Genomic DNA, 249,036 nt, shown 5'->3' with positions numbered 1-249,036 from the left:
CGTCCTGACTTCAGTCCCGTGATACAGGGCTTCCCTGAGGTGCTCCGTGTTTCCTCAGGACAGTGACACAATGGCAGAGCACCCAGTAGGCAGTGAGGAAGGCAAGTCCCACGACACCAGCAGCTCAGGCTGCGTGAAACCATTCTGTCAGGTCTCGTTTGTCAAACCCTGTCTGAAACATTAACTTTGTTCCCAAAGACTTCGGACTTTATCAGCTATTACATGTCCCTGCGCAATCAGCATGGGGCTGCTGCCATCGTTGCCCTGTGGTACGCTCTCACCCGCCCGGGAGCGTCATTCTGCGCTTATGGCTGAGCTAGACCGTGTTTGTTTTCCCAAGCAACACCGCCGTGCACAGCTCTGCTGCTGATGGACGTGGAGCCCAGCCAGCTTTAGCAACCCTCAGCACATACTGGCGGGCGAACCGCAGAGGTTTCCTTCCTGATCCAGGGGAGGCAGACACCAAAGGTCTGTGCAAGGACAACGGCAAACCGTGTTCTTGTGACAGTAACGAGACCCCGAGGCTGGCTGAACCACTGCCTGCAGCTGTGGAGGCGGCAGGGAAACATCTCAGGCCACAGGAGAGGCATGCTGCGCCCTGTGTCATTTCTCCTATATGATAGAGGACGTACTTTCTTCTTTTTCTCAACACGTACGGCACTTTCCAAGCAGTGATATGAGCATCTGTGAGACAGGAGGTGAGGGACCAAGAGGAGTGAAAACAGAAGACATGGAGACGTAGCATGAGTCAGGCTGGGACAATATATAAGTAGCAATCGCAGCGGTGCTGTCGGGGTGGGAAGCGAATGCTGGTTCCCTTGGGAAAAGGCAGGTGCACAGAGGGTTTGGGACGTGCTCCCTCAGAAGCTTCTTCGTGGTACAGCCCATTTATGCACCACTCTCCGAATAGGGCCAGGATTTGACTCATGAGTAATAGGAATGTTTTAAACAGAGAAAAGAATACTAAGTCCCTTAAAAATACAGATAGGTCTACATTTGGCTCAGCAGTACAAGGCCAGTGATTTTCCACAGTGTACTGCCAAATAGCTGAATGTGACATTCGAGTATCATCTCATGTGTAGGTGTTCCTCAGGAGGAAATACAGCTCTAACAAGGACCATTTTCCAAAGAGGAGACTAAAGGTTGGGTATCTGAATACGACTTTACAGAATCTAAGTAAACAGCTAAATTTCGAGAAATGCCAAGCTTCCCTTGAGGCTCCACAGGTGGTGCTGACAGCCAACACTTCTGAAAATCTAGCTGCTTATTTGCAGCCTAAAGCACTTTTGAAAATAGTAGCCCACATGGTTAATAGAGCTCATAACAAAGGGTGACGTTGTTGGATTAAAAGCCATCTCTAACTAATGACAGGTTGCAGGATTTCCAGGGGACATGAGAAACTGCATGGGTTAGAAACACTTTGCCTGAAAAAGTTTCTGCTTTACTTTTGCTAGAACAACATGAGTTTTGGGAACTCTCATTTTCTAAGTACCTCACACATGGCTTGCTAAGGGACAGCTGTTGCTAAGTGCTCGTTCAAAGCCGGAGAAGTAGCCAGTGCTAGAAACTGGAATTAGGACTCAGCAGCTCCTGCCCACAGCCTCATGTAACTCGATCACGTACAGTTTACGTGCAGCTGATTTTTAATTAATAGTGAAGATGAGGGAAGAATTAGGTTAGTGAAATAATCTCAGTATAGTCTGTAAACATGACTATTTTTCTGTGCTTTTGAATACCACTTCTTATTCATCATCACAAGCATCCTTACAAATAAAGCGCTTTCCAAAAGGTGCAGGTTTTTTTTCAATTATCTTTTCTATCAGTATCGTAAGTGTTGATAGCAAATTCCAGCTGTAAGCAGAATTTTATCTGTAATAACGTTATCTGGGGAGAAAACCAGGGCTGAAGTCTAAGATGAATATTGTGACAAAGTGTTTTGCTTAACGGCTGGCGGTGGTGTTGCAGAATCGGGACTGCTGGTTCTGCCACTGACTGGTGATGTGGGGAAGATCATAGGACCGACTCTCTGTGCCTCAGTCGCCGTGATGGCACGGTGAGGGCAGTAGAACGCCTAGCTCTTCAAGTATTTTACAGTCCCCCAGGGAAAGCTGTTATGGATTTAATGAGCGTATTCATACATAGCTGACTTTGCACAGCTCTACAAGGAGCAGAGCATGATTAAATTTGGGGTCTTCCAGTTCACAGCAGAGTACCTCTTGTAGCTACTCTTTCCATGCCAGTGTACAGTTTGTAACTTTTTCCCGGATAATGTTTGTGTTAATCAAGTTGTAATAATTGCATGTCCATGTGAAAGGAGTACTGTGCGCATAAATTGCCATGCACAGACATTCGAATAAACCCATTAATGGTAATGCAAATAACGTGCTCTTTAGAAGTATGTGGGCCCCAGAAAACAATTGCAAGCAGAGCACACCTTTTGCTGTGGAGCAGGTTCCCCCTGTCATCTTTCCACGTAGAAAACTTTCCCAACAAGACAGCAAGTATAGTAAAATCAGGCTTCCCTGTTTTGAAATTACTACCATGGTAACTTGAAACCCCTTTGTACTTCATAAATTCTGCCTCTCTCTGGAGCAGCTGAAATTTCAAGTAAGACCGCTTTGCAATGCTTTGTGAGTGTAGAAACAGCTCACACCGTTTAAAGATGACATAGAGGAAACTTTTGGAAGACTAAGGAGTTGTTGGACCCCAGACGTCATTTAGTAAAACGAGCTCCCTTTAGACTCCTCTGCCTTTTCAACTGAATGGGAGATTTGCCATCCTCATGAGCGCGGCCCCGACTTGGCACACGCAGCGATTAGCCAGATTACTCGGCACTCTCGAAGGGTACCTACTTCAAGAAAGTTTGTGGGAATTCTCCTGTGCCGACACAGCTCCACGCAACCCCGCGGGCGAGGCGCGGGAGGCTTCGTCGCGCGGCGGGCAGCGTGGCAGCGATGCTGCAGAGCGGGGAGCACCGTTGCCCTCCCGCTGCAGGAGAGGAGCAGGCAGGGCTGGAGGGACCTGCCCAGGTCTGGGCTGCCCGGACGGGCACTGCCGCCAGCAGAAGCACGGTGGGATGGCTCAGGGTCAGTACGGAGCCGAACAATGAGGCCTCTTCAGCAAACAACCCCCACAAACCAACGCTATTATTCCTTCTAAAATACACAGTAAAAGACACTTTTGTTAAAGTACATGAAATGAGGCCGTACATGAAAAAGCCTACCTAATAATTACTTGGAGTATTGCTAAGGTTTTAAACTCTTTCAGCATTATTAAAATCAGTACATAAAGACTTTGCTTATGTGTTGGAGGTGAGCTGTGGTACAGAAATAATAATCCAGATGACCTTCCAAGCTGCTGCTTGTCATGAATTATTTTCTTTTGCCTTGGGGAAATTTCTAAATATACATATATACACACACACATGCAAATAAGCAAATCTTTCAGTTGTAATGTAGCAACAGTTACATCGCTGCCCCTTCCCAAGTGTACAGCACAGCATCATTCTGAGTACAGCTGCTGAGAAAACCCCGGGAAGTACTTGGGTTTGAAATTAAAGAGCTTGTTTTAATATTTAGCTGTGATAAATTTGACTGAGAGTACATGTATTTCATCAGGCGTCTGTGAGTCAGGAGTGTGAGTCACAAAAGGTGCCGCGCTCAGGCTGCTGAAGACAGACGGCAAGACCTGTCCTAACAGTTCCAGTGCGTGCGTGCAAAACTCCCATTAATTCCTCTGAAGAGATTTAATTAGTCTGAGGACAGGATGGAGGGCATGCATGCTGTCCCAGCTGCTCTGGAAAGGGCCTGACCCCGAGCACCTTCTTTGTTTGTCCTTGTTCAAGTCCTTACATCGCACGCACACCTTTACATTGTAAATCCCATGGACTTCAGTGGCATCGGGGAGCCAGGTGCAATTCAGTATGAGCACAGAGAGGAGAACCCAACTCCAAGTAATTAACAATAACATATAATTGCTACTAATTCAGTTTTACAGGAATTACACAGTATTATTAAATTAAGCAAACCATGTTCTTGCATCTGAGCATTAGCTCCATAACTCATTTTCATTCCATTTTTTAAAATAGCACTTGTAATTAGTCCTCTTGGCTTTCCAATCCTATCACATGCAACATTTTGTTTTTAACCAAACACCCACCAAAAAGTGTTCAAGTTCTCTAATTGCAAAGATTCACTCCACATGGCTGTGCAACTTCTTTCTGCTCTGGGTGTTATTTAGGAACAGCCAACTGGAATTTATTGAAATTATGTCGAAAAATAAATGATTAAAATTGCTCCCCAGCTGGGTGGGAGACCTCGCGTGCCAAGTTTCAGCCCATGAGAACTCTCACGACGGAGTCACGGGGCACGTGGCTGAGCACGGGAGGTTGGGGTGGAAAAGCCGGCAAGCTCTTTACCAGTTCAAATCCCAAGACCGTAATACGGGCGAGCTCTCCCCTGCGGCCACCGGCACGTCTCCACGGGCACTGGGCGCTGGCACGCCTCCGCTCGGCGCCCCGCTCGGCACAGTTCGGTGGGGCTTTGCTGAGCAACGCACCGGCCCCTTCTTCCCCAGCGCCCAGGGCACCGCAGCCGGGCTGTCCCCCCTGCCCACTCCTGCCTGGCGTGGGCGTCCCCAGCACGCCCGGTGCCGGCCCTGCGCCCCGACGGCCCTGCTGCCGCAGTTGCCCCCTTCTCTTCCCGCTTGGCTGGGGACGCTGCTTTTTTTGGCCTCTGCTTCTGTCATCTGGCATTTAAATGTAACGAGATCTCTCGTTGCTAACATTTATAGCAGCAAAATATTTAAGTTCCAGGGCTTGTAACACATGTTATTAACGTCCTGCTGCCAAGCCCAGCTGAAGGCTCCCCAAACCCTTCTCTGTGTTCGCTTCAGGTCCGTGCCAGCAAATGGACGTCGCCCTGGCTGTGCGGCAGCGGGTGAGCGGGAGCTGCTGGGGGCGGCCGGTGAGCGCCGATGGCACCAGCACACCCCAAGGCAGTGCTGGAGCCCCGGCCGCGCTCGCAGCGCCAGGAGGGAGAGGACAAGGTCCCCTGCACTCCCCAGGGTAACGCCTGCCCGCGAGGGACCGCCGGGCCCCGCAGCAGCGGCGTGGCAGCAGCCGCTGCCTCTGAGCGTACCCTCGCAGGGCGTCCCCCGCCCGCTGCCGGCGGGCGTCCAGCTCACGGGCACCGAACGTGCCAGCTGGGCGGGCGCTGGCAGCGAGCTCAGAGCGGTGACAGCCATGTCGTCTCTGTCTCTGGCCGGGGCCTGGGCTCACTGCCGGGGCCGCCTCCAGGTGCTGGTTGCACCCGGAAGGTGCCGGCACATGAAGGGCGAGGTGGGGTTTGTTCAATGGGTCCATGCAAGGAGGAAGCATGAGAAGGACAAGCTACGGTCATCAGTCTGGCACGACTTCAATCAAAGGTAGTAATTAAAGAGAGAAAGTGGTTTAATGTGCCTGATTTAGTAATGCCTGTGCCAGGGCGTGTATTTAAATGCTCCCGCGGCTCCCGCTGCAGCCTGGGCAGTCAGTCTGCAAAAACCACCTGGAAAGGCCAGGCGGAGAGCAAGCACGGCGCGGGCTGCGCATGTGGAGCCGGCACGTGGCCTCCTGTCCCTCGCCCCCTCCTCGCCCCTCCGCGGAGCCCGCGGTGCCAGGCTGCCCAGCGGGACGCTCCTGCCTCCCCAGCGCGGATGCGGTGCAGGAGGGGAGCCGGGCAGAAGCACCGAGGCAAGCAGAAAGCGATGCCTCGGTCTCACCGTTGTCTAATAAAGATGTTCCTGGCTTTTGAAGAAGCCTAAAGCGACATCAAACGTTACCAAAGAGTCTCTTCCTCCTGCTCCTGGTTTACGCTTTGTTACGATAACCTCTAAGCTTTGAAAGCTGTCCTTGAGCAGCCTGCACCGGGGTGCTGTGTGTGCGGGTGTTTCTCCCTTGTGCACAGATGCTGCTCGGCACCGCCGCTCTGCAGCGGGCGAGGGACGGTGGGGGCTCCCGGCCATCGCTCACCAGCCCATCCCAGCAGTGGTTTGGGGTCGTCCCAAAGCCACAGGTCCTGGACGCCCTGGGGACCTCAGAGGTTGTGAAGAATAAGAAGAGAGGCTTCTGATCCTTACGGTCACAGCAAGGAGCTTGAGATGTAAACCCCAAAGGCTCAGTCAGACAATACAGCAAAAAAAACCATTTTTAAGCCTCCAGATTTTTGAGCCAATCTCCAGATCCGTCTCCTTGCGGTCTGAAGCTCTGAGGTTGAATCGAGGGAGCCCTCGCCTCTGCAGGGGCGAAACAGGCGGACAGCGGCCGTCTTGGCCGCCAGCGTCCTCTTTTCCCACTCGTCTTTTTCAGGACTTCCCACCTCACCGTGGGCTGAGGAATCCCTCAAAGGTCTCTTCGCCTGCACCGCCCGTAACAGACCCACTCCGTGACAGATTTCTTCAGCCTTCTGCTTGGAGATTGTGGCCAGGCTCTGTGCTGGAAAACCACGCCAAGTATTTTGGAGAAGCTCTTGACACGTGCTCTTCCGTTCGAAGAGTAGACACAGGAAAGAGAAGTGGACTGCAGTCACCAAATGTATACCTAGGAGTGAGAGGAGGGATTGGATGTGAGGTCTTGGCCCACCCTTTTACAACATCTGCCAGGCAGAGACCGCGATTCAAATGCCTCCAAAGCACAGGGCACAGGATCAGAGCAGCAAAGGATAGGACCTTAGCAGCTCCTCTGAAGGAAAGGTAAAAGGTGTGTCAGCCTCAGTGTGAAGATAGTTCTCGTAAATCAATTTGCGTAAAGCCAGGCACCATTTTTATTTTCCTCTCCAACAGCTGATTAAGTAGCTGGTGAAGGGAAGAGGCGTAATTCATCGTCTGACTCAGGGCAAGGAACCGGCGTCTGCCCGCGGTGATACTTCTGAACAGCTGGGAAGGGGAAGAGGGAGAGTGTCCGTTACTATTGGGTGTGGCAGAAATAACCCGGCAATATATCAGAGGGCAGACAGCCTAACGCAGTTAAGGGCAGCATGTGCTGTGAGATACCATTATATTTTAAATAAAGCACTTTGGAAGGTCCCAGATTTCTTCAGATCTTCTGTGACTGGCATGGATGAGGCTACAGCCTGACTTATCTCCTTCTCTCTTGGACAAGCTCAAAGCAATCTAGCTGGACGCTGATCTGCAGGGTCCTTTCTGCGGAGCGCAGTTGTCGTGTCCATGAAAAACATGGCTGAAATATCCTGTGGTCCACAGCAAAGTGCTGCTGCCATAGCTCAGCTCCAAACAGTGCTTGGGTGAGCCGGGTGGAGGGGACGGGGAGCAGGTACAAACAGTTGTAGCTCGTCTCCTCCCCAGAGCAGCTGCTTTCAGCAGACAGGAGTGCCAGCCTGAAATAAGAAATAAAGCCAGGCTGTCGCTGTAAAAAGGATGCTTCGCTCTACTGGCCTTCAGGTGATTTATTTGGTTTAGGCTTCTTTTTGCAAAGCTATAAGGAAACTTTGTAGATTTGGTGATAATCTGAGACTCATCTAAGTGACAGAATCACAACTGCTGGCCAAATAAAGGAAGTGCTTTCAGAATTTAGCAAAGTGAGAGGTATATGAAAACAAAGAACAGCTACACAGAAAATATACTACATGCACGCCTGACTCTCTTGCCACATTATAACCCTGCTAGTTGGGTATTTGGGAATCAGAGGAGTTAACAGCTCATATATAGATTGTCCTGAAGTTGTGAGTGCCGAAATCAGGCTCCTCTACGGATCGACTGGGAGGCTGTCCACCCTGGCATACTTAATTACATTGCCTTTGTCTCGTTACCTGAGATGAGACATGAGCCAGCAGAGTTGCACCAGGCGTAGGGCTGAGCAGGCGGGAGGGCAGCAGCGGGCGCGCCTTAAACCCGGGGGCACAGCCCGCGTGCATCGCCTTTGCTAGGGTGAACGCATGGGCGGGACGAGCCTCTTTCACCAGTCTTCCTTCGTTTTGCCTTCTTTGACCTGTCTCCTCCATGAAAAAGACACCAGAGCCACCGCTCTACAAAGATACAAATTTAGCAGCGCTGGCATTTAAAAACATGAGTTACTGCCCAAAGCAATGAAACTGGCCTAAACGCAAGAAGGCTGCACGTTTACAGACAGGCTGCAGGGCAGGGCTCCTCTGTAGCACTTGGGATGTTCGCTGGGTTTCCTCCGTGGACCCCAGAAGATGTCCATGCGCAGGCCCTGTGCGCCCAGCAGCACCGCACCGCGCCGGTTTGTTCCCGCCTGGTGTCACCGGCGGCCTTTTCAGGCCCAGTACGCAGATACAAGAACTGGAAACGTGGTAGGAAGCAAGTGTAAGCTGTGATTTTGCTTGGCTGCCAGGAAAGCACCCCCCTACACTCAGATGATCGGTCCTGGAGTGTCCTGGAGTGACTGCGGGTGGCCCTCAAAATGCCGTCAATGCCAAAAGCGACGTGCCGCCCCGAGCCAGGCACCGCCGGTGCACCGCCTGCCCCCGCGCCACTCGCCTCTCCAGCCCCTGCCTGTCCCGGCCCCCAGCCCAGACCCCCCAGCCCCCTGCCTGCCATGGCCCCTGGCCCCCGGCCCGGCCCCCCCGGCCCCCGCACCCCGTCCAGTTCAGGACCGGGGCTCGGCACTGGAAATCTCCCACCAGCCCTGGTTTTATCTCCGTTCGAGGAGCCTTCCCCCGGGCTGCCTGCACAACCCAGGTGGCCTCAGCTGTCCGTGAACGACCCTCCTTCATATGTACAGAAACCGAGCTTCAGTCCACCCGATTTTGTCTTTTGGGTCCAGCTCTGCTGTCCGGCTCTCCTTCCATTTCACAGCATTGGGCTAACAAACCGGGTTTTGACTCTGCGGTGAAACACTCGAACGCCGGTTGCTGCGTGCACCCTTCTCTGGTATTTGGGCAATGGTATTTCTGAATTTAGCTGTCGCAGGAAAATGGGGCTGACAAGGCCAGCGGAGGGAAAGGGAGGCTGGCGTTGCTCTGGCAGCCTGCAAAACCGGCCCCTGGCCAGAGCCGAAGTCTCTGGCTGGGGCGGGCTGGGACTAGTAACGCAGGGCGGGGAAGAGAATGAAAGGGAAGTGCTCTCCTGGGTGGGGGCTGCTTGGTTAGCTTTAACTTTATAGCCACTTACTTAAAAATCTATTCTAATAAAGGCAGAAGAAAATGAGAACATTTTCTCAAAAAAAAAAAAAGTTACTGAAATTAGTTCTGAAGCATTTATGTTTAAGAGCCTTTTGCTGTGCTGTGCTTTTTGTAGTAAAGGCAAAACTGAATAACGCTCCCTCGTAGTGCCAAAACCCCGAGCTGATACATATTTTGTGGGCAAATACAACTGCCACCCCCGGTTCACAGACACCCTCCGAGTCCAGCCTGCAGCCACGCTTGAGCTGCCCATGCGGGCCCTCTGTGCTTACTTGGGGCCTAGCCCAAATCCCCGCGGTTTGCAGACAAAGCGATTGCTCTGCACTGGGGATGCCGCTAAGGCTGGGAGGGCTGATCAGGTCGACGGCGGGGGTCAGGACGAGGGACGAGGTCTCCCCGTGCGGTGCAGGGACATGCTGAGCTGCAGCGGAAAGCCAGCACAGCGCCTGGAAATGCTGCTCGGGGTCTGATCCTGCGCAGCAGCGTCCCCGCACCAGCGACCCCGCGTCTCCCTGGCAGTGCAGGCACAGGTCCCTCGTGCACTCGGCCTCTCTTCTGCTGGAGCCGCAGCACCGCTCCGTGTGTTTCACTGCCCCAGGGATCCCCTGCTCAACACTGTGCTCCCGTGGATGAGAGCCACAGAGGGATCTTCTGTGGGTCAAAAAAGCATTAACTTCATGGCAAGGCAGCACAGCTCTGAATCTGTCGTGAGCAGCTGAACCGCTTGTGTCCTGCCCTCGGGGAGCACAAGCCCTGCCGAGCAGTGGCAGCCCCTTGGGGGCATCTCATGCCCCACAGCCCGGACGGCACATCCCTGACGTGGCACCGGGGTCAGCGTGCCCCAGCTGCCCGCTTTGACCCGAGGTCTGAGCAGCCAGGAGGGTCCTGCACACTGCTGTCCTTGCCAGCTTCAATCACACCATCTCTTCTTTCCAGGCACCCCGCTCGAACTCCTGATGAATTGGAGAAAGAAGCAGTTTCTTTTAGCACAGATAGTTTCCCAGCCCATCACCAGTGACGGGCCAGCACCCACCGCCCTCTGTGCGTTTCAGTTGAGCTCAGGCTGCCAGGAGCGGTGCTCCCTCCTCAAGCAGCCTGCCCGAGTTACTGGCAGTGCCAGCATCTCCTTCTGCCAGCGCTGCAACGGTGGGTCTCGCTCGGGGTGTCGGGGCCAGCAGTGCTGCCTGTGCGGCCGGGGTGACCTACACCTTCAGGCTGAGGACATTGATTTTTGAATTAATTTTTCATAAAGGCTTGGGATACACAGCTCAGAGTCAACTGCTAGGGCTGTCTTAAAGGCTGCTATTTTTATCACCTTGATAAAATAATTACTGCTAGAGCTGGAGGTGAGCGCAGGAATGTAAATATTTATTAGTGGGTCTCTGTGCAGATATGGAGATGCACTTGCCAGCTCGGGTGAGGACTGACATTTCATCAGCACTCCTGCCCGGCCTGCCAGGTCTGCTGGCTAGCACATAAATAATTACACCAGGAGCTGGTTTTGGTTTTACAGAAGGAGTTTGTACAGCGTCTGCAGCACAAACAAGGTAAGGCTTTCAGAGCAGCAGCGCCTGCTACACTGCAAAGGCACCGTAGCGCAGAGAGGCCCTCAGGTCGTTCAAGCAAGCCTCACAGCAACGGTGAGGCAAGTAATTAATAACCGAAGCAGATGAACGGCAGGGAGAGAAGACTGAGCATGGTGCTCTAGGCTCAGCTCTGCCAAAGCCCCGAGTCGCCCAGCCGGCTGCGCAGGCTGGGGAGAGGGACCCATCCTCTCTCCCGGCAGCGCTGTGAAAGGCAGAAGCACCGACACTGTCCACTTTTATCCCCTATGATTTGTCCCATTTGGGTCAGTTTGCTTCATGTTCAGCTGCACGGTGCCTGGGAGGACGGGCTGCTCCTGCTCAAGAAAGAACTGAACGGCTCGGTTTTCCCCACTTTTACATCACGGTTCCTCAGGTGGTTCTTAACAGATTAGCTACAGCGCATTTGTTCTGCCAATACCCTTCGGCATGTTCATTGATTTGCTTCTGCTGTTTATTTTCCTGCCGTCACTCAAAGGCTGCCAAGCAAGCAGCAGCAAGCAGCGCGCCTGCTGCACGGCCTGGCTGAGCCTTCGCTGGCTGCAGAGCAACGCGGTACCCCCCAGCACCTCTGATGGACGGCGCTAAGTGGAGTCCCCGGGCGCGTGAAAACACGCACGTCCCCCACGCGTGCCGCAGCCAGCCAGCTGGCCTGGCGGAAGCACACGATACCAACAGCAGGCTCCGCTGCCGCAGGCCCGCGCGTGGCGTGGGGATTACCTGCCACAGGGCAGATCTGGGCTCATCACCACAGATCCGAGCAAGCCAGTCTTCATAAAAAATGATTCTGCTCCGACACCTGCAGCTATTCAGCACAGAAAGCCACCACGGGGCTGATTTCACTTAAGGCAGAAATGTCTGATGAAAACGTGACAGCTTCAGTTAACCCTGCAGATGCCCCCACCTCACGTCTCTCGTCATCCGGCTTTTCAGCTTGCTTTAAGGGAGTACGCGGCGCTGCGAGCTCTGAGCAGAAGTGAGCCGGGCCGCGGGCGACAGCCAGCGGAGGCGGCGGCAGGACGGGAGCCCACGGCCGCCCAAGAGCGCAGCCTGCGCCCCGGCACGGACCGCCGAGCGCTGCAGGGGGATCGGGGGCCGCCGCGGGCGGCGGGGGCTGCCCGGGCGCAGCCGTCTGCTCCTCGGGGAGCGCGCTCGGCCCCGCGCCCCTGCCGCGGGCGCTCCGCCTCCCCCCGGGGACGGCGCCTCCTCCACCCGCTGCGGCCGCCTGGTCCCCGTCCCGAAGGCGCCCGTCCCGAAGGCGCCCGTCCCGAAGGCGCCCGTCCCGACGGCCCCACGGCGACCGTCCTCGCTGCAGGCTCGGGCCGGGGCAGAGGTTCGAGCAGCGGCGGTACCTGAGGGCCCGCGCGGGGGGGCGGGGGGGGCGGGCAGGCCCAGACCCGCGCCTCTGCCCGCGGCCAGGCGGGCCGCTCCTCCCCGCCGCTGTCCGGGCCTCCAGGGCCGCGCGTGTCCGCGGCGGGGGGGCAGCCCCGGCCCGGGCCGCTGCCCGCGGGGTCCCGCCGGTCGCGGGCCGCGGCCTGGCCCGGGCCCCGGGCGGCGCGGCCTCCCCAGCGGTGCCGGGGCGCAGGCGGGCTCCCCGCGCCGGGCCGGGGCGGCTCCGCGCCCCCGCCCGCTGCCTGCGGGCGCAGCCGGTCTGGAGCAGGGCAGGAGGGGCCGGGAGGTGCGTTCGGCCGGGGCGGGGGGCACCAACACAGGAGAAACGAGGCAAAATGCTTAAAAATGCCAACCGCGTCTTTCATCGTCGTCCCTGTGACGGTGGTTCTGTGCCTCTGTGCATTTTTAAATAGCGGGCACGGGCTAATAAAGAGCTGGCTGCGCTTCGGTGATAAGCGGGGAGTTTCTCAAAGACGTGACCAAAAGAAAAAAAGAGGAAAGAAAAGAAATTCCCTCTCCGTGCCTACTGCGCGAAGAAGCGTTTCCACACAAGGTGGCACCTGTCTCCTTCCCTTCCGGCCTCGCCAGGGAGAAGCTAAACGGCGCCTGAAAATAGTCTCTGAAAATTAACTCCTAGCAAATAGGATGGATGATTCTTCACTAATTCGCTCATTAGCAATCTTTTGTTTTCCTCGGCACTAACAATCGGGAACAGAAGTAAATTTTGCCGGGATCAGCACTGGTATTTAGCAGTGAGGGGCAGGCGGCCGGATGAGGCCAACAAAAGCCAAGGCAGCTCCCCAGTCCCCGGCTTTGGGACAGGCAGATGTTCACTCCGAGCCTCCCAAGGCAGGACGGTCCCAGAGCCAAAGGGGAGCCCTGCCCAGCCACCCCCAGCTGCCCGAGCCGGTCTGGGGACACCCTCCGGCCCCCGCGCGCTCATGTCCTGCTGCCGATGGGCAAAGAGGTTTGTGTACTCACAGCAGACCTGCACTTCAGCTGATGGAGCTTAATGTTTTGTGCCTATAACTTTAAATCACAATTAAGGTATTTTAGAATACTTTTTCACACACAGTGCAGACCAGTTATAGCTCTGCTGACATATGACGTGCTTTTGCATTCAACTGCGGGATGCTGAAGAGGCCTGCCTTCCATTGCAGGCTTTTTCTTTTGATCTTCGTGTTTCCACACAAAGAAAAGAAAATGCAAAATATTATTACATATTAGAAATACAGTGTAGCTAGAAATAGCCTCTTGCTTCAAGTAGAGGGACGGTAACACCACTGTGGCCCGGCTGAGATGCCCGGGCTGTGCTGGGCGAGGTGTTCACTGCCTACACCAGCGGGATGGCCCGAGTCCGACAGCCCATTGTGCCCATGCTTGTCCCCGGGTCCGTCCCAGAGCTGCCCTGGAACTGGTCCGATGGCTGGTAAACTCAGGGAGTTAATTTTTGGCAGGGTCTGTCTAGGTTGGCAGACTTGAGAGAAGAGCAGAGTTATGAAGGAATTACAAAGATAGCGCCTGTCATGTTTTCTGTAAGAAACTAAGGGTGCTGGATTATGTGGCTTTGGCAAGGCGGCTCCGTTTATAGACAGGTGGTTCCCATTCTTCAGACTCCTCTCGAAATTCAACGAATACATCGCTGAGGGCTGGGAGTGCATCCCTGGAGCTAACCTCAGCACCAGCCTGGACCTGTCCACCGGCAGAGCTGCCCTGGGCAGCATGGGGGAAAGCACACAGCGCTCTGGGCCAGGGCGCAGCGCAGGCAGGGCACAGCCCTGAGCACCCAAAACCCGGGCACCCAAAACACCGGGCATGCACAGCCCTGGGCACGCACAGCCCCTCTGACTGTGCAAACGTGCTGCACAGAGCCTTGGGTGTGCTGCAATGCAGAGCTGCTCTTGGACTCATTGCTCCCGTTGCGGGGTACAAAATGCCATTCTTGCCAGCAGCACCAGTTAACGTTTACCCCAATACTGAGTGGAAGTTAAAATTTCAGTATTTCTCCTAAAATGAGAGCTGGGTTGGGGTAGGGATAGACTTTTTAGTTTATCAAAGCACAGTGCTCCAATTTCAACTTTTAAAAAATGGCCTTTTCTAATATAAAAGGAAATATATTTCAAAGTAATGAAGTTCCTACATGGCAATCTAGACATCATGTTCTGAAAATGTCAGCTTGGCATGACATTAATGAATCATTTTTTGTTTGGGTATTTTGCTGACATGGAAATTCATCAAAATGGACTGTCTTCACTGAAATGTATTTGCTTTTGACAAATTGGCCTTTTACAATGGGAAAATGGTCTGTGCGAAAATTGCCAACAGCCCTAGCCAACAGGGTACCATCGAGCCCCTTTTTCCCTTCTAAATGCGACTGCTGTTGGCTGCAGCCTGCACACACTCACTGCACCTCACCCCATGCCAGTGCGGTTTCCCCGGCTCCTGGGTTCTCAGGGGTCGACCCCAAATACCTTGGCAGTGAAGATGTATCAGCGCCAACTGTTTTAGAAGTTAACCATTAACTCTGACGGCGATGTCTGCTGCCTGCTGCTGTGATGTACTGCAAATAGAAAAACCTGGTTTCTGTTGCGCTGTTAGATGGGCGTGCTGTGTCCCAGGGCACTGACTCTGTTCGGTTTGGTTGTTTCATAACTCATCTCTGGACCTGGGGCTGGCTCCTGTACTTTCAGGGATTGCAGACGGGAGCCTGAGCTCAGGCTGGGGCAGAGGGCAGGTGTCACCACCAGCGCTCTGTGCTCTCCCTTGCTCACACCCCCGACTTTTCTTGATTCACCATTTCAGCACACAAAGCTGTGAAAGGTTAATTTCAGATCTCATGAACACTGGCAGGGTGTTACTGCATGGGAATTGCACTTACTTCAGCTGAATCGGTTCAGATTTAAACCCATGCAAGTGAGGGCTGGTTGTGGGTCCGAGAAGTAAATTATCTAAATTCCTGCCTCACAAAATGTAGTTACCATTAAACGTCCCGTTTCAAAACCATCAAAAAATCACACCAATACTTACCAAACACTGCCGCTGCCATAAAGTGAATTTTCATGTTCCTGAGTTGCAGGAAATGGAATTCTTGCGCTGCAAATGGATTTGAATATAGCATGAAGAAATTCACACAAGAGTGCTCTTTCTGCAGCTAAAACGATCTTTTTTTTTTCGGCACATGGCAGCCTACGGAGGTACTGAGTTTCTGTGATGGCTTATGCATGTTTAACTAACAAGCATATTTTGCAGAACAGCTGGACTGATGGCATTAAATTGAATTGCTGAAATATTTGAATATACAAATCTACATACATGGTTTAGTTTGTCCAAGACTGCAGGTGAGGTCTGACCTCACACAATAGCCCCGATTCGGATGGCGGCTGGCCCAGGCAACCTCCTCAGTCCCTTCCAGCCTGGCCATCCCATGGCTCAGTGTTCTCCAGAAACTGCCATGGGGCCAACATCTGCCAAAGCCAGCTAGACAGATGCTCCAACACTCAGCTCCTCTGACGAGAAACTCATCCCCGGTGCTAAGCTGCAGCACTCTGCCACGGCCCCGCCGGTGAAATCACTGCAAAAACCTCCCCATGCTGTACTTGGAGACGGCGATGCAAACCTCTTCTCTCCCGCAGCCACTAACCAGATGGGCTCACAGGAAGCGTCCCTTGGCCGAGGATATTTCCGTCCTGTGCTGCTCGTCCACTCCTGGCAGCGCTGTGCAAGGGCCTTTAATTCTCAACCATCTCAACCATTACCAACCATCGCTACAGCTGCATTTAATCCTGCAGCCCAGTAACTCTGGGTGCTGCGCCACAGCCACTCCACACACCAGCCAGCTGGGACTGGAGCGACACAGGCTGCTCACCCAGTCTGTAATGCCATGCTCCTGTGCTTGCCTTCGGGAGCAGGGTCGGTGCCCGCGAGGGGAGGCGAGACCCAAACCCAGCCACATATTGACTCATTCACAAGACTTTGGCTTTTTTTTGTTTTCTTCTAAAGCCTCTGTTTTACCCATCCTTGCACATCACATGCAGGCTGAGAAAGAGTCAAAGTCACAGAGCTCTCAGCTCTGTGATTATGAAAATATATGACCTTCTATTTTTCTGACTTATACAGGGCAAGTTATTAACCCACTTCTCTCTGCCCTGGCTTCACGTGCCATTTATTCAGTCTTCTAATGAATTTCTAGTTTGAATGGCTAAGCACCTCATCTGTTTAAAGTGCTCAATTTTATAAAAATAGACTTTTTTGAGCACTTCTATTTCCCTCTGTTTGGTACAAGGACAGAGGAACATAGAGGTTTTCATATCTTAAGCTAGAAAAGAAAAAAAATTGGAAGGTCGGTTTTGTGGATGACTTTCAGGGTGATGAACTGATCAGCTTACTCCTACCTGAACTGAACATCAGACGAATATCACACAACAGGGACTGTAACATGACTGCTCCATAATACACGCTTGGTAAATCTGGAAGAGGTTTAAGATAAACGATGATTCTTCTGGGATATTTATATGCTTTATTGTACACCTCTCATCTGCACCCAGTAAGTGCTTGGCACAAACACTTAAAAAATTAAATGGGACGTGCCAAAACTGTACTTTCAGAGGGTTATCGCACTTCTTGAATGACTAAAGCCACTTGCCCTGCAGTCTGACATCTCCCACAGCACCAGAGATGCCATAAGTCCAGAAATCCCTTGTCTTAGTGTGCACATGAGGCACGAACAGTGCCTCCGATCTGCAGCCGTCAGAGATACTACGTCTGGATAAGGAAAGGACCTTATGGGTCATCTGGCCCATTTACTTCCATCTGTAGGTAATTCGGGTTTATGCAGAAGAGTCGCACTAACGAAAAGTCTTTCTGAGCCTTGTTGGCAGGGTAAGAAAGGAGCAGGGCTGTGCTCCGGCACCTTGTGACCTCGGTACCACGCTACCCTACCCGCACAGAGCCCGCTGGGCACCGTCATGACCCGCCGTCCCGGCAGCCGGGTCCCAGCATGGGTGCAGGGATGCTCTTCCTCAGCATCTCCTCTGGCAGCATTGCTGACAGCCCGGTTTCCACCCAGCCTTCTCCAAGGGCGTGCTGTGGCACGCAGCACCACCACAGCACCCCTTTCACGTGCATTTTCCAAACTCGGCTGACATGGCTGGGGGACCCAAAGGCCCCATCACCATTTATTTCTACCCCCTTCCAGCCTCCAGTCTCAGCCTGTGGCTTTCTAAATCCCTACCATCATGGACTCTGAGATTTCAGCAGAAGCCTTGCAATGGTTGCTGTTTTTAAACCTTAAAAATCTTAGTGAAGCGATGAAGCTGCAAGATCACTTAATTGCATTAAGGTCCTCAGTCCTCAGACTTGCAGAGAAAGGCAAGGATAGGTCCTGAAGGCTGCAAGAAACCAGTTTGATTTTCATGTTATTATTTTTAACCCCTCTCATGCTTCTCTCGCCTGTCTCCAGCTCCGTGGTCTCCACCTGCCTGGTGCTGCCATGGCGGCTGGGGCTTGGGCTCCCATGCCTGTGGAGGGGGACGGCAGGTTGGGGAGGGGTGCAGGACAAACCCTCCTTCTTCAGCCTCTGTGGAGGAGAAGGGGAAAGGCCATGGGGACACGTGGCCAAGGATGAGGAAGGAGATGTGTAAAAAGATAATGTGTAAAAAAATGATGATAAACACAGGGAAAAGGAAAGGAACTGTCTGAAAAAGAAAAAGATACACATTTCAAGCCTGCTTGGTTGAACTGGGTGCGGGGAAGAGGGAGGAAGGGCAGGAATGGTTTTGCAATACTCCTGCATGTGCATCCACGAGGCACTGAAACGCAGAGCCAGCACTGGCAGGACCAGGACGCCTCCTCTGAAAGCAGTATTTATTCCCTTTATGTGTTTCCATCTCAATAAAGTTGGATAAGGTGAGGTCTGGAGACCTCAGTTTAAAATAACGGAGCCAGTATAGGTTTGTTGTTGCCTGGAAGCCCCTAAGCCTCCATGGGCTGTAGGAAACTGCCCGAGCAGCTATACAAAGAGCAAACTTGGATCCTAACAAATTTAGCACACAAAGCAATGCAGCAGCTACCACCAAGCCCAGCCACACTGCCCAAGGCCGGGGACCAGCTCATCGCCCGTGCCAGCCGCGGGCACCCCATCAGCATGGGGCATGCAGGCAAGAGCAGGCAGCTTTGGAGGGGACAGGGCTGGGGCACAGTTAGCCAAACCCCCATATGTTGCCTGAAGAAAAATTGTTTCTCGTCCTGTTTTTGAGCTGTGATTGGGCTCGACAAGTGCAGCGGCTTTATGAACTCCACTCAGGCCCTGCGTCATTTGCCTTATTGTGGTCTAAATCTCCTCCCAGCCCTCCCTCCTTGTGCCTGTGGGTGCAGGCACCGGCGTCTGTAACATGCACCCACAAGCCCAGAGAGGGAAGGATGAAAGGATAAAAATACCCATGTAAAAAAAAAAAAAAAAGAAAAAAAGAAAAAAAAAAACCAGGCACCATCTGGATTCAGAGCCTGGAGAGCAGGAAAGCGCTGGGCAGGAAGGGAGCAAGCAGAGAGCAGCGTGTTTGCTGGTGCCGAGAGTTGGGGAGCACCGCTGAGCCATGAACATGCTTACCGCAGCCAGTCTCTCGAGGGAGGGAGAGCCGCTTCCCTGCTCCATCTCGGCAAACTGGGCAGCATTTCATCCGTCTGCATTTTGCGTAAGCCTCTATGGATGCTCTCAGCAGACGACCAGGGCATGTGGGGCCACCAGGGAGGGCTGGTGGCTCCGCAGGAGGTGGGCAGCCCCCGGGAAGGGGCTGCCGCTGGCTGCAAAGGGGATGGAGCAAGCTGAGAGCTTGCTGGCGATGACGTCCCCGCGGTCTGTGAAGGACTGGAGCAGCCAACTCTAATACAAAGAGGCACAGGGCAGCAGACAGCTTAATGACAAAGTCTTGCATTAGTTTCGTGTTGCATAGGACAGGGACGGCAGCTGGACCACTCGTGTCCGGGTGAGTGTTCACGGGGTGGTTGGAGGGGGGAGGCCGTGGAGGCACGTGGAGCTCAGACGTCACAGCACTCAGTGCCCAGGACAACCCCATCCTGGGGCTCCTGGTCCCCAGCTCTTCTTAAAGCAGAGGACCCCTCCCACAGGAAAGCAGACGAGCAGCAGATGGAAAAGGAATGGGATTAGCCTGACGGAGGGCACATGCATTGCACCAAGCAAATGTGGGCCAGCCAGGAGAGACCTGGCGGTCCCAAGCCTTAGTGCTCCCCTGTGTGTCTCACACCCGTCCTGGGGCACAGCAAGGTCCGTCCCCGTGGCAAATGCTTCCAGCCAGTCCTCCCTTGGCCGTGGGAGCACCTCCATCGCGGGCTCCCGAGCCACCGTCCCCAAGAGTACCCGCCCCGTACGCTGAATGATGCATTAACACCACAAACCTGCGCGGACATACCCTCCATAGGCAACACGGAGCAACACAGAAAATATTAACAATTAATCTGAGATCTTTTCTTTTTTCAGGATTGGGTTAAACACAGCCCTTATTCAGGATCTTGCAGATTGTTCCTGTTAAGACTGGAAATTCATAATGAAGTCTGGTAGTAGCTTCTTGCAATCTGTTAATTTAAAAAAAAATAAATCTCAAATTCTTTTATTTTCTGCACGTACTGCAAGAGACAGTTTTCTTGCTCAAAATTCAAATGTCTCTTTCTACCACTAGTATTGCACCCAGAAGTGTCCACCCTTTTCCACAAGCCTTGGCTCTTCTGCTGATCCTTGGCTTTCTGCTGCCAGCGTTGCCCGCAGCCGTAGTTTCTGGTGGGTGCACTGACACCCACCGTCCCAGTGCCCGTGCCCAGCTGCCCAGCTGCCCAGCTGCCCAGTGCCCGTGCCCAGTGCCCGTCCCAGTGCCCGTGCAGCCGCGCAGCCCGTGCCAGCCCTGCGTGCCCACGGGGGTACCTGCCCTGGGACCAGGCGGGCTCTGCAGGCACGCTAACCCCCAGAACAGCCCCAGCTGGAGTCAGTAACTTCTAAGCAGGGACAGAACCCTAACAGAGCTGACGTCTTTACCAATTCACAGAACTATGTCCTGAGGCTGTTTCTCCAGCCCCTGCTTCTGAGTACAACCATCGCTTTATCATCTACAAGCATCTGTGCTTTTGGAAGGAAAAGAGGTCTCTCGCCTGACCCTGCAGCAGGCGCTCCGCTTGCGAGGGCTGAAGAAAGGAAAGTCTGGGGCTCTGCTCTGCTCTGCTCTGCTGTGCAGAAGAAACTGCTGCCGCCTCCACTTTGTGCTGGCTTTCATGTCCCTGCACTGGCATGCCGCTGAACCAATTTGTGATTGCTAGTGGCAAAGCACACGGATCCAAGGTTGCTCTCTTGCTTGCCTTTTCCTCAGCCATGCTGCGTCTGCACAACGCCTGCAGCAGGGAGCAGGGGGACACACAGCCAGGGTGGGGGCTGTTCCAACGCAGCTGTGAGCGGGGCTCTACGTCTTCCTCGCACCCCGACGCTCCCCTCGCGAAGGCCACGCGGTTTGCAGCCACCACCAGAGCAGTACCAGGGTCAAACAGGGCGGGAGGCACATTTGCACAGAGGGGCACGAGGCAGGTGGGGATGACGGGATGACCGGATCTGGCTCAGCTCTGCCCGGTCAGGTCACGAGGAGATGGAGTTTGTTGTGAAACAGGGAAACGCGGGACCCAGGACTCGGCTGTCCTCCTCCTGCACTTCCTTTAGCGGGGTCCTCCCCGAGCCTCTGGTTAACAAAACAGTGCTTTAAAAAGAAACAAATTCCTGTAGTCTCTAGTGACTCTGATTAATCAATGAGGAGTAAAAAAGACAGGAATTAGCCCAGCTTTAACCCAAAATTCCTGCAGGGGCCAGCCACTGGCAGAGCTCAGACGTTGCGGTTGCGCTGGCGGCGCTGGCAACCGGCCCGGGTGGGAGCTGGTGGCGGGGGCTGGCGGAGCAGCTGCGAGGCGGCACCAGCTCCTGCACGGGCCCTTCCCCAGCCGGGGACTCCGCGGGGAAGAGCCCAGGACTGGGAATGCTGTTTGAAGGTGGGCGTATGCAGACAGTCAAGTCCAGCTCTGTCAGTCCCGGGGACTGGAGAAGGTGCATTAGGAAAAGCAGGGGTCCAGCCTGGTGTCCAAACTTGGCACCTGGATTTCACTGACCAAAGGGTGCCAGGCAGATGGAGAGCTGGCAAGGCGTGTGGAGGACGCATGCCACAGAGCACAGGTCCTCCAACTGACCAGCCTTGCTCAGGAAAGCAGCTGGCGGTGTTGATAAATAAATGTGATAAAAAAGGTATAAAGTGTTGGCCATCAGTAAGAGGGCCCCACGGAGTGGGATAGATGAGTTCAGCAGCACAGAGCAGCGTGACAGCCGCTCAGTGCGGGGGCTTGCTCTGAGCCTGCAAATCTCATCCGAGACGGGAGAGGACAGCCCCAGACACCGGAGAAGGGGACCGCGCTGGTGCTGGGACGGGACGGCAGCTCCTCACCCGGAACTCTGCTGGTGACACGGCGTGGGGACCAGCAGAGCCGACAGGCAAGGCTTCTTGCCACGGGCTGTTCTGGCATTCACGGAAGTCTCCAAGGATCTGATCCGATAGTGCCAGCAGCGGTGCAGCAGCATCGCCCCGCGCCAGTCTCCAGCACAGCATCAGCCCGGGGGTCCCCGTGCCCATGCAGGGTCTGTGCCCGGGGCAGAGGCGGTGCAGCTCCCTCCAGCCTGTCCCCATAAGCAGCTCTGCACGGAGGGTCCACCGTGACTGCTGCAGCTGTCCCCCGGACATGGGCTCACTGCGGCTTTACCGCATGGTCCCGGGGACCTGCTGCGCTGCCCTTGTGCTTTCAAAGCACATTTTGTGGCTGCAGCGAGCAGGAACAAAAGGCAGCTTAAAGGAAGGCAAGGTGAAACCTAACCCAGCCTGGGTGTGGGGTCCCTGCCATCAAACAATCCCACTGCTGATCTTTCCTCTCACTTTAGCGTCCATCCTGCATGAAGGCACAAAAGGAACTCTGCATTCAGAGAAGCGATACGCCAAAACCAATGTTTGCTGTTGAAGCCGACCGTCTGTGCTGGGCCAGGGAAGGAAGTTGTCCAGGAAGGGCCCCGGTGGGCAGCAGCGATGCAGCAGTAACTACAATAAACCCTAACGCTGCCAACCGTGAAGCGGGGCAGACCCCGCCGGACGCTGGGAGGGAAACGCCATGTGGCTGCTCGCGCCGAGGCCGCCAGAGCCGGTGGAGCCGGCCAGGGCTGGGGCAGCGCCCCGTGATCCTCCAACAAAGCCAGTGCCACCTCCGGCCAGAAACCGATGGGTTTAAACCCGACCCGCAGCAGCTTTTCCCGAGGCACGCGAGGGGCCAGCCTGGCACTCCCTGAGCGTGCGTGGGCCGGCGTGCGTGGCTGCCGCCCTTGCGCCTGCCCCTCCTGGCAGCCCGGCGGGGCAGGGAGCCCCGGTGATGAGCACAGCACCTCCTGTCTGCCGGGCAGGATTTGGGCAGAAGGGTGTCTGCAGAGCGGGCAGACTCGCTGCCCGTCCCCGGGAGGGAGCCAGCATGCTGTGTTCAAGGCTACAGCATGGGTATGCACGGAAAAGCAAGTCAACCTTGTCCACAACTCCGAGAAACATTCCTGCAATGAAGCAGCAGTGCTCAGCCCCTCTGGCGCAGCAAACACAGGGACTGGTGGATCAGCAGCTCCTTGAATAGCTACACACGTCAGGAAGCTGATTTCTGCCTGAAATAAATGGGTTTATGACAATGTTTCACCTCAGGGGAAAATGTGTCCTGACAAGCTGTAGTTAACTCGTGTGCCCCGAGGATCTGTGGTGCCTGGTTTCTTCAGAGAGCGTTTTACTGACTTCTCCTGAAGCCAGGAACAGATTTATACCAATAATAAACAAGGCAAAACAAAGACCCAGAGCAAACAGTTGATAAAAATCTACATTTTGCCCACCTTGTTTGCTATTCTGGATCTGCAACACAGGGAAGGGAAGGGGCAGGGGCTGGGGAAGGAGAGGGGAAAAGCTCTGTACTGTTGGCACATAGCCTTGTTTCTGTCAGGTAAAAACTCTCCCTGGTGCTTTTTCTGCTCCTTCGTGCTGATTGCCAGAAATCATTGCTAGAGGAATACACCAGACATCTCTTAGATTGTGAATTTTCATAAGCTCTCTGCTAACGAACCAGAACTGCTAATTTAAAAGCCGACACTAATGCACTTGTGTGCGCATGGGCTCGCACACGCCGCTGTGATGGCGGTGGAAGAGCCTGCTCCTGCTACGAGCCCAATCTGTTCCCTCCTGCCCAACCCCGAGACCCGCGGCCGCAAGGGGCTGCCGGGGCTGCCTGCCTTCGCGCGCAGAGCAGGGCTGCTGTCCAAACTGTTGGAGTATCGTGTTTATCGGCAGCTTCAGGGAGCACAGCGTTGCAACAGAGGTACCACAGGAGAGAAGTCAGAAGTGAGCTGACTTGAGAAGAAACTGCTCAGGCTTGTTCAGAGCAGACATTACAGCAGCTCGGGCAGGACGCACCGGGCAGAACGTCTTTCTGCCATGCAAAGGCTGACATGCGGCTGTCTATTTTAAAATAGCATTTAACATGACTAGAGGTGTTGGATGGGTGCAGGAGTGCTGTCTCTCCTGAGCTTCTCTTGCTGAGAGCCTGTCTAGATTACCATATGTTATTCTGCCGTATACTGCATCGTGCTTTATTTGTCATCCTTTAGCACATATGCTTACAGCTCTACTGCCTGGCACTCAGAAAGTCTGAATTTAGCTCTGAATCAGTCACAAACAAATACTCGCTCGGGGCAACAATCTCAGCTTCTCACCATCCCCACTTCCTGACCCTGCCTCGCAAAAGAAGAAAACAGGCAGTTGGACTAGATGATCATTGTAGGTTCCTGTCAACTGAAAATTTTCCCTTCCCTTCCCTTCCCTTCCCTTCCCTTCCCTTCCCTTCCCTTCCCTTCCCTTCCCTTCCCTTCCCTTCCCTTCCCTTCCCTTCCCTTCCCTTCCCTTCCCTTCCCTTCCCTTCCCTTCCCTTCCCTCAGCCTCTGCCGTGGCAAGCAGGAGGGCAAACCATGCCTGCAACACACGAGTTGCCCTACGGTCAGTGAGAGAAGAACACCACACTTCAGTTCAGGATATATTTAAAGCCATCCTAAAGGAGAACAACCACAAGAAAAATAATCACAAAGGAGGAAACCAAACGTGAGGAACGTTTTGTACGAGCCAGGCAGTGACCCGACCTGCACAGAGGCAGGCACCGAAACCCGTGCAGCCGCGGCAGCCCCTGTCCCTTCCCTTCAACACCAGTTCTGGGAAGCCAAAAGCACAAGTCAACTGTTTCCCTTGGTGCAGTTGTGTTTACTTAAAAAGAACATACTTGTTCCTTTTACCTTGAACACAGCAGGGACAAACACCACCAGGAACATTGCTTACTCACGATTTCTCAGCCTACTTTTCCAGGCAGAGCTATGGCTCCAGCAGATTTCTGTCTGTGCTTGCTCAGCCGGGCCACCCTCCAAAATCTTGCCCCTTTGCCACACGCAGGGTGCGGGGGGCTCCCTGCCTAGGGCCGAGCACACCAGGGCTGCAGCGGGTCAGGGAGGGGCTTTCACTGACCACCAGGCAAGGATGCCACAAATGGTAGCTGGGTGCACGGGAATATTATTTTTAGTTCATAAGTAAATATTTAATTTAAGAAGCTGCGTGCTCCGGGAAATTATTTTATTGTGAGACAGTTTATAGGTGCGCAGGTGCAGACCTCGCCAGGTGTGTCCAAAAATACTGCGCCATGAAACATGGAGAAGGCGGTGACATGGAAGCACTGTGTGTAACAGACCAAGGCAGCAACCTCTGCCCATGGGAGTGCACTGGCTCGGGGCCGTACGCGCTCCCGCCTTGCTGCAGGGTCACTCACGTGATGACATCTGTCTGTCCGTTCATCTGTGTGTCCATCCACCATTCTGCCAAGTTCTGCCTTTCCCTCCAGCACCGCTGAATACTTGCTCCCCAGTGAAGCCCCTGCCCAGCCGTGCCCTGTGGGTCGCAGAGCGCCCACGGATGGGCTCAGCCCGCTGCAGAGCCAGCGTTTCACAGGGGCCGAGATGCCACCGTGCCAGAGGGAGACCAAGATCCCTCCTCCTCCTCCTCCGCATCCTCTCGGGGCTGTGGATTGCAAGTCAGCGTTGGAGCCATTGGAAAATGATGGAGCGGTGTGAGGGACTTGTGCCCTTCCCCCCCGTCAGCTGGGTTCCCTTCACAAGCAGGTGATTTTTATGCCCACTCATCCCACGGACTCATCTGGGCTCAATGCGCAAGCTGTTTCCCCTCCTTCGTGCATCATCAACAATAATACAGGCCCCGCATGCCAAATTACCTCTTAACGATGGCTGGGTAACTGCTCCGGCTTCAGCCCATCCGCGCTCGTGTGGGCGGTGGGCACGTGGAGCGTGGCTCGTGGCTAGCAGCACGCAGGCAGGGGCAGAAGCTGGCGCTCCCTCCCAGCTCTGCTCGTCCTGCGGGGCCAGAGCCCCCGGCAGGGAAGGCGTTTCCATCGGGGAGCAAGGGATGCTAAAGGCAGGCGCGGGGCAGAGGAACCTCACTTCCCTCCACCAAACAAGCGGGCGCCCAGGGAAGCAGCCCAACCCGTGGGAAGCCTAAACCATGTTCTCACCTCCCCCAGAGCGCTTACAGCTGCCATTTGCGAGTAGCAAACCTTCCTATTGTATTCCCTAAATCAAGTAACGCTAATTGGACAAAACTGTAAAGATCTGCATGACGATCACTGCCTGAACTGTCATGTGCCTGAAACATTGAGTTTTATGCTGAAAAATACAGCAGTTGCACTGAGTGGCTTAGGCAGTTCAAGGCTGCAGGAGGAAGATGTGTGTGTATCCCTAAGGAAAGTTTTTTTGTGTACCTCATGGTGCACTCTAAAAGGAAAAAGAGACTCCAGATTCTTATTCTTCAGGAGTGCTGTGGAGCATCAGTAATAAGTCATCTTTGGCAGGCATATGTTAGCAGCATCCAGGGAGGGGAGAACTTCATCAGAGCAGAGAAATCATTCCAGCCTGACTTTGGTACGACTCCAGCAAGTCTGAAATATCCATAGGGCTCTGCTCCCATCCCTCCTCAGATCCATCCTGACCCTGTCTTGGGCAAGATACCCAATTTACACTTTTCCGTACTGCTGGTTTGTAACACTTACTTGCTTTTATACAGCATTTTGCAATTTTAAGGCTTTGGATGTGTATTTGCTCAGCAAAAGGCTGCCTCAGTTACAGCAATTACCTTCCCCGCCCCGTTAGTGAAACAGGACCTCGTTACTGTCTGGATGCTGTGCTGCAAGCGGGCCACACACAATACGTTTTTAAGTAGGGCTGAACCTTTGAATGGGTGGCAATTGTGCTTTGATTTTCTTTGATTTATTTTTAGTGCTCATTAACCAGCTAAATGGCAAGGAAGAAAACCACCGTGCAGGAAGGGTAAAGGCATCTGGATGGAGGGGGCCTTGCAAATCACTTTGAAAGAAGCTGAAGCTGTCGTTAAGTACCAGTCCAAAAGCTGGGGGGATGCCACGGCAGCAGGAGGGGAGGTAGGCAGGAGCAGGGTGACAAGCCCAGCAGCCCCATCACCCGGCATCGCACGGCACCTCATGGCCCAGGACGCAGAAGACTTGCCTGCCATCGCCGAGCGCGCAGCCAGTGTCAGGATTTTGTACTAATTTTGGGCTAACTCTGGACTGCCGTGTCACGAGCCTGGCACTCAGCCCAGGACCCTGGCGATGCGGGCACGGCCAGTGACCAGGTGAAGGCAGGACGGCAGGGGACCAGCTACTGAACCAGGGGCATGGGGGACATCAGCTCTGCTGGGGGAGGCAACCCAGGCCACTCGGCTGACTCCAGCCGGGCACAGAGGGGGGGGTCAGGCCAGGGTCCTGGGCGCAGGAGCCCACCAGCACTCAAGGACACCCAGCCCCCCACCTCGGATCTGAACAGTTCAATATGCAAAGTCCACGGCCGGCCAGACCCTGCCATGTTCACACGGTTCCAATTACAGAAGTTGTCAAAGCTAAAGAAAGAAAATACTAAAAACCTCTGTAGGCACTTAAGGTTGCCCAGAGGCTGTAACAACCGTGCTGGCCGCTTCTGCAGACTCTTCATACTTCTCCGCAGTTCACTGCTAGGACAAGCATTTGCTGTAACAGCCGGGGGACCTGTGATGGCGATCACATAAATCACAGAGAAATGATCTGAGACTGCAGCAGATCAAAAGCATTGGCTGACAAAATCTGCACTGAAATCAGATGTGTTTATTGGTTCAGTTCAACATGGTAATTAATTACCTAGCACTTATCTAATTAACCAGGGCTTTCATCTACCATTCCCAGAGGCCAATGGTGAACGCCAGATTGTGCCCCTCCAGCCGCTGCCTAAAATATCTTCCCGGGCAACATCTCACATCGTGTCAGGACAGGCAGCAGGACCAGTGCCTCCAGTCTTCTCCCACTCCTGAAGCACAGGACGCTTGTGTGCTCTGTCCAAAAGGCAGCTTGTTGCTGACAAGACGAACCCAAGAAGCACCGAGGCAGACGCCAGCCTTACTTGGCGTCCTGCAGTTCACGCTGCAAGCAGGGGAGACCTGACCTGGCCGGTGCAGCGCTGCCTCCGTGCTGTCCTTTGGTCTGAGCCGCTCGCAGGGGCTGTGGTGGCTGCCCAGGCACTGCTGCCTGCTCCCCAGGCCCCATCCAGCACCCCGAGGCACGCCCCACATCCCACCGCATGCTCGGTGGCCCTGGGGACAGCAGGCAGTGGAGCATGCCCCGAGGAGCACAGCCATCCCCCCGGGCCCGTGGTGCGTGAGGACGGTCACCGAGCGCTGCCGTGACACCCGTAGCTGACATCGGGCGCTTAGGTGCGATGGGCTGCTGTGCAAAGTCCCTCGTGTCCTTAGGAGGGGTCTGAGAAATGGCCCTGGGTGAGGCACAGTGGCACCAAAGGCAGCTCCTGAAGGGAGGGAGCAGAGGGAAGGGCTGTGCTGGAGAGAGGCCCCGGGGGGAGCCAGCACAGCCCCCCGCAGCCCCAGAGCAGCAGCCGGCCTCCCAGGGCGAGGGCGAGCCGGCCGCTGGCAGCCCCGACCGCAAACGGTCCTGAAGGACTCCTGGGCTGAGACTGGGTCGGGCGTGGACAGTGAGAACAAACATTGTCTGGACGTTGCTGAGAATAAAATCAGCCTCTCCGGGCCAGGATCCGTTTCTGAGCGGCAGTAGCCCACCTCTGTCCATCGCTGTACCTGGGCACCGCTGCGGTAATCAGCAGTGCTGCCTGCTGGGGAGCTTAGCCGATGAGAGAAACAAATCTATTGCGAGCCACTTTTTGCGTTAAGAGCCGTGACGGTGAAGTCGGGGATCGGTGGGAACGGGCACATCCATCTTTTGATGCTTACCTTGTGAGGGTTTTCCCTCTCAGACAGTTTTCTGGGCCACCCAAGAGGGCCATGACCATTCAGAACGTAAAAGGCATCCCGGCCTCCGGCGGCCCCACGCTCAGAGAGGCTGGCCAGGGCTGGGAAGCCCCGACCCCGGAGCCAGTCCCCCCACCGAGCCCTGTCCCCCCCGGGGAGCGCGTCCCCTCCACGTGCCCTGGCAGGCTGACGCCACGCAGACGCCCGGGCCCCGCAAGCACCAGCGAGCGCCGGGTGCGAGGCAGCTGCTCCGCTGGCACAGGCTGATCCGCACCCGCACGGGGACCCACGAAACAGCCCGGGCTGCTGCAGCGGTGAGCCGGGGGCTCGCGGCACAGCCACTCCTAACGCACCACCGTCCCTTCGCAGAGCCCACGGAGGTTCGGCGCAGCGTTAACTCTTTCTTTGCGCGCCTGAGAAAAACACAGGGTGGTTTCAGATTTGCACCGAGCGGGGCCAGGGAAAGGCTCGGTCCGAAGCCAGCGTCCAGGGCGGGAGAGCCATTTCGATCCCCGGGGCCTGGGGGAAGCACAGCCCGGGGAAGGAGTGCTGCGGCCGCCGACTCGGACAAACCCTTGGCACGAAGCCGTCACCGGAGCCGGGCAGGCCTGCGCCCTGGCGCCCGCCCCGCTGGCCAGAGGGGCGAGCAGGTCAGCGGCCCCAGCCCTCGCTGCTGGAGCGCGGCGGTGGAAGGCGAGTCGAGGTCAGCGGTGACACACCTGCAGAAACAGCCAATCTGGGCCGAACCACGGCGCCGGCCCGGAGGAACCTCTCGCACCTGATGGGGCAAAGGGGAGCGGGCGGAGGGGGACCGGCCACTGTTGATCTTGGGAGCCGCACAAAGCAGAGAGAGGGTATTTAACCCCCTGCAGAGCCCCTTAAAACCTCTTCTGAGCTCCAAAACCCAACAGCTGAAGAAACAGCGGGGTGTTTTCCTTACCTTCTCTGCAGAGTATCGCTTTCAGCTGAATCCGGTAGAGCCACTATGACTGAAACAACAGGTTACGCCGGGTGAGTAACAAGAGAGGGTTTGAATTTGTTTTAATAGGACAAGAAAAATGTTCTCTGGGTTTTGTTTAAGCCTTATTTATAAAATGGACCTGTATTGTTACTTAGTTATTTTCCATCTATTAAAGCAGGTGGAAAGGGAAGGCAAACTGGCCTCCCGCTGTCTGCAGAATCTGAATTTAATTTGCAGTTGTACTGCTAGGCAGTTATTTGGGACAATATAAATATAAAATCCCGATTTGCTAAGAGCTTAATAAGCTGTCACATACAAAATAGCACAGTACATTACCTGCTAGATATTTCTGGCAGAATTATATGAAAGAAAGAGCTAAGGTTGCCGTTGACAAAATTGATGATAAATATTGAGAAACATTTTTTGCCAAATACGCAGACATAATAAGAGAGATGTCAAAGAGGTTACTAATAGCGATGGATGTAGGGAGGAGGACAGCTCGTGTGACAGCAGGGCTCTGACAGAAAGGCAGCCATCCCGGACACCACACAGAGCTGGCTCGTCCCCATCCCTTGTCCCATCCCTTCCCTGACACCAGGAAGCGCGCGCCCCTCGTGGGGGCTCCCAGGCCACGCCGTGCCCCGTCCTGCCCTGTCCCCATTCCTGCGGGCACTGCCCGGTACCCGCTGCCCCTGACCCCTCCTCACCCTGTCTCCCCGCAGCAGTGGGCTTGTCCACATTAAAAACCCACACTTGGACTCGATGGAGGAGGACGTTCTGTATCACCTGGACTTGGGAACAAAGACGCACAACCTGCCGGCAATGTTTGGGGACATAAAGGTAAATAGCAGGTGCAAAAGCGAGGCAGCAGCTCCCAGCCCCGCAGGGCCCTCCAGCCCCTCATCCCGCAGCTCTGCTGTCTCATGCCGGGGACCCGCTGCTGCGGATGCTCCCACCAGCGACAGGGCCCAGCTGCTCGGCAAAGGGACTCGGTGACCTGGGGCAGCCCGGGCAGGGAGGTCATCCGTCCTTGCTTGTTTTGGGAAGAAATCCCCATAGAAAATTATCCTTTCAAAAACTGCAGTTCCATAAAACCTGATTTTAGATTGGCCCCCATGTTAGAGGACAGATGGAGGAAACATTTGTCCGAAGCATCTGATCATCATCTACTGGAGACAAGGAAAGAGGATGTCGTATTTTTGGCTGAGACCTGCTGTCAAAACCAGCCTGTCACGACCACATTCCTCTTCCACATTAAATGAGAGCATTTCCCCAGTGGCGCGGGGGAAGAGCCGCGGTGCCCTGGGGCTGCGGGGCTCAAGCAGCCCGGCACAGCCACTGCCACACGCGGGCTCCTGCTCCCCTGTGCCGCTGGCAGCTGGATCAGCAGCGCTGCCCTTGCAGCCGCATGCTGGTCCCCCTCCTACATTCAGGGAGCATTTTTTCTTTTAATATGTAAAGTTTGTCCTTTTTCTCCCTGACTTTACAGCCTCTGTGTCATCAGCAGTGCTCACTAATTGCAGTCAACGCTGTTGATAGAATAAATTAAACTATGAGCCACTCTAACATCTGGTTTTGCTTTGCTGTCAGTAGGAATACTAGCAGCTAAAATTTGCTGAATTATTTTACATTTTCCTGGCCTGGGACTGAGATACACCCAAGTATGTGCAGCTGTACCGCTGCCTGGACCTAGCATAGTCACAACCCTAAAGGAGTAACAGTTTGGTTTTAATGTTAATTCCTGTTTTTGAGACCCTCAGTTGTTCTGATGTCCCCTGATTGCCTGCAAGGAAGCAGCATCCCGCTGCACTCTCTGGGGAGACGTGTCCAGTGCAGCCTGCCACTGCCACATTACAACTGAGTCTTGGTACCTGTTTTAGCTAAAAAGTACCAACACATTCGTATTTTGCATCTAGTTTGTCTGTGTTGGCGGCAGCCCAAACAGGATGAGGGCATTTGCCCAATTCATGCACAAGGAGCTGGGACTGACGGGCAATGCGGAGGACCTGGCAGACATCTGCGCGGGGACAGACCGGTACGCCATGTACCGGGCTGGGCCGGTGCTCTCCATCAGTGTAAGTACTGCGCAGCGCTGCACTGCATGCATTTTCCATCCTGGGCACTCCCCGCAGCCCCTGCCCTGGGGTCTGCTCCTGCTGACACGGTCTCGCAGCGGGCTGGCACAGTGGCCCCATCTTCCCCGGCAGCAGGGAGAGTGGCCAGCTCGACCTCTCCCTCCCGTGCCTCCACTTCCTGCAACGCCCACCGGCAGATTTTTTCCCTCTTTTCAGATTACCACCAGTACAACCTTTCAGCCATGGTAAAGCTTCTGTTTGAATGATATTTCTCAGCACCCTACATGTTCAGTTTAAAAAGCATCATATTAAAAATGAAGATGCACATATTTTGCTCAGCTCAGCAGTCTGGCAATTCAAGAGGCAAAGACCACTTCCCACCATGTATGAACTATGAAATATTGCTGGAAGTATTACATTGACATGAGCTCTAAAGTAAAAATCTTGCTTTATTATTAGTTGTTTTTAATAGCAGCAGAATTTTTGGCACTGCACGAAGGAAAAAGCAAATACAGGTTGTGCTGGTGGGTGCTCACGCCCCAAGGCTCAGTCCTGCCGTCATTTCTTCAAGCACAAGATTAGTCTTAAATCTGATTCACAGGAGACGGCATCACTCACACAACAGAGCTCATGTTTGGTCCCTCTGACAAAACCAAACCAAACCTGACCAACAGAAAAGCCTGAGGGAATCAATCTGACAGGATCCAAGGGGAAAAAAACCCACAAGTTTTGCTGTTCCCCCATCTGGCAGCAGTTGCGACACAGCTAGAAGAAAGGCGACGCTGAGCTCTTGGCCATGCAACAGTTTTGCACCAATGCAGAAGTCATTGACCCCTGGGCTCGTCCCTGCGAGGGGACGCAGGGCAGAGCATGCACCGAGCCTCCCCCAAAATGCTTCGTGCAGAGCAGCTGCCAACATCACATTTTTGCAAGTTGCTTAGAAACACAAATGAACTCAAACATACCGGAGGCAGGAACGGTTTCCTGCTTTGAATATTTACAATGAGAATAAATTTTTTAGGCATTGGCAAATAAGTCAGGCTGATGTTCCAGAATAACAACATGCAAAATGTTTTCATATTTAAAACATGATACAAGCCTAATAGACCATCAGTCTCACAGCCAAATGAAAAGAGACAAAGCAATACAAAAACTGCATATGTTAAATTAGCTGTGCTTCTTTACATATGCCTCCTTCAGGTTTTTGAACACAATAGCAAAACCAAAGAAACGAGGCATTTTTCTTGGGGAAAAAACAAACCCCACACCACCAAACACCTTTTGTTTTTAAAGGTAAAGCCGAGAAAAGGACAGCGGTTGAGTGGTGGAGCAGAAAATTAAGACGATCACGTGAGGGAGAGTGCTGGGTGCAAAGCAGAGGCAGCCTCAGCAGTTCAAGATTTGCAAAACATCTGCCAGCCCAGAGGAGCAGCAGTGGAGACGGGGCAGCAGGGCACCACAAGCCGTGGCAGAGGACGGGGAACGGGCTGGTGCCAGCGGAGGGGAGAGCCTGCAGGCACCCAGGCAGGCGCTGGGGACAGAGGGACACCAGGGTGGGTGATGCGAGCCAGGAAGCAGGACAGGTGGCCTGCAAAGCGCAAGGCTTCACGTGGCAACCGCCTGACCCCGAAACTGGTCCTCACTGAGGGACCCAAACCCATCCGTCGTCCTTTGTGCCCAGCAACGTGGGTGGAGGTGCTCTGGCGTGGGGTGAGGATGGGCTGGGAGGCGCCCGGAGAAGCAGAGGCTTGGGTTGTCCTCACTGAAGTTCACCACTCCAAGAGTACAAGCAGGACATGACAAAGGATGGAAGTCAGCACGTGGCGTAAGGGCGGGCAACACAAGAGGAAGGTCTTGGAGCATTCAGCTGCCGGGATGCGTTTGTGGGAAGACCCTTCTTGAAGGAGAGACGCCATCTGTGCGCCTGACATACCGGTCTCTAGGGATGAATGTCAGCTCTATTGATAAGAGCCTTAAAAGCGCTAAGGGGAGAAGAGGGTTAGATGCTTGACCTGGACAGGCTACATAGACCCTCAGATGTCCCTCCCCCCTCAAAAAAAAAATCACTGTTGAACTCGTCAGTGGAAAGAGGCCACAGCGTAACCCTGGGCTCGCTGCAGTCATGTACCTGTCACCTGCTGCAGCATCTCAGGGAATGACGTTTTTCTTTCCTCTCCTCCCAACAGCATGGGATGGGCATCCCTTCAATTTCCATCATGCTTCATGAACTAATCAAACTGCTGCACCATGCAAAATGCCAAGACATTACTATTATACGCATCGGTACTTCTGGAGGCTTAGGTAAGCTATCTATGGTCTCTCTTCTGGGCAAAGAGGGTATTAATAAAAAACATTCTCAGCAATAGGTCATGTAATTATGAGCTTTAGGATTTTGGCAGGTCCCCAAATATCAAACAACACTATCCTTTGTTTTGGCTTAAAACCCAGAAAACTTCTAGTGACTGGCTTAGCAGAGCACATATTTTCATAATGAACAAAGGCCTTCAATTCACAACAATTGGGTATCACTTTTCAAACAGAAAACACTTGACTGGAAGTCACTCTCATGCTTTGAGATCCTCCCAGCTGTCCCAGTGCCTGTATTCCTCCATGCTGGTGGGACCCTCGGCTGGGGCAGTGGTGCTGCTTGCGCCTGCACAAGCTGGTGGTAGGGCATGATCTCTGCAAGCCGGAAGGAATTAAAACGCTGTTGCTCAGCACGTTCCCACAATCGCTCATCGTGTGCTGATTCTGTACGTTTTACTTCTACATCTGTGCTACTGCGTGAATTTCAATTATTTTCTCACATCTGTTTTACTCCCTAAAAAGAACAACCCCACAGTCACACATACATCTATAGACATTTTTCTGTCATGCTGAAGTTTTGCAGCAGGTCACAAGTGTTATGAGCTCTGGCTGGCTTAGCCTCAGCCTTCGTTTTCACAGGGATCGAGGCCGGGTCTGTTGTGATCACGGACACAGCGGTGGACTCCTCCTTCAAGCCACGGTTTGAGCAGGTGGTGCTGGATGATGTGGTGGTGCGGAGCACTGAGCTGGACAAGGACCTCGTGGAGGAACTACTCGCCTGCAGCAAGGAGATTCCTGACTTTCCCACGCTCATCGGCCATACCATGTGCACCTATGACTTCTACGAAGGTAAAACAACCTTTGACCGTCTTTCCTCCCCCCAAACATAATGCCAAGTCTTTACGTTCTCATGTAGGCAAAATTATCCATGCTTCCCAAAGCCTAAGAAGGGCTGCAGGAGCTGACCCACCTGATAAGTTAGAGCTTGTTCAGCGGTCAGAGCAGGGTACACCTTCAGAACAGGCAGTACCAATTTTGCCACTTTGCCGGGGTGAGACCTACTCTGCTAATTGGTCTCTCGTGCATCTGACAGTTACATTTTGTAATGTCACCAGCAAGGCCAGCGCTGCTGTAGCTGGTGGCAGATCAAGAGTGAAGATCCACCCGGCAGCGGTTGCTCCCTGGGGCAATGCAGGTGCCCGGGGGAACCTCTGCTGCCCCCCAGTCCAGCCATTACATGGGAGCCACTCACGGTTGCAGAACCTCCAAAAACAGGAGGCCAGTAGCCTCACCCTGGCAAAGAAAACAGTCCCTCATCCACAATCCTGTAGCGAGCCTAGCAGATGGGTTACACTGAGTTGTTTCCTACAACAAGATTGTAACTTCAGAACTACCAAACACTAGAAAAATGTCTAGGGAAAAAGGAAGAGTGTGCAATTTATGTAAACAAGCTTTGGTTACTCTGGAACCGTTTCCTTTGCAAGATTAAATGCTGATTGCAGAGTAGAAGAAATGTAATAAATGAAGAATTAATAATCTGAGGACTATTTATAAACCTTTGGATCTGCTTGCAAACGCGACCATCTGTGTATTGCTCAAGACCATGTTTTATTTGAACAAAAAGCCCTTTGAGAGGATTAACAGTAGGAACAGCAATAAAATGAAGCACTGTGCCCAGGTTAGCACAGCCACAGGTATACATTTTGCTTGCACAAAGGACTTTACATACTGTGCGAGAGGAGTAGCTGCACCGGGCACAGGTCCGCTCTGAGGACCCAGGTGCAGCTGCAGGACAGCCAAAGCCACCAGTGGAGTTAGAGGAGGGGGTCAGGATGGGTGCCCATACCTGGATGCACCAAGCATGGCGTCGGGTTCCACCTGCAGCAATGCCCTGGGGCTGCGGCAGGAGCGGGAGGGAGCACCAGCGCCGATGTCAGTGCCCCGGGACCCAGCTCCCCGGCCAGCACCAACGCCACCCGAGCAGGGAAGGCCACTCGCGAGTGGCTCCAGCTGCCTGCCATCCATGGCAGCCCCTCCAGAAAAATTAAACCTAAATTCAGGGGGTTTTCCTCTCCCCAATTTGCCCGTTCTGCACAGCAAGCTATGCCCCTCTTCCACAGTAATTTGGCATTTTTTTGATTTAACCCAGCAGACCTTCACAGCTGACATACACCATGGACCTCAGAGGAGCTGCGATGACTTGCCCCTGCAGAGTGCAGTGTACCCCCTGCACTTAACACCTGTGGGCTTACTCATCCTTTTTACAAATGTTAAAACCTGTGTATTTTTCTCCTCTATACAGAAACATAGTGCACTGGCTTTAAACACTGAGGTTAATATGAGTTAAGTAACTATTCAAAGGAAAACTTAGTCTGCTTCAGAGAAAACGTAGGCACCGCTGGACTTTCCATTTGAACTACACCCTGTTCACCGTGACTGTAAACCCACGCAGGGCCAGCAGTGACACTTCTCTGCTTCCTTTCAAGGTCAGGGGAGATTAGACGGAGCATTGTGCTCTTTTTCCAGTGAAAAAAAGTTAGAGTACTTAAAAAGAGCTTATGATGCTGGCGTGAGGAACATTGAAATGGAGTCCACGGCATTCGCTGCCCTGTGCGGGCTGTGTGGCCTGAAAGGTGAGTCCTCCTGCAGCCGCTTCCGCATCCTTCCCGCACCCCCACACTCCCCAGCTTAACTTCACCCGAGGGTTTGGTTTGGTGCAAGATTCAGACAACCTGAAGGCCAAAACCGCATTACTAACGATTTTCACTAGAAAAATACACTAAAACAAATTTTGTGTCTCAATAAAAACCAAGTTTGTTTTAAAAGGCCTGAGCGCATGTTGGACAAAACAAAACTTAATCCCCCCTCATCCCTCTCCCAGCCTTAAAACAAGTCCTGGCCATACCACTGTAGCTGCCTTTCCCCGTTTTGCTGGAAAAGAAACGGGGTGAGCGGAGGGCGCCTGCGGAGCGGTGCTGTGGCCAGCGGCTCCCCCGGGGGGGTCCTGCTGCTTCAGCCACTCCAGCACACCAGGGTGCGTCCCCCAGTGAGCCCCAGGGAGGCCAGCGGGAGCAAGGCCTCCTCTCCTTCCCCGCGGGGCAGCTTTTTAAGGCGGCAGGCGCCCGTTGTCACTCACGAGGTAATGCAGCGCCTTGGCCGTCCTGCAGCCGCTGTCGTCTGCGTGGCGCTCCTGGACCGCCTGGAGGGGGACCAGATCCGGGCGCCCCGCGAGGTGCTGTGGGAGTACCAGCAGCGGCCCCAGCGCCTGATCGCAGCCTTCATCCGAAAGCGCCTGGGGCCGCACCCTCTGGCGGGAAACACGCTTTTCTCCAGCAACTGATGGGCGATGCAGCACGAGCAACAGGGTGCCGGGTCCCAGCCGGTGCAGTGCATGTTTGTGCCCCCAGCGCTGCCGCGCCAGGAGTGGGCGTGTGGGACCTACCCACGCCGGCACACCGCGGACCCTTGCTGTGGGCAATGGAAAAGACAGACTTGGTCGCGATGCGCTCCCACAGGCAGGTGTCCTCCACGGCCGAGCGGGCAGCCGGATCCAGCGAAAACCGCCATGCCGGAGCTGTGGACCTCCAATACGGCTTGAATTGCACCAACACACTTGCACACGCAAGGAGAGTTCCAGCCAAAATTTGCACAGAAATTAAGACTTGTGTTACCAAACTGCGTGCTCCTCACTCCTGTCTTCAATGGTCACAAAGGACTGTCCTGTTAGGCTCACTCCTGTCCACAGCGATCCTCTAGGAAGGACATCCCTTTGCATTTGGCATAGAGCCAAAACTTAAGTAAACGACATGCAAAATTAATCCACATTTGTGACCATTATTGTTACTCATTGCTGTTACGAAGGCCGTTCAGAATTTAATTCATGCAATATTTAAAGATCTGTCAAAAACTGACACATACCAGAGTGTTTGAACGCAAGAGGTCAGTGTGTGGGAAGCCCACCTTGCGCAGACTGTCCCGCTGCGCAGGAGCAGCTTCGCCCCGTCGCATGGTCGGCAGGTTTGGGCGCAGGGCACGCAGGGGCCTCCGAGAGGGAAAGGGATGGGGAGCACACCTTACTGATATAACCTTGACCTGGTTTCAGGGAACTGCCAGGGACTGCATCTTTCACATTCATCTGCTAATCAACATCCATCAGTGATCCAGAAAATCATCTTTAAGTGTCTCCACAAGCTGCAGGAGACTAAACTGCGCCTGGGTTAAGTGGAGGGATTTTTCGTGGAGGGTCACCTACAGCCTGAAGAATTTCCCACCGAAATCACTTCCAGTTCTTAAGGTTCACTAACAAGCTCGCTTCCAAATGAATTTCGACACCTTTGGAACAATAACTTACAGGATTTAAGAGTTCTGGTAAACAAAATTTTATCAAAAAACATGGGAGAGGATCTTAAGATATTAACGATATTAAGAGCATGAAACGTGAAAGTCTAAAGATACTTACAGACATGCTGAGGGGCTGTCACTGAGGCACTCGTTCTCTGGTCAGTATTCTAAAATCTGCTTCATAGGCAACCTTGGGGGCCCTGTAGTCCCGGAAATATTTCCACATGCTCCGGTACAGCTCGATTTGCCTCCCAAACGTGCACGTTTCTCTTGGTGTCCCTCTCGTCACCCTACTGCACGTCGTTACGCTGCCTCCTCCCGTCTGCAGAGGCCACTTTCTGGGACACGGGACCGGCGGCGGAGCGGTGCCGTCCAGGGTGCTCCCCCAGCGCTGGGACCCCACTTTCATGGTCCCCCTGACCTACTCCAACAACTTACCAGCACTTCAATCTGGGATACATTCAGTTTGCTGCCATGAAAAAGCAAACTCCACTTTTTACAAGAAAATTAGATTGGTTCCTAGTTTCCATTCCGAGACTGCAGTTTTTAGGCTCAAATATTAATCTGATGGGGGAGGAATCCCAGGACAGGAGCCAGTGTCCTCCCAGAACAGAAACAAAATCACTCCAGTCACTTCACATGCAATCTAACCTACCATTCAAACTCAGTTCTGCTAAGCCCAAAGTCCACTTAAGAAGCTTCTGTACTAATAGCAACATACCTTAAGTCCTTTGTGAAAATAATTTAAAACCAATCCAGGGAAAGAAATATGATACTTTAACATTTTGCCTAATTTGATAGGCGAGGTTTGCTCTGCCATAGCTTACAGAAACACAGGTCTGGTCATTAACTTTGCAGGAGATAGTGAACTCTCTATTTTCTAGCACATTGTCCAGTGAAGACACTTTTTTTTTCTTATTTTGCTTTTAGCTTAGTGATTATGTTGTTAAACGTTTTTTCTGCTGCACATTCTAAGTTTGACACTCTTTAGGGGTTTCAGATGAGTCAGTAGTTTACAGAGCACAGAATGCGTGTCCTTGGTGAGCTCCTTTTCAAAATATTGACCTTTACTGCAAAGCCCTCTCTATTCTCGGAGGGGTCAGAACTGACATCGCAAATCACTCACATTTTTCTTTTTCTATAAATACACACATAAACGTGCACATAAGTTGGCACAAACTTTAAGCGTTTTGCAACAGCTGGATACCGCACCAACTGATCTTGCACCAGTTGGGTACTTGACTTTCAGGCACTATTTAACATTTAAGCTGCTTTTCTGACTACCAAAATTCACAGGTAAGTAGTATATCTTGAAACCGAATAACTTAATTTTCACAAAGAAGTTTTTCTCGGGCTTTAAAAAATCAGATCGTTAGTCAAACTACGTACACTTCATACACTGGCATAAAGGACAGCTGAATTCTGAACTGTTACCCTTACCGAGTCAAACCCAACAAAGTAGGACTGCAAGAGATGCTGGTTGAGAAGTCTATTTCCCATTAACATTTTCTAAATTACTATTTTTATGTGCAAGTAATTTCATACATCTTTGTACAAAAATAACTTGCAAAATTTCACTTTTTAAAAAAGTGTAGAAAGCATTTATCATGAAAACAAATGTCCTTATAAGCATCTCCATTTCCTGAAGGGTTTTGATCATCTCTCATGGAGAGTGCTAAGGTGAGGATGACGAAGTAAGGCAAAGGACCTCTCCTGGCAAGAGCAGCCTCTGGTTGTGCTGAGCAAAATACCTGAAGCCAGTTTCACTGACCTGCATGTTTTCCATGCTCCACTATTACATGAAAATCCCTCTAAAAATCCCCATTCTGGCCTCACTGTATCAATAACAAGCCCCGATTCATGGTTGCAGTGAGCTGGCACAGACTCATCGATGTAACTGGACTTCTACTCAGTCTATTCCCTAAGAAACACCAGACGTGGAGACAATCACAAGACACTGCCTAAAAATCAGCCCTTTATTTCAAAAAATTTAAACTGCTTCATTTAAACTTTCTTTTTTCATAAATGTCTTGGTATTTATAAAAGGTGACAACTATAATCTGAAAAGATTTTGCACCACTGAAATTATCTTGTAGATCTGCTTTTAAAGGCAAGAAAAAAAATCAACTGCCTTAAGTTTGGGATCTTCCGTTTCTGGGAAGCAGTCTAGCAGCCAATCTGGTCTCCAAAAGAGAAGAAACGCAATGCTGGTCTCCCCAGCAGGAACATCCAACAAGTTGTGAAGCTGGCCAAGTATGCTTTAAAAATAATGAGTTACCCCAAATGAGATACCAAAATAAAATGCACAAATATACACAGAATTGTAATTTTAGCACAAACATGCAAAAGCTAAATCCAGAAGACATACAGCTCCCACGGCTTTTGGGCAGGCTCTGTAGCATTCCTCCCCCCATTAAAATAACTTCGCTTCAATACTCAGATTATGTTGCTCCCGGTCTTAAACTTTGCTTGCTGTCAGGCATCTGTCGCACCAGCTCTTCCCCTGCCTTTCTGGCACCCTTCTTAAGAGTCTCCGTCTGCTTCTGACTTTGCACCCTTTAACATCCAGGCCAGAGCAAACCTCCCTCCCCCAGGTGCGCCCCCAGACACCGGCTGAGATCAGGCTTACGCTACAAGATTTTGCCAATGTTACTATCAGTTTTAGGTTTGAAAACTTAACATTGCTTGTCTCTAATTGCAAAACATGTGGTGTAGAGTCGCTGACTATCTCAAGAAAAGAGGGCCTGTTGCCTGTACCAGGTAAGGAGGTGGCATATAGTGGCTAGCAGTAAAACCGCTCCCTTGGTGTTTCTGGACCTGCACCGTGGGCTCCGCTGGGAGAACACAGGCAGGGCTCTCATCTGTCCTGATCCCCAATTGCTCGTTTCGACAGTGAGAAATTACTGTCTGTTTCTCAAGGCATTGTAGGTATGTGATCCCTTAACACCTATAAGACATTACAGTATTACATTAATGAAGTTCCTATAAATATCTAGATACACAACTACGGATGTTCAGATTTTTCTGATATTTATCGTCCTTAGAAATTTTTGATTAAACTGCTAATTGTAACTTGTTTACATACATTTTACTCTCATCTTATGTAAGGCTTGAAAACATAATGAGTTACAAAATGAAATTACATCAATTTCCCTTTCATTTAATAAAATCATATTCAGTAGCTTCAGCTCCAAAATAAAGATCCCAGATCTGAAATGTTACTTCTAATTTATAATTTATACTGAAAGACTAATCTGCAATATGAAATTGCATGACTGGTTTGCAGTAAATATGATGCAGCAAATTGGTTTCTAAATATAGACAAAGGTTAAGTTTCTTCTTATAATAATCAAAGAATAATAGAAACATTCATGGTAATGAAGATTTTATAATTAAAAGAATCAAATTCTCAAGAAACCTGGAACAAAAGTGGTGGGATGTATTCATGTATCATAATATAATCTAAAGTGACTGTTCTGCAAAGCTATTTTGGATTTATGCTGCCAATTAAAAAACAAGAGCTCCTACTCAAGATGCTATACATTAGATTGGCCTGTAATGTCTGTAGGAGTCTTTCATGTACAGGTGTCCTATCTATCTCCCAGTAGAAAGGGACATGGGAAATTATACTACAACAGCCTACACCCACCAAACCTCTACAAAACCTTCACCAAGGCAGGCGTAAAATGGTGTAGCACTGCATGAGAAAGGCATATTGTTTTTTCGAATGATTGCACACACTGAGAACTAAGTAGTTCTATGACACAGCCTAAGGGAAATTTATTTAAAGTTTTCACATTATGGGCCAGACAATACCCCTGAAGCTTCTCTACTCCTGATATGAGGGGTGCTCTACATTTTAAGAGCTGTAGATTCCATATCTCTTCTTGGAAGCTTCAGTGGAGGGATTTTTGGTAAAATCTCTTTTGCATAAAGTGTTTTATGAAGTCCAGCTTCTCGAAGAGCTAGCTCAACGCGAAGTCTAGGGTCAGAAATGATCTGTTAAAATAAACCACAGCAATGATAAATAGAAACAAAACAATACTTTCCTCATACACACAGTGCATCTTACAGGTTCTGTGGACATATATATTTAAAAAGTTTTAAAAGACAGTCAGAAAATTACGGTCATAAAATAAAGCCTTCAAAAGCAGAGAAACTCTACAGTGAACAAGCCTTATCTCACTGCACATATCTTGATATTATCCTTTTTAATATTAACAATCACAGACTATTTTAACAGAGAGCCCTGGTTGTCATTCCTCAGCAAAACTCAAAGGGTAGATGAGGAACTGAGTGACTTCTAATTCAGCCTGCTCACTGAAGAGTTGCTGACTTCTCTAATGTTCCCCATCAATACAGCCCTGCTTTCAGCACAAGACTTAATCCCTTCCTGTTTGTTTCTATGGAATCTGAGTGCTTCAAACACATTTATGATTTTTCTCACAGCATTGCCTTGTGACTACATGGCAGTACCACCTCCATTTTACATAACAACAATTAATGCCCAGGGAAATTACTTCTAAAATTTGTCAAAAGGTTACTTGACAAAATTTGTAAGCCTCTTTCAAATCCGTCTTCCATGGGCTACGGTGGAGGGGGCAGTGAAAGTACAAGAGAGAGTGTCACATTGCCTTCAGTTCTAGCATCACCTGCCACGGTGCGCAGAGCTGCTGGGAAGACCAACGCTGGGGAATATTATCCATAACCACTGCAGCTCTGGGATGGAGCATGCTAATATATTTGGCAGGAATCACGTATTGCAGCCTGAGCAGTACCAAAACCTGGTTGGAGTCAAACCAGGAAGAATATTCTGAGAATTCAGGTATCAGTCCCAAACACGCATCTTCAGAGCATTTTTAAGCTAAGGCTTTTCAGAACCTCATACATCAGTCAGATTTGGGTAAATTTTAATAGCCAAACAAAAACTACATCTCTTGTACCACATCTCTCCTTTACCAAACTGAGAAGCTTTAAAATGTCTTAAAATGGGAACTGCTGGACAAGCTTAGTTATAGCCATTGTTAAATTTCAGCTTATTCAGTGCTAAAAGAAAGCTTTCATGCTATAGAATTATATCATAGCACTTCTCTTTCTGTAATCATAACTTTCAAATTCCAGAGTGGGAATAATTTCAAATGCATAGACTGAGCAGATGGGGAACAGTAAGGGAATCAAAAAATCCTCCCCTATGTTGCTTAATTCCATTTGAAATTGAGCTAGCACTGTCCTCAGCAATCTGAGTGACCTGAAAACAAGAGCATAGTTACTTCAGTTTCCTGCTTCATTTACACCTCACTGGTTTCTTCTCCTTGAGCCCTTGCATATCACATCCCAACTGGTCCAGCAATAGTGTACAGATAGTCAAGATACTAATTTTCATCTTATGAAGAGATTTGTGCTGTGCATAATCTTCCAAGAAAAAAAGAATACCCCATACTTAAGTTACCTGGGACATAGCTCTTTTGTATACAGTCAGGAGAACTTTTATGCTGAGTCAATTCACTTCAAATACTTGGTACAACACTAACTGGAGCAGGTGAAACGGAGGCATTCTTTTAAATAAATGCATAAAAATGTAAAAGGGGTGAGTTTTGAAATGAAAAAATAGCAAACAGACCAGTCAAAATGCCTAGCAAACACAGGAGCTGCCCAACGGTCCATTTAGCCCAGTATCCTCTCTCCAGTGGTGGCAATGGGAGATGCTGTTCAGGGAGAGCCCAGGAGTCCTACACTGGACCTGAATGGACCTTTGTGGTCCACTCTTGTGCTCCTCCAGCATCTACACTGGGTTAGAGAGATTACCCCACCTATTATACCTAATGTTTTTATTTTTACGCACATTATATTCTGTATTCTACTGTTAATATTGCTATTTAGGATAGAATATTAATATTACTATCATATATCTCTATTAAGATATATGTGCATACAGTAAACTATATAGTATGATTACAGACAATTACCTGCTGTTCACTGTATGTATGCAACTTAAACAGTGGCTTCTGAAGATCAAACTCTTCTTTGGTTCCAATGCCCATCCGAGCTTTAGATGCTACTGTATCAGCCACTACTCTAGCTGGATCTAATTTTGCAACAACAGCAACCTAAAATACATGATATGAAAATAACAATTACCCTATCTATGTAGACCTAAGGTGAGAAAAGCTTATTATCAATAACACATCCTTTGAGAAAAGGATCATTTACCTGGTTTAAAAATTTCAAAAGTTGTCTTAAACCACCTTGTATCCATATATGAAAGTTGTAAAGCTTAAAACTTGAATCCAGAGTAAAAACACTTTGACAGAGAATAATAATCAGGGAAATTTTTTTTCCTGTTTCCGAATGGAGACAATTTAATTGGCTGGACTTAATACAGCACTGTGCATGCCCAGAATGGCTGTAAAGTGGAGAATTGCCTGCTATGTGGGCATGCTTAACACAGAATAACCTGCATATTGTGAATGCCAATTGTCAGTCCTTGAAAACATAAACTTGAAAGCTGGATGGCATTTCCATAAAAAGAGAGCTTATGTTGCTACCTCGTCATACCCCTGGTAGGAGATAAGCTTACGCTAAGCTTTAGGCTACCAGAAAACAGCACTTCCCAAATATGTGCACCACTGATCTTTGCACTGTAACGGCGGTGCGTGGTCCTGGCTGCGAAGGAGGCCTCAGCTCAGCAAGGATGCTATAAGAGAGAAGCAATAGCATCTTTGGCGCTCTAGCAGAGATTGACATGAGCTCTGATGTTCAAAACCAGCAACCAAAAGGAACCAGCAGACTTGTAATTTAGCAATACCCACAATTCCTGGAAGTCTAAACTTTCTTCTTTTTCTTCTGATGGAAACAAAGGTGTTCAGATCGGTCGTTCCCAATTTTTACAGTCATGGGCAACCACATGGAGTGATATGCCACAAATAACATAATTCTTTGGGTTTTTTTCCTCAAGTGCATCTGTTTTAACTGTTTAATTTCCTGTGGCTAGATCAGTGTCAAAGATTCTCTCAGACACTATATTGTGCAAGAGTCAACCTTCTTTCATTGCTTATTTTCTTTGTGTTAAAATATTCAGATATAGGCTAATAGTGCTTTGGAAAATACAGAAAGATGCATGAGCAAAATAAAGTCAGGACACCATCTGAATGGCTAAAACCAGAAAAAAAACACTAAAATTGTGTATGATAATTTTTTTTTTCCATCTCTTTAATGAAATGTCATCTTCATATTTACAGGCTGTCAAAATATACAGACTGAGTGACTTTACTGAAGATCTTTTTTTTTTCCCCACATACAACCAAGGGGCATATTTTATGAAGCAGTATTTCATTAGTGTGAAACAGAATAAATATTGGTTAGAGAAATGTAATGAAGTGGGAACTCTACCATCCTGGTCAAAGGCCATTCTAGAAGCATCCTCTACTTTGGTAAAAGAATTGGGTCAGTCAGAAAAGATCAACAGATCATGATGCTCAACCAGTCTCTTGTAAAATCTGACACAAAAGACAATGCAATTCAACCAGTAACTTAGAAAAGACTTAATAGAGTTATTATTAAAAATGCACTGACAACCTAAAACAACACTGTTAAAACTGCAAAATATTTAATTGAATCAGATTATTAAAAATAAAGCATTATTGACTGGAAATGAGCCTGAGTTCAACAGTTTAAAAAATGACTGAAATAACAGACTAATGATCCCTTAGGTCTATTTATTCCTGTTATGCTCAGGTCTCCCACAGAAGATGGCTTGGAATATTTGACCTCTGTTATATTTTTCTTTCTTCTTGACTTTGTACACCCAAATGCTGAAGTGAAAGCACTTATAAGGCTGCAAACAGTCCACGAGGGACTAAGGAAGAATTTCACTGGCATGCACACTGTACTGGGATGGTTAATCCTGAAGCCAAAGGACATGCTGAAGGTGAGGTCAAGGCTGCATCAAATACCATACTTTTAACCACAGGTAGTCCCAGGGAGAAAGCTGCTGCATTAGTGCTGTTTAAATTATCCCAAATCAAAAGGGTTTGAAGAGCACCTTTTCTCCCTCCCTTATTTTCCTTTGGCTACACATTTAGGCTGCAGTTCCCGGAGTGTAAAGAATGTGAACTCCAGATTTTTCCTTTTAATCTTTGGAGGAAAAACCAAGGAGGTTAGATACAAAAATATAAATGAAGGTAAAATTACTCTTTCAAAAGTCAGCAGTAGAAAAAAAACCCAAACAAACCACTACATTTACTATGACAAACATTAGCAAGCATTTTCTGGGATGTCCTTTTTAAAAATAACGTGCAAAAGTTTCACAGAGAGTTAAATCTCTCTCTGAAGAAAAGTTGTCCAAGTTCTGTAAGTCTTCAGAATTTAAAAATAATTTAAATTACTCATAAATCTTGCCTAAGACTCAAGGCAGACTTAAGATTATTTAAAAAAAAAAAAATCAAAAGAGAAATCACATCCAACCCAGAAAAAATAGTATCTATTTTCAGATATCGACAGCTTCTACAGTGCAATTTAACATCATAATGTTCCTATTGTCAGAGTTACAAAGCACATAGGATTTACAATGTGACAGAATTACTGTTAAAGTCAGACCAAAAGTGCATTTTAATATCTTCATTTATTTGCTTTTGATAATTGTTCTTTTTATCTTTCACGTAATATGACAGTATGTGTTTGTATCATTACTGTATATGAAAATACTATATACAGGAAATAAAACCACCTGTTGTCGGAGTGCTTCAAGGCATTTCTCTTTTTCCTCTTCTTCACGTGCTTCTTGAAGGGCCAGTTCCTTTTTCTCCAGCAACCTTTTTTCTAGTAATGCTTGTCTAAACTTTACCCTGCAAAACAGCATACGTACAAATGGAAAAAACATTGGTCAAGTGTAATTTTAAATTCCTGTTATGGTATTTCAGTTTGAAAACTAGTCTGATGTTTTCTATATACACCTAATAATAATACGGTGGTTCATCAAAATACCTGAAAAATGCAAAAAATGCTTTTTCATTTGAATGTGTCATTTTTATTGGAATTTTTTGGTTTGGGGTTTTTGGGCAAGGGGGGGTTGGGGAGTTGTTTGGGTTTGTTGTTTTTGTTTTTTTTTTTAAAACAACTTGGCTAACCTTTCAGGTTTCATTTCTAGAATGCAGATTTTCTCTAGCATGCTTTATATAGCCCTGTTACTCTTTTTTTCCCCTCTTACTTTCTCTGCCAAGAAGAAATGTTCTCTGACATCCGTGTATGGCAGAACAACTCTTTCCTATAACCCTTTCCATTAAAAGAAACACATCACTCCCAGTCTTGTTACTGGAAGAAGCAAGCAAACTTCAGAATTAAATCCTTCTTCAAAAGGAAAAAACTGGAGGTTAGCACAAATAATCCTGAAACTTTACCTACAGCATTATTTTTGCCGGTCAACTTTTCACAATAGGTTTTTATAGCCCTGATACTACTACCATGACCGTATTTCCTAATAACCCTCAGTCCACTGCCAAACTCTGTTTCTTATGAAGCTGTAGGGTATTCTTTGGTATGTCACTTTTAGTCCTTATATAGGAATTGCCATTGCCATGCTTTGCATTCAGAGAATTACCCTTCTTTTGCCCTTCAAATTTTAACTTGCCTTTAGAGAAATGGAGAAGAAAGAGCTGCTTCAACTACAGTAAAACACGTATTTTTATCTTCTTACTCTCAAAATTTTAGTAAGCTCAAAGGAGTATATAACTTGTGCTATAAACTGCAAAAATCAGAATGAAACGCACAGTTATGTTGGTAGCTAGAAAAGACCACTGCATCAATAATCTGGTAACAATTATCAGGACAAACAAATTTGTCCCAAGAGAGTGGTACAAAGCTGCCTGAGGATGCCCCAGAGAGGCTTTCAGTTTCTTACTGTAGCCATTGTAGTTTAGGCAGATGAATGCTTACAATAGTAATCTTCAGAGGTAATTTTGTTCCAGGGAGAAAGCCTAATCTTCTTTTTATATGAAGAAAATTTAATAAAAAGCAGATACTAATATTTTTCTGAAAAATGACAAAAATTATATTATACTGAAAACCTTTCACTCTGCTTGAGCTGACTACTATGATACATGTTATAAAATACTCCAGTGTTATAAAATATGAAATTCAGTACCCTGAAAACTTCTTTAAATTACTAAGAAGGAAAACTGAGGGGCACTCATCCAGGTCTAATTTCAAAGACTTTGTCTCTACTGCAGAAGTTTTCATGTACATAGGAATGTGAAGCATTGCTAAATGGAAACATTTTATGGCATTTCCATATCCAGTTTGAATAGGTGTAAGTGATTACAATTGACTGCCAAAGTAACTGACAGGCAGACCAGGGCAGAGCAGGGACTTCGCATCTTGATGGAGCATTTGTTGCTCCTAAGAAGGTGGTTCACGCTTTCATGACTACGTTATCCTAAGATCATCATCATGTTGCCAATGGTTCATGCCAATGGTTCTTTAACCCTATTTTAATTACATTTCTGGTCCATGCAATTTGGTGGCTCCCTCTATGTAAAAAAGTAAGCCTGTGATTTGAGAGCAATTATAACCAGACTACATACAGGTTTTTTTATGCTTGTCTGTGACAGAGGAATTCCTCTATGAAATCAAGTGTTTCTTCAACAGATCATTAAAGGCCACATTCTGCAATGAAGACTTGGCAAGGATTCAAATGTTAACAGGCTGAAGTCCTAAATTATATCAAACAGGTGAAGAGCATCTACAATTAGATGCTCAGTTTAAGACCCTCTAAAAGAATAAGAAATATCTTTGAGGCTGTTAAATGCTTAATGTGCTCCTCTCACTTGCCTCTCAAACAGAACAAAACTGATTATAAATAGTTTTGCAAAGTGAGAATGTAGAAGGTCTTATTACCCAGCTACAATTAAAAAATTCACAAAGGGAGCTGGTTTTAATGTGTGTACCCTATCACGATTACGACAGTTTAGTGCTTACAAAGGTCTAAAACTTTGATGGATACGAATTAATTCAAACTAACAAATAAATTGCATCCAGGATACAATCATGATGCAACCTTGCTGTATAGACTGGGGTAACTGCCAAACAGGAAGAAAAAAAGAATTACTTATCTCAATTTATTCTAATTTAGAAAGTTGGGAGATCAAAGCAAATTAGATTATAAGAAGTTCCTATTGATACTATAGGTATTCACATTTAATTTCTTTTACCTTTCTCTGTCTTTAACTGCTTGTGCAGCCATTAATTTTCTTAATTCCTCCAGACGTTGTAGATCTTCCTCTTCCTTTTCTTGCCACTTGAGCTGTTTCTCAGCCCAGTACTTTTTCACCTAGAGTTTGAACAAATACAGTAAACAAAATAACAATCATTCACAAGCCAAGGTAGTGAGAACAAATAAAGTAAGAAAAGCATTAAGTTAAGGAAAATCCAATTTTGATATTTCTAGAATAAAATTTATATTTTCAAACAGTATGGGCTAACAAGAGATTTACTAGGACAACAAGAGGGTGTGGAACCTCCACAACAAAAATAGTAAAATCAGACTGTGGACACTAATTTGAATATAATTTTTAACTTCAAACTAAAGACTACCACTTTAATTTGCTCCTTGCTTTCCTACTCTGCCATCAAAACCTTCAACTATGCTGCTCAAGTGAGTGAATGTTCCTTGAGTTAAAATGTCCTAGGTTAGCTTAAATGGCTGGATCCATGCCAGCCCAGTTCATTTTGGCTGAGGTGGAGAGCCTGCTGAAGAACAGGAAGAAGCATATGAGTGGTCCTCATGTAAGTATGAAACTTTTCCAAAGCTGAGTGAGAAAGGCCTCAAGCAAGACAGTGAAACCCAAGCAGGGAAGCTTATCTGGAAAGATGAGGTTTTTTGGATGCAAAATGAGGATTTGGGATTTAAAGTAAATATTGCTGAAGTGAAACTCTGAATTCTTTATTTGAATAAATTCTACAGGATTCCATTCCTAAAACCAGGGCAGTTCTTCAAAGACAACTGGTAGAATTTGCAGCAAGCTTGTAATTCCCACCTTGCCATAACATACGTTACAAATCACAGAATCATTTAGGTTGGAAAAGACCCTTGAGTCCAACCGTAAACCTAACACTGCAAGCCCACCACTAAACCATGTCCCTAAGCACCACATCTACACGGCTTAAATACCTCCAGGGACGGTGACTCCACCACTTCCCTGGGTAGCCCCTTCCAATGCTTGACAACCCTTTCGGTGAAGACATTTCTCCTAATATCCACTCCGAACCTCCCCTGGTGCAACTTGAGGCCATTTCCTCTTGTCCTATGGCTTGTTACCTGGGAGAAGAGACCGACCCCACCTCTCTACAACCTCCTTTCAGGCAGTTGTAGAGAGCGATAAGGTCTCCCCTCAGCCTCCTTTTCTCCAGGCTGAACAACCCCAGGTCCCTCAGCCGCTCCCCTTCAGCCTTGTGCTCCAGACCCTTCCCCAGCTTTGTTGCCCTTCTCTGGACACGCTCCAGCCCCTCAATGTCTCTCTTGGAGTGAGGGGCCCAAAACTGAACACAGCATTCGAGGTGCGGCCTCACCAGTGCCGAGTACAGGGGCACGATCACTGCCCTACTCCTGCTGGCCATGCTATTTCTGATACAAGCCAGGAAGCTATTGGCCTTCTTGGCCACCTGGGCACTCATGTTCAGCCGGCTGTCGACCAACACCTTAATGCTACCTCAAGAAGAAAACATCTGCAGCGGTACACTTCCCAAAGTTTCGAATGGTGACTCGAGCTAACCTCACAAGCCACCAACCAGCTTGGAAAGCTGATAGAGCAGGTTTTCTTAGACACAGGAACAATAATCACCTTCTCATCTTTGAAGTGCTGACTTCAGATATTTTTTAAACACAATTTTCAAGAACATCTGAATTACATTGAAATTCAGGAGCTTGACTCCAACACTGCATTCCTAAGCTAGCATTAGGCAAACCTATTCAAGTACTGGTCACCAATGCTGGAGCCACTACAACGCAGGGTTTGTAAGGATCTCAGGAGGTCATCTAACCCACACAGTATGATTAGCATCAATTAAATCATTCCTGTCTAGGTAAGACATCCCTGAAATATAAATATATTTACTTTGCTTCTGAGATAACTATTACTATTAATTTTCACCAAATCCCAACTGCCATAGTTGGATTACCAGCAGTACTGCTCCTAATAAGCAATCAGTTAGGTATAAAGTATAATATCTGTAATACGGTACAAGGTCAGCAGTGACTGCAGAGCCAGATTTGGAACAAAGAGCAGCTCTCCATTGCAGTGGGTGGAAGGCCAGTGGAGCTCCTTGCTGATGGATGCAGGAAGTTCACACGTGTTTCAGGAAAGACCGGGCAACTGCCCAAAGAGAGAGCCCCTGGGGAGGGGTTACTAAATTGACAAACCACAGCAGCATCAGGGAACAGCCGGAGACAGGGAAAGTAGCTGGGAGGGAGGGAGGGAAATTATCGCGTTTCCTCTATTGTTTCAGCCACTGCTGGAGATAAAAGACAGGGCTGGGCGGGCTCCTGGCCGATGCCAGCGCAGCCCTTCTCCCCACCTCCCATGGGACCTCAGCTGCTTACTGCAAAACTCAGTGCTAGGGGATAGGGCTAACTTCATCTCATGGCTTGGTGAAAACCATGCATCCTTTGGAGGATTAACAGCGATACAGACTGTAGGCAAATGATGACCATTAATACAGAATAGAAAAAACAAAGAGAATACGACAACACATAAAATCACAAGTAAGATTTTTAAACAAGCACTAATAGACAAATTATATATTAGGATAAAAAGCCCTTTAGTTTACTTAATTTCAACAACTAATTTTCAGGAAGGGTTATCCATCTGTAGATAGGAACCTGTGTATGAACGTAAGTTCAAAGACAGAAGAATGTATTCAGGGTGCCACACTCCTCATTATGTTAATAATATAAACCAGTTCAACCTACGTAAGGTGATCAGATATCATCATAATTCCTCAACTCAGTCTATGAAAGGTATCAGTTATGCTTATTGGCAACATGACGCGCCAGCCACTTCTTGTATCCTTTTGCCTATGGAAAACCCCAGCACACCTCGATATAAGACCTCCCATATTTCCTGATCTTGCAGCCTCTTGCCCTAACTGAAGCTAAGCTGAGCCATCCTGCCTGTTCCAGTTATTAACACATAATGATAACAACACCGCATAGTAATACAACTCATATGCCATGTCATCTCCAACTGGTATCATATATTCTCCTTTCTGCATTATACTAAGTACTCTGCTATCCCAACAAGAAGAGTTAGGATGACATGGTAGATCTACAAGGGTTAGCGCTCTTGCAATTTCTCTTTGTTGTACTTCTCACTCTTTCATTTCCACTTTTTTTTTTCCATTCCATGTGCAGGTACCAGAAGAGAAAGACAACCTGGGACACAGAAATAATGACATACCCTGATGTACTTCCAAATCAGAAACCAAAAGAACAGCCAGGGAATGGCATGGTGAGTCATACCACCTCAGGGCTGACTGAGAAACCCCTTAATTCCTTAGACCTAACAGACTTCTTGGCAATTGCTATGACAAGTAAAAAGATAAAAGCTACAAAATTCACTGAAAATTATTGCTTCCAGCAAAACAAAGATAGTGTTTACCTTGAAAATCAAGACTGAGTTTTTGAAAAGACTGCTTATGATGACAGAAGCGTATGACAATGCTGCCACTTATAATTCACTGACAAAACAGCATTACGTTTCTAACATTTAAAATACAGCTGGAAAAATAGAGAATAGAAGCTTTAGAAAAAGATGTAAAAAAATCTAAGAAAATCTTAAGAATTTTAACAATCTAAGAAAATGTTAATTATAAAATTAATTATAAAAGCAATTGAAATTATACCTCAATAATCTGTTGATTTTATAATTAAACACAGAAAGTTCCTGTGAAGGTCTGAGACCTTATCCTACCTCCCAAAATATAGGTAATTTCTTACAATGAAATTTACTTATGGAATCATCTCACATAGGAAAAGCTTCAGAAAATGGCAATAAAAATAACTTCTGTATCATCCCCTGAACTATGTTGAATTTAAGCCTGTTTTGGAGATTGAAAAGGCAGTCCAAATACCATCCTCTTTATATGATTGACTTTGTGCAGAAAAGCCTTTAACTATGATTCAGAATAAAACAGCGTTCCAAACAGTGCTTATATTTCAGAATTCTCAATCTATAAGCCAGTCATTTCTTTATATAGGCCATTTTTTACACCTGAAGGACAGGAAAACAAGGACGGCTATAACCATATTTCTTAGAATGCTTTTATTTAATATTGTTTATTATATGAATACTTATATGTATGAAATAAAACTCTCTCTTTTGCAATTATTCCCTTTCTGTATTCTGCATTGCCTGAAGGCTCTCTCATAAACTCTAATTAGGGGCAAGTGGATATTTCTGAAATTCTGTATTTAAATATATAGGAAAAAATCTGATCTGCAGTCCAATAGAGCAAACGTAGCATTGGTATTTAAGATTTAATGTCATTTTACCCATGCTCGGGTTTGGAAGTACTTGACATACCCTGCCTAGGTTACAAACTAGGTAGAGAGTGGGCATTTCTTTTACACTGATCACGGATATTTTATATATTCTTCTTGCTCCCACAGAACATTCACCAGAATAGCAGCCGCAGTATAAGGTTAGCAGCCCTTTTTAAGGATCTAAGGTGTAATATACTCAAATGAAGCATATGACTGCTGACCTCAAACAGCTGCTATTCCATCTGTGCATAGGCAGAGGACTGTTCTATACAGTCACTACACATAGGCCAGAGAAAAGTGGAAAGTTTGCACAACCAAAATATTTACACATAAAACAAATACTGCTGGTGGTTAGGTCAACACAGCCCCACCAAGGCTCTTCCCTTCCTTGTGATTTCAGAGCCACCTGTCACTACAAACACAACGCGAGTAAAGACAAATCAGCAGAACAAGCTGTAACAAGAAGAAAAGCAGTAGTGAAGTTTCTCATAACCTAAGCAGCAAACCATCATTAAATACGGGCTGCCCCTCTCTCTGTACCTCTGTTCCAGTGCTGGTGGAGAAACCACAAAATCTCACAATCACACGCTCCAACTGAGACAATTTACACATTATCCATACCAGTCAAAATTTCATCACATCTCACCCTGAAAACTCTTATATAGAAGATGAATGCAGACACCAAGTGTAGAAGTTCTGCCTTAATGTTATAAGTTTAAATCCAGCATGTAAGAACAGTAACAACATATCAGCCAAGAACAAATACCAGGAAACACATGTCAGTGTGGGGAAAAAAAAAAAAATCACATATACAATAAAGTTTTGTAACACAATACACATACACATAATCTTGAAAAATTCCCCTGTGTCTTTTTATAGAGGTTTATGTCTAAAGAGTTCACCAACAGTATCTACAATAAGCCAATTAAAGGTAAAGGTAAAACCAATACCAATTTAAACTGAGCCAAGATTTCTCTGAAAGTGCATGGTTTGCAAATACATAAATACGGCTTTCTCAACTTTTGAACCTGAAATTATGTTCTCAAATATTAGAGATAAATTTAAGGATAAATAAAACAAATTAAAATAAGGATAAAACCATGAGTTACCTGGCTGGACCTCATAACTGAGCAGGAGATTGGACTAGAGACCTCTTCAGGTCCCTTCCAATCTGAACTTTTCTGATTCCTATGAAAAGTGAGAGCATTCTGTGTATTTTGAAGGAAAGAGAAACATCTCTTGAAACTGACTTTTCGATAATTAGTTGCAATTTTGCTAACTATATGATTTAGCATAGTTTAATGGAAAGATTGTGCTCTGCCAAGAATGTATATTTCATCTTTAAGATAAATTGCAGAAAAAGAATAAAATCAGGTGACCAATGTAAGAAGAGACTTCTTCAGCTAGAGAAGAACTGGATACATGCAACATGCAAACGCAGTCATGACCAAGAAGAATGAACTCACAAATAAAATCAATTCGAAATTAGGCAGCTTTTCAAATGTTGGCTCTGGGGACTTGCAGCAATGAGAAATAATGAGGAGATAACAGTCTCTATCTGGAGACAAGAAGGCTTCAGCAGCTTCAGCTGCTTTTCTCCAGGTAGCACTTTCAGTCAACTGCTTCTTTGCAGAACTGTTGATATAACCAAATTCAATGGTTATGCAAACTACCACCAGGAATACCATAAGCCACAAGAGCTTCTGCTCTTGACCTGTTTGACATGGCATGAAGATGTATGTCTTTGGACAAAGCAAGGAAAAAAATATATTTGAGTGCTATAAAAATAGATAGGGAAATTCCAAATAGTGTAGGACTTTATTTTCATTCTTCTGCTAAGGCAGTAAGTTTCACCTGCCTGAAAGTCATTTATTTTGCTCTGCTATAATTTCTTTTCTGCTTTTAGTAAGCGTTGTAAATTGTTTTAGTAACAACTTAATCAAATTCTGTAAGTATGGATAGTTTTGTGTTTGTTTTTTTTCCCCTGCAAGGAATATCACTGCAATGGACACCTCTACCAACATGAGAATCCATCAAATTCTAGGGTGTCTAACTGGCCATGTTGTAGTCCCATCAGTAAACGTTTGCTCCCAGTAAGATATGTTACACAGAAACATGGCAAATAAATAAAGACAAGAAGGCAAAATCTAAAGAGAAAACATTATGACATATATAAAGATTTTGTTTTCTTCCTTCTTTTGCACAAGCCTTCTGTACTGTGACGTATACTGATGTCACTAAAGCCTTCATATGCATCATGAAAATACTCTATTTGGAACAGTTTAGCCTTGTTTTCTTAACTCTGCTTCTAACTGGCATGTTATAAGAGCACAGCTTTTTGTGACCCTTCTTGCAAACACGTTAGCATGAATAGTCCCATGAGAGTAAGAGAGACTATTTACTCATCAGCATTTGAAAGACAAAGCAATAAGAATCTATGACATTCTCTGACTTATTTTTTCCACAAATAATTATGCAGTCTTAACAAATATGCCACAGGTGAGTTGCACTCTAAGCATGCCAGATTTCAGTGTAAAAAATAATCAGAAAAAGAGGTAAAGTTCTAATAAAACAACCTCCTGGATTTTTGCCATATCATTTAAATAAAAAGGTCAACACAAATACATGTGCGACACAGCTTCATTTTCTAGAAGCATTACATTCACTACAGTGGATTTCTGATTTTCTATGAAGTTCAAGTTTAGACTTATGCATCAAAGCCATTTCCCAAGTAGTCACCGCATAAGTACTTAGAATAATGTAACATAGACTTCTGATATCCTGAGATGGTTAATATTACCCTTGTGCTTCAGGCCCACTTTTAAGGTCCTTGTGCTGCAAAGTGCAGTGTGCTATCTTGCAGACAATATACTGTAAGGCTCATTTGCTGCATTGCAGCATACTTAACTGCAGCGCTGGAAGCTTCATAGTCTTTGCCACATTGCTAAAAAGCACAAATCTGTAAGAGTTAGAAATCCCATAGTGCCTCTGCGCTGATTTTGTGTTACACAGAGATAGTCACATACGCTTACTTGTGTATGGCTTTTTGTTGTTGTTGTTTTAGAAATGTAATGAAGTAACATAACTGGTATGTAAGAGCAGGCAGCTTTAAAGCTAAAATGGACAGTAGCAAGACTCAACTAACCATTTGCTCATGTCTGTACTAATACTTAATACTTTACAAGAATACAAGGCAGTGAGATCAGTTAAAGATTTTAAAGGCAATTGTACATGTTAACATATGCAAAAAAGTATAAAAGTTTCTCATACTTTCTCTTTCTGCTGAGCTCTGCGAATCATTTCCTGTTCTTTCTGTAGTCTTTCTTTCTTATCTTTCTTTTTTTTTCTTCTGGCAGCTACAGCAGCTTCTAGTTTAGCAGCCTCTTCCTGCTGTGCTTTCCACTGTAGAACCTGGAAGAAGCAGTTGAAAAGACAGTCCTGCAGCCGACTTGTGTGATACTGTGATCCTGCCAAACTGAGGCCGAGAAGGAAACGCATGTAATCCATTTCCAAACTAAGATTTATAATCTTATCAGCAGTACGTAATCATTCAGTAAGCACCACCTTTCCACATGTTAATATGCAATTCTCAACTGACTGGCATAATATGCAATAAAATCACATATGAAAAGATTTTAGGCAAAATTGCCAAAACCATCTCAGTAACAGCAGATCTTAAATTCCCCTTCAGCACTTAGACTTTCAATGACATGTAAATTTCTTAACGAACCTATGAACGAATGGAGACCAACACTAACAGATCAGAGTCTGCTCGCATCCTTCAACTCAAGCATTTCTGTAACAGCACTTCGCTTCCAACCAGGACTCTGTGGAAATCCAATGGTCTCCAGTGACAGAGACTTCACCTTTTGTCAGATTTCAAACTGTGCAAAATTAGTCTAGGATCCCTACCACCTGTTCAAGGGCTGTGACCAGTGCCTATAATGGGCTTGTATACCTGACATGCCGCTCTGCTGTGGGAAGAGAGACATCAGCTGGAGCCCAGCTGCCCAGCAGCTTCCCGGACCACTGGTTAAGTGCATGCAGAAGCACGGCAGGGACCAGCTCCGCAGCACCTCTCGTTACAGGGCCTGCTACGCTTCTTACAAAACGTGTCGGGGATGGGATTGACCACTTAGCTCAACATGCCAAAAATCCATTCTTGACACATTCCTGACACACTGTATTGGTTAAACAAGACATCCTCAGTAACTGGTAATGGGTAGTGACTTATTTTCAGTGTTCTCAAGCACACTGTTCTCAGTCAGCGTGGATCCCCGATTTACCTTGGTGTTGTCAAGAGCAGTTGTATGTTCATCTGTTTCACACTGGTTTCAATAGGATTAACGATGTCTCCCTTTTGTTGGCCTGCCAGCTTTTTGCAATGGATTTGGCAAGTCCCCACACAACTCTATATTCCTTAAAGGAACAAGCATTTCAGCCACTTTTCATCTGGTTTTCTATACTACAGTAAGTAGTTTAATACTAAGATATTAAAATATGTTACTTATATTTTTTCCCACCTTTACTGCATTTCGCTAGCTGTGTGCACAGACTCTTAATTCTTCTATTCTGTGCTTGTGATTTTTGTTCACAAATGCAGCACTCCCTGTGGTCTGAGGTTCTCAGTGAGTTGCACCTCTGAGTGATGCTGTGTTTGCCCCGCTTCTTTGCTTAAATAACAATTATATTTTGTTCTTTGCAAAGTGTCCCAATAGACTAAACACTGCTGTGACTTTTCATGTAGTGCAGACAAAGTAATAACAGAAAAATAACATGAAATTTTACAGTGGTTGTAAAATTAAACTCTCTCTTTGTTAAAAGATTTAAAGATAGCTTGTTAAAGAGATAGTCTGCCTGTAATGAATGTCATGTGTACACAGACTAAACAATAGTTACTTTTGTCTCCTGCAACCTGAGTTTATCTTTAAAAGTTCAATGCAGTCTGCTACCATACCCAAGCATAAGCATTAACTGGTGCATTTTCATGTTTTAATAAAAAGTACTGAGTTTTATGGTTCTTCAAGCAACTTTCATTTACACTGTTATTCTCTCAGAGTACGTACAACTTTTCCCAGCTTCAACTCCATCCCCAAAGTTAAGAATTATGACTTAGCTGAGCATTAACCTCTTTTTAACCTCTTTTCTTCCATTTTTGTAAGTAATTCTCAGTGGAGGCCTGTTCATAACCGCGTTTCACCTTCTGTAATCTCCTTTCTCTCCTTTCGGGGGGGGGAAGCTAGGAAACAGCCATCTTCACCAATTAAATGTTTTACAGGAAAAGAACAAAGGCCCGAGTCAAAAAATTATCCTTGCAACTAGGAAAACGTAGGCAGCTAGGAGAAAAAAGGCACAAGATCCTGAAAACCCAAACCTCTCTACTTCCCTCCCTCTCCACCTTATTTGGACAATGCTACTCCTTATTTTATGGGGCAGTGGGGTAGAAACAGGGATAAGTTTGCCTGTGCCAGCAAGTATTAATGGCACTCAATGAATGTAAAAAAATGTAGTGGGATGGTTTGCAAGGAGGGAACATAAACGTGTGCACATGGAAACTGCAGTTGGGCATGCATGCTTGAAAATATGCAACATGGATCAATTAGGATACATACATGCAAACTGCACTTATCCATATGTATTTGAGTGTGCAGTACTATAATGGCAGACAGCATAGAAACAGCTATTTTTCTTTTAGCTATTCTTAAAAAATTATTTCAAACTGGAATTCAAACTTGTACAGTATGAAAAGAAAATTAAAAGTGTTACTGCAGTGTTCCTCAGCACAGATGTTACTCTTCATATATGATCTTTCTCCGCAGAGTTTTGAAAATGTTCCCTTAACAGGATCTCACATATATGGTGATGATGATGATGATGATAATAATAATAATAGTTAATGAAAGACATATTTGGTAGAGCTTCTTTGGCAGTGGTAAAACTACCCTTTCATTCCTAAAAGGAAAAAAGCACCACCCCTGGCACCTCCCGCAAATCCTTTAACCTGCCAGTCATAGGTATGTTAAGTTTCTATAAGAACTGGGGAGCACACTGAGCACTTGTGGGACGCAGAGAACACCTGTTCTCCCCCCATCCCCAATTTTCCATTAATTAGAAGTGACATATTAACATAAAGAACCCTTAGACATAAGTACTGTAATATAAATAGCTCTAAGCATCTGCATTAAATAATTTCATTTTTTCAGAAAAGAGAACTAAATATGACTGGTCCCACTTGAATATATACTGCATATGAATCATTTACCTAATTTCCTCAAAACAGGTTATTCAAAGAAGCACTGGGCAAAATTTTTTGCTAAGTAGCAGGTTTCCCCCCCAGTAATATCACGCTTTTGGTCATCCCAAATACATTAATAAATTCAAGCAGTATGTTCCAAATAGTTTCCAAATTTTTATTTAATGTCTTGATTAATCAAGACTACCATATCACAGCATAAATACCTTGAGCCCTCTTACCCAGGCTGTGGGAGATTCACATTCAATTCTTTATTCCATAAAAAGGACTATGAAGCCATGTTTATGATTAAAATTATTCCAGGTTGCAGAAAACAGAATCAGAGCAGCAGAGGTTGGAAGGGACCTCTCAAAACTGTCTAGGCCATCCCCCCTGCTCAAGCAGGGTCAGCTACACCTGGTTACCTAGGACCATGTCAAATCAAAGTTTAAACACCTCCAAAGGGTGGAGGCTCCACAACCTCCCTGGCCAACATGTTCTAGTGTTCATCCACCCTCTCAGTAGAAAAGTGATGGATAGAATGGAATTTCAAGTGTTTCAGTTTGTGCCCATTGCCTCTTGTCCTGTCACTGGGCACCTCTGAAAAGAGCCTGGCTCCGTCCTCTTTGCACCCTCCCCTCCAGGTATTTATACACATTAGTGAGATCCCCCTGAGCCTTCTCTCTTCCAGGCTGAGCAGTCCCAGCTCTCTCAGCCTTTCCTCACAGGAGAGGTGCTCCAGACCCTTCATCTTAATGGTCCTTTGCTGGACTCACTCCAGTAAGAAAGCAATAATGAAACACTTTGAGGCAGGGGCCTGTATCCAACTGTCCTCAAAATTAAGAAGAACATCCTCATTTCTAGAGTAGCTTGAACCAGGGTCTTCTCATTCCCTGACACTGTAGCTGTTCCACCTGAAAATCACCAAGAAGCAGAAGAGCATCTCTCTTCCAGTGTCCAGACATTCATTTGGGACTGTCTTCTCTGCTTCTCTGCTTCTCTGACATTTTCTTTAATGTCAAAGAATTACTCTGGTATAGAGAGGAACACATTTTCGCTATAGTTCAGTCCTCACATCATTCTCCCATACCAGTTCCCATACTCAGTTCTGGGACTCAAGTCTTTCTCTCCTGTCATCTGAGATCTTACTTCCATAAGTCTGTTCATAAGTAAAAACATCAAGTCGACAAGCAGACGCTGTAAGATTTAAGCAAGTTCCAAGAAAAAGAATGAGGCATTTAGCTATGTTTTTAGGCAAAACAGAAGTGCATTTTCTGAGGAGTATGGAAAGCAAGGATTCTTGTGATGTAGTTCAGCATAGGGGCACTACCAAAAAGGCAGGAAATAAGTAGGTAAGAGGATCTAACACGCTTTCTTGGGAGAGTTGTCTGAACTCTCCCAAGTTCTGAAGAGAGCCACTGAAGGTGAGGAACAGCCAAGTATAAGGAGCAAGATGTATTCAGACCTTTATTTCAGGGTTTTCTATAGTTGTGACACTGATAACAAATTCAGCACTAGATGGGGTCTAAACAGCTTGCTTAGCTTGGCAAGAACGAAAATGGATAAGTGAGGACTTAAGCAAAAAATTGCTATGTAGCAGAGGTTTATTAGATGAATCCTACAGAAGAAGCCAGTGGGTTTGGGCCTACCTCATGCAGAGGGAATGACAAACTGATTGGTTCTAAGCTATGCAAGAATAAGAATACCATCAAGCGGGCAAAGAAATCCATAGCAGCTCTGCATCCTAAAGGAAGCAAGTTCCAAGGGAAGTGTCAGCAGAATGATGTGTATCACTCAATGAAAACAGCCAATTACAACTTCAAACCATCCATCTAAACAAAAATACAGAGCAACAATAAAAACAGAAGGAGGATTACATGAGATGACCATACTAGCAGCGAAAAGACTTCTAGAGGGAAGGTATCAATTTTCAGAAGATCCTATTTTCTGGAGCTTAGCCATAATACCTGCATGAAACCTCCCCCATACCATGAAACTTTAACACAAGGTCTTTGTCTAAATAGAAATTTTTATTTAGCAATTTTGACAGCAGTCTGCTCATGCATTTTAGCAGTTTAAGAATCTAAAATAAAATGCTAAATTGTTTCAGTTACCTTTCACTTGCTACACTAACAAACTTAAAAAGGAATGTTTTGAAAATGAATGTGGAAGAACATGCAACCATTTTACCTCACTTTCGAAACAAGCTGAAGCAAAAACATACACATGAAGCTTTAAAATCTAACTACAAATAAACAAATGAATGACATCTGCTAAAAGTCTACTCAAATTGGAGCTAGAATAAACTGCAGAAGCATTCAAAGAAACTTTAAACTTACTTAATAACATCATTGAGATTTCCTGAACTGAAATGAGGTAACAGTCAAACTATGTAACAAAGAAATTGCTTTTTTTTAAGCTTGTATTTTCCTACATCCTGCTTCACACTCCTTTCAAACTGTGGTGGGTTGACCCTGGCTGGACACCAGATGCCCACCAAAGCCGCTCTATCACTCCCCCTCCTCAGCTGGCCAGGGGAGAGAAAATACAATGAAAGGCTCGTGGGTCGAGATAAGGGCAGTTTAATAAAAGCAAAAGCAAAGGCCACATGCGGAGGCCTTTGGAGCAAAAGGAAAACAAGATTTATTCTCTACTTCCCATCAGCAGGCGATGTCCAGCCACTTTCTGGGAAGTAGGGCTTCAGTATGCATAGTGGTTGCTCCGGAAGACAAACGTCATAAATAACGAATGCCTCCCCCTTCTTCCTCCTTTCCCTTAGCTTTATTGCTGAGCAGATGCCATATGGTGTGGAATAGACCTTTGGTCAGTTTGGTCAGCTGTCCTGGCTATGTCCCCTCCCAAGATCTTGCCCACCCCCAGCCTACTGGTGGTGGTGGGGGGAAATGTTGGAGAGACAGCCTTGATGCTGTGCGAGCACTGCTCAGCAGTAGCCAAAACACTGGTGTGTTATCAACACCTTTCTAGCTACCAATACACAGCACAGCACTAGGAGGGCTGTTACGGGGAAAATTAACTCAATCTCAGCCAGACCCAATACAATAATGAGATATATGCCTCTCTTCAATAATGAGATATATGCCAATGTAAGTGGGCTCATGACATGATGCAGCTTCAGTTTCCTCCAAGTCCGAGAACCCTCTTGATCCTTTACTGGTCTTCTCTAGATATTAATTTACCTATTAACCAGGGATCTTTTTTAGTTGTTTGATTGCAGCCATTAGTTAGCATGGTGAGTCCATTAAATTGGTCCCAATAAAAGTTGCAGTTAACTGATACTTCAGGGGAACTACTGACTGGAAATGGATGTTGAGAATAGAATTGGCCCAGCAGAGTCTGTCAAGACGACAACTGATTAAAGGAAAGCAAATAACAAAGCAGTAAGCAGATACAGATACTAATCTAGTCTAAAATAATTTCAAGCCTCCTTATTCATTCATTTTGATTAGCAGTTGTTTGCATGGCATATGTTACACACCAATCTCATGACAGGCCATAACCACTTTCCCTAGTTATTTTCACATAGCTCTTCTGTTAAAGCCTTTTGATTCAACTCAGAAATCAATATTGGGGCACAATCTAGGTTTTCAGCAGGTTTCATACAAACAAGTGAGCATAATCAAATACATAACTTCACTCAGCTGACAAAACATTAATCATGCAATGAGGTTCCCCAGACAAAACTGATATGCCAATAATTCAGTACATATCTCCACTACCTTCTACAATGTTATCTATGCTGCCCTAAATCACTACTAAACACACCTATTTACTCAGTGAGTAGAATCTGCTTTCCATTTTTATCTAGTTAGTTTTTTTGAATGCATGAGCCCATCACCAATCAAGACAATGGGTAATAAGAATGACAGAAGGAAGGAAAGTTTCATTGTATTATAACTTCCCCACAATACCCATTTATTCTTTTCTGTAGGCAGCATATGAAGTTAGTTTACATTATCCCTGCCCCTCCCATGTTTATCTAATCCATGCCTTTTCATTAAGGCAAAAGAGGAGTCACTTCCTTTAAAAAATTATTCATAATTGCAACAAAAAAGGAAAAATTAGTAAAAAACAGAAAAGCACTGTTTGCAAAATATTTATAAAATGTGATTCAGCAGGCTGACATTATGCCATGTCTTCCCCACATGAAGAGTTAAAGTCATATAGGATAAAATGTTCTTAACAGAGCTGAGCTAAATTAAAGTGTTTTATTACGCAAGAAATAAAAAAAATTAGGAATTAAACAGCTGATTCAAATGTCAATATATTTCACTTTTTAAACCACATTTGAACATTAAAACATCCCTCTGCTAGAGGGTAGTTTTAGTCCCAGAGCCTCAATTCACTTTGTGGGCCAGCCTGCCTATAAAGGGGAACTTCTAAAGGGAGTACCGTCCACAGAAGGTGGCAGGGGCCAGAATGAAAAGATTCCCAAATCAGTCCCCTGTCCATATTGTCACAGGTTCAAAAATTAGGAGCTAGACTATCTTAACTCATGATAACAAAGGATATAGCGGACTGCCTCTTACGGAAACCCAGCCTGCATCTGCATTTACCTTGCAAACTACACTTTACTGTGAGTTTGTACAACACATGGCGCTGTGGGACCTCAATCCTATCTGAGAGCCTCTGGGCACTGCTGCACAACAAGTAACAACAAAGGGCAGGCAGTGAAATGGAGCATAATAGTTGAGGAATCTCTGTGGCATGCATTTCCATACTTTTAATATTTTGCTGTTTAAAAGTGACTACCTGATGCTGAATTTCCAGCATTCCTATAATTTAAGCTTTTCAAGAAAACCCACTGTATTCATCAGGTTTTTCCTCCAGAGGTAGTATTGTGCAGATCTGAAGAACAAAAAAAAAATAAATCCTGAACAATAATTCTGATTCACTGAGGCAATAATCTGGGACCGCAGAATGCACAAAAAAAAAATAATGTGTTCTTGATTGTATTCTTTCATTCCTATGAGTGCAAAATCAAAAGGGTGGAGTTTACTGTGTCAACAGTAAATGTTCTGTTTAAATATAAAAAAAATCCTAGTAGTTAAACTAATATTGAAAATACACTGAAAACCGGATCCCCTATTGCCTGTTTCACAAAGAAGGTTACATTTTAGCGGTACAAGCACTGCCAACATTAAGTTCTGAAAGTTTTTAATTACAACTGGCATTTCAAGTACATTTCACAGTTCCTGTATTATTCGAGGAGCTTTTGCCAAGTGAATTATTAAATTGCTGTGCTGAACAGAATGTGTACATACCTATTTTCAGTTCATTATTTCAATATTGCATATTACAATAATGTAAAGCACACTGCAAACTAATTAAAGTAATAAATTAGTTCGGTCACTCTAACATCTGAATAGTAATAATGTATTTACCATGTACTTAATGCTACAGATACATCTCTTCATGACAAAACAATTTGAGAGACTGTCCTTGTGAATTCCCATTAAATTAGCACATGGTAACACAGCAACATGTAAGGTTTTCTCTTTAAGCAACACTGACTTACATTATGAACAGATCTTGAAGCTGCCTAGGGTGACACAAGAGAGTTGGCATCAAGCTCCTTCTAGCAGCTAAACTGCATAGCTAGGTACATAGGAACACAGGACAGCTGGCTGGTGTAGAGAGGGTCTGCACGGTAAGGGTCATGCAAGGAGTAAAACTAACCTTTGAAAACTGAGGCAAAAATACACTAAAAACCAAAAGGACATAAAATGACCGGGAGGAACAGTGTCACAAAATGACTACACAGGGCTCCAGGTCAGTATTCTTGCAGGCTACACTGTGCTACACAGCTATAATAAGCTGCTAGAATTCAAATTCTAAGCAAGAATTCCCAATAATCATGTGATAAAGTCAGTACTGTTTGTCATAACTAAAGGCATAAAAAGAAAATCCTCTGATATCCTCACCCTGATTCTCTCTAGCTCACTCTTTCAACCTTATAAAATGACCCAATCCCAATACACTTTCAGAATATCCTAGAGCTTTATTAATCTCTGAAACATTTCTGCACACCTTTACTTATTTTTATTATGGTTTGCAGGTTTTTTTTTTTTCTTCAAACTCTTCACAACTGATTCTAAGAATGCCTGGGAAAAAATTTTAGAGGTTCTCTTCGAGAAAAATAACTTCACAAATGAAGATGCTACATAGCAAGAGAAGTACGGCAAAATTTGAATGAGTAAGTTGAGGAAGCATGCAACAGAATGCTACTCCAGCACTGGTGAAAGAACAAGCATTTTCATGGTGGCATCACCATGCAACTGAAAGCAATAGCAGCTGCAGCAATCAGGGTTGCATGGTCAGAAATGTTGAAATGTGATTACAAGATGACTAGAGATTCAAATACTATTTAAAGGAATTCAATATAAAAAAAATCCTAAGCATAAAACAAGGAATCACAGAATGCATCTACATACATTTGTCCCACAGTTCTCACTGGTTGTTCTGCAAAGTGGGTAGGAAATCCAACAAGTAATATCCATGAAGTGTTCTTTCATGTTTCACAGTTGGGACAGCACAGACTACCTAAGCTTAGTGTTACATTGTGCATATCATCTGCACCAAAAACCGGGATGAGTAGCAATAAAATTCCTATTGTGTGGCAAAGCTCCATGTTAGGCTACTGAAGGTACCCTTGAAAACAGAGAACAAGTTCAGTAGCTTTTCGGCTTGTCCAGACAGATCCAAGTAGTCATTCGGAACCACAAAATAAGCTCTGGAAAGGATGAGTGCCAAATTGCATGGGAACCCGCATCCGCTTCCTTTCCATAGGATTATTCAGTCTAGAGTCCTCTAGGTCATCTAAGGCTTTCCTACAGCTACTTACACTGTGCTCATATGAAGCTCAAAAGAAAGAGGAAGCTTGGAATCAACAGAGTCCAAAAGCACAGCAAGAAATGTCCACAGTTCAGATAACCAGACTGATCTACTTCTATTGCCAGGACTAGCTCCTCTCCTTTCTTACCCTCCTTTCCAACTTCATTGTGTCATCGTCATCTTCTCTGCCCAGCTTTTTTGCCCTGTTTCTCGCTGAATAGGGAATTGAGAGTTATCACATTTATGGTTAGTCAGAGATATCTCTTCATTTTTCTAGATGGAAGCCACAAGGCACAGAGGGGAAAAAAGTGCCTCTTAATTGCAAGTTTGGATTCAAACCATGTCACCAATTACATTTTTCTTTCATGTGTTTAAGATAAGGACTGCAGCCTCAGAAACGTTGGTGACCTAAGGAATTCTGTTTACAGAGAAAAGGCTGGTTTAGAGCTATGCATTTCTAGTGTGTCCTGAAAAACAGAATTAAGCAAAACAGATGTAAAAGGTGATTAAGTGATAAAAAGTTATGGGCTAAAGGAATTACAGGATTGCAACATCAGGTCTTCGGTAAGGATATTCTTCTCAGTTCAGTTCCTAATGGACACATCATCCAATCAATGAAGATGATTTAATAAATTTGGCAAACGTCTTATTTCCCCACACAAGAGAAGGTCATTACTTTTTATCTACTATAGAACTGGCCAAAGAGCACAGTCAAACTGAGATCACTAGAAGATTAACATGGAAAACTCATTAAAAGGTGACTTTCATTACCATCAGTGTAGCCTCTTCACTTGCAATATAGCTTAGTCGTTAATACTTCAGATAAAAGTACTGCATGCTGATCTATGTCCCTTGCCTGAGCAACTCCCTTCCATTCTAAGGTGGAAAGAAAAGGAAAGACTTAAGAAAAGGGGGAAGGAAATGTAGAGGGAAAAAAATTAAAGAGCTAGTCTCCCATAGAAGAAGGATTCACCCCAGTAATTACTGTTAAGGTTAACAGAAGTTAAGCACATAAATTCCACTTGGGTTAATGGGATAATAAATCGCTTAGACTTTAATACTTTATAAATGGAACAGGACAATAGAAGTCTGTGTTACAAAACTAAAACCATTTAAGTCACTAATTATACAGAAATGTCTATTCAACGACTACTAAAAAGTAGTGCATTTCATTTAAAAAAAAAGTTTTCAAACTTACTTGCATTCACTCACAAGTTCTCATTACAAATGATACTTCGACTACTCAAACTTTTAAGACTTTCTGCTGGGGACCAGGAAAAAGGAAGTGAATGCACGTTGTCAAGCATTTGCATCTCCAGGACAGAATTGCTACAGCTTTTCCCAGACAAACATGTGAGCCTCTACAGTATTTGCACAGCAACCCCGACACTCACAGGAAGCAATGGCTGGATACGCTCTTTATTGATGGTTTGGGCATGCATGAAAGGTATGAAATTTAGGAAACACCGGACCTACTGGTAACATATGCTGATGGGCAGTAGTTTCAACAGCTCTCAGACATGCAGAGCTCACAGCACAGGTACTGGAGAGTAGATTTACGCTTGCGCAGTGGGCATCTCATGGATTTCTAGATTTCCAGTTAACGACTTGTTTGCCAAGACTTCCGAAGGCAAATTCTGCCCCAACAAAGGTGACATCTCCAAGGCACTGGGATGTATAGTAGACCTGCTACTGATGTATAATTGTATCAACTGAAAATAAAAAAACCCTTGCACTAATCAAACCCACCACACATTGAAATATAAAATAACAAGTGTTATTCTTGGAAATAAAATAAGAATAGAAAGTGTATGCATATATTCCTAAATGGAAAGATAATGAGACAGGTGCCTCAGGGTGTGAATACTAGAGCTTATAAAAGGGAAAAAATTAAAATGTATATTAAGAACAGTTCCCTGGAGCCTGAAATATTACAGGGCAGGGGGAGTTTGTCAAAACAATGTGAAAAAGCCATCATTTTTTAAATTTAGAAAGTCCTAGAAAGTCCTTTTTTATAAGTGTCATACATATTGTTTTCCTTTTCTTGTGTGTCAGTAACCTTATGAAGAGACATGAACGTTTAAAGTAGCAGATGTGTCAATTAATAGTTTACTGTGGAAGGAAGTTCAGATTTACAAGGGGGGGTCCATATTAAATATCATGATCAAGTAGAAATACTTAGCAAGAATCATTGCTGTTTATATGTTTTGGTTCATACGCTGGTGGTGGCAGCCCAGAGAGCTGCAGTGATGAGTTACTGTCTCCTGCCAGCAGGTTAAGCAACACGCTGATCAGGCATCCTGCTGTCCATGCTCTGTGATACAATGCTTAAAATTCTGCTAGCCATTAGCTTCATGACAAACACTAAGCATTCAAAATCCACGCTAACACCTAATCCTAAATACAAAACTCAACAGCCCCCCTGCAACAGAGGTTATAGGGCAGCAAACACTCTGAAACAGCAGGTCACTCAGCAGTCCAGCAGTGAGAATGATGCTCACTTTCCCTGGGGACAAGACTTAGCTCTACTGTCATGGCGAAGAACTCGTCTGTATTACTTTTACACTGTTAATACATGAAGTACTTACGACATCAACAGCTATTGACAGCAACAGGTATGTCAACAACAAACTACTGTGATATTAACAGGTGGTGGTCTGAAGTCTCCAATAACTTTCAACTCTAAAAACCTGCTCCTTCTTCTCTAGACTGGGGATTCCTCTACCCTGAAAACTTCTGAACAGCACCTGGAATCACATCCAGACTCCACAGGGTCTTGAATGACAAAACAGCAAACGGTACTAGCTAACAGTATTCTGCTTCTGGCTGACTCACACAAGACCTATAAGAAGTCCATTATTAGAGCATTTGGCAATGGAATAATTAAGAAATAATACACTTGCAAGTTTGTTTGTTAATCTTAGAATATAATCTCGTTCTGGCTGTGATTAGAAAAACAGTGAAAGTTCACATCCCTAGTAGATTTTTGACTGGTACTCTTGAACAGCTTGTGCTCCGCAGGCTGCCTCTAAGAGGTCTGCAAGAAATAATGGAGAAAAGCAAGGCTACTGGCACTAGGATTAATTTTGTTACATTTAAAAAAAAAAAAAAAAATCCATATCCACCTCTAGAAAAATTTTAATTTGAAAATCAGAAAGGGGTTAAAAGTAACTGTTTTGATCATTAACAGAACTGTAGACATTTTCTTCAGCTATAAAAGCATTTAAATCTGAAAAAGGGATATGAGAGAAAAGCATTTGAGCATAATCCTCAGTTGTAACCTGAAGAGTAAAAAGATACATTGCTTTCAGTTAGGAAACTTAGTCACAAGGGCTAGGACTGGTTCCTATAAAACTTGTGATTGAGTATAGGACCAGTTTTAGTTCTGTGAAGCTGAAAGCACGTCACAACATCTTTGCTCAAGACAGTGTGTGAACAGTTTACTTTTCACAGCTTGTCCTTGTATTTCCTCTCTCTTCTCAGTCAGCATTATTCAGAACGTCTTGCTGTTCTTGACAATGGGAGTGTCAACATTTTATTAACATGTTTAAATATTATGTAGGCTTAAGTATTCCCACATGCATAACCTGAAGTAAGCCGCATTTCTATCTACAACTACTTAGCTAAATTTGCTGTCCTTTTATATACAGTACTACCTCTTCTAGTTCCTTCTGCAGTCGTATGAAGACCTCCTTTGATCCTTTACTACTTTGGCAAAATTTTAATGCAAATTATTTTGCTTGCCTGAGGTGCCACTTTCCTAGCTGAAGAAGGAAGGAAGATAATTCTCCTAAGAAAATAAAGTTAGCGTGAGCTGTCTGCTTGTCCAGCTATCCATCCTCAAGTAATTTTGGGGATCACTGGACAATTTCAACTAAGTTTGACAGATAAGTGTATGTCTCAAACATACTTAAGATCCTACGAGCTTCGATAAACCTAGCAGCCAGGTAAATGAGCAAAATGGGTCTCGGGCTGAGGCACTACATGCTCCTCTGATTGGCTGAAGTTTTGGAGTGCAATGGGTTGTTTAAATGGATCTCAGAGCTGACAAATCAGTCCATGGTCTCCTCCCATGCAGGGTACCCCTGCAGCCCCCCATTACCAAAACCCTGCAATTTATGCCCAGTACATAAGATTAAGCATGCAGTCATGATAGTGTACTCAGAAGAATTAAAAGGAACACACATAATGGGAGTTACCACGGTTTAACAAACTGCCCCTTGTCAACTTCACTGGAGCGTGTGGCTCTGTGTGTGCTCCTAGTCCTTCCCAAATCTGTTACGGTCAAATAATGAAGAAAGTGTTTTCAAATTTGTATATTGCCTCATATGGCATAAGTTCTAATTATAATGCTGCAGCAAACCATGAAGGCAGTTTAAACTAATACACTTTCCACGCAGTTGGCACACTGCTGTGGCTCAACTGGTAACTCAATGGCTATGTTAAGCTGATCACTTGCAATCACCTGCGCGTTGCCTCACACAGCCGAACTCACAATGTGTTGTGCGCAACTAACAACATAACTATACCACCAGAAGTAGAAAGAATGTGTGGTTATAAATTACACTGCAAACAGAATTTATGAAACAGGCAATAGCGGAAGTCTGAACTTCTATTTCTCTCAGATTAGTATTTACTAAACCCCTCTGAAATACAACGCATCTGGTTAACGTAATGAGCATCTGGTTATTTATCTTTGTGTTCTGCTAATAACTTTTTCTTAATTAGCAAAAAGGATAATTATGTTTTCAATTGTAGCTTAAAACATAGAGAATGTCTGCTTTTTACACACTTCATAAATAGGTTTATCAACTACTTCTGTGTGTATTGAAAGAGTGAAGTTAGAAGAACATTTCCACCTTTTTATTGTGGCCTTACAGTTGCATCACCATAACAAAGAGCTGTCAACTGCACCAGGAGGTAAGAAAAAAACATTTGGAATGGTAACCCCTTAAATCTGCCCTGTCCTCAGCAAAATGTTAGGTAATACACTGTGAGAAGATTTCAACAGAGACATTGATAGATTCAGAAATAACAACATCACGTGATAGAACATGTAGTATAGGAAAATGGGGGGGGGGGGGGCGCGGGGGGCAGAAGAAAGGAGAAGCAAGGAAAATTTGCAGAGACAATCTCTGCATGTGCTTCAAGCTTCCTGCGTATGAGCTTGACTGACCCAAAAGCCATGTAATTCATCAATGCTGTGCTGACCTCAAACTAATAAATCCAGGTTTATTAGCTCTGGATTAAAAACATACTACTGAGTCAGAGTTGGCTCACCTTTGGTGAACTTTAAGATGTTAGATATTTGCTCGCATCCACTTTGGAGAAATACTATAGCATCCTACAACTCTTAAGTTCACCACATACTTCCTGAATGAGTATTCAAAGTTTTATTTAAAATTTTGTATTTAAAATTTAGGTTATTAAAACTTCCTTGTATTTCTCATATCCAACAAGTGAATTGGTCACCTCAGTGGTGAATAGACAATGCTTCTGAAAAAGAAAACTCTTCTTTTAAATATCCCACTATTTAAATATTTCTTTTTAAAAAAGTTTCCTGCAAAATGATCAGATTATAGTCAACACACTAGATTTGATACCTATCCAGACTACATTTTTTTTTTTTTTAACATTAGGTTGTAGTATTTCAATGTTGATCTATGGCAGTCAAATCATTCAAATCAGTGACTGGACTATATGCTGACTAGGGAGATACAACTTTTTTCCCCTGAGTTTACTGGCACATCCTTTCTTCTCATTATACAGGAAGGGAGAAGGAAAGCAATCTGCAACATGCTTTATATGATTTGCAATATCCCAGTTAATTTCACCTAACTCTTTTCCTTTTGAAATTAATTAATCTTAGTTTCTGCCAGGATAAGGAATGCAAGAGTTGCTCTCCAAAAATTCACAATGTGTTGCAAGAGATTTTAGCATTGGAGTGGGGACTAATCCTGGAACACAAAAAGAGAAAAAGAGAAAAGATTTAAAGGCAGGCATGCGCATAGCTTTATGCTAACGAAGAAAAACCCCACCCTATGCATGATACACAGGAGATTCAACTGTCCTTTTCTCTACTGTTGTAGGTCTTCCCTTGAGTGCCCCTTTAAAATTGTTTATATGAAGATGCAAAGTACTGGATTATAAAATATTTTAAGATAAATTCAATAGAAAAATAATATTTTGAATGCATGCAGATACCTTGACTGAATTTCTAAATGTGTTACAGCAAGTACTTCAATCCTTCAAACACCAACTGTGAAGCAGCACCCTACTAACCCTCTTAAAAGATCGTGCTCTCGCTTCATCATTACTTAACTACCTTGTGACACAGAAGAATTTGCTTCCCTATGTTGTTTAGAAAGAGGAATTTTACACAGAAAGATAATTTTTTTCACACAGCATCTACTACAGAACCCTGAAAGTGGTTAAATCCACACAGCATAAAGCATACCAAATATGAGTGATTCTTGATCACTCATTGAAAGTGTAACCCCTCATGTTTTTGTTTTGTTTGTTTTCCCACAGCAAACAGGGGTGTTAAAGATACATACCACAAACATTTCCTCTTTAAGAATGTACAGTATACCCTCACTAGTATTACCCATTTCACACTTTATTCCATTCAGATGACTACCATATGGCCCTCGTGATTTATTTCACCTGAGCTTCTTGAGTTGTTTCAAAATTCCTCCTTAGAGACTCTGATTTCTGTTAAGGACACACACTGATCTTCTGTGAGATGGAACATGGAATAATAATTTGAAAGTCCTTTCCCCAAGTAAAAACTGCTATAAACATAAATTTAATTTCTCTGCTGCTTTACTATTTAATTGTTATCACCTCTTGTCAGTCACAAGGTCTAGAGTCTCACTGATGGCATAGTTGCTTCTAGTGCATTTAAAACAGCTTTAAATAATGTATTCTTTAGTCTGTTTGCTATGCCTTTGGTTTGTTGTTGACAGATGAAAAGAACTATGTAGAAGTTAGGTGATATCATGTGGTTATTGCAGTAATTAAAAAAATGCATAGCCTGTCGCATACGAATATTTTCTTTCTCTTTTGCATTGCTCAATCTGTACTACAATTAGGAACAAACTGATTTTCACACACAAAGAAAGAAAAACTCTTTTGAAAAACCCCACGAACTCAAAGAAGTATCGAAATTTACAGAAAGATATCCCTTTTAAACCAAATAAGTAAAACAGGCTAAATGGTTTACTGACTGGAAGTGAAATGAAAGGTGTCATATTCAGAGTCTAGTCTTCTCCCACTCTATCATTAACAGCTGCTTCAACAATCCATTTTGTTTTTAATATATTTCTGCATATTCTGTCTGCTAAATTGATCTAACAATCCTTTGCATTTCTAGAACTGCTTACATATCTTACAGCGTGTCTCATAACTTCATTTTACAGCTGATGTAAATAGCCATATAAATGCTATGACTTTCTCTGAAACCTGCTGGTGTAATGAAGGAGATCTGTCTCTCTCACATTCAGGATACAAACTCTTCACAACCATACCTGGAGTTTACTATACAGCTAAATCATTATAGCAACTACATTTTCCCTCTGGCAAAGTGATAAGAGTAAGATTTCCTTCTGCTAAACTTACCGAAATGCAAAAAATTAAGTCAATTAATGGCCAAAAAGAAAAAGTGGGAGAACAGCCCTAATCCCTGATTTCCAGCTCTACACTCATTCCCAGAGAGAGAGATTAACGTTTTACCCCATCTTATGGATCCTCATCAGGATGGGTTTTTATCAGTGTAAATTAACTCCCTAGACTGAGAGTTACTTTTTACCTGATAGCTGCCAACAGCCGCTTTCCACAGTATGACATTCTGTAGCTGCTCATGTCTGAAGTATAGAAAGACAAGTCTGTAAAATGAACTATAACTAGGTAAAGTATGAGTTTTCAAATGCATATACCCATGGAATCCAAACAAAAACCATGGATACATTCAGAATAATTTCTTTGAAAAACAGCTAGCTCCTTGCCCAATTTCAGCTTCTGCCCTCTAGCCCTTTCAGCTGTAGAGCTGATCAAAACAAGGTCACAATGACACCCTTCTTTAATGAAAAAAAAAATGTACCTTTTTCATTCCTCTTTTCTGGGAAACAGGTGATTTGTTTTAGTTCAAATGTTCAACATTTTAACAAAGCCACCTTTGAAAACAACCCTTGAAAAGTGTAGGCCTAATAGGTTTAAGTTTCAAACAGTTCCAGCGTACTGGAAACAGGAGGTCAGAATCAAAAAAACTTTCAGACAACATTCAATGCATCAGTGAGAATGTTAAGCTACATGGAGACAAGACAAGTACTCCAACACTTGCTTGTTACTTTTTGTGGGGAAGAAAAAAAAGAAAGAAAGAAAAAAAAAAGACTGACTCATAAATTCACAGTTCTGGAATAAATGGCCCTTCCACCTCTAACTGTGCAGATAAGAGACACAGCAATTCCAGAAAGGGAGGTCTAGGTGAAAAAAACCAACACCCACCCCCTCACCCCCCCCAACTCCAGAGAAACGCTCCTTACTCCACTTGGCTTCAGGGATGCTTGCCACAGGAGTTAAAATGGGGTACTCCCCACTTAGTCAAGCCCAGACAGCTTCTAAAAGTGTTTAGATTCAAACCTTCCTATGAAAGACGGCTTGAGGAACAGGAGGCAGAAGGTGTTTTGTATTATTACTGTAGTGAAAAACTAGCATCAACAATCTTAATCACCGTACAGGTTTTACTGTGTTTTTCTACTTGTAGAAAACCAAAATCAAGTGTTTAGTGTTTCGCTGAAAAGGTTCAACAGAGATGTTGGTAAAGTGAGAATAATACACCATGTCTGCTTTCAGATGTTAATTTCTGTGCAAGTGGAAAATCACAGAGAGCAGTTTAAACAAATTTTAACATACCTTTCATGCCCAGAAATGTGATTCCTCTTACAAATGCCTTAGGCATCAACATCATAACATTTTCTCTTGTGTCCAGGCTCCTCCCATTTTATTCTATTCTCTTACCAAAACCAATCCAGGTATTTCTATCTTTTTTTGCCTCTTAACACAGTAAATCACCTTTCAGAATACTGCAAAACCTCCATAACAAGGGCAAACAAGTTATGGGATCCATTTTTTCAGGTCTTAGAAAGCATTCTTAAAAATAAACAGAAGGGAAGACAGATATTCATTATTTCTCTGAAAACAGACTAGCATTAATCTAAAAAACTGATGGTAGTGATGATGAACGGAACGTTTCGCTTCCACTTCTGAGGATTCTAGTGTTAAAAGCAATTACAAACTAAGCCTCAGACAGTATAGATACCAATCCCACTTTGCTGAGGAAGAAACACACAAACATTTTGTGATTTGCCAATGTTACAGAGGAACCCAAGGAATATGATGCCAGACCTTTACTCCTGTAGCTTGCTTATAGTCTCTCATATTGTAAACTGCAGAACAAATCTTGTTCTTCCAATGCTGAAATACAGTTCAAACTCTTCGATGGTGCTCAAAATCCATCAAAATAAAAGTGATTGCAGTTTATACCGAGATTACACCCACAGTATGAAACTCATCGTAAGGCCTAAAGTGTGCTAGGTGATCAAACTCTTAATCAAAAAAAGAGAAACTAAGTTCAAGAGCTGGTTGAAACACTAACAAGGATCCTTATTGGTAATGAAACAGACCATCTTCAAAAGCATGTGCAAGTCAAGCTTCACAAACATACTGATCTCTGCCAACAGATTATAGTTTGCTTTTTTCCCCTAACTGCCCAAAACAATTCAATCAGCCCAGTAAAAACAGGATTATGACAACTAGCTTCAGTTAGTTTTTCTTCACTTAAATACTGTAACTTCATTTTGAATTTAGCAGTAAAAAACAGATTTGCATGTGGTAGATGTATAACTGAACCTACCTTTGCCTTCAGATCAGCACAAATCTCCTGTTGCTTTTGTTTGGTATTAGCCAACACCACTTCTGTCTCATGAGCAGCAGAGGCTTCAGCAATAATTGTCACTGCCTTAAGTAAAAAGGCTTTCTTAGCTTGAGCCCAATTTAATATCAAGACTCTGCGCTGATTCTTAATGAAATGGTAATGATCCCAAGCTTTCTCATGAACAACCTAAAAAAGTAAAGCATTTCAGAAAGGTTTAAAAACTATGCATCAATAAAATAAAATAATTCTAGACATTTTTGCAAACCTTGAATATAGTTGATTTAATTGTGATATCACCAATATTCCTATGGAATCCACAATTTAGGGTCCAAAAGGTATTCTGTTAGGTGCCAGGTAATCTGCAGTCTCCCACTGTTGGTAGGCAGTGATACCACTCCAGCCTTTCCTTGTTTGCCTGTACCACATGGCACTTTGATATCCTGATGTCCCACTGTTCTTTTCTGAACTACCCTTTTGCAATATGAATAAATTAAATGCAATGGTTCCTTCCTGCCCTAAAGTACATAAAATGCAAGTAGGTCCTTTCAATACATCTTCAGAGATATTGAGCGCTTTTAGCAAGATGAGGCTCTTCGTAGCAAATTATGATCTATAGAGAAACAGAACACCAATTAAAGCAATTGTACAAACACAGTACAGATGAGAATTAGCTTCACTTTTCCTTTCCTAACAGGACATCTGGAAATAGATTTTTAGCTTGCCAAGCAGCATACTGCCACCACCAATGTCACCACCTAAAAAAAAATGGTGAGTGTTTAAACCCACATGCTTTGGCCTTATTCCATGAGGTTCCCAAGGACATTCAAGCTTCAAGACTTGACAGAAGTAGTAACAGGTAAGGCTGCATAGAGGCAGTAGAGTCTTGGACCTGTCTTATATCCCAAAAATACAAGTTACAGGGATGAAGAAGATTCTAGAGATGGCTGTCTGCTCACAATTGTCAAGGAGACTGTTGTGGTTTATCCCCAGTCGGCAATTAAGCACCACACAGCCACTCGCTCACCTCCCCCCCCCCAGTGGGATGGGGGAGAGAATCGGAAGAGTAAAAGTAAGAAAAAACTCATGGGTTGACATAACAACAGTTTAATAATTGGAACAAAAATTAATTATAATAATAATAAATTGTAATCAGAAGGAAAACAACAAGAGAGCGAGAGAGGAACAAAACCCAAGGGGGAAAAAAAAAAAACAACAAAAACCAGTGATACAACCCCTCATCACCCGCCGACTGATGCCCAGCCCGTTCCCGAGCAGCAATCGCTGCTCCCCAGCCGACTCCCCCCAGTTTCTATACTGAGCATGATGCCATATGGTATGGAATAGCCCTTTGGCCAGTTCGGATCAACTGTCCTGGCTGTGCCCCCTCCCCGTTTCTTGTGTGCCCAGCAGAGCATGGGAAGCTGAAAAGTCCTTGACTAGTGTAAACATTACTTAGCAACAACTAAAACATCAGCGTGTTATCAATATTATTCTCATACTAAAATCCAAAACACAGCACTCTACCAGAAAATTACCTCTATTCCAGCCGAAACCAGGACAGGGACCATTCCTGATGCTAATTTCCAGGCTTTTGGCAGGGGACAGGGGGATGCTGACTCATCTGATGCCTAGCTCACAGATATTCCTATCAGCTCATAGCTGGATGAAGACAAAGTGGTACCACTACCTCTGGAGCTTCTCTTTGGTCAAATGCACACAGGCCACCACATTAGAAGTTCACATTGCCATTGCTGCTGCCACAAACTCAGGTGAGCCTTGCTAGGAAGCACCTAAAGCCAAGACACTCATAAGCAAGAAATGGGATGGAGAGTTTGGACTTCTAAAAATAGACCTCTCTGATGAGTTGCTACTGGATCAAGCACTCGGTGCTTGTCCACTGATCCGTTCTTCTTCAGAGGGAAGAAGGCATAGAAGGCTCCAAGTTTAGTATTCTAATGTAACACAAACATTTGAAAACTAGATTCTTAGTACTGTTTTAACATTTCTGTATTTGTCATGCTAAGACACATACTAAGAGATATCAATTCAATGCAGAATTATGATTTTTAAATTTAGAATTTTTAAATTTTAAATGAACCTTCAAAGAATTAGGGAGACCCATTAATAATGGCTATGCTTAAAATATATCTACATTGTACAAAGCACGTAATTATTTAGCCCAGTTCTCACAAGCAAAAGTTCTGAAATCCACAAGAACTATTTTTGGTGAAACTATGCTAATTATCAGTATCACCTCACTGTCACTCCTTTGCACTAGGCACTTCTCAAACACAAGGAAGTAGATAGTCTAAAAATACATGCAGAGATAAAAAAAGACTCCTACTTTACTTATGACATCCTGAAGTGTTCTGGCCTTGAAATCGGTTTCTCTATTAGCTGCTATGTGCTTATTCACTGTGGAGCGTAAAAGGAACCAGCATCAATTTGAAAGGCATTATGCATATAAAAATAGCCTCTCCCTAAGAGCAGGAGATAACTTTCCACTCTTCCTGCTATATATGTGCCACAGACCAATTAAAATAACTATTCCTAGACAGTGCAACAATGCTATACATCCTCATAAAAAATAAAAATACCACGAGAAGCAGAATAGCATGACATAACTATAACACTGTACAGCAAAAGCAATGCTAACAAACTAATTTTGTGAATTTGGCTGTAAGAGTATGTGGAACTATAAAAATCTCCACAGTGCTTATTTTGAAGAAGTGATAAGTTTTCAAGTTCATGCATTTTGAAGACAGGGACATCCCTTCTTCACTGTACAGAATAAAATTTATAATTAAAAAATTTTAAAATAAAAAACTTTGATAAACATTCTGTAATACAGATGTTCACTACATGATTTATGTAAGAATTTATATACTTGATCTAATATTTAAAACAACACTGACCAGATCATGCCTAGATTTGTGAGGAAGGTATCTCTGCAGCACATCGAGGTACAAAGTCCTCCTCCTCTGGAGATCACTTCGATACTGATTGATAACAGTCTGAAAAACCCACTGATCTTCTTGCTTCCATTCAAAGTTCCTATAGAAATGCAAAACAATCAGCTCCAGTATAACAACATTTGAAAAGGAGGAGTTTGGTTCTAGTTTATTTTTAAAGGCCTAACCTTTCGGTGGACTCACAATCCTGAACCTGTAAACTGGACGTTGGATCAGAGCTGAGAAATTTAGATTTACTTTAACAAAACAAAGCAAACCTATATTGCTTTTCTAATGTGACCATTTATTGTGCCATCATTCGAGTGAATTGTTCCTTTTCTAACCTGGCTTTTTATTGGGGAATGAGACTGTTTCTCAAATATGTTACATTAATGAATAGTCACACCACATGGAAAATACAATGTGAAAGAGGAAGAAGATGATCAGTCTCTACCACTGAGCACTAAATAAATGATCAAAATGAAGTGAGAATACCTGTAGGTAGCTAAATGAGGAACTAGTTTAAAAACAAACTTCTGACAGCCATAAACTCATCAGCAAGGCATAAGAATCACAATTTTTTTAAAATAGGAGGTGTAGTAATCAGTATGCATTCACATATCTCAGAAAATTAGAGTAGCAAGAAGTAACATAAAACTAAAACAGAGTACCAGGTTTGGATTTAGTAGATTAGATTTTACCCTCAATCTGAACTCTTGGCCTTCAAGGGATTAACGTCAGGCTTTTATTGTCAGCATTAATGTACGAGCAGCAACACTAAGTCAGACCAAAAGGTCTCTCTATCCCAGTGACCTGTTTTCAAAAGTGACTAAAAGCCTAGGGAAAATTAAAAGAAGGCAATCATATGACTCTACCCCCCCCACCAATTCCTGCAGCCTCCAACTGCTTGCAGCTCTTGGACTTCCTGAGCCAGCAGTGGTGTCTTGGTATTTAATAGCACTGCATTCAGTAAGATGTTAGAACAACCTTATCCTTACGCAGGCAGAAATATCAGGTATTAAAAAAGAGGGGGTTTTGTGAGATGCTCATATGTAATTAACATTAAACTAGATTTTCTGATACGATCTAGCATTAGCTCTAAAGAGAGAACAGTGAACACAAATATTAAAAAAAATTCTATGTAATCCAGTTTAACACAACTTTTCTTTAAAAAAACATTTTACAGTAAAACCACAGTGTATGATCACCATTGTACAATATTCTGGGCCACCGAAGGAAGAAACAAGAAAATATCCCTAGACCTGTTAGTTTTAAGAAAATGAAAGCTTCACCTACAGACAGACATACCTCAAGAACGCAAAGATGCAATATCGCATTTCAACAAACTGTTTTCAAAGTAATATCCTGTCAGGCAAGGGAACCCCATCTCTTGATGACATGCGTTTCACCTTTTTTCCTCTCTACTGGCACTTTCTGCTGTTGCATGCTTTGCTGTGAAGTTGGCACAAATTTAGACAGAGGTCCACTTATCCTCACCTACCTAAATTTATTTAACATTTATTTTACAGTTTTCTTCAGGTAGACTAATGGGCTTTATTTTTACCCTTATGGTCTTAAGAGGGATTTAACCTTCACCCATCTTTCTGGAGACAGCTAGCGATCAGAGGTTCTTTCCTCACCGCTTCAATTCTTCATCCTCTGACTTTCATGAAACAAAAATTATTCTTAGCTTACTATAACATTTTAAGCACAGAATCATTATTCCAGGATCAGAATGGTGGTTACTTAATGATAACCAAATAAAAGGAAACATTAAAATTACTATTCCCTAGTAATGAACACCTTGTTTCTTGCACTCTATGTGTACTTTTTCTGTATTTTCTTTTTCTTTGAATAAATGTTAAAAGTTACTCTTGTCTTTTATGCAGACAGCAACACAATGAAGATGGCCAGGTAAGGAGAAATCACATCCTACCTCCTCCAACTCCAATAACATGATCATGGCCACTAGTGCTACAAACACATCAAAACAGAGAGCTCTGCAGTAATAATGTTTGTATTGTATACAGAGAGATTCCAGTCATGAAAGGGTTTTTTGCGGGAAAATATGAAGCACTAACTCTTAGCTGGCCCTCTGTGGTAGTGCTTTTGAGTAGCTTATCTGTTTATCAATGGAGTAAAATGAAAGTGACACACAGAAAATTAACTTTAAAAAAAAGACTAAAGTGTCCACAGGTAGCAGTATCCCGTCATAGGACAAAGAGCATACACAGACACTTTAGTCTTTGCTTTTCCATGCAAGAGAACGGTTCACAATCCGCATTTGTTAACAGCTCTAGAATAATTCACAAAACATAGCCAATAAAAGCCAGAATTCAACAGCAACCTAACTTCTCATGAAAAGAACGCCAACCAGCCAACTTGCAGTTAGCACTGCCAGAGGCGGTGAGCAGGGTATATAAAGCATGACTAAGTCATACCTTACCTTGCAGCCCATTGACTTCCCCGTTACACAAGACTTCAAACACTTGCTGTGTGCGGATGTATTACAGTACAGCAGCGCAAGCTCATACAGAAAAGCTCCCCACCACTTGTGCAGACACAAATTTAGGACTAGGAATACTATAGTAATAATCCTGACTCATTACTAGGCTAAAATTAATAAAGTTGTGGAAGGAGACAGCTTTCCCTCTACAATCTTACCTGAGATAGATATATATTATTCATACTTTCCACCTATTTTCCTTTCTCTTCTTATAAACTGTGTGAAATATCTGACAAACTATTTCTAGTACCCAGCTGTTTGCTATTAAATCCAGCCATCATGAAAAGAAATGGAGGTGGCTTTGAAACAGGGGAGAGAAAAGATCTAGCTCCAGTAAAAAATTTATTTGCAGCAACTGACAGCTACCAAGCAAATGTTGGAGAGAACATAAAAAGTGAAATTACATTGGCAAAAGCCAAATGGCAATGAAAGTGTTTCTTTATAGGTGCTTGCTTAAATTTCCCATGACAGACGATGAATATAGATGTTTGAGCTGAGGTTTTTTTCATACGCTAAGTCTAAAGAAGAAATAGTGCCCCGGAAAGTGAAACAGGGCTAAGGAATCCTTCAAAGAGGGAACGGTTGCAGTAATATCTTATAATCTTCAAGCTGCAGGTCTTGAACAGCAGACAGTTCTCCAAAGACGAGTCCCTGAGCTTTGACAAAGAGGTGGTATTGGAAAGATGTGCTATTTCTGCAACATTTACTGCCTCTAAGAAAAACGTCTTGCAACTGATCCTCAGAAATTAATGTTTTAAACTCCTCCCTTTTCTCGAGAGGGAGCTTTTCTATGAAATCAGTTCATTTATTAATTTTGGAATTTGTGTCATAATTTGATATTCTGAGGTACAGGCTTTCTGAAGAATGACTTTAATGAACAAATTAATTATTCTTTGCTGTGATTTAAGTCTCTTTCACTGCAACTGCTCCTACTCATGCTGAACTGAGTACAAAAATATTTTTTCTTAAGATAACACCTAGCATTCTTGTCTTTCCAGCCCCAATATTTTATTTATTTGTTTATTAGAAGAACCACCTTAAAAGCCTGCTAGCCTTTACTCAGAGGGAGTACCACCATCCTAAGAGAGTGTTTACTAGTTTATGGGTTGGATTTTGAACTACCTCTTGTAATTTCTGAAAGAAATCAGTAGTCCTCTTCTGTGAGTCCTGATACACCTCAGTATGGTGCCATTTGGAACATGCCATTTTAGTGACAGTAACGAGACAGTTCTAAGAGCTGAGATTCTCTTTCGTAACAATCTACCTTAGATATTTCTGACCATACAGGTTTGTGAACAAATACAGGTCTTCTGTCTACAAGAAGAGTAAGGCAGAGTAAGACACATCTTGGTCAGGAAACATTACACCATGAACTTGAGAGCAGGGAAAACCACAGATTCTGGGGTCCGCAGGCCAGTCTGGTGATCTCCTCTGCTGTGAGGAGTCTGGTGATCTCCCCAGCACACAAGGGCAGATGCACCACTCGCTGCATCAATTTCTGCCTCCTATATCTCACATATCTCTCAAGGTTCCCTCCAACTTGTCTATTCCTCTAATGGCTGGCTAACAATGAATCTCTACACTACTCAGGAACAAGATGGAGAAATTAAGGTTTGTGGAAGATACTCTGGGGAGCAATTAGCTATAGCTAGAGCTACAAGTAGTTTATTGTAAGTAGGGACAAACTGACTGCCAATGCCTTGGTTTGTCTGCTGTGCCAAAATTTGTCAGCTGTGCTGAGATTTTGTCAGCTGTTCATAGACAAATAGCAAAAAAAAAAACCAAACCAAACCCAAAAAAACCCAGCATGATCCAGCCCAGTGTATTCATAACCATTAAATGCATGGAGAATTTCAAAATATCCTGCCTGATTGAATTCAAGATGTCACCTCACTTAAACTTTTGTACAATTCCAGAAAGGAAGATCTCATCTAAAACAAGTCTGAAAAGTGCCAACACATTTTACATTAATATTTAAGGTAATATCAGGCTTCTTCAGTGTCAAGATATTGACAAACTTTTACAAGGCTGAACGCATGACCCAAATTTTAAATGTAGTGCTTGCTTGTATATATCATTCTACTAGAAAACAGTAGAATCTTTATTTTGTTTCAGAACTGAAACACAGCAATTGTCTTATATTCAACAACCCTGAGGCAGCTGCTTCCTTTGAAACAGATTTACCCAGCATTAATCCCTGGCTTTACACATTCTAAAGAATATAAACAACTCAGAAGGGAAGCTACTCTCTCCACCCTATAATCCCCACACATCCTTTGCAATAGCAATGTATACTTGATGCACGGCTGTCTTGTTGAGTCTGCAGACTCAACGACTGCAACAATACCACCAAGTGAGACGTAACCTCCCTGACTAGTAATTATGTCATTGCCGATTGTTGAACCAGAAACATCCTGGTAATAGGCCTGAAAAGAGCCTATTTACTAAATTTACTTGACTTAGTCCTAATATCCCATTCATTTGAAAAGATGCTGCAGAGGATACAGTGCTGAATATGCAATACTCCATTCATCCTTCAGTTACTTAAATAATTCAGACCTCCTTGGAAATTGTGGCAAAAATATAATAGCTCTTAGAGAATCATCAGCTATAACAAACGCATCAGTTTCAAGTCCACAATTTGTGGGATAACTCATGACTTGGGTATTTCCCAAACACAAAAATTTATGTTTTAGTAGCAGTAAAAGAAGTGAATTCAGATTATAAAACATTATAATCCTATATTATGCTTGAAAAAAACCCAAATTCTTCTTCAGTTTCTAAAAGCAATAAACATTGTAATGTGCATTCTAGTAGGACTGAAAAGCACACAAAGAATATAGCAGACCAGAATATTATCTTATTCTCATTTTTCTTCTTTGGAAATTCTATGCACATTTTCCAAATTTTCTGTTCCAGACAGTCTGAACAGTTAAACAATGAGACCTGCAACGCCAGAAGACTAGCATTAACTTACGGTTTCTTTACTGTATGTTCAAGCATATGAGGAGAGAGGAAGAACGACAGAGAAGTAATCCTCAGATGAAGCAACTAAGTTATCATATAATCATATTGTTCTACTGAGCAACTTCTCAAATTACAAAAATGAGAAAAAACATATTGCGGGAGAATGCTTGGTATCTTCAGGTATAGAGCAATGACAATAATTGCAAAGGCTTCATTAAGGCTATATTAATCAGTAGAGTACAGTGGATACATACCAAGGTCAAAAATCTGTCACTCAATTTTTGACAGTATTATCTGTGTTAGTTGGATCCAAGTTAGCTTGATGAATTATAGAATACTTAAATCACAAGGCTGTATCTTTGCAAACTCCTAAAATATTTGCATGCAAATTAGCCAATATACATGTAAGAAGTGACAGAGAGTGCTGTGTCTTTTATAGAGCCCAGATCTTGGAAGTAAGCAATTCTTCAAGAACAAAGTCTGGCGTTTTAAATTGAAAACACATTTTTTAACATTGTTGTGGATAAAATCATAGAAACATAAACGAACAATACATTAAAGACTTGGAGACCAGAAGGAAAACAAAAAAAAGACCAAGAGCTAGCTTTAAATAAAATGCCTAAGATAATTGCTGATGGGTCATTTATGATTTCATACATTCCCAGCTAACAATACTGACATACGCTGATCCAAATTGGGTAAACTGTCCTATGCTGCCTACCCTTACATCCCACCAGCAGACTGCTGCCACTGCCACTACCATGAGCATTTCTTCCAGCTACATCCATTTCTTTTTTCCCCCATCTAGATATCATAACATAATTCCTTCAAAGTACCACTACAAATACAGTATTTTATCTTTAAGTCTTGATGTTACTTAATTATCAGTACAAAATTAGCTAGCTCAAGACCTAAATTCAAACCTGGCATATGATCAATGAAAATACCATGGTAGATTTTTCAACCATTTTCATAGACTCTGTTGTCTACACTGATGTTTGTCTATTATTCAGTAGCACACATGCTGTGTGGATCAAGAGATTTAAATTTATGAATTTTCACCAAAATTGTGTTGATCAAACTAACTCAATTTTAATTAAAACCACTAGAAAGACTTTGTACATATTTAATGATTTAGTATTTGTCACAGATTTTCTCATAGAGGTTGTTAAAACTTCTTCCATAAGAGCAACTGTAACAAAATATCAGAGACAGCAACAAAGGAACTGCTGTAAATTTGCCACTTGCTGCTTAATAAATGCTATAAATATGGGAAAGATCAGAAAATTTTTTAATAAGTATCATGTTACAATAGCTAGGATATTACGGTAATAATATACAGGTTTCAGGTAACAGAAGAACCACCTACAGAATATCTGTACAATTTATAGAAAAGATAAGTAGATTATAACATCACTATCTATGGGATCCAACATCTTAAACCTGTTTCAGCACCCCCAAACTAACTCAGCAGCAGTGGCAGAAGATGCTGCACTGGAGGTGTATATAGAAAGAGGGAGATTAAGAAGCAGCATGTGATTGTTCTACCAAAGAAACTTAGGGACTTTCCTGCTCTCCCCAGTTTCTTCTGCCCAGGCTTCAAACAATTCCACTGATCTTCCTATCCTCAGTCTTCTTAAAACCTGATGCCATTCTAAACCAGAGGAATATCAGTAGATGGCAAAAAGAAGTCAAGGCTGGTCCAATATCTGCAACTTAATGTCTCCTGGACTCAAGTTAGCCTCAGCAGAAAAGCTAAGCTTTATACTGTTAATATATAGGTATGTTACATTTCTAGATCATTATGAATATTTATGTTCTTTCTATAAACTTTTTTGTTTACAGAAAAATCTCTCCTCCTTTCAGTTATTCTGAATCAGAGCTACGTACATTTTTTACATTTCTTTGTGATGAGAATTACTGCAGTTATCCAAAATTTGTGAAAAGATTGGACCTATTTATCTGCCTTATAGATAAACGCATTCCAGATCTCTTCTGGCATAAACTTGATAGTGTAATTCCCATACAGAAGGAAACATTTCTATTCATACAAAAGCATGTGAAGAGGACATTTGATGCACACCAGATTGTTGGTTCTTTAATCCACAAAATATTTCACTTATTATTTCAGATGAGAGCTTTTGAAGGGACTGCCTCAATTCTCTCAGCTGTGCAAACAGTTACTGACTATTTAACCCCAGAGAGCTGGGCAGTACGTCAACTATTCTCTGCTCTGCATAAAACAGAATCAACTCTAATGGTAAAGGCAACTGCAGGATCTATAGATTACAAAATACATTATAGTTATTTATTTTATACCCAACAAAAGAAATCCAGAAACAGATGTCATTACCTATATAAAACTTTTAACTGTTGATCAATCTCTTGAAGCTTAGACCAGTACCCACTTGCAAGCTTTCGGTATTCATTGATAACTAAGGTCTTCAAATCAGGGTAAGGGCATTCCAAAGACAGTAGTGTTGAAGGAACTTCAAGGAAAAGTCCATTTTTCTCTTCAAAAGAATGCGCTAATACCTGTGATGAAAAAATGCTACTCAGCAGACTACTCCGCATTATATTTTCTCTCTCAAAAAATTGCTAATTAAACTGATAAGGAAAAGCTTACTTTTGTTTTATAGTCTTCAAGCTCTCTTTCCAAAGCCAGACTTTCAAGGATAAGGAATTCCAAAATTGCCTTCTGTTGCTTCTTCACAAATTTGATCTATTTCATGAAATATGTTATTGTTACTTCTTTATCTTTTTATAATATGAAAGGTCTTATTTCGAAACAAAAAGCCTGATTTCCAGTTCTACACTGCTATGCTTTTACAGATTTTAGTGAAGCAGATTTACACTACAGCAAGTACAGAGGTTACTGGATACTCTGAATGTGAGTTATATTCTCACAGTTTTACACAAAAATAAATGGAAATGCTAGAAATACGGTGATAATAAATTGTAAAAATAAAGTTAAAAAACCAACCTGCTGTAACATCTCAACTAGATTGAACTTAGATTTCAGACAAGATTCTTCTGAGAGGTAACGGTGCATTTCAGACAGCCTGAATTTCAAATTTTCTTTTAGTTGCCGGACAGGAACTACAGTATTTGTTTGGTATGTATCCTGCTCCTTTGATAATTTATGCTCTATATTCAAATGAAACATAAAGCTTTCCTCAAACACAGAAAATATTACACAGCACTGTGCTTTCTAAATCTAAACCTGTCAAGACAGGGATTCAAAAACTCAAACAAATAATAGAGATAATTTTGACTATAATACATAATCAAGAAATTAATAAAAAAATCTTACCCAAGTCCCTCATATCCAAAAAAAAGTTGTGCTTATGGCTTTCTTCATCAAGAAAAGTCTTTATTTCTGCTTCTGCTTTTTGCCTGGAAGTTTTATAGAAGCTTTAATTTCTTATTCATTAAATTTTCAAGAATGATAAGCCTCAAATACTCTAATAATTAAAGTAAAAAGGGGGACTGTTTGCCTGGGAAGGTATGAAGTGCAGGACTTGGACATGAAGGTGGTATGGAAGCCACCCTCCTCTGAGCAAAAAATGCTCTCATTGATCTGCTGTATATACAATACGCCAGCTAACAGACAAGAACAATATTAATGTTCCCTGTTATAAGTGTGAACTCAATACGCACATCTAGAGACAGACTCTGAAGGAATTTAAAAGTATCTGAAAACTACTGATACTCCCACAAACACATGCTCTTCAGATGTTGATAGATCAACTAAACAGCTATGAGATCATCATGGAGAGGTACATGCAGAACAACATCCACTCTATTCTCCCCTCCCTTTATGTGTTCTCTTCCTGTCTATGCACCCCTTTCAATGTAGATCAAACTCTCACGCCCTGCACAAAAAAGTATCTTCAGTTCAGGTATTTAATCTTCTCCTCACTGTCTCTTGAATCAAGTATGCCAAACCAGAATCTCTGTCTACTGAAGTATTTCTTTAATAATGGCTAATTAAGATTCCTCAGCTCTTACCTGTTCTCACTCAGTCTTTTATGCTCTTGCCACCACACTTGCCGATGCTGTTTCAGCAGCATTTGCTCTTTGTTAACTTTTGAAACTTGCTCTGTTTTTTTAATCTGCAGGAAAAATTAAGGCTTGTAAGTATTTTGAATCTGTTCAATAGCTTTATCAAATGCCTTCATACGGAAACTTTTAACTACAGAATGGTAAGCCTAAAAGCTTTTTTCAAAACTGTGTTTTTTTTCTAAAGAACAATGGGTTCAAATGTAACCAATTTTCATGAAAAAAAAAAATTCCATTTCAAATCACAATTTAATGAGAGGAGAAAGTGAAAAAATGCAGTCTGTTTTCTTCTTTCCCTTTTTCTCCTTTTCTTTCCCATCCCTATTTCCTAGGAGGTGAAGGGGGGGAAGATGAGCAGGAGAAAGAAAAATACACTTTCTTACAGGTGGGAAGATGAAAGAATGAAAGTGTGTCTTTCAAGAAAAAGAATTTCAAAAATTGATTACTAAAAAAAGAGTGCTTTTTCAAAATCTATCCAATTAAAGAGGCTCTGAAACTGTCTGAGGGCTTCACAAAAACAGTGCTTTCCAACTTCAGATAAAACAGAAATACATGCTTTTCAGATAGATGGAATTACTGCTTAAACTAGAGGAAAGGCTGTCAGGGAAAGGCTGATGAAGTGGTAGCCAGATGACTCTGGCCAACCAACCAAGGAAAAAGGATCAGAAGAAGTCTGTGGCTGCCAGAAGCCCCTGAGACAAGTCAGTTTTCTCTCATCCTCCCACCATCATGACTGTCTTTTGGCATCTCAGGGGATACTCAGGACAAAGCAGCATTTCAGTTTGGAATTGGCTCCTTCCCTGCTCCTTCTCTTTTTGACGCCCTGCCACCGCCTTCCTCCGTAACATCTAACTTCATCCCTGCCCCAGCCAACAACTTCTAGTTGCAAAACCCCTTCTTATTCCAGAGGCTCCCTCAATTCACACACATCCCCCTTTTTTTTTCCTCCCCAGACCTTCCTTCATGCAGATACATTATTCTACTGCAGAATGGTAGCAAGACAAGAAAAAAAAAATCTGGAAACTCTTGTCCTAGTTCATAACAGGGAGAAAAGAATAAAGATCTCACTCCACATCTAGTTCAAGAAAGAAATGACGTTCCGAGTCAAAAATGCTGGTTTTCCACTTGGCTCAGGTGGAAGTAATCTGCTCTGTTTAAAATGCTTAGTCAACTTTCCTGCTTGGTGAAAGCTGGCCAAAACCACATATTACCCCCTCTGCGTTCACATGCATAAGAACATGGAGAGCAAACCCCCCCCTAGAAGTGTGTTCTCCATTCCCTCCACCGGCTGGGCACGTGATACTAGCAAGCTTCTCAAAGAGGAAACTTGTAGAACTCTTCTTTGCAGCACTCATGCACAGGTAAGCAAGAATCCCATCATTTCTCAAATCACAGCCTCTCATTCACCCACCAACAAAGCTAAAATCTTACTTTAAAACAAAATACCTAAAATTTTGAAACTAGAAACATTTACACCTCTCAAATGAATCTGAGCTTAATATATGTGGTTGAATATACCTGCTTTCTAGAGAGTCACATAAGGAAGAACCACAACTAGAATGTGGTTAATCCATTGTGCTTTTGCAGCAAACCTGCTTTAGTGGTATTATTTGGGCAGGAAGTTGCAATAGGTGCTATGGAGAGATTATCTGACTGTGAATGAGAAACAAGGTGTTTATAAGAAGCTGCATATGTGACTGTACCATAAGAGAGTTTGAAAACACCTGTTTTATGCTTTCAATCAGTATATTACAATGCTTTTGAATCAAAGGTAATGTCTCCTTATTTTTATTGCTTGCATACTTACATGTTTAAAAATTTACTTACAGCTTCCTCTTGATTACCTTTAGGTGCTTAAAACCAGACTTTAGCAAACAGCATACTGTATTTAAAGTAATTTGAAAATACATACATCTTCAAATCAATTGTAAAACTAAAGTGAAACAAAAGTTGAAGTAGATCTGTACATAAAGTTTAATATGCTCTTGAAATTATTTTATAGCAACAACAACATTTATGTCTAACTGCTGCAATATTAGCTTTCTTCTGTATGAGCTGCATTTTTCTTTCTTAAACGGTCAACAACTGATTTACCATTTGCTTCCTTGGTTCTACCCCAATGGAGGAGTAACCCAGCACTTCAAAATTTGGATAGAATGTGTTCTACTTTTTTGTTGCTGATTCAGGCTATTCTCTGTGGAGCTTTCATCATATATATTTTACTACCTGCTCAGTTGGAAAACACTTGAAAAGGTGAAATACCAAAAGACAGATGATGAAAAATTAGTTTAAAGCTTGAATGAATTCAGTAGAATTTTGTACTGCCAATCCGTGAAGAAATATCTCCCAGAGCTCTTGATATATTATACTTACATGCATTAAAGGAAGAAATACTATAACGAAAGTATATATTTTCTCTCTCATTCATTGTCATCCTTTTCTATTTTAAATACAAAGAGGGGAGCTGCACGAGCAACCCCCTTTTTTGTTGCAAGGCCTTCAGGATAGTAGTGTGAACTAGTGAATTATGCTTGTTGGTACTGTATATATTCCATTTACTAAAATTTAAGAAACAGCACCAGAACAACAACAAAAAAGTATATGGTTATGTTGCTAACCAATATATTTCATTTAATAACTTCTATTCAAAGAACTTCTAAATATGTTTTAGACATGAATACAAAGTTTTGGGGTTTTTTTAGAACTTCATCATAATCCCATATTTCTTCAGCAAATTTCCCTTTGAACTCTGCAATCCCATCTGAACGAAGACACTGAATTATATTTTATACATGCCAAAGACAATCAGGTCCCTTAGTCATCTACACAAGAAAACTTTAGTCACTGCATTTTTGCATTTTGCATAGTTTCTATACTCTTCACCATAGTCTTTCATTCCAAAGGCCATCCACAGAGTTGCAACTGTTCAGAGGAATGGCCAAGGACTAGAGAGACAAAACACTGCCATGTTAGCACAGGTTAAGCATACAAAACTGTGTTATCCTTATGTTGGATTTGCAGTTTTCTGAAAAAGCATTCAAATAACATTACTGCTGGAGGGGTCTGTTTCAAACCGATAATTTTTTTTTTCCTCTTCTATTTTGTTTCTCAGCCTAAAGGAACTATTTCAGCTGAATGTGTACTTCTTTCTGTGAATTTGATTTTTTTTTTTAATCATGTAATATTCATCAGTGAAACAGTTATACACTGAAAGCAGTTCCACTCTCACAAGGAGTTATCACTCTACAGTGTTTCCGGATCAACGTTTTACACTTTTTCCACACAACTTGACAAGGAAAACGTACAGAGCCAGCAACACATGCTCCAGAGATGTTGGAGACTTCTTGGACATCCGCATTTCTGGCAGTTTGACATATACTCTTCTTCAAAGAAAGCACAATTTTTTAAAGGGAAGCTCTTAAAAATACAAATCCAAAGAATGTTTCTGAACATCCACAGATAAAACCAAAACCTGTTTATTCCTAACCACCTTCACCCTCCAACCCTGCCCCAACTAGTTGGGGTATACAAGTACCTATGCACAATCCAGTGTAAAAGAACATCCATGTCTCGGCTGTCCCATTAAAAACAGTAAGTGCAACACTTCAAATTCTGTTGTGGTTTAATAAGCCACAGCATGATGATAAGCTGTATGGAAAAGACCTAAACTCATAAACAGGTTTCAAAGAATTTGTTTTCTCAAGACAAATGTGTTGATATTAAAATACATTACTTTCCGCCCACTGCAAAATCAGGAACAAATTATCTAGTGTACAGCTGGATGAGAGCTAAGATGAGCCGCGGTCTTCTCATACATTTGGGTTTGCTGTTTAAGGAGCTTGTTCACAAAAATATTCCATGTTTTCCCTGTTGGTTTGCAGGTAATGTTGGAAGCAATCAGAACTACCCCCTCAGAATGTCACAAAATTTAAAATAAAAAAAAAAATTCATCAGCTCTCCAATGTTGTATGTAACCAAGACTGACAAGCCAGGTGATGCATATCCATAGAGGACACACTGGGAAGCAAGGTATGAAGACACTCAACACTCAAGCACATCATCTTTTAAAAGCTACTTCAATTTAACCAGATTGGTTCTACCCAATGAGGTCTGGCTGCTATCAAAGCCACTCTATGATTTCCCCAATACTGTAGGTCTCAGAACTCACACTACTTAGTCTGATTGCTAATTGCATGGTGTCACACAGCAGCTGGTCAATCTTACTAGAACCTGCAATGCAACCAAGTATCAGCAGCCAGCCCAGGTCCACAAGTGCTGAAATCATCCCAGTTCCAGAAGCGTGCCACAAAGGCACCTGAACAGCTCCATGCTGAGGTCCAACAGGACCTAAGAGTTTAGTCATCATGTCACGTGAACGCTAAACTGTTTCTCAAACAGATGTCCCTCAGGAGGCAGAACAGCTGTGCTTGTGCAGTGCTGAACCTAAGATAATAAACCAGGCTAAATCCAAATCTGCTGGCTATATCAATGGCAAAGATAAACTGCGTTCCAGATAAACAAGGCACCTGAGAGTTGACGTGACATAAAAGAGGTCTCATACAACGGTTCTGCTTTAGAATTTGAGCCAAAGAAGAGACACTTTCATCAGCAGGCTAGCATCCTGTGTGTTTAAAGTAAAATCTTCCTTGATATTGTGCAAAAAGTACATTTTCATTCCTGCAAGTGTAAAACCAATAAAGCTTTGTAAGAATAGAATGTCATTTTTTCAAATTCTCTTTTCAAAGCAGTGATATACATTATTGATTTTAGTATTACATTAAAATAAAGGTGGGGAAGTCTTTGAAGGACAGGAATAAGAAAGTGAATACAATGATGCTCCAAAGTCCTGCTTAGGTTTTTGGCAGAAGAAAAGAACAAAAGCCAGTCTGCATCCTTGCATTTGCTTGTCTAAAGGTAGTTTAAAGCCAAGCAAATTGGAACAGATTCATACATGAGTGGCTTATCTGCAGTTAGTTCTAGTATCAACTTGTCGCATTTCATTTACCTGTTATACACTTGTATTAACATCAGTAAGTATAATCAATAAGTTACTCAAAATACTTGAAAATTTTTAACTCCTTTACATTTTCTTACGAGGGTTTTTTCCTTTATTATTTGGGGGGCGGGGTGGGGTGTGTGTACTATAATGGTGAAGGTCATATGCCTTATTCCAGAGTTAGCTACATCTGAGCTATATCTTAATCTTTCCAGTTCTCTCTTTACATTTTCTCTAATATCTGGTCCTTCTTCTACAAAGGTAAAACTCTGTCATAACGTTTGGCATGTGCCTAATGTAAAGGGTGAAATTATGCTGTCTGGAGGACTACCAGTGTTCGCCCTGTCCTCCCCCATATTTAGAGACTGGTCCCCACTTTCCATTTTCTTTCTTGAGTTTACACATTCTTCTCTTCACCTTGCACTCTAATTAACTTGCACATCATTGAAGATTTTGGGTGTATCATTGCCAAAAACGCTTCCAAAATTCTGCCTCCTTTCTTAATACACTAAATTGCTTTGCTATTTTCAACTCATATGGTACCACCCACCGTTGCATGGATTTATTAAATGTCTCTAAGATCAGACTTACAGAAAATACAAATATGTGAAATTGCATTAGTAGATGGAGAAAATCTGGTACTTAGTCTTCTTTCCAGTTTGACAGCCCCGACTTTTGCTTCTTCTTCAGTTCTGCTAGTGACCCTGCTTTGTCCACACATCATAAACCATCATTCTTAATAAAAGTAGAGGTAAAGTTTTCATTAAACTTTACTAGTATTAAATAGACTACCTTCTTATTTACCATTTGGGCCATACTGCAGCTATTTATACCTTTCTAACTGTCTATCTCTACATTGACATTTTATGGCTCTAAAATGCTTTTAATTTTCTTTTCAAGATCTACCTCAGCTTGACCTAAATCCTCACTTCATATCTTTTTGTTTTGTTTCCTTTCTTTCTGGGTCAACCTCCCCTTCCCATTTATTCCTGTAAGTTCTTCATTACCCCCAGTATTTTGAGTAGTTTATGTAATGAGTCTGGGTGAATTTCCTCAAAGAACTCGAATACGAACTTTTCCTGTCTTTTTGGGAAGCAGAATCCACACATATTTTGCATCTCTGATTCAAAGAAATTCCATACTTCGACATTAATGATCACAGTAACACTAACTGTGATAAACTCTCACCTTTTGCCCCCTTTTGCTGAACAGTTACAGCAATTTGTTATCCCTATTCATTCTCATATTCCTTAGGGCAGTGAAAAGAAATACGATCATTGAATTTTAAAATAATTCCCATTACAAATAATATAAAAATCATACCTTTAATTGAATTTTTGCAGATGCCATTTTTTCTACCGCAGCAATTTCATATAGATGTTTGTAGTCAACAGGCTTATACTTCTGGCTGCGAAGACCATTTCTCATAGAAACAACCAGATTTTCTAGTTATCACATAAAACACATACAGTCATTTCAAATTCTGGAGAAATATTTTAGGTATGAGTCATAAAATGAAAGCATTATAGATTGAAATTAGAAACAGTATATTTTAAACATTAGAAGTTTACATAACAAAGGGATTGTTAGTTGGTGAATAAGAATTTGAAATAAACAGAAGCTATCAGAAATTATATAAGAAACATGAACCATTTGTCTGTTTACAAAGAGTTTATTTTAAAAGGGTTTTTTATATGTGAACTTAAAGAATAATTCACTTTAAACTGGGTTTACTAGAATTTTAGTAAGTTCTAATACAGAAATATGTTAGTTTCAATATACGCATTCTTATTTCACAAATTGGAAAACTACCTCAATATTTATTGTAATCTATGATTTGAGCAATAGGAGTGTTTTTTTTCTAAAAGGTATATAAACTACTAATTATATGTAAACAGAATGAGTTGCAGTTACATTTCCTATTTAATCTCCAGCCATAAGAACAGCATAATTTCTCTATTAAACTTCTGTAGGTCCCTGGGAAAATAATGTACTTCCTGAAAAAAGAGAAAGGCACTAAATTGCAAGGAAAACATCATACTTGGTTTCTGCTGCATGCAATATGGATTATAATGTCCACTTTCTGCAGTTCTATCATCAGTATTTGAAAGACCATGACAGTATTGAAAGACTGTTGTCCAAAAAAACCCCAGAGGAAGTAGTTTTGCTGAAAAAGCATTTGAAGTCAATAAAGAGTTAACCAAGCTGGTCTTTCACCACACAGTGAAGATAACTTACAATGATCCCTTTAAGGAGTTTCACTGAGGGATTGCCATGTTCCCCAAACAACAGTTACCTCAAGTTTACCATGGAGTCCTACTTTGAGCTTATGTTCACGTTCCTAAAATCCACTACCTTTACTTCTCTTCCCCCTCACCAACTTCCTAAGTATAACTTCCACCATTTCATGGTCACTTTAATCCAAAGCATATTATATATACACTTAAAACTGGGTGAGACAAGGACTCAGAAGACCAGCAGTCAAATCAGAACAAATCCAGAAAACCAAGGCTACAAATCCTGTCTGAACAAGATTTGTCAACAGAAAAAGAGAGAAGCACGCTCAAGGTAACCTCAGATACATAGCTGCCTAATATTAATGGACAGATTTTCCTGGCTTATTTGCCTGCGCCAGACTCCCACCAAAACAGAACTGCGCCCTTCTTCCCCTCTAATCGCCATCTAGTTTCCACAGGCAATCCTTTTGCAGTTTCCACTCTGAACTTGAGAGGGTACACTACCTACATAGAGGAAGGCTTCCTCCTTTCCTCCTGCTTGTCAATTGTGCTTTCCTCTCCATTAATCTTCTCAACATGCGAATTATTCCACCAAATCAGTGTTATACTAACCAGGTTATAGCTTTGATCTTGTATTATGACTACTTTTTTTATTCTCTATATACCTTACATAAAAAACATCCAGTAGTTTGATCTACTAATTTCTTCCATTTTATCCCTCCTATGAGCTTAGTATGAATAATTTCCTTTCTCCCAGTTTTTAGGCCTTTAGGTAGCTTTGTTCATCTATGGTCTTTTATCATCAATCCAAATTTAAAGTTCTCATCCCTAAGTTAGCAAGATTTTATGTGAAGATTTTTTTTTCCCTTCCTTCTGAGATTGTCCAGCAGAGATTCTGGAACATCATTCCATGTTCAAAGAAGCAAAAGTTCAGTTGCCAAACCCTCTGAAAAGCCACTCATTCAGTTCTTCCTCCTAAGCCTATTACTCCTTCATTACTGTTCCCAAAGGCTTACAATCACTTCTAGTCTGCTAGGAGTCATTTTGGGCAGTAACATCAGTGTCCACACACATGAGCAGCAGGGCATGGCAGGAGCTTCAGAGCAATTCCATAACATTTCTAATTCAGGCTCCCTGCAGGCAAATGCCTGGGAGCACCTGGGAGGTAACTTAGCAGATGCATCCTGTCATATTCATTAGAAAAGAATCAATAACAGTTACTAGTACTACTAAATGACACTAACTACTGCTAGAAGTCATTAAGTACAACTCCTTGGTATGGTGCTTGTAAATCTCATGATCTTTGAAAAGCATGATAGTGTGATGTTCCAGCATCAGAGATCCTCAATTAATTCCAGGATAGCATACTGGGATGCAGGTAAGTGCCAGAACAAAGGTGGGAGGAACACTGTCCTCCTCCTGAGGAGATAAAGATCTAAATCTCTCCCTGTAGCACCTGTTGCAGCTGCTGCACAGACCTCCACAAGTACCTAGTGTCAATGCTTCTGGAAATGTTCTACATGCACCGTACACACATGTCAATGCGTGCATTGACAAAGTCCTCATGCCTCAGTCAGCTTTTAGCCTTGCCACTCCTCCTTCAACATCAGGAATTGGAAGTTATTCCTAAAGCATTTCATTAGCATGGATCTCACACCACTTGTTCTGAATTGTGGTATAGATATCCAGGGGTAGGAACCCTAACTGGGTATGGCACTCAAAATTGCAATATCCTGACCAGTTTTCTTTGGTCTATGTCAGCATTGTCATTTCCTGAAACTACTCAATGAAATTACAGTTTGCTGTTCCTGTTTGACAGCCCTCGCTCACCACTGGCTTTTGAAACCCTGCTTTCTCTATGCCAGCTTTATTCTTTAATACAGTGTAGTAAGGATAAGATATGTGCTCAAAAAACAGATCCATGTAATCTTTTTTTGCCCCCTTTTCTTTCTCACAATATAAAATGAGAGAAGAGGGTTGACAATAAAAAGCATGGAAAACCAGGATTAAAAATGTAAAAGTGCATACTGATGTACAGGATGCAATAACGAATACAGTGCAGAAAACAACTAGAAAGGGAGAATGAACCATCCCACTGAATGAATAGATAGAGAGAACAAGGAATGCTATAATCAACAGGGAGAAGCACTGTTTTTCTTTGGCTAGGTTGTCTTAATCTGTTCTAACCACAGAAAAGTGTATCGGAGAACAGTGAATAAGCAGAGAGAATCCATTTACTTAAAAAGGTTAAACTTGGTGGTACCTAGATTAAAAAAAGTTGTTACTATGTTGGGTTTCTAAACCAAAAAAGTTGTGGCAATGTTTGGAAGCCTTAGAGTTGTCTCTGAAAGTCCCAAGTTTAATTTAGCAACGTACTCTGATATTTTCTACACTCTTAAAAAAGTTTTATATAAAACACATAAATATACATAGCTACATATAGAACTAATGTAAGAGAAAGTAGGTACCTGAGGTACTTCCTCAGGCAACTCATCTTCACCAACTTAATGTCCCTCACATCTAAGAAAAGAATGAGGAGGAGTGAAAGACAGGTTCAATTTCCAAACCTCTAACCCCGAATAATTTAATTTTATCTTTTCTTTCGACATGCTTTTTCCTTTAGCCTGAATATCTGAACCGTACGAATCTCTGCTACTAATCTTTACCTGTTTCTTTTTTTACTGAGGACTTTATTCTGAGGAATTTTCTGAAGTCAATACAGTCTATCCATGCAAGATTAACTCCAAAATCAGGGTCTTGGCATATAGGATGCAAACTTTGTGTTTAATAGGCAACTTATTGGATGTGTCTTATATTTTACAAAGAAAATAAATTTTATATATTTTTATATGTATACACTCAAATATATACACAAAAGTAAAAATATAAAGTATTAAACTTTTAGATTTGAAAATGCCTTTTCACAATTTTCTGTAAAAAAATATTTGCTAAAGCCTGAGATACGATTATAATGGTAAATCAAAGTACTTGAACTTTTGCCCCAGTACTGTAAAGCTTTAGCACACAGATCCTCAGTAACTTTACATAAGCTAGGAAGCTTATAGGGATAAGGAATGGGCCTTTTCTTTCCAACCTCTTTTTTAGGTTCCTTTAGTAGTGAAACTTGCCATTAGGTATTAGTAGAATGATTTTTTCCATTCACTATTAAAAACATAGTGGCTGGAAGCAATATGCTTGACGTATGGTTTTGCAGAGGGGTGCCATATAAAATGTTAAGGTAAATCCTGCAAAGCTATCTTATGATCCTCCTTCAAGTCTCCCCTAAGGATTTTCATTTGCCACATGCCTACAGGAAGTTTGACAACATGACCCCAGCTGGTGCCTCATCATGGAAAGATGTTTTTCAAGTCAACCATCAGGGCAGTTCCCAACATCAGTACAGACTGGGCACTGAATGGATTGAGGGCAGCCCTGCAGAGAAGGACCTGGGAATCCTGGTGGACAAAAAATTGGACATGAGCCAGCAATGTGAGCTTGCAGTCCAGAAATCCAGTCGTATCCTGGGCTGCATCAAAAGAAGCGTGGGCAGCAGGTCGAGGGAGGCAATTCTCCCCCTCTACTGTGCTCTCGTCAGAACCCCCCAGAGCACTGCATCCAGCTCTGGGGTCCCCAGTACAAGAAAGACATGGATCTGGTAGAGCAGGTCCAGAGGAGGCCATGGAAATGGTCAGAGGGCTGGAACACCTCTCCTGTGAAGAAAGGCTGAGAGAGTTGGGCTTGTTCAGCCTGGAAAAGAGAAGGCTCCAGGGAGACCTTATTGCGGCCTTTCAATATATAAAGGGGAATCATAAGAAAAACAGAGAAAGACTTTTTACCAGGGCCTGCAGTGACAGGACAAGGGGCAACAGCTTTAAACTGAAAGAGGGCAGATTTAGATTGGATATAAGGAAGAAATTTTTTACAACGAGGGTGGTGAGACACTGGAACAGGTTGCCCAGAGAAACTGTGGATGCCCCGTCCCTGGAAGTGTTCAAGACCAGGCTGGATGGGGCTTTGAGCAACCTGGTCTAGTGGAAGGTGTCCCTGCCCGTGGCAGGGGGGTTGGAACTGGATGATCTTTGAAGGTCCCTTCCAATCCAAACCATTCTATGATCAGAATGCTATAGCAGCTTCCATATGCAGCTATTAATTGCACAGAGTATTTCATAAGTAGTTTTATTCTAGATTGTGATAAAACAATTAAATTTGAACATGACAGCATACATACCTACATCACTAATCCTATGAGTTGTAAAGAATGTTCCATGGTCTGGTTCACTCATTTTTATTTTTTATGTATTTTTTTTAATATCTGTTGAGAAACAAACAGATGTTTTGAGAATAGCAACATTGTGGATGCAAGCTAAAAACAGATTTAAAAAATATGTATTGTTTTCTGAGGAGAGAGGACGCACCTCACTAAAAATGTAATTAGACAGAAATTCCACAAGTTCATGTTTCATTTTAAGAGAGATTTCATGTGCCTCATATCAGTTAGCAGCTAAGAAAAATAAAACAAAGTATTATTTCCTTGATGAATCTGTAATGCTGTCACATAGATCACCTATTCTTTCTTTTGTGCTTTTCAAAATATAACAATCCTATTGACCCAAATGTAAGGTAAGTTTTTGAGGTGTTCTTTGCTTTTTAGAAATTAAGCCTGAAAAGATCACTCTTTTCTTATGTTTAGAGACTGTGGTTTACATATAGATCCCTATACACCCCCTTTAAGAGTCTCCATTTCAACACTTGTCAACCCAAGTCAGCTGTTTCAGCAACAGTGACTTAGTTCCTGATGAGCAACTATGACAGGCAGCACGTATCAAGTATTCACATCATCTTGGGATAAACTTGACATGTAAGACGCAATAAGATATACAATATAGTAAAAAACTTTTATGTCTTAAAAACCTTACTTGCACCTTAATTAAGCACACATGGGCATCATCACAAGGGTTGCATACAAAGAAAAGCAAGGTGTTTCAGTTGAACTGAATCAATAGCTGAATAATGCCAGAAGGGGAAGGTCATGTTCAACCAGCCTCCCCACAAACCCTTTCCCTCAAACCCAGCTCTACCTTACCAAAATTTCCTACACACAAAATTCCATCCACTTTGTCACACCTTTGACATTTGTCTGGTCCCACAGTAAGTTTGCAGACAACACCAAGTTGGGTGGGAGTGTTGATCTGCTTGAGGGTAGGAAGGCTGTACGAAGGGATCTGGGCAGGCTGGATCGATGGGCTGCGGCCAGTTGTATGAGGTTCAACAAGGCCAAGTGTCAGGTCCTGCACTTGCGTCACAACAACCCTATGCAACGCTACAGGCTTGGGGAAGAGCGTCCGGAAAGCTGCCCAGAGGAAAAGGACCTAGGGGCGTTGGTCGACAGCTGGCTGAATATGAGCCAGCAGTGTGTCCAGGTGGCCAAGAAGGCCAATAGCTTCCTGGCTTGTATCAGAAATAGCATGGCCAGCAGGAGTAGGGCAGTGATCGTGCCCCTGTACTCGGCACTGGTGAGGCCGCACCTCGAATGCTGTGTTCAGTTTTGGGCCCCTCACTCCAAGAGAGACACTAAGGGGCTGGAGTGTGTCCAGAGAAGGGCAACGAAGCTGGGGAAGGGTCTAGAGCACAAGTCTGATGGGGAGCAGCTGAGGGACCTGGGGTTGTTCAGCCTGGAGAAAAGGAGGCTGAGGGGAGACCTCATCGCTCTCTACAACTGCCTGACAGGAGGTTGTAGAGAGGTGGGGTCGGTCTCTTCTCCCAGGTAACAAGCCATAGGACAAGAGGAAATGGCCTCAAGTTGCGCCAGGGGAGGTTCAGAGTAGAGATTAGGAAAAGTGTCTTCACCGAAAGGGTTGTCAAGCATTGGAAGGGGCTGCCCAGGGAAGTGGTGGAGTCACCGTCCCTGGAGGTATTTAAAAGCCGTGTAGATGTGGTGCTTAGGGACATGGTTTAGTGGTGGGCTTGACAGTGCTAGGTTAACGGTTGGACTTGATGACCTTAGAGATCTTTTCCAACCTGGGCGATTCTACGATTGTAAGTACCAACACAGTAAACAGTAGACCAGCAAAATCTGTTAATTTGTGTACTGTGGAGTTCTTTTTATGCTGTTCTAGTGAGTTGAATCAGTTTATCCATACAAATTCCAAGGATGGCACAATGCAACAAGGAGGGAAGGGAAGGAAGAGCAGCAAAAGCAATGGAAGGGGAACTACTCTGACAGAGAGCTATTAATTTCAGTCAAATAAAAATGTGAAACTGCAACCAAAGATACTTAGCACTGTACTTTCCTGTGAGATATATTTCTTCATGACAACACTCTGCATTGCAGAATCAAAAACAGCCAAAGTGTAAAAATCTGACCTAGATGGACAACAGTTTCATGAACAAGCTTCCATTATTACTGCAAACAAATGGTAAGTGCAGTTGAAATTACAGCCACAACAGTACACATACATACACACACACACTACTGTTCCTGTGACTCAAAGTCAATTTGATATTAATTCTGTACACGTTAACTATGCAAGTTACAAGGCAAATAACATTCATGACCACCAGGCTTTGTACACTGAATATTCCATGACCAAACCAAGTAGAAAATCGTGAACACTCATTGATAAAGTGTGACATTTCTCAAGGCTTCTTCATGCGTATTCTTCAGTGTTATTTAGCAATGCTATGAAACTGTCCCTTGCATTAAACCAAAAATATCAAAGTCTAAACGTCATCTGTCTTCACCCAAGAGTGACCATTCATTAACAAAAGGGACCTTTCCAAATTTGTTCTGAAAGTAATTTACAGTATCAATTGGTCAGAAGCTACATTGAACATCATCTGATCACAAAGACTTAAATTAAAGATACACGAGAGTAAGAAAATATGACAATACATGAGGGAGTTCGGTCCTCTTTTGAAAGATTAATGTGTATTTTACAATCTAATAGTCACCTGTAAATAAATTTACAGTTCTATCCCAAAGTCTACACACTCCTCAAAAGTCAAGGGAAAAGAGAAAGGAAGAAAAAGGTTAGCACACTCAGCGTTGATTCCATTTTTCTCCACTTAAAGCAATTACTTGCTTTCAACTTGTAACCGTATAACACTGCCAGATTCATCCAGACAAATGAGGTAATTCTCCATATCAGAAGCAACTTTGGCCTGTTTGTCATGGTAATGTTTTATCTATACATCAATTTAGCTACATATAATTTTCTAACTGCCTATATACTTAGATTGGAATAGATTTTTTTTTTTTTAATCAAATTAATTATATATGTAAGTCCTTAAGGAAGGGATTTACATAACACAGTAAAGTATGGGATTTACCTTACTTATTTCTTCAAGATGCACACAGACAGTTTAAATGTTGCTTCTTTTCCCCCTAAAGACATGTATTTTTCTGCTTCTTCTTAGAAACGTCAACGATGCACGGGCTTGCCTTTATTTCTTGGAGGAATCACTAGAAATATAACTGGAACAAGAATTACTCAATCACCAACACACAAATCTTTAAGCTATAGGCTGATCAATTTAAAAATGGCATTTAAAGAAAATTATTTTTATTCAGGTTGTTTACAAGTCTGTAAATTAGGTTTAGTTTAGTATCCCTCATGTCATAATTCCCTTAAATTTCCGGCCTCCAAAATCTTCTTCCTGGGAGGAGGGGGGAGTAGACACATCACGAAATTCTGTAATTAAGAAAGGGGCCAGAGGGGGAATCTTAAAACAAAGAGTGAAACCCTGCAAAACTGGCATAATTTCCCATGGAATTCTATAATATTCAGCACTTTCTGGAAACTCTGGCACAATTATGTGACACAATCTTCCACTGAATTTATAGTCATGAAGGTTGAACAGGAAAACTCAAAACACTAATAATAAAAGCTCAAAAAGTAGAAAAAAAAAGTAAGAAAATTCAAAACATTTGTTTAGTACTACTTTTGAATTACTTCTTCTTAAGGCTTTCAATGTGAATCACAAAGAAACAAAACCAGGTATTTTTTTCTTTGCTGAATTTTACTCTTCCCTTGAAGAGTAAATCAACTACATACCTGAATTTAGAGCAAAGGGAAAGCATCACAATATACTGAAATTCTTTATTTCAAAGCTTTTTTTGATTGACCAGTCTAAAACGGACTTTCATAGATCTCTTTCTTAGAAAGATCATAAGTTATCAGAATTCCTAGCCTCATTCAGGAAGACATGAATATTCAGCTGTGGCTTGGTATTTCTATAACTCTACCGGTATTTTTACCAACCTAAAAATGAAAAATAACTGCACCAAGTCTCTTCTTATACCATCAGATATAACCTATATTTACATAGGGCCAAGAAAATAAGGGGGAAGAACCAACACAAGGATTCTGAACAAGTGAGACCATTCTCCAGTGGAGCCACTCGAGCTCTACAGATCAGCAGCATGATTTTTAAACAGCAGCAAGTTCTCTTGAGGGTTTTTGTGTACTACGGTTAATATTTACACAGCAATGTTGATTTTCCTTAGCAGAGATATCAGCAAGGCTACCACATTCTGAGATTCTGCAAACAGAAATAAATATATCTGTATTAGACTTGAAGCGGATTGTCTGCACATGCTCTGTGGAACCATTTAGACTTTTTAGATTTGTGGCAGCCCAATGACAGCAGCAGCTTTGGCCAAGTTGCCAGAATTCCTCAAATTAAAAGCAGGAAAATATATCTACAAAGGAAAACACAACATGGGATAGACCTAACTACAGAGTGAGACATCAAAGTTCCTTGCAAAGTCAAAATGAGAGATGTGCAACAATGAAAACTGGCTTTGCTTTGCCTGTAGCACTTGCAATTCTTGGCACCCAATTTCCCCATGCTTAAGTTAGAGAGGGATTCAGTGGTATATTTGAGTACAGTGGTACAAAATAAACAGTTTACCTCAAAAGATTCTCTGACTCTGCTCTTTCACAAGGTTAATCCTTAGAAAGGGCATTTAAGCCTCCATCATCAGTTGTACAGTCTGTATTCATTCATGCCAGTATTACAGTAGAGATACTTTCTTTTGATATGGGCAAACTGCTATCAGGCAGTATTCTTAGAGCATAGGGTTTGCATCAGTAGCCTGAGGAAATCCCTGCTCATCTCAGTCTCCCCGGGCTGAGTGGAAGAACTGTGATTCAGCAATTTCAAAGAGCATAAAATCTACTTCCATTTTCCATTCTTACAAGCATAATCCATGGAAAAATCATACGTAGCAGAATTTTCTTCTGCTTCCTCTTGCATTTCCACTCTAGTTCATGGAAAGTAATGCAAATATTTCAGGGGATATTTTAGTTTTTAACAAGAGCCACTGGATTTTGCATCTCTACATATGGCAGTGCCTTTAAGCACCTTCATCCTTTTGCTCTTGAAGAGACCATTGGAATTTTTGCATTTTATAACCTTAAAAGAGTAATTTCCACTATGTCAATGCTCTCATTAAATTCTGAGATCTCTTAGTATTTCTCCTAGTTGTGGACTCTGTATTAAAAGGGGAAAGGAAATCAATTAAGGGTGAGGCTTGGTATATTTACATCATAATGACACTTTTACAAAGATGAAATTATTTGTAGGTTTAAAGACAACAAATTTAATTTATAGTGGTGGGTTAATTCTGGGGGTGCTTGCTCAACCTCTACCCTGCAAGCCCCGTCAGCTTCATTTGAAATTTTGCACTGAATGAACACTACAGCTTACAACCCAGACTTTACATTTCATGATGAAAATTATTAATATTTAAAGGTTTGCAGCAGCTTGAATGGAGCTAATGAGTTACAGCTAATGATTTTTTCCATATACCTATGTGTTTGTGAAGCTAAAATACTTAGAGAGTAGAAATATCAATTTCAGTAAGAGTTCACTGCCTTCAAAATCTTTTCACCTTCACAGATTACAACAGAATAACTTTAATTCACATTACTTCTTTTCTAGAGGAAGATGATTCAGTAAGCAGTACTCCTTAGAACAAGAGTAACTTCACTGTTCTTGCTCTGGTACCTATAGCATATTTTCATTGGGAACAGGTTTGTTTGTGGGCTTTTTTGGCAATTAGTTTATTAACATCCATACAATGCAGCTTGAACCAAACATACTATCCAGGAACCTGGTCAATCCATTTAATATTTGTGACCAGAAAGATTAAGAAAAGATTCAAGAAGGTTGACATCTTAGCATTTAAACTTTTAAAATATTCTTTAGACTACAGCCACAAGGAAATTTGGGTACCATTCACAAAAGAGAAAAGGACCTTCCCTTCCTTTAAACATTGTATCCCAGCGGTTAGGGATAAGGAGGCATGAAGGAGGAAAACTTTCATTTCCAGTGCCCTTTCTGAAGAGTCTCCTAAGCATTGGAACCACAAGGATTCCCACATATTGGATGGTTGTCTTATCCATACATATTAAGGGATAATCTACTCTGAAGGTTTTTGAATAGTGCCTACACCTCACATCCAAACATCCTAAACCAAAATGAGATATGTCATTTGAGTGTTTAATTCAAAACACTTTATCCAATAACTCAAAATTTAAAAAAAAAAAAAAAAGTCCATCTGGGTTCCCTTTCTTGGCTCTGCCCCAGCATGGTCAGACTGTAAACCAGAAAAACTCCAGAAGCCCCCTGGGACAACAGCATTAGGAGGCACTGACTTTGTCCATAGTGCCCCACAAGGCTTTGATCCAAAGCAGCTAGGGCATGCCATGCTTTGTTTGCTGATCCTAAGCAGTGATTACAAAGCTGTTCATGCTTTGTCTCATATGACATTGCTTCCTTCCAGGAAAACACCTGGATGATTGTCTGCCCTAACACTGCTGGCGTACGTGGAGCTAGCCAGGCCAGGATGACTGCGTTCCCACATCACTGGTGGATACAAGCTCAAGTCCAAGCTAACAGGCAGCACAAGCTAAGGCCTTCCTCCTATTCACTCTGCAAGGTGCTCCAAAGCCTATGGGTGAGTACAAGTTTGTCTCTAAATACCTTAGATGCAATGAAGTTTAAGCTCAGATTTGTTCTCAAGAACAAGCAAGGACAGGCTGAAAGAGCGGTTCAAGTACCTGAGAGCACTGACTAGACACGGAGCTACCTCCTGTCACCACGTGAGTGCAAGGACTGGTCAGGAGTTGTAACTAACAGCAAAATCAGATTAACTTCTCACAAATGGAGACATGCTTCCCTCTCCAGCCATACTATCACAAACAGGATGGCATTTTTACTAAAGATACTACCACCATGCAGTCCAAGCCTGGAGACCTAAGCAGCAGGGAAGGGCAAAGGAGCATTTTAGCCGGAGAACTAAGAACTAGACAACTCAGCAGATTTGGAGGAAAGCTCTAAAAGAAGAAAAAAAAAGCTGCATTAGGGAGCTCTGCCAATTAGTACCACATGCTGTACAATTGCATAGGAGGATGCAAACTATCTTTTGTAAGTATCAGCAATCCGTATCCAAGTTTGACAGAATGAGCAGTGTCTTGAAAAGTCATACTTTTCATCCTCAGTGTGATTTCCAAGCTGACTTCTGGTTATTCTCCTGCCTTCCCCATCAGCTTACAGTACCTGTTCCGGCTCTGTTGTACATGGTCAAAGCACAACAGCATAGGATTTAAAAATAAATTAAAAGAAAACAGGTCAGGAACCCCAGCTGGAAATAAAGAGGAAGGGGATACCACCTGACAATTTCATTACTGCATCAAACCTTTAGTAGGGTTAAGATTTTATTAGGTCAGATAAAACAAATCAGGCTGAAGAGACATTTCAAAATTATGAGTAATGTAAAAGCTGGACAAAACATCTGTCATTAGAAAAATAACTGCACAAGGAGCTAGCAACCTAGTCTCTCACAAGCTTAAAAGAAATTCTATTCTTCTGCTATAGACAGTCAGCCTTCCTCCTGTCTGCTTTTTTGGGTTTCTGACCATCCTAGCACTACTTCTATTGATATACTTGGGAAGAGAGTACTACACGGTGACTCTTGTCTAACCCTATATGAAGGCAAAAATAACTTATTGATGAAAAATTGGGAGTACTTGAAAGCTTTAAGAAGACTGGATCCATCGCACCCACTTCTCTCTATAAAAACCTCTTATTACTGTTCCCTGCCCAGCTGCCGCGTTAGCGTAATTTTCCTGTATTACACATTTTGGGAACCATCATCCTAATCTGAGTCCATCTGGCCAGCTTTAAATGACAAGCTTCTTCCAACACAAGAAACGCTGTCCTTTTTGAAAAATAACTATGGATACTAGTAAGATTAGCAGCAGCATAGCTACCCCTCCAGTTTGTTTATTTATCTCTTTGGCAAATTGTTGATCTCTCTTCTTTCTACTGACACATTTCTGATATAATGTCAGCATTTTAACAAAACTTCACATATTCACCTAGCTTCCACTCCTTTGAAAAGAAAGCAGGAGAGTACATCTGTGGGAACAGAACTGATGCAAAAACCAACTTACTGGCCATTTTCTGTAATTTTAGGGCTAGTGTATTTGATTAAATAAGTGCTTATTCCCTTCCAGCCTACCCATTTCTCTCTTCTGCAGTGATGTCATACATTTGTATTTGATCTCAGCCTTTTAACAGACATTATTTTCTGTTATCACAAATTCAACATTATGACTTCACTAAAACACTGAAAAGGAATGTTAAGATGGTTTTGGAAAGGGCAAGATCTGTATAAACCTGTATTTTCTCTTCAGTAACTAGAAAATGTACCAATCAAAATTATAAAAGCACTGCAAGTTAAATTTATTTCTGCTTTAATGCTGATAAATCTAAAAACCTCTTCAATACTATAAAAGTTCACCTAAGCCTGAATTCAGATACCCTGCTTCAAGGCTTTGTTCAAACTTCAATACAGCCTCTAGATTGGAAGTCTTGATGCATCTTAGAAAGAAAAAGTACAAAAGACAAAACAGACATCAAACAGAAGCCTTTAGTACATAGAAAACTGTTCCCCAAGGATGCTAAATCAGCTATGTCTACGACCAGCCATGACTGAACCTTTTAGTAGCAGTAAAAAGCACAAGGTTTACCAGTCCTCTGTTTCTCCTCCTGTTGGTAGTTTTGTATTTCACTACAATTCAGAACTATTTTAGGTAATAACAAATATGACCTCTTAAAAGATTATGCCTCAAATTAAACTAAACACTTCAGTGCATTCTTAATGTAAACACTTGCCTGTGCCTGAAGTATATGACTTAAGTATACTCTTAAATACGGGAATAGCAAATATTAAGCCAAGATCCTACTTCCTTTCATTTAAATCGAAATGAAACTCTGCAAGTGTGTTAGCATTTCTGGAGCAAGCAAAGCCTGCAGTCTGCCAATCACACCCTGTCACATGTTGCTACTGGTGATGATTCATGCCCAGTTAAGGTCCTAATTCCACAAGCATGAGTACTCCCAATGAGTTTAACCATTAACTTTAAAGGAGCCTAGAGTTCACTGCCTCAATTCAACAGATCATTTGCATACATAAATCTTTGCAGATTCGGGTCATGAGTGTCATTTTTTCCTCTCAGCTAAACTGCTACTAATCAACAGAAGGGCAAAATTACTGGGTGGGGAGGCACAGTGTTTAATGATCTGGACATGCTATTTAAAACAAATTTTTTTGTGCATGTTTTAAATCAGTCAAATTATTAAATGTAAAATCAATAATATGAAGCCATACCAGCTCTTCACAAAATACAATTTAACAGCATAATCAATGACAGTTTAATAGCTACTCATATTTTGTGCAAATGAAGGTTGCTTAATTTCGCAACAGCAGGTGTTACAATCCTGTCAGTGGTTCAAGTAGATTTCTAGCAGGCATACACAATTAAAAACCAGAAATGAACCACTGACTTCACTGAAAACTTTGAATACAACATCAATGGGAACTTTGATTATACAGATGTTTCCTAAGACATCCAAACTCAGGAAAAAAACCCTAAACATAGAAGTCCCTTATTTTCAGTGCTCTCTTTTGAATAACTAGATATTTCTTAAATATTTTGTGGAAGGCTTTTTCCTAGATTTTAAAGTTTAAAGGAAATGTTAATTGCTTAGCTACTGCATGTTTCCATTCAAAAAAGAGGAATATTAAGATGCAGTTATTGGAACCCTCCGATCCTAATTATTGTTAGGGAAAAGAGGCAGAGAATCACTCCCATTGTATGACATGGAGTAAAAACAACAAACAAATAACCAGCTTTATCCTTTAATCAGATCCATTCTCTTCTTCTAGTTGAACTAACTATCTGAAAATGGCACCTATCCAGAACGTTTTAATCTTGCAGCAGTCAATCCTTTCCCCAGGAAGGAAATACACAGTTTAATACTTTTATAAATCACTGTCAAAACAGTTGCTAGAGAAGTCCCATAGTCCGATTATCATTTAAATTTGCACTTCCTAGAGAAAGAATTATGGATCTGTTTGAAGTAAAGTCAAGTATCAGAAATTGTACATTCCTAAAAGAGACATAGTCCTTTTTGTCTATGATAATCTCATTACTTCCTCATTAAGTAAAACTTAATCCGAAGTAGGAAGATCAATTTGAGTAACACTTAAAACAATCAGCTTCACGGAATACTCTGTCACACTGCAAGGGATGGGACGGGACGGGACGGAATAGCTCATCTGCTTTCTGAGTATCTGTACATTACAAAAGAACTACTATTCCCCCTCTATTCTTTGAGTATTCTAAGTAGAAAATCCAAGATAAAATAAACTTTAAAAACACTTCATATAGAAAAAAAATTGCAACAAGCAAATAAAAGGAAGGAAGTAAATTTTTTTAAAGTTGACAAGTTGACATAAAAAGGGTAGGAAATTAAGTCACCCATGTCCACCATGCAACCTTGAATCAAGTGAGTCAGCTGGCATTTTGTTATGTTGTGTTGTTTTGAACAAAATACACACAATTCATTTTCACTGAGCAAATGCACCCACTTCCAAGTTAGCCAGCTGCAGACAGCACACCTGGCAATTTCAAAGTTCAACTGAAAGGGAAGATGAAATGAGAAAATGCTCTCATGCTTTCAGTAGTTAATTACCATAGAATGGTTTGGGTTGGAAGGGACCTTCAAAGATCATCCAGTTCCAACCCCCCTGCCATGGGCCGGGACACCTTCCACCAGACCAGGTTGCTCAAAGCCCTATCCAGCCTGGTCTTGAACACTTCCAGGGATGAGGCATTCACAACTCCTCTGGGCAATTCCTGGCACATGGGTGGGCAATCCTGGACAAAATCCTGCTTTGCTGAGCTAAAGGCAAAAATCCTGAAGCATCATTTACAGACTTTTGGATTTGAACACAAGAAACTTGCAGAGTTTTATTATATACTTTTTAAATGTTCCATCTAGCTTTGTATTTATTACCTCGATGTATAACAAAAAGTAAGTTACAAATTAAACAATATGCTTCAACATACTCATTTGAAGATTTATTACAAGATGTGAGTCCGAGTTATCCATTATAGGACCCTACAATTTTCTCCATTACTTAAGAAATAACAAATGTATAGTTAAATCAACCCTTAGCTGTCTGACTCAAAGCATATCTGCTTACTCGCTAGCCTATGTGGAAAGCAGGATATTTGTAATGGTGCATCGAGCAACTTACCACTCTGCTGCTCTGGCACCCAACAGATAAAATTCTTAAGTCTACATTACTTGTTTAGCACAACAGAAGTAAAGATGTTGTAATAGAAAACTGCCATAGAATCAATTTCCCTGCATTACAACAAAGTATCTGGGCTTTGCCTTGACTCTTTTTTTGTTGTGCCTTTTTTCTATTAATGGAAAACAAAACCAAAGCAGTAGCTTGAGACTCTAGAAAGAGATTGATATTAGTGGAACAAAATATTGCAATTTCATTATCTCTTAAGGCCCACCAGTTTTGGAACCAAGCATTTCAGCCACCCATATAAAAACAATATTTTCTTTTTTCTTTTTTTAAACCAATAAAAGATCTCATTCACGTGAACAAGGAGACTAGACCTAACAGGCAGAAAAGTACTGAGAGAAGTAATTTTCTTGTTTAGGATTTCTTTGCTTAACAGCACCAATGAAATGGTCCAAAATTTGACCTGCCTTCTAACTGCTAAAATGAATCAAATAAATTATTCTTGCTTGTATATAACTAGAACATTTAACTTCATGGTAAAAAAACCAACAAACCTATCACCTTGGTAACTTAAGAAAATGCATTCTTTCTCTAACAAGTGGCACCCAGAGCTGTGCAATGCACAGCACTTCAAATTGAACCTATATGGAAATTAAAAACTGCAGTATTTTCACCATTTAAAATATATTTCAGAACAAAGTCATATTATCCATGCAGATCATTCCAAATTGTGGAAGGAAAAAAATATCTGCCTGTTTATTTCCATATAAAAGTTTTGGTGCCATTCTTCCTCCCGTGCACTTAGACTTTCTCCTGAGGATGCTGTTCTGCAAGATTAATGGCCATTCTAGTCTGGATCCAACACAGCACATAGCTGCATGTGTAAGCTTAAACACACCAAATTATTTTGTAGAGTCTGGGTCAGTATTAAATGTTCTTGATACTATACAAATATACAAGAGGAAGTAAGTGATTGTATTTCTAAGAGAACTAGCATACATTAAAAAAAAAAAAAAAATCACCAAAAACTGTGTAAATAACCAGAAAGGAAGGTTTCACAGGACTAATACCATCAGCTAACATGTAACTTTCTGATGATAACCTAAAAGCTGTAAGGTTTTACAAAAGAAGCATCTTTTCATTACAGTTTTCCTAGAAGAAAAGGAGGGTTTCATCAGGAAAGAAAATGTGTTGCTAGAGGTGCAAGAACAGCAAGGAGGAAAGGACTGGGGTGAGAGTAGAAAATACTTCAGAACAGATATTCAGGAGACTAAAAGGAACTGAATGACAAGAGAAACTAAGGAGGTTACAGAGCTCACAGCCTGGGGACAGACCAGCCAGCAAGGTAAACCAATGCAAGCAGAAGGGCTGGTTCTCAGGTGGCTCACTTGGGAACGTGATACTGAAGTGCTCTCAATTAATGATGGCCTCCTGCCACCAGATGACCACCCTGATGGGGCAAGGACTGACCATATGTTTCTGCAAAGAGGCATCTTTCCAGAGGAGATATAAACATCTCTTTACCCTTCAATGGACAGTGCTTGATTGCTTGTAATCTTGCTGAACCAAACAGGCACTGGTCTCCTCATACAGAGGATCCTAGCTGCAACAGGCGTCAATGAAGTTGTAACGCCATAGGCAATCTGGTCTTACACAAAATAAGCACAGGCCTCCTTTTTTCTGGTAACAAGTTATGCCTATGCAGTAGGCAAGGATTCAATTGCAATGACTTCTTTCAAGAGGTAGGATATGCACTGTACCACAGAAATTTCAAAGATGGATTCCATGTATAATAATGCAGGGCCAATGTAATTTTACAGGCAGGGATAGTTAAGGAGATAGACCTTAAAGGAGCTGTAGGAGAACAGTGTGTCCTATAAGAGGCATCACATCTACTAAACCATCAGCTACTAAAATAATCAATACTAAGTAGTAGCAGAAGTTCAGTGGAAGAGCTGAAGAAGCTCAGAGTATGCAGAAGTCATCAAGTCACTCTAAAACCAATAAATTACCTACTGAAGACTGGGCTTAAAAATTCTGTACAAAGTATCTGGATTGCTGCTGTTAAATCACGGCCCCATTGCTCTTCAGATTAACCAACTGATGTGATTTTGTTTCCAGTGCTGCAAAATGAACAATTAGAAATATACAGTTTTCAGAGTCATGATAGTTTTCTTTTCTTTAACTAGCTAAAGTCCAAATTTTCTCAAAGCAGGAAGGGAAACACAAGTCCAATTCTTTGTTTCATAGAATGAAACAGGTGATTTTAAGTTGTCCTCACCTTTTGCACATGCTCCTGTCTTTGTTCTTGCCTTCTGTGTAGTATTTTAAATTAAAGCATTTCCACCCACCCCATTTTCATGCTAGCTTTGTTACTGATGTTTTTTTCTTTAAAAAAAAACAAACCTGTATGGAAAGGTTCACTGACCCACTGCTAGAGGCCTCTTCCCCACAGCTCTGCTGACAGACCGGTTTGTGTAAGCATTTCTTAACGAACTTCAGGCAGAAGTTAGCTGGCCTAGTTTATACTGTATGGGGGTACAGCTTGCTTTATCAGTGCTTCAAGAACATATTACTCTGTTTGAGTAAGTCCAATTTCTCCTTAAGCCAAGATACTTTTTCCTGTTATACCCTATGAGAAGCTATGGCTTTCTCAGTTGCAGTGATTTGCACATTTATGGTTATACTTAAAAGCAATACTGCATCAGTGCTCTCAGAGTTTAACAGATTTCTTCAGAAACCAAGCTTAAGGCAAAGACACACAAACAAGGCTAATAGCCATTAGGCAGGAAAGAGGAACATGAGGAAGCAGGACCTTGTGAGTTAGTGCTGACACCAAAGACTATCACTGTACCTTAAGCGAGCCTGGTTTTTGTCTGCCAGTAGCATAGCTGGAGTCAGAGAATAACATTTGTCTGCAGCCTATGAGATAGCAAGCAAGAGGGATAGATAATTCATATGATTTAGAAGCCACTGCAGGTTATTTTGTCAGGAGCATCAGTAACATTTTGTACAGCTTTTGCCAGTTCTGCTAGGCCAAATTTGCAGAGTTATGTGCAGGGAAGCATTTGGCACACCTTCACTTTAAGTTAATGCATAATGTTGTCTGATATCCTACTACAAAAAACAAAGCATATTGTCTGAAGCCTCTCATTTACAACCCTTGGAAATGTACAGTCCATAAATAAGAATCAATCTTCTTTTTGCATATACATTTTCTTTGTTGTCTCCTTATTCATAAAGATCTCTAGATTTCAGTTTGAAATTCTGTATCCCTAGTCTGATAAGAAAGATTACAATTTGGTAAATTTCTCAACATTTTTTCCCAGGCCTCAAATAGGGCCTAGTAAGAAGATGGGTAATATTTTGTTCAGCTTGAGCATGGTAGCAGCCAGTACGAACTGCAAAGGATTTTAGCAGGCCTTCACCTGTCCTTGAGCAGATATAAGTACCTGCAGTGTCCAGAGCTGGGGTTTTTTTTGTTTGGGGTGGGAGGGGGTGGGGGTCATTGTTTTGTGCTTTGTTTTTCTTTAAAGGTTGTTAGTTTCTACAAAAATTACTTAACAGCTTAGGACCTGAAAACCCACAGAACAGAATGACTGCTAATCACCTTTTCTTTATTGGACATCCTACTCGGCTTTTCCTCACATCTCTTGCCAAATTATCCATTTGGCTGCTGCCGAGCTGCACAGTTTTGTCAGATGCAACAATATCCAAGATCAACCCTGACTTACAGGTGCACATGTGTGATGAAGCCTGGTTTCACAATTAGCAGGCTTCAGCAGCAAAGTTGACTTACGGACTTCCCTTCACTGGGCACTTCTTCCTACCCTCCCACTGCAGGACGCTACCCCCAAACAAAATACCAACTAAACCAATCATGGTGCCACACTATAAGCTGAATCAATATATTGGTACAGGATTCTTCTGTTTTGCCAAGAAAGGGTTACTTTTTTTAAACCTGAATCAGCTCAGCAACTGAGCTTATATTGTGGTCCAGCAAGCTGTTGTTCCTCAGACCTCCATTTTGCTGAAACAGGTACCCAGGGCAAAACATTTCACATTGCTGCCAAAAGAGGAGGTCCCCCATTCCCTCTGTATGTAGCTACTTGCAAATATCTTAGTGCAGGCATTAGAGGCAGGAACAGTGAGCTAGATCAGGAAATTGATCCAACTAAAAAAATAAGAGCGTATGTTGTGGGGAGGTTTCTGGGGAAACTGGATCAATTTTCTAATCTAACTCATTGCACAGTTGTACGATCATGTTTGCTGGCACAAGAAAAGCTGGAGACATATCGTGACAGGGTAGCATTGTCCCTTTCCATTGCAGCTGGGCTTGAGCCAGATTAAAGTGGCTGTGTAATCAGAAGCTTGGTGATCATGCTGAGCACTTTGCAGGATCTAGAATCAAATATTCACACCTGATGCTTCAAAGCCATGGAAGGAAAAAAAAAAAAAGATGAAAATGCAAACAACTTGGCAGTATCCAAATAGTTTTCCTCAATATTTTGTTTCCCCACAGGGAGAGAGAAATCTATACCCATGATAGAGCAGTAATTTTGAATGCCACCATCTGAAACCCAAAATTTCTGTAAAAACCCTTGCTGAAACAGCAAAGTGTCAGTCCACTACTACTTCAGAAATACACCTTCTATTAGATGCCACACCTCCCCAGTTCAACAATAAAAAAGCAGGAGAACACTTACTGCTTTTTCAATGAAATTAAATTACGGTTTCCAAATTACCCAAAGTCAATTGTACCATGATTGACTGAATTGCTATGACATCAACACAATGGCTTGCAGTAACTTTTGAAATCAAATTGTAGGTTTTAATGAGGGAAAAAATCCCACACATCTAAATAATTTCCCCTGTGAACGCTAAACAGCTGCTCATTTGTTCAGTTAGCCTGCCACGAGCATCATTCTCTTCTCCAGTTATTTTTTTTCCAAACCTTTGTAAATTCAGTACCTGTAAGAGATTACAGATAGAACAGGTAGCACTAAATAGTTTCCAGGAAAAAAAAAAAAAAAAAAAAGAGAAACAAAGGCAACACTGTTTTCGTGACTGATATTTATCTTCACAGTTGCGTATTTCCAAGGACCAAGCATTCTGTGCTGACAATTCCCATTTTCCAGCCACAGTGCCTGCGTGCCTAGATCAGAGAAAACCTAGGTAATCTTGCAAATAGAGAAATAATCACTAAAATTAAAAATAGGCATGCCAGTGTTCTGCAAGGACTGTGAACATCTGTGGCATATAAAAAAAAAAAGACTCCAGTTTGCATTAATTTCAGAATAGATTAAACGAAGCAGAAAAACATATTAATGACTTGAAATACTGAAGGAGCACAACAGCAGCAAAACAACCAGCAAATACCCGTTAACTAAAACTGCTCATCTAAAAAGCTGGAAAACAAGCACAGTCATTTTAAGAGATCAGATTTAAGGCTCATAAGAAACCAGGAGGGTTCAGAAGGAAAACATGCCATTAGATTTTTATAAGATTTGCAAACATAATGGAATCAGTTCTTTCCAAATGACACCGAGAATGAAAAAGAAAAATCATCTTACTTTCAAGTCACATCCTGAAGAAGGTGAATAAAAAGAAACAGTACTTGTTTGTTGCTGATCCTAAAATTGATGTAAGAGTTTAAACAAAGGCTACTATCAGCTAATAGAATAAGAAATCAAAAGAATCACTACACCATGCAGTTCTTTGTATTCGAAAGTTAAAATGGGGTGCCTTTCCACAACATAGTTTGTCCCTGTTGGGCTCAGTACAGTGACAAATGGGTAGGAATTGATGGCCTGTGATACACAGCAGTCAAATTAGAGAATGTATTGGCTGCTCTGGGTGCCAAAACGAATAAGAGCTATGAATGTATGACTAATACCAGATAGAATGAAATAGCTGTTTTTCACCAATAGTCATTCAATATATTTGCAAATCTGACCTCAAAATATTATTTTTAATTCTTTATACTTCTTTTGTGCCAAAACAAACTGGCTCAAGACCACTTTCTCCTTCTCGCCATTATTTCTTACCCTTTCCCATCCTGCCCCAGTGGCAAACTCTAAAATAGAGAGACCTCGCAATGCATGGCTCTGCAGGGATACAGGGCACTTGGAACAGCCTGTTCCTAATAATGTTGAGAGTTACAGCCATCCACCTGGAACCACCCAGAATCTGGAAGGCCTGGAGATGGCATTATGCCATCTTTCATGTCCTGCCAGTAGACTATGCCTTCCACAGTCACAACAATAACATTCAGAAATGGTTTAATTTACCAGAGGAGGCAAGTAAGCTTCTTCATTTTCTAAAAGCTGTTATCAGTGGAAACTAAGCCAATGTAACAATATCCAAATTACAGGTTAAAACCAGTTGAGGCTGATTTGAAGTTGATCTAACTAACCCAGTACACCTTTGGTGGAAGCAACCTTGCAACTAATGAAAGTCATTGCTTTCACAGGTTCTGTGCTTTCTCTTCCCTTTATTCTAGATCTGCTTATTCTGATTTCACATTTTATTTTCCTTTTCTCTTGCTTTCCACTCTCCTTTGACCCTTCCCCCACTTATCTTATTTCACCCTTGTCACTATTTGTTTTAGTACGTTTCTGCTATTATACCTCTGGACTCAGGTTTCCTATTTCCTAGAAGGAGGCCACCATTCTGGTTTGGTAACATTTTATATCCACTTAACATAGTATGAATCATGACATTTTCAGGGCTGTGAGGAATCAAGACCCCTATTTACATCTGCCAAGTGTTTTCCATTTGGCACATGATCATATTGTAACAGTTCCCACTGTATTGACCCATAAAAATGGCAACAAATATTACAGAGATTAAAAATTATACCAATAGCCTACATAGTTTCCAGCGTAGCAGATTACATCCCAAGTGAAGAAATAAGAGAAGGGGCTATATGAATTCTGAGTTTATAGGTGACTCTTCATGTTCAGCTACCCCCTACTTTTTACCTGCAGTTCCTTTCTGAATAGACAGTTGGGACATAGTTCTGCTTGTAGTGTCAGCATTGATTAAACCAAATCAGAGTTGTCATGTGTCCTTATGCCAAGATAAAAATATGGTGCACCCCATTGCACACTAAAGTGGAGAACTAATCTAGATGGAAAAAAAGACACCAGTAAAAATGCAGGTACCATTTTCATAGTTATTTTTCAGCAGGATTCCTACACAGTCTGCGTCAATGCAACAGGCAAAAGGGTTGAATAAGGCAACGTGTTAAGACAGCAAGAGCTGCTTCACTGAATTACACCCCATATACAAGTTTGTCTACAGGAGAATATCTGGAGCCTTCCAGGTGCACTAGACCAGTATCAGGAAGATATAAAAGGCAAAAGCATAATAGAGTAAAATGAGAATACATGCACTTCTGGGAAGATTCAAGTGGCAATTTAGTCTTGGCTTCTTTTAGCCATTTACAGTGTCATCATCACATTAGTCAATGAAGCGGTGAGTGTCCTATCGCAACTGTAACAGCAGTAGACTGGGAGAAGGGGAAATGGTATCACTCAGAAAACCCTGAGAAATATAGGGAGGTTTTGTGTTTGGGATGGTCACGTAACTCAAAAAGAAGACCAAGCATTTAATGCACACGCCCTCTCATCCAAAACCTGTTTTTAAAGTGTTTTACAGTATCTTCAGATATATTGTTTTTTCTTTCCTCCATCTATAATTCTCTATGCCATACATAGAGTTCGGCTAGTACTAGAAGTTTTAAAATAGTGAGATTTTAAAACCCTACAGAAAGTATTTTTCCTGTCTTTCACAAGTGCCTCAACTTCATATGTCAGCGGCTGAGCAGAGTTAAGGGCTGTACGTCCTGCCGGGAAACCTGCATTGCCAATGCGGCGGGTCTCCCGTTTCTGGTCCTTTACAGCCCGCCAGGAACCACCGGAGAGCCCGAACTGAAGTCAACTCCCGTTACCGCTCCTGCGGCGGCAACACCGTCCCCGACAACTTCCAAGGCCGCCTTCAACGGGGCAGGAGGCACCCCCCAACGGCAGCCCGCCGAGACAGCCACCCGCGGCGGCCAGCCTCGCCGGGAGAGCCCGGCCGGCGGCGAGGGGTCGAGCGCCCTCGGCCACCGGCAGCAGCCTTCACAGCGCGCGCGCGCACCGCCGCAGCAGCCATTTTGCAACCGGTTGCCCCGGCCACCTGCGCCCCGCCCGCTCCCGCGCCGCGCACGGACACTCACCGCGAGGACAACGGCGGAGCCTCTCGCACCAGCGGCCTCGCCCGGGCAGGCGGTCCCGCCCAGAGGGCACTCCCTCCTGCGGCCACCCCGGACACGGTGCGGGGTCGCCGCGTCCCTCCGCACGGCGCTGCCGGCGGCGCCGGCCCAGCCCGGCCCCGACCCCCGCCCGCCGCGCACCGCGCTGAGGGGACGACAGCACCTTCCACTCCGCCGCCTCACAGCATCGGTAACCATAGCAACCTCAAGTCGTGCCGCCATTGGCGGGTTTAACACGAGCCAGTAGCCAATGGGGTGCCGCCCTGGGCCCCGCCTGGCCAATGGGCGCGGGCGCAGGGCAGGGCGCTGCGCTGACGTCGCGAGCGGGGCGGAGCGGGGCCAGGCGGAGCGGGCGGCGGGGCTCGGCCGCGCCGGCGCCACCGCCGCCACCATGGAGACCCCGGGCTAGGGCCCACCGCGGCCCGCCGGCGCGCTGAGCGGGGCCGGCCGCGCCGCCCCGCCGCCGCCGCCTTCCTCCGCGCGGTGAGTGGGTGAGGGCTGGGGGAGGCCGCGGGCCGGCCGGGGCGCCGCGCGAGCGAGGCGGGAGGTGAGGTCGGCGGGGGCAGCGGGGCCGAGGAGCCGCCGCCTCGGGCGGACCCGCGCCCGGTCCGTGGCGCCGCTGCCCGCCTGCGTCGCTCTCCTTCCGCGCGGGCGGAGCACGGCGTGCCCTCCGCGCCCGCGCTGCCGCCCGGTGCCTGGCCGCGCCGCGCGGGCCCTGCGGGCGGGGGTGCTGCCGCCCGGCCCCTGCCCCGGGCTCCGCGCCGGGCGGCGGAGCGCGGGAGCTCGGGAGCGGGTGGGGGCAGGGGCAGGTGCGCGCGGGCCGGGCCGGGCCGGGGAGCCGGCAGCCGCGGGTCGGGGCCGCGGAGCCTGGGCCCGCCGCCTTCCGCCGGGCGCGGCCGCCTCCCCGCCGGCTCTCCGCAGCCGCGGGGCGAGCCCGCGGCGGATGCGCAGCCCGCGGCCGCGCCGTGCGCCGGAGGGCGCCGCCTGCGCGGGGCGGTGCGCGGCGCTGCGGGCGGGAGCTGGGGGCCGCGCCGAGCCGCAGCAGGCAGGGCCGCCCCGCCGGAGCGCGCACCGCGCCGTGCCGCGGCCGCAGCGCCACGCAGCCGGGGGGCGCGGGGCCGCGCCGCGAGCGCGGGGCCGGGCGGAAACTTTCGGGAATCGCGGGTGCCGGCGGGGCGGGCCTGCACTCCCGCCCGGGCAGGGTCGCCGCGCCGCGGAGACCGCGGCGGCCGCCGAGCTGGGCACCGCGCTGGTGCGACCCCGCGCCGGGCGGCAGCCTGCGCTGCTCGCGGCGGAGCGGCGGGACGCGCTTCCCGCTCCTTGCTGGGGCGCGTCGGGCAGCGCGCTGCCCCACGGACGCGGCGTTTCCACGGCGGGCTGCCTCGTGCCCCCCGGTTCCGAGGCAGGCTCCCGGCGCTGTGTTCCCCGAACGTGATCGAAACGCGTGAATCTTCTCTAACCTTTGTGTGACCGCTAAACTTCGAGTTGCGTACCTTTAGTCGAGTACTGGAGAGCTGGCAGAGGATCCTCTGCCCACGCAGGGGGAGCACAACTATTGAAGCTAGTAACTTCTTGCAGGTTTTTTCCCCCCTCTCTGATCAAAAAAGTGAAAACAAGCCGGAGAGAAGTAGCACATGCACCGTGTGAACACGTCTAGGCGAGTGTTGTGGCACACGTGGACGTTTACTCTCTGGTGGATTTTGCCTGTGGAGATGAAGCAGGCTCGCCTGTACGGAAGGCGCTCTGCAGCGGTCTAACAAAAAGTGTAAGCGTACCTGTACATACAGATTACTGAATGCAACTACCATGTCTAAGGCTAGGACAGCTGGGAAATGAAGTCTCGGAAAAATAAAATTAATACTGACACTGAACCCAGGCTGTTCAGCAAAAAATTATATTTATGTGATTGTAATTTGTGTGGAAGGTAGAAATACCAAATGCCACAGAAAAACATAGTCTGGGAGTTGAGCTGTCTCTGGTCCTTTTGCCCTCCTAGCTAATGCTTCAGGATGCATCAGTATCTCACTAAAGAACTGTGTGTTTCTAAACTGCTTGCGTTTGGCCCGTAGACCTTTGTACTTTTTTTTTTTAATAACCTTCTGCTCCGTGTTAATTTTACATTAGTCATTGCTTCAAGATTTGACTGTTTGAAGGAAAAGGTGTGGTTGGACTTGCAGTAGTCATTAACTAGCTTTTCAGTTTTTTCAGCATTCTAACTTTTTTATAACTTGGAGTTTAGAGATTAGAAGACAAGGATGATAACATTTTCCCCTTTAACTAATAACTGTATTTTTGAGGTAAACGCCAAATAATATGTTCATTGAGATAAAAATATGGGAACCTGCTAAACGTACTTGTTTAGTTTATGGAGATACGCTGATTTGGTCTCGTCCGTCACATTTAAAATGGGAAGAGTGTGTTTTGGGGGCAAAAGCTTATTGTTGGCACTGCCGTGCTGCAGTGTCTGGGTTAAATATTACAATATTACATGCAAATCAATGTAACCTGTCTGTGAAAAGACAGATTGCAATAACTTTCTCCTTTTGTTTAAATTGCTTGTAAAGTGCTATCTTGCTACTGAAATAAGTTGCTATTAATATTTTTAGTTAAGGTAGAACAGCAGATGGGCCTTTTCCAGTAAAAATGATGTCTTTTTTCCTTTCATCTTGTTAGATGTTAAGGATAAATAGCAGTAATAATAATAGTAGTTCTGCTGTAAAACACAGTTGGAGCAAGTTTTGTGAGAGAGTACTTTCTATAAGAGCGGAGATTTTGTTCTAATTTTTCTTAAAATGTCAACAATATAACACACCTTCTGGTGTTTCCTTTTTTAATAGTAGTACAGGATCCTTTCCTAATGAACAGATTAATTCAGTCACACAATGTAAATAAGGAAAGTGATATGATACATTACTTTTTTTATAGCAGCTTCATGTACTAGCAAAATAGTATCTATAATGCATTTTGGTTTTTTTTTTTAATCTTGAATGTAGCATGTGCTATGTAAAAATAATAGAAATCTTAATTAGTAAGCTGTGTCAGGTGTTTAGTATAGGAAATATGCATGCATTGTGAGAGAAGCCTCAGTGGAAGAAACACTCTGCATATTAACAAAACAGGAAGCATAAATTAGAACTTTATGTACTCCTGCTTCACTTTATGTAGATTATTTAAATACATTTATAACATGAAAGGCTAACGCAATTCCGAAAGAGGGGACTCTGTGAGTACTGTCTTACTTTTGCTGGGTTTTTTTTTTTCTTAATTGTGATGCTGAAAATGGGCAAGTTCTGCAAGCATTTATCTTATTATTTATTTAGTGCAAGAAAGCACTGAGTGGTTCAGAGCTCTCGGTGAGCTTAACGAAGTTGTTGTAAGTGTAATCAAGAATAATTTGCTTTAGTACCAGAGCATAGTTATTGTAATATGATATAGAAAAGACCCCTAAAAAGCAAGCAGAACTTGTGATACTTGCTTCCAGATACTTGTGTCTGGAAAAAGATGCCTATGAGCCTGTTATCAGACATATTTTGCATTGCTCTTGTTTACTTTCATATTAATTTCAATCAAATCAGTGAGGCTATGTTAAAATTGGATTCCTCTGTACGAGAAGCTGCACTCCTTTTAAGCTATTTACAACTTCGTTAAACAGAGCAGTCCCCATAAGCAGAGGGGCTTTTGTAAATAATATGCAAGGTTTTAGTTGGCTGTCGTGGCAGGGAAACCCTGATCATGACCTGGGACCCTGCTCTGCTCGGCAGCCCTGCCTGTGCCTTCCTTTCCTTGAGGGTTCAGCCTGGTGTCTGCGTGCTGCATGTGTGCAGAAACACGGGGCGAGAGGCTGCTGAACTAAGGAGTTTAGAACGGTAACTTAATTCACCAGGGTTTGGTGGGAAGCAACTTGTAAGGGTGGCTGCAGAAAGAACGTGTTTTGTCATCTTGTACAAAAAGTGTGTGTACATCTCCTGAGTAACTCGTGTTGGTGTGGTTCAAAATTCTGGAATCTTCAGTTTTTGGTTAGGTTTGTGTGGGGTTTTTCTCTCTACTGAAAATAAGACAGCAGATCATTATGAATATGGCATGTACTGTCACTCCAAAAGTAAACTGAACTGGTTCAAACTTTACTAATTAGGGATGGGGGAAAAAAAAAATTGATCTAGCATAGCTTTATGTGCAAGCGAATAGAAAGCCAGACCTGAAACTGGAGTTTTGGGAATGGCTTGTAAATATTGCTTGCCACTGTTGCTATCTTGATTGCAAATATTGCTGACAATAAGGCAGTTCAAATACTAGTGAGGATGGAGAGTAAATACGTAATGGCAGCTGAGCGCAGAACCCAACCCACGGAAACAGCCCTGCTCGCTGTAAGCTGCGCTTGGTTCCTGCAGCAGAACCGCACCTAACGAACTTGCAAACGGAGCTGGAGGGACTGCCAGCACTAAGCGGTTCTCTGGGCGTGCTTGGTAGCTTTTCTGATTCTCAGCTGCTTTTTCCTAAGGTCTGTGACATGTCCTGGTTCATTGGCTAACTTTTCATGTTCTTTTTATCCAAATGGAATACTCATTTATTCTGCTCGGGGGAGGTTTGCAGAGGGAGGGAGGAGGTGGATGAGGACAGCCAGAAACTGCCTCTGGTGACCTTCCCAAAGCTTTGGCTTGCACGGAAGAAAATCGCAGCTTCTTGTCAGTTAAAATCTCTGCAGCTGGCACCAGCATTCAGAGCTTTGCTCCTTTCCCACTCGTTGCCTCTGTCCCTCTGTCCTTAGCACCTCGCTCACTTTTCTTCCAAGGCAGAGGAGAGGCACGGGCATTTCAGGAAGGAGGGAGGGAGAACTCCTTCAGTTTCACAGGAGGTTATTACTTTTTAATAATGAAGTCTCCAACACTGTCATTAAAAGGAAAGGCTTAAGGAGAAAGCTCTTTGGATGGTATCTTGCAGGGGTGTAGTTGCTCTCCGAGCCACTAAAAGGCAGGAGGACATGCCTTTCCAGTCCGGCCACGCTCTGCGGCGGAGCGGGCATGTGTCACGGGTCAGGGAGGTGACTCTAGCACAGGCTTGTCCTCCTCTCGGGACGGGCTTCGTGAGTCAGCCCTCCGCTTCCTGAAGAGCGTTGCAGCTGGAAGAGGCCAACTCTGGCAGCTGGTTCGGCCAGTTTGTTGCCTGCCTTGCCTTCCCTCCCCTTGAGTCGGGAGCGAAGGGCAAAGGCAGAAGCTTCGGTTAAAGTGATGTGTGGAGAATTTCTGTGGCTATCTTTAACTCTCTAGTCCTTTTCTTTGCATCCCTCTTACAGGCAAATGAAGACATCACTTTGGGAAAAGTTAGGGAAAATCCGTTCTTCCTGTTTCAGTATTTTTAAGCAAGATGCCTTTTTAACAGAAATTTTAAAAAAAAGTTAGGCATACTTTTAATATACAAGTGTTTCCTCCTGTTATTGCAATTTTAAGATACAGTGGTTACAAAAGAAAAAGAAATCACTATTTTTCTCCAAAATGTCTCCATGGCCATCTCTTGAAGATCTCCCGTCCCCTTTTTTAATTTGCATGGTATTTTACAAGTTCTCGCCTAGCACTAGAAATTGAAGACCAGTCAACTTCCTGTTTAATGGCCTTTAAAAATCATTTTAACTATGCCTTTATTTTAGTGGAGAAAATAAAACTGTGAGCTATTACTTTTTCAGAGTGATTGATTCATTCTTCAAGGAATAATTAAAATTAAGACTTCTTCCCCACCCCCACATAGTGGGGCCTTTTGCTTATAAAAGACTTGTGATCTAAGTGTTCTAACTGAAACGTGGGTTTTTGTGAACCTTAAATCAACGTTATAGCTAATCTAATATTATGATTGGTATTGTGATTAATTCATTATTAAAGAGAAAAAAGGAATCTATTGTAAATCCTTTGAAGGTGTATGAGCCGAAACTTGCTTTCTGCATCACAGCTCAATGAGGGGATTTTTAATGTATTTACTGTTTATGCAACCATGGGGTGGTAATTGTGGGCAGTGAGTAAAATTAGCCTTTAGCTACTGGATCTGCAGAGCAGATGGTTCAGGATGTTGTGTAGGTTGTATAATTAGCTAGCCTTTATTGTTCATTGAATTCTTAAGCAGGAGTTTAGAGCACCGGGTCCCCGTTCCCTTATGAGTGAGGTACATCTCGCAGCATTAAGTGCGAAAGCTCTGGTGGGATTCACTTGTCTCCAGAGTCCTTGTGCTAGCTGGCAGCAGGACAAAATGCAGCAAGAGTGGCTCTGCACAGCGTCAGTTCGGTCCAGTAAATGTCCTTAGCTTAGCTGGAGCCATCTCCAGAGGCAGTAGGAGCCAGAGGGAGAATGTCCTGGAAGGAGATGAAGGGGCTGAAGGCTAGAAGGTAGGAGCAATTTTTCTAGTGCCAGGCAGGGTAAGAAGAAGCAGAGACCGGGGGAGCAAGTGAGGAAAGGGAGGAGCTGGACTGTGTGGTGCCAGACATTGCTTTTTCTCAAATGAGGTTCAGTTGTAAGGAAACAGGGAAGAAGCATTAGAAAAACTCTGGATTTTTGTTTGTTTGTGTGGGTGCAAAAAACTTTTCCTCTCTTCACCTTCTTAACAAAACCTCATTATGGCACACAAGTGGTGTGGAAAGCCTTAGGCTATGATAGAAATAGAATAGAAAGACTGACACAAAAACTTACTGTGGTTCAAAGACTTGAACTTTTTTAAGCGGGTTCTCAAGTTCTGGTAGAGAACACTGCCTCTTGTCGGATGCTTTTTTGTTCAAGCTGATGTAATCAGTCTTCCAATACTGAGAGAGCTTTTTAATATTGTTGTGGAACACAGAGGTACATCTCGCAGCATTAAGTGCAAAAGCTCTGGTGGGATTCACTTGTCTGAATTTACCAAGTCATTTACTGACACTGACGTAAAAAACCAAACCCACCACCAACAAAAACCCAAACCGAAAAACAAAAAACATCCACCCCAACAATATTCAGTAGCTTAAAATATGTTGAATTAGCAAGGCAGACTGAATACAGGAATTCGATTTGTCTGATGAGCTACTGAGTTTTGTTTTGGCCAACGCTGAGTGCTTAGAAAAGAGCAGGAGGACCCCCCCTCCTTCAGTCAGTTGCTCCTGCACTAATAAAGTCTGAAAATTTACTTGCACAGTGTAGGAAGATATAACTTTTTATTAAACTTAATATATTTCTTGGTATTCATAATGACTAGATTTTTTATGTCTGTTTTACTGTAATAGATGTAAAAGAAGATAGCTTAAATCACAACTTGCATCCTTTCAGGAAGCGTGTAGTTCATCAGGCTTAGAAAGCCTTGCCTTGTTTGAATTTGAGCAAATGCTGTTTTAGTGATACAGTTTGTTGTATTTTTTTTATATTGTATTATTAAATTGTCTTGTATTACTAGTATATGGATTTATTCTATAATACAAATATTTATTAATCTATTTCAGAAGGACTGAAATTGGAAATAGAAAAGGAAGATGCAATTTTTTTTTTGTTTTAGATAGCAAAGATAACTCAAGTTGTTGCAATTTTTCTAGAGTTTTCCTTTGTTTTCCCTTCATCTCAAAGCATCACAGGCATCATATTACAACAGAACAAAAATATTTTACTGTGGTGATATTCCAGATAATTTTTGTTATAGAAAGTTGAAAATAATGCTTTATGTATAGCATCGCAAACTGTGTGATGTTATTTTCACATGTTCAAATTTTAACAGTTTCAGTAAGACCATCTGATTAAAAGTCTGTGTTTTAGTTACTTAGTCCTCTGTGCACATCTTCGCAGATTAGAACAGTTGATGGAAAAATATCAGGTTGGTAGACTAGTAAATTTACATGCAACTTTAGTGCCAGGATGGACCGATACAAGTAATACAAATAGCGTATTGCCACCAATAGAAACATTTCTGCAGCAGTCTGTAGCAGTTTGTTTTTAAGTTGCTGGTTTGGTTGCTTTAAAGAACACCTGTGAGTCCTCAGCTTCTCAATCTTTGTTGGGGCTTTTTTCCCTGGTATTTACTGCATAATGTCTTTCTGAATTGATTGTTCTCAAATTCGCATGTTACGATGGAGTATTGTGAAAACAAAGTACCTTGCAATTCCCACACCTTCTGCATTTTGAGGCATAAACATTATCTTTTCCTTGTGAATGGAAGCTGAGATTGATCACGCTTTAGAAGAACGTCACTGTATGAAAACTTACGACAGCACCTCTGTCAGTCGCATTTTGTCATCAGAATAGCAGTTCAGAAATACTTCACCTTACAGTCCAACAGTCGAATGCATTCTTTTAATTGTATATAGTTTTTTTCTTACAAAATCAAGAACTACTAATGCTAAGTGGGTAACTTCTGCAATATTTCATGCTTCTCTTGGAGCTGATAGTTGGTTCTGTATGATCCTAAGCAAACTTTTGTCCCCCAGGTTCACTGAAACAAGCAGGCAATTGGTAAAAGCATGTTGCTGTTGTCTGTGTGGCAATCAGCCACCTGCCTGCTTGGGCTTTTCTTTCAAAGTATTTGACGTGTCTGTCTCACTTCCAAGTCTTTAGATGGGCAAACTTAAACGTGTTGGAGGAAGGGGAGACAGGATATACTACTGCATGAACTCCATTTCTGCTCTTTCCCTCCTTGCTAGGACCTCATGGATCTGCCTTAGCTTCAGTCTCCTAACTTAAAAGTAGCCTGTAGCTAATGGAAATTATTTGCATGTTGCACAGAATTATAGCCAGGCTAGAGATTTTTATCTTGGGTGAAAAAAATGCTTTCTAATTCTAGAAATTCAAGTGTGGTGTGTCCTTTTCCCCCCAGTATGAATCAATATGAAGTGTGAAACCTCTGCAATGTCATTCTACTAACGTTCATTAACTAATTAACAACCAACTACAAAGCCTCTGCTCTGGCAACTTATAACAACCTCAAACAGAAGGAGAGCAAAGATGTAGTTGTGATAACTAAACAGCCGTCTTAACTTAATTTTTACAACTTTTATTTTATTAACCCTGCCATCGGTACCACTGCTTTTTATATTTACACTTGTCAATGTGTTTTATAATTTCTTAAACTGAGGATCAGGTGCAAATCCCTATGGAAGAGTATAGTCTGTTGAAATTCAAAACTCTTAAGCTTGCTTGGCCAGTATTTCAGAATCAAGTTTTGGTTCCAGACAACAGATGAATAACTACTGTTTTTCAGCATCTTTTGTTGCAAGAATCTGGCACTTGTATTTAAAGGTTTTAAAAGAAGATTCTTTACAGACTATGGGGAAAAAAAACCACCCTGGAAAACACCTAATATTCTGTGTTCTTTCCAGATTTTTCTCCTTCATTGTACGCAACTTTTAAAAAGATATTGTGAGTTGGGACTTTTTATCTGCTTTACTGTTAAATTCCCATAATTCAGCTGAATCTAGTAATTCAGGTTTGGAAGCTATCTTGTTTGTACAGCCCACTTGTTTCCTTGTGGTGGCTGGGAGAGAAACCCGGGGATACAGAACTGCATGCTTCTCCCGTCCTTTTTTCTCAAGCATCTGCTATAGGCCATTGTCAGTCAGGTTCATCGTGCTAGATGAATCTCTAGTGTGATGCTTTTCTGAAGTTCTTACCAGTAGCTGGATTTACTATATGCATTTGATATTTGGACTTTTTCAGTCTCTGTTTGAAACAGGGCAATCCAAGCTGAAGACAATGTTTATAACTGAGGATATGCTATTTTTTGAAATATAATGCTTTCTTATTTCTAATGCATTTAATAATCTCTTATATAGCGCATGGAGCGGGCAGCTATCTTTACAGCAGTATTGGTGATTTAGTTTGCCTTTCAAAGGACCTTACTGATGGACAGCCTTGTATGTTTGAAAGTTTAGACTTCTTACCAGGGTATTTTTTTAATATGAATGTGGAACAGTTTGGTGTGATGTTGCCTCATGATGTAATGTATTAAATTTGTAAAACTTATGACTTCATAGGTGTACAGGCACAAACTGTGCCTTTTCAGTTTTAAGCGCACATTAGCTTTCTGCCCAGTTTTACCTTGAAGGTAGAGCTAGTGTTCAATATAAATAATCTTGTCCATGATACTGGAAGTGGACCTAGTAACATTGAATGACATGGTGCTAATGTCTGACTTTATTTCCATTTTGCCTTTTTTATTTTGAAGTGTTTATTAGGAGATGCAGTGACTGTGCCTCTTACCTGGCCAACATCAAGATCATTTCTGCATCTAGATAAAAGACTATGTGGCCATCAAACTTTCCACGGTATAGGATTTGTGTGTGGGTTGTATGTTATCTTCAAATAGAATGGTGATTTACGTGTGCAGATTTACTTGGCTAGGAGACATTCAGCATGTCCCCCAAGTAAGTTATCATTTATCATGGCACATGTGTAGATTTTCTCCTGTGATACTCATTTTAGATTGGTTAGAGGAACTGTGGCCTTGACCACCATGACTAGCTCTAAGCTGAACAGATGGGATCAGATCCCCATTTAATCCCAGGTGAACTTAAACCAAAATGTGAAGTCTTACCATAAAATTAGCAGACAGAGATGCAGTGGCTTGAACTGATTGTTTTCAAATGCCAATTTGTACCCTTAAACATGGTGGAACCTGAACGTGTGATTCTAAAAATCCTGTAGATGTCGAGATGTACTTGGTGCTGTTAGAATGCTATGGGTTGCTGCTAAATGTAGTAGTAGCTTTGCTTATTAGTAAGTTCAGCTACTGTATGAAGAAATTTGTGTATATTTTATTCAAGAGCCCTAATTGAAATAGCCCTACCACAGAAGGAAAGCAAGCAAATCACCTTGATTTGACTGTAGCATTTTCCAGTTGCAAAGAAGCCAGCAGGATATGAATCAAAACAATACTGACTGTAAACACATCCCAGAGGAGCTGGCTTCTTTCTGCTGTTTTAACTGTGTGATTGAAGTAGTTTGACTTTCCTTATGGTAAATACAATTTTATTTTTGTGCCAACGTGCCCTTTTGCCATAAGAAAAAATAAATTTGGTATACCGATAGGATAGGAGTCCGCTCTAAGGATCCTAACAGTGCAATTACAACAGTGAAGAAAATAGCCACCAATAATTCTATTCTCAAGTAATATATTCAGTATATTTTTTCCAAGATGTTCATTACAGTGAGAAATTTCCTAATTTATAGTAATAGAGATAAATTTCTTTATTGTCATTTAAGACCCATTTGGTCTTTTCTCAAATGTCTCCTTATCCTCACTTTTACCCCCAAGTATTCATAGAAAACAGTATCTCCTCAGTCTCTGTTTTGCAAGGTTTCTGCCTGTCAAAAAGGAGGGTTTGGTCCCTTTATTGTCATGACAGCCTTTGAATTCAGTCAGACCAGCACAACCAGCAGCAAATGTGAGAAACAAGACCTGTGTCAGGCACTAGTTTAACTTTTACTTCATTATAATGGAAGCAACACTTCAGAATCTCTGCTGGAAGTATATTTTAGGTGTGTTCTACAATGGCACGTGCCGTTACTGTGGCCATCTCAGAGGAACAGCTTGTGAGTCTGTATTCTTCTCACCAGTTGCTTTTTTTTGATGACCTTATTGTCTGTTACAGAAACTTTCATTGGTCACCATCTGTGGCTTGGCTAAAGAACAGCAGCAAGATTAATTCCTCGAGGTCTTCCATAATAACATGCCTGCTTAATGCCCCGAGCTCTTCTTGCCTACCAAAGCCCCCACAAATTTGAAAGACGTGTTAAGACCAGTGGTTTTGACAATGTTAAACATGATCAATCACAAGGGAATTCCTAGTGGAGAAACTTCTTTCCAGATGGAGCTTCTCATTAATGCTACTTTTTTGTCTTCCTTTCCGTAAACAGGCTGAATACGTAATCAGGATCATTTGAAAATGGAGACCGTGTGTAGCTTATTCTGTCTTAGGTACCTGGTAGGGTATTGCCTGACCATGTTTTCTCTACAGACAAATGTTTTTGTTACTCTTGGAATTTCTTTGCTGCTTTAGCAAGTCTTTCTTGGCTTGATTGTCTGTAACTTTCACATAATTCCATTATTATTTGACTTGGAAAACAACAGTTCTCAAAATTCATGGATGTCTAGATTTCTCCTCTCCCCTTAGGCTGGTCTACTTTTTCACTTTTATCTCTTTTAAAGTAGGTATGCTTCCCAGATAAGTAATTCTTTGTTGGCTTGGATGCATGTTGTATGCCTCTGTGTGTCATCCCTTCCACTGCTTTGGATAGATACAGATTTGTTTGGTAGCACTAGCATCAGACAGCTCTACTGCGCTCAGCTGGTTGATTTCACCACATTGTTTTCTGTTTCATAAGGTTCGTTCTTCTCAGAGCAATGACTTCAGTTACACGTCTGCCTACTTAAATTATCCTTCCATTTTAAATTTAAATCAGTCCATAACAATGTGGTCCAAGGCTATTTTGGCGACTTATTTTTTTCTGTTCTGTCTTTTAGGCTTGAGTTTGTTGAGTGAGTAATCTTTTTTGTTGGTTTAATTGCTCTTTTGACCCCATATCCATGAAATGAATACCTGTGCCCCACCATTATGATGGTTATTCATGCATCAATCAATGTCTAGAAAAGCTAGGTCTTATAGGATCAAGTTTCCAGTGGTATTTGTTTCTAATAGAGCTTCCACCCCAAAGTTTGAGTGGCCACTACTAGCAGCTCTCTCTTCTCTGCTGTTGGAGATTCACTAAAAAGCATTAATGGTTATGCTGTAAACTCTGTCCTTTTTCAAATGAAGGAAGACCAGCTACAGAAATGAACAGTCTCCAGAGAGATTACTTCTCTCTGAAGTTGAAAGCTGGTAACATGGCTATTCCTGTCTTTTGAATTTTCCTTTGGTCAGTGGGTCTTACCATTCACCAATGGATTAAGTTTATAACTAGTAAATTGGAAATATTACAAAACAGTCTGTTGTGAAGACACTGAATCAATAGTTTATTAAGGAAGACTTGTTGTTGTTGTTGTTGTAAGTTCGTAGCTTTGAGCATGCTATACTTAGTACGGACACAAGTCTTTCCATCTTTTGCAAATTGGTCATCAGTGAGGTTAGATCATCATTCAGAATTCAGTGTGAAACCTGAAGTTCATGTTGCCATTCCAGTAAATAAAGTGTTTCACTTCCGTGAAGACTTACTTGGGAATAATGAGGCCTAAACACTCGGCCCACCCCTGTGAGGTGTTAGTTGGTGACAAGCGTGGAACGAGTAACCAGCCTTGTGTCAGAGCTTTGCCCTGTGCCAGTTCTACTACGTCTTCCTTTGTTTAAATGCTTTATATTTCTAATTCCTATTGAGGACAGGAGTAGTGATGGTGATGACCTCGGTTTTAAAGAATTTTGAAAGAAGCCAGCGTCTCTGAGATGAGGGCTGGCTCCCTGGCGTTGGTCTTGGCCTTGGAGGCAGGCCCGACCCCGGCGCACAGGCATGCCGAGCAGCGGGCGCAGCGCTGGGCAGAGGTCCTCCCGCTGTCCCCGGCGCAGCGGCAGTTTGTGGGCAGGGTAGTCCTGGGAGGAAGCCTAGCTTGTCCGGGGCCGGGTTATCAACCTCGTGTGATTCTTCTGTGTCTGTGTTTCACTGCACCAGACACGTGTGCTTTGTTCAGTGGTGGCTGGCCTGTGTCGAATGCCGGTGTTGCTGAGATCCCTCTGTGCTGCTTCGCTAGTCTGAGGACAGAAACTCTCCAGAACACAGTGGGCATGTTACTCTATCAGTTCAGTTGCAAGTAAATGCTACCTTTTAAAGTGACCATAAATGACAAGTTAAGGGACTTCTGGCTTATTCCATGTATCTGACAAAATTGTTGGGCATATCCTTCCTGTGGCTCAACAAGAGGATGTTGACAAGCAGCAACAGCATCAGTATTAAAACCGGATAAAAAAGTGACAAAGTAGTATGTGAGTGTGTGTGTGTGTTCACCTTGCCGTATTTGGACATGTTGAGCTGAAGTCTGCATGAATAGCCTTGCTGAAGCCTATTTTTAAAACATATAAAAACAGATTTTAACAGTGTTCATCAGAAGGTGTGTTGAGAGTTATTTGGAGTTAACCAGAAGCATTACTGTAGAGAAACGAGTTACAAACAGTATTTGCCATTGTAAGGAAGCAACTTCTTTAAAAATGTTATTTGAAGAAATAATTATATGCAGACTGTATAATGCAGACATTTTTCATTAAGTTTTTATTGTGCTTTTGTTTGACAAAAGAAGTGGAGTGTTGTACACTTCCCTTAAACAAGAGAAGTGTAAGGTAGATTTTTGAGCCTCTTTTGCCCCTCTTTTGCTGGGCATGTTAACATTTGCTCTGGCATTTGCAGCTTTACCGGTCTGGTCATACAAGAACTGAACTAACAGGGAATGTACTAGGTGAGCTTTAAAAGAAAAAGCAAAAAGGGGTTAAACCCTCTGCAGAACCTCTTCTGTGCCTTTGCTGAAAAGCTCCATTTTAAAATTTTGGGTTTTGAAGTGGTCTCTCTCACAAATAGAAAGGCAAAAAATGCAATTAGGTAGATCTGTGTCCTGTTAACATCTGTAATTTATCCTGCTGTCTATGATATTGAAAAGATACCTAGCAACTGACTTAAAGCACCTTGATGAAATGTTTTGTTTTTAGATAGCATAAATGATACGTGTAACAATTTTTTTCAATTCCTGTGGTAGAGTAATACGGATGTTTCTTGTTGATTCCTCCCTTTCAAATAGGACTGGTTTTAGTATTTTATTCTGCTGAAGGGTGTTCAGGCTTTGTTTGGCTTGGGGTGCTTTCCTGCCTGGTGCTCCGCTGCTTCCTCTTCCCTACTTTTCAGTGCTCAGGAAGTTCAGTTCAATATCAGCTATCTGAAATGGTATATATTTTTATGAAGCTTAAGTAAGACATTCTAAAAATGGAAAGATATGCCTCTAACTACAATTACTATTTGAGCGTTAGATGAAATAGCAATCTTGCAAGTTCTGGAAGCGCATTCTTTTCTGCTGTTGTCATCCATGAGTGTATTTCCTGAGTTGTTATATTGACATTTTCCTGGACGTGCACAGTGCAAGCAGGAGCAGGTTTTCTCTGTTTCGAAAGTGGAAATCCCCTAAAACAGTATTTAATTGTTGTGGGTTTTTAAGACTTAAAACTGTGTAATTTTTCAACTCCCTCATGTTATTGAGAGGATTTACGTTTGATAGCTGTGTTTTAAACTCCTCATTTTGAGCTTTATGTTAAAGCACAGTGAAGATAACTGATTAAGTTTGTAACTTTTCTGGTGGTAGAGTTGCTTATTTAAATATGTGGGTATTAATTGTCAGGCATATCTCAATCATAACTGTGGGCATTTAATTTTTTCTGTTATCTGTAGTTAAAAGGTCTAAAAAATAAAGTTTGTTTGCATTTGGAAGGGGGGAAGACCACCCCAGTATCCTATTTAGAAGAGACAGTAACACTTAGACAATATCAATGACATTATTTATTTGATACCTGACAAGAAGATAGCAGTAGCTCTTAAATATTATCCTTGATTATTTTGTCTTTCCTGCAGTGACTTCAGTATTTCAGCTCTTATCACTTTTCCTCGTAGTCTCTGGTTTGTATCCAAACACAGGCAACTCCTACGTAAAATTTGCATAGCTTTGGTTGCTCTCTTCTGGCTTTTCAATTGATCTAACTTGAAATTGGGTGCACAAAACTGGATATACTTCTTTAGCTAAGCAGACTGGGAAGATTGCGCATTTCAGTGCAATGGGAAATGGAAAATAAGCAAGAGTGGTAAATGAGGTATGTTTGTTTTGTTTTGTTTTTCCTCTCCTTTTTCCCCTCCTTTTTCTTTGTCACAGGAAAGTGTGCTTTGATTACAGGCATCCCAGCTTCATGTTGTTTTCCACAGAGCTGTTGTCTTGCTGGTTGTCTTCTGTACCACATTTGTTCCTGCTTCAGTGCAGGACTTTGATCGTCTTTGTAGCCTGGGTGAACGTGAATATAGGCAAAGCTGGATTATGCATGTGGAGGTAAGGTGAAATCAGTGCATATCACTGGGATGGGTAGGCAAGCTTCAGTGTTCAGTTTGAGTGGGGATCAACTGCTTTTGAGCTTGACATTTGTTTTTAGATAGATTCTCCTATAGTTCATGATCTCTGAATGCCAGCCCTGGTGCTCAATGATAGGCGCATTCCCCTTCCCTGCCCCCAGCCATCATCTACAAAATGCTGACAGTGGTGCTAGCTTTCATTTGTAAGGTAACCGTGTCTGGGCAGTACCTGTGACGGAACCCCATTTCAAGCCTTCTTTCAATGCAAGTGAGCTATTAACTACTGCTTTGATTACAACTTTAAGAAGTTACACTGGTTACCTCTTTCCCCCCATGGTATTTTCACCTATGCTACCTAGGCTGCTTGTCAGAAGGCCACGTGGCAGTGACAAAAGCTTTACGTTCAAGGTGTATTTCTTCTAGTGCTCTTGTCATAGAACAAGATTGGGTAGACTTGATATAATCTGCTTTTGACAAATCCGCACTATTTTTTAACACTTGAAGTTCCAGTGCCTACGAGATAGCCTGTTACTGGTTTTGGTGTGCTTAATTTTCCCTGCTCAGAGATTAGAATTAGACTAGAATATGGGGCAGGGAATTAAAAGATAGAAATAAGAATTATGATGATGTGACCACTATTTGAGATTCCTTTGAAACTTTGGATTTGAGTTTTTAAAATACATTTGAGGCATATTTTCAGTCTTTCAGGAACCAAGGCAGGAAAGCTATCTAAATTGCGTCTCCAACTGATAAACTTTGATGCAAAATATTGCCATCTCATGACAAAATTTTATGCCTGTAGGAGATTTTACAGGAGGAAATGTTTTTCACTGAGAGAAGAAGATCGCATCTTAGCATCATCATAGAGTGCTGCATAAAGATGCAGTACTTCCACACAACAGGAAGCGTCTGAATACTGGTCTGAGAGTTTCTTCTTGGTTTAACTGAGCATCAGTAAAAAACCTGAACCGTTTGCCATCATTCAGTGTTTGCTTCTCTTCTTGACCATTTCCACACTTAATCTTCATTCCTTTGCTATATAGTTTTCTATCCCTCTGAATTTTCTTGTTGCTGTATACTGAATTGTCTATGTTTTGTACTGTGGGCGTCTATTTCAGAGTGTGGTTAAAATTATTGACATTATTTAATGTACCATTGACCTGACTTTTTTCCCTTATGGCACTTCTGCAAAAAGTCTTCATGCCTAGCCAAACATTTTAACCTAAGTGTGTCTAACTTTATAGTTATGTTTCTGTCATCCACCTCTTACTATGGGAAGGCATATGGTTCACTTTGATAGGAATGGTTCACATAATTTTGTATTTATCAACATTAGCTCATTCACCTTGCTTTATGGTTTTCCTCAAGTTACTGAGTTGTCTTTGATCTCTGATCATAATGTTATTTGTAAATTTTGGTGTTTCACAGCTCTTCATCTCTTTATAAAGTATTAGTATAAATACTAAATTCTCTCTAGAGTAGAGTTAGGTGTAATCCTACTACAAGTACTTAAAGTTTTTAAAGGGTAAACAAAGTCAAATATACCTCAGAAAAAAAAAAATACTGATGATACCTCTTTTTGGGGAGATTGGACAATTGATTGAAGTATTGGCAATTTTGGCCTTAAAAGCCAGATGCTTGTTATCTAATTCATGTAGAGTTTGCTACTACATGCAACTCTTTTTTTAGCTTCTAGCTTGGAGAACAGAAGAGGAGAGAGCTCAATTTGCTTAAATACACAAGTTTGCACGTAGAGCATTCTTAGCAGCAAACTGAGTTTTGCTGCGCAGTTCTGTTTCAGAGCAAAATGAAGAGTAAACTACAGTTTAGCAATTGATAAAACTTCATTTTAGTAAAACCTTTTGCTAATCCATAGCCATGTTTATTGGAGAACCGTGATGTTCCCCAATCTGTCTTTATGGTATGCAAGAATTTGACATTTCTGTAGTGGTCATTTGAGCAGGAACAACCATAGGTTGCATTAAAGAGCTTATAAATGTATCCCAAGTAAAACCCAAATTTTTAACATTATCAGTTTCTAAATTTTGCAAGGGCATGGTTGGATTTTTCTCCCTGCTAAACCCGATTTAAGCTGCTGTTCATTGGTCGCTCGTTCATGAACCATGGTTCTCAAAGCAGAGATGGAGACTGCAGTGTCAGTAAAAATGTGCGAGTCTGTTATAAGTGAAATCACACCACTGATCTAGTCTGGTTGTTTTTTAAAGGCAGGATGCAACAGCAGGTTGGTAGCGTCTAGGTCCAGACCATCTCAGTGATACACCTTGCACCACATCCCTCAAAAACTTGCATTGGCAAAACGGGGAGCTGTGGAAGTCTGTAACTCTTCAGCTGTCCTTTAAAATTGTGGTTGTAGCTGTTAATTTTTATCATTGGAAAATTGTTTATATAATTTTTTTTCTATATACTATATGACAAAATTGAGAAGCATACTTTTATAAATGCATATAAAATAAATTTGGTTTTATAATGCTTCCAGTTGAAATATATTTGCCTACAGTTAGTGTGCGCTGTATCTGGCAATAATGTTTAAAGTAATACTTCAGTAATAATTTTCCAGGGCTAGGAGAAAATATAAGTGGACATTGAATAATACCTGCAGCTGTTCTACTTGGTAGTGTTTATCTCTTTACTTACAATTATTCTCAGTTTAACTCCTGTTTGCTTGTTTATAGGAGTTTTCAGGTGGGAGATTGAAAAATGTCAGTTTGGAGCTCCTACACTTTGCGAGCATTTGGTAGCAGTACTGCACAGCACACATGCACTGCAGTTACTCGTCCGTTACAGTTTTTAAGTTATGTTGTTCTATGCCATTCGTTCTGAACGACTTCATACCCTAAATTAATTGAGAATATTCCAACACCAAACTAAGAATTTATCCTTTGATGAATGGTTGTATTAATAACTGATAAACATCTTTGTCACCTGACAGTCTGTGTGGAAAATCTAAAATCCGTCTGTGATGCTACATAACTCTCCTCCCCCTCCGTCTGCACTAGGGTAAGACTGAACTTTATCCCTTGAGATAAATCTGCTATTTGTTCGCTAGTCTGCAGAACTGGTTTTGAGCGCTGTGTTCTGGTGAGGTTGTTCTGAATGGCAGTGGATTCAGATATATCAGCAGAACAGAGCAATACAGACTCGGGATGGTCCAAAGGAAAGGTTCGGATTTGGGGTCTGTCATTTGTGTTTTCTTTAAGGCACGGAGCCTTGTGACTTAAACTACTGAAAACTCTATTTAGTGCCAATTAGCTTGTGGTACTTCATATATTTGTGAAGCGTGAATGCTCTCCAGACATCCTTCAGATGACAAAGATTCTTATTTTTTTTAAGGTGAGCTACAAACGGTGCCTCAGGCCTCGAAGGATATGATCATAAATATGGCTTTATTCAAAATGGTCATCTTCTATACCTGTCTGATCTCTTCTGTTGAATGGTTAGTTTGAAAGCTATAAAAACATTAATCTTGTGAGCATGTTACAACTGGATATTTGCGGATGTAGAATCTTGCCTGCTCACTAGAGTGGAGTTAAAGTATGTAGCCATCGGCCAAAAAAAAAAAAGGCTGTCTTTTACTAGGAGCTGTAACAAAAATACATTTATCCAAAAGCTAGGGTAATAATTTTTAGCATTTTAAAAAGGACATGGCACCAGATGCCTTTTGAACCTGCATGTATTTAAAAAAAAAAAAAGACAGAGGAAGAAAAGTGTCCTGAAAAGAAAAAGGGATGAGAAAGGTGGTAAATTTAGCAGTAAGATAGTTGAACGCATCTCCCACATTTCTCAGGCAGCCTATCAGTTGCATGTAGGTTTCTTTCGTGGCTGAGGGACTCAGTCTGCACAATTATGCAGGTGTATTTTTTTATCCTGTCATTACAGAAGTCAATTTCTTCCATGTTTTAATCAGGTAATATATTTACTTCCCTGTTTTCTTCCTTAAGTCCATGTGAACAAAACTTTGCACTACTGATGTCCATAAAGAAAAGTGATATCTTAACAGAATGTTTAGCCTATAGTGTGATATTTGAAGGTACTTCAAATGTCCAGATGCAGTAAGTCATCAAGACATTTTAAAAACTATTTTTCATGTAAATGTTTGAGCCATCTTTCACATAATCCATTTTTAATTGCTTGCATCATCTTTGCAAGTGGATAAGTTGTCATCTGCTGTCTTTTCATCCAAACACATGACCATAGGCTGGTAGATGTAATACAGAGTTTGTCTTAGTTCAGTCACTTGGTTGCAGCAAGCTTGAGAGTGTCAATCACTGCCTAGTTTGTAGGCGAGCAGCACTCCATCCTTGTAGCAGGATGGAGCTAATAGGAGCTACTCATACCTAGAAGTGTACTGACATGTCTGAAGTAACTCAAAATATCAGATAAATTTTAATCATGTCTTCATCTAAAAACTGTAGAACTCTAGTAAGTCTTGTTTTGGTTTTGACTTTCACATATACTGTAAAGGATAAAAAACAAGAATCTGACTGAGAGCTGAGATGTGCCTCGTTGCTTAAGTGTAGATTTGTAAGAATAACTTAGTTGTATAATAAATAACATGTCAGTGTCCCAGCAAGTTGATTTTTAGCTTATTGGAGCTTTTTTCTTCTGTACTAATAAGTATCGCTCTGATGTCCTTGGTGATTTACTCCTGTTGCTTGAGTTAATCCTGTAGCTAGATAAATATGAGGATATTCAGTGATGAGATGTTGCTTGTTGTTTTTCTCATGTTTCCCTCATTAAATAGATACAGTCTATCCTATCCTAGTTGACAGTGTTCATAAGAATTATATTACCTCTTCAGTGCAAATTACTCTGGTGACTTGTTACTGGCTTCAGGTCAGTAATGGGAGACTCGGAAACAGGGAAGACAGGTAAGGAGAAAATTTGTGAGAATCACCTGTGTAAGGAAGGCAAGAGGAATACGAAGGGAAGTGAGTAGGAAGCTGTGGAAAAGCACCGCTTTTGCTGTCTTGCAGGGAACCTGGAAAGGTCTGGGTTCTCCTTGGGCCTGCACTACAAGGAGGGGAATTACTCGGTGCTGGCAAAAACTATCTGGCTATCTCTAAGAAAATAACAGGAGGAGCAGTGGAAGGTGGGGAGTACAGACTAATGAGAATGAAGAATTAAAGCATGGTGTCCTACACTCAGTTTAGTAATTTCTCATATTTCTTCTCTCCTTCTCAACTGTGTATTCTTGTTCCTTCCTTGCATCAGTGCTTGTATGGCTGCAAGATCAGCTGGTTCAGAAGAATACAGCCCACCCCCATCCCCCCTTCCCCCCCCCCCCAAAAAAAAAAAGGCATAGCTTTGTGTCAGATGAATTCACTGAACCTATTTGCTTTGCAGCTGTTTGACCATTCGATCAGACACAAAAGAAAGCATTACCCATTTTGGCAACCTACAACCTCACTGCATGCTTAGAGGACCAGTATGAAAGCCAGGATTGGCAAGCTACTAAAGAAAAATGGTGAATCTGCCCCATCATCAGTGCTGGGGTGCCAAGAAGTCTGCTGCATTTGTACAAAAGGAGAACATCTGGGAGGTTTTTAGGAGTCGGTGCTTTTGTGTGCTAGATATAAACAAGCTAATTGTGCATAGTGGAGGCAATAGGTATCCTCTAAGGAGACAGTTAAAGTGGCTGTTTAAATGTGGTTTACTCAAGCAAATCCCTGCAGTTGCCTAAAGAGATGGTCTCTGCCGTACACGTGTTGGATTGAAAGGTAACTCTTTTTGATGGCTTGGTTTGCTCTGATCCGACTTACCGTGTAGTTTTCATGAAACCATTTCAGTGAGCCTCCATGGTAGAGAGGATGGAAAAGCCACTCTTCTCAGAATTATTGTAGGGTATTTCAGAATAGAGGCTTGAATAACAGAGAACAGCTTTATTTTCCTTGCACACTTGCATCTAGTTTGAAAATGTAAATGCAGGCCAGCCTAGAGCTAGATTGTCACTGCTTCTGTTCTTTTGTCTTTTACTTTTAAATAGATAATTTCGAAATTCAGAATAGGCATTAATAATTTTCTCAGATGTATGCTACAATGTGTAGTTCTGCAACATCCACTGAAAGATCATCTCGGAACGTTTAAGTCTTTCAATTCTCATGCATTCTTTGCTATGGCAGAGAACTTAAATCTATAAATTTTTCTCTCATATTCAGGAATTTTAAGAAGTTATGTCAATAAGATAAGATATGCTGAAATGCATTGCACAAAGCAGTAGAACAGTGAAATATGTTTCCTGAGTTTTCATTATGTCTACATAGATCTTGGTGTCTTTAATGTGCAGTAGCAATTTGAGAATTAAAAGAGCTGGAATACAGGGAAGCTTTAAGGTGCATTTATAAATGGTACCTGTGTATATTGGCTGATTCATCCACATATAAAGTTTGTAGAAAGCAGCCCCGCATCCATCCTGACATCCATCGCAGCTTTGTAGCTGTGATACTGCAGCAAAGGGTCGTAGGGGACGAGGATTTGGACAGACAGGGAAAGATGTAGGAGCAAAGTCTCCCATTCTGGGTGAGATCTAACTGCTGGGCCATGACACAAGAGGCAGGCAATATAACTATGGACCTAATTTTTTGAGGGATGAAGTCTGGTTGCTTGTTTTCCAATAATGAAGCAGTTATCCATACCCAAAGGAGTGAGTAACACAACTCAGGAAGTATCTTCAGCCACTAAATCCCAGCCTTGCGTAAGGAAGAAAGAGGTTTTCTTATTAACCTCTCCAGGGTTTCACTCGTACTGGATTTTAAGGCTCTCATGAATCCTGCATTTGGTATTTCCTATTCCCGTAAGATGAATATGAGAATCTAAATTTACTTCATGAGTTCCTTTCCTCAAACAGCGTGCCTAGATGGAGGCATGGTGGTGGGATCGGGGTCCTCTGTGGGGCTGGGCTTCCAAGAGCACCTCCCTGTGCCTTTCCTGCACCACGTCACCTGAGCTCCTGTGCCTGGCAGCTGCCTGGCCACACAGGAGGTTGGAGTGAATGAGCATACTCGTTTGCGATAGCTTGAGTATGTACGTAAGCGTTTGTAGGATCAAAGCCAACAGTTGTCTAATCTTGAAATCAAGATTAGAAAATCAGTAACTTTGCCAAGAAATGTGTTAATTGAGAGAACAGCAGTTAAAACAACTGACTGTGTGGAAGGGTATAGCACTCTAATTACACCTCTTAACACTGAGATAGATGTATGTTTAACACTGACATTTTCATTAACAATTAATTTGATTGGTTTTCATCTAAGTGTTATTATTAGAGACTCAATATTGGGTATATTTTCTGTTCAGAGAAATTACCATACCTTCCAACTAGTTCAGATGTACATTTTCATGACTGGTTACAGAACTTTATAACAGATAGGTTGAAGAGTTATTTCATAGTGTCGGGGTGAGAAGAGAGTGACGGATAAAATTATGGAAAAGACAAACTGGGATCATCTCACATCTGTGCTCATTATATCATATTTTTGTAGAGGTTTTTAGTCCAGTTTTAAGCATTCATTTAGACAATATACTTCGAAAGTGATCACTTACAAGGCATCGGCACTACATTTTTAGAGTACTTTTGTGGCACATCATAGAAGCTTCAAAAAGTCGAGGTTTTGGGGTTTTTTTAAGTAAAAATAAAAAAGCTGTGCTTTTCTTCCCCATATGTCTTAAAATTAAGAAGTCTCTTCTGTTTGATGGAATAAATATTGCCCTGATTTCAGTCTTTTAAGGTATCTCATAACTTACCTTTCATAAATCATAGTTAAACCTTTGGAAAGAACTGGAAACTTAAAAGTATGACTGTGATGGCATGTTGTACTGAGTTTGGCTGGGATAGTTTTAACTTCCTTCATAGTCGCTAGTACGGGGCTGTGGTTTGGATTTGTGACCAAAGCAGTGTTGATAACCCAGGGATGGTTTCGTCCCTGCTGAGCAGTGCTCACACAGCCTCAAGGCCTGTTCTGCTCCTCACCCCACCCCACCAGCGAGCAGGCTGGGGGGCACAAGGAGCTGGGAGGGGACACGGCTGCGACAGCTGACCCCAACCGACCGAAGGGCTATTCCAGACCATATAGCATTGTGCTCAGCATATAAAGCTGGTCGAAAGGAGGAGGAAGGGGGGACGTTTGGAGTGATGGCGTTCGTCTTCTCAAGCCACCGTTCCACGTGACGGAGCCCTGCTTTCCTGGAGATGGCTGAACAGCTGCCTGCCCATGGGAAGGAGTGAAGGAATTCCTTCTTTTGCTTTGCTTTACTTGTGTGCGTGGCTTTTGCTTTCCCTATTAAACTGTCTTTATCTCAAGTCACGAGTTTTCTCACTTTTACCCTTCTGATTCTCTTCCCCATCCCACTGAGGGGGAGTGAGCGAGTGGCTGCGTGGGGCTGAGCTGCCCACTGGGGTTAAACCACAACGCATCTAAATATTTAATTGATTTAAAGCAAGACATGCATAACTCTGCATAATTGAGAATTCAGTGCTGCTTTTTTATTATTTAAAAGATTGGCTTTATTATTGTACTGTATTTTGTGTTTCTCACCTGGAAGTCCCAAAACACAATGGACACACTGCCCTGGTTACTGTGCAGGTGAAGACGTGTTGGGATATATGGACAAGAAACCCATGTGTAACTTGTGAGAGTTTTTGAGATTTGGCCTATTGATTACTTAGCAAATACTCCTAAATGAAGGGAAAGCTTGACTAGTTAGTTTTATTACTTCATGATATGCTTGCAAATTTAACAGTCCATTTAGAAACCTGAAACACTGAGTTCTAGTCATAAAAGAACTCTGGAAAGCGATTTAAAAAATCAGGTGTGACCCAGGGAACTGTAATGTGTATTCTTTGGGTTATTACAGCTTGATGAAAGAGTTGATTTTTCCAAGTAAAACCTTAAAAGAATATATTTTTATTTTCTAAAACTTTAAAGTTATTTGACTTTTCAAAATCCTGTTATATAACTGTTAGAGCACAGGTTTTATTCTGCTTTCTTGAATGCTATTTAACTTGTTCTTGTAGAAACAAGGGTCCTTGAAGCTTTAGGTGTAATGCTAGGCTTACAGTTGGCTTATAAAAATCTCAGTGTGGCAGCCTTTGTATTTGCAAGCTTGAAATGAATAAAAATGTTGTTTCAAAAATAGCCAGACATGGCTGGTTATTCATTTGGTGGTACTTTGTGAGCCAAGTAACATGTAATGACTTTATATCAATTCTCCAAGAGTAAGTTCTGTTCCAGTTGTGAGACACCCACCTTGGTCTCCTTCAGACATACCCACAGGCATTTCAACACAGATTGAGGTCAGCTGAGTCTGATAAAGTGACAGTGGAAGAAATGGTTGTTATCCTTTTTTTTTTTCTTTTTTTTTCCCCCTTTTTTTGTTGTTAAAAAATCAATTCGCCGTATTCTAGCTTCTCTGGTAGAGGTAGGACTCTGGTAGCTGGAGGACGTGGCAGTGCTGCCGTTCTCTCCATCTCCAGTCACGGAGGAAGAGGGCTTCTCCCCCCGCGCTGCTGGAGGGGCGGATGGGCTGCCTGCGGCGCCGGGCTCTGCAGAGCAGCCCCGCCGGGAGTGCCCGCCCCCGGTCCCGTCAGGTGCGGCCGCACCGCCGTGCCTGGGGAGAGCGGGAGGACAGCGGGCATGGGAGGGCCAGGAAAAGGCCGCCGCGCCTTCCTTTCTCGTGCTCTCTTCCCTTTCCTCCCTGTTTCTCTCGCCAAACCTCTGGCATCTAAGCGAAGAGTGTGTTTAGCCGGAGCCAGCCAGGCTCCGGGGCGGGTGGGAGGAGAGGCGGGCCGGAGGCCGTGGTCCAGGTGGGGCTGTCGGCAACAGCGGGGGCTGCCGCCTCCCGCCCCCTGGGGCTTGGAGCACCGCGCGGCCTGCCGCCGTGCCCCGCTCCCCTGCGGCAGGGCCCGAGCACCTGCCCCGGTGGCGAGGAGCGGTGCCAGGCTGGAGGCGGCGGGCACGGCGGAGGCGGGGCCTCCTCTCCCTCAGGGAGCAGGGTGTGGGCGAGGTGAGGCCGGTCCGGGCGGAAGGGCTTTGCTGGGGCGTTGAGGTGCTGTGATTGTGGTGGGAGAGGAAGAAACACGTACTCGGGACTTAAATTTTTTTTAGATGAGGAGAAGGACAGAGTGTGGCATACTCTTTATGTTGCCATGACGGTGCTTCGGTCCTGTTGGAAGGTGAGCTGAAGGAAGAAGGAAAAGGAGTTGCTCTTTGTGTCGCTAAACTAACGTGCTCAGATTTCCCTCTGCAGTCCTGACGCCAGAAACCTGGCAGTGCGGTATTTCTGCAATTTCTTTTTCTTTGTTCCAGAAGATAAATGCAATATGGACATAAGGTGACAATGGGCTATTTATACAGACTCTTTTCAGGTTACTGGACAGTCTCCCTGTAGGACTCGTGTGGTCGCTGAGGGGAGGAGAGGCCCTTCTCCAGAAAGTAACTGAGCCCTGGTGAGGCTCTTGCTCTAACATGGTTTTGGAAGCAGCTTTTCTTTTTCTGTTCGCAGTGGTAGAAGCTGATGGGTGATCAGGCTCCTGCACCATATGTTACTCCTATGACTACTCCACTGCCTCTCATCACTCATCTCACTTTAGTTTCTCTGAAGCTGTTGTTTGATTCCCTTGGTGGCTGATGTGAAACTTCACATTAACCGTGTTACCAGCTCTTTTAGCAGACTAGAATAGTGTGGTTAATAAAGACCACCTAATGCTAATGCACTTGAAGTGGCTTATAAGCCTGAACAGAAGTCGTCCCTCTCACGGTGCATGTGCCGCTGCACATGAAGCGGAACGAAAGTAGTTTTTCTTACGTCATCTCCCTTCTGGCTTCCACTCATCTTTTCTGCCCAAGGCTGCCTGTAGCAGCATAGAAGTCCTCTGACAACATAGTGCTTTGCCTGTACTCGGCCTCTGTGTATAAGCACCAACGCGGAAAAAGTCCTGAGAGGGTGAACGATCCTGTAGAGTGATTCCAGAAGAGATCCCTTGAGGGTCAACTCAACTGCTCTTCCAGCCAAATCAGAAATGCGCAGCTTTATAGCACAGGCACTGATCTTATAGCTTGTCCCGTGTCTTTTTAGGGTAGTGTGTGCCCAGCTTTATGCCGATTCAGCATTTAGAAGGCAGGTGGTGGAGAAGGGATGGTCATGGTTAAAACAGGTCAGGACTGAGAAGTCTTATGGGTCCATTCCCAGCCTTGGAGCCTGTTTGCAGTGTAAGCTGCTCCTTGGGAAATGAAGGGAAGGGAGCTGCTGTTCATATTTGTCTCCTCTAGGAATATTGAGTTTGTTCTGAAAATCTAAAATGAAATATTGACTACTTTTAACATTAGACCTCACGAGCTTTATTTTCTTTTTTCTGAAGGAAATTAAAGCATGATATATGTGCAGAAACTACATCAATACCACCTACTTGCTATTTTCAAAGTATTAAACACACTTCATAACTATGTCTGTAATATTAGTTAATAGTGACTTCTATAGTTAAACAAATAAATTTCCTTTTTTACCTGTACTGGAATTGTTAGTGTGCTGCCTCCACGATAATGAGGCTTGGGATTCTTGAATGCTAATCCTGTCTGTCCTTTCCACGATATCCATAGCCCAGGGCAGTTGGTTTAACTTCAATGTTTTCGTTTCCTCTTTTGCAAAAAGAAGACTAGAAGCATTATTCCCATTAACTTTTTATTACCATAATTAGCCTCTTGCATGGTTTGTTCCTAACAGCAAAGCACTCTGCTGTTACATGTCATTCTTCTATGCTAAAAACTGCACATGTGGTAAACTTTTACTGACCCTGGGTGTTCTTAATGTTTAAGGCTAGTATTTTTCACACATCTTGGATTTTGCTACTTTTAGTAACTACCACAAAATAGTATTTTAAAAATAATCTTTAAACGTCATGCTGCCTGGTTGCTTCTGCCCAACCCTCACGTTCTGTATATAATTCTGATTTCAATTCATGGAGGTGCAGTGCAGTAATATCAGTGTATGTTGCTATTAATGAGACAAAGTTCTCTGCTAATTTGGTTAAGTTTGGAAAAGTTTTAGAAAAAAGATAAGAGAATTTATAATAATGAAAACTTGAATTTTCTTAAACTTCACTGGCTCAAAATGTAAACTATTTTAAAATATTGTTATTGCAGGCAAAATGCCAGCCCCTGAGCAGACCCCAATGGTGGAGGAGGGGCTGCCGCAGACAACACAGGAAACTTCCACAGGCCCAGGCATGGAACCAGAGACTACTGCCACTACCATTTTAGCTTCTGTAAAGGAACAGGTATATACCTTGTTTTCAGAAATTCAGTATGCATTGTGGAGTTGACCATTGTCTTTTATTGCATTGCTGGGAAAAAAAAAATCATTGTTTCTAAAATGTGTTGCCTAGCATTGATATAGTATATTTTGTAGGTCAGAATGTTAGAATCTGAATATAGAGGGTTCATTTAATTGCATTGAACAGAAGCATCATTATGGTATTCTGTGTCCCTTGGAATGTATGCACTGCTGTTGTAAATTTGTCTTGAAATGCAGGTTTATTGCTTAGAAAAGAAAAGCTAGTGTAGAATTGATGCAACATGGAGAACCTGTCCTTTTTATACATTCTGCAAAGTTGTATACAGTGTTACAGATATTTGCACATAAAGGTTTTGGTATGATTAATTGGATTTTGTGAAATAATGGGTTTTAAACTTTGATTTCAGTTATCAATGCTAAGGTAGTAATATATTTTAAATCTGCAGCACATTTATGGACATGTATCTTAGTGATAGTCTCTATAGGGAAAATAAAATTGTGTTTGAAATCAAGTTCAGCCTTAATTTGTAAAGATCATTCAAGGGGAAAAAATTGCAGTTTTGCAAAGAAACATACTAACTAAAGGGGTTTTTTTGTTTTGTTTTGAAAAAAAAAAACAAACCACAGAGAAGTAATAGTTTGGCTTTCATTGTCAGAACTAGAAATAATGATCATCTTTCTTGGTTTAATACATAAATTGTAACATCTGAATTTCAGAATAAATCTGCTTTGCTGTCTCTGTTTCAGAACTTCTTTTAAGATAAATCAGTACTCAATTCAAGATATTAACTCTGAATGCAAACACTTGATGTATTAGTTCTCATATGTTGTCCCATATTAATATTTAAAAAAAGGTGATAATTAGATTATATGGTCTTGATATCAACAGATTTCATACCCATAGAACCTTCAGTCTTAAATGAAAATTTTCTGCAGGATGATGACATTTGGATCTTTATTTTTATGCCTAAATTAATAGTTTCAAAAGTATTTTAAGATTACAATAGCAAGCCTAATAACTTCTTAGTGATATTAAAACCAATATTAAAATCTTCTAATGGGGAGGATATTAATGCTGCAGGCTATCGAGATACGAGTAATCACAGTCATCTGAGTTACAGTGATCTTGAGTTATCTGTCATCATCTGAGACAGTAGTTTGCCTTGTGCCGTCTTAGCTTATCACAAATGTCAATTAGAACTCATTTGCTTAAAGTACATTTGTGGTGTTAAGTTGGTCCATTTTATTTTGCAGTTCACAGAGAACATGCTCATAATGGTAGCTTAGGTGATCAGGAGCATTGCAATAAATGACAGTACTGTAATTGCTGATGATCACCAGCCAATAATCTTACTGCTGTGATTGCTGTCCAGAATTGCTTTTGTGCAGTTTTGATGCAATAGCAATTGCTTAAACTGAACATACAGTTATGACAGCATTGTCTATATTGGGTTGATACATGATAAGTATACAGTAAAAAGGCATTTGTTAACATCCCCTTTCCTACCCAAGAAATGTTGTTGTATTTTTCTTGTTCGTAGAGAAAAAATGATAATGGAATATTTCTTTGTTTTAAAAAGGAGGTTAAAACCTCTCCTCCTTTCCATTCATAAAAAGACTATTAAATGTGTGGACTATTAAGTAACTCAGTTCTGATGAAAGGAAAAAATAAAATTACAATTGTTTAATAGTTAGTGAAACACAAACTTTGGAACTGTAGCCTAACTTTAAAATGTATAGACACATTAGAATGAATACAAGGGGAGGAAGATGTAAATTGTACTTCACTCTTGAAAATGATAATGTGAAAGAATTAAGAGCTGAACTGTTACTTTCTGGGTTTTTTTTCTGTTGATAATAATTATGGACACTGACACATTCAACACCCTTCCTGTATGGCAGAAAGCCCAGAACAGAATATTTTCCAGTGCAGTTATTTACTTTATTAAGCTTGAACAGAAACTACTATGCTGTTTGCTGTGGCCTAACTTCCTTTTATACAGGAATCTCTTTATTTGCAGTAGGTCTGCATTTGTAAAATAGAGTTGCCACACCTTAACTTCATTACTTCAGAAACACTTATTACAACAGAAACACAATTCAGAAACCACTTTATTGTTACTTGTCAAATTGTGCAAGATTTTAACTTAATAAAAACTTCTAAAATTACTACAGTAGTTCTGAAATAGGTAGATAAATTTATTGAATTATTTTAAGCTTTCTACCATAGTGGCATAGATACAATTATATAAAAAGTTGCACGAATTAGTCTATGAACCCTACAGCCTCTTTAAATAAACTCTCCATTTGTTTCTTTTTCCTATGACCCCAAATCAGTTTAAAGCAACTTTTTTAACAAACTAGAGTGTGTCCCCTGAACTCTGAACAGTCTTACATTGAGACAAAATTGTCAGAAAACTGTGTAAATCTCCCTTGATTATATTTTAGGAAAGAAATGTTTCAATTCACTTTTAGTGTGTTATAATATCTGCAGAACAAGTGTAATCTATGAAGAAAATTAGATTACCACAGCTTTGTGCTTTTCTGACAAAGCTCAAGTTTTGTTTTAATGTAAAAACACATCCCTAATTAGTATAAATTATGACACTACCGCCACAACCACCACTGGCTTTGATTGGGGTAGGTGGGATAGTTCTTTTACCAGGTTAAGTTATTCTGTTTGTGGATACACTAGTGGATATACTTCTGGATGAAAATCAAGGGAAGGACTGACTCTTACCTGGTATGAGTTGCATCTCTACTAGAGGAATTCCTTTTTGAACGCAGGGAAGTACTAAGGCTAACTGTAATGAAGCTGAAACATATTTTGGCCTTTTCTTTTTTTTCTTTTAGTGCATTTGATGATAGGGTGTGGGTTTTTTTGGTTTGTGGAGGGGGTGTTTTCTGTGGGTTTATTTTGGAGGTGGGTTTTTTTATTTTTGTTTTTTCAGGACATGTATTTCACTTCTAAAATGTTATGACATTTCCATGCTATAATGGATATGCTGAAACAAGTTTTAAGTAAATCTAAAGCATTAAAATATACATGTCTATATTTCTGAATCCTGGGGAGTACTTGGATAAAAGTTTTTAGTTAAGTTCTGTAGGGAGTCTCTTATCCATTTTAAAAGTAAATTGACTATTTTCATACTAAAATAACAGGTTGTTACAAATTGGAGGGGCAGCGTCACAGCAGTAACTTGGGAGGGGGGGAGGGCAGGGAATGTAGGGGCAGCTAGTTGCCAACTACTCCATATAGATTTGTGGAATCACTGCTAGTTTACATGTGCAAGCCATATGCTGCTGAATTTGGAATGAATTGCTGCTGAACGGGCAAGATTAAATGGGATCATTTGGAATTGAATTTCCTGCTTAGCATGTTAGTTTTCCTTTTCAGTGATTGGGCTGAGAGAAAAGGTCTCGTAGGAAAAACTACCTATCGATCCAGTTTTCAAAAGTAACATGAATGTGCTGTTTTTAATTTCTATTGCTGTTGCTAATTTCTTTGCAACCTGCTACTTGCAGCAGTGGCAGGGTTTTTTTTAGTTTCTTTGTTCTTTGGTCTAGTTGTTTTTGACACCTAAAGATGGACAACTTTTCACCTTTTCTTTTGTAAATAGTTGACAATAGAGTAAGAATGATTGGATATGCTTTCGGATGGATAATCATAAATCTCTTGGGTTTTCCTAGAAGTGTTCACTTTTGTTCAACACTTCAGCAAAACCTTTTCCTTTTGTATAACTGTATTGAACCATACCATATTCTTAGAAAGAGTGCACTTTACTTTTTTCCCTTCTTTATTGTTTAAATACAAATTACTTTACGTAGTTCTTGAGATGTTTTTAATGGGGGGGGGGGGGGCAAAACCCTAAGTTTTTCAGCTGGAAGTGGAGGAAAGAATGCATTCTCCATATAGCAAAAAATTTATTATTGCATGTTTAAAAACACCTTTACTAGAACGACAGTATTTTGATATTAAGTTTGGGAGATTTCTTTACCAATTCAGATATGTAGTGCTTTATATCAAATACTCTGTAGTCCAACTGTGTAGGCATGTCGCTTCAACAAGATACCTCAAAAAAAGACTTACTAAATGCACTTTCAGTAATTAGGCACAAACATTGAACAGTCTCACTCTGAAATTCTGATTTGCATGCATCTAGTGATCAATTAGGTGGATAAATGTGTATCAGTTCTGAAATGAAGGCGGTACTTTTTATTAAATGGACTTCCAAGCTTTGTGTGAGTGAAACAAAACTCTTTGTCAACATTTTCTGAATGACTGGAAGAACTGTTTTTTTTCCAACTCTCTTGATAACTGTGTTCAATTGCTTAGGTCATTCTTCCCTATTTAATCCCAGAACTTTGAAGTTTACTGTTTCTGCTCTTTACAAGCATTTCCAGTTTTGGTGAATCAAGTCTGAGAAGTCCACTTCCCAAGGCTCTTATTCTAGGACAAAATATATTCCACTCCTGTCTCAAATGAAACAACTAACTCCTTAATCAAAATTCTGTGTACTCTTTTATTCATGTGAAGGTCTAGAAATTAATTTTTCCTTCTAGCATGTACTGTTTGGCTTCTGAGGAGAAACTCCCCTTGGAAAAGAGCCTGCCTAAAACTGTGGGTACCCCTGAAATATACTGGAGTATTTATACCTTTTGTAACACTTTTATGTTTAGATTACCAGCCTATCTACTCAGCAGCAACTGAACTCTAATCACCAGCTGGCAGAAAAGTATACTTGGCTTCAGCACCAATTTAAAACAACCTGGCATCGGAACAAACAGTTTCCAAAGGAGGTGCTGCTCAAATGTAGTCAGTGCATACCTCAAGTGGCATTCTTCCTTTCTACTATTGACTAAGAGTAAGCTTTCTATGAATTGCTTAAATTTTGATCCCTCATCAGCTAGAGCAGCACTAAACTGTTTTACCAGACTAGTGAACAATGCAGGCATAAAAGTATTAAGGGCTTTAATGGTCTGCTGCGGTTGAATACAGAGTAAGTGTGATCAGCCAATAATTGTAGCCGTGTCATTTCACATCCTGTAATCTGGGATTGTCTTTACCCTGTCCAATTTTTTATCTTTTGTCTTCTATTTTGGAAGATACTGAAAGCATGTAAATGCAGTTGTGTGTGTGAGTAAACTTTATTTTTACAGAAAATATTAAGGTTGATCTAACATGGTTAGTTAAAAGTACAGGTTTTTTTCTCTATAGATTCTGGTAGAGAATTTAAATATTAGGTCACTACAGTATGATACTCATGTTGGAAAAATACAGTATTCAGTATGTTTTTTAAGTAGTCAGTTGCTTGATCTAGCTCTGAATTACAGCAAGTGGAAACATGTAGAACTCTGCATAGATCAGTGCAGGAGGTTAATGTGAAGAGGGCATAAATGAACTTATTTTTGTTTGTCCTCTTCTCTGTTCCACATTTGTATCATAAAAATGTCCAAAATGTAGTTGCCTTTTGTTTAGCGCCATTTGAACTTTCATAGGCAACGGGAGTTGTGTGTGTCTGCACTGTACATTGCAGTTGAATGAGAGATAGTAAATGCAAGGTAAAAGTATTCCTCTCAAATGTAGGCTACGCTTTCTTAGATCATCAGCTTGAACTACTGGAAGGTGCTCAACTGAATTGTTCAACAGGCAACATTTTCATGATTAGGAAAACATTTCAGAGTTCAGCTTACAATTGCCACCTTAGCATTTCACAGACAGTGACGTTTTGCAGTTGAAGCAACTCAGCATATCCCAGTGTTACTACAGCTTGAAGTAACATCCCATCCTAGCCCTGTCTTCTACCACAGCAACCATTGAGAACTGGGAGAAGCCAAGAAGCTGCAAAAGGTGCATCTCTCTGTCAATGGTATCATCTCTCTCAGATGTCCCAACTTGCCCGATCCTGGTCTGACTAGCCAGGCATGTACCATTCAAAAACAGTTTGTGAGTTTTCTTCACTGCTTGTGCCATCGCTGCTGATGCTTGCATAGTTGTCACCAGAAAGCCTTCAGTTAGCCAACTGGACCACCATTTGTTTAAAGTTTTAAGTTATCTGTGTTTTGTCAGAGGTTTTCAAATCACAACAGGGCAGGAAGAAAGTAACTTTTATTTTTCAACATTGTGAATGTAGACTTCTCATTCTCATCCATGTTACTGAGGGATAGAAGTTCCTCGTTAACAAAAATGAAAAAAGTTGAATCTCTGCAACATGGTATCATAATGGGATGCAGATATAAAGCACAGAATTGCCTCTAAACCTTCTTTTATTATCTAAAGCCTGCAACAGGAGAATGACAGTCTTCATGGTCAGTCATACAAATTACATTCCCATTACTTACCTGTTTTCAAATATTTGCTGTTAATAGCCCAGCATAGTGTACTGTCAATTGTTTTCACTTGCCAGGGAGGCACAAGCCTGTCAGAGGTACTCAGCTTTCAAGTGAAAAGAGTATATTGTTTTCAGGATTGGTATAACTTGTCTCATCTGTATCTTGTGACAGTGAAGACCTTGAAGTGTCGTCTTGAGTGAAATCTCAACATCGTTGCAGACGAATTACCATTTGGCATGCAGAGCTTGCCAAGTAAGAGCTGTTGTTGGTCACCTGGGGTATACACTACAACGTTGACACCCCATGCAGGGTTTGTCCCTCCTCCAGAAAGTTCAGCCTTCAAAAGGAAATTACACAGCTTTAAAATTTGATGGGTTTTGGTGTTCACTCATGGAAGCTTGTCTGCCTACAGTCTGTATGATTGCCTTTCCCAAGCAAGTTGCTTTCTTCCCTTTCTTGAACCATGTATATGCTTCCTGTTGCTTAAACGTAATTGTATTTAAAGCCGGCATTTTTGTAGCTTCATGTTAAGAGACATGGTCTGTGATTTTGCAGTGGAATTTAGGCTTTGAAAACAAAAACTGTAGTTTTATAAGGTGATTAAGTAGTTACTGGTAAACAGGTATATGGAATTATAGGGCTTTTTTTTCCCTTGATGTATATTGAATAATTTTGAAAAGAAGTAGGTCTGGCCAAGACATTGTAGTGTGTATGTTTCAGAAGATTTAGTTGGTCCTTTTGATGCAGTATGGCAGCATATTCTGTAATCTATATCTATAATTTTAGTATGTTCTTGCCACATAGATGTTCTTCTGCAAATGAAAACAAGCTTATTAATTGTTGTATTTGACTCTTGTCATGTCATTTTGTCACAAGCCAGTACTATAAAAATCAGTTAATTGTGATTTTTGCCTAGGGAGCAGCTTCTCTGTGTTGCTAGCAGCCAGCATTGTATGGGAGCATCCTGTTCAAGGAGCATGCTCTCCCACTGCTTTCAGGGAAGCTTGCTAGAGAAAGAAATTAAAATAGATTGTTGCAATAAATAGTATACTGTCTGATAGATAAACATGGTGATGGTAGGTATCATTCAGAGTGGTATAAAATGTCATCATAAGGAAGCATAAACTATGAAGGTGATTAATGCACTTAGAATTGATTAGGACTTAGTTTTCTATAATAATGTGATGATTTAAGCTAAAAGAAAAAAAGGCTTGAAACAGGAGGTATTCCAGTTGTAAAGAAGATGGTACCTCTAAAATTATCCCTCATGTATTTATGCAGGTATTTAAGACATACCAACTACAGCTGCAGATACCAAATTTAAGAGGAGACATGCAAAAGTCAGCACTCATTGTTCCAAAAAGTATGTAAACTTTGCTACTTCATTGGAACCACAGGCTGCACACATAAGAACATTACTCAGACTAGAAAATAGAGCTGAATTTTTTTTCCTGCTTTGGTTGCACTTGCAAAAATACATTAGATCTTCCTAAGCATCAGAGTGATTTAAAAATGGCAAATTAGTTTGCTTGCCTTTTACACCTTTGCAGTTCAGTGCACTGTGATTTTTTTTTTTTTTTTTTTTTTTTTTTTGCCAGCACCAAAATATAAAGTTATGAAGAATATTGTAAATCGACAACTGATGGTGTTGGTCCAAAATCAACAGTGGAAGTACCTCAGAAGTGGCCAAACATGGCTTGGTGGTTTTTTCCTCTTATTTCTACTTAGCACAGTTTTTTTGATAGAATACTAGCAAGTTTTGCTTTTTAAAGATAGTATAAATAAATGAAGTAAAATTTATTGCTACGTTGTCCATTTGTTGCATTCACCTCTTCCACCCCCAAGAAAAATACAAGTACGGTTCTTTTGTTTTAACTGGTTTTGGATATTTGTAGTGTGGAGAAAAAAATAGGGCAATTTGTTACTTCAGATGTTGTGCAACTACCTATACCAATTTTATATCACAATGTTGGTTTTTTTAAGATAAAAATTGTGTGTATTAAGAACTCTGTTGGGCAGGCCACACAACAGTCCAAGACTAAATGTATATCTCCTTGCATCATTCTGCCAGTAAAAAACAAATTGTGTAATTTTCTAGATAGGGCTTACACTCTCACTGTGGAGACCAAGCTGCATATGTTTGAGAGATTATATATCAAGTTAGAAAATTAATTATCAGCAGAAAAAGAAAAGAGTTCTTCCCTTTTCCTACCATGTTGCTTTCAGTTAAAGTAACTGAAATTAATTTAGTTTTTAAAAGTTAAAGTTTTTTGCCTCAATTTTCAGAGATAATCTCTTCCCACATCTTTCAAGTCCCTGAGTCTCAAGGCAGGTACGACATCCCTCCCACTGTAAATGAAGATCAGGTTTGAGACCACCTGAGGAACCTGAACATACATGTCCATGGGACCTGATGAGATGCATCCCAGGGTCCTGAGGGAACTGGCTGATTTAGTTGCCAAGCCGCTCTCCATCATATTTGAAAAGTCATGGCAGTCAGACGAAGACCCCAGTCACTGGCAAAAAGGAAACATCACAGCTGTTTTTAAGAAGGGTAAAACAGAGGACCCTGTGAACTACCAACCAGTCAGCCTCACCTCGATGCTCAGTAAGATTATGGAGCAGATTCTCCTGGAAGACATGTTGAAAGATATAGATGACAGGGAGGTGATTAGAGACAGCCAACATGGATTCACCAAGGGCAAATCGTGCCTGACTATTCTGGTGGCCTTCTATGATGGAGTGACTGCATCAGTAGACAAGGGAAGAGCTCCTGATGTCATCTACCTGGACTTCTGTAAGGTCTTTGATATGGTCTGCCACAAGATTGTGGCCACTAAATTGTAGAAAGACAAATTTGTTGGATGGACTGTTAGATGGTTAAGGAATTGGCTGGATGGCCAAGTCCAAAGAGTTATATTATGGCTCAATGTCTAAGTGGAAACCAGTAACAAGTGGTGTCCGTACTGGGACCAATACTATTTACTGTCTTCATCGGTGATATAGACAGCGGGATTGAGTGTACCCTCAGCAAGTTTGCAGGTGACACCAAGCTGAGTGATGCAGTTGATTCACTTTGCTAGAGGGAAGGGATGCCATCTAGAGGGACCTTAACAGGCTTGAGGAGTGGGCCAACATGAGCCTCATGAAGTTCAAAAAGGCCAAATGCAAGGTCCTGCACCTGGGTCAGGACAATCCCCAGTATCAGTACAGACTGGGGGATGAATGGATGGAGAGCAGCCCTGCAGAGAAGGACTTGGGAATATTGGTAGAAGAAAAATGAGGTATGAGCCGGCAATGTGTGCTTGCAGCCCAGAAATCCAGTCGTATTCTGGGCCGCATCAAAAGAAGCGTGGCCAGCAGGTTGAGGGAGGTGATCCCCTCTACTCAGCTCTTGTCAGACCCCACCTGGGTCCAGCTCTGGGGTCCCCAATACAAGACAGACATGGACCTGTTGGAGCAGGTCCAGAGGAGGACCACAAAAATGATCAGAGGGCTGGAACACCTCTCCTGTGAAGAAATGCTGAGAGCATTGGGGTTGTTCAGCCTGGAGAAGAGAAGGCTCCAGGGAGATCTTACTGCAGCGTTTCAATATATAAAGGGGGATCATAAGACCAACAGTGAAAGGCTTTTTACCAGGGCAACGGTTTTAAACTGAAAGAGGGCAGGTTTAGATTGGATATAAGGAAGAAGTTTTTTTACGATGACTGGAACTGGAACAGGTTGCCCAGAGAAGTTGTGGATACCCCATCATTGGAAGTGTTCAAGGCCAGGTTGGATGGGGCTTTGAGTAACCTGGTCCAGTGGAAGATGTCCCTGCCCATGGCAGGGGGGTTGGAACTAGATGATCTTTGAAGGTCCCTTCCAACCCAAACCACTATGATTTGAAATCTCACTAATCCTATTTTTTTTAATTGCCTGAAATCCTCAAAAGTCTGAGGTGATTATTGGAATTGGGTGGACCTTTATTTTCGAGATGAAGGATTTGAATATGCTCTGAGGAGTTCTCAGGGACGGTGGGAAGGAAACCACATGCCTATTAATACTGTATAAAGAAAGTACACTGTGAAATGAGAAAAATACAGCACATCTTCCACTTTCTCTTTCTGTATTCTTTCTTGATGCAAAAAACAGTATGTTCTGTAGCTGTTACACTTTTGTAGTGTTTTAGAGAAGACTTCTCTTGCTTTGGCCATTCTTTTAGTTCAGCGGGGCTTTCTTGTCTTTTAAACCTGTAATTATTTTACACTTGTAAAATGTAAATGATTATTGATTTTTCTGATGATCTCAGTTATCTGGGTCATCTCTTAAACACCTTTAGGACAGAAGTATGTGACAAATAAGTTTTAAAAGCTGTGGTTGTGTAGATGCAAGCTTGGTTGACAAGCCCAGATTTCATTTTCCCTCTTGTGTCTCTGATTTCTGCCATTGTAACTGTTGGACCGGGAGCTTTGTCCTGTTTCCTTTGTTACATGCTCCTTTTTAATTGATTCACTTTAAGTAAAAAGGCTTTCTAGGCAATATCAACCTTTTTGTAGGATTTCATAATTTACCATAACTTTTTTCCTTCTGGAAAGCAAAATGGCAAAAGTTGGCTAGTGATAATATTTGCCTTATAAAATGCCTTCCTGCAGAAATACACATGAGCTGGTGTAAAGGACTGTGCAGGAGAAGATAGCCAAGGGAGGAGAGAGCTCAGATGAATGTGTAGTCATAGCATGTATTAAGAATATGTTTTCTGGAATGATATTTTAATTAATGCCTGTGCCTGTAAGGAAAAGGCAAATTAATAGAGACTGGTTGAATGCAAGCAAATAATGGCTAGCATATGTTTTATTTTATTAATCTAGTTAAAAGATGAGTAAATAACAATAGGCAACTTGGATCTTGTGTTCAAATTCATAGTTTGTATCAATTACATTGCTATTTAAATATTGATTTAAAAGTAAGGAACAAGAAACAGCTTTAAACATAGGTTAAAGGTTTTATATTATTTCTGCAAACAAGCAGTGCAATACTGTTTATTTTAAAGATTTATGTTTGTTACATGCTATATAATACATCATGTTTTACTTGGGAAAAAGCTTATCTTGCTGACATTTGCTTCAAAACTTAAAGAGCTTCAGGATCTGAATGTTTTTTGGAAATCATGACATTATGCACTAGCAGACTTAGAATTGGAAAATAAATTCTCATTTATAAATGTCCTTGACTTTTTTTGTTAGTACACTCTTTAGTATTTTCTCTCCAAAACACAAACTGTCCAAATGAACTGGCTGGGTGCACGTGTACCTCTTTGGTATAACATGAAGGTGAATCATGTTAAGACCTGGTATCAGACTGTGACGACTGGGTCTCTGCTACTGGATGCAGTTACATGTCGTACAAACCTTCTGATATTATCCATGCTTTCTAGTCCATATACAGGCCCTTAAGATTTGCTGTGGTCTGCAGGTTATCATGTTCATGAGGCTTTTCATGTCAGGTCTCAGGATTAAAAGGATTTAGCTTTAGAATTCTGTCTAGAAGCAGGTTTTAATAAAATCCAAGTTTAGGACAGATGTGCAAAAATGCTCTTTCATGTCCGAGCATTGACTGTGCTAAGCTTTTCTAATGCTGAAGCTTGACAGTAAATGCTAACCTAATGGAAGGCATGGCCAGGAGGAAGTTGAGGACCACATCTCCCTCCCGCTGCTCCTGTGGTTTGCATATTTATTTTTAACAGAACTACAGAGTATTCTGTTCTGTTGAACTGTTCTTAGTAGAGCAATAGTAGAAAAATGCAGTCTTGTTCTGTGGATGCTCGTGTCCTATGGCAGTAGTGGGTGAGTTCCACATCCTGGAGGCAAACAGTTTTTGCTGGCCAATATTTGTAATATTAGGGTGTGTTTATTCAGTTTGGTTAGTGAGCTCTGAGAAATGTTTGAAAGTGTGTACAATTCCTTTATATCATCTGGGAGGGGCAGTAGCTTGTGTAGCATATCTTTAGCAGGCCAATTTGTTCTATGGAGCTCAAATCAGATGCTCAGAAATAGCTTTTTTTTTTTTTTTTTTTGTCATCTAATATATAGCGTACGGCAGCTGCTGTTTGACTTAGTCCTCAGCTGGCTTTCTAATGAAATCAGTGCTAATTAGCCTTCTGTTTGAAGGTTCTTGGAGGTCATCTCATTGTGTTGTCAGTAGAAAAAACTTTATCCCTACTTCTGCAAGGTAAATCTTGGTTTTAGAGTAGCTTTTTAGTACACTGTTACTCTGCCCTCTCTTTTGCCCTGCTGCAAAGCCCTCCAGGACTGGAGCTGTGAGAGGTAGAGAGGTACTTGCAGACTGCTGAAAGCCATAGGGGTGCATGGCTGAACCACGCTTTACTGAAAAGGTGTACAAACAGCAAGAAGTAGAGAGCTCTTTCAGGGACCATTAATGCAAGTGAAGTATTTAAGCCTCACTCCATGTAATGTAAGGTGCGAAAGAATAGTTTGCATTAATTATAATCTATGAGTGAAGGTGACTTTTGTAATATAGCAAGGCATGCAGCTACTGTGTAATACATTTACACGATTTACATTGAGAAAAAAAACCTTATTAGTAATTTGCGCTTTAAAATTAAAGGAATGCTTCTGTGCTGTATTTGACTTGTATAAAAGACTTGCTTCATCAGATTATTAAATATTGGTGTTCATCTATTTTTAAATACTATTGAACAGTTTACTTAAACTTCAGGCATTGTAGAATATCAGTTTGAAAAATAGCAGCTGCTCTGATAGAATCCTTTTCTATCATTACCAAAAGCTAACTGTGGACGAAAACATCACTAATATCCCTTGATGACATAGTATAGATTTCAGAGTATCATGTTGATAGAAAATGTTCCCAGATTTTAATAATACACAAATATTCTGTGCAGCGTTTGTATTTCCCATGTCGTCTTCTGAGCATTATGTTCCAAAAGTCTTTTACAAAGGCTGAGATTTGGTACCTTTGACCAAGAAATATAACCAAAGCTGAAATTAGGAAAGGTGCAATAGCACATCTCTACCCTCAGCCATGAACCTACCCTGAAATAACAAATTTTAAGTTTTTGAATACCGAAGTCAGAACATAGCGTAGCTTAGGATTTGAAGTTTTGCAATTGGAAAGGTTAGGATACAATATTTTCCAGTAAACCTCTGTTACAGATGAAATTGAAGACTGACTTTATAGGCACCGATTTTGTTAGATTGTGGCAACATAAGGAGATACAAAAATTTTAATTGCAGGAGGAATAAAATCCACAAATGCTTAAACAAATTTTTCCTTTTGTAACAGGTGATAAATCAATATTTGCATGAATCACTGATTTAAAGAACCATTAAATTCCCACTTTAATCTTGTAATAGTTTATTCCACTAAGGAAGAGACAAAACAAGAAACGTGATTGTGATGAAACAGTGATTGTTTCAGAATTAATCCACGCCCATTTTTTAACATCAAGAATGCTTTTCTTTTTATTTTGAAATTTCAGGAGCTCCAATTTCAAAGACTTACCAGAGAACTGGAAGTGGAAAGGCAAATTGTGGCTAATCAGCTAGAAAGATGTAGGCTTGGAGCAGAATCACCAAGTATCGCCAGCACAAGGTACAAGTCCTGATGACTTTACTTTCATATGTCCCATAAATTAAAGGGCTTTTTTAGTGGTGCTTATGTCCTACATACATATATTGTCACTGATAGCTGTTCATTTCCCACTAATATCTGAAATATAAAAAAAAAAAATATGCAGATTTGCTGTAAAGAGTTATGGGACAGTTTAAAGAGGCCTTTCTAATCATTGATTACATTTTCATTAGAGTGTCTGTAAAGCTTTAATTTCTCTTTAAATATGTTGAAGTTTGTTTTTAAGATTCAGCCAAAGAGAAATACAGTAGACTTACACATATTTGCATCAAAGTAACAGGGCTAGTTAAATGCAGTAATCCAATTATATTTTTTTTTCCCGAATTAACTATCTAGTTTCATCCCGCTTTTCTGAAATACTTTCTGTTGTTACATTTGTTTTCAGGGAACATCTTGCTGTAAGTGTATTGTTAGCATATTTAAATACTGTGACCACATACCTAATATATTTTAGATACAATGACAATAACTATAGCAAAGCATTTTGTTAATATTTCAGCTTTAAGTAGTATTCTGGTGGGTTGGGGTTTTTGTTGGGTTTTTTTGTTTGTTTGGTTGGTTTTGGTTTTTTTTTTTTCTTTTAATTCCTTAGCAAACCTTTTAACGCTAAATGTGTTTGGGCACTCATTCATCTCAAGCATATTAAATTATTGGTAGCTTTTGATTCTGAAAGCCTTGATAACAATGTGTTCTCTTATGAAATATTTATACCTTCATTTTGGGTTACAGCATAATTTCTTGCCTTAAATACTGTTTCTTTCTATATTCTTTCAGCAATAAACTTGGGTATCATTCTGAAATGTTTCCTCCTGTGGCCATAATAAATAATTCTGCAAGTTAAATGTAAAATTTTTCCTCCAAAACCTTAAGAAACAGGAGGTGCTTATTTAAAAATAAATTTTAAAAAATCCAGTGTACCAGCTAACACAGCTGGTTTTTATACATCAAACTACTTGACCTGAGTTGTAATTTGACGGTATTATTACTAGCATGAGAACTTTTGTTTAAGAAACTTCGAAATATTCAAAAATATTCCTTGGACAAGATGACTATTTTATACACTTCATGCTTGCCTATCTTCCCTCTAAATCCACTTATTTCTCCAGCTGTTGCTCAGAGTTTGTTTTGAAAACTAAAAAAGTTAAATTCCTATGGAAGAATGAGTAAAAAGCCTCAGTTATTTTATGCCTGCAGCCACCTTTCGTTCAGTCTTGAATGTTCATTTTCAGTGAATTTGCTTGAGTAATACAAAGGAAAAGGTTCTTCTACATCCTAGGTCCAGAGAATTTCACATACAAAGAACACCAGAGTTAGCTTATCCCACAAATAATATTGTGTAGTTTTTGAAATAATGTACAATTACCAGTATCTACACAATAAGTTAGATCCTACACTTCTGTCAAATACTATAATTTGCCAAGATGGAAGACATAATTTGTAGTATCATGGAGTCATTTCTTTTGGTTGCTTCCTTATGGCTAAATGATGTTTATTTGTATAAAAAAAGATGATTAAAGTTTAGGGGAAGAAAATACTAGTACATAGGTTTGTCTGTAGTATACTTTGATATGAGTACATTTGTGAATCTAGATAAACGCTTCAAGCTCTTGTTTTCTGGGCCATAAATTTTCCATAGTTATTAATAAAATATTTTACACATTTAAAATTAAAGCCTAATTATATTCTTAGTTCTTACAGACACCTCTGTATTCTGACCACTGTTCTTGTTTTTCTAAATTTTCTTATCCTAGCTGAGTCTGGTCCTGTGCAGATGAGAATGCTATGCTACCTTACTTTTTACTGAGGGACACGGGATTAAAACTTGGTTTGGACAATATGTTCTGAGATGTGTGTGTCCCTGGTTAATTTTTTTACTTATTCTTTAATGTGGATATTCCTTTTAAGAGATGTGTGAGAAGCTGGGGGAAAAAAAAAAATCTGTATTTGCATTAGATGCTTTTATTTCTTCACAACCAGTGTAGTTCTAAGAGTTGTTGAAAGAATCAAGGTAAAACAATCTCTTAGAGCAGTATCACAGCAGACACAAATATAGCAGCAAAATTTATAGCCAAAAAAAAAGTACATGTGTTTCCCCAAACTGGGTGATGTAAATGTTTTGCGAAGGCTGACAAGAAATTAAATAAAGACGAAGAGGGCATGGAGAAAAGGCTTGGAAGCTGAATGCTGTGTTGGGAGATTGGTCATGGACAGCTAACAACCTGCTCCCAGAAACACAGAGAAGTTAAGCATTTAGAGATCAAGATTATGTTTCTCCTAGCCAGATATAAGAATTGTCCAATAGAGTCTTATATTAAAAAAAACAAAACCAAAGGCAAGCAAAACTAAACCATAAGAGGCATATGCCTTTTTATTTTCATCCTTTGTTCAGGTTTTCTGTCCCTGAGGAAATCAACAGTGCTTTGTTTCAAAGATAGAACTTTAATCTCCTTTAATGTGGTTAAAAGATTTGGGAGCATTTCATTTCAGAGGTCTAACTGAAGGTTTTGTTGACCTCAGTGGTTACAGCATTGTCTCTGATTTACCCACTTATAAACTGGATTCCTGCAAGTCGGCGTTGGCCTGGAAGTGGTGCTGCTTTGCAGAACAGATGCTGACATGAAGTCACAGGTACTTTTGCGGCAGCATACGCCTGTCTTGGTGGTTGCAGCTTGGGCTTCAAGCTGTTTAGGGTGTCAGTCAAGTCATCCCTTTGAGCCAGCTCATCACCCAATTGCACAAGTGCCAGCCAAAGGGAAGTTGTGATAACAGCTGGTGAGGGAATGGGGAAATGCGACATCAGTACCTTAAACTGCTTAAACTTCTCTGCAGCTAGTACATGTAGCTTCTCAGCCGGTCTTCATGGCCATGAGCCCAAACACTAACACAGTATGGAGTGCAGGCCGTGCAGACGTACGCCTGGATAAATCCATCTGGAGGTAGGCACCGGTGATCAGACTGTCACCTAGTTGAGCACGCCTGAGAACGACTCTCATTTCAGAAGCATGGCCCATTCTGTTAGTGCTAGTCCTTAAGAAGTGAGTGTATTGCTTTGTACACAAGAACAAAACAAAACAAACAGAAAGTACTTGTAATTTATCTTTGTTAGTCTGTTGCCCACCTGTGTTACAATTATACTGTAAGTGCAAGCAACACACAGGAGTAGTTGGCTGTTTTGCTCTCTTAAGAGAAGTGTGACAGGTGAGAATAAGAGCAGATCTGCAGATCCTAAGCAATTGTAGTGTAATGGGTGGAGAAGGAAGCGCTAGATCAGCTGGAGCCCTGGATTCCAATACGGTTTTATTTTTGTGTACCTGTAGGTTCCTTGCCTGTTAGAATTACTTCTCATAATTATTTTTGTAAATGGGTATTGTGCTCAGCACTTCTAAGATCTTTCATGGCATCCCGTACACTTTCAAACCTCTTAAGAGCCTGAAATGATACATGATTAGTGTTACATGTAAGTATTAAATATTTTTACCCATGTTATAAACTACAAGATGGGAGATGATAGACTGGGAAAAACAATCTGAGGTTTCAGTTGTATCTTCTTACTTTCATTTCATGCTGTAACATGCACAGGTTTCTATGAAGAAGCCACTGGGCTGTTCAGCCTCCCGTACAAACAGATACAGCATTGCAACTAACTTTCCATCTGTAGTGTTACTGGTTCAGTTGGATTCAGTTCTGGGCTGCCAGGTGTGTTGGAGTATGTGCTGATGCAGGTAGATACCAATATGTATCGAGGGTCAGCAGTCAGACTCACTTCATAAAACACATTGCCTAACCTCTCAGGTGGGAGTTGGCTGTATGACTCTTACAGTCGACCTAATTATTTTCGCGAGTTATCTATTGTAACTTGTGAAAACTGAGTGGTGTTGGGAACCAAAAGGCTCATACTTATTAATTTAATTGTAAAATACTGCACTCATAGTAGCAGCTTGTCACAAGCACTTTAACAAAAGAGAAGTACATAAATGGCACTCTAGACTTCATCAGAATGCAAGCCCTTTTGGCAGTACAGTAAATAATCAAAAAGGTTTTAACACTTCAAATACTGAGTGGTCAGTTTGAGTAATAATGTGCCTACCTGAAGTCTTCTGAGTTTTGTAAAATTAAATGTATTCCGTAGCTACTAGGATGGTTTATTTTCTCTGCTTTATGTAGCAGATAATCTTATTTTCCCAATGCCAACTGAAATACAATGTGGGCTTTCTGTAGTAGTAGAAAATATTCCAAAGTGATTCAGTAAAATATTGCACTCTGTGATTGAACGCTGTAAACTTTCTGTGAGATGACCATGTATTGCATTTCATGGTCACACATTTTTTTCTCATAAAATGGGAGAATGCTTATAAAGAGTGTAAACAGAGAAAGTAGTTTTGCTTGAAAGCCAGCACACCGTCATGTTAGGCTGTGTAACTTTTGTTCTACTTGAGGAGCGGTAACATGCAAGACACTTCCAAACTGTGTGCCGCCCCCACGCTCGGGGCATTCCACGGCATGCAGCAGCAAGTTTAGCCTGACAGGACTGTTCACAGTGAGCTGATCTAGGTGTAATTATCCTTACAGAAACTAGTTTCATTTTGCTCATATGGCACATCAAATATTTCAGCGTTTCCAAAAGGTGTATTTGAAATTGCTTGCATATACTGCAATATATGATGTCACCAAACTTTCATGGCAAATTATAAGCTCCATAAAAATGACCTTTAGAATCAGTATATGCTTTCGGGGTGGGAAAAGGGAAGGAATCACAGTAATTTAAACTATTTATTTATTATTTATTTACACTAATATTACACATACTGAAATGTGAAAACAAATCAATTAAAGGGCTACATTACATTTAAAAGTAAGTAAGAAAAGATATACTTAATTTTTTTTTGCAGAGCTTCAGCATACAATAAAAGCAGGGCTAAAATGTATTTAGACAGAATTTAGCTAAGTAATGAATAATTTAAAATCAAGATCTAGTTGATAATCGTAGAGCTGTTGGAAGAATATTTTGGGCACAGATATTAATAGTCCATTTATCTTAACAATTTAGGATAAATGGTGATTAATTCCATCATTAGTAGCTAGGTAGGAACTACTTGCCATGTTAGATAAAATAACCGATCACCAGGTCACCTGACAGCTGCTGGTGCTAAACATTCGGAGGAAGTACCCATCTCTGTTGCAGAATGAAGGAATCTCCTTTTGTTAGAAATTGGTCCAATCTATGATTGTTTTAGGTGTTACAGTTCTTACTTACTGTATTATAAATCTTCTTTAATCTAGCTGTAGAGTTTTTATTCTCTATATTACAAATAATTAGATATAAAGATTTGGGTTTTATTTTATTGCGTTTTAGACTGTAATGATATCTTGTGACCTTAATTTCAGAACTTGAGAATGGACTGTGTTAGGTTTGGTCTCCCGTTTTTAAAACAGTCTCACTGAGTGTCTCTTCCTCTGTCTTTACTATTTGATTGAACTTTGAAATGCCCTTTGAATTATCTTAGCAAACGAACTTCTTTTTTCTTATCTTTCATTTCTGCTAATTCCCTAGTAGGAAAAAAAAGGAGAGGGAATTAAAAAAAAAAGAAAAAAACAAGAATGGAACCATTGGTCTATAACATCAGCAAATTTTCAGGATTTTTTCATGTTTTCTTCACAGCCTTGTTCAGATTTGCTTTTTTGACTGTACCTACATGTTAGACAGAAGTTTCCATTGATGTGTCTGCTTGTGGTTTGTACAGTTTCTTACTTGCTTACTTCAGGTCTTCAGGCAGTCCGAGGAATGTAAGTACAGAGAGAATCATGCTTATAGGTAGTTTCATTAGTGGGTAAGGTGGACATACAACCTTTGATGTGTATGCAGTATGTGTTGCGTATTTTCTAGGTTGTAGTTTTACCAAATTACTTCAGGAAGCATTATAGGGTTCCCTACTCTAACTTTTAGGACCTAAAGAGTCACTATGTTTCCAGTCAATCCATCATTTAATAAGGCTAATTAAAGATGTTTAGCTTGGTGAGTGGGTGATCAAAAGCACTTATCCTGAGATACAGAAGACATAATTCCACATGTGTGATACTGAATGCTATGTCTTTGCTTTGGCACTTCAGCTGTGGCACTCGGGCAGCATATCAACTCTTCATTTAAAATTACAGAGTGTGCTATCATTTGTCTTGAGTCCACAGAAATTTAGAAATGCCTGGGTTTTGCATGTCTACATCAAAAATGAATGAAACTTGCAAAGTTTCTTGTTATAGCTCCAGTATTCATATTTTTGTTTTCTGTTTACCCAGACTGTAAGCCTTTCTGAAATTCTGTCAAAGCTTTTGAATGCCAGTAGAATTGAGGAATTTGGGTATTTTTAATGCAATTTGCTGATGCTAAAATATGAAAAAAAACTTGTAGCTTACTGCTGGGTTGCTCTGGTGATAAACTGAAGAGTGATGATCTAATATTGACTTCAGCTGCGTATATAAATACTTACTATCTTACCCAACAGTAGACTGGGCTACAAAATAGGATTGTTATTTTCATTGTGAATGTACATCTACTGCACACTACAGATTGAGATGCAGTAAGTGACTGTGTGTCAGCTGAATTATGGTAACTGCTCATACGAGTGCTCATGCAAGACGACCTAAAGTCTCTAGTGGACAATTGTGATGGATCAGGTGGTACGTGTTAAACTGTCACCCTCTGAAAATGCCTGAAGTACTGAAAGGGCAGTGAGTGTCATGGTAGTTTCTGTGGTGCATCATTTAGCTAAAAGAATACTTGAAGGATCGTTAATTCTTTCTGAAGGTAGTCAAACATGCCAGAGACCCGCAGTTTGAATTACTGTTTTGCGGTACTGGTAGGAAGACGTTGGCGATGGGCAGTGTGCTGTTACTACTGTCACAGTGCCAACTGTCCGTGGTGTCAGGCAGCATAGGATTGTAGGGTAGCAGCAATGTTCTGCTGTCTGTAGGGCTGGTGTTTCCCATGCCCAGCTGTTCTGCGTGGCTGCCTGCTGGGGGGGCTTGGGAGTCTCAATGGCTTCTCAGCGTTGGGCTTCAAACTGAAATAGCGTCCATCAATATGAGTGACCACATTTGGGTGTAGTATTCCAGATACAGCTTTCTAAATTCACACGCAGAGCATTAGTGCTTGCCTGTGTAAGCTGAAAACATCTAGCAAGTCATAGGACCACTTGTTCTTGGTGGCAGAGCTGTCTAATTTTTGTATGTGGGACATAAGATCGCTGTAGTACTTTGTACAGTGTCTAGGAGGGCAGGTACAGGAATTACACATATTAGTGAAATCCAGAAGATAGCTATGAGAAAAGTTGAAGACTGAAAATTACCTTGTTTAGTTAAAATATTTGTGAAAACTTCTGCTAACCTGTATCAACAAGAAAAGCAAAAATATGAAATTTCGTTATCCTGATTTTGATGGTTACCAGTTGCTTGTAATGTGTATTACAAGTTTATGGAGTTTAATAGATGTCATTTTATTAGAAAAATCCCCCTATACCAAGAATTTACAGTTATATAAAGCTTTAAGCCTTCATACTGCATGTAATTGTAAACACATTCTTGATGTAGATATTTAAAATGGAAGATAAAGGACAGGTAAAACAATACATTCAGTCTTAACAGGCACTTAAGTTTTGGCTGGCAGCTCCACCTAAGCAGCAAGAACGAATCCCTGTGAATAAACCATTTCCTACTGGTTGCCTGACAGAACAGATGTATTCCAATGATGAAAGCTTAGCCAAGCAGTAAACTAAAATACTAAAGGAATATGTGTGAAGTACATACATTTTCAACAGAATTATATATTTAGCTTTTTACAGCTTTTCACCATTTTAGAAATATTTAATAAATAATACTTAATTTTTTCAGCCGTTGCCTTTTTTTGATGACAACAGCAGTATATTCAAGCAGTTAAGATGGGCAGTGGGAATCACTATTTTTTCTCAAGGGGTACTGTTTAAATCAGAAATACATTTCATCTTATGGAATACTTACTAAGATAATAAACTGTTTCATGTCATATAATACCTGCAAAAGATGTCTGTAGCACCAAGAATTTAAGTTAACTGTCCAGTCTAGAAACTAAAGATCATAGTTGTGTTTACATAATTTTTAAAAAATAGCATACTACTTAAGACATCGTAACAAAAATTAGAAATCTGCAGTTTTCTTAAATTTTAGTATTGTTCCTGTAGCCTTGCTGCCCCGTACACAGCTACTGTCAGAGACCTGGCCGTGACCCTGACCCACCAGTTCGGCCTTTGAAGTGTGGCCAAGGCCTTGAGCTGTCATACCCATTCAACTGAGTCGAACGTTGACCTCCTTTTCTAACTTGGAAATACAAAGCTGGAAAGTGTTTATCTGAGAGCTGTGGCTTGAAGAATGTAAAATGGTACTAGTGATACTTAGTACGTTTTGTCTCTAAATGACTTCATATGAAACCTTTTCCATTTATCAGATTATTATTTTTTTCCAGATTGGCAGCTGGTTCAATTTTGTGTCTAAGACAGCAGCTTTGAACTAAAGCTCTGAGATGGCAAGGAAAAGGTGTGAAATTAAGAAAGGGACCAAAAAAAACCAACCAAACCCAAAACAAACAAACAAACAAATCCAGATACTTAGGAAATACAAGTGCAAAGGATTAAAAAAAAAAAAAAAAAGTGAATAGGTTGATTTCAGCAGAGTTTGTATGCACACTCCATCTTCAGTTACTGAATATTTGTGTTACTGGCTAAAAAATTAGTGTTTCAGTATATGTATTTTATATGCACTTAGTGTAGAGTTATGTATTTATTTCACTTATTCTTTGTTCTCTTGTGAAGCAGATTGAGAAGGGAAGAGAAAATTCTTTTCATATACATGTACGTCTGATATTTTATCTAGGCTTTCCTTCCATAGCATTTAAAAATAGCTGCTATACTGTAATAATATTTCTCTCTAACTTCTTTAATTCAAAACTATATACATCATACCAAACTGTTCTGAAAGAAAAATACAATTTCTGCGTCTCTACCCTACTACCCTAATTCTTTCTCAAGGATAATAGTAGGCTAAAATGAAGTATTTTTAGAAGTGCAGTGCACCACATATGGGCTCTCTTTAGGTATATTACATGTTAGTATCAGGAAGAGACAGCGTAATGACTAGTTAGTTAATGGCAGCAGCTTCTCATTGGTAGTGCAGTATTTGACCATACTGGTTTTTAAACAGTGGAATAAAATGCATTAGACTTACTTATCAAAGCTGAAAGATTTGGTAACTTTAAAACATTTCATCTGTAAGGTGACAAAATTAGATGATGAAGTCAGTAGGTGGCAGGTGCTGGACTTTTGCAAAAATAGTAAGAATCAAGTTAAATTCTTAACCAGTTCAACTGTTCATGAAGTAGCTCTCTACTTATGACCCATAGTCAGAGCATCCTTTATCATTCATAAGTCCTGTACATGTAAAGAAAGTTCAGTTAGCCAGATGCATTGGGTAGAGATATGTTTGGGTTTTTTTATAATCTTGTGTATGTAAGAGTAAAGTATGTATGCTTTCTGTATGCTTAGCACTTTTTACCTTTGCTAGCAACACAGAATGATGTCATCACATTATAAAGAATTGAGTTTCCACAAAGTCTGAGGAATAAAGTAAAAGGTGAGGAGTGTAAAACTTGATGTTCAGGTAGCATGGGAATTCTGGGGCCAGTGTTCACAGTATCTGTCAAATAGTCTTCATATATCTTCACTTCAGTGGAGCAAAGTATTAATGAATAGGCTAACAGTAATTTATTAAAAACCCCATTATATCAGAGTTTGCTCAATGAAGAGTAAAGAATATACTCTGTAAAGAATTCATGTAGATTAACTAACATTCAGAACTCAGCTTTCAATAATTAAAATTCATTCAGTTTTATACAAATTATTTTGAATTCAATACCAGTTTTGGTACAGATTTCCTCATGAACTTTTAACAATAGAAATATTTTTAAAGGTTTCATCAAAATAGTTACAAGGTTCAGTTTGCAAGTAAAAAAACCAGTAAAGTTGCACAGAATTTACTTTGGCATGTAGTTACAATCCCCAAAATATGCCAAAGAAACATTCTGGAGTTAATGCACTAGTTAGATTCAATGGTAGCATACTAGAAATGAGAAATATTTTTAACTTTTTATTTAAATTGAATGAACTTTAGCCCAAGGCTGTGCAAAAATTGAGATTTAGTGGTCTTGGCACTGCTTACTGCTCTGGAATAGCGTCAGGTGATGGTAGTACATTTCCTTTGCTGCAGAGTTCCAGGTGTCTCTAGATACTTTTGGTTTTTCACAGAGCTGTCTAGCTTGTGTACCATGTTCACTTAGTCTGGTCTTCTGCAGAGAAAGTTGTAATAGCTTAAGAAATAACCATCTGTAGCTGTTTATTACCTCCTATTAGCTGGAGGCTATGACCTTTCCTGAAATGCCTTAGCAGGTTCTGTCATGCAAAATCTGGGTTTGTTTAAATTCCAATTTAAACTATACCACTAAAGGTAGTTTAAACTAATCCACCTGACTTTGCACTCAGGTGGAATGTCAGAACTGACATGGTCACAGTAGCTGAGTTTTGGGGAAGGTTGCTGCTGGTTGTTGTAGAGTAAGTTCTTAAACTATCCTAGTTAAACCCACAGGATGACATTCAATTGAACTAGCTGCTTATCCTTGTTTTGGCACGTCATTTGGTTTTGTTTATGTACTTATTTGGTGTTTCTGACATTGGACTTGTATTCCAGTACTGCTAAGGGATTTCGTCTTTGTCTAAACTTAAGATATTTGTTCTTCTGGGCTTGGACAAAATGGTCCTTCAGGAAGGAGTATCTGTGAAAGTTCAGGCATGCATCTGAATTTGATGGAGCCTGTGTTTGAGCACCCTTCTCTCCACAAGCATCTCAGAAATACAGTAGAACACAAAGAAACTTCTGAAGGCAGATGAGCCTGGAAAGTCTCAGTCTGGAGTTCTGCTCTTCACCTGTAATTCTATACGCCAACTTTCAGTCTATTTAACTGGTCCACTTTATGTACATTCTAAAGAAAAAATCAGTGTAGCACCCCAAAAGACACTAAAATTGTAGACTGAGGGAAAGAATAGCCAATACGTACTAAAAATTCTGTTACTACCTAGATATGAAGTTGACTTTCAGACACTTGAAGCCTGCAGTCGAATTCTCCTTTTTCTTTAAATTTCATTGTAATTGTAGTTTAGTTTGTGCTAGTATGCAAGTTTAGCGCTCTTTTTACACAAATACTTTGTTTCCAAAAAAGGCTCCTAAATGATTGTTCTTATTTTAGAAAATAAGTATCTAGTATTGTTCATGTTGCTGTGCTAAAGTTTTTTGTAATTGGTGGCTGTGGTAGAAAGAAGTAAAATGAATAATGCTAATTTAGAAATAGACACATCTTACCCCAAATCACAGTTTCATGCTGATATATAGACAATATAAAATCTGATGGACTTGCCTATTTTTATTTTAAGTAGCTTTTTTCTTGGAAAATAGCAGCTTATACTCATTGCAAAAATGATTTAATATTCAAAGTTTGATAGTTCATATGTAGAGTGAGGAAATACTCTACATATTTTTATGGAAAAAATGATCTAATTTTAATAATACATGGATGAATTTTGCATTTGCAAAGGTAGTCGTGCATCAATGATGTTATCAACACATGAAAGAACATTGTTTTGTAGAAGAAACAAAATGGTTAAGATAGTTTGATATAAAATAGTAATTGGAAAAATACAAGAGAAGTAGGGGTTTACACTGATACTAAATACCTGCTTGATCTTGTGAAATAGTTGTTTCTTAAGGCATCTCTTTAACCTTGGCAGTGTAAAATGTTATCTGTTTACACTTGGAGGTGTACATATTTTGGTATGTCATATGGTTTGACTTCTCATCGTATGCAAAGGATCAGAATTCTCTCTGAAGACTGGAAAAAGAATTAACAGTAAAAATTGTAGGTCTGTTTCTGTTCTTTTTTTTCAAACTGCTTTACATGTAGAAGAAAAATGCTCTAGAATTGTGATTCCCAAACTTTCTTTGCTAGACACTACCATGAGCAGCGAATGCTCCTGTCTTTGAAGTGGTTTGTTTACTGCTAATCATACACATATGACTGTGAACGCTTGCTGTATACTATATTATTTACGTCATTACACCTTAAATAGGAAGTGCATATCATAAATCATGCTCTTGCCTGTCCTGTTGCGGATAGGTTATACTGCTTAATAATTTGCCATACAGTAAGTTACAGGGCATTCCCACTGAATAATACAAAATTAAAATCAATGACCAATGGTTTAGTTGTCAGGTGTAAAGTGCTGCAGAGTATTATTTACATGGGTTATTGAAACTTTATCTGCTGGGGGGGTTTTGTACAATTTTGTATGCTTTGGTTAAAAAAATAAAAAATAAATCCAAACTAGCCACATGGTTCATTTTTGTGATAATTGTTTTTCTTTCTGCAGCTCTACTGAGAAGTCATTTCCTTGGAGATCGTCAGGTATTATCTTTTATGTGTACATGTTGCTTTAAGCCCAAAAAACTTTATTCTCTTGGCATTCATTGCTTGTTTTGAAATGAACTGAACATTAGCAGCAATGCTACGTATCTTTTCCAAGTATCTTTTCGAAAGTATAACATTAATATCCTCTTTCTCACACAGGAAGAGACTTGTGTGTTCCTCTGTTATTGTAAAAGGTTGTTTTGGCTTAGAGGTGGTTGCAGGTACTTTTCTTGCACCTTTTTATGCCTTGGCATTTTTGTGTGAGGTGTGACTGTAACAAAAGTCTTGTGTATTGGGTCTCCTTTGCAATTAATTCAAAAATACTTTTGAGTCTTCCCCTTGGAAGTTAGGATCATGAAAAAATACTGTCTGTTTTAAGCTTGAAAACTGATTTTCTTTTTACAGATATTCTTACTTAACTGAGAAAATCTCCAGTAAGCAAAGGTTTTCTGAGAGTGCTTTTTCTGGTTTTGTATCTCAGGATAGCTTGAACTTTCTTTCCAAAACAAGAAACATTTGTCTTGTAGTACTTCTACATATACTCTCGAGTATATTGGGTGGAATGGATAGGACTGTATCTTAAAAGTGATGTTCAGGTGTCTGTTGAAATAATTCAATGTGTCCTTCACAGATCAGAGCATTTAACTAGTTAGGTTTTTGGCATCAGTTAAAATATTTACTATTGAAGAGTCAATCTTCTGAACAGTGGTCATCTCTAAAGAGTGATGAAGTGTATGTGCAGAAGTCAACATGTCAAAACCACACAGCAGGACCAGAAATGGGACCTTGACTCCCTGCAAATCGCTTTTTGCACTGAATCATGTTTCTCTATTTCAATCATGTACTCTTGACAGAATGTCATATTAAGCAAAACTGATCTAATGTAATCAAAACGCAATTAGCATTTTAGGTAGCTTGTTAAAGGTTTTATTAACCAAGTTCCGCATATAAGGATGCGTGCAGTTTTAAGAGCTATCCAGTTTCTGCTGTACAAAGAATAACACATCGTAGCTATCTGCTTGTTCACTCAAGCATATTCATGATTATGATAATTGTGACTATTTTAGGTAAATAAGTCTCTTAAACTATTTACTTTCCCTTCCCCTTCCTGTTTTTTGTTTTATTTAGAGACTAAGGTCTTATACTTGTGTATAATTGTATTTACATGGTTTCAGTTGCCATCATGGTATTGCCTCAGCTGAGGTGAGGCACACATTAGCTTTTCTCCTTTCTTTTAAATCTAATATTCTCAACAGCCTACTCGTCTTGGCATTTAAATTTTGCTAGTCATGGTGGTGCTTTTCAGGTATTCTTTTAGCAATGTTTTTAAACAGAAGTCAAATTTGTTTTTTCAAGTAATCGAGAAATTAGTTTTACTTATTCTTTCAATGTGAAAATTATTTTTGTGGGGGTTTTGTTTGTCTGTTTAATTACACTATTTTGCCTGGTTCTACAATGTTCCAGTGACAGTTCACAACTGGTAAAGATACCTTCGGAGAGATCTTGATCATTGTTTTACTGATTTATCACATCCAATTGCATTCCATTTCTTTATTTCCTCCTCAGTTTTTCCTGTAACTTATTCTTTGTCTATTGTTTGTTTTTCTCCCTGACTTTCTATTAGTTCCTCTCTTTCTTTCTTTCATCTATCCAGGCATATTTTTATTTTATCCTTTAGTCATCTCCTCCCATTTGTGTGTTTCTTTTCTTTAGAAATCTCCTGTGCACATCCCTGCTAAGAAGTCACTTAACATATGGCAAAAAATCATATTTCTATTTAAATACTGTATGCATTAATATAAATCTAGATGTGTATTTCTCACATCTCTATATCTAAAGTAAGGGTTTTCTGGAGTAGTTGCTCAGAAGTGGGCATGTTTGAATAAAATATATTTTTTTTCTTAGAATTTTCTAATATACATTTAATTTAATGTTTACATTTATGTTGTGATTATAGCATGGTTTTAGGTTTTACTTACTTACAGATTCACTCTTGAGCTTTGCTTTGAAGAAGTGTCACTAGATGATGCTTTACCAACTGCAATCTGAAAAATACTGAAATTAAAGATGAATGAAAACACTCCCTTAAATCACCTTTTTTTCCTGACTAAAAAATATAGTTTATATCAAAAACCATCAGTAGATGATGTGATAAGATGTGACCATAGCTGTAATTGCTTTATGCATCAGTAGAATTATACAGAATTTTTAACAGAAATATAAAATGATATTGTTTTGCAGATGCTTATAAATGGAATATTAGATCAGCAGCCATTTATAAAAAGGCTATTCTTTTACTCAGGGCACTTGTCTCATGATTTATAGTAGCAGAGAGAGATAGAAAGGCAACAATTCATTTTATTGTGCATTCTTCCCGTTGTTAGAGAGCCTAAACAATCTTTATTTTTTAGCATTGTGAAAGCATTTGCTTGGTGGCAAATGTGTGATGGAAGTGAGGTTTTGGTTCAGACCTCTGTCTTAGGAACATCTGTACTACACTGCACAATTGAACTTTATTCTTCCAATGTGTTTCTCCCAAAATTGATTATTTGTCAGTTTGACATTGATTTAGTATCATGTACTATCAAGTAACTAAAATAACAGGGCCTTGTATTATTTAAATAAAAAAGATTGAAGATTAAAATATTGAGGTTGAATATAATTATAATTTAAATGTCCCAGTCCCCACAAGTATTTTATTCTAAAGAATGTGCAATACCCACTGATGTCTGTTATGATTTGTTATTGAGTTAGTGTAACAGGAGCTGTGGAAGTGAGTTATTTCAGTGTTGGTTCTCTGTATCATTTCTAGGCATACTGACGATTAAATTAATGGAAGTGTAGTAACACTTCTTATTAAATCTTAATTAAATTTGGTCATAATACTCCTATTAGAATAAATTAATTAGAGTCAAATTTTAGTGAATGGTTTTGACCTAAGAATGTACTACTGATAAATAACTGTGCTGACTGCCTGTAATTTCTAAGATGTATTGATTTTTTAAATTTTTTTTTTTATCTGGTGTTTGAATAGTGTTAAAACATTCCTCAAAATAGCAATTAACGAGTAACATTTTTAGTATGAATGTTCCACTATGGCTAGTTGTGCAAATAGTGGAGACCAGCGTTTATGTACAGCTGTTGGTAAAAATCAGAGTATTTCTTTACAGCTTGATAGGTACAAATACTCTGGGTTTTTTATTTCGCTTTTGAAGTGTACTGTAATAAGAACTGTTATAAAGAATTTCCAGTAGATCAGCCCTCAGGGTTTTTTTGGTTTGTGTTTTGTTGGTTTTGTGTGGGTTTTTTCCATGAGTGCCGCTAGATTTTATATCAGGGTATTCTTTGTCAGTTTGAGAGAGTTTTTGTTGGCTGTTGCATAGAATTTATTTCAGCCCTTTTTTCTGTGTTCCTCCTAGCACCAAATTTCTGCAAACTCCTAACAGTTTCGCCTCTTTCTGTAACACGTTGTTATATTAATTTTCAAAGAGCACTTAGCAGGCTTCACTGTCCACAACTCGCAACTTTTGACATGAAGCAGTAGCAGAAGTTTTTACTGTTTTACTGTTGCTTCTTAGCGTGTTTCTTCTGGTTTCCACTCTAGGCTCACTCATATATTTCTTCAGCAAGAATTTACATATCTGGTGTTACCTTTAAATGTAACCCACATTTTCTACTCCCCTTCCTCAGGGGAGATTGAGATTGGATATTAGGAACAATTTCTTGGGGTTGTCTGGCATTGGAACAGGCTGCCTAGGGAAGTGGTGGAGTCACCATCCCTGAAGGTATTTAAAAGCCGTGTAGATGTGGTGCTTAGGGACTTGGTTTAGTGGTGGGCTTGGCAGTGCTAGGTTAACAGTTGGACTCAATGATCTTAAAGGTCTTTTCCAACCTAAACAATTCTATGATTCTGTGATTCTATACTGCATCTCTGACGCCTGTTCTTCATCAGTAAGTGTAACATGATGGCAATTGAATGCTTAATATTTCTGTCAGAATAATTTTGATTCAGTTTTTCTTATTGTTTCGTGTCCTCATCTTTGTCCTTTCTTTCCAGACTATGTTTAACTTTTTCCTTCCTTCATAATAGTGTTGTGATGTCTCCTTTGCTTTCTCTTATGTATGATGACACTTTCCTTTGCTGTCTGTGAAGTTCAGATAATATTCTTAGAACTGAAGTTAGCTTAAGAGTTGTTAAAAAGTAAACATTTGCATTGTAGTACATGAAGTAAAAAACGTATAAAAGTTGCAGCAACTTCTGTTGATGGTACACAAATGGGGATGATATTCAACTCAGCCTTTTACTTATGAAGCTCTTGAGATTATAGGACCTTAAGACAAGTGATAGCTATCCTCTGTGCACTACAACACAGTTGCGCAATGTTTCTACTCTGCAAGTGTGCTTACTAGGTAGTCAGTTACATTTTTCATTAAAATAGGTTGGAACATACATTTGAAAAACTAGAATTGTAGAACTACATCAAAACTACAGGAAACAAGATTCTCAGACATTAGTATTAATGTTCTTTTCATTTAGTTTGGTGGATGATATCTGTCTACCAGTAGACTCTCTTTCTGTTGGAAGTTAAGTTCTTCGTTAGTATGCGTGAAAAAATTATTATGATTGAGTTTGCAGGAAACTTGCATATGAAACATTGGATTTATCTAATTTATTCTTTCAGATCCTCCAACCACCAGTGTAAACAAACCCCAGGTGTCAGAGAGTGTTCATACCAATGCCTATGACATTGGGACAGAACCAGAACAAGGGAACCTCTACTCACCAGAACAGACATCTCTCCATGAAAGTGAGGGTCTGTTGTGTGCATTTTAAATATTAGAATATATTTCTGTATTGACTGTATAAAAATGCAATACAATTATGAATGCAACAAATAACAAAGTTATATAATATTTTTGTGAAGTTGTTCGATGCTTTTCTTCTTATGCTGGCTTCATATCTACAGTGTCTGTAGGTAACTCAAGAAGTTCAACACAAATGAATTCTTATTCTGACAGTGGTTACCAGGAAGTAAGCAGTTTCCATAACAGCCAAAACTTGAGCAAATCAGAAAACAGACAGCAGCATTCCCTTATTGGAACCGCTAATAACCATTTGGTGAGAAGCTCGCGAGCTGAAGGGCAGACATCAGTCCAGGTATGCTCAAAATAGTACACTTTATCTCTGTCTGTGCACTGTCTGTAACACAGTTTTAAAGACAATAATCGTATAGTTGGATCTACCTTTGTATAGGCTGGAATTAATGTTATTAAATTACACTCTTACTTAACACCTTCACTGGTTAAAAAGCAGAAATGGCTTGCAGCAGACATAGACTTTGCTGAAATCAGCATGCATGTGATCTGGTTCATTCACTGCGGCTGAAATTAAGTAAAACTTCTGAGGACTCTTGAATGCAGAGTACGCTGCTAATATAATATCAAGAAAGTATCACTCACTTAAAATTCAGTTGTGATACTGGGGAAAACCTCCTAGAATTTAGCCTGTATGTAAGCATAGTGCTTAAAGGAAGATGGTATTTGTGCTCCTGTACCTTCTACTGTTTCTGGCTTTTTTCCCCCTCCTTTTTCATTAATCAGCATGGTAGTAAGACAGTAATTGACAAAACTTTATTAGCTTATACTAGAACTCTTTACTGTTACTGACTTTCCAAAGTGGTAGTGAAGAAAGAAACCATAGGTGCATATTAACATAGAAAGCCAAATAAGAATGAGGAATGGATGTTTTTTTAATGTTAAATTGCCATTTTATATATTAAGAAATACTGGTTGGAAAAGAAGTTATTTTGTAGGAAAACTTGAAGGAATTACGTTTAGGGTAAAAGGTACTCTTCAGCTGCTTTTATATATTGTTGAATTGTGTGCATTTCTTGTTGACTTCTCTGTCTTGTGGGAGAAAAGTATCTACTACATGGCCTAAATGATAAAACTAATAAATGCTTTTGTTTTTAAACAGCCTTCAGTAAATATTGCTACCAACCGAGTCATGAGACGTGTCAGTTCAGTCCCATCCAGAGCACAGTCTCCCTCTTACATGGTCGGCACAGGTGTTTCCCCTTCAAGGGGGTCGCTGCGAACATCTCTGGGTAGTGGGTATGGTTCTCCATCAGTTACTGAGCAAAGATCCCTTACTTCCCATGCGTATTCATCCACTACTCTGCCAGTACAGCGGGCGGCATCCCCATATGCTGCACAGAGACCTGCCTCCCCAACGGCTGTGCGGCGGATCGGCTCGGTTACATCCAGACAGACAGCAAATCCCAATGGTGGGACTTCCCAATACCAAACATCAGGCAGAGTTGGCTCTCCTCTTGCCCTTACTGATGTACAAACCAGAGTAGCTTCTCCATCCCAAACTCAGCTGGGATCTTCTTCCCCGAAGCGTTCTGGCATGACTGCAGTTCCACAGCATTTGGGAACAACACTGCAAAGAACAATTCATGATATTGAACAATATGGACAGCAGTATGATATATATGAGAGAATGGTCCCTCCACGTCCAGATAGCCTTACAGGTTAGTAAAAAGGTAAACACACAGCTTAAAACTTGGTACAAACCTACTGTAGAAAACCTGTAATGCAATGGTCATTTATGGATGAAACGTTATAGCACTAGGACATAATTGTGGTGGATGTATCAGCTGTAAATACTGATGTCAAACACTATGTATCAATCATACCATAAGTTCCCTGTGAATACTGTCTTTCTCTTTAATTACTAGGTTGCTAGCCATGCATTAAATTAAATAGTATGTTTTAAGTAGCTAAGTGAAATTCTGAGGCTTCCAAACAGAGGCATTTCAGTATTTTCAAAGATAAAGTACATTTAAATGTACGTGCAGGTTATACACAAAGTAGAAGATACTAGGCTGGAACTAGTTTTATATCTAGTTCTTTCTTAAAATATGTAACTTAGTACCACTGAATTTTAGTCTTCTTTTCCCCTAATATTTCTAGGCTATCTGGAAGTACTTCAACTTAAATATAGGGTAATCATTGTAATATAAGCTTAAAATAAACCCCTAAAAGGTAGAATCTATTAATCTGAGAGGCAGTTCTTATTAAGATGCAGTTACTTTACATTTTAAGTTCTGTGTGTGTTACTGGTTTTGTTCTGACCTTCATCTACGTGAGCACAGACAAGGTGATTTTGCAGTTAGACCATATGCTCTTTGGAACAGACTGCAATGTCTATTTTTTTCTTTTAAACTATTATACTGCAGGAAATTCCAAAATATTCTCATTCCTCAGCAAAAAGGTGTAAGGTGTCTTCTCCCTCACATCTGTTTGCAAGACATAGTAATCTACCAGTTTGATAAGGGGGGGTCAGTTTGGCATGAAAGGCTATTCAGTAGTTTAAATGAATGCAGTCCAGTGGGCTGCATAAGTTGTGATGTAACGGCAATTTTGTACTCTTAAAATATTATTAAGGTACTTTACAAATACCACTGCTTCAGAATATCACCTTGCCTAAAAGGTGAACTGATACGTCTTTAGAAAAAAGGAGTTATTAGGATAGTGAATCAGTAATTGAGAAACAGATGCTTTAAATTTAATGCTTTTAGTATTAAGGAAGTAATTAGCCACTGTGGTAGTCAAGCTTAGAGAGCATGTTATTTTATAGCCATCTCCACTGTAATCTTTCCAGGAAACTTGAAATGGTATAACTTTCCTGTGCTCTATGTTACAAACTATGAGTAAGAATTCCTTAGTATTCTAAAAAAACTCTTACATTTTCTAGTATAAATTAGTTTTCATGTTTCTTTAGAGGGAACAGTTCAATATAACGCCTGAAATCTTCAACTCAAATTTGTATATGATCAGTTTTCTGAGAGGAACTCTGGATGCGGGGGAAGGTCAATACTGTAGCAGCCTTCAGTATTATCCAGAATTCTTCCCTGCTATGTAAGCTGAAGGAGAGGATGGATATAGGATCAGGTCCTCTCTTCCTTCTGTGCTTACAGTCTCTAAGAAGGGTATCCATGTGGTGCATCTTCTGGGAAAACTGTAATGTTAGTAAGACGAGTGTCTTCCCAGGAGATAGCATCGTCACCTAGGAGGTAAAGGTCCAATTGCCTGCTTTGCATTGGACATGGGTCCAGTTGCCTGCTTTGCTTTGGTGAAGTCCCTCTGTTTTCACCACCTATAGATGTGTTTTCTTAGTGATGACCTGTGAGATGCCCAAAGGTTTCCTTGCAGACACTGTGGTAGAGTAGGTCTGTGATTTTGGGGGGAAAAATATTCAAATGCAGGGTACATTTGGTTACACATCACTACTTAATTGTATTTTGAAGTTGTTCCGTAATCTCCATCATTTCATTACCTTTGCGTAGTTCACTTAGCATATTCTATTGCTTTGATAGCTGCTAAAGCTTTAGTGCCTACAATGGTAAAGCCAAAGTGGACAAAACAGTATTAATTTTATGAAATAGTTTTAAAAATATCTTTTAAAACAAAAAATTATGCTAGTTTTATGCCCTGCTTGAATTTGTGAATAACTAAACATTTTAAAATGTGTTTGCCTTGGCTATACCACCTATATGTTACATACTTATTTGCTAACTTTTTTCTAACTCTGTTAACAATTTATGATTTGATGTAGTGAGTAAATGTTGTAGATAAACCTTGCATATAGTTTTAGGCAAGAAAGATGACAATAAAGTATGTTGTAAGATTGAAAAAATTAGGCTGGCGTTCTAGGAAGGGAAGCGTGAGAAATGCTGGTCTGAGACCAAGTGGGATGTATGTGATTGTCACACTTATTTACTGTAGTACAATGGGAAGTATATTTGGTCATCTTTACTCTGAAAAAATTAATTAAAAGAAGAAAACTGGTGAAATCACAGAATAAATGAAGAATGCCAAGAGCAGAAGGAACTGGAGTGAGTTCAAAAGGGGTGAAGGGGAGATTAGGCCATTGCAAGATGGAGTAAAGAAAAGTCAGAGAGTGGAAGAGGACCCCACGGCAAGGTAAATCTCAGAGGCAAAAGGAGAAGTATTGTGTAATTGTTTCAAAGGAAGTAAAAATTCAAGAGACTGGAATAGAGACATTAATTTTGAAAAGCTTTTATTTTTAAAGAGAATTTTCCTGGTAGTGTAATATTCAAAAACCAAGTTGGTGTAGGTGGCAAAAGTGTTATGTAGCGATTATATAATATAAAAGTAAACTGAATTTGAAAATAAATATGGGTTTGGCTTGTATTTTATTAAATATGAGCATCTGAGATTTGCTTAGCACTTAGCTAGCTAAAGGTTTGGCCCAGGAGACTGTCAGTTAGGAGCGTGTAAGGCAGTGAAACAGATGACACAGAAGTGTGGGAGATGAGAGGGGAGCATTGAAATACAGCAATTCTGAAACGCTTCCAAAAGAATTTTTTTAAGAGTAGGGGAGAAACTGGTGAGTGCAGAAGAGCTTTGCCTTTGGGTGATGCATCCTATTAGTTGCAAAAGCTCTGTACCCTCAGTTCTAAGAGCAGCACAGAAGCTGACAAAACTCAAGTAGGAAATGGTGAAGAACTCTCAGAATTAAGTAAATTCTAACTATTTTTCCACTACCCAGCTTAGTATATTACTGCTTATCTGTAGACTCTGGAAGTATAACTTATAAAATAGGGGAACTAGGATGCTTTACATGAAAGCCCTAAATATAGATGAGAAAGTTGGTGGAGGGTAGCTAGTTAGTACAACACCAACACCAGGAAGCAAAGTATATACAAAGCATGCATTAGGTAGTCAATGGGAGGGGTGGTGCTGTATGTCAAAAAATGTTTCAGGGCTGACAAAGAAGAAATACAGGATTAAGACTGTACCACTAACCTCCTGATCGGGATGGCAACAGTGAACTTAGTAGGATATTGGTTGCTAATTCAGTTAGCAAAATAGTAAGGGGAAAGATACATCAGTGCTGGTTACACAAATACAGTAACACACTGGAATGCATGGAAAGAAGATCTAGGCAACGTGAATGAAGTTTTCATGGAGCAGATAGAGGGGGAACCTTCACAAGAAGAAGCAAGTCTGAACTTGTGCAGTGCTATTCAAAATGCTGTTATTGAAAAGCTTTTCCGTACCTCTGCCAATAATGTACTTGGATCTAGCACTGCAAAAGTGGTAGCAGGAGGTCCACTGCTGAGGAATTCAAGTTAAATGAGACAGAGATGAGCTAAAAGGAACTCAAGAGGGACAGCTGAAAGGCAAGGTGAAAAAAGAGATTCTCCTACAGCTGCAGCAGAGCAATATATATAGACACATCATGGGCTATTTAAACCTTTATAAAGACTTTTCTCCACGTGCTTAAATCTCTGCTGCCACTACCAAGAAGACTTTTGCTCTTACTGCTATGTATTGTTTCATTTTCAGGATTATGGCCCCCTTTAGGCTGTGCCCTGTTTCACAACTGGATTTCTGTCAGGTTCATGACTTACCTTGTCATTGCTGAATCTGTGAACTGCACATGCTGACTTAGCTTTTACTCTGTATGTTTTAGACTTTCAACTATAAATGCTACCAGAAAAATTGAGTTGGAAAACTTGAAGTTGTCAGTGTATGGACAAAACTTTTCATCAAAGTAATGCTGCTTTGTCAATGAATCTTTCAGTATGGATCATTTAATAATGGAAAGAAGTTTAATGAATAAATCTTTGTAACAGTAGATATAACTAACACCTCTTCTTGGCTAAAAGAAGAAAGGTTCAAGCATGACAGCTTTATTATTTTTAATTGATATGGGCCATGTACATATTTCCCTCTTCTTGGTTTTAGGCCTGAGGAGTTCATATGCTAGTCAACACAGTCAATTAGGACAAGAATTACGATCAGCTGTATCTCCTGACTTGCACATCACCCCTATCTATGAAGGCAGAACTTACTACAGTCCTGTGTACCGTAGTCCAAATCATGGAACAATTGAGCTCCACCAGGGATCCCAGTCAGCATTATATCGAACAGGGTCAGGTGGGTAAAGGGCTTCCAAAGCTCTTCCATTGACTGTGTCCCAAAGTCATGCTTAATTTACCTACTGGAGTTTTTCTGGAACCTATGGCATATAGGAAAACATATATGAGATAAGTAGTGCCAGTTTAAAAGGAAAAACTAGATGTTGTAAATTAATGGAGATAGAAACTAGGTTTGAAGGACCTAAAATAACCAGCAGGAATTAAAAAGCTTTTGTGGTGTTTGCAAGAAATACTTGGGGCTATGTATCAGCATCAGCTTAGGGTCAGAATATTTTGTTTGATACCACACACTCAGGTACATCCAAACAAGTGTGTTTCATGACACAAAAAATTTATTGCTTCCTCTTGCATTCTCCGTGCATTATTGTCGTACGAATTGAGTTTGTTTGTATTTTTTTTATTCATCAGTACAGTAAAATGATAGCTTGCACGCTTAAATTACCTACTGCATCTTTCACAGTAAAAATACCGGTTTTATCCAACTTCTCAGCAAAGGATAATTAAAAGTTAAAATACTATATCTGAAGATTGTATATTGAAACTGAAATATTTTTATAGTATTTCATAGAATTGCTACTCATGTATTATGAAGTGCATAGGCATTAGATTAGCATTAGAACTGATTTTCTGTAAAGAGAAATGTAATACATGTTGCAGTGCAGCTTGTTCTTTAAGGTTGGCTAATAATTTGTATAGTGGCGTAATTTCAAAAAAATCTCAAAATATTAGAGTGATTTAACTAAGTAACTCTCTAGAAATATTTATAGAGAAGTGTCCGATTCATGTGTCATGTTTTCACACATTTGAAAATTGCTTTTTAATGTTTTTTACTGTAACTGAAATACTAAGAGTATGGAATGTTGAAGGAGGCAACAGGTTTTGCAGTTCTCCTGTCTTCTACAATGTAAATGCATTAAGTTTGTCAGGATGTGCCAATGAGGAAATATAACTAGAAATTGGAATTCTCTGTTTACTTGTTTAGCTAATATCACTTACCTTGGAAGAACAAAAGCTACTGCAACAGCTCTGTTAAGTCAGGAAGACACATGTTCCTGGTTTTGAAATGATCAGCTTAATCTTTGAAATCATCCTCTTGTTAGCTTTTTGTCAGGGAAAATGTATGTGCAGTTGGGAAAAGGAAAATACCATATAAACTATATAAATTTTTGTTTACTTATTTTTCCTTTTTCTGTTTAGTACAGTTGGCAAATTTATGCTACGGTTAGTAATTGACTTTTATGATAAACCTTGAAAACATTTGCATCCTGATTTCTGCTTGATGGCACAAGATGCATTTCTTACTTTAAATACTTGTTGAGGCAAGCTGAGGCATAAGCCTGATTCCACCAGACTTTTAGTTCTGTAACTAACCTCTATCTTCCCTGCGACATTGAGTAATTGCGCCCTCAAATCTGGCAATAGCTTTCAACATTGACCACAGTACATGTTTTTAAGACTGATTTTTTTTTTTTCTTACACTTTTAACCACGTGTTGCCTCTTCTCTTCAATAGACGTTTGTTACCTAGTTTGTTTTAATACTGATTTTATACTAGGAGTCGGAAATCTGCAAAGGTCATCCAGTCAGCGTAGCACACTCACATACCAAAGAAATAATTACGCTCTGAACACAACAGCTACCTATGCAGAACCCTACAGGTCAATGCAGTATCGACTGTCAGAGTCCAGTTATAACAGGCTGCAGCACGCAACGCCCGCCGATGATGGGACCACGCGATCTCCATCCATAGACAGCATTCAGAAAGACCCCAGGCAAGTCCATTTGTGCATTCAAGATTTGTACGTATTTGCCGTAATAAGATTTTTAATACATTCCTTGAATATATATGGCACTTTGTTGTGCATATTCCAGTTTTACATTGTTTAAACAATCATGACTAATTCAGATGTTAAGATTTATACCTTTATAACCAAAGCAATAAATGCAGTCTACTTATTACAGTAAGAAAGAGCAACTTACAGGCATTGGTTGTTACTACATTTTTCTTCCATGTATATTTTAATGTAGAAGTTATTACAGGAAATTCTTATAAATTTGATGAGAATTGACTGGATTATTCCAAATATTTTTGAGTAACTCTACAGAGCAACCTGTAATACTGTAGTAACTTTTCTCTTTATGGGAGTGGGAATCAGGGTTTGAAAATTAGAACATACATACCTAATTTATTTGAATGAATTTTTCATGAGCAGCCTGCTTAAATTTCAAAACAACGTAAGTTTAAAAATGATATATAAATGTACCATTTTGAAAGCAAATACTCATTCATATTTTTAAAATTGTTACTAGTTTGATGTTGTAAATGCATGTATGCAGTGTGGGCATGTGGCAAGTGTAATATTATCATTACAATTTATTAGAGATGCTATTCATTAAAACCTTGTATTTTAAAATGGGAGTATCAAAACCCAGTCCATGCAAAGGTTGGGGACTGTTTATCTTCAGTATGGGTATGTGATTGCTAGAAATTCCAGTCTGTCCTCAGGTTGCCAGTTCATTGAGGCACCTTCTAGACACTCCTTAGTCATGAAAGCACATCTCACATTCTGCTGGTTTAGAAAGAACTGAAAGCAGAGCACCTGGTACTGGAGGATATGGGCTTCAGTGATGCCTCAGGAGTCTTTCATACGGAAACATTAGGGCGCCAAATAAACTTTGAAAAAAGATAGCTAATAGCTATGGTCAGACTAGAGCCTTACACGGAAACCTTTTGGGCTTCCTGTGTTACAGAAGGCTCATAGCATGATTCAGTTATTTTCTAGTTTGGCCCTATCCTTCTGTCTCGAAAATAAAAGCACTGTTTTTAATAGATTTTGTTGTTCTGTTTATTAGTGGAAATTAATATATTTCCTTTTTTTTTTTTTAATAGATATTGAGAGACTGGATCAATTTTATTTAACTGAATGGTACATTTGTCTAAATGATGTTAATAGGATAAGCTTACCTCTAGTAGTGCTTGCTAGCTGCGTGCTACTGCTGGTCTATTCTGGCATGGCTTACAAGAAAAGTTAGTTATAATAGGGATGCTTCACGTTCATAACAAGGAACTTTAAAGAAATTCTGACTCAGTTTTCATTGCTGATGCACCTTCTTATCTTGTAATATCACAGTGGAATGGTTTTTACCTTACATTTTAATCTGTTTCAGTTTCTGATTTGCATATCATGCTATTGCAGAGGTTAGGTTAGTGCGTTACAATAGCTTCAGACTGGGCTATTTGAAAGCATCACTCTAGAATGAGAGTGATGGAGCATTCAGAAAGCTACTAGTTTTATTAGAAAGGCAGTTTTCCCTAAGGTCTTCCTATCATTAGTATGGAGAAATAAGCCTCTAAGTTGTTGAGCAGACACATAACTGAAAGTAGACAAATAACACAAAGTAGACACATAACTGAACTTTCCCTTTTTGGTGACTTGTAGGAATCCTGGGGAGACCCGACTGGCCAGGCTAGCACTGGCCTTTGAATAGCTCCCCAAATACTATTCTTGGAACATCCTTTTTTTTTCTAATTTACTTGGATTTTTTAGCATGGGAAAACTTAGATACTACTTCCCCTGTCCCGTTCCCCCCCCCCCCCCCATCTTCCTTTACAGAAGGAAGATAGCCCAGCAAATATTAATGAGTATGTCTCTAAGTCTGTGAATTGGCCATGGATATGTGTAATGACTTTTCCAGGATTTGTCTGCACAAAATCATTTTGTTTAATGAAGGAGTTTTGATTTTAATGATTTTAAGCTTACAATCCCAGAATAACTCAAATTATGTAAACTTCCTGCATCTGATCATGATGATGAAATTTCAGGCTGCGCAGCTTTTGTTGAAGTGCAATTGACTTCAGACTGGGAAGAACGTTGAGCACTGAGAAAAAAATGTTGTGCGGAAGAGATGCCCCTGAGCAGCATTGTTAAGTGGGTACCTGTTGCATTATATATTTAAGTTTGGGAGATTTATGTAGGTTGCAGTGTTTGAGTTGGTATAATTTTAGTATATGTGTGATCAACAACCAAGCTAACTGAAGAACATAGCATATAAAGCGTCCTTTTCCAACTGGAAGACTAAAAGGTGATGTGACTCAGTTATTCTAATATACCTGTTTTTCCTCCTAGCCCTGATACTCCAGAACAAAAACAGAATTGTTGAAAAACACTTCAAATGCTTGAGTAATTCCACTTAGTAAATAATCATACATTTATAACTAATGCCTTCTCTTGAATGTGTTCATCTAACGAAGGGAGTTTGCTTGGCGAGATCCAGAACTGCCTGAAGTCATTCACATGCTTCAGCACCAATTCCCATCGGTTCAGGCAAATGCAGCTGCCTACCTTCAGCACCTGTGCTTTGGAGATAACAAAGTAAAAATGGAGGTACTGTATACTGAGTGCGTTTCTGTTCCTAGGGAAACTATAAAAGCAAACCTAGACCTCTTGCCTCTTTCTGTTTTTTTCATCATAACACAGTATTTTGGACCCTTTTGTGTTTCTGTTTGTACCAGGTGTATGATAATATTGAAGTACCTAGGTGTGTGTAATTACACACATACACACACAGATTTCTCCTGTCATAAGAGGCTGCATGGAAATTATATGAAAATGTTTTACATTCAAGTTGTGTAATCTAGCAGAACTGTGAAGTACGTTTACCAGAGCCTGTTTTTGTGTAACCTGTTGATGACTGGAGACTGAGAAAAACCAAGAATTCTGGAAGGCTTTCCACTGGTTTTCATCAAGATATTTTAAGGTATCATAGGGAATGAATGAGCTGCCAAGGAAAGGAAAGACATCCAACCCCAGAAATATAGAGAGGATAGTATTTATGTGAATACAATGTGGGGGAAGGATACATCTGAGTGAAAATTCAGATTATTGTTGAAATTTCTAGAAACTGTTCACATTTGATGAGCTGCTCTTTTTGCAGAGCAGCTATGAGCTATTGATCTGAAGGAATTTGCTTTTTTGTTCATATCATATATGTGTGTTTTATCTGTTATTTTCAGTATAAATATTATTTATGTTAATAAAATGTTGGTGCAACTTTTATGAGAAGATAGCCCAACATAATTCACTGTTGCTGGAAGGCAGATGGAAAAATGGTGGTGGTTTTGATGTTCTGGTAAAGATCACAGTGATAATCAGATGTAGACGATTTATAAGGTAGTCTTGCTATTTTGTAAGGGATATGACAGCTTATTTAGGAATTCTTGGGATATTACTTGTCTGCACATGTTCATCTATAGGAGATCTTGTGTTTCTTCACTGTTTCCATTTTCATTATTACAGAATCTGTTTTAGAAATTATGGAATGTCTGCTTTAATTTTTTCTGAAGTACACAAAGCTAAAAGAAATATGCCAAAGTTTAAGCAGAATTTGAATGTGGTACTAACTTGTATGTCATGTATGAAGTGGTGGCTCAGTTGTTTACCCTACTTAGCATTAGAAATATTCGATATGTTTTAAAATCAATTCAGGTATAAAGGATTATAGACATATTATATAATCAAGCTCATAAAACCTTATCCAAAGAAAAAGGTCTTTTTGAGTTAGAAGATACGATGAATTACAGGAGTTAGAGAGACAACTGTAAATGTAGCCTCCCTTCCACTTAGTTTGTGGAATTGTGGAACAGAAAATTTCTCCTTTTCAAACAGACAAGATTTACGTACTGGCAGTTATTTCTTTTGAATGGGAATAATCAGCTGTTAGAAATTCTTAGAATGCTATGACAGAAATAATGCAATTGTCTGGCTTCTAGGAGGAAAGAATCTTCCTGCACTTTGGGGAAAGCGAGCCTTATGTCAGTGTTTCCTGATGAGGCTTTTAGTCTCTTAAGAAGAAGTTGTCCCTTGAGTTGGGATGGTGGGTAGGGATCAGCATGTTTTGAAAACATTATGGTATCTGTGGCAATAGGAAAGTTGCAGTTCATGTTCCCTTCAAAGCAGAGACCAGCACAAGAAACTATTTGGAATAGGAAAAGATCATAATTATTTTAGTGCCCAATTCAGTAAAGCCTTATTTGAGGACTACTTTTGTATTTTCATTCATTATTTAAATTTATTATTTTATTGCTGTGGTAAAGACCAGATTAATTTGCTAGACTATTAAGGCTATTCAAAGCCTAGCAAAATGAACTAGAATGCTTGCATTGCTAAAACCTGAAGGTAAGCATAAGAAACTGCTTATTGGGGGGGAGGGGGATCTTTACCATTTAAGTTAGCTATGAAACTACACAGAAAGAATAAATTACGCTTCCAAGTAACGAATATCTATCTGTAAATACATACAATACTGATATATTAGTTCATGAATGTATCATTTTACAAGAATTCAGATTTTTTTAAAATTTAGAAATTGAAATGCCTGTTCAAACTAGGAACCGCTGCTATGTTTTAAAATAGTTAATGACTCAGGAAAATACAAATCTTAAGAATGTTTTATTTTGAATTATATATGCAAAAACTGTATCTCATCAAGTTTTGAGTACAGTTTGAAAAAACGATAAAGCTATTTTGTCATTCATGACTTCTATCTGTATTATGGATGAATAGTGTAGCTGTAGTGTTTGATGTGCTGTACTGACATACAAGAGGGAGATTTAACTGAAAAGTATGAATAGTTATTTGTTGCTTCATTATTTAGTAACAGAAATAAGAATTATTTGCCTTGAAAAAGAACAACTCTCTAGTTTTGGTTTTTTTTTTTTTTTTTAATAGCATCCTGCAGTATATGCTTTCAATGTAGTCTGTATCAAATAAATAATCTGTAAGGTAATATTCATTTCCTAGCTACAGAAATCTTGCCAGGTGAATAACTTTAAGCTTAAAGTCCACTGAATGCCTTTAGATATAGATTCCTGGTGGCTTTTGGCATAGCAGTGGCTTGTCTAATTCATCAACACCAAACTTTGTATCTCCTGGATTTCTAACTTACATGGTAGATATATCTAGGCGTGTAAGTATAGGTTTCCTTTTGAAAAATATACATTTTAAACAGAGGTCTAAAAAATTTCCAAGTCACCGGTCTTTCATTTTATTTCTTTTATTCTACTTAAGAGGTGATTTGACAGCTAAAAATCACAGACAGTGTTGGTCACAGACCTTGCATTTCAATTGTTTTTTTCCAAGCCTCTTCAATTTAGGTGGTTTAAGGTGTAGATAAAGATATTAACTGTGTTGATACCCAAAGCAATTTTCAAGAATGTAATAGAGAGACAGTTCTGTTTTTCAAAGTATCAACTTAACTGAGATTTAGCCCAATCACTTCATGTTTTCATTGAGAATAAAATTATTCTCCTTGTGCTATGGCAAATAAAAGACACTGAACTTTTTAAGCCAAAAATCCATGAAAACTTGTATACACGTTAAGGTATTTCAAAATAGCCTTGTGGCTTGCCAAACTAATTATTATACAGGTTAGAATAGAAAAGGGGCCTCTAAAAGTGCTTTTAATGCTGACCTAGAGAATCCTTAGCGCTGTTCCATTTTACATCTCTTCTAACTGTTTGGCCCAGAATCACATCCTGTATAAGCAAAGTAATCAGGAATGATGGTGTATCTCTTTCTTTTCACCATGGGATCTCCTTCTTAGGGCAGCAGCAGTTTAGCTGCTATAGGTGTGGGGTTTTTAAAGAGATCCTATGCCAACTTCATTAGGTGTATTCTATGGATAGTATGGTACAAAAGTTATTGTGCTGTGCTAAAATAATACCAGGTTATAATAGATCAATCTTATATTGCAAAATAGCTCATATTTTTAAAAACAGTTCATAGAAGATATTTTAGTAGCCTTTTGGTGGTGATTTTTAATTTAAAATGAGTGTTAATCTTGCAAGTAATACTACTTATTTAACTCTTTAAAATATTTTCTATTTAGTAAATATTACAGAATTCTAAAATACTTTAATCTTTTATCATTTCTGTAAGTACTACATGGAAATGAGATCTCAAAACACAATGTTAACATTTTTTAAAAATATATAATGAAGAATAAATGCAAGTAACTTGCTTAAAGCAAACAATAGAAAAATTTATTTTCATTTTAGAAAATTTCTGCAGAGTAGACCTTCCTTTTAAAAAGAACTTCAGATATGCCAATAGGACTGGGCATATGCTAATTTGAACTGATCTGTGTGTGTGTGTAGCTAAGTGTAAAAGTTGGCATTTAAATCTTTGCAACTTCCTATTTCTAATACTCACTAAAAAGATATTCTGAGGTATAGGAAATTACTTTAAAAACTGCATTACTGGGAAACAAAACTTTAGCAGTAACAGTTCTCTGAACACAGCAGATGACTGAAAATGTCCATCAGCCTTTTCAACAAGGATGTGAGTGGTTCACAGGAATTTTCAGTACAGTGTAACAATCAAGTTATTAAGATTTACCAACAATATTTCTTCTTGAAGTAGAATGGAATGTAGGGTTTTTTTATAAAAATAAAAGCCTTTTAAATCTGTAGAGTGAAATGGGTGAAATCAATGGGTGCTGATGTTCCTAACATTCCATTTTCTAGGTTTGTAGGCTAGGAGGAATCAAGCACCTGGTTGATCTCTTGGATCACAGAGTCCTGGAAGTCCAGAAGAATGCTTGCGGCGCACTGAGAAACCTTGTTTATGGAAAGTCTACTGATGAAAACAAAATAGCGATGAAGAATGTTGGTGGGATACCTGCCCTTTTACGACTGTTGAGAAAATCTGTTGATGCCGAAATAAAAGAGCTTGTAACAGGTACGTTTTGAAACAAGCAGAGAACTATAATACAGATTATTTTTCTGAAGTGGACAAGACTGGAATAACTGGTAAGTGACTGGAATTGAGTACTTCGACTGGATTTTTTATTTGTGCATTGGTATTTTTTTGTGAATGCAAACTCACTTATTTTGATTGCTGACAGTTAAAGTATTAGCATAGAAGTACAGATTCATTGGGAGAAGAGAATCTTGAGGTAGTTGCACTAAAGCTCCACTTAAGGTAAAATTTCCAGTGGTATGATTCTCCTACATACACAGCTAGGTCTTGGATAGGTACTTCTTCATTGACTCCTAATATTTGTTTTATTACAGGCTTTTTTAAATCATCTGCTGACAACAGTTTTAAATAAAATCTTACAGAATTCATAAGATGGACCCAAACTATGTAAATGTGTGTTAAAGTACAGACAGAAAATTGCAAGTATGCAAATTATAGAAGCACCTCAGTGCCCAGCCTGCTTGTAGAGTCATGGGAAGTGACTGTGTACACACTCCTAGTCCGTTGAGTATGAGGTAGCAGATTTAGCTTATAACCCATGAACCTACTTGGCGCTTGGTGCAGACAGAAAGCGCAGAAATAATAAATGATTTGCAGTTCTAACACATGAAGGAACTCCATTTCCATCAAAACAAGGTGGATTTGTTGGGTAGTGCATACATCTGCTATCTCTTTTTCTTAATATGGGAATGATTTGTCTATGAAGGTTTTAGGGGATTGAAAAATATGAGAGGATAGAAAAAAGCAGAGTTTTCATTTTCTTTAAACAGTTCCTCTTTCAAGTTTTAGTAGCTCCCTCATTTGATTTTGTTAAGCTATGAAGCTTATCTACTTACCTACTAAGCAAAGCTGCACAACAGTGCTCAAGTTAGAAGTAACAGAGGTGTCATAGTGGGAGCCTTTCCAAGTTATTTCCTTGTTTAGAAAAACTGTTAAGTAGAGAAAGGACTCTGTACAGAATGTATCCAAAGCATTTAAGTTTAAGTTCATATGCAGGCTATTTTCCTTAAGTGTTTTCCACATAAGCAAGCATTAAGATAACCTGCAGCTTTCATGTTCTCTCCAGAGGGATAGTTTTTTCCTTAAGAAGTTATGTAAATGGAATACTTAAAATGAGAATTACACATTAGCTGCCTTATCTGCTCTACAAAATTCATGTTTTATGCATCTAAATTACTTGTGCTTCTAAGATGTTAGGGATGGTTCCACAGACAAAGCCAAAGTAAAATTCTTAATTATAGAAGGTATTTACTCACTACTAAAAAAACCCAACCCTACTCTGTTATCTTTTAAAAAAGATACAGCACATCATCTGTAAGGAAAATGATTTTTCCAATAAATATGGTATTTAATTTTTATTATAATTAAAGATGACTACTTTAGAAAAAGTGACTCTTTTTAACACACATTTTTAAATTTTTTTTTAACCAGCTACAACAAAATGTAAAGTTTTGACCTAATTGTCTTCTGGTTAAGTCAGTGGCATTGACTTCTGTTAGAGTTAGACCAATGCTGAATGCTTGAGAAGAATCCACAGCAGACTTTCAGAGCTTAGGAATTTTTAAATGCTTTCTATAAATAGCAATATAAAGAAAAGAAGTGGAAAAGATCCAATGATTATTTGTTTAATAATTAAAAAACTCCACCTATGTCAGAACTAAAACTAGCAAACCACACCCAGTGTACTATGTTCCCAGATTAAGATAATGTAAATACAGATAAAGTAGTATCAATCTACACCACTAGAAACACTCTATGTCTGATTTCTAGTTTAAAATTAGCACTGTTCATTACTGCTATAGTTTATTCATAATTTTTCATATAAAATGGATTTTCCAGTGTAACATTTCTTACTGAAGTACAGTGCTTTTCTTTTTCCTGAGGATGGTCTTTCTTCCTTACTAAATGAATTATACTTTCATTATCAGCAGTATCAATTGCCTTTGAAAGATAACAGGTATATCTGATGTCATTGCAAGTGAAATTCATCCAGTTTACTTTAATATGCAGTTAGGTAGATTAAAACTTGATTATCCCAGATAAGTGAAATTAGAATAACAAACTTCTCGCAATCTGTATAGGTATTTTTCACATTAATTCATTTATATAAAATTTGTGAAGAATTATTTAGTCAAAAGCAATCTTTTAACCTCAGAAATTATTTGGGAACATGCCCTAAAGATTAACTGTGATAACTTTGAAAAGCTAGCATACTGGGGGAGGGTTTAATTGCACAAACATATTTTAGAGGAGTTAGAAAACAGTAGAAATACTGGGGTCTATATTTAATTAACAGTAACTGAAATGACAAGATTGAAATGCAGAGAGATAAAGAAGTGGAAACTAAATAGAAAGTTACATTAAAAAATACAGAAAGTGTTGGGGCCTTGAATATGTGGAACGTATATGAGAGGATCTAGGCAAGGAAAAGGGAAAGAAGAAGAACAAAGATGCCTTAGTTTAAGGAAGTCTGCGGCTGCAAGCAAAATGTTGCAGTTTGTTTGTTGCAGTTTGTTTTATCGGCCTACTTTTAACCAATCACAATGTGCATGGCAGTCGCGTGCTAGGAGCGTGAAAGTTGCTTTTAACCAATCGCAATGTGCATGGCATTCGCGTGCTAGAGGCTTATAACCAATCACAATGTGCACGTACTCAGTGTGTCGCGTGGACATGTTTGGAAAACAGATATAAGCAAAGGGAAGAATGATAATAAAGGAGCTTGATTCCACATCATATTGGTGTGCTGTTCTTCTCCGTTCACCCCCTGGGCCGCGGCAAGAAAGCATAATTGCAAAACCACAAGAATGTTTTAAGAGGGAAGCAAGTCATCTTTTTAATGGCTATAGATTACTCAGAAAATAGAATGTGCTAAATCACTTTTCACAATCATTATATGAAAATGAAGTAATACTTTTTTTTTTTAAAGTCTTTAAAAGTTGGACTTTGGAAGAGGATAACTTTCACTGAGCTTGCTCCAGCTGCATGCTGTTTCCATGGCTGCTGACCCATGGCAGCCTTGCTGTTCTGTGCTCTGCAGTCAAAGAGCCCTTAGAAGGGAAACTACTCTTTTTTTGGTAACTGCAACACATTTCATTAGATTTCAGCACCAGCGCTTTGTGGAGGCTACTGTTTTTCATATTCCAGCACAGCTGCAGCACCAGGCAGCAGAAATATTGTTGGGGCCTTGCTGACTGTGTACAAGAGCTCCATTCCCTAGCAAGTGACATGAAGGATGTGTGCTGGTTTATGCTGTCTGGTTATGTTTTTACGTTGCAGTGAGCACAGCATGGAATCAATCTGTGAATTTCGGGATCTCATGTCTTGGAAGGCTTATACAGCAGAAAACTTTCTATGAGGTAGAAATCAAAATGTGCATGTTCTTGAACCCAGGTGCAGTTTCTAACAATTGAGTCTACTTTCAAGAGTCCCTCAGAAACAGCCCTTTAATATGTTAAAATGTAAGAAACATTGGGTACTCCACTACTGCAAGTTTTCCAGAGAAAGCGAGTCAGATGCCTATCTTAATAGAGTACTTTCTTGATTTTTATCAGATCTTCAGCAGCAGAGCTGAGCCACAAACCATGCCCTCCCCAGAGAAAGACCTCTGATCCACTCTTTTGAATGGTTGGTTTTCTGTCAGGGTTCCTCCCTGAAAGGACAAGCAAGTGAAAGTGATGAACTTGGGGAGTGGTAGAATTTTATAGCTGGAAGGAAGGAAGATTGAGCACAAATTCCAGCAACAGTTAATCACTAGCTTAGCTGTATGGTAAAGCTCTGTCCTTAAAGGGGAAAGAGGTTGGTGTTGATGCTCCTGGCAATTCTTCATAGTTTATTTCTTCAAATTAGTACTACCTCAGCCACTTCAGTTGAGAAATGCTGTTCTCTGTCCAGCAGCACGATCTTTTGTATACACAGTGTCATCTTGGTGAGAGATTGCATTCTTGCAGCAGCTGGCACTGTGCATTGTTGTGCTTGTGTATTTTTGGAAGAGGGACCCAGGGTTCTGCAGTTCCAGGCAACCTGAGGTAACTTTTGAGAAGGTACAGAAATAGCTGCAAGTCCCACACAATTTTGCAAACTAAGCACTCTGTGAAATGGGTATAGTTTCCTTTCACAACTTTCATGTTACTGTAGTATTTACCTTAATTCTACTCTGTATACAATTCAAAGTACTTTGTGATCAACTGTGTAAAACCTGCAGAGGTAGCATATGATCATCCATGTTCAGCAGCAGACCTCCAAGCTAGTGCAGCTGTTGAAGAACTCTTAATAAACCTGCTACCGGTTTGGTTGACACTACCTGATGTGAGCAGCGGCAGTGGAATTCATTGCAGTAAACTCATCTAGGGTCTTAAAAATCTAAATTAAAATGCTGCCAAGATTCAAAACCAAGATAAAGCATGGAAAAAATGCGGCTGGATATAGAGGAGAAACAAAGTTCTTTGCCACTGGTAATGACAGGGTTCCATGAATAGTTGAGCCCCCACAACACCCCAGAGTACAAAGCCATTCAGCAAGGAATGAGCAAATCATACTTTTCTGTTTCCCATTCAGAAATTTATCTGCAGATTTTTCGTTTCGTTTGGTTTTTTGTTTTGGTTTTTTTTTTTAACCCATGACTTAAGCTTGACTTTAAACAGCTAAAGCTGTTGACTGGAGACACAGACATCATTATGCATTGATGTCCTGTAGTCCTAATGAAATTGCTGGCTTACCACATACGTTTCATGTATTCTCTGAATTAGGTAACAAAATGAAGCTTTGAAGAGTTACCCCTTAAGGGATTTTCTGGACAGAGCAATTGTTTTACAATCTTATTACAGTTGCTTAAGTTACATCAGTAATGTAACCAATTCAACACTGAACCTGTAACCAGCAGAAACAAACCAACAAAAGAAAACCCTTACAACACTAAAAGCTACTGAATCAGAGAGAAGGTGGTTTTTAATTATCCTCACACTTCATTGCTATCTATTGGAAAAGTCAGATTTGTCACCTGAAAATATTGCCATAGGTCCAAGTCCAGAAGGATTATGAATAAATATTAAAAATTTTGTACATCAGAACAGTCGATACATAATTCTCTTAGTATTTTTCTCTGAGGAGAAAATGTTAGAGACAAAGAGATGTTAGGAGATATTTCCCATGCAACTTCTTCTCTCAGTTAAGGAACATTGCTAGCCTGTCGTCCATGAGGAGCTGCAAGGATCAACAAACTCATTCGGTCCCGGCTTACTTTTGATAAGCAGTGAGAAAGATGAAGCCAAAGTTCTGCATTCAGATTACAGCTCTTCTAGTAACTCCAGCAACTGTTAGTAAAGTGGATAAAGAACTAAACAGAATTATCTATCTTGCCTGCTTAATTTTTGCTGTTACAGAAGCTAACCAATCTTGTCCAAGTTCAGTCCAGAAGTGGACAGAAGATTCTTTATTATGAAGAAAGGTGATGATTTGTAAGTGAAGTAGCCAGCATTTGATGCAGTTAGGTTTGATGGGTTTTGTATGTTGCTGTAAAGTGGAATCTACTGGTTTTCTTGCACCAGGGCCCAAAGACTTGAAGCAGCATTACTGTGATAGGCATTGACCTTTAAAAATCAAGAAATATAAAACCTCGCATTTCATGAGGTGCTTACAGTCTGCGACAACAAAACTGTTGTAATTCTGAGAAGTTCTAGTTAACAAGCTATTAACTTTGATATTAATTAATAAAATATTTACATGCGATGTACTGCTATTGCACTATTTTCTGCATTCCATACGCCTTACCACATAATGGTAGAAAAAGGCCAGTGAAATTTCATATACGTTAGTTTCATACTTGTGTTTCAGTAAGATCAGCTATGATCTACTTCGCTATTAGTTTCTACTGTATATTACATACTTTGCTGTTAGTTTTCAGCTGATGCTGCCATTTGCAAAGTAAATGAAAGAGCATGCGCTTGCGCTATTACAATGCTAGTCTTTTTCCATACCGTAGTATAGGAGATGAAGCTTACTGCATTTTTTAATCTGTGAGTGGAGTTTTAAATATAATTTATTTTAATTATATAGAAGGCCATCAGTTTGAATGATTGAATATGTTACTCCTGAGTAATTTCCAGCAATTTTATAGAGAACTTTTTTTTGGAGGTGGTCGGTGGTGTTAAAAATCATGGCACTGTTTTTTCCATATTTATGCTAGTTCTAGTGCTTTCATTGATGTATTTGTAAAGTTTAGATAGAAGCTTAAACTTTATTAGGAAATTTGTTTCCTTACAAGCTGATAAATCTGGATTGCTATATTTTTGGTTTTTTTACGTGAGGCTATTTTGGGTCTCAATTTCAGTCTTGCTTGATGTCTGCTGTCAGAGTGGCATTATTAATTGCACATCGAGATGGCTTAAACTCATTACTGAAAAGCATCTATTGAACCTTTAAGAGATTTAATGAATTTGTACTAGGTAATCACATAACCTTTTATTTCAGGATTTATAATTGCAATTGAGAAGATATCAAATTGTCTAAAGCAATTATTCTTTTCAATTATTTGCCTAAAGATACTGTTCTTAGAATAGGACTAGCAAAACGAATGCTAGAGGTATCAAAAGAAAACGTCCATATATTTTTCTTGAGAGGTGTATGACACCAACATGTTTCAACAGTAAGATATACTTCATATACATGGAGTTCTTTATGTCAACACAGTAGAAAAGCAAATGCTAGTGTTGCTTTGATGTACACTGGAATAGAAATTAACAGATTGCTGAGATTTACAAAGAACAATAGCTTTGGACACACAGCCTTTCTAAGCTCAGATTACAGTAGATAAATGCTATAAGAACACAGAGCTGTTCTTTTTCCTTCTGTTGCTACAATTGATTATAGGCCAAATCTTGACCCTTGCAGATCTAAATTAGCACACTATCTTCCATACATTACAGCACCAAGTGAGGCATTTCACAGCTGTTGTCAGGTCATGGGTTCCAGTAATACTCTCTTGAGCCCAGGATAGTAGTCTTGTGCATAATCACAGATCCATCTGCCTACACATACTTTGCTTGCATCCATTCCACCCCAAAGCATTATGCGCAGCAAGCAGCATATAGAAACAGACTGTTACTATTTAGTGTGTTGAAAAAACAGTTCTTCATAAATAATTTCTCCCCAGTTGAAAGTATCCTATGGAAAATTATTAAAATTCTGTTGATTTTTTCAGTATTTCCATGACCTATCTACATGCAGTAGGATTTGATTAAAAACAGTTGCAATCACTAAATGCAATATCATTAAGTTCTGTCTTTATAGATTCCAAAGTACCTGTTTTCACTAGACGTTCCAGTTCTGGATATTTTTTTTTTTCTTTTTTATTCTGCTTCATATCACCTTGTCCGGATCACATTTCCAGGACAAAAGTTAATCCTTGCTGCCTAAGTCTTGAGGTCTTTTTTTGTTTCTACGTAACTTTTTGGTACATTGTCTGAGTTAATTCAAGCAGATGTCATACTCACAGAAGTTCACCCAAGTTGTCTTCTCTATATACAGCTAGATAAGCTGTTTAGTGTCCACTGGTGTTACAGGGAGTATCGTAGCTGGCATGCGGAGTTTGATCTCTGGACCTAACTGGCAGATATTTCCTCATCACAGATCTTTGAACCTCCAGATATGTTCTGAGTAAAGTGATACAAAAACATGAAGACTGAAAAGAGGACTGTATTACTCCAGAGTCTTGTCCTTTTTCCTTTTAATAGTAATTTCCTTCTTGGGAAGGAAGACTCTTTTTCTCCATTATTCTCTAAATATTTTTTTAATCGGGGGGGGGGGGGGGGGAATGCCCCCCCAAACCTCAGTCACCAAAACTTAAGTGGTTTAGATTTCTGTCTCTGTTTCTGCTCTGTAACAGTTTGTAGAAATTTCAAGTGCTTGTAAAGTGTCTTCTACATGAGGAAAGAACATCATCAATTTCTATTGTTAAAGGTGTACTGTAACAGTTTGAACCAGCATCTTGGAGACAGAGACCCAGGACCTTTAGAACAAAAAGCTGATTCTTTCAAATTTTCAGGAGAAAACTGTTAAACCAAACTCTCTCTGCTGCACTATTAGGTATATGTGTTTCTTCAGTTTGGTTCATCTCTGCTCTTTTTAAGCACTCACTTCTATATTCAGTTCCTCAGAAAAATCTTCCAGATGATCCTATTTTCTATTTTTTTTGCTGGACCACAGTTTACGTTAGATAGTCAAGATCATTTTGCTTTAACCAAAGCTTGTCAGGTTCAAGGATGGGATCTAAATTATTAAGGATTTCTTCTCTCTTTATTTTCTAAGTAGCAGGGGTTTCAGTCTAGAAAACCAGAAGTTTATGGGCAAGGCTTTTCTGTTTTTTTCGTTTGCAAGTGTTAATGTATGTCCCAAATCTATGTGGAAAATATCCTCAAAACACCTACCAGTACTATTTCTAGTTGCCATCATTTTTAGAGCATAGAGTACCTTTGCTTTCCTCACCCTATCTGCATGCATTAACTTCAAACATGAGATCTATTGTGAAGTTGATGGTGTTAAAACAGAACTCTGTTCTGCATCCATAAGGCAAACCTCAAATACCTTGTCCTTGTATCAGTAGTCCTCACCTTCATTCATGTTATTATGTTTGGAGGGTTGTGTTTTGTTGTTGTGTCCCATTTACAAGGTTACTGTTACTTCCACATACTTTTATCAGCTACCACTAGCTGGTCCTGTCCCTTGTTGCATCTTCTATTTATTTATCCGAGGTCCAAAACAACTTCAAAGCCCTGTAAATACCAATCGCTAGATCTGCTGTCAGCAAGTATTGTTATGCCAAGGAAGATGACAGATGGGGTCAAAGAACAATCCCTCTGATCTGCTTTAGGAGGCTGTATAATTCAATACTTTTTACTGGTTTAAGTGTTTCTTCTTTGAGAGTCCTCTTATGTAGAACTTCGGGCTTCTGTTTTCACGGAATCACAGAATAGTTGAGGTTGGAAGGGACCTCTGGAGGTCATCTTGTCCACCCTGCATGAGCAGGGTCCCATAGGGCAGATCGTCCACGACCATGTCCGTGTTTTCACCTGTGTGACACACATTTGTCCAACACCCTGATTTGTGATGTTACATCAATTCTAAAAAATTGTTTCAGGACAGGAGAAAGATGAGGGGGCTCAAAAATACCTTCAGTGAGTAACTTCTGTTAACTAACTTAAAGGACTCATCTGACTCTGTCAGTACTCCAATGTATAGTCCCTAAATTTTGCTAATTTTAAGATCTAGTGCATAAACCCATACACTTTCCATCAAGATTCTTTTATTAAAGCTATTAGGATGTTTATATTGACTTTGTTGGGACCCGATCTTATAGAAGATGTATATCTACATCTTTAAACTTAAATTATACCTCTGAATAACCTGTTGGGCATTTTTATTCTGCTTTCATCTTCCCACATGATCTTGAACTATTTTTTTTTTTCCTCTCCCATTCAGCCTCTTTAGAGGAAAACACATTCAGGCTTATCAAAGTAGTTTACATAGCTTGATATGAGTGCTTGTATTTTATTACATCTTGTACATACATCTCGGCTATTTAAAAAAATTTTATCTACAATTAAATCAGGTTTACATGTTTTCATTATTTTTTAATACTTATGCTAGAATATTTCATTCAAGAGCCAGACACCTAGGTTTTTTCTATACTAGGTAATATTAAATATGACCTGGAAAGTTTCTTCATTTTTAAGAAGGCAGACATATTCCTTAAATGTTGTTTTCATTTTTATTCTTATGATCTAATCAATTTAAATGACTGGCTAAAACTTTGGAGATGGGTATTTGTGTTTGTTAAAGATTTGTGTTCCTTGACACTTTAGATGCAAACATCAAGGTAAATTCTCTGTTTTGTCTAAAATAAATTTTATGACAAAAATGTCCAACCATTGCTAATACCAAAGCAGTTTTGTCAATTATAGCAACTGCAAATTTTCATGTAGATAAGGCTCTGAACTTTATCATGCTACTTATTTTAATTTCCTGAGAAGGATTATTTTGGACAATGTTCACAGAAATGTTATTTTAGCATGGTCATCTCTGAGGGCTGTAAGGGTCAGAATTTCAAGGAAAAATAGGGCAGGCAATCCCTGATCAAAAAAAGAAAACAAAAAGACCCACTTTTCATTAGAACTACAGCAGCTTTTTCATATAGCATTTTAAACTCTCCTGCAAAGCTTACTTAATTTGCCCCCCACCCCGGTGCTGTTACTGACAATTTCCTTCCTCCATTAAGAATTATCCATGCTTGGTAATGCTGATATCTTTTGAACTTTAGCCTTCTCTTCTCAGGTTTTCCTCACTTCTAGGCAATGTCAAGCACTAATAGTGGTTTGTGATTTTTCTGCTGTATTTTATAGTACATTCACAGACTAAGCAAGAAACATGAGGCGAGCTGAAGCAATCAGTTAATTATGCACAAACTGAAGTGTAACATGAGTAGCAAGCAGAAGTTCCTCTCCTTCCAAACCCAGAGATGCTAGGGACAGTAGAGATCTGCTTAGGTGTGTAAATGGACTTAGCACTCCCCTTGCTACACAGAGTTGTTTGTGAATGGAATGTTCACCAGTCTTCCAGAATGATGGAAGTTGCAGCTAATAGCTGTTGAAAAATAATTTTTTGGAAATTCATCCTCTACCTCTATGGTTTCAGACTGTCTCTTTGGACTTTGGCAGATGATTCTGTAACAGTAAAATACTTGTTTTTAAGTGTACCTCCACAACAATGAGGAATAAAAAGGCGCTGTTATTTAAATGACATACAAAATTATACTGTAATCCCAGAAGTCTCTTAGACCTTGCCTTAATACAGCATTGTACCAGCTCCTACCACCATTTTCCTTATCTTTGAATGGAAACTTCCCATATTATAACTGCCTTTGTGTTCAGGGTTTAATTCTAATAAGCGCTAAATTTGGTCCTAGTTATCTTAAAATAAGCACTCTACAAATAATCAGACTGTATTCTGATTTTTAACATGAAGACTAAAGGGCTGTGTAATACACCGTTCTACTTTGTAAAATAAATAGCTGAAGACTTCTCCCAAATTAAGAAACAGAGTGTTCTGGTGAGAGCTTTTGCCTTCACATAATGAACACAGGGGTAATAAAACATTCATCATTTAATCAAGCTACGTCCTTGAGAGTCCAGCTTCTGGGCAAGGTTTGACATAGTTACTCAGTGGAACTAGTGATTTGCTCTTCGAACACTCCTAGGCTAATCCTCACAGACAAGTTAATATCTGTGAAAGTTTAACAGGCTTCTTGGAGGGATCGAGTTTAGGGAGGTCCTCTAGATGGTCTTTTCAGTCTGTGCCATTGTGCCCACATATAAAAAAAGATGCTTCTGGCTATTCTCTTCCAATTTCTTAGCAAGCATCTGAGTTACAGTGTTCCTCTGAAGGCAAGGTAGGGTGGTGTATGCCACATCCCTTATGGGTCTAGTGAGCGCTGCTGTTGCTAACTGCATTGGTCCAACAATGCCTGGGTATGTAGTATATCATCTTTTGTTGCCTTGGCATTTCAGACAGCACCCAACTGCTCCAGGTTTTCACAAGCTATAGGTTAGCCAGTAAATATTTAGAGGCAGTCATACTTAGCAAGGCTGAGAGATTTACCTCTATGTGAATAACCATACAGTAATATTTTCAAAGTCAGGTCACATAGAATTGAGCATGCTATTTTCCTGTATGTGTTAGGTAACTAATAGTAGTCTGAGACTCAAAATAGAATTCTTCTCTTGCATAACTTGCTTTAACAACAAATGTTTGGGGGGCGGGGAGGAGGAGGTTTAGGTGAGATCTAATTTCTAGTTTGCATCACAAATTGCATGAAATACGGTTTCAAAAACTTAAAACTATAGGCCAGTGCAGCATTTAGATTTCTCACTGTTAGTTACCCATGAAGTACTTTTCTTTAGCAAGGACATATGGTCACAGGAGAGATTTATGGTATGAAGTTGGATATGTATTTGAAATAGCTTGCTTTATATAATCAAACAGTTAAACCTGAAGAACAAGTAAACTTCAGCTTCTTTTGAGTGTGTAAATGTAATGCAATACAAAGTTTGGTGAAGCCATAAACAATTTTTGAGAATCACTCAAAACTTTTATGAAAAAGCCCTACACAACAACTTTAAAGGGTACTTTTTTTAATTGTTTTTTTTATTTCCCAGTTTGTAATCAATTCTCTTTTGTTACTGGAAGTCTTGCTGTACAGGAGCTGGAGTTAAAAGTCATAAGTAATACTTTTAACGTGGCTCTAAAATGGGTCTGTGGTGGTATTAAAAGTATCAAGAATCTCTGAACACTTCAGCGGTGAAGTATCCATTGTTGTAGATTTTTCCTCTTCAGTTCCTCAGGATTATCAGACTGTGAATGAGATAATCTGCTTTTTGCTGTTTACAAATTAATTTATTATTTTGTTCTGTGTTAAACTATTGGAAGGAAATGTATAATTTTCACAGAAGTAATATATCTGTTGAAATAGCAGGTGATTTAAAAAGTAACCAGACAGTGGGTACAAGTAAGAAGTCTAGTTACAAGCAAAAAAATTGAGCAGGTATTCTGTCACACAGGAAGTCTAAAAATATCAGGGACACTGAATGGGTTAGGTACGATTCCAGAAGAATAAAGGTTGTGTGGTCAGAGGGTCTGTGACTCTGCTGCAGCAGAGCTCTGTCTGTATGTATCTATTCCTATCTGCTACCTCATGACTGTTGATGGGAAAGTTCAAATGGTATGTCCTTCAGAGGTGCCAGAAACCCCTTTAGTTTTGTCAGGAGGTAAACTCTTACTGGTAAAAGCAAGTGCTTCGTGTATTGGAGAAGACTCACTCACTCACTCCTCAATTAGCTATTGAGAGCGCATAAAGTGGAGGAGAGCAGGAGAAACAAATCTCACAAGTAAGAGTTGGAGGTTTACTATCTTGTGCTAGACTGGAAAAAAATGACATCTAAGAGCCCAGAGTTGGGAAGGGGAAAAGAGCAACTCTAAGATTGGCTGTCAGATTTCTGTCGTCATTTGGTGAGGATCAGGAACTGTGGGAAGAGGACACCTGAACACCAAGACGAGTATAATAAACAGGTGGTACGAAGAATAAGAAAAAAGGAAGCAGCTGGGCATGTGTTCTTTGAAATCTTCGAAAGTTTCTGTTGAAACAGACAGTAGGTTTGGTTTATTTGTTCTTGGTTGCATATCCAATGCCTTTTCAGAAGACTGGATCAGGCGGGAAGAGGTTGTTGATGGCAAGATGTAGCAGGCAGAGGAAGGAGTGAGAGTCACAGCAGACCGCTGCTCATGCCATGTCAGTGGGACAGCTAAGAGGAACAAGAAGAGACAGCACAGGCACGGTGCAACATTTGCTTCCTGTATGGACATTCACAGACTGTGTGTTTTAAAAAAAAACAAACAACAAAACAAAAAAACCACCAAACAAAATAAACAAAAAAACCCCCCTAGCTTTTGGGGGTCTTGGCATATGGTAACACCTGGGGAAGCAGATTACTTGAACACAATGCTTTGTCACTTCCAGATGGTGACAGGAGTCTGTATTGCAAGGGTCCTTGCAACAGTGTCTTTAGCTGCATCAGCTGAGACTCCCCAGACTGCTGTTCTCCTGAATTCTCATATCCAACTGTTGCATGGTCCTATGAGATCTCTCCAGTGTATGCATGATCCATTGCTATTGATCATCGTAAGAGAGCTAGGAGATGTTTGGTATGTAGTTTAGTTGTATTCAGAAAACTGTCTTAAATTACTGTTTTTGCAGATGCCGTTTCTCTGGACTATTTACAAGTATCTTTTATGTATACTATTTAGCCAACTCTGTAATAGGACTAGCATTGGGCAGTCTCTGGAATAACCAGATTCTTCACCCATGATGTTAATCAATACATTAAAACACAAAAAAATGATCTAGGCACAGCAGGAGCTGACTGGGGGAGACTTCAGGACAGTCCAGAAATTCCCATCTGGAGACCTTCTGCACCAATGAGTCAAAAGCTCAGTTGTAAGGTGGCTAGGAGTTCAGCTAATACAAGTCAGTCCATTGCCCCATCCAGGGAATCAATGACTTAACTGTATACCACACACAGGCACATCCCTGATAGAACAGGATAGACTACTTCAGTTGGAAGGGACCTACAACGATCATCTGGTCCAACTGCCTGACCAATTCAGGGCTGACCAAGGTAAAGCATGGTATTAAGGGCATTGTCCAAATGCCTCTTAAACACTGACAGGCCTGGGGCATCGACCATCTCTCTACAAAGCCTGTTCCAGTATTTGACCACCCTCTCGGTAAAGAAATGCATCCGAATGTCAAGTCTGAACCTCCCTTGACGCAGCTTTGAGCTATTCCCAGGCGTCCTATCACTGGATCCCAGGGAGAAGAGCTCAGCACCTCTGTCTCCACATCCCCTCCTCAGGAAGCTGTAGAGAGCAATGAGGTCACCCCTCAGCCTCCTTTTCTCCAAACAGACAAACCCGGAGTCCTTAGCCGCTCCTCACAGGACATGCCTTCCAGCTCTGTCACCAGCTTTGTTGCCCTCCTCTGGATGCGTTCAAGGACCTTCACATCGTTCTTAAATGGTGGGGCCCAGAACTGCACACAGTACTCACGGTGAGGCTGCACCAGCGCTGAATACAGCGGGACAATCCCCTCTCTTGACCGGCTGGTTTTGCTGTGTTTGATGCACCCCAGGACGCGGTTTGCCCTCTTGGCTGCCAGGGCTCACTGCTGGCTCCTGTTGAGCCTGCTGCCAACCAGCACCCCCAGATCCCTTTCTGCAGGGCTGCTCTCCAGCTGTTATCCAGCTAATGCTACTGTTACAACAATATGACAAACTTGAAAGTTGTCCTTATATCTGTCTCACTTGTAACTTAGGTTCCATAGCTCAAAAGCCATTTGGTTGAGTGAAACCACACCTGGATTCTTCAGCAATGATGCAGCCAGGAGAATTGTCTGTAAACTGTTTCTAACTCCATCATTATGTGGTTTCTTTGCATTTAAAAAGATAGATATCCTAGTTTAGATTCCAACAAATTGAGACTTTAGAGTTTAAAAGTTTTTTAGCCAGCTTTGGGGAAGTCAGTGTAAGGAGATGATCAAAACAGTCCCATCTCAAAGCTTGGGCTCGTTCTGCTTTCCATTGAAGCAATCGCAGTCAAATAAATACACCTTGGATTTAGAAAAGGCAGCTGAAAGGTTTGTGAGGGTGTTTTGGCTCTTATGAGAGTTCATCGTACAATCTTTGCCTAATGGGCAAAAAGTCTGTTTCCTAGGTAGGTGAGCTGCTAAAGAAGGTTGCATTATTCAAGGACAGCCAAGTTAGCAACCATAATCTTCATCCCAACATTCAAGTTACCTTTGTGTGTGAGCTAAACCACAGAGATAAGAATCTCCAGGAACCACTGTATGACACATTAAGCACTTAGGCTGCCTGTGTCATAACTAGAAATCAAGGCAGTCATAAATCTCCTCATGTATATATTCCCCCATGGAGCCTCCCGTAATTGTTTTACTGAAGAGAAAAAGACAGGATGTTTCAGGCAAATATTTTTTCTTATTTTTGTGTGGCTGTATTAAAAAACTTTTGCTGTCTTATACATTTTTTGTTTTGTTAAGTCTTGTAACATTTACTGTCTTGTCCCCCCATAATTTATTTATGGGGAAACTAAATGTTCAACATCTAGTCAAACTGAAAACCGTATGGTTTATAGTAGCAATTTTATTGGGCTATTGTGGAAATGCTGTTTAATGTTTTTTGCTGAGTGTACACAGCTATACTACTTTACAATTAGTAAAATACTGTATGTGTGGAAAATATTTAGAGTAAGATGAGTACCTGGTGAGAATTTAGATTAACTTTAAGCTGTGTTTCATGATGAAAAAGATGATTAAATGCTGTGTTTAGCATATTACTTGCATATACAGTTCTGCTGATAATTTATGGCAGATCTCATACTTTTCTATCTGAATGTCATGTAAGAAGACTCTGCAGGGTAGGGAACTCTAGAATTCTGCCTGAGGATAAAAGATTGGTAGCAGTTTCATTTGGCTAACAGGTGAATGTAAAATACTCTAGACTTCTTGCTGTAGTTTCCAGGAAGAAAATTTCTGTAGGATTTTTACATTAGCTCTTGTATATTCAGCTCTGCACTTAAGTATCTAATATCCCAGGCATACAATGCAAGAAAGCAGTAATATCAGCGCAGGCCATTCTCCCCATGTTTATCATTGGGGGAGGCACCAACAAAACATATCCCCCCTCCTCCATTGTTCATCTTGCATTCCTCCTTTTTGGATACTGGCTTTCCAGGTTCTGCCTGATCTAGAATCACGTCACGTCACACACTTGGGGCGTTTACTGAAAATTCTTTAATGGCTACCACCCATCTGCCAATCTACCTTCTTTGTCATTTTTTCAGAATTTTTTTCACAAGACCTCATGTTTGTAAAACACTGATGATCTTTCAGCCATGATGTCCATAGATTTGGTTTCTTCTCACTTCATTTTTGCTCGTGACCTTTCTTTTAGCTGTTAACTTATGCGTGCAAAGTTTTAGAGATTTCCAGTGTAAACAATCTCTCTCTCAAGAATATTGCCAAATCTCTTCTATGTTCCTTTTTAAGAAGTAGTGTATAACTTTAATCTCCAAGTTTCATATAAATCAGGATAACAATCTGTTTCTTCCCTCTCCCAAACCTCTTTCTTACAGGGTTGTTGAAGACTCACCCTTTGGAGGTCAGATGTTCATGCCTTTTTTTGAATAGGATGAAGAGTTCAGAAAAATGCCTTATCTCTTCTGATAAATATGCCTTCTCATCTCAGACTGCCGACTGGCTAGAACTAATGAGGCAACAAATGAAAATACCACTAGGGATCAGGTTACACAGTCACAGAGGGCATGCAGTTTCAATGGCATCTGTAAGGAGCATTTTTATTTCTGAGATTTAGCTGCCTGGTTTTAGCTGCCCTTCCCCTGAAGGCTGCACCGTTGTCGGAAGTACAAAGCGTGACACGTTTCTCTGAACAGAGCAGTGACAGTTCCAGTAGTGATCTCCTCCACATAGCCTCTGTAAGTCAGGAGCTTACTGCTGATGGTCACCCATAGTTGTAATGTCCCTATGAACAGTTACTGGAAGGAGGTTACCAGCAGCTGCTTTCTTCAGAGATATTTTTTCTGTTGATGTAAATATTCACACCTTTCCTTCTACACTGGAATTCTCCTCTGGGAGAGGAACCAACTAGTAGCATAGGGTGCCGTGCCTGCTGGGTACACTTGGGAAGCAGTGTCACTGGTACCACACTCCATTCCAGCTGCAGTGATTGTGCATGCACGCCTACAAATGTGCATATAGATGACAGACATCAATAAAACTCTAGTTAGCAGTAAATGACTATAGGACTTCAGTTTTTTGTTTTATATGATGTTTTGTGCTGAATTAATCTGGCAAATCCATTAGTGACCTCTTTAGGAACAGAAGTGTCTGTGATCGCATGTTTATACCAGCCTGCATTGATATGGCATGTTGCCTGGCATACTACAAAAAAAAGACAGATTTTTCTTCCCATTACAGGTAGTCAGTATGGGATTGATATTTAGATATCTAAGAAAGATATTAACATTAGAGAGACATAGTGAACTCGAAGCACATGTGTTTCAGCAAGATGGAAAGGTGTTTTGCAAATGAGGTGTTGATTTTGTGTGCTTGTAGGGAATATTCCTCTAGACTCCTCTAGTGCAGTGGGGACCTCCCCCTCTCCTCTCAGGTAGCAGAATGAGCTGTACCTCAGGAAAGAAAGAAGGGAACATCTCCTGTCAGTCAGTGTGTGTTTCTGCTGAGTATTTTTCCTTAAGAAAGGAGAAGAGTATTTATTCACTGATATGCATGTTTTCCTTCTCGGTATTGTGGGAGACCTAGCTGCTGATCTGTTAGGGTTATTCTGATTATCGTCTTGCATTCCAACTCTTTCGTCAAAGAGCTTACGCAGCAGCCAGGCAGCTAGAGTGAAGGCTGATGATTACATTATAATTGGAAGTTTAGAAATATTTATTTCCATCTGTAAAGTGAATCTTTTAATGGCAGCTTTGACCACTTATCGACCAATAATATTGGAATAATATTAAAGTTACATTGCAGACTAATTACATTTCTTTTGGTTTTGCATAGGTAAATTATCTTTCTCCTGTTTAATGTGATGTCTTTTAAGTTGTTAATGTTGCTTTTTATTTGTTTGCCAAGTCTTTTCTGACTTCACTGCAATGGAAATCTTTTCTTAAGGGGTTCTCTGGAACTTGTCTTCATGCGATACAGTAAAGATGACAATCATTAGAGATGCTCTGTCAACACTAACAAACACTGTGATAGTGCCACATTCTGGATGGAACAGTTCTTCCTTTGATGATGATCATAAAATTAAATTTCAGACTTCCCTAGTTCTACGCAATACTACAGGATGCCTGAGGTAATTTGCTGTTCTAGAAGACTCCCTTTTACAGAGTAATCAAGTTATCGAACAGGTCCTTTTTATACTGTAATTTTTAAGACAAAAGAATTGTTGCATTCTATAAATTACATATGGTTCTATCATTTAGGCAGCTTTTGCATTTGGGGTTTTTTTTTCCGTATTACAAAAATATGAAAAGTACAAAGTTAGTCACCAAGAGATGATAACTGTAATGGCTAGTGGTTAAATTTTGGTTGTTTTTTTATAAATTACGATCATTGCACTTTTCCCCTATTAATTACTGCAATTTTTGTATTGTGTGTAGGGCTTATGAATATTACTTAGGAAAAAAAATGGTGCATTTGGTGATTCTTTATTGTTGTGTACATTTAAATAATTATGTTTGTTTGTGCATACGTATCAGTAAAGAAGTGTTTGACTATTCCCTTTGTGGATTTCTCAAACAGCAGTAAGAAGAAAGAAAAGTATTCAGAATAATAAAAGGCAAAACTAAAATATCTGAAAAGAGAATTCAAGGGCCAGGGGTAGTATATGACCTATTTCTGTTCATTTGTAGGTTTGTTTATAATTTTAACTTATTAGATTTCAAATTGTGTTCCATTAAACAGCAGAGTAAGGCCATAGTGTTTAAACAGAACTGGAATTGCTTTTTATTTGCTGGTAACCCTTCTAAACTTCAGAATATTTTCATAAACTACTTTGTTGTTGTTGTTCATTGGATTGTTTTTCAAGATTACGAGTTTTACACTGCTTTTGAACATAGGATTGTGCTAGCGTAGTAGTGCAAGCATGATGCCTAGAGACATAGCCTCTGTGGACAGGCATGGTGGCATTTTTTTAGCAGCAGTACCATTTTCAGTCTGCAAAGCTTCAGGTTTTGCAGTATGGCGGCCTTGAAGGCAAATATTTGTCTGTGTCCTTTGCTGCTTATTCTAAAGCACAGTGCAGCCTTTTCCTTTCCCTACACCATAATTTATACATTTATACTTCTATCTATGTAGCACTATTACAAATGTTAATGAGTCTGCACCACAGAACAGATCACTGAATGTATCCAATTTAAAAAAGAGGCAACAAAGGGTATTTCTAACACAGACAAGCTGAACAATCTGTTCTACAGCAATACAAACCATAGATTTGGGCCTGTACAACAGAGAGGACTTGGAATGGAAAAGTCTGTGGGAAAGGGGTTCTACTTCTGGCCGTTTTTGTCAACGAGTCAATGCTATCTTGAAATTGCAGTTTTGAATCATATTTATCTTTTATAAGAATTGGGGGTGGGTTGCTGCACAAAATGGTGTGTTTGCTTTTAACTTCTCAATTATCAGTCAGCTGTATAAAAAACTTCTGCAAACTATCTAATAAAACAATTGTATGTCTGTCTGTCTGTGAATACACTGTGTTCCTTTATCATTTCAACTCTTTAGGAATCTAAGCTCCGCAGGTGAAGAAGCCCGGAAGCAGATGAGGTCTTGTGAAGGGCTGGTTGATTCTCTGCTATATGTGATCCACACATGTGTGAACACATCAGATTATGACAGCAAGGTGTGTGCACATTTCACCTAAGTAATTTTTAGTGCTAAATGGTATGTATGATAGGATCTTTTGGGGTTTGTATAGTTTAATTTAGCACTGTGGTGTGCTTGGCTCAACTGGTCTTCTCTCCCAACTCCAGTTCACTGATGCACAATCAAATTCTGTTGCATAATACAGTGTAAATTGTTCTATGCTTTTCATTTTCATCAGTGTTGAAGTATTCATTCTTTAATAAAATAATAATAAGCCCTTGTGCTTTTCATTTTCAGAATACTAAAAACGAGCCACTATAGTAGAGATTCCTGTTATAAGTATTTTCACATTTGAGGATATCAGGACAGAGATTGCAATTTTCCTAGAGAAACAGACAAAGCAATGCCCAAGGCCCAGAATTAGAATTTAGTGCTTCTGCTCCAAATGCCTTTTCTCCTCTACTTAATTTGTTTGGTTTGCTTTATCACTGTGTAAGAAAGTAACTAATTACATTACATCTTTCTGGTTTGGCTTCAGACAGTGGAAAACTGTGTGTGTACCTTGAGAAACCTGTCTTACCGTTTGGAACTGGAGGTACCTCAGGCACGTCTGCTAGGAATCAATGAATTGGATGACTTGTTAGGAAAAGAGTCACCTAGCAAAGATTCAGAGCCAAGCTGCTGGGGGAAGAAAAAGAAGAAGAAAAAAAAAACTTCACAGGAGGATCAGGTTTGTGTTTTCCTTGTATTACAAATATATCAACTGTAGTTTAGCTAATGATGGGGGGGAGTACATAGCTTGAAGAAAAACTATCGTATGCTGAATGAAAATATACAGGTTTCATGTAGTTAAAAATACACGTTCATTTCTCAGTGGGATGGAGTTGGCCCTATACCAGGATTTTCCAAGTCTCCTAAAGGGGTGGAGATGCTATGGCACCCGTCTGTGGTAAAGCCATACCTAACGCTTCTAGCAGAGAGCTCCAATCCAGCTACTCTAGAGGGCTCTGCAGGATCTCTCCAGAATCTTTCTGCGGGCAACTGGAAGGTATGTGAATTCCTTCTCTTCCTCCTGTCATTGTATTTTAGCTGTTTTTTTTTAATAAGACACTGGAAAGTATTTGGAAGAAACATGGAATTTTCTAGTATTATGCATCTGAGCGTTTCTCTCTAGTGTGTTTCATTAGTGCTTATGTGCTGCAGTAATGTTATTTCCACAGTGAAAAGCAATGATGGTAGACAGGAAGAGCAATATGGAAACTGGCCTTGAAATTGGTACCATTTATTTTAAATAAACAGAAAAAGCTTTCTCCCAGTGTATATTAGGTCAAAATAATCTTCTGGCGTCTTCTAGCTATGAGTTCTGGTGGGCAGGTACTGTCAAAATAAGACCCGCATAAATAAATTTTTTGTATTTGCTTTATTATTTGTATTACTTATTTCCATACATTCTTGCTTGTGGCCCTTGCATGCCATATGTTACAAAAGCACCACATGAGAACGCTTTATTAATGTCATGTATTTGTTATGGAGAGATTAAAAAAACCCGTTAATTGCTTCCTTTGCTTGTAGAAAAACAGCCAAGACCTTTTCATTTTATGACCATTATAAAAAATGGTCTTTAAAAAAACCCCCCAAAACAAAAAAAAACCCTGTTCCCTTTTCAGTTAATTTGTAATCTATTAGGATATTTTATCTGTTGGACCACTTTTTTTAACCATTGCTTTGTAAGAGGAATGAGTGAAATAGAACAAAGAGCCAATCCTTTATAATAATAGAAAAGACAGGCATTTAGCATGTCATCTTTTCTTTGGAAAATGTCCCCTAACATACTTAAGAATTACAATCTAGTAAGAGATCATTTCAATCAGAATGTTGTAGTAGATTTGTGAGTAACTGGAGTTTTATTATAGTTCGCGGCATACATTCGAGCTGCTGTAAGAAAAGAGAAAGGACTACCAATCCTTGTGGAGCTGCTGAGAATGGATAATGATAGAGTTGTTTCATCTGTGGCAACTGCCTTAAGGAATATGGCATTAGATGTTCGTAATAAGGAGCTTATTGGTAAGTACAGAACTGTACTGAAGAAAGCATGATTACCAATGTGTCAGGCCTTGTATTGAAAAAATACTAGGATGACATTCTACCAATAGAAACAGCATACTTGATTTTACTATATCATGTCAGTTGTGTCACAGAAATTAATCTTTTTGACAGCAGTAGCTTTTCAGAGTAATACTGACATTTTAGTTTGCCTTTAGCCATCTTGCATGGCAATCTCCTTACAATGGATGGAAGTAACCTCAGCTAAACTAAACTGGACAGGAAACTGGCAGTACAAAATATGACGGAAAACACAACTCTACTTCCTTGGAGCTAAACAGTAACCTTCTCAGAGGGTTTCAAGGTCCCTTACATATTCTAAGAGGATAGTGCAGCTCTGCTGCCAGTACATCAGTAAATATTTAATAGTATCGGGTAGGGAGAGAGGGAAGAAATCCTCTCCTAGTAAAATATTTCCATGAAAACCCAGATATAGAGCAGTATATATGTGTCTTTGCTGAATTAAGTAATCAACAAGGGTGCTTGCTAGAAAAACTTAGTTTCCCTTTTGTCAATTTTAATATTTAATACTTTAAGCATTCATCTGTGCCTTTCTCATCTAGCATTTAAAAAAACCCCAAACAACATTTTTCCTGCCTTGATCAGGAATCTCAGTCTATCATAGCAAGTGTTGAACATGCCTCAGCTTCAGACTGCTGTGGCCTAAATGAACCCTGCTAACACATGTCATGATCTAAAAAAGTTTCATTTTTGTTACAGAAGCATTTTCTGTGTTGTAGACTAGTGGAATAAGTATATAATGACTATTTATACAGATAAGAGTATCATTATTCTCAAAAAAATAAATGCAGGTGAGCAGAATTTTATCATATATTTCTAAAGCTTCTCCATCTTGGATGTTCAGAATGTGTTTTCTTGCAATGTAGGTATCACGTACATAAGAAATTAGTAAAAAGAAAATTCTATAGCACCAGCCATATACAGGTCATACTAATGTGATATTCTCTTTTCAGGACTTTTTTTTCCCCTTCCTTGCAGAACTTTTGGAATGGAGTAGTTCAGGAATGCACCTCCACCTGTTCCCTCTCCCTGTCAAAGCTTTAACTATGAAAGAATGATATCCTCTGAAACTAATCTTTGTACAAAATATTTTTGAGACATGAAGTGAGTCATAAATTACCCCATGCTAGTAATCTATTTTATGCAACTTTACTGCCATTGGTGGGGACAGGAATAATAGGCTTACGTAGTCTAAACTATGAAGAAAATAAGAGATTGGGGAGTCCCAACAAATAACAATATCAATTGGTATATGCGAACATGTGTTGATGAGCTTGCTAAAAGATTGGCAGTGACAGGGTGCTACTGTATACAGCATTGTTGGTGATAGTTTTCCAGTGTGTTTTAAAAGTTGTTCCTTTTGTTTGCAGAATTCCTTTTTGGATATTTTTTCTCCCTCAGGCACATTATGCAGATGGATAGCTAATGTCTTTGTGTAAAGCTTACTCATTATTCACTGTTATGTACAAATACAGGTCTTCAATAAAATCAATTAATCATTCAATTAACAGCACAGCCTAAACAGGAAAAAGAAATTACCTTAGCTTTAGTTCATTTCCTTTGTCTGCAGTGTGATTATGCCTGTGCATCAGTCACTAATTGAAATCTGAAAGAGCTGAGATCTGATCTCTTATGGGTAACAAACAAGGTGAACAGAACGTCTGAAAGAAAAAATTTCAAGTTACTATAAAGATTTCTTTAACCCTCCCATAAATGAAGCCTAGGAATGTGCACCACTCCTTCAACCATAATAAATAGCATAACATTTTTCCTTGCATGATTCTGCTTTCTCCAAATAATTCCTGTTTACAAATGCTCCTGTTTTAATGCAAAAATGCAACTTCTCACATTTTTAAGCTAAAAGGAAAAAAAATAATTCAAAATTGATCTCTAGTCTCTCTTGACTCTGTAAAATGTGAATTCGTGGAAGGTTTCCATGGTTTTGATCCTGTGTTTCTTTTTATTGCTTTCAGATGCAATTTTGTGATGAGTCCTATAATTTCAAATCTTAAGTACCAAAATGTATTTTTTTACTTGGTTCTGTTGATGGGCTTTTATAGGTAAATATGCTATGCGAGATCTGGTTAATCGACTTCCAGGAGGCAATGGTCCAAGCATATTGTCTGATGAGACTGTAGCAGCAATCTGCTGTGCTTTACATGAGGTCACTAGTAAAAACATGGAAAATGCCAAAGCCCTCGCTGACACTGGAGGAATAGAAAAGCTGGTGAACATAACGAAAGGAAGAGGTGACAGGCAAGTAGGCAACAAAGTGCATACCTAACCTGTTTCTCTATTCCATTTAAAATGCTTAAGAACACGGGAAATTTTTTTTGAATTAAAAAAAAAGGATCTGCTTTTGCAGTCTTGATCTGAGTAGCTAATAAAGTCTGAATCACACTGGGAAAGAAGAGGCAGTCGGTACCATCATTCTCTTGCAGTGTATTCTCTACCTAACGCTTTTGGAGGCTTTTACAGTTGCATGCAGTAATCATATTAATGGGTCCTACTCAGGTTAAATGGTATTAAAAAAAAAAAAATTGTCCCCTCTTAAACACCTACAAGATTAATAGAATATTTAGAGCTTTCCAAAGTCAGAATATGTTAGCACCTTTGTCAGGATGTATCACAATCGCTATTAATTATATCTAGCATGGCCATTTGGTAGGTTGTAGGGAAAACTTGGCCTAACAAGCAGTTTACCTAGCCAGTGGGATTTTCTCAAATTGGATTGCAAAGCAAGTGTCGATTGAGAAGACCTGGCTCTCTGCAGACTTACTTGGGTATGGCTGTGCCAACCCCTGTCCTAGGGGTTTTGTTAGCCGAGTTCAGCACTGGGCTTGATCATGCATTGTGTGTGTTTAGTAGTAATAAAACCTTTCAGAACTGGACAGCTGAGCATCACGGAACAGGAGCATGGAATGGCTCCTGAGTCATGCAGGGTCAGCACTAAGTCAGTGTCCTGGTTTTGGCTGGGAGAGAGTTAATTTCCTTCCTAGTAGCTGCTATAGTGCTGTGTTTTGGATTTAGTATGAGAATAATGTGATACCACACTGATGGTTTAGTTGTTGCTGAGCAGTGCTGACACTGGTCAAGGGCTTTTCAGCTTCCCATACTCTGCCGGGCACACAAGGAGCTGGGAGGGGGCACAGCCAGGACAGCTGACCCCCACTGCCCAAAGGGCTATTCCATACCATATGGTGTCATGCTCAGTATAGAAACTGGGGGGAGCTGGCCGGGGGGCAGCGATTGCTGCTTGGGGATGGGCTGGGCATTGGTCGGCAGGTGGTGAGCAATTGCATTGTGCATCCATTGTTTTGTATGTTCTTTTATCATTATTATTATTTTCTCTTCCTCTGCTGTCCTGTTAAACTGTCTTTATCTCAACCCACGGCTTTTACTTTTTTTCCTGATTCTGTCCCCCATCCCACTGTGGGGCAGGGGGGTGTGAGTGAGCAGCTGTGTGGTGCTTAGCTGCCAACTGGGATTAAACCACAACAATCCTTTTTGGTGCTCAACATGGGGCTCAAAGGGTTGAGATAATGACAGATCTGACAGGAGCATGTTAAAACAAATTTGTTATAAGCATTCATTATATTAGTTTAGTAGTCGCTGGTCACAGTGTTGATTTACTTGCTCTTAGAGTTGTATTTGTTCTCAGAGTTGTGTTATGCAACACCTTACTTGTCGTATATACTGTTTATCAGTATTTATGTGCTGTCTGTCACCTCTGGGAGGTGGATTAGAGTTATCACTTTGCTGTATTGTATAACACTGGCTTATGGCATGATAAAATTGTTGGTCGTGAGATCAATCTTGTATTTGTACTCAGCATTGTTGTCTACTCTGTACTTCGGGAACCATCTATTGGAAATTATTAATAATTACACTTTTTACTTTTTCTCCTTGGAGAGCCAGCCTATGGGGGAGACACCTTCCTCCATCTTCCCCTTCCTCTCTAGGCTAATTATGATAGCTCTTGACAATTCTGAATATCCTTGGGATGTTCAAACCAGCATGTTCCTATTGCTGTGTCTCCTGAATGTGTGTCAGGTCTTGCTTAGGGTTAAACAACTATTTAAGAATACTGCGGCTACTCCAACCCCAGCAACAGGCACTGCAGCTGAACCAGAGAACCAACCCGTGCCGATATCAGTCGCCCCCATACACAAGAAGAAATCTTGGAAGCAAAAGTCAGCTCGTTTAGTAAGGGATGAAGAAGCTTCTCCTAAGAGGGAGCAGGAGGAGGAAGCATGCTGCCCCAACAGTGAGGAGACAGACTACTCTAAAGCAGGGCCATCACGAGAACAGGAGGAGGAGGAGGAGGAACTCATAAATGAGATGGAAACCACCTGATCTCTATCCCTGAGTGAGCTGCGAGATACGTGAAAGGATTTCAGCCATCATCCAGGCGAGCACATTGTCACCTGGCTGCTCCCATGCTGTGCTAACGGGGCCAGTAGCCTGGAATTAGAGGGTAAGGAAGTGAAACAGCTGGATCCCTTTCTAGGGAAGGGGGCATTGACAAAGCGATTGGAAAAGGGGCACAAGCCCTCAGCCTCTGGAGGCGGCTCCTGTCAGGCGTGAAGGAAGGATATCCCTTCAAGGAAGAAGTTATGTATCACCCAGACAAATGGACCACCATGAGGAGAGGTATCCAGTACCTGAGGGAATTAGCCGTGCTGGAGGTGGTTTAAGGTGACCTGAACGACGAGCAGTTATCCAAAGATCCAGATGAAGTCCGGTGCACACAGCCCATGTGGCGGAAGTTTGTATAGAGCGCACCAGCACTGTATGCCAACTCACTGGCAGTAATGACCTGGAAAGACGGAGAGGGACCAACGGCGGACGAATTGGCTGGCCAACTCCAGCACTACAAAGAAAGTCTCTCTCCTTCCCTCGTCTCGGCTGTGGAGAAACTGTCCCGGGAGGTCCAGCAACTCAAAGAGGATATGTCCTACGCTCCACCTGTACGGACCAGTGTCTCAGCTATTAGGAGTCAGCGTTCTTCTGCTCAAGGGAGAGGATATAGACGGTACACACCATGGGGCACCCTGTGGTTTTACCTGCGTGACCACGGAGAGGACATGAGGAAGCAGGATGGAAAACATACCTTGACCCTAGAGGCACGGGTACGTGATTTGCAAGGAAAAACAATCACACAAGGGGATTCTTCCAGGAAAATTGCTGCTCTAGTTTCCAGTGGACACTTCCCCAGACAGAGTAGAAGGGCTGATCTTATTCTTGATTTTAATGAAGGAGCTCCTGACTCATATTTACAGGAAGTGGGTAATGAATACTATGACCAGGACTAGAGGGGCTTTGCCTCCAGCCAGGTGGAGGAAAGGGACAACTGGGTTTACTGGACTGTGTGGATTCGATGGCCTGGCACATCAGACCCACAGGAGTATAAGGCTCTAGTAGACACCGGTGCACAGTGCACCCTAATGCCATCAAGCTATATAGGGCAGAACCCATCTGTATTTCTGGAGTGACAGGGGGATCCCAACAGCTGACTGTATTGGAGGCTGAAGTGAGCCTAACTGGGAATGAGTGGCAGAAGCCCCCCATTGTGACTGGCCCAGAGGCTCCGTGCATCCTTGGCATAGACTATCTCAGGAGAGGGTATTTCAAGGACCCAAAAGGGTACCGGTGGGCTTTTGGTATAGCTGCCTTGGAGACAGAGGAAATTAAACAGCTGTCCACCCTGCCCGGTCTTTCGGAGGACCCTTCTGTTGTGGGGTTGCTGCGGGTTGAAGAACAACAGGTGCCAGCTGCTACCACAATGGTTCACTGGCAATATTGCACCAACTGAGACTCCCCGATTCCCATCCATGAGCTGATTTGTCAACTGGAGAGCCAAGGAGTGATCAGTAAGACTCATTCGCCCTTTAACAGTCCTGTATGGCCAGTGTGAAAGTCTAACGGAGAGTGGAGACTGACAATAGACTATCGTGGCCTGAATGAAGTCACGCCACTGCTGAGTGCTGCTGTGCTGGACATGCTGGAACTTCAATAGGAACTGGAGTCAAAAGCAGCCAAGTGGTATGAAACAACTGATATCGCTAATGTGTTCTTCTCAATCCCTTTAGCAGCAGAGTACAGGCCACAGTTTGCTTTCACTTGGACTCAGTTCAGTACGCTTGGAACTGACTGCCCCAGGGGTGGAAACACAGCCCCACCATTTGCCATGGACTGATCCAGACTGCACTGAAGCTCCAGAACATCTGCAATACATTGATGACATTATCGTGTGGGGAAATACAGCAGAAGTTTTTGAGAAAGGGAAGAAAATAGTCCAAATGCTCCTGAAAGCTGGTTTTGCCATAAAACAAAGTCAGGTCAAGGGACTTGAACAGGAGATCCAGTTTTTAGGAATAAAATGGCAAGATGGATGTCGTCAGATCCCAGTGGATGCGATCAACAAAGTAACAGCCATGTCTCCACCAACTAGCAAAAAGGAAACACAAGCTTTCTTAGGCGTTGTGGGTTTTTGGAGAATGCATATTCCAAATTACAGTCTGATCATAAGCCCTCTCTATCAAGTGACCCGGAAGAAGAACGATTTCAAATGGAGCCCTGAGCAATGCCAAGCCTTTGAACAAATTAAATGGGAGACAGTTCATGCAGTAGCCCTTGGGCCAGGCAGGGCAGGGCAAGACGTAAAGAATGTGCTGTACACTGCAGCCGGGGAGAATGGCCCTAGCTGGAGCCTCTGGCAGAAAGCACCAGGGGAGACTTGAGGTCGACCCCTAGGGTTTTGGAGTCGGGGATACAGAGGATCCAAGGCCTGCTATACTCCAACTGAAAAAGAGATATTAGCAGCATATGAAGGGGTTTGAGCTGCTTCGGAACTGGTTGGTACTGAAGCACAGCTCCTCCTGGCACCCCGACTGCCAGTGCTGGGCTGGGTGTTCAAAGGGAGGGTCCCCTCTACACATCACGCAGCTGATGCTACGTGGAGTAAGTGGGTCCTACTGATCACACCACGGGCTCAGATAGGAAACCCCCGTCACCCAGGGATCTTGGAAATGATCATGGACTGGCCAGAAGGCAAAGATTTCAGAATATCACCAGAGGAGGAGGTGACGCGTGCTGAGGAGGCCCCACTGTACAACAAACTACCAGAAAATGAGAAGCAATACACCCTGTTCACTGATGGGTCCTGTCGTATTGTAGGAAAGCATCGGAGATGGAAAGCTGCTGCATGGAGTCCTATACGTCAAGTCGCAGAAACTGCTGAAGGAGACAGTGAATCGAGTCAGTTTGCAGAGGTGAGGGCCATCCAGCTGGCTTTAGACATTGCTGAATGAGAAAAGCGGCCAGTGCTCTGTCTCTATACTGACTCATGGATGGTGGCAAATGCCCCGTGGGGGTGGTTACAGCAATGGAAGCAGAGCAACTGGCACCGCAGAGGCAAACCCATCTGGGCTGCCACGTTGTGGCAACATATTGCTGCCCAGGAGTATGTCACGTAGATGCTCACGTACCCAAGAGTCAGGCCACTGAGGAACATCAAAACAAGCAGCAGGTGGATCAGGCTGCTAAGACTGAAGTGGCTCAGGTGGATCTGGACTGGCAACATAAGGGTGAGTTATTTATAGCTCGGTGGGCCCATGACACCTCAGGCCATCGAGGAAGAGATGCAACACATAGATGGGCTCATCATCGAGGGGTGGACTTGACCATGGACACTATTGCACAGGTTATCCATGAATGTGAAACATGCGCTGCAATCAAACATGCCAAGCGGTTAAAGCCTCTGTGGTATGGAGGGCGATGGCTGATAAATATGGGGAGGCCTGGCAGATCGATTCTATCACACTCCCACAAACCCGCCAAGGCAAGCGCCATGTGCTTACAATGGTGGAAGCAACCACTGGATGGCTGGAAACATATCCCGTTTCCAGGGTGAGCGGGCAGTTGTGTGGTGCTTAGTTGCCACCACGGGTTAAACCATGGGTTTAAACCGTGACAGTCAGCCTCATGGACCCCATCTGGCTTTGATCAGCATCGCTGCTCTGTACTCCATAGCAATATGACTGATGCAAATCATATTAGCAGACCCTTGTATAAACCAGGATATCACTGATCTCCTTTCTATGGATAGCAGAAAGCTATCAGCCCTGTCTGCTGTTCCCAGTGTTTGATCAGGTGGTAAAGGAGAAAAAAGGATCTCTTCTCAGAGAAGCTGGTCAGTGTGAATTAAACATACCACATTTTTAACAGTCTTTGTCTCAAAAGGAACTGGGCTATACTTTGAGTATCCACAATTTATAATACTTTATATGTTCAAGGGACACAGCCTCATTTCAACTGCAGGTGTGAATGCAATGATTCTTTATATGAATTCATTGGTCTGTGGAGACAATGTGTAAAATTGCATCTGCACTTACATTTGTGAGGCAACAGGGTACACTAAACAAATTTTAAATCTTGTGAACATACTAAGAGTGCCTACTCATTATCTAACACTATCAAGTGCAATTTTTTTCAGTCTTTTCTTTCAAAAACTGTATGTGGATGAATCTTTGCAGTGACAGAAAAAGGCATATGTTTACCACAGATGTCATGCTGTGGCATTTAATGTCAGATCACTACTTCAGTACCACTACCAGCTTACTAGCATTTCTCTTTAAAAAGATGGCATTATTTTATTTTTAATAATAGCTAGAGCAATTTTCCTAGCCTTGCTCTTGAGAGTGGAAAAGTGTTTTCCCAACCAATAAAAGTTTTCAGTAGCGCAACATGGAACTGAGAACAAGGTCTCACTATGAGGATGTCTGGAGACTTTTAGTACAAGCTCTCTTCTATTTGTTTATTCTTTTTCTACAGTTAGGAATTTTGTACAGTGATTTAAAAGTATGTAGTCTCAGTTTCTATGAAATGCACTAAATAGAATGTTTCTTTTCATGATTTTTAATTCTTGCAGACAATGACAGTAGCTATTTCAACCCTTCTATCTGTATTCCTCACGTGGGTGACCTGAAGAGAAAATTTCTAGGCTGGAGACAGAAATGATTGCCATGCTTAATCAGGTTCTGCACCGGCCTTTTGGTGAGGCTGCTGACAGAGCTGTGTTCACACTGTGGTAATGCAGGCATGCATTATTGAGACCTGGAGAGATGACCTGACTTGCTTCACAGCATCAAGGTTTAGGCTGTTAGGTAGCTCAGGAACACTGTTCTTTTTAAGTGGAATTAAGTGGCTTTCTAATAATGTAATATTCTTTACTTTGTTAGATCATCACTGAAAGTTGTCAAGGCAGCTGCCCAGGTACTGAATACATTATGGCAATACCGAGATCTCCGTAGCATTTATAAAAAGGTAAATTACAAAATTAGCCTACACTGGAAAATGGTTCTACAAAAACTCCCAATTTAATGAAAAGCGATTTATTTTTGATGTTTTTTTTCTTTTTGCCACTCCACAGGATGGATGGAATCAAAGTCATTTTATTACACCAGTATCAACACTGGAGCGAGAGAGATTCAAATCACATCCTTCTTTATCAACAACAAATCAACAGATGTCACCTGTCATACAGTCAGGTCAGTCAAGAAATGTAAAGAGATTTACTGAAGGGGTACCTGGTATCCAATTTTTTTAACTCAAATAGCCTCTCAGTTTACTACTAATTCTGTCTAAAACACAGAGGTCATGCTGTATCTCCTCTGTATTTAAATGTAAGTACTTCATGTACTCTGAATGTTACCTTAGCTGTTACTGTTGGCAGGCTTCAGATTCCACAGGATTTGTGGATGTCTCTACATTAGCATTTTAGTTTGGATAAGGAGCACTTTCAAGCAAATCTCCCCACTTACTCCTTAATGCAAATCAAACTGCAGTCTCCGAATGGGTGAATGGTATTCCTTTTGGATGAAACTAAATAGATGGTGTGCTTCCAGACCACTACTATACTCCAGCTGCTAATGGGCATTCAGTTCATGGGACCAGGTCAGACTCGGTGCTAAGTAAAATCCTCAGAGTACACACCTAGACTTTGTTACTATTTCCCTCTACAAAGCCACTCCTTCTGTGCTGTATGACTTGGCATTGTAGATGTAGCCTCACAGAACATGGGTACTTGATAGCATAGAAAGCAACAGACCAATAGTGAGGAACCTATTTTCATTCCCAATTATGTAATGTCCCATTAGGATGAGCAAGACAAATACAAAAATCCTACTTTTCTGACTCCTTCTCATTTATTTCCTGCCTTTGTTCCTTTAACATCTTCAGTACTAGGATTTAGATCTTCATGAGGGGGCTGATACAAAACCCACTTGAAGCCTTGTATATTGTCTTCATTTGTCATTTTATTTTATCCAATTTATTCTTCTATTTTTATGTGAATAGATCTCTGTTAATACCAAGAAATACCTATCTATCATGACTGCTAAAATAAATGACCAGTTCCTACAATACTCTTGTTTAATTACTTCTTTACATAAAAGTAACAACCCTCACACATTCCTTCATGACATGGTTGACTTGCAAAACAAGGACCCAACCAGGGATTTATTTTCCTATGAGAAATATACCTATAATGTCTTAAGAATGGAAAGAAAGCATATCTTTCATGCCCAGAGTTCCTCTCGACCACCACAGTACAACATAAAGGACTGATTCCTTTGTCTAGTGCCATACAACAGCAGACTACAGTTACCGATTCCAGAGGATTTTGTTATTCCGATCTTGCTGTGTTCCACGTTCGGTTTTCTCCTAGCCCTTTGGGATTCCAAATTAATGTCCTGACCAAGTATCTTTGTCACTCTCAAACCACATGATACTGAAGGCAGTTTTTACTTTTACACCTAGTTGCCAAGTTGCACGTACTGGCATCAAAACACCACCTTGAATGCACAGACTTTTTAAGCTATGTATCTACTGCCAGAGCCAAAAATATATTCTCAAAATAAGCAATGCCAAGGAAGCAAATAAGGCTTAGGGGACTGACCAGGTTCTACCAAAGTGTAAAAGGATATTCCAATACCTACTGTCAAATGCTTATCTCATCGCTTTCTCTCCCAAGATACGCTAGAACAACTGTGGTACTCCAGTTCTTTGAACTACAAGTAGGAAGTAAGATGGGCAGCTCTAACATAATATTCAGAGGCTGTTGTACTTCAAAGAACGCTTAGTAAAAAATCCTAATAGGAAGTGTCTGCTTTTCTGTTCTAGAGCATGAACAAGCTTAAACTATTAAGGTGGAAGTCTGGTGCAAAGAACATGTCCACAGAGGGTACTGTGGCAGCAGCCCTGCTGATCACAGCAGGTGCACGGTAGAACAGTTACACATGGCCTATAACGGTTGTTCTTGTGTCAGTCAATTATTAACACACGGACACACATTATGTTGACCCGTGTCAGAATTTTAATGACACTCCCAAATTTAGCTTTTTTAGCCATGAATATGCCAGGATAATATCAGTAATTAAACTATCCATAATAACACAAAATTGTGAGATATGGTGTAACGGACACAGCTAATGGAAGAAGATATCGTTGATTAGTATTTTGAAGCAAAATTTCTAGAAAAAGTTATTTTAAAGTATTTTTCTCCTGTGTTACTGGAGTCTCTGTAAGCCAACAAAACCTGAGGTGTCTGTAAAACAGGGAAGATTTAGCAGAACAAACTTTTTACAACTACAGTAGGGATTCAGCTGTTCACTATGAGAATATAAAGTAAGTAACCCATTGTTATGATCTTACAACAGTTGTCAGCCAACTGGAGCACAAACTGTCCAAGATACACGTCTGCATGCTAATCAAGACCAGTAATACAAGTGGGTACATGGATCGCTTCAGCGAGGCAGACTAAATTTTTCTCTCCTGTCCCAAGTGATAGGATGGACTTAAAGATTCTATTTAAGTGTGACTTAAATAAAATCATAAACATTAGCAGGAGTATCATCTTCTAAATGCAAACAAATTGTCATATGTGAACTGAAATGGGTCATGTCTCTTATTTCAGTTGTAAGCATTACATAGCAGTGACTCACCATTAAAGTATAAAATTATAATCTCATGGTACGTCGTTAGCTTTTGTTATTGGGGTTCTTCAGGAAAAACTATGTACTAGTTTTGTCCATTACCCACATCTCTCTCATTTGTTAATCCTTGAGGAAGGAAGGGATGAGGAGAGAGTAAAGAGAAGGTTAGGTCTGGGAAAGGCTTTTGTTGTATATACTGATAATCTTTCTTTTTTCATCAGTTGGCAGCACGTCCTCATCACCGGCTTTACTAGGAATTAGAGAACCCCGCTCTGAATATGATAGAACACAACCTTCTATGCAGTATTATAATAACCAAGGCGATGTCATTACACACAAAGACATATATACTGGTAAGATACCAGTTAGGTGAACTTTTAACTGGAACACGTAAATTCTCCTTATGTGAGGGGTTTATACAATCGTAATATGGACAGTTGCATTAGCAGGCTTGTTACTACTTAATGTTGTTTTCCATTTTTATTCATTATATTCATTGCATGTGGAACAGAGCAGGTTTTTCATCTGTCTCTGCTATTTTCTTTAAAATTGCACACATTACCAGAATAAAAGAAGATCTTTTTATATATTGGGAGGTGAGAGGCGTTTGGAATTTTTATTTATATTTAAAATCCTGTTACAGAAAATTGTTTTATTATGCACATTATGTATATTATTATTATATTATGTTATAAATAATAATGTGTGGTTGTATATTATAATAATATAATGTGTTATTAAATCATGCCAAGATTTCCTCTTTTCCCTGATCTCCCTTTTCCCTCTTACTATTTGACACAAGTCACAAAACAATAGAGATGACAGTGAATAAAGAGAAGGAAATTCCTTATTTTAAAGGTTATTAGTTTGTAAAACAAAAAACAGCAACACAAAAAAGCCTCTTGGTTTCAATTTAATTACTGCTGAGGGACAAAATTTGCCTGTATTGTTTTGTTATGTTATATTATATTATTAGTAGATACTAAAATCTGCAGACTTAATTGTTTGGGTGCTACACAATTTCTTCTAGGTAGAATAGAAGCAAATAGACTTACAGACGAAAGAATAAAGACTGAAGTTTATGCCATGAACTGTTTTCTCACAGGTTCCAGTAAACCTTCACCAATTTACATCAGTTCCTATTCCTCACCAGCAAGAGAACAAAATAGACGACTACAGGTGACTCAAATTTTATTTTGAAATGACACTGATAATGAGACTCAGTGTATAGTGTTTAATGGAACTTAAGGAACTTTGAGTATGCTTTGTAATATTAGAGTGCTTTTTTATAGAGTGCATCTATAGCATAGTTAATTTGTTATTGGGCATTAGTGTACGTAAACTGAGAATTGCAGAATTGCTTATGTACTTCTATTACCTTTGTGTTTTCTTTTTATAGTCACATGTTTTAGCGTGTTACTCTTGTGCTGGGATGTGAGACCACTTTTCTGACTTGACTTGACTTTTTTTGTTGTTGTTGGTAGGTGTGGTCAGGTTCTGTACTTTCTACTTATGCTCTAAAAGTACTACTTTTGGAGAGTTATTAGCTTCCCAGTGAATGCAGAAGGAGACATGCAGGCGGCTTTGAGGTTTTTCCTCCATTTAGTTTCATTGAAAAGTTAGGTACATTTCATGGAGGTTTGAAACCTAAGTTACCATCACCATTGGTGGAGCTGCACTTAACTTTTTAGGAGAACGTTCTGTATAACGCGTATAAGTTTGAGAAACAAATATTTTCTCTGCTAATTATATTTTGAAAGCTTATTTTTCTGTCATTTTGTCAACAGCATCAGCAATTGTACTACAGTCAAGAAGATACCAACAGAAAAAACTACGATGCATACAGATTATACTTGCAGTCCCCACATAGCTATGAAGACCCGTATTTTGATGATCGAGTTCACTTTCCTGCTACTTCAGATTACACAACACAATATGGACTGAAATCAACCACAAATTATGTAGACTTTTATTCCACCAGACGATCTTCTTATAGAGCAGAACAGTACCCAGGTTCACCTGACTCCTGGGTGTAGCATCAAAGAGAAAAAACAACAGTGTATTTCTCATCTTGCTTGAGAAGAAACAGAATGGCCTCATTTGTTGTTCTGGTTATGAGATGTGAAAGTGGAAATAAAAGAAGGAACAAGGAAGATTTTTTTTAAAATTTTACTTTTTTTGAGTGAGGAATTGTCAGAAAGAAACTGGAAGGGATGGGTTTTTGCTCTGTTTAGATGTTAGGTATAATTACTTGTAGCTCCTGTAGTCTGGTGAGGGTGTGGGCGACGTGATGAAAGGTTTGAGAATTGAGTAAAATGAATTTGGAAAGTGTGTAGGTCAGAGCAAATTAAAGCTGATTTTTTTTTAATGTGAATAAAAGTCTTGTTCTGATAGTTTGTACAGAAAAAATAAAATGGATGCCCTTGTTTTATTGCTATTACTGAATGTCAAGATTGTATGCTATTACGTCTTGTAAATTTCTTTTGTTGGTGTAAATATGGACATGCCACATTGGTTTAAAGTGCCATCCATTTGTAATGCAGTGTGTCATTTTAAAAGGAATTTGAAACATCATGCACAAAAAAAATTCCAAGAAAATGTTATAAATTTTAAAAGGCAAAAAAAAACTTTTAAAAATGAATAGTGTAATTCTGAAGCACAAAGTCCAGTCCAGTATATCTACACCTCTCCCATTCCCTGCCTATTTCATAAGAAACTTCACTGCCATTTTCTATGCACATGGAATAACAATAAATATGGAAGTCTCATCCATGGAAAGCTGTTCCCTGTTCTTTTTTTTTTTTTTTTTCTTTCTGTGTGTGATATTCGGAAACAAATACCCTGAATATGAAATCTAATTGCATGCTTTCAAGCAAGTTAAATATATCAAAACATTTGGGCCATTTTCCCAGCTTTCTTCAGTGCATATATTCTGAATTTGTCAGGCTGGCAGACCAAAGTGTGAAATTATGCACTTTCCTCCCATTATTCCTTAGACTAGTATTTTTACTTTTGATATGGGCAACCCAAGATATTTCAGAACTCTATCCTGTTTTCTACCCATTGCTCCTCTACTCCTCCCCTTGCTCTCCTCAAGAAAATTAGAATGATCTTGCTTTCATAGAAATTACAGTCTCCATCTTGACTACATTCTGCTTGGATTTATTTACAATAAAAATCGTTGATTATTTTAAGTAACTAAATCACATACTTTCCTCATGCCATAGAGTCTGTTAACTTTATACTGTCTGTAACCATAATTATTGTTCCCCATCATTGCACTTTTCTTTGGTTTTCAGTGTTTCCCAATATCCTGATTGCATCAGTGCAATGAGAAAAGGTAAGCAGAACTGCTCCAAGTTCAGATTATAACACAAATTCACTTTTCCTTAATTGGTTGGGTTACTTCAGCCCCCTGACTGTAAAAGGGAAAAGAAACGAAGGGGTAAACAGCCCAGTAAAAGTAGTGAGTTAGGTCTTGACTTGGTCTACAGCCATGCAATTCCCCTGTCTGCAGCGCGACGTGTGTTGCTGAGGGCCAGTATTGTGCAGATGGTGCCTTTTCTTTCCTAGAAGACTTCATTTTTTCTTTTAAGATAGAAAGTAGTTTCCATTTACTTCACTTGTGAGTTTGTTTCTTGTAACAATAATTTCGCCACTGATCTTTCGTCGTTGTTCTACCTACCTTCAGAGTCACGTGCAAGCTGTGGTACGCAGACTAATGCAGATCAACACTGATTATCAGGTATGCCTATAGCCTACTAAAGGTGGTAAGCTCTCTGAGCCAAATTTACTTATTTGGCATTTCATTGTCCCAGGAAGATTTCAGTTAGCTTCATGTAACAAAATAACAGACTGAAAGGGTCATAGTCTGTTATTATTTGCTTTGAATCTGCTAATAACTCTCCAAAAAAGAGGGAGGTAGTCATTTCAATGGAACAGCTGTATGATGGAATGATTTTTGCTTCTCATCTGAGGCAGTTTCATCAAGATCAAAACGAGCAAGATTCGGGACAGCACCCCCAATTTGGATCTTTCATGCTGTAGAATATATATATAGAGAGAGAGTTCATTATGTTAGTTTTCTTTTGTTTTGATCAGCCTCATTTATTTATGTATTTTTACACATTATGTCTTGGTGCTATACTGATTAAAATTATCTGTACAGTATATTTGTTGGTTAATTTCCCTTTATGTGTAGTTTCAGACTGAATGTGTGGAAGGGGGGAAGAAAATAGGGCACAATTTCATTTCATCGTTCACTTTCATAGTGCAGTCTGGCTTTTGGGCCTGTTTTAAAATGTCAGGAGCATAAATTTAAGCTGAATGCTTTTAAAATGTGTTGTATTCACAGTTTTGTATTCAGATTGATACTCCATTGAGAAAGATAAAAACTGTTAACTTTCTGAAAAAGTGGATGTCCTTAGGAGAAGGTGATTTGGAAGTTAAATAGTAATAGTGCCCTGGGAAATTCACTACTTTGTTTCCACCTTTCTAATAATTGCAAATATGGTGAAAGAAAAAGAGGAATTAAACTTCAAAAGCAGGGAGTTAAATATGATTCAGATTAGAACAGATTGAGAAGGTGTACAGTGAGACTCCACAGCAGACTTGTACGTGTCCTTTTGTGTAAATAACTCCCACGGAGGACAACTGAAAGTAGCGTTGGCCTCAGTGAAACATTTATGCTCACTAAATGCCAGAACAATGGGAAACAAGTGCTTAAAGTAACATGTGTCCATGGTTCTCTGTCTTGTAAAAAGCCTAAATACAATATGCCTTAAAAGTAGATGAATCCTAACTGAATTAGGATTATTATTTAAATAGGCTCAAAAGAATCCTGGAGCCTAAAAGAGATACTTTTTTTTTTCCTTGCGGTCTTTACTCCTGCCTGAATGAGAAGTGTCCACTATGAACAAGTTAGGCAATGTAACCCAACTTTACAGGGTAGCAAAAGGAGAGACATGGATGAGCCTGGTAGGAGCAGAGATGAGCTATGCAGAAAAACAAGATTTAGCTGTAAGAGGAAGGATTATGAACACTGGAAAAAGACAAACTTCTTAGCCTATGAGAGCTAACGGACACTGGCTCAACTGAAGAGAAAACCTCTCAGCCAAGGACCCTAGACGTGTGCATTTTGTGTTTGAGTTACTGTAAGAAAGACTAATGCTCATAAAAGGTAACTGTAAACGTTAATCAGCTTTTGAAAAGCCAAACAAAACATGCCTTTGTGGCCATGGGTAAATTATTGCAGCTGTCAACAACAGTAGATAAAGGGCTTAGAAGGAAAGCTGTCGTTTTGAGACCGACTATGAAATTTCTCATTGGTAAGGCTGGACAGAAGAGACTGGAGGAATCTTCAGATGCTGTGGCATAAAGGTGCAAGGACTCATGTCTGGCTGCACCACTTGCTTCACTCCACCAGTCCTTGGACCTGGACAATTATTACTGAGGTTTAAGACTGTCTGATGCTTTTGTGCACAATGTTGCCTTCCTAACAACTATCAGCATCTAGTGAGATGTCAGTCTTGTAGACTGGAAAAGATCCACTAGTCTTCATCAAAAAGAAAATAGCCCCTTTTCAACAAAACAGAACTTCAGAATAACTAGCCCATGTACAGTGACGCTCCTGTCTTCCAAGCAAACCTTGGTTCTCTGCAGGCTATGATCAAGCTGAATATCAGCATAAATACAGCACCATTAGGCTTCCAAAAGCCTGAAGTATACAGGTCTAAAAAACACTTTAAGGGGAGAAATTGCTATGCATCCTATAAAACGGAAAGAGCAACAAAATTATTTAGGTACTTAAAATACACATTTGTCACACTGTGTCGTAGCCAGTAACACTTAATTCAACAGATCAGGAATTAAAACTTGGTTAGGCTAACTGTACTAAAATTATACAGAAGAAAAAAAAAATCCTCTGAATAGGTATTCAGAAACTTTTACATTGTAATGTAATCTCTATTATTCTGTAATAATAGTTATGAGGGGAAAAAGGTAAGTTCCTCATAGGAAAGTAAGTTCCTCATAAGGGAAAAAAAGGTAAGTCAGGTAATTAAGCTGACCCACAGTAAGCTAGACTAAGGCAATATACCTTTTGAGATCCACGTAAATTGCTGACAAGAATAGGGTTATGTTTTCTGTGCCTTTTTTTCAGAAACAAGTCTCCAGCCGATACATGAATCTTATGCAGTAGCCCCTAATATCGTACATTGCTATGTATGGAATGAACAGTTCTTCAGAAAGAAATCATGGCCTTTATTAATTTTCTACCATCTGATGTTTTTTCACTGAATTTACATCTGATGGCAGCTCATTCTTACATAAAGTCCATGAAATATCACTGAGGTAGTAACTTATGATAATGGTGATAGGAATAACAATAGCATTTATAAGCTCTGAAAACAAATGCTGAGTTGATTTTTTTATTCCTAATTTCTGTGACTAAATTTTGAGCCTCATATTGCACCTCTTCTGATATACCTGATAATTCTATCTCTTCTCAAAACCTCAGTCAGGTTGGAGTAAGTCCAATATGATGCAGTCATATTAGGTCCATATAACTAAATGAGAAACTTTAGGTGATTCTTTTTTCCAAAGATCAGCTAAAGATCTCTGAAGAATACCATTGGCTTCTAGTTTGACATATTTACTTTTAAAACTTTTTTTTATAAATCAAAGTCTAGGGACATACAACAGGCTCAGAAGAGTACACAACTCAGAATAAGGCAGCCTTTGAAGCAAAGCATAAAAGCTTGGTATCCTCAAGAAAAGAGTAAGACAAGTTGGCAAGAACTCAGATAGCAAATGGTGAGGAACAGTCTGAAGAAGGAGGAAAAAAACCTACTCCAAATTTAAATGGTTACCAAAAAATTGAAAACAAGACTACAGACATACATACTTCCAAGAAGCCTGGTTGGATTAGAATGCTTATTTCTCTCTTAAAGAAGATCTCTAGGCCGAAGCAGGAAATGTGTGTTATAGCTGTATCACTGGCTGCCAAACAAGAATGGCAAAGAGTGATTTAACAGGTTGAGGAAGGTCCTTAAGACTGCAAGTTCAGTAAATGCAGTAAGAATGAGAGATCTCGATTACCTCCATGGAGACTGTGAAAATGCCGCATTATGGTGTGATGCCCAAACTAATTTTTTACATACCATAACAGACTGCCACTTGGGGGGGGTGGGGGGGCGTGGGGGAGTAGGGAAGCAACCTCTCCCTAAAAAGAAGAAAAAGGAATTTCTCCATAACTTCTCCATCAGAGGGAAAGTAACTCTTGACTTGCTCCTAAACACCCAGATCCTGCTCCAAAATGATGAAATTGAAATGGCACAAGCAGTGACTACAGTGTATCAGAACTAGTACTCAGGAACTGTCCTTTTCACTATTCCATTTTAATTTTTTTAAGCAAGGCTAAGGAAAAGCCAGATAGCTATTACTATGATGTTTAAATTCAAAATGGCGATTACATAAAAACTGAAAGTTTGTAAAAAGAAAATTTAAAAAGCACTGTGAAAGGGATGTTTGCGAATTGAAGGAAGAGTATTTAATGACACTATATTAAAGGCTCAAAGCAAATGCATAATATCTATCAAAACATTTCAAAAAGATAAAAAAGAATAAAAAAGCTAGTATGCATTAACAGCAAGATAACAGAATAAGAGAAGTAAACATCAATCCTTCAAAAGACTGCTGCTATGTACAAATGAGGAAAAGAAAAAGACTAAAAACATTTCGTTGGTGAAATGCAAAAAACTACAGTAAACACTGCCAAAAAAAAAAAGCTTTACTTGGGAAGGGATTTTAAAAACTAATTACTTTTTCAACTGCTGAAGAAACAGTAAGTCTGAGACGTATACGTGGAGGTGCTAAAGGGGAAAAAGGAAAGCAAAATAAAAAAAAAGAAATGCCAAACATCTAACACATATGTCCCCTTGCCCCAGGATAATATGATAATATGGATATTAAAATGTCATGTACACTGCAAAATTACTAGGTGACTTCTTCTTGTATTTATTAATACAGTCACTGAAAGTAGTGAGAGTTTAATACATCAGTCCTATCTCATTCCCTAGCCAAGTCCAACAGGTCACTGTCAGACCAAAGTGCTCAGGTCTTTTGCCTCACAGGGTAAAGCTGTTGCTAGGTTTAAGGTGGACAATAGCATTTCTGAAGATCAAAAATACATAAAACATTATTTTTAATGAGTTACTGGGGGGAATTAAGCTGCTGAATTGCACTTTTCACTTCTAAAAGTCTGGGTTGATAGACTGCATTTACATGGGTTTTGCTCAACTTGCAGCACAGGCAACACCAATTCACATCCTCACACAGAATCCTATATAGCCAGATCTTGTAACACTAAATAATTGTAACGAACTTGAGCATAAAAATACCTGGACTTATCCACTTGTATACAATTTCCCTGGGGCCTAGTTCCGATAGAACTTTTTAAACATTCTGGAAAAATACAAACCTTGCTCCAGTGTCATGGAATAGATATATAATTTGGAATAAACTTTTTTCCTAATATTTTCAGGTTTGGGGGTTTGTTATCAAGTGATATTTTTAATTATGATAATCACCTTGTGCAACAAAGTTTAACTCCAAGTCTGACTGCTGCATGGATTCAACTAAGGCTATTCCAGATTTATTTCCACGCCAAGGAATTTAGACTCCCTAGACCTAATATTTCATCAATTTATACCTTTATACAGAAGCATTTTAACACCTTGTTTGCAGAGATTATTGCTACCACTGACACATAGTACCTTGCTCCAGACAAAAGGTGCATTTCTTCCCCAGGCTCCTTCTAGCTGCTGCCAAAAAGACAGCAGCAAGCAGGGACTGAGGATTTTTTACATGTTCTTCAGAGTGGTCCACAGGACACCCTTCCTTCATCTGTGCTTGTGTAATCATTTACTGCCATGCTAACGGAACATAAAAGACATAGCAATGCAACTCATCCCTTCAACTATAAAAAAAACACTTAGCAGAGTTCTAAAAAAACCACCAAGGCTATGGAAAGGTCTTAAAGTACCTGTCTACAGAGGGTCCTGTTGAGAACATGGTCTGAATTACACTGTATGCTTGCATGGTGAGCATGATTACAGTTTGGCTTTATTGATTATGACTATTAACAAGCTCATTAGTGAATCTCCTGAACTGTTTCTTCTGTTACCATTATGTGTCAGCAGCCCATCTGCGTTACCAAGGCTCAGTAGCGGGAGGGGAAAAAAAAGGCACCGCAGCTAGTCTTTGAATTGCCTGAATTGTGCTTGTCCAAAGTAGCTTAGTGCAAATGACCATGACCATCTCTATTATGTATTCTTCCCTGATGGTTACACTAGGTCCCGAGACGTACGGCTTTAATTCTATAATGTAAATATTTTATCTGTCCATGTGCTACTACACTACATTTAAAAATCTATTAGAATATGCGTCTGAAGTCTGCCTGTCTCTTCAAAAGCTTTGTGCATTCTGTCATTAACCTTCAGGAGTGAAGATGATAAAGAGGACAAACTGAGTTTCTTAGTGCCTAGGCTAATGAGCTAAAGGGGAAACGCACAGTGACTAGAGAGCAGGAAAGCTTAAAAACATCAAGAGAAGGAAAAACAAATCTTTTGAGATTCTTACTGAGATTTATTTTTCACGTAAAACAAGTTAAGTTTGGAGTCATTCAGAAGATTAAGAATAATTATTGAAATTCCTAGTACATAGTGGCCATTATGATGATAAGTATCTGGAACTTTGATGTAAGTCACTTTCTCATTTTCTTGCTTTATTTTGATCATTACTACTTGCAAAGCTGTTTGTTTTTCAGAAAATATCAGAACAGCAATCATATTTATCATCTTTATGAAAGAACTGGAACGTAAACACAAGCCAAGTATCTCTACAGAAGGAGATCTGTATAGCTCCCAAGGCATGTGTGTTTTACACACTTTATGTGGGGCTATTTACATTAATGCATGTTTCTCCCCTATTTATTTCATTTATTTATTTATAAATAAATAAATTATTTATATCAGACAATATATTTTTAAATGTTTTTCCTCTGATTAATAAATAAACAGGGATGTTTTCCAACACAGATGTATCAAATGGGATACAAACTTCCAGACCTGACCACATAAAGAGTACCATCTCCTGTGGGACAAGGTCAAATTAAGGGAAGAAACTGAGCTGAATCTACTGGTTTTGTACTGTTGGATATAAAAATGACTGTCAAAACTTGTATTTCAGGGTTGTTTTTTTTATAGCAAAGTAGTCTTGTGTGTTCTGAATATCTTTACGGATACAATTAATGGCCTGTTCTTAAGATGACAAGAAAATACACAGCAGTGATTACATGTTTTAAGCTAAAATTTGACCATGCCCTTCCCCACAGGAGCTGAAGTATTATGGAAAAGGATATGGTTAGCACAGCACGATCTGGTAAGTACATATGTTCACTAACTCAGTGTGCCAGTTAAGATCTAAGGAGGTGGAAGGGGCCATGTCTAGTCCACAGTTTGAGCAGTATATGGCAGAATACAAGGTGCGTTCTTTTGAACTGCATGGAAAACATGCCTGTTCCTTATCTTTCCACAAACGGAAAAAGCACTAAGGATTTGCTCATCTCCACAGCAGTTGCTAATAGCATTGAATACAGCTTTCTGCTTCTACATAAGGACCAGCAAATACCTCGTTTTCAAGTTGAAATATACAGTATCTCCTCCTCTTTCTAATATTTAGAGTTCTATCTGTTCCAGAATAACAGCTAAACTAGTGTTTAGACACTACTGTATTTGCATAGCATTCACATACTTCTAGGAAGCTCTCTTTCCATTGGAACCAGCCCATTTGAGTCGTTTTTGAGCAACAATTGCAGGCTTCAAATCAAGCCTGATTCATCTGAAATGCATATTTTCATTTTAAAAGGTTCTTTCTAAACACAGGCAGTGAACAGAAGACTATACAAACACATACCGCTCACTGATATGCAAACACATACAGCTCGCTGCCTTTCGCATTTCTGTTTTCTCCTAGAGATGGAATCACCTCTTGCCAGGGGAAGTCATGCCTTTTTAGCATCAGCACCTTGGCCTGCGAGACCGAGAATCCCCTCATCAATCCGGAGCCGTATGTTCTTGATATCCCATTTGTTGATTATCTTCCTGTCCCACATTTTCCTTACCCCTGAGCTTACAAATTCCTAATATATCCCACTTTAAAAAAAAAAGAAAAAACACAAAACCCCACCATATCTTGGCAAATAACTACTCCATAAAATACTAAGCACAGTCAACTTCTTCATGCTTCACTCCACTCACATAGCCAGGATTACGATTTAACACACAGAATTGAAGAACTGTACAGAAACAGCACAAACTATAATTTTCCTAATGCAGTAAGTGACCTTCCCTTAAAGATAACTGGTTGTTAATCAAAGCACTTCAAGATTAATCCTTTTAATGCACGCATCTTTTCCTACTCTCAAAAAATCAGAAAATGTACACTCTCTATTGCCCATTTTGGCACAAAAGAGGCAGGGCCACGGCATAGATATAATTTCGGAATAAATATTATTTTCCCCCTTTAAAAAATGTGCATGTTTCAAGTCAGTGAAAGAACTTGTCTGGTCTGAAATTTCTTCCGGATGAGCTATAAACCATCCTGTATACACTACAAAAGACTAATGAGAGAATTAAACAGGATTTACAAGCTGTGGGTTTGCCATACTGATTCTTACCTGAGCTCGTATCTGAGATGCCTCACTAGCCTTATTTTCACTAAAGCTGAGATATCCAATTTCTTGTTTGTACAGTGTAAATGCTTTTTATTATTAACTTACATTCTTCTCAGTTCTTCTAAGCATCATCCTTTTCCTCCAGCTAAAAGGGACAGTGAATCAGTAGACTGTAATACTCTTTCCAATTTGCCATTCACTGCTTATGGCAACTTTGACAAAAGACAAACTGTAGCCAAAGTACAACCATTCCAAAGAGAAGTGCCCAAACTCAGTTGGATTCCAACATTTATGTATGCCCTAAACTGCAGGGGAGTTATGATGACTTCTGCAAGGTCAACATTTCCTTTGCACAACCAGCAGCACCTCAAGCAATTCAATGAGTAGATTCATATGAACACCCACTCTACCCATGTGCAATTCTCTATAGACAGCCATACCATACTACCTCTTCTCCAAGAAGAGCTTCAATAATCTCAAAACCTATGCCATGCTGCTTCAGGAGAGAACATTTTCAAAATGATCTGCTAGTGATGCAAATGCCACATTTTACTCATAAGAACTATGCCAAATGAGATAAAATAGCCACACAACCATAAGCCTTGGCTGGCTAAACCTGCTCACCTATGGCAAAGTTTATTCAGCTAAACTTGTCACGCACATGGCAATAGTTTTTAGTGTCACGAAACCACTCTCAAAGCTGAGTTTCTGCAAATCTCTTCACAAACAACTAACAGCTATACACCCCTCCTGCACTACTGACTTGAATGGGAAGCCTGACAGGACATACGTCAGTACAATTGCCATCACATTATTGAGTGCCAGCAGAGGAGACTGCCAAAAGACAACTCCCAGGGGATACGCTGCCTCCCATCTTGCCAAGCAACGTGTAAGCATGACAACTGGACTGCAGAAAGGGAGACCTGAAAAGGCCTTTTGTCAGTTTAGACCTACAGCAAAAGGTCTGATGCCTTTTAGACCAACTTTTTCAGAGGAATCGGTTGGAGAGGCCTCAGGCCCTGCTCTGAGTACTGAGCAACATTCACTGCCTATCACAACCATTTTCTATATTTTCCAAAGCTAAAACATGCCTTCACACAATGTGAATGCAACATATATACTGCATTGCGGATCCTGTAATATCTGACCGTAAAATTATTCCTTTTTTCTGCCACATTCTCATGAGAAGATGTGTCTGCTTTCTATTGGGTGGTCACTGGGTGAGTGGTCTTAAATAAAGACAGTCATGAACTCACAGGACATTCTGATCTGAAGTATGCTGCTGGCTGTATTCTCTGAGCACCCCACCATTAGCTTAGGATTTGAATACTGTCAGAGCCTGGATCCAAAACTCAAGTTCTTAAAAGATTAGCACTTCTAATCATCAAGACAGATTTGAAATAAATGGTCAGTCACTGAGTCTGGTAAATGTAAGACAGGAAAACAGCCAGCAATTCAATTTCTTTCCCAGCCAAGCCCTTAACGTATGAAAACATGATATAAGACTGGTGTACATAAAGCACTGTTTGCAGTATGTAATTACTTCTTGTTAAGGAGAAGACCTTGACGTTTTACCTCAGAGAAGCCTAAGTCAGGAGCGGGGTAATGTTCAGAGCATTCTGTCGGGGGATATGGAGAAATACATCTCTCCAAACACATAACATAGGTGGGAGAAGTCACAGTCTGCAAAGGAAGACAGAAATCAGCAGCAAGGTTCTTCATTTGCTCACAATTAGCATCAAAGTGGTATTTGGTGAGTTCCTTTATCCAAAGATATCATTACTTTATTAGAGATTCTAAGTATTTTATATTTAGATGCATACAACTTACAGGGCATTCATCAGTTTAAAATGCATGTATTTTCAAAAAATACAGAGTTTTCTTTTTGCTCTTATTAGGTTTTTCAGGCTATCAAAAAAAATGTTTAATATTTACTTAGCTTTCTTTATGGCATTTTAATTAACAGTAGAGTTGATAATTACATCATAATTAGACATGCTCCTGTAATCATCCTAGATGTGCTATTTTCATAAAACCTACTCAGGTATGCTTAAAATGCGTAACTGGAACATTCTAGAGGACTTTTAGATTAACGCCAGACAAACAGTTCTGATGATTGGGTTTTGCCAATGTGATGTAGGACAATCAAATCCATCATCAGCTATATAGCTTTCCACACCAGACATCTATTCTGAAACCATACTGCTAAAAACAAACAAACAAATAAATAAAACTGAAGTAACACACAGACTTAGAGCATGTACCAACTACTCAACTACTGCACTGACAGTTTGCTTCATTAAGCCCCTCCTCAAGTCTGTGCAGGACTGTGTTTGTGTCTCCACAAACCTGTTACAAGTTTCAGTAGAATATCTGGAACAGATTATTTCCCAGAGTAAACATTAACTGTCAGAAGCCTGTGTTCTCAATTTTGAGAAGAAAGCATGGAGACTTCTCTGAGACTTGTGTGCTTTAATTTCAATCTGCCATGAGCACATTCATTTATGGCAGCACTTTAAAATGGGCAGTGCCAAAACAAAGAAAGCAAGCACCCCTAGCACTACATCTCAAAGACTTTCTATCAGCTATTTCAGCAGATAGAGCATATGTGGTAGGCAAAAAGCAATAGCATGCATTCTTCCAATGAAAGAAGCCAGATCTTTAAGTCTTTAGAAAATAAACCACCTACAGATAAAGAGCTGAAATACAGAAAACCAGTCATACTTCATTTTTCCCTTAACCTTACATGTTGTCAAGGCAGGTGTTTGAAGGGAAAGGATTCATTATATTTTTCTAAGTTCTGCATATGTTTAATAAGTTTACTCAAAAAGCAACTTAATGCTTTGTGAGATTTTAGCATAATTTCATTTTACTCCCGCTTATGGAACAGTCACATTCTCTGTGTAACTTTCTGGTGAAAAGAAAAAAAAAAGCTGGAAAAGTATATTTTTTCATTCTTCCATGGCTTAGAGCACACTGAATGCTGACATTTCCCATGCAATGACTCACATCTGGACAGAGACCAAATGCAAAGTTCCATATGGATGCATCACTTTCTAAAAAAATAATGGACATGGGAAATAAGAAATTTGTACTATACCAGCAAATTCAACTCAAATGCATTCCTTGTTCTATAAAAAGCATTGACTGATATCAATCAGTCTCATATGTAACAGTGGGGTGCATCCTTTTGCTTTAAATTGACTTGCTCCTTCTGCACTATACCCTCTGCTTAAATGCAAATTCTGCAATAGAGTTTATTATAGTAAATAAGACTCATGTGCTGTTGATATCAAGTTCTAATATAATTTGTTTTGCTAGTAAAATGAAGGTTAGGAAAGGTATATTCATGATAATATGCCATCCATCCTACCCACACAAATGTACATCAGGTAGACAATGGACTATATATCCAAGTATCCCTCTAGAACAGAGAACAGCAGGCTCTGCTGAACCAAGTTCATTCAAAACTAAATTTAAATAAATGAAGTAAAGAAATAAAAGCTATGAAAGAAGGTCCTATGTGTTACATACTCCAACCTAACGCAACCAGTTTAGAATTTGTCTACACTTCACTTTGTTCGACAAAACTGGGCCTCATTTATACTAGTCATACTTATCCTTCAAAAGCAAAAAGGTAAAATGAAAATAACTGAAGTATAAACACTGGAAAATAAGGAAGAGTCAGAAACATAATGTGCAAGACTGAGGATCTGTGCCTGAGAAATAAACACTGTTCTAATGAGAGCAAGTCAAAAGACTTACTTTGATGCAGCCTTCACGACCTGCTACTGTTTCAGCATTCTGCTTTGCTCCACCTTGTCATCTATGTGTACGACTGCCCACCACAGTGGAAAAGGTGTGAGGAAGAGCTGACTTGTTTCTTGACAAAGCTCAAGACTTGACAAAGGTCAGTGGAGAACTGCAAAATGGGAGAATTACTCGTATATTCCATACAAGAGAATAATTACAGTTCACGAGAGAAGGAAAAAACATATTGGACAAGAACATTCAGTTCAGACTAACCCTTAATTTACATTGATTTGATTTATCAAATGATATTAGTATGTAATATCAGGAAAGTAATCGTCTGGCCAGAGGAGCTTATAGAATACAAAGGAGATTTAAAAACAACAGACTGATAACACAGTTACATTAGATTGTTGTATGTGTGTCTTACACTAAAGGAAGGAGCAAGAAAATGGGTTACAGTTATGTGTTGGTAACTTGTATTGCATGTCAATCTGTCTCTTCCTATGTGTAACTGGAAACACTGCAATGACAACACACTTCTCTAAAACACTTAATATGAATTCAATAACCCCAAAGGCCCAAGTGGCACAGGTTGGGAACTAAAGCTTCAGTCTGCTTTGATTATTGTTAAATGTGTAGCTTCAATAGTATGGAAGTCAGTGGAGGCTGCAAAATCTATCCAAGAAGCTAGGTAAATACTCAAGTGGTTAATTGAGCTTCTTGTTATTCCTAGATGTGCTCACACTAGCAAATTTAAAGGCAACTTCTGCATATCCTGGATAGGACATATATGTCCTCAGACTGTAACATGCATTTATACAAAACTTCATACAAATGTTAGAAAACAATTAAAAAGTAATATCGTGGACAAAAAGATAAACATTTTTTAATCCCTATTTCTATTGAAATGAGTCCTGCAGTAGTTTCACGCAAGAGATCTTTTTTTTTTTCATTACTTACTGAAGATAAGCTGGAAAAAAGTCAGCATGCCACATGAAAGCTTTACATGTCATAGCTAACGTGCAGACTATCTGAAATTTCTAGGGTAGACTTCCATCAGTGCACATGAGCTGATCACTAACACAGTGGATGTTTTTGGATTCAGAGATCCATCAGTGTCTTAACATAAGGCCTTACGAAGAACAATGAAAACCTGCCAGTCACCAGCAGCAGTGTTACCCTAGGAAATTAAATGGCAGACACTCATAGCTCCATCAGTGGAACTATTAGGAGGAGGGTTAAGCCTACGCACAGAGCAGAAAACTAAACATTTGCTCTTCCACTGTGAAGTCTGTTGCTGTAAATATTTTAAAATAGGCTCTTTCCCCATAGCATAAGGATGTAGTAATTCAAAGAATGATTATTTTGGTTATCTGTGCTAAAATACTTTGCCAATGAGAATACTATGAATCTGCACATTAAATCTTCAGTGACATGTTGGCTCATGCAAGCAAATAATTAAGACAACAGTTTCCCTTGTCTGTGGAACCTAGTGAGTTTAAAAAAAAAAGACGGAGGGTGAAGTTGAAAAAGACAGTTGAGGAATTAATTACATCTGTAGGCAAGCTCTAGAGGGGGATGTGAGGACAAGAAAAAGTATCAGAACAGGAATATTTTATGGAGTTTTAAAAAGAGAATGCAACAGCTCTTTCAGAGATACCATCGTACATAACTGCCCATTCCATTGTTGACCTTGGGCAGTTACATAATATTATGGTTTTGGTAATACATAATATTACATAATATTAAGGTTTTGGTTCTCTTTGTATGTTCAAAGCATTTCTTTGTGCTCAAACCGCATGAAAAGTTGATTCAACTCCTACGCATTATTTAAAGATATGGGGAGTGCTACCACAGAGTGAGGGCAGACTAGTTAACATGGACAGACGAAATTTCAGGTGTTGATCACACCCCTTCTGAACCTAGGCCAGGAAAAGCACACAGTAAGGCAGTGTTCACTGGGAAGGTATGCTGTTAAGTTGCAAAAATAGAAAGTTCTTGCTTCTGTGGTTAGTCTAGGGAATAAAAGTGATTATAAAAGAATGTAATGGGTGTGGCAGTGGCTAATAACAAGCAAGGTCACAACAGCTGTCTGGTCCAACTGCCTGCAAGCGGTTTGTGCAAAGCACACTATCCTGCCGCAGGAAGAAACAAAGTTCAACTTTTTTTTTGTCATGCCAATAGAGATTGATAGTGCTGTAAAAAGCAAAGCAGGCATTTGCTTTGGGAGGAGACTACAGCAGTAGCATTTCCACAGACATCCGAAGGGCTGGATCAGCTTGTAAGGTTCACTGACCTTAGCCATGAAGTTGACCAGTCTGAGTCCTAGAGCAGGCCAATAATCTCAGGCACCATATCTCCTTACTGCTTCAGGGCACCCTAAATATTAGTAAATATCTTTACACATACCATTTCTTTATACTAAATATGACCTTGTAGTCTGTTCTACTTCATATGAATTACGTGTAAAAGAATAACACAAGCAGCAGGATATTTAATGGGGTAATTTCCAGATAGTTCTTAAAGTCATGTGGGTTCATTTTTCTTGACTAGGAAGAGTGTGAAATGAAATATCTACCTGTCCATTGGCACAAAGTAATCACACACTACGAGAAGAGACTGATCTCCATTAGGACTAAATACAAAAGACCTCCAGCTCACAAAAGGCTTATAATCAAGTCACTGCATTGTAGCACAGTTCATTTGGCTATGTCCCAAAATTACTCAAAGAATTAAGTAAATCCAGAATCTGCCAGTGCATCCCCAGAATGGCCAGAGGGATACAGGAAAGTGAGATCATCATATCACATGAAATGCTGAATTACTACTGTTGACAATCTCCCCTCTGCCCAAAAATCAATCCTTGTATATGAGTGCATAATAAGAGAACAAAATATGCATTCCTTCAGTTTGGCTGTAAATTCTCCAGCAGTCCTATTGATCCAGATCCTATTTAAAGCTGTCACTCATCCAGAGAGGTTACTATGTTGTTATCGAAGAGGATTTATCTAATTTCAAATATTGCACACAATTATAAACCCATACAATGAAACAGGGATAAGGCCCTTCATCAACTGTCAAAAGGGCATTTAGTTTGAATTTGTCCAGCTTGCTGATATTATTAAACATTCAAACACTGGAAGAAAAAAAAAACCAAATTCTTTTAGATTTTATAGGTATGTTAACCCCTGCTCATGCCTGACATACTAAGGGCGAGAAAGGAAATTCTGCTATAACCCTACTCCTTTCACATGACTGTAATTCTCTGCAACATCCATCCTGTTTGACTGTTTACCAGTTATGAATTTTGATAATGAAGCTTGTAAAAAAGACTAAGCAAAACCACTCTCAGCTGTTTTTTTAAACTTTTCCCATATAGCACAAGTAAACTTCTAAGTCCATTTGTTTGAACAAGGTTGAAAATGACCCATATTTGAAACCAAACCTGAAACCTAAGACTTGGCAGTTAACAAGACCATAAAGCCTGTTTATGGCTGTCCCTATAGCACTGTAGCTGCTATCCTGCTATGGGGACAAACACACTAAGATGAAGATTTATCTTCAAATAGCATGGAACTATCCTAGTGATGCACAGGGGCATAAGTTGTGTGGCTTACAAAGCCTGTGTGTTAAGAGGAGATATGAAGAGCTGGGAAAGCTCTCTTCAGCTTGCCAGCTCTGTTGGTCCTACAAATGCTAAAATCCTCTGCTTCATGACCACCATCTAGTGGCAGTTTATCTATACAGTTACATTATGAGAATATGAAATACTTTTGTTTCCCTGTCAACACACTACAGACAAATCACTTCCTGCACTTTTCAAGCAGCATGTAAACAAGATCACAAGGACGTGCTTCCCTAAGACTTCTATTTCCACAGTCTGCAACATATATTATTTATGTAGCATAATATGTACTACTGCCCCATATATGCTGATCCTATTCTGTAGTCTGATGGGGGAAAGAGAGGAATCCTTGTGTCTCTGTTTCCTCCTCATTTTCTTCTGAGTGATTGGCACCTAACAAGACAGAAGGACTAACCCACTCTTGTCTGCACAACGTTGTCTTTGAAAAAGCTGATCAGGTAGCAACTAGAGAGGAGACCTGCAGTTTACTTGTCCTCAAACTTGACCCAGACACTCAAACAAGGAAAGACTGTAATCTAGCTTGCAAGATGAATCTCCCCATAACTCTCATAACAACACAAACAGAAGAAAAATGTGTATACTAAAACTGATTCTGATTATTCAATTTTAGCACCTTTGTATAATTTTTATGACATTCTGCAAAGACTATAAATTATAACATTTTCCTCTTGTTTAACTTTCTTTTTTATTCCTCTGTGTAAATACAGCAATTACATTTTAGCTCCGTACTACTACAATGTTATCCCAATCCTGCTATAAATGATAACCACCCAAACAAGAGCAAGGACAATTCACAGTTCTCTCCCTCCATT

The 249,036-nt window shown here is 40.8% G+C and overlaps 3 protein-coding genes across 22 annotated transcripts; 2 read left to right on the top strand and 1 right to left on the bottom strand.

Moving 5' to 3' along the window:
- Nucleotides 1-29,554: 29,554 nt before the first annotated feature.
- Nucleotides 29,555-37,252, top strand: UPP2 (uridine phosphorylase 2). The gene is made up of 7 exons (XM_072874886.1): nt 29,555-29,580; nt 30,253-30,370; nt 31,447-31,605; nt 33,792-33,906; nt 34,552-34,761; nt 36,399-36,545; nt 37,080-37,252. Exons 1-7 carry the CDS (start codon nt 29,555-29,557, stop codon nt 37,250-37,252), a joined length of 948 nt encoding a protein of 315 aa, XP_072730987.1.
- A 2,763-nt stretch (nt 37,253-40,015) lies between these two features.
- CCDC148 (coiled-coil domain containing 148) lies at nt 40,016-120,504 on the bottom strand. Of its 9 annotated transcripts, none has more exons than XM_072875026.1 (17): nt 120,366-120,504; nt 119,125-119,269; nt 103,852-103,996; nt 100,751-100,834; nt 95,609-95,730; nt 89,239-89,342; nt 88,541-88,623; nt 88,211-88,374; nt 87,854-87,949; nt 87,581-87,762; nt 79,719-79,857; nt 76,783-76,989; nt 57,056-57,196; nt 49,458-49,576; nt 46,979-47,096; nt 44,220-44,360; nt 40,016-42,252 (listed from the first exon to the last, which is right to left on the bottom strand). In XM_072875026.1, exons 4-17 carry the CDS (start codon nt 100,803-100,805, stop codon nt 42,106-42,108), a joined length of 1,818 nt encoding a protein of 605 aa, XP_072731127.1. In that variant the 5' UTR covers nt 100,806-100,834; nt 103,852-103,996; nt 119,125-119,269; nt 120,366-120,504; the 3' UTR covers nt 40,016-42,105. The 9 variants fall into 9 exon arrangements, 8 of the variants coding, with proteins under 8 accessions (XP_072731127.1, XP_072731129.1, XP_072731126.1 ...); XM_072875028.1 differs by lacking the exon at nt 119,125-119,269 and adding an exon at nt 98,991-99,042 and having other exon boundaries at nt 120,366-120,496; XR_012044428.1 differs by lacking the exon at nt 119,125-119,269 and adding an exon at nt 43,703-43,808 and having other exon boundaries at nt 42,133-42,252; nt 120,366-120,496.
- A 232-nt stretch (nt 120,505-120,736) lies between these two features.
- Nucleotides 120,737-233,261, top strand: PKP4 (plakophilin 4). 12 transcript variants are annotated; one of them, XM_072875132.1, is made up of 22 exons: nt 120,737-120,884; nt 148,561-148,694; nt 162,543-162,655; nt 175,189-175,223; nt 179,909-180,034; nt 180,194-180,384; nt 181,204-181,762; nt 186,009-186,200; nt 187,757-187,973; nt 190,454-190,586; nt 194,726-194,939; nt 213,277-213,460; nt 214,891-215,008; nt 215,510-215,701; nt 215,846-216,019; nt 216,885-217,035; nt 219,156-219,351; nt 226,338-226,422; nt 226,529-226,646; nt 229,313-229,444; nt 230,122-230,270; nt 230,879-233,261. In XM_072875132.1, the coding sequence occupies exons 2-22, from the start codon at nt 148,566-148,568 to the stop codon at nt 231,125-231,127; spliced, it is 3,657 nt and encodes a 1,218-aa protein (XP_072731233.1). In that variant the 5' UTR covers nt 120,737-120,884; nt 148,561-148,565; the 3' UTR covers nt 231,128-233,261. The 12 variants fall into 12 exon arrangements, with proteins under 12 accessions (XP_072731233.1, XP_072731237.1, XP_072731234.1 ...); XM_072875136.1 differs by having other exon boundaries at nt 187,757-187,977; nt 190,458-190,586; nt 230,197-230,270; XM_072875133.1 differs by having other exon boundaries at nt 179,909-180,040; nt 230,197-230,270.
- The last annotated feature ends 15,775 nt before the right edge of the window (nt 233,262-249,036 follow it).

Source organism: Ciconia boyciana, chromosome 10 (assembly GCF_034638445.1).
Source record: "Ciconia boyciana chromosome 10, ASM3463844v1, whole genome shotgun sequence".
NCBI lineage: Eukaryota > Metazoa > Chordata > Aves > Ciconiiformes > Ciconiidae > Ciconia > Ciconia boyciana.
This window is presented reverse-complemented; position numbering and strand designations above follow the sequence as displayed.

Excerpts from the sequence above, each read along its gene's own strand:
- UPP2 (XM_072874886.1), top strand. The coding sequence starts at position 29,555 with ATGACTGAAACAACAGGTTACGCCGG. Across the intron at positions 29,581-30,252 it reads GAAACAACAGGTTACGCCGG|CAGTGGGCTTGTCCACATTA; the intron begins GTGAGTAACAAG and ends GTCTCCCCGCAG. Across the intron at positions 34,762-36,398 it reads CACCTATGACTTCTACGAAG|GTCAGGGGAGATTAGACGGA; the intron begins GTAAAACAACCT and ends CTTCCTTTCAAG.
- CCDC148 (XM_072875026.1), bottom strand. The coding sequence starts at position 100,805 with ATGAGTGAACCAGACCATGGAACATTCTTTACAACTCATAGGATTAGT. Across the intron at positions 95,731-100,750 it reads TCATAGGATTAGTGATGTAG|AAAATCTGGTTGTTTCTATG; the intron begins GTATGTATGCTG and ends TGTGATAACTAG. Across the intron at positions 89,343-95,608 it reads CTGCAAAAATTCAATTAAAG|ATTAAAAAAACAGAGCAAGT; the intron begins GTATGATTTTTA and ends TTTTTCCTGCAG.
- PKP4 (XM_072875130.1), top strand. The coding sequence starts at position 148,566 with ATGCCAGCCCCTGAGCAGACCCCAATGGTGGAGGAGGGGCTGCCGCAG. Across the intron at positions 181,763-186,008 it reads ACGTCCAGATAGCCTTACAG|GCCTGAGGAGTTCATATGCT; the intron begins GTTAGTAAAAAG and ends TCTTGGTTTTAG. Across the intron at positions 194,940-213,276 it reads AATAAAAGAGCTTGTAACAG|GGGTTCTCTGGAACTTGTCT; the intron begins GTACGTTTTGAA and ends TCTTTTCTTAAG.